Source organism: Staurois parvus, unplaced genomic scaffold, assembly GCF_062004578.1.
Source record: "Staurois parvus isolate SC_StPar_1 unplaced genomic scaffold, SC_StPar_1.0 ptg000748l, whole genome shotgun sequence".
NCBI lineage: Eukaryota > Metazoa > Chordata > Amphibia > Anura > Ranidae > Staurois > Staurois parvus.
The window spans coordinates 1,688,732-1,930,313 of record NW_028318544.1 but is presented as its reverse complement, the minus strand read 5'-3'; the positions used below and the strand labels follow the sequence as shown (position 1 = coordinate 1,930,313).

At 41.8% G+C, this 241,582-nt stretch overlaps 1 protein-coding gene across 1 annotated transcript; it reads left to right on the top strand.

Annotated features, from left to right (window-relative positions):
• Nucleotides 1–76,778: 76,778 nt before the first annotated feature.
• CPA6 (carboxypeptidase A6) lies at nt 76,779–240,912 on the top strand. The gene is made up of 11 exons (XM_089654280.1): nt 76,779–77,098; nt 163,633–163,708; nt 174,484–174,608; nt 188,884–188,998; nt 208,423–208,524; nt 215,778–215,894; nt 216,786–216,896; nt 221,444–221,531; nt 222,633–222,835; nt 231,175–231,259; nt 234,828–240,912. Exons 1-11 carry the CDS (start codon nt 76,998–77,000, stop codon nt 235,013–235,015), a joined length of 1,311 nt encoding a protein of 436 aa, XP_089510406.1. The 5' UTR covers nt 76,779–76,997; the 3' UTR covers nt 235,016–240,912.
• The last annotated feature ends 670 nt before the right edge of the window (nt 240,913–241,582 follow it).

Genomic DNA, 241,582 nt, shown 5'->3' with positions numbered 1-241,582 from the left:
GCAATCACAGGCAGCTCCACTGATTACTGGAGGGCTAAAGAACTATATTTACCTAGCCTAGCACTTATCTAGGAGGGTGCTACACAAGGTTGCTCTTTAGGTTGCTGCAGGAGAAAGGAGCCATCCTGAACCAGGAAACATAGGGCAGTGGTCATGGCCAAAGGTGGGAGCGTGCTAGATTTGACCCAGTAATGCCAGAATTTAGTCATTACCGGATTGCTTACATCTCTAGAATTTCTATTCTGGAGATGTAAACAAAGCGCAGTGTGTGGCATGTCATTTTTCTGAGTCATGAATGCTGCGCTTTGTCTGTAAATAATAGGAGGCCAGGAGAAAGGGAGAAGAGAAGAAGGAGCTGTGCCTGTGCCAGAGCAAAATGCACCAGGTGAGGGTGAGCAGCTTTCAGGGAGGAAGCAAATATCAGCAGCAGAAACAGGGACTCTGGGAACTGAAGATGCCACCAGAGAGGTGTTTGATTATGTATGCTGTGTGTATGTATGTTGTATGCAGTGTGTATGTATGTTGCCTGTGTGTATGTTACGTATCTTGGTTGGAGGCTGAGTTGACTAGAGGGCTTCCCTTGCAGCTCTGACCCCAGCCAGCTCTGACCCCTGAAGTTGGTGATAGAGGTACAAGGCTCAAAGAAGCACGGGTGCCAGTAGCTTGGTAACAGGTGACTGCAACAGGTAGGGACGTAGTCAAGGTGAGTCAGGGTCATACACGGTGAGGCATCGGCGTGGTCCGGAAGTAGAGAGGCAGACAGAGGAAGGTCCAGTAGCGGGCTGAGGTCAGTACCAGGGAAGCATTCAGAGAATAGTAAGAGGCAAGCCGAGGTCAGTATCCAGAATCCACAGAGTAAGGTTAGGAAAAAGCTAGGACAACAACAGAAGATCAGTCAGCAAAAGCAGGAACATGGATCACAGGTAAGCTGAAGAACATTCAGCGAACATTCAGTGATTAACAGAAAACAGGGTCTCCTTCAAAAAGGCAGCTTGGTGCCAATGTGCCCTGGCTCACACAAATGTGTCTACATGCCAGTGCTTACTGGATAGTAGCCGAGCTTGTCTGTGTGCTGGTACATGTGCATGATCATTAGCTGGACGGGAATGAACATTAGCTGTATTAATTTCCTGACAATGTGTATGTAGTGTGGCACTCAGCAGGTAGGTTGTTTCATTTATCTTGGAGAACTAACCACAGATCTTCTGTGGATGTAGGCTGCCTCAAATCCTTCTGTCTCTCCATGCGACAGAATCCATGATGTTGAGATCAGGGCTTTGTGGGTGCCCAGCCATCACTTCCAGGACTTCTTGTTCCTTACATTGATGATAGTTCTTAATCATATATGCTTTATGTCTGGGGTCCTTGTCCTGCTGCAGAATAAATTTGGGGTCAATCACACGCCTCCCTGATTGTATGGCATGATGGATATATATCTGCCTGTATTTGTCAGAATTGAGGACGCCATTGATCCTGACCAAATCTCCAACTCCATTTTCAGAAATGCATCCCTAAACTTTCAGAAACCTCCACCATGCTTCACTGTTGACTTACTCATTAATGTACTGCTCTCTAGCTTTTTGTGAACTATCTCCTACTACAGCCAAATATTTCAAATTTTGACCCATCAGTTAATTTTTCTGTACCAAAGTTCCTATGTTTTCGTGCATAGTTGAGCCGCTTAGCCTTGTTCACTCTGTTCACTCACCTTGCATTTGGTAAATAAAAAAATGAAAAAAAAAATTTAAATATGTACCTGTATTTTTTAAAGCAGTCTTACTTTACAGCATTTCTTCACAGCTGCTTAAAACTTTTGCACAGTACTGTATTTTCCAGTGGAGCTTCTGCAATGAGTAAATTAATTAAACTAACCACTGCATCTGTTTCTGTGTTTCAGGTGCATTCGAGTGTAACCCAACATAACCACTGGGTGGCGCTAGGTACACAGACTATATAGATGTCAGCAATACTTCCCTACAGCAATTTATTTTTAAATTTGATATTATATAAATAATTTTTCCTTTCAGTTATCTGGCAGCTGGAATGCAGTATGCAAAGCTCCAGATGTTGATCATGATTACATATGCATGTCTTCTGGAGAAGCTAACTTTAATATTTATGCCTGCAGCTTATATTTTATATCAACGTAAGTTTACTGTTTTGTGAGTTCCATAGGGCAAATGTCTTATTTCAGAGCTCTCTGTATACCCCATTACAGTATTCTCCTCCTTGGGCTGGTCACTGGCACACTTTCCCCTTATATTTCATATGGATGTGTCAGCAAATAACTAAAAGTAAATGCAAATATGTTTTTATTAAACTTTTAATTTGTCAACGTAATATAAATTGTATATCCTCTGGGGTGAGTACTTTAAAGCCCAACTACGGACAACAAAAATATCACGCATTGCCTGAACTACCAGCATTGATTGCTCATTTAGGTCTAGGGGAACAAAAAAAGATTTACTTACCAGATCCTCCACGCGTCTCTCCAGCTAGACCAGTCCACACAGCGTCTTCTCCCCCATGTTCTAGAGAAAGCACTTGGATCTTGATGTCATAAAGACCAAAGGTTGTGTCCATAGACCTACATTGGGCACACATAAAAAAACAAATGTGCAGCTATAAGTGAGCCTACCTAAACCATTGCAAATATTTTAAATCATCACATCTTACAATAAAAAACATTCCATCTGTTAGAACATACAATGTGCAGCATTATGAGTGAGACCACCCAAAAAAGCATTCCCTGCTATCTTCTGAAATGTGATCAAACACACACACCAACTATTAGTGAAAAGGTCCCATAAAATCTCTCCCAATGATCAGTAAATTTTAAAAGCCCACTATTAAGAGATGATGCTGGAACCAAAAAATCTTCAACACACCACATGCCACAAAGACAAGCAGATATACTGCCCCCTGCACAGACCTCCACATCATAAGAGGTCTATAAAGTGCCTGTTGTTAAAGCTTTCCCTGCGTCTCCCTGGACCTCTTCACCTCCAGCAGGTCACCAAGTGTTTTCACATTAGGACCTAAGGCTCTCTTTCCTCCTCTCCTCCTCTGGCATAAACAAAGGCAAAAAGAATGCTTCTAGTCCTCTCACTTTTACCAGTTTATCAAAACATAATGTATTACATACTCACAAGTAATATAACATCTTGTCCTCCGCACCAATTGGCTTAGCAGCTGCTCTCTCAATTCTTACACGTTATACTTTGGTTGAGGCTTCATCAGAGGTTCCTCTGATGAAGCCCCTACCAGGGCATAACATTTAAACTGGAGATGTCATCACGCTGAACAGTGCCAGCAGGGAAGTGCCAAAGAGGAGGTAAGGGACCACTCTGTGCACAGAGCAGATGAGTAGAACATCTTTTTAATTTTAATTAAAAATAAATAGACTTTAGAATCAATTTAAGGCTGCACGCACGCTGGCTTAAAAATTGCTGCTTCTGTTTTGTGTTTTGCCTGTAGAAGCAGCTCAATGTTATCCTGTCTGTCCATGCACATTAGGACAATTAGAGGCATATTTTAAGCTCAAGGTTTAGACGCAGAAAAAAACCCTTCTGGTTTGTTTTTGATTTGAGCTTAATGGCAGAAAAAACGCAAAACTCTCCTAAACTTGCCTAAACGGTGTACAAAAACGCTACATAATCAGTGTTTTTTCTGCCAAGGGAACTGGTGTTTTTTTTAAGCACAGTGTGCATGGAGCCTAAAGTGTATGTCCAGCCAAAATGTATTTTTTAGTTATGGATAGAGTGGAGAAGGGTGAAAATCCTTGCCAGGTTTGTACTGCTTTTCTGGGCTCCCATGGAGAGATTTCCTGTCCACATTAAATCCTGGTGAATTCTCCAACAGCAACACAGATGGAAAAAAACTTTTTTTTTTCATAGAGTAGGGGGAAGGCTAAGATCCCAGGCAGATGTTTACTTCATTGTCAGCAGGACAGGAATCAATGGTAAATCTTTCTAACAGAGATAATAAAAACCCTCCAGTAGTTCTAATCTTTCCTATTCCATCCAAAACTAGATAAAAAGTTTTTGGCTTGAAATACAATGTAGATAACACCTAGAAATATTCTTATCTTACAGAGATTCTGTATTGTACTGTGCGAGTTTATCCTTCTTATAATGGGTGAGTAACTCTAACACAGTAGTGACTAAGAGGTATGTTTTATGTATGCCTATGCTTTGCCATTGCATTTATCATTTTATCCTAATAAAAAACTTTTCTGTTGAATCTTCTTAATGTCGAAAAGTTAATCCTTGATAAACTTTATTTGCTTCTTGTTCATCAAAACACAGTCTTCTGTGATACATATTACACCAGATATACACACACTGGTGTGTATCAGGTGCAGGGGCGGACTGACAACTCATGGGGCCCCCGGGCAATAGGGGATCATGGGGCCCCTGTGTCCTTGCCCAAACTCAAAAAAGCCTATGAAAAAGGTACCAGGGGCATCTCATGGGGCCCCTACTGACCCCGGACCCTAGGGCAGTGCCCGAGTTTCCAAATGGTCAGTCCACCCCTGATCAGGTGATAACTGAAAAGTAGGAGTGACTCAAGAATACCCAGACAATCTCTTTTTCAAAAACACTTCATTATCCAATGAACCAAGATAGCTTGACCATTACAGTCCCAATAGGTTCAGTACACAGTTCTTCAGTTACTGTTTATGGATAGGAATTACTAGAGGTTGCTCCCTTAGGCCTCGTTCACATCATACGTGCAGAAAAACTGAAGGAAACTGCTGAGCAGATTTCACTTGCAGAGACGTCAGTTTACATCAGTTTTCATGCGCACTGCAATGAGTTTTATACACGTGGCAGAAAAAATCTGCACGTGATACCAGTGTTGTGAACAGGGCACTTAAAGAACAATGAATTTCATTATGCCCTTGCAGAACACTTGCAGAAAAACTGACTCCTCTGACCCATGGTGTGAACAAGCCTTTAACAGCTTTCCCGCCGCCCTATAGCAGAAATACTGCTACAGGGCGGCAGGGCTGTGCAAAATCACCTATATATACGTGATTTTACATTTTCAGGTGGGGGGCACGCACCGCCCTACCCTTGCCACCATTGGCAGCTACAGATGTCAATCACCAGGACCCGGACAGAGATTCCCTGCTGGCACCCGGTGATCGCCAAGTAACACTAACAGGGGAGAGACCTATGTGTAAACAACACAGGTCTCTCTCCTGCCAGCAATGAGATGCCGCTGTGTATTTCTCTGCACAGCGGAAAAATACACAGCAGTATCTTTCCCTAGTAAAACACACACAACACACACAGTAAAACAGCACACAGTTAACCCTTTGATCTCCCCATATGGTAACCCCTTTCTGCCCAGTGTCATTACTAGTGCCAATGCTTTTTTTCTTTTTCACAATTAATAATCTTGTGGGAATTCTGTGCCAATTTTTGACACAAGCTCCCCAAGATGGCACCTTTAAAACTACAGTAGAGGGCAGTACAAAAAATGGCCATTGCCCAATCTATAACAGGCCTTCACAGCAAGGAACACATGGAAGGGCGACGCATGTCAAACAACAAAAAGATAGCAAAATTCCCAGCTCAGCTGGCCAGCCAGCTTGCAAACAAACGGAATTAACTTGTCTAACAGTATGCGTTAAAAACAGGGGTTTAGTTAGCACACATTTGCAAATACATGCATAAGCTACAGAGCCTCGTCATGGCACCCCGATATTCTGTAAGTCCTAACTCTACAATATTTGAAATCCCCCATAGTAGACGCACATGTATTTAATGGATAGACCAAGGATAGGTGGACCTGAGGGAGCCCACCCCTCCTTAAAGGTATAGGAGTGCAGTAGGTATAGGAGGTACAGTAGAGGGCAGCCTAGGTCTTAACTGAGGCTCCCATTAGCAGTAAAGTACATAGAAGCTGTTTACTCTGAAAGGACAATTAATTGAGCATTTGTAGGATCACTGTATCACTTCCCAGCACAGCTGATATGAGAGAATGATACCATCACTCTCTGGGTACAGTAGAGGCCGCCACCATCCACCTGTCTACACATCTGTTAAATATAATATAGAATAAAGCTTGTAGATGCAAGCTTCCATCAGTTTTGAATTTAGGCACCTGTCCCAGCCAACGTCTAGTCTGTGCTGCCCCTCCATGAAAGTTGAATGTATTAACCTTATGGTCCACATTTATTTATTTTAAACTTTATATATTTAGGGCAGGAAAAGTTTGTTGCACTTTACAAAGTACCTAGATCCATCCCCAGCAGTGCTTGTTCTCAGAGCTTACAATTTAATGTCCCAGACAATGTTGTCTGTCATATAGACACATACTAAGGCTTGGCTGGATTAGAACCTAAATCCCAGCAATGGAGGAGTAGGATATAGACATAAAGCGCTGAGCAAACTGTTGGTGCTATATACGTCTTGTATAATAATAATAATAATAATATAGACTAACCCTCTGTTATGCCCAGGGAAACAGTGCCTCTCAACATTTGATCATTTACAGAAACACTTTTCAGTTCTGGTCACCAATCCTCAGGAAGGATGTGCTTGAAATGGAGAGAGTCTAGAGACGGCAACAAAGCTTAAAAAGGGGGCTGGAGGACCTCAGTTATGACGAATGACAACAAACATTAAACTTCTTCTAAGTGGAGAAGAGGTGTTTAGCCGCTAGATAGGGAAACTTCCCCTATCCTTATGAGCAAGCCAGAAGTGGTGAAATGCATCAAAGAAGGTTGGTTCTCTGGTGGAGATATTGTTGTATGCAGTCACTTTATTGACAACTAATAAATAATACAAGAGGAGCTAAGATTGGAGTACGGTTGATATATTTTTCTACATTTCTAATTTTACATAGTGCTCTATATAATTAATACACAAAGATGAATGTCCCCATCCTGCTCTGTATTGAACTACATTTAATTTACTAAATACATCGAAACTATGGAGGACCTTGCAGTAAAATACACGGTACATTTACACTGTCTATGCTCCCTCTCCTCTTATAAATTACATACTGTTAATTGTTAAAAAAAATGCACCCGTAATCAAAAAGTTAGATTTCATACTTACCTCACCCCTGTCTTCTGCAAACAGTCCCTAGGTGAAAATGTCAAACACCTTTTGACTGGATCCAGGGGAATACAGAAAAGCCAAATCATGCCCAGCGATGCAGAAGATGGGTAATGTAAAGTATAAATCTAACATACATTTTGCACCTTCTAACAGTAGACTTGTAGAGAGGAAGGGGGCCTGGGCAATTTGAGCAGGCAATGCAGTTTACTGTAAGTTCCACTTTAATTCTTTCTGAAAGAATCAGATCAACCATTTACAGCATTTTAACAGAGTAACTGCTTTAGCTATGAAACATTTTATAGCATGCTTTTGTGAGCGCCAACTATAAAGCCATAATTCAGGAAAACATTCCAGATAAATTCCTGAGATCACAAAGGAAAAAAATATGGTGGCCAACAGGAAATACAACTTCATACCTGAAAAAATAATACAAGTTTAGTTTCACTTCAGATGGAAAGCTAACACTGCAACTGAATATACACTTGAAGTGTATTTCTGATTTTTCAGCCAAATTGGGATAACATCTACTTTATAAAGTTTTTGTTACAGGTCACCTTTCACATAGCAAAACTTAAAAAATATTTAAAATTGCAGCTTACCTATTGCTCTATTCTGGACCCTCCAGCAAGGAAAACCCTTTTGTTGTTTTCTTTGTTTATAAGGGGGCTGGGCAGCTGTGTGAACCCCGTGTGTACTGTGCAGACAGATCTTTATTATCATTTGTAACTATATTTGAACACTGCCTGTCCTAACAAAGGTTTAAAGATGTAAAGATTAGGCTTCTTGCATTGTTTGTTAATGAGGACAAATATGGGACAGGCTCACTGTAACATTTTTCAAAAAACCTTGCAGTCAGCTATGACACCTCCTAAGAAACATCCAAAAGGTGAGAAGTATTGAAAAAAAAATATGTATGCTGTGTGAATAGAAACACATTACAAACATACAGAGGGATTTTCTCAAATTTGACTACAAAAATGGAAATATGCTTTAAAGAGTTTCTCTAGACAAATCCTGTTTCTGTAGTTTTAGACAGAATGAGGAAGGGATTGACCCTCTGTCAAGTATTTATTGTTGTCTGTGTCCCTATAGGAGAGATTCATCCCTTTATTTATAGCAATTATTATTGTCATCCAGAAAGAATGTGAGGGGTATTCCAAAAAAAGTACAGTTAACCTTAGAGCAAAAGATAAAGAGGAAATCTTCCAATGGGGACGTTTTGTGGAGAGGGGAGTTCCCTGTGCTTTGGGAGTATTTGTTCTAACCACCTGTTGCAACTCTGGGACATGAAGGCTACAGAAATGTTCCCACTGGTGCACAGATAGCAAAAAAGTAAATCAGTAAGAATTTAACCCTTTCCTACACTACCCAAAACTGATAAAAAAAAAAAACTTTTTTGCTATACATACACTTTAACTGCCTCCCGCCCGCCATATAAGGAAATGACGGGTGCAAGGCGGTTCTCTCGTTCTGGGAGGATGTCATATGACGCTGTAAGCTGAAAATTGGCCTGGCCAGGAAGGTGGTATAAGTGCCCGGTAGGAAAGTGTTTAAAGTGGTGGTAGGATGTCCCAGCAAGATCTATCTGTTCACCAAGATAATGTATTTTGTATGTACATTGATTTTACCCAAAATAATACCAGACATTACTTTTTTATGAAGCAAACAATAGCAGTCCTCTAGGAAAATCCAAACTAACTAGCCACGCCATTGTCACTAATACTATGTTGTAATAGCACTGGTCAGCTTGGTAGAATTAGCCAATGCTCATCTCATCTCCATAGGAAGCTTCTCTGATCCCCTGCTGGCACTCCTGGCCCCTCCCCCTACTGTGTACCCACCCTAACAAGCTGCTTGCTGTGTGGGCACTCATGTGGGCTCACTCCTGAGTTGCCTTTAAGTGTCCATGAGATACACAGAGTATGGCTCGGCCCTGTCCCATGCTTCTTCCTCATTGGCTGTGATTGACAGCAGTGGGAAACAATGGCTCCTGCTGCTGTCAGCGTGTAAATCTTTTAAGAATAGATTAGCAAACCCTGGAGTGATCCGCAGTCATACAATGACAACTATCAACAGGCAATCAAGGCAATCATATATTATCACATAACCTGTTATTCTGGCTCCAGTTGTTTTAATAGCGACTCCTGAGACCTCTATGCCTGGCCTGAATAGCAGAGACAATCAATGCAGACAATCTTCATCAGATAACTGAACACACCAAACACTTGGCATCCGCAAATATCATTATTGCATGCAGAGGGGATGAAGCAAACAATATGATGTTATAGATTTTGCCATTTGCAGTATTTGGAGGTCAAAAGCAATATTTATTTCCGAGCCTCAATGTGCAGGTCTTGCAGGAACAATACAGGAATTCACAATGAGGAAGGAAGGAAGTTATATCACATAAAAGGGATTTTACACAGGAAAATGTGTGTAATGCTTCCCAACCACCCTTTAGCAGAAATACTGCTACAGGGCAGCACGGGTGAGCAAAATCATATATATATAGTTTTGCATTTCTGGGTAGGGAGCGTGCGTGAGCCACATGAGCGCCCTACCCGCGCTGCCATTCACGGCAGTGGCTGTCAATCACCGTGTCCCGGAAGGTAATTACTCGCCGGTGCCCATTGATTTCCAAAAAGCTCCTAGATTGTAAGCTCTAACCAGCAGGGCCCTCTGTTTCCTCTTGTACCAAATTGTATTGTACCTGTAACGTCTACCTTCATTTTGTAAAGCAATGTGCAAACTGTTGGCGCTATATAAATCCAATATTATAATAATAATCTTCGACGGGGGGGGGGGAACTGTTTTGTTTACTAACAGTTATCTCCGCCATTACTAGTAAGAAAAAAGAAAAGAAAAATCCAGTATCTATACTGCCATTTGTACACGCTATAACTTTCACGTAAACCAATTAATTTACACGTATTGAGATTTTGTTTTACCAAAGACATGTAACAGAATACATTTTGGTGTAAATTTATGACGAAATTTGATTTTTTTAAAAAAAAAAATTCTGTGCATGTTTATTAGCAAAAAAGTGAAAAATATTGTTTTTTCCTCAAAATTGTTTTTTTTATAGCGCAAAAAATAAATAATGCACAAGCGATCAAATACCCCCGAAAGAAAGTTCTATTCGTGGGGAAAAAAAGGACGTAAATTTAATTTGGGTGCAGGAAGAGGGGGTAAATCCTCAGGAGGGTAAGTGGTTAAAAAAATGGCCACAAGGTGACAGCATAATAATAAATAAAGTCTTACTAAACGTACAACAATAAAATCGGTCTGTATATGCAGTACAGCATACTGGTTATACTCACTGTGGAACCTAAGGGGTTAATCCTTTGCACTGTGTAAAAAGGATATTTAATCCTGTCTTCTCTGATCCTCCCCTTTTTCTACTGTCCCCAATCCATCTGTTGATAGATCAGAGCCATGGGAACAAGTTGCACATGCTCAGTTTACTGTGTATTGCTACAGTTTTTTTTTTTCTTGGGAGAGTGTATGTGATCAGCACAGGGCCAATCAGCACTGTCCAGGTCAGGGGTTATGCAGCCTCATAGCACAATCAGGGGAGAATGAAAACTCCTTATACAAACTTTAACCAGTTCTCTGCTGGACACTGATAGAAGTCACAAGACTGCTCTAACTGCTGATGAGAAAAGGTATTTAGCAGTTTATATCTACTAAAATAATTGCATTTCCATGTTCTGTGTACTGTGGGAGACCAGATATAGTGAATGCAGGGTCCTGGGTTTAGTAATACTTTAACAATAAAACCACACATGCATCAAGCATAGATGCAATTGCATTGCCAATATAACTGCTAGAGGCAGCACACCGGTTACCGGGGTAGAGCTGGTAAACAGAGCGGCTCAATGGTATTATTAAAGCTGAATCTCATACATACAGAGTTTAGGCATGCAACAGATAATTTGTTACTTGACAATGAAGAAGACCTACGCTTATGTCGATAATACCAACCATGATTTCTATGGAGCTCAGTTCAGAGCAGAAAAAAAAAAGAAAAACAGATCAACAGGAAAGGAAGGAGAACTGAGGTGAGACAGAGGCACGGAGCTAAATAATGGCAAGCAGACACAGGATTAAAGATGCTTTTAGCAAAAAGTAAAAAGAAATGCAATAGGGGAAGTAAAGCAGTGTGTGTGGATACTGAAGCGAAGCTAACAATGAAAAGACACATCAAACAGATCTAAGAGTAACTGAAGTTATGAATGCTATGTTGGTGAGCATCTGCTGAAGGGAATTTGCTACAACCTTTGTTCTTCTACATCTGTACAGAATGTTCACTTTCAAAGTGAAATGTCACTTTGCAATTTTGTATTTATCTCAATGAATGAGGTGAAACAAAGTGAAAGTGTACTTTGCAAAAAATACCCAATAACATGTAAGGGAAATAAAAACAAAAAAACAGGACTTTTGCTTGCTTATGGTTGAATGAAGCACAATGTCACATCGTGCTGACTTCAATCATTTAACTATTTGGAAGCTAAAATCCTAATTTTTTAACTCCCTTATAGCTGCCAGATACATATGTGTGGTAGCAAAGGAGTGTGAATTAATACCCTCACACTACACTTATGTGTACCTGGGTGCCTGTCATTTATGTACTGAGGACTCACTCGCTGCCTGCTCTCAACACAAAGGCCAAGCTGTCGCTGAAAACTGTTCGTCTGGCTACAGATTGGTAGCTGATGGAACCAGCCTTTGATTGTGTGAACACTGTGACAATGATCACATGATGGCTAATCCTTCCCACTCTCTGGGTGTTCCAAACTATTTAAAGGGACACTGGTGGGAAGGGTTTCTTTCCTTGTAGTTAGTCCCCTATATATGAATGAAACACGTATTTCATATGAAGTGTTTCAGATAACTGGCCCCCTTCCTCAGAGCTATAGCTGGGGGCACCCTCACCTCTACCTTCCTAAATAGTAATGTAACAAACCACACCCTTTCAATGACTCTGGAAATGGGGTGGGAGGGAAAGAAGGGGGAGGGGTTGGGGGACACCAGTTTTTAGGCAGGTCTCTAAACATAGATCACACATTCAGTGACCTGTTATCAGCACTCAAAATGCATAAAAAACATAAAAACATCGAAACATCAAAAGTAAAATTTAGGTAAAGCCATGTCATACACAGGACAACAGGGCTAAAGTAATGTCATCTAATCCTTTAGCAGATTCCAGCCTCATAGAAGGGGTGTGGTTTGCTACATTACTATTTAGGAGGGCAGAGGTGAGGATGCCACCAGCCATAGCTCTGAGGAAGGGGTCAGTTCCCTGAAACGCGTCAACTCGCAGAAGTCATCTATTCACCAGTTGGAAGGTGGACATTTTTATCCTATGCCTTGTGTGTTTTATATACTATCAGTCCACTTGGCTTGTGAGTATAATTTATGTCTTCCTTTACTTTTAATAAAGTGCTAAAGATAATGCACTAGGTGCTTTCACCCTCTCTGTTTGTGTTTCTATAGCATTGGATCTCCCCAATTTGAGAAGGACTGCACCACCTACCCTTCCAGTTTGAGTTGCTCGACATTGGCAAAACTCTGTATAAATACAATGGGTGCCTCTACCATTTCTGAGCGCTGAAGTGTCAAGTTCACCTGTTTACTTCTACATATGAATGTTCAACTTGCAAACTTTCAGGGGTGCAAACATGTTTTTGCATGTCAGAGTTTTTTTTTTCATTCAACCAAGTGAGCTGAACGAAAAAAAATCAGATCGCCATACCAACACAAGCAATGTTGGTGCAGCAATCTCCCCCACTGTACCCACTAAAACACACTCGTAGCCATTGAACTTTGTTGGACTTATGAACAAGCTCCCAGAACAGAACTCATTCGTAAGTAGGGGACAAACTGTACATTATTGGGTGTTTTTTGAAAATTGAATGTTCATTTTGTTTTACCTCATTGACCAAAATACTTGAAAATTTACTTTAAAAGTGAACATATTGTTCTGTTGCCCTTTGCATTTTAATTTTCCTTTTTATGCAGTCTGTGCATATATATATATATATATATATAAAAAAAAAAGTATAAAACAATGATGGTAATTAGGGGCCATTTTTGTCACAGAAACAATTTCAGCATAAGGGCGAATTCACACTGCAACACAGAGAGGCCAATGCTATTCACTGCTGCAGCCTCTCTGCATTGCCGACTGCGATGAGGGGGCAGTTTGGTGCACGATTCAGCGCATCACACGGCTCCACCCCTTGTTTTATTTTCAATAAACTTTTTGCTAATTGTACATAAGGTACACTTCATTTGATGCAATTTAGAGAAGCAAGATGCCCTGTGCTGCCTTACATTGAAGTGCAATTTAGCACTGTGCACTGCAATAAAATGTAGCATATCTGCATTTCACCCCAGCGCACTGCAGCACAGTACTAGGCTGCAGTGCAATGTGAATAGGACACATAGGAAACAACTGTTTCCTGTGTGTCCCTGTGGTGACAGACATTTTACCATGTGGATATAGTGTGAATTTGGAAACCAAAAAATATTGCATGGATGGGTAAAGTCCATTCCTTGAGACAAGTGGTTAATAGGACAAACGAGACTTGTGTCAGGTTATGATGAATAAAAACTATATTTATTCAGTTTAAGCAAAATCATTTGCAGTAGCAATATTAAGTAACACACAGTACTCAGCAACCACAACCACATGTAAACATACAAGACATAAATATAAAAACAATGTCAATTGAGGATGTCAAATGTGGTATATATGTATATAGATCTTGAGAAAGCTCAACCCAAATTGGGTATATTGAGTTATCAATTGGTAAAGATTAGAGTTCCACAAGTATAACATGCATACACATATACACCCCTGGGCCCATATAAATAATCAGGTAAGTGCATGGATGACACATAAGAGTAGAGATCTCAGGATACGTAACCACGGAATAGAAAAAGTAATAAACGTTGTCAGCTTGTAGTGCACTAGTCAAAGCAATTCCAAGTCCCAAAATAAGCTGCGATGTAGTGTGCCACACAAGACAGTGAGTGAAGAGCCTTACAATCGTATCAAAAAACGAAAGAAGTATGTTCCAATTAGGCAGCAGGAGGTATATTTTCCATAATTTCCTCTATTTTTTTTCTGTTAGAATAGTGTGAATTCGCCATATTTAAAAGCAGCTTTTATAACCTTCAGGAGCAATTTATAGTCCATCAATAAATGGCAAAGCTTTACAGAAATGTCCCACATTTGGCAAAATTAAAACCCTCAGTTTTATTCACCTCTAGGGTTTTTTTTACTAAAGAGTACAGCATTCGCCAATGAAGCTCTGCTATACCAGATTGTAGGTCTTTGACAAGTAAAGTATTTTAAGTTCCAACATTGCTATGCAAGAATGTTCATTTGATAAGAAAATACTAACATAGCCCATGACGTGACTGATGTTGTATAGACAAGTTATAGTAAGACAATATAGACAAGTTATAGTAAAATGAGATGGTGCTTCACACCATCACAAATAACTGTTCTTCCACCAATACCCAAGAATAGTTCCCCTGCCTTGGCCTTTGTCACAGATGCCATAATGTCTATATAATGTCATCACATCCAAATCCTTATTACATTGGTGCATAAGTGCAGGAGGTATGTATGTTAATTTTTCATTCTACATGGTATATACACTATTGCAAAGAGAGTATTTACATCAGCAAAGACAGACTACGAACATTTTCTTGGGTTGAAGATATAACATGAAGTTATAACATGTCTTTTTAATGGCAGCAACACAAATTTGCAAACATTGGTGACATCTCAACAAAACTTTGCCATGGATCGCCAGCAGATGAGTTACAGCCTGTCCATACTTGCACTAAGCTAAGCAGAAAAATATATATTCCTGTAATTACTTCTTCTGAAGAGTCAAAATTACTTGAAGGGTAATTTCAGCTGTCACTTGTCATAACTTCCTCTTAACAGGTATGTATTTGACTACCCACACTCCCAGAAAAATGGTGGAAACAGACATGTCTGATAATCATGGCATAAATACTTTCTGATAATAAAGATAATGTAAACTATGGCTACAGTTTTGCTTGAAGCTTACCATGTTCATAATACTTTACATGTGTTTTAGGGACTAGTAAATCTAAAATGTAAGCTGTGTTATGTAAAAGTGCTGCTTGTGGTATTTAATAATTATATGTGTGAAAGTACTATATTCATACCTGTACACAAATTGACATGTGTGACATTGTGTTTAACATTACATTCATATGTATAGAGCCAAATAAATACTCAAACCTTTTCTCTCTGTAAAACCCAACACCCCTAACCTCTTAAGTAAATAAGGATAAATAAAATAAATAAATAAAAACATAATATATGAACAATATGTAAATAATAAGATATACAAAAGTCCAAAATAAAATGTCCAAACATTAGTGTCCAAAATATCCAAATATAGGTAGTCCTCCAAAATTTTGAAAATTCAGTGTGTCCAACTTATTTCTCCATTCAAAACCACATAATACCTCGAGAAAAAATAACTAAAATAGTGTATTACCTTTAAAATTAATTGCATATGCCTTTAAACAAAATAAGTATATACTTAAATAGGTGCAAAATAAACATGTGCAAAATAAATATATATAACCAGATTCAACTGTGAGTGACACGTGAATCATGCAATAAAATCACTCTGTGTACACTCCAATAAACATGAAAAATTATGTACACTCAAATAACAAAAAATAAATAAATATAAAATAAAAAATATATAAATAAAATATTATATTAAATTATATTTGATATTAAATAAATCAATATAACCACATAAAGTGAAACAAATTAATCAATCCATGAATCAGTGAAGTGAACACTCCGTGACCACCTCTAAACAGTGAGATTAAATACAATTACCCTCATGGAGCAATATCAAGCATAGCAGGATGTATACAGGAGTCACTTCCAAGCTTGCATCCACCGTATAAATAGTAACCTTCAATTCTCCAAATTCCTCATAAAGGTAAAGAAGAGATCCATGTAGTATATATATATATATATATATATATATAAAGAATATAGCAAAATGTAATACATATCTTACATTTGGGGTTAATTATGTACAGCATAACTTTCAGACCAGTCTCAGCAGTCTACATGGCTTTAAGCCACGTTTTTCCAGTTTTCAAAATGGCCACGCCGCTACTTCCGGTTTTGTGTATGAGGTCAGATGTCACGTCTCCTGACACGTTTCGTCACTCCTGGACTTCTTCAGGGGGCATGACGTCTGATGTCATATGCAAAACCGGAAGTAGCGGCACGGCCATTTTGAAAACTGGAAAAACGTGGCTTAAAGCCATGTAGACTGCTGAGACTGGTCTGAAAGTTATGTTGTACATAATTAACCCCAAATGTAAGATATATATTAAAGTTTGCTATATTCTTTATATATATATACTACATGGATCTCTTCTTTACCTTTATGAGGAATTTGTAGAATTGAAGGTTACTATTTATACGGTGGATGCAAGCTTGGAAGTGACTGCTGTATACATCCTGCTATGCTTGATATTACTCCATGAGGGTAATTCTATTTAATCTCACTGTTTAGAGGTGGTCACGGAGTGTTCACTTCACTGATTCATGGATTGATGAATTTGTTTCACTTTATGTGGTTATATTGATTTATTTAATATCAAATATAATTTAATATAATATTTTATTTATATATTTTTTATTTTATATTTATTTTTTTGTTATTTGAATGTACATAATTTTTCCCGTTTATTGGAGTGTACACAGAGTGATTTTATTACATGATTCACGTGTCACTCACAGTTGAATCTGGTTATTTATATTTATTTTGCACGTTTATTTTGCACCTATTTAAGTATATACTTATTTTGTTTAAAGGTACATACAATTAATTTTGAAGGTAATACACTATTTTAGTTATTTTTTCTCGAGGTATTACGTGGTTTTGAATGGAGAAATAAGTTGGACACACTGAATTTAAAATTTTGGAGGACTACCTACAGTATATTTGCATATTTTGGACACTAATTTTTGGACATTTTATTTTGGACTTTTGTATATTTTATTATTTACATATTGTTTATATATTATATTTGCATTTATTTATTTTATTTATCCTTATTTACTTAAGAGGTTAGGGGTGTTGGGTTTCACAGAGAGAAAAGGTTTGAGTATTTATTTTGCTTTCAAGGGTGAAAGTATGACTTTTCTTTGGGGGTTGTTCTAGTGAGAATTCACTTATTGATTTATATATAGAGCCATTTACTGCAGATTCTTTTTATATTCTCTGAGGAGCCATTGACCAGAATTAATACAGCATATTCACTGGCCTGATTAACCAACACATTAATGGTCAAGTATTATTCACTATCAATTGCCAACATATGTTATTTAACAGGAGATGGCACTTACTGTACAATTTGCTCTCTTTATACCCAGAAATTCTGGTGCAAAGTCACCAGACAAATGCATTTTGCAAACATGTAAAACTTAGAAGGCATATTCTTCTTCTAAAGTGTTTTAAAGTTATAAATTATGGAAATCTGGCCAATCTGCACTCCCTTGTTATGACAATCTGCCATCCCAGAATTTCTCCACAGATGCTGCTATGGTGCTTGTCAGTGCGTATAATTTCTTAGTCATTACAGAAATTCCCCAACACTCAATCCCACTAGTCAGCAAAACACATTTAAAACCCAATGGAAACTTTGCCAGAAATTATACAGAAGGCATTACTAGTGAGGCAAAAGCTTACATGGAAAAGACTTATTATTTGAAGACCTTTTAATGCTCTCTAGCACCAGCCAACCAGACTGAGGAAAGCTAGTGTTGCTGATTGCATGGCTGTAGTGCTGACAAGGCAGGAATGAGTGTTGTACCGCTGTATGGACACCGATGCTCTCACACTGGGAACAGCGGTCCTTCCTTGCCACCTGCTGCCTAGTCATCTGACCTTTACCTGATGCTGAAGAACAAAAAAAAAAGTCTTTAAAAAGTAAGACTCATCCATTAAAGCTTTGGCTGCACTAATACTGTATATTCCTATGTAATTTCTGCCAAACTTTCAATTGGACTTAGAAACAGAAGTCTTTGTTGCATGCATATACAAATGCATGTAAAGGTGGGCATGCATGGTAATTTTCCTCCATGCACACAAATGAGGTAGAAGGAAGAGTCCCTCTTGCCCAGACATTGTTGCATAATTACGTACTGTAGTTACATAGTTGGTAAGGTTTAATAAAGCCTGACCAGTCCAAACTGAATGTATGTGTGTATTTATGTCACTGTCTTTTTCAATATCCCTTTAAATTGTGTTCCTTAAGAAACACATCTAAACTTTTTTTAATTTATCCACACTCCCTGCTGATACCACCAACTGTGGAAGGGAGTTCCACATCCTTACAGCCTCACAGTAAAGAACCCCTTACACAGTTTAAGATTAAGCCATTTCCTTCCAATGCTAGAGTCACCATTCAAGATGTTTATATTGCAAACATATCCCCTTTTAATTGTCTCTTCTCCAGGGAAAATACGTTTAATGTTTATAGTCATTCCTCATAACTGAGGTCCTTCAGCTCCATTGTTAGATTTGTTACCCTTCTCTGGACTCTCTCCAGTTCAAGCACATCTTTCCTGAGGATCAGTGACCAGAACTGGACGGCACACTCAAGATGTTGCAAAACCACAGCTTTATAAAATTACACCCACCACTGTCCGGATACTGATTGGCTGCAGCTCCTGCTCTAGAAAACATTTACGGCACGTCTTTTGACATAACTGGATAAAATGACCACACGCTGATCAAAATTTGGCCGGTCCATCCTCAACCAGTTGAATTTCGATCATAAGCATAAAGTCACACTGCTTCATAAAAAAAAACCTCTGCAAATTTTGGCCCCTAGTTCTAAATGATCTGAGATTTCAACCTGGGACAAGTTTCTGTAGCAATGAATAAACTTACCTTAGGGGGGTATTTTAAGATAAAGCATCACACACACTCGGACTCACAATATATATTGAATTGTATTATTATAATTATATTTTGGTAATATATTGTCAGTCATTTCATACTGAAAAAAGTTTGCCAATAATAAGTATCACAATTCAAGAATATCAATGAACCAGATGTAGGCTGCGTCTAAAAAATTATTACGTACCATAAAGTAATTTATCTCAAAGACTTTCAGTAAAAAAGTAGTAGTGAAACTTTAACTTTATCTGTGAATTATCAACTCTTCAGACAGAAATGAACATGAGATATATTTTTTATTTCCTCTCCCAGAAAAAGATCAGACCAGCAAGACCCACAGGAATGATTTGTTGGGTTTGAAGAGTATAGAGTAAACAACTAGTAGTCAGAGCTCCTGTCTGACATCAGACACTGAACTGAACAACCATTCCAGGGTAATACACGGAAGAAAACAGATTGCTTTGAGGCCAAGACCACCGTCTGCACAGTAGGAGTTATTTTAACCTTTACTCAATTCTACAAGATGCCTTTTCATGCCTTTTCATGTTGTATAAACGTTTTCATTATTCGGGTCAATCATGCAGAAATGTTTGACCCCTCACCTCTCTACCTTTCCTCACTCTTGGATGACCATCATTCCTTTCTTTTTCTGTTTTAGAGTAATTTTGAGCAAATCTCAATCACTTTAAGCTCATAAATGGAAGCAATTTTTCATTCACCTGCTTTTGAAAAAATAAAGCGAACAGATATGTAATGCCCTCCTTCATAACACAGGCTGAGTAAAACACATGTCCATCAAGTTCAACCATTAAAAATCTGACATAAAAAACCTGCATCTACATAACCCTTAAGCTGGTATTAAATCCATTAAATTAAATGTATATATAGGATAAGATAGTTACTGAACTGACAAATTTATACTGTTTATACTCTCTGATGATATACACTATATTGCCAAAAGTATAGGGACACCCCCCCAAATCATTGGATTCAGGTGTTCCAATCACCTCCATGGCCACAGGTGCATAAAATCAAGCACCTAGGAATGCAGACTGCTTCTACAAACATTTGTAGAGCTCAGTGAATTCAAGTGTGGTACCGTGATAGGTTGCCACCTGTGCAATTAGTCCATCCGTGAAATTTCCTTGCTACTAAATATTCTACGGTCAACTGATAGTGGTATTACAATAAAGTGGAGGCAACTGAGAACAACAGCAACTCAGCCACAAAGTGATAGGCCACGTAAGATGACAAAGCGGGGTCAGAGTATTCTGAAGAGCACACTGTGCAGAAGTCACCAACAGGGGCGGACTGACCATTTGGAGACTTGGGCACTGCCCGAGGGCCCGGGGTCAGTAGAGGGCCCCATGAGATTCCCCTGGTCCCTTATTTATAGGCTTTTTTGAGGTTGGGCAAGGACACAGGGGCCCCATGATCCCCTAATGCCCGGGGGCCCCATGAGTTTTCAGTCCGCCCCTGGTCACCAACTGTCTGCAGAGTCAATAGCCAAAGACCTCCAAACTTCATATGGCGTTCAGATTAGCACAACAACAGTGCGTAGAGAGCTTCATGGAATGGGTTTCCATGGCCGAGCAGCTGCATCCAAGCCTTAAATCACCAAGTGCAATGCAAAGCGTCAGATGCAGTGTTGTAAAGCACGCCACCACTGGACTAGAGCAATGCAGACGTGTTCTCTGGAGATTGTCATTGAGATAAATCATGTGGAGGACCTCACAACATCTTTATAATCACAGAGATCTGATGGGCATGTCTGGGTTTGACTGCTGTGTGGGCCTGACTGCATTGTGCCAAATGTAAAGTTTAGTGGAGGTTGGAATTATGGTGTGGGGTTATTTTTCAGGAGTTGGGCTTGGCCCCTTAGTTCCAACAAAGGTAACTCTTAAGGCGTCACCATACCAAGACATTTTGGACAATTTCATGGTCCCAACTTTGTGGGAAAAGTTTGGGGGTGGCTCCTTCCTGTTCCAACATGACTACGCACCAGTGCACAAAGCAAGGTCCATAAAGACATGGATGAGTGAGTTTGGGGTGGAGGTACTTGACTGGCCTGCACAGAGCCCCCACTTCAACCTGATAAAACACCGTTGGGATGAATTAGAGCGGAGACTGTGAGCCAGGCTTTCTCGTCCCACATTAGTGCCTGACCTCACAATGGCGCTTCTGGAAGAATGGTCAAACCTTACCATAGACACTCCTAAACCTTGTGGACAGCCTTCCCAGAAGAGTTGAAGCTGTTATAGCTGCAAAGGGTGGTCCAACGGAATATTGAACCCTACGGACTAAGACTGGGATGCCATTAAAGTTCATGTGTGTGTAAAAGCAGGCATCCCAATACTTTTGGCAATATAGTGTATATTAAATTCTGAAAAATGTCTCTATGACTCCATGTACTGTATATAGGTACATATTCAAATTCTGGAAGATAAAAATAGGAATAAAAAAAAAATGCATGTAAAAAAACCGTCCCAGCCTGCGCTGATTACTTCCGTTAGAATACCGCTTCCCTGTCCGAACACCGACCACAGACACCACAGATTTGAAGTAAGCCAGAAAGTAAACTAGTTTATTTTAACACAGATACAAGATATAGACACTCAAGGGACAAATCCCCCCTCCCTGTAAAATTTCACAGGGTGGGGCAATCTACATTTAGTAACAAGAGACACACGGGTATTCAAACTTCACTCAAGCAGACAATCCCATAAGGAGGGAGAGCTGCTGGAGAAAACCCCCCACTAAACTAATAAACATAAACACATACATCCCATAATAGTTTGCTCCCAAGTAAAATAAATAATAGAACAATGGGATGCAATCACATAACACCAAACAATCCACAACCCCCCACCCCACCTATATCCTAGACATGTCTACACAATATTAGGACAGATCACCCTGTACCCCTAACAGGCACAGAGTGACTTGCACATAAGAGGGATATGGGGAGCTGAGACAGGGTCTCCCCACCTCTCCAAAGTGAGCTGTGTTCCATAGGCCCCCCACAAAAAGTGACTCCCGTCACATATATCCCCTTTCGGCAAGAGACTAACACAGGAGAAGACCCCAGACGGGTGGACTCCGAAGTTAGTCTGTACTTCCAGTCCCCCAAGAGCAGTACCCACACAGTTCCCCAAACAAATTGTCCCAAACATAGCATTACTCACCCAACCAACCTCTGCCTCTCCCGTAGAACATACGGACTGGTCCTTCTCCCTGAAGTCTTCTCAGCCGCTGGAGAGAAGACAGGGTGGCTGGGCGGACTCCATCATGCTGTTGGAGATCTGGAACTGGAACTGCCCAGCATCCCTGGGGTATCCAGGTGGTGACTGTAGTCTCATCCACTTTGACTTCATGGACATCCCCCGGTGTTCGCAAAGTAAGGCTGACATCCTCCTGTCCCAATGCCAGACCCTTTTCTGGGGTTGTGTCAGTGGAGACCGAAGTCCCATCCACGGACATCAGCTCCAGCTGCCGTTGTGAGCTGCCGAATGCATCCTCTTCCTGTAGCTCCTGCGGTGCTGATTGTTGTGGGCAGAGGTCAACAATGCCATGCCCTGATGCCAGCACTTCTGCTGGAGGTGCATTGGCTGGTTCCTCCTCAGCAGAAAAGTCAATCAAATCCCCAGTCTCTGGAACTGGTGTCTGGGGGTAGGGGTTCACCATCTCCTGTCTGTGGAACCCAGAAGATGTTACCAGTGCTGGGCAAAGTTCAGCAATGTTTGGCCCTGTTGCCAGCAGATGCTGGAGGCTCACCAGGTTGTTTTTCCTCAGCAGAGAAGTCTATCAAATCCCCAGTCTCTGGAATTTTCACTGCCAATTCTTGGGCATGCTGCTGAACATGTTTTAGCAGTTGCCTGTATGCCCTTTCCAGATCCTGTTCTTTCATCAGCAGGTATTCCAGATCTGGTTCAAGCTTTGAGACCCCTGTGAGACCAAACATAGCCTCTGTCCTCAAGGTTAGTGGCAGAGATGCGGGTGTGACCAGAAGTGTGTGGACTGACACAGGGAAACGTAGGCTTCAGATATAGTAAATAATATAATTTATTAAGACTAACAAATACAAACGCAGTGCAAAACTAAACATAACACAGTGCAAACAAACTGAACCAAACCTCCAACAGATAACAAACATACGATACAAGAGTAGTCAGGCAGGCCGGGTCGGTAGCAAACGGGCAGACGGAGTACCAGGAGCAGGCGGGAGAGTGGTCAGGACTAGCCGAGGTCAGTACAGGCAGAGTCAGGACAGCAGAAACAGGATCAGGAAACCAGGGCCAAGCAAACAGTACAACAAGGCACAGACTGCAGGTCTGGCCATCCCTTAAATACACCACCTGCAATCAGCCCCAGGTGATGGCTAATTGCCGAAGTGAGCCTCTGGTTGTTGAGAGCACCCACTGGCCAGCCCTGGTACTGCAGCCCACAAGGCAGGTGAGTCCCACCACTATTGGCAAGTCCATTCCTGACAGTTAGGTTCTCCTCCTTTTGTGTTTGGTTCATCACCAAACACAAAATGATCTGTAAGTCTCTCCCATAGCAATCCAGGGCCACCAAAGTCATATCCCTCCGGAGAGCATTCTGTTGACACCCCTAAATATTTCTGCTCTGCGTACCATTGCAGAGCCCAATATCGGTTGTCCAGCTCTATCGCCTGCTGGACCAGCCTGTCCAACTCAGTCACCCATTGCTCCTGGGGTCGCTCTCTCAGAAATGACATCTGTAACTGCTGATGGTCCCTGGCCCGTTTCCCTGGGGTTGGATAGCACTTGTACATACCAGCAACCTGGAGGGCTCCACTCCAAAGCACCACCCGAATCCGCTGCCTGAGCTCCAGGTACTCATCCGCAGACACGGTTGTGGGATATGTTGCAAGAATGATCCGCAGCAGCCCTGGGACCTATGATGCCAGGTCCATATCTCCACTGGGGTGACACACGTCTACTTTTCTGATCTTGAATCCCGGTGGTAGTTTGGACATGTTCATAGCCAGGAAGCACAATCCCACCGCTTGCCACCAATGTAACGGAACCGTCCTAGCCTGCACTGAGTACTTCCGTTAGAATACCACTTCCCCGTCCGAACACCGACCACAGACACCACAGATTTGAAGTAAGCCAGAAAGCAGACTAGTTTATTTTAACACAGATACAAGATATATACACTCAAGGGACAAATCCCCCCTCCCTGTATAATGTCACAGGGTAGGGCAATCTACATTTAGTAACAAAAACACACAGATATTCAAACTTCACTCCAGCAGACAGTCTCATCAGGAGGGATGGCTGCTGGAGACAACCCCCCCCCCCCTTAGCTAATACACAAACATATACATCCCATAATAGTTTGCTCCCAAACAAGACAAAAATAGAGCAATGGGATGCAACCACATAACACCAAACAATCCACAACCTCCCACCCCACCTATCTCCTAGACATGTCTACACAATATTAGGACAGATCACTCTGTACCCCTAACAGGCACAGGGTGACTTACACATAAGAGGTATATGGGGAGCTGAGACAGGGGTCTCCTCATCTCTCCAAAGTGAGCTGTATTCCATGGGCCCCTCACTCAAAGAGACTCCCGTCACAATGTATATCTAGCAGCATATGGTATGTACTTTATTAGTGCTGTCCCCTTTTCAATGCAATCATTCAGCAAAATGTATTGCATGACCATGCTATTTCCATCTATAGGGTGGCTACAGCTTGGTGTGCTGACACTTCATTTTTCAACCCCTACTGAATCCTTCATTGCAAGTCATTCCCCTGTTCCTCCCGCAAGGGCTTCCAAACTGAAAGTTCAGGGAAGTGCTGCAAGGAGAGAATGATATATACAATTTGGAGAAGGCAAAAGTACGTTTTGGGTACAAATACTGATAAATAACCTGGAAATAATCCTGGAGCTATAGGGAAAATGCTTTTACAGTGAGTTTAATACTAATTTAACCACCAACTGATATGGAGAAAAGCAAAACAACTTGTTTGGTCCAAATTGCTTTCACAGGGAAAATGTTAAATTTTTTACAATTTTTTTTATGTGAACCATCTTTTTATGTACGCAAGGTGATTATGTTCCCCACCTAATATGGTTTTCAAAGATGAACAAAATTAAATTAATATTAAAAGAAGTGCATACAGAGAGAATATGGAGGAAATCATTGCTGATTTCTCCTGCTTAAAATGCTAGATTCCTGGCTGTTATATGGATCCAGCGCTTCAACATTTTCCAATCCACATAGACAGAACAAGTATAAAATCAGGAATTCGGATTCCAATATGGCTTCTTCATCTGCATGCTTGTACCTCGTCAAGCATTGCAACTAGCCAAATAGTATTTGTAGAAGGAGATCAGCGATGGCAGCACCCATATTTCTCTCAGGACAAGTCTATTTAGCTTCTTCCTTTAACTGAATTCATCCAAGACTGTTACTGAATTGCCCGTCTCTGCACCCTTTTTCAGATCTATGGCAATCTTTATGTGGACTGATGCCCCTAACTCAACTTCATATACAAGATGCAAACGTAAACAGAAGGCAAGAAGTGAGGATCTACACCCTAATGTGACAACATTTTGGGTTGGATTTATAAAGCAGACCAGATACTGCTATCCACTCTATGAATGATGCCACAGTACACAAAAAATTCAGAGCACAGTGTGAAGCCTGCAGGGTCCCATGGGGTATTCTCCGCATATCACTGCAGGGAGCACTCCATGACTGGTGGAGGGGCAGGTCACATTACTAGACATGTATATTTTGTTTCATTCCAAATTGAAATTCAGACAAAATGTTTGTTATTCAGATTCAAAAGCATCCCAGTTTCTGAATTACAATAGTAACACATTTAAACACATCCAAATTAATGAAACAAAATTTTGTCAAATTTATGTGTATTAGTGTTAGAATATAGCCATCTTCCAAAATTCGAATTTCAAATAGAATAGAATAAAACAGAATAGAATATAAAATAATAGAATATAAAATAAAAGAATAGAATATAAAAGAATAGAATAAAATAAAACAAAAATAAAATTGATATGAATAGAATAAAATTGAAGGTAGTCATCATCCGAAATTCAAGAATAGAATAAAACAGAATAGAAAATAAAAGAATAGAATAGAAAAGAATAGAATAGAATAAAATAGAATAGAATAGAAAATAATAGAGTAAACAGAACAGAATAGAAAATAAAAAATAGAATAAAATAGAATAGAAAATAAAGGAATAGAATAGAAAATAAAAGAATAGGAAAGAATATAATAGAAAAAAGTAGAATCAATTAGAATAGAATAAAATAAAAAGAATATAACCATTTTACAAACTTCAGATTTCGAATTTCAAGTAGAATAGAACCAGCTAGTATTCACAATCAATTTGGCTTGATTCAATATTTTCAATTCAAATGCTTTGAATCCATTGGAAAAATTTTAATCCAGTCAAAAACGAATAAATGAAATGAAACGAATTCCATTACGACTGCAACTAAACAAAATTAGTAACCTAACAAATCCATCTGAAACAAAAGGAAACTAATGTTTTCGTTCTGCACATGTCTACACATTACTTTGGAAAACTTCATATTGTTCTGAGTACATTGCAGTGTGTGTGGTAATCCACGTGCTTAGGTTTACATGGACCTGTACAGTTTCTTTTCCAAACTAAATTGCAGTATATAGATATGAACCACCCCCATAGAAATGTAGACCAAGTCAGCAGCTGACAGGGAGAGGAGTAGTTACAGTTTCACTGTGTCTGCTACTGCATTTGCTCGTGTTCAAGGCAGACTTTTACACAGATTGAGTTCTCATGATAGGTTGGAAAAATAAACTACAGATCCCACGGGGCATTTAGGAAAGGAGAGGTGGTTTCCGTTTTCTTTTTTCTGGGCTGAGAGGGAGAGAGACACAGTGACAGACATTCTGGAACATTGGAGAGTGCTCCCACAAAAAGATTTGTCTCTTGTGCAATTTCATGACAGCTTATGCGTTGATTATCCAAGATCAGGCATTCCACATGCTGAATGTTCACAGGAATGACTGTTGTGGGCTGGGAACCACCACGGCTGGGATCATCACTGATGGACATACAGCCATCTTTGAAATGTTTACACCATTCAAATGTCTTACTGTGGCTGAGCATCTCATCACTGTACTGTGCTTGAAGTCTTCCGCAGATATCTGGGGGTTTTACACGTTCGGTCACAAGACACTTCATCACCATCACGCTCTTCAATGCACACACTAACACTGTTGTCTGCCATCTTGATTAGCGGTCTCTGGACTGACCCGCAACCTGTGCGCCGCCTATCAGTAATAGGACTTGCCACTTACTACTGCGTGTAGTACTGCCATGCTAGCATCCCTTTAAAAGTCCAGGTTTGTCTTGAACGCCCCTCATATATATATATATATATATATATATATATATATACACACACACACACACACTATATTGGCAAAAGTATTGAGCCACCCCTCCAAATCATTGGATTCAGGTGTTCCAATCACCTCCATGGCCACAGGTGTATAAAATCAAGCACCTAGGCATGCAGACTGCTTCTACAAACGTGTGAAAGAATGGGTCACTCTCAGGAGCTCAGTGAATTTAAGTGTGGTACCGTGATAGGTTGCCACCTGTGCAATAAGTCCATCCATTAATATTTCCTTGCTGCTAAATATTCCACAGTCAACTGTTAGTGGTATTATAACAATGTAGAAGCAACTGGGAACAACAGCAACTCAGCGAACTGGTAGGCCATGTAAAATGACAGAGTGGGGTTAGTGCACAGTGAGCAGAAGTCGCCAACTGTCAACCTCCAACCTTCATGTGGCCTTCAGATTAGCACAACAACATGGAATGGGTTTTCATGGCCGAGCAGCTGCATCCAAGCCTTACATCACCAAGTGCAATGCAAAGCGTCGGGTGCAGTGGTGTAAAGCACGCCGCCATTGGACTCTAGAGTAGTGGAGGCATGTTCTCTAGAGTGATGAATCACACTTCTCTGTCTGGCAATCCGATGGACGTGTCTGAGTTTGGAGGTTGCCAGGAGAACGGTACTTGCCTTACTGCATTGTGCCAAGTGTAACGTTTGGTTGAGGGGGAATTATGGTGTGGGGTTGTTTTTTCAGGGATTGGGCTTGGCCCTTTAGTTTCAATGAAGGGAACTCTTAACGCATCAGCATACCAAGACATTTTAGTCATAGAGTGGAGACTGCAAGCTGTGACGATCGTGGCGTCAGACCTCAGCCCTTCTCACCAAACTCGTGACCGAAGGACTAGCCAATCTAAAACCGCGATGTCACGTGCGTAACAATGCCACACCCAGCTGCACCCTGCACAAAGATTTTCCAGCTCACTGGACCACAATCGATGTCCTGGCAGCCTGGGAGCAATTGTTACTGGGTCAGGTTAATTACGCAATTAACCCTTCACACTGCCACCACCTCCTTTTTGTACAGAGAAAGAGGAAACTCGGCAATATCAGCAAAAACACTATGATGGTTTAAATAACCATCTGTATACCACTGTCACCGCAGGCAGGTTATTCAGAGGGTTAAACACACACAGTAGCGCTCTTCAGTGGCAGAAATTCTTGTTTGCATTAAAGAGCTTTGGAAACAGTTCCACACTTTCAGAAAGTAAGATTTATTACTAAAAGGTCAAACGGGTGCAATAAAAATATTTACAGAAAAATATGTAGCCAATATAAATATACAGAGAACAATAGCACAGCAAAGAGATAACAGGAAGGAGTTTAAAGGGTTAAAGTACTTCCCAGTCAGCCTTGGTTTAAGCAGCTTCAAGTTCTATGAGCCCAAAAGGATTTCTTGTCTCTCACTGTCAGTTTCGATGTTAAGACAGGAGACTCTTCTTTCTACACCTTAACTCAGCTTAGCTTTTCTAGTATCTCCACCAGGTGCCTCCCTAGAGCAGTAGACCAATCATCCCTTTGGGGAGAGAGGTGTAGGTGGAACCCTACATTATGAACAGAAACTCTCATAGCTGCTATTATGATTCATAACTTATTCTCGGGGCATTTGGCAGCCTGGTCACTAGTATATTAATACTCAGCAGCATCTGCGGAATGGTTAGAGATGCAACCTGTCATATACACTTGAATGGTTCAGGAGATATACTTTCCTGCCCTCCTATATATGCCAGCTAGGGGGTGTAAAATATCAGGAAACTTGTATCAAAGTGACCAATCTGAATATATGCCTGGTTTGCTTATGAAGTTCCCTTTGCACGTTTTTGTGGACATGGGCTTTGGAAAACTATGATTGAGTGACTTTTGAAGCAGTTGTTTTCTTATTCCATGCCACAATCCTGTGCAATGTCCTTTTGTCTTTTTCAGTCAGTTGACCATGTCGACCGTGCTTATACATATTAGACTACATTTTTCCGGAAACTGTAGATGCCGTCATAACCTTTAATACTGTACCTCAAGATACCGCAATAAATTGTCAACTTCAGTCACAGAGGCACCAGCTAAGCGGGCACCAACAATTTCCCCTTTTAGAAACCAAGCAAGCTCTGTCATGAGGCTTTCCACCTTAGTTAGGTGTTTCCAGTGGTGTATTTAGGTTTTGTGCTGCCCTAGACAACACAAAAATCAGCACCCCCCCTCCTTTCCAGAGAGAGCCTGACACCGACAAACACCACCACCCTCTCCCCCCACCCTCCCGTGGAGAGAGCCTGACATTTAATAGCAACACCGCTGCCCCCCTCCACCACCCAAGAGAGCCTTCCACTACTACCCCCCATACACCAACCACTGACCCCCCCCTTCCCGTGGAGAGAGCCTTACATTTACCAACAACACCCCTGCCCCCTCCACCACCCAAGAGAGCCTTCTACTACCACCCCCCATATACCAGCCACCGACCCCCCCTTCCCGTGCAGAGAGAGAAAGACACTGATCTGCCCAGCTCTGGACATCTCCAGGAACTAGAGTCAGGGCTCTGCATACACCATCACACAGCCTGCAGCCTCTCTCAGATCCCCCCTGGTCCCCATGCCACACTTGCCCCTTCTTCCGAGGGGTAGTGCTGCCCCTCTGAAAAATGCCGCCCTAGGCAAATGCCTTGTTTGCCTTGTGATAAATACGCCCCTGGGTGTTTCATCACACAGTGGAAGCAAAAGAAAAAGAATGTTACATCACTTTCACTTTCAAATGCAAAACATATTGTCACTTTTACACCTGCAAAACATATAGTGTTTTTGTCCAACCCCTGTAGTTGATGGCAGTTTGTTAGGTTATAAAAACTATTCCTGTCTACATATACACTATATTGCCAAAAGTATTGGGACACCCGCCTTTACACGCATATGAACTTTAATGGCATCCTAGTCTTAGGCTGTAGGGTTCAATATTGAGTTGGCGCACCCTTTGCAGCTATAAAAGCTTCAACTCTTCTGGGAAGGCTGTCCACAAGGTTTAGGAGTGTTTCTATGGAAATGTTTGACCATTCTTCTAGAAGCACATTTGTGATATCAGGCACTGATGTTGGACAAGAAGGCCTGGCTCACAGTCTCCACTCTAATTCATCCCAAAGGTGTTCTATCGGGTTGGGGTCAGGACTCTGTGCAGGCCAGTCAAGTTCCTCCACCCCAAACTTGCTCATCCATGTCCAGGGGCGGACTGACCATTTGGAAACTCGGGCCCTGCCAGTAGGGGGCCCCATGAGATGCCCCTGGTACCTTTTTCATAGGCTTTTTTGAGTTTGGGCAAAGACACAGGGGCCCCATGATCCCCTATTGCCCGGGGGCCCCATGAGTTGTCAGTCTGCCACCCGTCCATGTCTTTATGGACCTTGCTTTGTGCACTGTTGCGCAGTCATGTTGGAGCAAGAAGGGGCCATCCCCAAACTGTTCCCGCAAACTTGGGAGCATTAAATTGTCCAAAATGTCTTAGTATGCTGATACCTTAAAAGTTCCCTTTACTGGAAGTAAGGAGCCAAGCCCATCCCCTGAAAAACAACCCCACACCATAATCCCCCCTCCACCAAACTTTACACTTGGCACAATGCAGTCAGGCAAGTACCATTCTCCTGGCAACTGCCAAACCCAGACACATCCATCAGATTGCCAGACAGAGAAGTGTGATTCGTCACTCCAGAGAATATGTCTCCATTGCTCTAGAGTCCAGTGGCAGCGTGCTTTACACCACTGCATCCTATGCTTTGCATTCCACTCGGTGATGTAAGGCTTGGATGCAGCTGCTCAGCCATGGAAACCCATTCCATGAAGCTCTCTTTGCACTGTTGTTGTGCTAATCTGAAGTTTGGAGATCTTTAGCTATTGACTCTGCAGACAGTTGGCGACTTCTGCACACTGTGTGCTTCAGCATGCGCTGACCCTGCTCATTTTGTCATTTTACGTGTGCTCCCAGTTGCTTTCACTTTGTTATAACACCACTAACAGTTGACGTGGAATATTTAGTAGCAAGGAAATTTCATGGATGGACTTATTGCACAGGTGGCAACCTATCAAGGTACCATGCTTTAATTCAGTGAGTTCCTGAGAGTGACCCAGTTTTTCACAAATGTTTGTAGAAGCAGTCTGCATGCCTAGGTGCTTTATACACCTGTGTCCATGGAGGTGATTGGAACACCTGAGTCCAATGATTTGAAGGGATGTCCCAATAGTTTTGGCAATATAGTGCATATATATATATATATATACATACACATCTAAAAACTCTACCAATTTACTGTCATACATATACAGTACATAAAAATAATACTTTTGTTACAAGCAGGGGCGGACTGACAACTCATGGGGCCCCTGGGCAATAGGGGATCATGGGGCCGCTGTGTCCTTGCCCAAACTCAAAAAGGCCTATGAAAAAGGTACCAGGGGCATCTCATGGGGCTCCTACTGACCCTGGGCCCTCGGGCAGTGCCCGAGTTTCCAAATGGTCAGTCCGCCCCTGGTTACAAGTGTGCATATTGGTGTTCTCTTCCTCTCCCAATGTTCCTCCTGTTCTACCTCAAGAACTAGGTGCAGGTTCAATGCTCCTCCTGTTCTACCTCAAGAACTAGGTGCAATATAGAGCTGTTTGAGCTCCAACACATGGGTATAAAAAAAGCAATTTGTGCATACTGATGATGTCACATAGATCCCAGTTTAGTGAAATTGACAACCCCAACAACAGTACCCACCCATGAGACCTCCTCTTAATGTGTTTCACCCAACAGGGGTTACTCATAGAGATAGGGCCTGTTGCTGTGGTTGCCAGCTGCACTAAACTGAGATCTATATAACACCATTGGTTTGCAGCAGTTTCCTTTTTTTCTTAATACTTTTGTTATTATAATTTATTTCCTCTAAAAAGATATTAATGATTCCTCTGACCCATTCCAATTAGAAAATACACAATCTATAACACTTTTGTGAAACAACAATTCTGAAAGATCCCTAATAAAAATGCCTGCTCTTCCCATTGAGCCATAAAAAACTTGTAAAATTGAAAGTATATAGAACTTTGCTCTTGTAAAAGAGTTGTTATTGTACCAAATATAATTGTGGGTAAATGCAAACTCCAATACTTTCACAATAAACCTCTTTTGTGTAGTTGGGTAATCATCTCTCCTCTTCAAAACTTCAAAGCCAACTTTGTAGCTACTCTTGCATCTTAATTGTCAATTAGAGTATAGAAAGAAGAGACATCTGCTGTCACAAGCATGTTTTGTCAAAAATGTAGTTAACACTCTGGAAGATGTTTAGTACTGTATAACTGAGATAGACTTTCATATGCACCACAACTGGTTTTGAAAATATATCAATATACTCTCCTAATCGAGAGGTTAATACCAATTCACAATCAGTCTTCCCGGGTTGTCTCATCTTATCCTCAATGTAATTTTGGTAAGTAATATATAACTGGAATTCTACCATAGGATGGTTTTTAATATCTTGCCTGTTTTAGGTATTAAATTCAACTCTTTTAGCCGCATTATCAGATCTTTAGAATCTTTTTAGACAATGCGCTTTCATATATGTTTCTTCATCTGATAACAGTTATTCATCTCTGCCTGACAATCTTCTTTGTTTAAAATGGTCACATCCACTCCTTTATCTGCTGATCTCACTAGGATATTCCTTTTCATTTTAGATGTTTAATTTTCTTTTCTATAAACTTCAGGTTTAACTCCTTTTTTTTAATTTAAATTCTTTATATCTCCTCAACCATTTTTAACTCCTTGCCCTCTGAAAGATTTAACCCCTTTCATGACCAGGCCATTTTTTGCTATGCAGCGCTGCACTACTTTAACTGACAATTGCACGATCATGCAAACCAAAATTTATTTTTTTTTCATACAAATAGGAGCTTTCTTTTGGAGGTATTTGGTCACCCCTGAGTTTCTTTATTTTTATTATATAAAAGAAAAACGACCAACAATTAAATATATATATACATATAATTATTTTTTTTTTTACTTTCTGCTATAAACCATATCCCATGAAAACAAATCCCAATAAGTGTATACTGGTTTGTGTGGAATTTGTAGCTTCTACAAACTTTGGGATGTATGTTAGAATTTGTATTTTTATTTTTTTATACTAGTAATGGCGGCAATGAGCAACCTATAATGGGACTGCGATAGTGCGACAGCCAGTATGACACTAACTGACACTTTGTGGAAACTATGAAAATAAATAATATCTGCGCTAGATAAAAAAAAATATATATATATATAAATAAATAAGCAGCAGCTGAACAACTATAATACTAGTAGGAAGTTCAATCAACAAAAAACAGCAGCACTAACATATTAACCTCCCTGGCGGTATTCCTGAGTGTAGCTCGGGGTAAAGTTTCAGTACCAAAAGTGGTAACCCCCAGCTACACTCGGGATTACCCTGCAGCATTGCTCAGGGATTCCCTCTTGCACTTACCTTGTCCTTTGCTCCCACAATGTCCCCCCTGCAGCGTCCCCAGCCATCTCCTCTGACCAGTGCCAGCATCCGTCTTCCGGGTTCCTTTCCCTGCGAGCATTGGGACGTACGGGGGACGGATCCGGCGAGAAATTCAAAAATTTTAAAAGTGACATTCACTCAATACACTAAAATCTCATAGTATAACATCACTGTATGAAAGCATTTCATATACATTTTGTCCTGTGCCCTGCCTGCATTTTTACTGTTCTTTCTGCCTGGAAACTGAGAAAAGTCCATGGTGTCCCTTTAGGTCAAAATCAGATTTAGACCAGCTAGAGAACAGCGATAGTAAATCAGAATCACTTGCAGAATTGAGTGATAATGATTTGTGGGGAAATTCGTCATCAGAAATTGAAAACGACATTGCAACTAAGCTCAGTGATGTGCAAACTTGGTGCTCTACTTCAAATTTCAGTGTTTTTGGTTTGATTATATTATTGAATTACAATTATTATTATTTTTTATGATTATTCATTATATTATGATTTCGTGTTTCAAATTTTATCATACCCGGGATGTTTATTAGACTCTTGTTCGGACAGATTTAAGTGAGTTATTCCTAAGAATTACAGGCCTACAAAAAACAACATATTTCCATGCAAAAAAATTTACCGCTTTGAGCACATAAATACTGACATAATCATACCACTAGGGAGGTTAATAATCTTCCATATTGTGACTGTGAATAAATTCCAAAAAATATAAATAAACAAATATGAAATAAACATATGAATGTGTATAAAAGTGTTCACATATACATAATAATTGTACCATGTGAGTCAGTATAAAGTTATAATATAACTAGAAACAAAATAGGTGTGAATACACTCCGGTCCATCTGAATAAAAAAAATATATTTCCATAGTGAAGCAAGTAAAAAAAAAGGCTTGTTGTTTTGCTCCAATAAATGGTAAAAGTTTTTTTTTTAAACTTCCTTCACTATTGAAGTATTCTTCCCTGTTGAATTGATGCCGGTGTGAGCGCCTTGACCCTTGGCTGAGGCACTGCTGGGTACTGACATCAAGCACAATCCGACCATTTATAATTTAATGGTCCACCACTTCTGGTAAGAGGCTTCTGTGTGATTGTTGCACTGGGTAGTGGATTTCCTATGGTGGATGATGGATCACAATACTTGTGGTTGATCACTCACACTGAAGAATTGGATCATCACGGATACATTCGGGTTGGACTGGAGTATATTCACACTTATTTTATTTCTAGTTATATTATAACTGTACACTTACTGGTACAATGTTTATGTATATGTTAACACCTGTATACACATTCAGATATTTATTTCAGACTTATATTTTGGGGAATTTATTCACACTTACAATATGGAAGGGTATTAATATTTTAGTGCTGCTGTTTTTTGTTTATTGATCTTCCTACTTTGTGGGAACTAACTAACTGCCACTGACATCACCAGTGCCATTATTGCAGTGATCAGTGCTAATAATATTCACTGTCATTGTACTAATGACAGTGTGCAGGAAGGGGTTAGCAACTAGGGAAATCAAGGGGTTAAATATATGGCCAACAAGTGTTTGTGTGTTACTGTGTGCTGCTTTTACAGGGGATCTAGTTGTTTTCAAAAACAACTAGATCCTCTGTCACTAAACACAGCTCTCTACTGTTTACAAACACATATATATACGTGATTCTTCTGCACAGAGTGGCTGCCCTGTAGTAGTAAAGCTACATGGGTCGTCATCAAGCAGTTAATGCATATATATATATATATATATATATATATATATATATATATATATATATTTGGATTTTATGGGTTGAAATTAGATTTATTCACCTGCCCGCTGGAAATATTTGATTGCAATCTAATATTGGCAGTATTTACCTGTATTGGATTACTTATTAACGATTCTTTAAATTCAGCTTCCTTATATGCTTCTAAATATCAATAAAAACATAACATTTATTAATGACTTTCTTGGGGACATATTTAAGTCCTAGATTCAGTACGCTCCTCCTTACACAATGTTATCTTACTTAAATTAAACATCCCTTCACCTACATTTCTTCTTTTCCTGCTCTATACTTTCTCTGTTTCCATAATTCCCCAGTTGTATATTTCTGTACTCTTTGCTCCAAAATTGATTACCTTCGGGTATAAAAGAGATTGGTTTGTCACCCCGCCCCAAAAATGGGTATTATATCCATTTTCTCTCTGAGGCATGTGATCTATTGGGGAAAACCTGTCCTTTATAGGAATTCTGACATCATTATTTATTTACTGAAGGGAACATTTCCACCCATTATAGTCCCTATTTTCCATGCTTTGAGAGCCTCTATTTTCTGGGTTAAATGGACCTATAGTAAGCTGCCTGTAGATGGACCGGAATGTTGCCGGTCCAGCAATTACTGCTTGAACTTTGATCCATGTGTGGGCATTGTGGTTGTACAGAAGTCAATATATCAACAGACTTCTATACAACCACCCTGTTGGAATTTTTCTTCTCAGTCAGTGCTGCAGGCTATTGCCTCCAGCACTGATCAGTATATTCTGATGATGGGGATGTCTCCCCACTGTCAGAATACAATGATACAGCAGGAGGATTCTGCCATCCACCTCAAACGGGAGAATTAGGTCAATTGTTTTTCTTCAACACGCTGGTCAAACGAAAAAAACTGACCCATCTATGGCCATCTTTACTTTTTCTATTCGTATATGTAACACTCACCACAGGAGTTCCAAGCACACCGACAAACACAAACTCAGTCTAGGGGATGTCTTTTTGGAGATTTATTGCAGTGCTTTAAACAATGTCCAAAGACAGCTGTCCTGCACCCATCTGCCATGTGACACTCTTCAGTGAGAGAGGAGGTCCTTCTCCATCCCAGTTTCCACAGTTGATGACCTCCAGCAAAAATATTTTAGTCCAAATTCCTTGAGGCCCTCAGCCAAGCAAATGCTGAGACCTAGCAACAGCTTTTCAATCCACTGGCTGCCTCCCAGCTGTGTGCAGTGCGGTGATCACGGCTCATTCTATGTAATTAGGATGGAATCCCTGGAAGTCGTACCCAGACCGTGTACAGAGCACGGTTTTCTTCCAGCCGCCTGTGTGATCTCATGATGGGCAGTAGTGTACACGTCTGATCTCTAAATTGCAGTTCCTCCCTATATAAAGGATTTGCATCCTGACGCTGACCACTCCCCTGACGAAGTCACCGATGATGAAATGCGCAGGGAGGAGCCAGAACGCGTGACGTCAGCACGTACCGGAATGTGGCGACCATCTTTAAAGTTTGAAACATACCATCCATTTCTATGGTGATATGCTGTTTTTTCTATTTTTTGATGCACGTTTTATATTACGCTTTGAGGCAATAAATCTTTCTGGAAATACTACACTATGAAGTTCTTTCTACCTTTGGAATTGAATTGTCCTCTGTGAGGAGAATTCGCTTTTTACAGGTTTACAGTTGTGTCCAAAATTATTCAACCCCCACTGAAATTGAGTGTTTTGGCCAGTTTGACATTGCTTTTGATCATTCAGTCATCTTGCTTACATTTACATTAAAGAGGCACTTGTAGGTCAGACAAATATAACATAACAGTTATAATGAAATAACCACAAATGTCTTTTCTGTGCTCACAGCATTATCAGTTTTATTCAACCCCCAAGTGACATTCAATCTTAGTACTTAGTACAGCATCCTTTTACAGTTATAACAGCTTTTAAACGTGAAGCATAGCTTGACACAAGTGTCTTGCAGCGATCTACGGGTATCTTCGCCCATTCTTCATGGGCAAAGGCCTCCAGTTCAGTCACATTCTTAGGCTTGCGCACTGCAACTGCTTTCTTTAAGTCCCACCAGAGGTTCTCAATCGGATTTAAGTCTGGTGACTGCGATGGCCACTCCAAAATGTTCCAGCCTTTCCTCTGCAACCATGCTCTAGTGGACTTGGAGGTATGCTTGGGATCATTGTCCTGTTGAAAGGTCCAACGTCTCCCAAGCCTCAGGTGTGTGACGGACTGCATCACGTTTCCATCCAATATCTCCTGGTACTGAAGAGAATTCATGGTACCTTGCACACGCTGAAGCTTCCCTGTACCTGCAGAAGCAAAACAGCCCCAAAGCATGATTGACCCTCCACCATGCTTCACAGTAGGCAAGGTGTTCTTTTCATCATAGGCCTTGTTCTTCCTCCTCCAAACATAGCGTTGATCCATGGGCCCAAACAGTTCTAATTTTGTTTCATCAGTCCACAGAACACTATCCCACAACTTTTGTGGTTTGTCCACATGGCTTTTGGCATACTGCAGTCGACTCTTCTTATTCTTTGGAGACAGCAAGGGGGTACGCCTGGGAGTTCTGGCACGGAGGCCTTCATTACGCAGTGTGCGTCTTATTGTCTGGGCTGAAACTTCTGTACCCACATCTGACAAATCTTTTCTCAGTTCCTCAGCAGTCACACGGGGACTTCTCTCCACTCTACGCTTCAGGTAGCGCACAGCAGTCGAAGTCAGCATCTTCTTTCTGCCACGACCAGGTAGCGTTTCAACAGTGCCCTTTGCCTTGAATTTGCGAATGATGCTTCCTAAGGTGTCTCTTGGTATGTTTAACATCTTTGCAATCTTCTTATAGCCATTGCCCTTCCTGTGAAGAGAAATCACCTCTTCTCTTGTCTTCCTGGACCATTCTCTTGCCTTCACCATGTTTGTAACCACACCAGTAAATGTCTAGAAGGAGCTGAGTATCACAGTCATTTTAAAGCTGCCTAATTGGTGCTTATTATGCTTGATTGCTGCTCGGTGACATCCACAGGTGTTTTCAATACCTGATGGAAAGCACCTGTATGAACCTCTGTTCTTCAGAGTGGTAGTCTTTAAGGGGTTGAATAATTGTGGCAATGAAGAAACCACATAAGAACCATTTACTACTGTATTACATAAACAATTGATGTCATTTTAGTTGCATTTGGGTAGTTACAACGTCCTTGTAGGATTTGATTCTGAATACAATTCCAAATGTACACTATAGTCCCTAAACCCCTTTACAGCATTGGGGGTTGAATAATTTTGGACACAACTGTATTTCTTCCATCCAATTTCTGAAGTTCAAGTTTTGGGCAGCTAACAAATGTCCTGAGCATGGCTTGCTGTTGGAACTAGATCGGGTGGTTATCCTTGTATAACGAGGGTCCAGCTTTGCTCCTTCCAAGTTAACACATATCCAGGTTCACACTATTCTCCTGGGAATTCGCATTGCGCATGTTGACCTGTAATTGGGGGTCAATTTCTTCTGGTAAGAGGCAGAGGTTTTAGGTGTTGGTGACGGTGGATCCCCTATATTGCCTTGACCAGATTGAAGCATATATGATGTTATTGATGTCCCTATGAAGAGGAGCTTATTACACTCTCATTATATATTAATTGGACTTTTATTTTCCATATGTTACAGATATTTTGAGCACCGCACTCTTATGTTATTTAGCCCCAGGAGTAAGACACTGCTAATCAGGCCACCCAAACATTTATCTTCTCCTGAGAAGGTCAGATAAATATTCATGAGGCTGAGGTCAGATACATATTCATAAGTCAGTGGATGACCCTCCTACTCTATTTCTGAAATCTTCTTCCAGAGGCAGGCAGGAGCATTCTACCACCAGCCTTGGGAAACTAGACCAGACCTAGAAAATAGATTGCTACCACCCTGAGTACAGCAGAGTCAAACACCACATTTAGGCTGACTAGGGCAGGGAGCTATATCTATATCTGCTATTACAGTACTCCTTTTTTTCCTAATTTCCCTGCCATAATCCAGTTAGATTCTGAAGTTCTTCCCCATATGACTGCCACTTTAACATTTGTTAATTTCCAAAGTCACCAAGGTCCCTCTGAATTTTTTATTTCTCTTTGTCCTTACCTCCTGATCTAGTTTGTAAACATTTTTCATCACATTTATTGATAACACCTTAAATTCTGGTGGTTCTCTAACTGGATCCAATTTATTTTTAATCTTTACAAAATGATCTTCTATTTTAAAATATTTGATTTGATGAGTCTTTGGGGACTCAAATGCAAGGGGGGCTCAAATGCAAGGGGGATCAAATGTGAAAGGGATTCTGAGGACCCTAGAGTTAAGAGGAACTTCTGATGTAAAGGAGGGTTCCTTAAGTGAAGAGGAGCTCCTGATGTAAATGGGGGGTGCTGATGTGAAAGTAGCTACTGATAGAAAGGGGGGACACTGATGTGAAGGAGGGCTTCTCATGTGAAGGGAGGCTTCTGATGTAAATGGGGGATGCTGATGTGAAGGGGGCTTTTAATGTGAAGAGGGCTGCTGATGTGAAAGGGGGAAATCTGATGTGAAAGTTTGCTAACTCAACGAGACAACAGAGACAACACTCCGATGCTCACAGTAATGCAGCGTGAGAGCTGCTGTGGCAACTGTCTGAAACCTAGGGTGACTGCACTGTTGTACACTGCAGAAGTGGATTAGATTAAATGTACAATGTATTGGGTTAGTGAAGCAACCACTCTTTGTTATGGATATGTTGTCAATTAAAAGATTAATAAGTTTACTTTGCATTTTTGAGTTGATATTATGGTAAAGTTATCTAAAATGTAGGTGGCTGATGTTTGGACAGGGGCAAAATTTTCACTGCTTGCACTATTTTCCATAGATACACCCCTGGCTTCATGAGTATGGATTAGCGACCCTTGGCAAATCCACATTTAGTTTAAAAACATGTGTTTAGTCAACATTTATATGGCAAGTAAGTCGTTTTATATTTTCAACTTGCAACTTATTTGTTATGCAATCTTTTGTTAATCATGGTGCTTTTCTTTTCTTTGCTTTTACCTTTTATTTTGTCTGTGTTCCAGAATATGCCAATTTAGCAGCCATAGCAGTCCTGAGTGCTGCTTCTTCTTTCAATAATAAAAGATGGGCCTCTGCTGTGTAATTCATCTCATCTTGTTAAAGTTATTTTTATGTTAATTTTTAAACAGTGTAGTGTAAGATGGATGAAGTCCACCTTCAAATAAAACATGCCCTAGCTATAAAGCAGTGAAATGTAGCTCAGAGCTTGAAAGCAGGTGCCAAAAGTGCCTGAACATGATTCTTTCACTTGTAAAAACACCCCTCTGCAGCCCCAGAACCTTCAAACTATGACTCCTCCTTCCAAGACAAGAGAAAACCAAAACCTTACCCCCCCCCCTCCACCACCACCACCACCACTGCGTTATATACTGTATTTGGCACCTTTCTTGCATTGTTGGATGCAGGGAGTGTACCTTTTCTCTAAAAGTAAACATCTGCATATAGATAAGGGTGCCTCCCTACCAGTGAGCTGTGTATTTATATTTCTAATGATGGAGGTACTGTATGTGCAGGCACCCAGGGAGTCTGAGCTCTGATTCAATGGTATATCTGTAACCAAAAAATAGTAACACCACTTGCCCCCAAGCACATGCCTGTATGTCCTCGGGTTTTAGTTTTTACTCCGCGGCCATGCCTGAAAGTAACAGCAACAGTGGCTAATAGGCTGCTGGATTGATTTTACAAGTGGTGAAGGAGGGTCCCCCCTGGCTGCCTTCCACCGCCTTCTTGGGCCCTCCCATCCTACTGGGGAGCCCAGGACTAAACCCACCGGTTCCGCCGGCTGACCAAAGAGATAATCAAGGACTGAAATATCCACGATCATCTCTGTGTTCTAAGAAACTGTAAATGACGAGTATTTTGTGACTTCTGGTTTCAGTCTAATGTAAACAGGCCATTATTGTGATGGTTAGACCCCAGTTCTCTCCATAAAGAGGACCTGTCACTTCTCCAGCTGCTCTAGCCATAAAATTGATAATAAAAAGAAAATAAAGAGACAGTGAAATAATGAAAAAAACTTAAATAAAACAAATAAAACCAAAACATTTTTAAAGCGCCCGTCTTCTCCGTGCTCACGCGCAAAGGTGAACACATGTATAGGTCACGCATGCATATGTAAATGGTGTTCGCAACACACATGTGAGTTATCATCATGGAAGTTATAATGAGATCAATAATTATAGTACCAGTCCTCCTGTGTAACTCTAAACTGGTAACTTGTAAGCGTCACCTATGAAAATTTATAAGTACCATAGTTTGTCACCATTCCACATGTGTGCGCAATTTTAAAGCATGACATGTTGGGTATCTATTTACTCAGCATAAAATCATATTTTATACTTTACCAAAAATTCACCATTTTGTTCTTTAGGGCCTCTGCTTAAAAAAATATATATAATGTATAAGGGTTCTAAGTAATTGGGAAGCATGTAGGAGAGGAATGTCAGAATTGGCCAGGGGGTCATAAACAATGTCTTAAATTGGATTACTTAAAGAAAAAAAATTTCATTACATGATTTTTGGGAAATCTAAAATATGTGGGGATGCAACTATAAACTTAATAACTGCCAAAGCAACTGTGAAAAATTAATGAAAGCCGCGTGGGTATCCTAGCCTGACTTAACTACTTAGAATAGTCATTGTAGGAATGATGACTTATGTGACCATCACTATTTCCACATTTATGCAGTTTTGTTCTTGGACAGTCAGTGAACTGGCATTCCAGGAAATTACCATTCACTATGGACATTTTAATTTTTGTACTGATTCCTGCAGCCCTGTTGTTGAAGAAATGTAAATTGCAGCTCTCATCCTTTCCTCCAATGAATAGTTTAGTCTAGAGGGAAGTGTTTACAAACTCGACAGTCGTACAGTGTTTATGTATGTGTGAATCCCTTGAGGGTTTCTGTGATAATGAATGCCATATTTTAGGTAGAGTTTTGATTATAATGTGAAAATGAAGAATTTAAACAGGTTTTTATTCCTTTTTTAATGTTTTATTGTTCATTTTCAGCATTGAAATAAACATTTAATGAAAACCAGAACACTATGTTAATGTTGATGCCATACATAAGTACTGAAATAGTCTATAGTAGTCAATCAAAAAATACATTAGAACACAGAAAATCCCAAGGTAAATAAAAAACAAGCCTAGGCAATTCTAGCTAAGCATATGATGAAAACATACCAACAGAGGCTACCTTCAGGGAAAGCTGCATGTCAAAATGTCAGAAGAACCAATGATATTGACAGCTCAGTTACATGCAAATTTCAACATTTCTTGTAAAACTCAAACTTGTGTTTACCCATCACACCTCCTAGTCTCCCCTTTGTCACCTTATTTTGAAGGGTAGCTCTACAGACTAATACAGAGGCTTAGGAGGGTAGATGGGCAGAGCTATGTTTACGAAAAGTTGAAATTTGCATATAATTTAAGCTGCCTATATCTTGGTATCTACTGATTGTTTTAACATGCAGTTGTGGCAGGTTTTCTTACATCAATTTTAAAACTCCAAAAAAGTCATAAATAACAACAGAAAAAATAAAGCTCAAGTCTGGATGCAAACAATTAATTTCAGTTTAACTTAGCATATTACGCTTTGATTGCTTAGGCTACAATTTCATACGTTTCCCCCTTTGGTCGAAAACGGCCTCTGTTCTATTTCAAAAAGCAATTTGCCTCCCTCAACAGTCCTGTGCCCAAATCCAACTTATCCTCTGTGGCACAAAGTACATGGCCTGGCAGAAATGTAGGTCTTCAGGATCAGCGAGCTGGGTCAAGATACGGATGAGCACTGGATCAGGTCACAAGCAGAAGGAGCTGACAACCACTCAGCAATGAACCTGTAAGGCTTTAAATAGGCCAGTCCGAACATTACTGAAAATATATATACTACAAATATGGTGCGCTATTCCAATAATATCAATGAAAGGGGCTTAGCCGGTGATGTGGAATGATGCTGTGAACCAGAACTTGGCTTGTTTGTTTTATGCTCATGATTCATATAATCCTGTAAGTACTTGTCTATTTTAAATTAGCGCTACCCTTGCGAGGGCTGCTGTAAGACACGGGCCCCCAAAGGTTGCCCTGACCTTGCAAGCCACCCAACACCACTGACACCCTTGGTTCAGACACAATGCACACAGGAATCAATTGTACAGACACTCAAATGCAGTAATGCAATTGAGTATTTACTAAAAATTAGTCATTCAGCAAACAGTAAATAACATTTATGCGAATACCTCTTTATGTAATCACCATCTTGTTGAACTCAAAATGTGAACACAGGTGAACTTGACAGAGATGAACACAATGATTCAAACAGTGTTTCAAATATGCTCAGTAGGGAGCCTTTGACCTCAGGTATAAAGGGGAAAAGAAAGACTTCTCGGTGTCAGCCTGCTCCCTTAAAATCCTGATGCCACGGGTTCAGAAATAACAGCACACTTGGTAAGCTAAATGTATGCTATGAACAATTCTAAACAGAGTCCCCCTTTAACATATGCACAGAGATAAGCACCGAGTCCTGGGCTTGAGGAGTGTCAAAGAGAGTTTTGGTGGAAAGAATGTCCTGGGTCTTCAGCTAGCTCAATAAGGGCCCAAAAAGATTTCTGTGCAATGGTGACCAGCAATAGTAGATACTGTATTTTGGGTAGATGATTCCAGGTAAAGATCACAAACTTGTAAGAAGGTTTGGGGTATAAAAGATGTCTACATACAGTGTCCCATATTGAAGATTATACACAGTGTGGGCTTCTGTCCGCTCACCAATCCTGATGATATCATGACTCAAGGGATCCAGGATGTCCTGGAAAGCTCCTGCAGAATTTGCAACCAGCATGGGGCGCTTGGCCTAGCACCTTGTGACACTGGGATTTGGCAGTAACTGAAACAATGACGATGCTCGCGTTTCGGATCAGTCACTTCTGTCAACAGGAAGCTGGGGATGGATGATCTGCTGGTAGGTCTGTAGTTCACCGTGTGGCCTGCTTAACTCTCGACAGCAGCCAAGTCCCTGCTTGCAGCTTCAGCACGAGAGGAAGAGCATTTTCCAGAGTCCGAAATATATATCCTCTTCCAGCATTCACTTATCCTCCAGCTGGCTGAAACTTTTAGTTCACAACAGCATTGACTCCTGCAAATCTCAGTCTTCTAAACTACATGTCCCACAATCCCCAACTCTCTGTTGGATCCTCCTCTCTTTCACAGTGCCACTGAATCCAATCTCACTATTACAACTAAACACTAGAGGGAGCATTAGGTCAACATAGTTCTTATTATAAATGTCTTGTGATGGCACAGGTAGGTTGACCAACACTGGGCTACATCAATAAAGCGATTGCTTTTATACTATTAACACTACTGTGGCTCCCTTGGTTCTCTTTGGATGAATTTCCAAGCTGCTAGCAAGACATATTATCTATCAGTATTTCACAAACTGCATGGTGTATTGCAACGTGTTCTTTGCTGGGCTATCAATACACAAGCACATATTGATCTCTATTTGAAATCAACCTATTTGGTAAGAAGCCATTTGTTTGTGGTGGAGAACACGTTATTCACTTGTTTGCTGAAGAATTGATGTTAGTCATAGTACTTCAGTGGATTCACATATTGGTGGATAGATTGATATTTGTCATAGCACTTCAGTCTATGCACCTCTCAAGCACTTTATTATTTGGACTGTGGTGTGGTTTAAGAGTTTATTACAATTTTGATAGAATATCTCTTTAGTTGTGTTTCCTTTTTACAATTTTTTCATGTAAATCATAAGGTTGAACATATATGGATTATCACAAGTTATCGATATTATTGGAATAGTGCACCATATTTGTGGTATATACAGGTGAAACTCAAAAAATTAGAATATCGTGCAAAAGTTCATTTATTTCAGTAATGCAACTTAAAAGGTGAAACTAATATATGAGATAGACTCATTACATGCAAAACAAGATAGTTCAAGCCGTGATTTGTCATAATTGTGATGATTATGGCTTACAGCTCATGAAAACCCCAAATCCACAATCTCAGAAAATTAGAATATTACATGCAATCAATAAAACAAGGATTGTACATAGAACAATATCGGACCTCTGAAAAGTATAAGCATGCATATGTACTCAGTACTTGGTTTGGGCCCCTCTTGCAGCAATTACTGCCTCAATGCGCCGTGTCATGGAAGCTATCAGCCTGTGGCAATGCTGAGGTGTTATGGAAGACCAGGATGCTTCAAAAGCAGCCTTCAGCTCTTCTGCATTTTTCGGTCTCATGTCTCTCATCTTTCTCTTGGCAATGCCCCATAGATGTTCTATGGGGTTCAGGTCAGGCGAGTTTGCTGGCCAATCAAGCACAGTAATCCCATGGTCATTGAACCAGGTTTTGGTGCTTTTGGCAGTGTGGGCAGGTGCCAAGTCCTACTGGAAAATGAAGTCAGCATCCCCATACAGCTCGCCTGCGGAAGGAAGCATGAAGTGCTCCAAAATCTCCTGGTAGATGGCTGCGTTGACCCTGGACTTAATGAAGCACAGTGGACCAACACCAGCAGATGACATGGCTCCCCAAATCAACACAGACTGTGGAAACTTCACACTGGACTTCAAGCATCTTGCAGTGTGTGCCTCTCCATTCTTCCTCCATACTCAGGGTCCTTGGTTTCCAAATGAGATGCAAAGGTTGCTCTCATCAGAAAAGAGGACTTTGGACCACTGAGCAACAGACCAGGTCTGTTTTTTTTTACCCCAGGTAAGACGCTTCTGACGTTGTTTGTTGTTCAGGAGCGGCTTGACAAGAGGAATACGACATTTGAAGCCCATGTCCAGGATCCGTCTGTGTGTGGTGGCTCTTGATGCACTGACTCCAGCCTCAGTCCACTCCTTGTGAAAGTCCCCAACACTTTTGAATGGCCTTTGAATGGCCTTTTCCTGACAATCCTCTCCAGGCTGTGGTCATCCCTGCTGCTTGTGCATCTTTTTCTTCCACACTTTTTCCTTCCACATAACTTTCTGATACAGCACTTTGGGAACATCCAATTTCTTTTGCAATTACCCTTTGAGGCTTTCCCTCCTTATGGAGGGTGTCAATGATGGTTTTCTGCACAACTGTCAGGTCAGCAGTCTTTCTCATGATTGTGATTCCTACTGAACCAGACTGAGAGACCATTTAAAGGCTCAGGAACCCTTTGCAGGAGTTATGGCTTAACCACCTCCTGACTGGCCGTTGTATATAAACGGCCGGACGGTGGCATTGCAGGTTCGGGTGGCCGTTTATAAACGGCCTCCCTGCACCCTGCTTGTGCGCGCTCCCCGGGAGTGCGCAGCACCGCGATGCGGTGCCCGCTGTGTCCTCCGGATACAGTGAAACACCGATCGTCGGACGGGACCTCTGTCCGAGGTCCCGATCATGTGATCACTGATTGGCCAATCAGTGATCACATGCAAAGTAGTAAGCAAGATGTCACTTCTGACATTATTGCTTACGACGTATGAAATCTGTGAATGATCACAGAGGTCACATGGTACAAGGCTATTCACAACAGCCTTGTACCATGTGACAAGCTGTGACCAATCACAGCTCACTCAGTAGCTTTCAATGACTGCAAGAATGCAGACAGAGAGAAGGAGAAATGATTGCTTTTACATCCTATATGGGTGTAAAAGCAATCAGTGTAAAAAAAAAAAAATAATAAAATAAATAATAATATAAAAAAAAAAATAAAAATGTAAAAAAAAGTTTAAAAATTATAATTTTTGGTTATAAACTAATTTGGCTTATTTATTTTTTTACTAAAAAGATAACGGAATAAATTTTGGCCAAGATTTATGATGAAATATTATTTATTTGCAAACTTTTATAAGAAAAACACTTTTTTTCAAAATTTTGGGACATTTTCATTTACATAGCAAAAAAATTAAAATCCCAGCGGTGAATAAATACCACCAAAATAAAGTTTTATCTGCCTCAAAAAAATGGTAAAAAATTCATATGTGAAAGTGTGATAGTGCTGAAAGCTGAAAATTGCCCTGGTCAGGAAGGGGGTAAAAGTGTCCAGACTGGAAGTGATTAATTAGCTGATTAGAGTGGGACACTTTGAGCCTAGAATATTGCACCTTTTCACAATATTCTAATTTTCTGAGATTGTGGATTTGGGGTTTTCATGAGCTGTAAGCCATAATCATCACAATTATGACAAATCACAGCTTGAACTATCTTGCTTTGCATGTAATGAGTCTATCTCATATATTAGTTTCACCTTTAAAGTTGCATTACTGAAATAAATGAACTTTTGCACAATATTCAAATTTTTCAAGTTTCACCTGTATAACTGAACACTATTGCCCTTCTCTAGGAACTAGGAGCCGAATGATGTGTCTAGTCCAAGGAATGGCAGTATGGACTGTATAGAAGCGACTATCAAGCTGTTAATTACAACATACAGCATTCTGGGAGTTATTTACTAAAATTTCATGGTGCAAAATCTGGTGTAGCTCTGCATAGAAACCAATCATTGTCAAAGCTTAACTGAACAAGCTGAAGTTAGAAGCTGATGGGCTACAGTGCACAGCTGCACCAGATTCTGAGTTCTCCAGTTTTAGTAAATCTCCCCGTGTGTGCAGGACAGGATTGCATTGCAAGGGATTTCCCATCAAATGATCTTCTGGCCCTTTAGTGGGCCAGTTTGGACCTGTATATAGGGGGAAAAGAGAGAACTCAATCAAGGTTGTTGCTAACTGACCCACTCTAATAACATTTGCAATAAATCATTTAACAAAATAAAGTCATTTCATTTAAATGTGCATCAAAGGATCTTATGGATAAAAATTTCTGTAGAACTCATACAATAAAGTTTTAACTCTACTGCATTAACAAAATAGATGTGAAATATACCTCTTAGAAAAAAATAGAAATAAAAATAATACAGAAGACAAATAGTGTGTACCTTGAATTAAGTTTTATATATTCATTACAATATGATGACATTTTTCACTGGGCTTGATCCTGTGATGTATCAATGAACACCTGCAGGTAAACCGACCCAGGACTGCAGAAAAGGTACCTTCAACTGTCTCTACTCAACCTGCAGACCTTATTATTTGAATAACAAAACACAATATTTCTAGATTCGGTAAATCAGATTTTTACTTTCTGGAGAAAAAAATCCTCTACAAACATTAGAGGACACATCTCTAAACCTGTTTAATTTGAAGCTATTGACAAGTCTGTGTGTTCAGAATGTGTCTAGTGAACCATGACAGGGAAAAACACCAGAGATCGATCTGCTCACCAAAGGCTGTTTAATGAAACAAGCAAGCTGGAGGTTTAACAAAGGAAAGAGAGGCACAGTTAGTTTTTATTATGAATGTGTACTCTGTTCCTGGAAACAGTTTGTCTAAATTCCTGTCTAATTAGTGGGGAGCATTAATTTAATACTGGCAAATATGACTGCCATATTCTGAATACAGTCTTGATTTTAATGTTAAAGTGCATACTATAAAGCGTTATTATAAATAAGCACTCTTCATTTGGAAAGACAGTTTGTCTAGATTCCTGTCTAAATACTAGGGAACAATGACTGCAGTAGTAGCAAATACTGCTGAAAAGGGAGCTTCAGACAAAACACAAAACTGATGTCAAAAGCTATTTATTTGCGCGCTTTTTATTACTGGATGCATGGCTGGAAAAAAGCCCTGCTCAACAAAAGTTTATCAAAGACAGCACTAATTCATCCCCTTCCACTGATAAAAAATTTTACCTCCTGTAAAGCAATTTGTAAAGTATAGTATTCTCCACAATTAAAATAATATAAATAAATAGTGTTGGAATACAGTGTTCTATGTGTCCCAGTAAAATAAAATGCAATTCAGCTTAACCACTTGCCTACCAGGCACTTATACCCCCTTATTTACCAGGCCAATTTTCAGCTTTCAGCGCTGCCGCACTTTGATTGACAATTGCGTGGTCATGCAACATTGTAACCATATGAAATTTTGATCATTTTTTTCTCACAAATAGAGCTTTCTTTTGGTGGTATTTAATCGCCACTGGGCGCTTTACTTTTTGCGCTATAAATAAAAAAATTGCAAAAAATTTGAAAAAAAAAAAAAGTTTGTTTGTTTCTATTATAAAATTCTTCAAACAGGTATTTTTTCTCCTTCGCTGATGTGCGTTGATGAGGCAGCACTGATGGGCACTGATAGGCGGCACTGATGGGCACTGATAGGCAGCACTAAAGGGCACTGATAGGCAGTACTAATGAGGTGGCACGGATAGGCGGCACTGATAGACAGCACTAATGAGGTGTCACAGATAGGCGGCACTAATATGCAGCACTGATAGGCGGCACTGATAGGTGACACTGATGATGGGTACTGATAGACGGCACTGACTGGCATCACTGCTGGGCACTGACTGGCGGCACTGACTGGCACAACCCCTGGGCACTGACTGGTGGCACTGACTGGCAGCACTGCTGGGCTGCACTGGTGGGTGGCACTGGTGGGCAGCACTGGTGGGTGGGCACAGGTGGGTGGCACTGGTGGGCACAGGTGGGTGGCACTGCTGGGCACAGGTAGGTGGCACTTCTGGGCACAGGTGTGTGACACTGCAGAGTGGCGCAGGTGGGTGCACTGCTGGGCACAGGTGGGTGATCTGCTGGGCACAGGTGGGCGGAGCTAGTGGGCGCACTGCTGGGCACAGGTGGGCGGAACTTGCGGGTGGCACTGCTGGGCACCGATCATCAGGGCACTGATCATCAGTGCCCTGATGATCGGTGCCGATCCCCGCTCTGACAACTGCCGGTTCTCGGCAGTACTTTCCTCACGATCTGACAGCGTGAGGAAAGTGCAGCCGAGAACCGGCACTTGCATTTCCCTCTGATCAGCGTGTCATTGGACACCACTGATCACGTGGTAAAAGGCCGCTGTGATTGGCCTTTTACCACATCACGTGATCAGCTGTGTCCGTAGGACACAGCGATCACGGAGATCGCCAGGTGCGCGCCCCCTGGGGCGCGCAGGAGAGCGCGTTCTGGGAGGACGTCATATGACGTCCACTCAGAACTGGCCGGCCGCAGTGCAGCCGTCATTCGGCTATCTGCGGTCGGCAGGTAGTTAATGAAACGAGTCCTTTAAATTCAATAAATGATGTCTCAATTGGTGCAAAAAGTGTTAGTGCTCAAATAGTAGTAAAGCATTTTTATTATTATACAGGATTTATATAGCGCCAACAGTTTGCTCAGCGCTTTACAATATAAAGGGAGACAATACAGCAAAAATACAGTTCAATACAAGAGGGTTAGGAGGGCCCTGCTCCTTGGAGCTTACAATCTAATAAGTGTTTTACTTGATAGTGCTCCTGTGCCCCACATAGATTTACACTCACCCTGTATTATTGACCACCTATCTCTAGTGTGGTCAACAGTGCTTATTGGGCAAACCCCTATGTGATTTGCTCCAGTGCTCTTTCAAAGCCATATGTCTTGGAAAGGCAAGCAGTTCTCAAAATAGAAGAAGGGGTCCCATAGCGTAAAACCGCATAAATGTTTTAATAAATAAACATATCAGATTCACTCACATGAAATGGTGCCCTATATGGACCAGGAACCCAGTATGTTCAGATTGTGTATGGGTTACAACATGGCTGCTATCCACATCCCACCCCGGAGCTCCGGATGCGCTCCACCACCTGGAAACCATGTGACCGGAAGTGCGCCACTAAGCCTTGATGCGTTTCAACCTGATTGGTCATCCTCAGGAAGCTCGGTTTCCGTCATCTTTGAAACTGGTTTACATACCTTCTGGGATTGACCCTTCTGGTGTCTATTGCCAATTAGACCACATTTATAATGCTGAACGTACTTGGTGTTGGCTTACTGATTCAATTCATAAAATCAACATAACTATCCATTTTCCTTCAACATCACTACTAGCGCAATCCAACCTATATAATTAATTGTAGTTCATATTTCATTGCACATATTCCAGTCTTTTATAATTCGACAAGGGTTCTCTATATAAACATTCTAATGCCATCTGATAGCATGATTTATCCCTACTTATTATTACCCAAAGGGTTCCTAGATATGCTAAATAAATGATGATTTTATAAAAAAAAAATATGAATAAATATAATAGAATTTATTGTAATAAATGAGAATATTCTTAAAAATGTTTAAAGTATAATGAAAATAAAGTAAATTGAAATTGTATTAGAAAACGTAACTATATTAAACCTAAAAATCAACAATAAAGCAATTTAGATCTATTTCTATATTAAACCCTACCTTCGGAGCTCATAAATCTGCTTTGTTTCATTTTTTGAAACCTCCCTTGTTAAGTTAGATCCTCTCCAGTGTCTCTCTACCATGTCAATAGCATAAAATGACAAAAAGGCAGGATCTTTTTTATGCACGATCCTAAAGTGGTTCGAGACACTGTGTTTTTTTATCCTTTTCAGATATTGGCAACATGTTTACTCATTCTTTTCACGAGTGCGCGTGTCGTCCTCCCCACATACTGATAACCACACTTACACTTCAGAACATAGTGACATTTTTTAAGTGGCATGCTATAAACGTTTTAACAGGATACTGTTTGATGGTTTGATGGGACATAAATGTTATTTTCCTAGGTATTTTTGTAGTACTTTTACATGGACCACATCTTTAACAACTAAAAAAATCATCTTCTTTAAAAAAAAAGGTAGGTCTTATTTTATTTATATCAGAATTATATATATATATATACAGTGGGGATCGAAAGTTTGGGCACCCCAGCTAAAAATTTGTATTAATGTGCATAAAGAAGCCAAGGAAAGATGGAAAAATCTCCAAAAGGCATCAAATTACAGATTAGACATTCTTATAATATGTCAACAAAAGTTCGATTTTATTTCCATCATTTACACTTTCAAAATAACAGAAAACAAAAAAATGGCGTCTGCAAAAGTTTGGGCACCCTGCAGAATTTATAGCATGCACTGCCCCCTTTGCCAAGCTGAGACCTGCCAGTGTCATGGATTGTTCTCAATCATCGTCTGGGAAGACCACGTGATGTCAATCTCAAAGGTTTTAAATGCCCAGACTCATCTGACCTTGCCCCAACAATCAGCACCGTGGGTTCTTCTAAGCAGTTGTCTAGAAAACTGAAACTGAAAATAGTTGACGCTCACAAAGCTGGAGAAGGCTATAAGAAGATAGTAAAGCGTTTTCAGATGTCAATATTCTCTGTTCGGAATGTAATTAAGAAATGGCAGTCATCAGGAACAGTGGAAGTTAAAGCAAGATCTGGAAGACCAAGAAAAATATCAGACAGAACAGCTCGCAGGATTGTGAGAAAAACAATTTAAAACCCACGTTTGACTGCACGATCCCTCCAGAAAGATCTGGCAGACACTGGAGTTGTGGTACACTATTCCACTATAAAGAGATACTTGTACAAATATGGTCTTCATGGAAGAGTCATCAGAATAAAACCTCTTCTACCTCCTCACCACAAAAATCATCGTTTGAACTTTGCAAATGAACATATAGACAAGTCTGATGCATTTTGGAAACAAGTTCTGTGGACCGATGAGGTTAAAATTGAACTTTTTGGCCGGAATGAGCAAAGGTACGTTTGGAGAAGAAGGGGCACAGAATTTAATGAAAAGAACCTCTGTCCAACTGTTAAGCATGGGGTTGGATCAATCATGCTTTGGGGTTGTGTTGCAGCCAGTGGCACAGGGAACATCTCACGAGTAGAAGGAAAAATGGATTCAATAAAATTTCAGCAAATTTTAGATGGTAACTTGATGCCATCTGTGAAAAAGCTGAAGTTAAAGAGAAGATGGCTTCTACAAATGGATAATGATCCTAAACACACCTCGAAATCCACGGGGGATTACATCAAGAGGCGTAAACTGAAGGTTTTGCCATGGCCTTCACAATCTCCTGACCTCAACATAATTGAAAATCTATAGATAGACCTTAAAAGAGCAGTGTGTGACAGACAGCCCAGAAATCTCAAAGAACTGGAAGACATTTGTAAGGAAGAATGGGCAAAGATACCTCAAACAAGAATTGAAAGACTCTTGGCTGGCTACAAAAAGCGTTTACAAGCTGTGATACTTGCCAAAGGGGGCAGTACAAGATATTAACTCTGCAGGGTGCCCAAACTTTTGCAGATGCCATTTTTTTGTTTTCTGTTATTTTGAAAGGGTAAATGATGGAAATAAAATCTAACTTTTGTTGACATATTATAAGAATGTCTAATCTGTAATTTGCTGCCTTTTGGAGATTTTTCCATCTTTCCTTGGCTTCTTTATGCACATTAATACAAATTTTTAGCTGGGGTGCCCAAACTTTCGATCCCCACTGTATATATATATATATATAGCCAAAAGTATTGGGGCGCCTACCTTTACACGCACATGAACTTTAATGGTATCCCAGCCTTAGGGTTCAATATTGAGTTGGCTCACCCTTTGCAGCTACAATAGCTTCAACTCTTCTGGGAAGGCTGTCCACAAGGTTTAGAAGGGTGTCTATGGGAATGTTTGACGATTCTTCCAAAAGCGCATTTGTGAGGTCAGGCACTGATGTTGGACAAGAAAGCCTGGCTCACAGTCTCCGCTCTTATTCATCCCAAAGGTATTCTATCGGGACTCTGTGCAGGCCAGTCAAGTTCCAACACCCCAAACTCACTCATCCGTGTCTTTATGGACTTTGCTTTGTGCACTGATGTGCAGTAATGTTGGAACAGGAATAAGCCATCCCTAAACTTTTTATGAGTAGGTGAGCAAAACCTTGGACAGAGGGATGGCTGTGGACGTGGTATACTTGGATTTTGCAAAAGCATTTGACACAGTTCCCTACACACAGCTAATGTGTAAGGTAAAGTCTACAGGCTTGAAAAATAGGTATGTAAATGGATAGAAAATTGCCTAAAAGATCGTATTCAGAGAGTAGTGGTTAGTGATTCATACTCTAAATGTAAATGGTCCAGGGTTGTTAGTGGTGTACTCCAAGGTTCAGTGTTGGGGCTCTTACTTTTTAATATATTTATAAACAATATAGGGTCTAGAATTAAAAATCCCATTTCAGTCTTTGCAGATGACACCAAGCTGTGCAGTGAAATAATGTCCTTACAGGATGTCTCTAACTTACAAGCCAACTTCAATGCACTGTTGAATTGGGCAACTACAGTATGTGGCAAATGAGGTTTAATGTTGATAAGTGTAGGGTTATGCACTTGGGGGCTAAGAATATGCATGCATCATACATACTAGGGGGGGGGGGTACAACTGGGGTAATCAATGGTGGAGAAGAATCTGGGAGTTTTGGTAGATCATGAGCTTAATAATGGCATACAATGCCAAGCTGCAGTTTCTAAAGCGAGCACAATCCTCCCTTGTATTAAAAGAGGCATAGACTCCAGAGAGAGAGATATAATTTCTGGAATATGTAGTTCAGTTTTGGGCGCCAATTCACAAAAAGAACATTGGGGAACTGGAGAAAGTATAGAGAAGAGCAACCAAACTGATCAGAGGCATGGAGGAGCTCAGCTATGAGGAATGATTAGAGGAACTGAATTTATTTTCTCTTGAGAAGAGGAGATTAAGGGGGGATATGATCAACATGTATAAATACATCAGTGGTTCATATAGTGAACTCGGTGTAGAGTTATTCACCCTGAGGTCATCACAAAGGACAAGGGGGCATGCTTTGCGTCTGGAGGCAAAGAGATTTAATCTCCAAATATGGAAAGGTTTCTTCATAGTAAGAGCTGTGAAAATGTGGAATAGACTCCCACAAGAGTTGGTTCTGGCCAGCTCAGTTGATTGCTTTAAAAAAGGCCTGGATACTTTCCTAGATACACAGAATTTAACTGAATACTAACATTTATAGGTAAAGTGTATCCAGGGAATGTTTGATTGCCTCTCAGGGGTCAGGAAGGAATTTTTTCCCCTGCAAGAGCAAATGAGATCATGCTCTGCTATGGGGGGGGGGGGGAGAGGGGTTTGTCTTCCTCTGGATCGATTGTTGGCATAGAATTAGAACTTTTTTTTTTTTTGGTTGAACTGGATAGACTTTTGTCTTTTTTCAGCCAGACTAAATAAGTAACTGTTCCCACAAATTTGGGAGCATGAAATAGTTCAAAATATCTTGGTATGCTGATGCCTTAAGAGTTCCTTTCACTGAAACTAAGGGGCCAAGCCCAACCCCTGAAAAACAACCCGACACCACAATTTCCCCTCCACGAAACTTTACACTTGGCACAATGCAGTGAGGTATGTACCGTTCTTCTGGCAACTGCCAAACCCAGACACGTCCATCTGATTGCCAGACAGAGAAGTGATTTGTCACTCCAGAGAATACGTCTCCACTGCTCTAGAGTCCAGTGGCGGCGTGCTTTACACCACTGCATCTGACGCTTTGCATTGCACTTGGTGATATAAGGCTTGAATGCAGCTGCTCGGCCATGGAAACCCATTCCATGACGCTCTCTACCCACGGTTGTTGTGCTAATCTGAAGGCCACACAAAGTTTGGAGGTCTTTAGCTATTGACTCTGCAGACAGTTAGCGACTTCTGCACATTTATTGCCAGCGCTGTCATTTTACGAGGCCTATCACTTCGTGGCTGAGTTACTGTTGTTGCTTTCACTTTGTTATAATACCACTAACAGTTGACCGTGGAATATTTAGTAGAAAGGAAATTTCATGGATGAACTTATTGCACAGTTGGCAACCTATCACGGTACTACGCCATAATTCACTGAGCTCCTGAGAGCGACCCATTCTTTCACAAATGTTTGTAGAAGCAGTCTACATGCCTAGGTGCTTGATTTTATACACTTGTGGCCATGGAGGTGATTGGAACACCTGAATCCAATGATTTGGAGGGGTGTCCCAATACTTTTTACAATACAGTATATATATATATATATATATATATATATATCATAAATGAGCACACCCCCACAGATTTGGCAGCAAACCTTTAATTTCCTTTCAGAATCGACATTTTCTATGGGACACTATAGTACAAAATTCTCCCACAAATGCGGGCCATTGATTGCTAACAAGATTTGTTAATTTGCACACACAAAAAAGTGTTTTTCCTAACAAATTCATTCAAGACTATGTTGCAAAAATGGATACATCACAATGAAAGTCTTAGGAGCAAAGATAAATTTTAGGCAACAAAATCCTAATTAACAAGAATTCAACTACAGGTCAGTCTAATTATTTATTAAACAGGTGTCCAGCAGACAGTTGATTATAAAAGGGCGTTACTTAACAAAGAAACACCCTTCCCATTTCAGGCTGTCAGCGATGGTACCACATGGAAGAGAAATGTCACAAGGCCTGAGAAAGAAAAACATTTTTTTACACAAGAAAGGTGAAGGCTAGAAGAAGGTTAGCAAAGCTTTACTTATCAGTCAAAACACTGTAGCAAACATGATACAAAAATTTAACAAAGATGGAACTGCAACCATCTCACAGAGATACCCAGGCCGTCTTGACACTTCAAAAGGAGCAGCTTCTTATGAGAAGGGTTGAAGAAAATCGCCATGCAAGTTCACTGCAGTTTGCTAAAGAAGTAGAAAGCCAAACTGGGTTGATTGTTTCCTGTGACAATATTGTTGTACACTGCAGAGGAATGGCATGCATGGGTGTCATCCACGAAGGAAGCCTCTCCTAAAGCCCACACACAAAAAAGCCTGCTTAGAATTTGCCAGGTCCCATGCTGAAAAAGAAGACTACTGGGACTCTGTACTCTGAAGTGATGAGACCAAGATAAATGTTTTTGGAACTGATGGCTTCAAAACTGTATGGTGTCACAAAGGTGAAGAGTATAAAGAAAAATGCATGGTGCCTACAGTGAAACATGGTGGGGTAGTGTCCTTCTGTGGGACTGCATGAGTGCTGCTGGTGTCAGGGAGCTGCATTTCATTGATGGTATCATGAATTCACAGATGTACTGCTCTTTATTGAAAGAGAAAATGCTACCATCACTCCGTGCCCTTGGTCGTCATGCACTTTTCCAACATGACAATGACCCAAAACACACAGCTAAGGCCACTGTTGCATTTCTGAAGGACAGGGTGAAAGTGATTCAGTGGCCAAGTATGTCTCCTAATCTGAACCCAATCAAACACCTATGGGGAATTCTGAAGAGACAAATTGAGCATCACTCTCCATCCAGCATCCAGGCTCTAAAAGAGGTCATTCTTGAAGAATGGATAAATGTTGCCAACTTGTTCATTCCATGCCTAGAATACTTGGTGCTGTCCTTACAAATCATGGAGGTTATATAAAATACAAGATGTAGTAGTTTTTGCTCATTTTTGCATAAACTAATTGGAGTAAAAGTGAAGATTTTGTAATCTCCAATTATATTATTAACCTTACTTTCATGTAATGAGCTAAACAAATCTATAAAACTCAGTTTTGTCAACATTTTGGACATTTTTCTTGTGTTTATTGAGATATTGATTAAAATCTTACTTTTCAAAAGGGGTTTACTCATTTATGCTGAGAAATATATATATATACAGTATATATATATATACATATATATACATTGACCTACAAATACAGTGTGGACAGAACTGAATTTGTGGACCCAATAATTTACAAGATAGGCAGCAAAATTAAAATGGCTACTACTTGGAATCTGATGACTGGGAATGTGCTCCCCCATGCCAGGTGCCATCATCCATGGTTCTTGATTAAGGGAATCTCAGCAGGGCAGTTCCTGTGCATTTGCAAGAACTGCTCTCAGATTCAGAGAGGGGATACTGAAGGTGGATTTTTAAGGAAAGTAAAAATAAAGCTGTAAAAAAGACACTTCAGAGATATGTGTGGAGAGGTGTAACATAGAGCAGTACTCATGAAACTTGTATTGAGCTGAATGCCAAAGTTACAAAAACCCTAGCAGGAAAGCACCACTTAGGGGAACACTTACAGTTCAGTGTAGTTTACAGTGTTGGTCTCAGATGTAGGAGCGCAGTCTGGCTGATCCAGTCCCAGGCGAGGAGGTTTCCTTACAGGATAGCAAGTTCCTAACCTGTCCCTTTTCGTCTGGAACCTCTCCCTACCTCTAAGTACTTTTCCTAGCAAGTGGGGTCTCTCTCCCTATCCTAGCCACTCACAACCATGCCAAACCTTGAGGGCAGGGGCTCATAAAGACCCCGCTAAGCCAAGATGGCCGCCAAGGGTCACATGGCTGTAGATTAGCCAACCGAAATGCTGCTCCATTGACACAAGAAATCGTAGAGAAACTGTTTCCCTCAACTTCCTTTCCAGGCTGTGGTATTACTCAGGTTTGAGTGCCATTAACAGTGGAGAAAACAGACAGCACCTGCCTAAATATTGCAACAGAATGAAAATAAAGACAAACGAGCAGAGGTGGACATGGTCTCAAAGTATGGTTTCAATTGATTAAAAAAGTGCTGTTTAAAAAAAAAATTCCCTGGTCTGTCTTGATGTTGGATAAAAAGTAGTAGAGTAAAAGGTCAAATTGTGAGAAGGCCGAGAATGGTGCCAGGGAAATCATTGAGTTTCATGGACATGCTAGTTCATTATAAATTCTTTAACTGTGAATTCTTACATTCTATGGGGATCTCCTATATAAAATTTGAGAGGTTACCAAGAAACATGTTTAAATGTAGATACTCTGGTGTCTGCAAGCATGTGGACAAGACTATGTTTATTTTGAACAATGTAGGTACGCAATCTACATTAAATCACCAATTTTTAAGTGGTCTATGTGATCGCAAAACCATGCAAAACCTCTAAATTAGAACCTCAAGGTCCCTAATGATAGTATTAATATTAGGTAAACCGGGAGTCCCTAGTCACCAACATAATGAGAAACTACATAAAAACACAGCTAGTTATGGACTCAACCAGAGTATTGGGTTTGTTTACATGTATTCGTATTGTAAAAAACAATTGTTTCTTTCTTCAACATAGACATTTCTAAAAACAGAAAAAATCATACTACACTCCACAGGTCATACCAAAAAAAATCATCGGAAAACATAAACAGACTCGGGGCCTGTGCAGTGTGTTATGATTTTTTCTAACAATATAGGAAATATATGCGAGCGCACTTGCAAAGAAAATATAGCAGCTGTACACCAGGTAACCATAAAAACCTCTAAAACAATATAAATCAAAAAAGTACAGCGCTAGAAAACACACTATAGATATAAATAATTAAATGAATAAACAGTTCATATGGTGATTTCAAGTGACATCAGGTGCTCTCATATAATCGTATTCTTCTGGTGGTAAGGTGCTGTGAGATAGAGTGCAGAAAGAATGCACACTCACCAGAACGCACAGTTAAATGAGCGTTTTATGTATATATATTTCTCCTGAGGTCATCTGCTGATCAAGGTGTTCTCTGGGATCCGATATCCTTCCTTCAAAGGTCCTAGATTTGTATCAAGGTGGTCCAGTATACCCCTCAGATAGTAGCCTATGGACTGCTCTGTAGTGGTAGGAAAAGCTCCTTCTCCAGTGGTCAGGTGGATGGCCTCCTCTCCTCCTCCTGGGTGCTCCGGTCACATAGAGGCCTGGCTGTGTGCGTGCGGGGCGGGGCCTGCACCTCCTTCCGGCTCCCCCTCCAATCCCCGCTCAAGGAGACTTCTATCGTGCCTATGTTTACAGTACAGCAGGCCGGCCTCGCTCTGCCTTTCCTCAACACCGTCCGACACACCGGAGCCCTGTGAAGGTAAACGCCCCTCAGGGCGTCATGGCGGCTTCCTGGAGATAAGGAGCTGCTTGGTGGCTGGGGGGGAGAACGAGTCGCAGTGAGGCAGCCAGCGGCGGAAGGGGCGTTTACCTTCACGGGGCTCCGGTGTGTCGGACGGTGTTGAGAAAAGGCAGAGCGAGGCCGGCCTGCTGTACTGTAAACAAAGGCACGATAGAAGTCTCCTTGAGCGGGGATTGGAGGGGGAGCCGGAAGGAGGTGCAGGCCCCGGCCCGCACGCACACAGCCAGGCCTCTATGTGACCGGAGCACCCAGGAGGAGAGGAGGCCATCCACCTGACCACTGGAGAAGGAGCTTTTCCTACCACTACAGAGCAGTCCATAGGCTACTATCTGAGGGGTATACTGGACCACCTTGATACAAATCTAGGACCTTTGAAGGAAGGATATCGGATCCCAGAGAACACCTTGATCAGCAGATGACCTCAGGAGAAATATATATACATAAAACGCTCATTTAACTGTGCGTTCTGGTGAGTGTGCATTCTTTCTGCACTCTATCTCACAGCACCTTACCACCAGAAGAATACGATTATATGAGAGCACCTGATGTCACTTGAAATCACCATATGAACTGTTTATTCATTTAATTATTTATATCTATAGTGTGTTTTCTAGTGCTGCACTTTTTTGATTTATATTATGATTTTTTTCTGTTTTTAGAAATCTCTATGTTGAATAAAGAAACGATTGTGTGCCACTGACCACCGCCCCTTTTCAAAGTATTGTTTTTTCCAATATGAATACATATAAACAAACCCAATACTCTGGTTGAGCCCATAATTAGCCATGTTTTTATGTAGCTGATCACAAAACCATGCAGAAAAATGTATGTGGGCAAAACAGAGAATTGAGAGTCAGGACTCACAAGTATATTCGAAACATCATTGGAAAGGAGGGAAAAAATCTGTTGGCAGAGCATTTCATTTTATGTCACAGATTAATTTAAATTATGTGGTAACCACTTGCCCTCTAGAGGATTCACCCCCCTTCCTGACCAGGCTATTTTTTGCGATACAGCGCTGCGGTACTTTAACTGACAATTGCACGGTCATGCAACGCTGTATATAATTTACATTTATGTCATTTTTTCCCACAAATAGAGCTTTCTTTTGGTGGTATTTCATCACCTCTGCATTGGTTTTTTTGCGCTATAAACAAAAAAAGTCCAACAATTTTGAAAAAAAAAACCAATATTTTTGACTTTTTGCCATAAAACATATGAATATAAAAATTTTAAAAATTTAATTTTTTCATAAATATAGGCCAAAATGTATTCTGCTATATATCTTTCCTAAAAAAAAATCACAATATGTGTAAATTAATTGGTTTATGTGAAAGTTATAGCATCTACAAATGACGGTATATAAACTGGAATTTTAATTTTTTTCATACTAGTAATGCCGGTGGTCAGCAACTTATAGCGGAACTGTGGGACTGCAGCGGGCATTCTGAAACTGGGTGGGAACTGATTAACTGCCACTGACATCCCCAGAGTCACTAATACAGTGATCAGAGCTAATAAAAAGCACTGACACTGTAATAATGACACTGGGCAGGAAGGGGTTAACATCTGGGGCAATCAAAGGGTTAACTGTGTGCTGTGTATGTTTTACTATATATATATATATATATATGCTGTGTGTTTTTTTACTCTGGAGACATGCGGTTTTGTATCTCTCTGCTGTGCAGAGAGATATAAAACAGCATACCCATGCTGACAGAAGAGAGTTTACACACAGGTCTCTCCTCTGTCAGCTTTCCCCGATGATCTCCGGGTAATGGCAAGGAATCGCCTGCTGGACCCGGTGACTGACATCCCTAGCTGCCAATGGCAATGCAGATAGGGCGACGTGCACATGCCCCCTACCCGGAAATGCAAATCACACATATATACTGTATATATATATGTGTGTGTGTGTGTGTGTGTGTGTGTGTGATTTTTCTCAGCCCTGCTGCCCCGTAGCAGTATTGCTGCTATAGAGTGGAAGGCAAATGGTTAAGATTACTTGCAAGACAAGGGAGCAGAAATAAAATTCTCCAAAACAAGTGTAGCACCCTCCTAGGTAGTTAGGAGGAGCTAGACTCAAATTGTTAGACAGGGGCTGAGTAGCAGTCTAGGTGCAACAGTCAGTCGGAGGTTAAATTCAGGTCAGAGGTGAGTGGCTCTGCACGCCAGCTCTCTGAGACTTCCCTCTGCCTTAGAACTTTGAAGAATGTTGTTAGGATCCGCCAGGCGGAGCCCTCCGTCTGCCAGCTGGTAGACCTACCCAGAGTGGGGTCCAAGCCCGGGCTGTGCTTTCACCAGGGCCCCTGATGGTGGGGATGGACTTGAAACAGTCCCGGGCCAGGTCACGACCTCTGAGCGGGCCACCAGCGGCCGAGGAGGCCTCCGGGGATGTATGTAGGTACCAGGAGAGCCAGCTGTGAAGAGGATGGCGGCCCCAGCAGGGTGGTACGGATTGTGGCCCGTGGGGTAAGCGGGGTACCGAGTCGGCGGGCTAGGAGTAGTCGGATCACACGCAGGGTCAGCCAGGTAAATCAATCCGTAGGGACAGTCGGGATAAGCCGAGTCAAAAACGCAGGAGCAGGCAGAATAGTCAGAACAAAGCCGGGTCAATCACAGGAGCGGGTAGAATAGTCAGAACAAAGCCGGGTCAATCTCAGGGGCAGGCAGCGTAGTCAGGGTCAAAAACAGGGTCACAGCAGGAGCAGGTATTCAGGATCACGTATAGACCTTGCGGCAATTTGTGACAGTGCAGGGCATCTTTAAATAGTGCGCCCTGCACTGTCATTGGCTGGCCAGGACGCGCCCCCGGCTGTCATTGGACGCCTGAGGCGCGCCCGCGGCTTCTACTGCGCATGCGCGGCGTCCTGTCAGCCGCGGCTCGCCGGGACCTAGTTCCTGTGTCCCGGCGTGATCTGCCGCCACTGCGCATGCGCGGGGGACCGAGCCGTGATTGCGGCAGATGGAGCCGGGATCCCTGACATTGCCCCCCCCCAACGGGCACCCTCCGGGAGCCCCACTGATCTCTCCACCGCGGGTGCGCACGAAAAAACTCCCGGATGAGCCTGGGCGCGTGAACGTCCTGGGCGGGTTCCCAGGAGTTCTCCTCAGGACCATAACCCTTCCATTTTATCAGGAACTGAGTCTGGCCCCGCCTCCTTCAGCAACTGAGGATAGCTTCCACCTCAAATTCCTCCTGGTCACCTATGGCGATTGCCTCGGGAGGTCTGGATTCTCGGTCTGGGAAGGGATCCGGTCTGGACAGCTTCAGAAGAGACACATGAAACACAGGATGTATTTTGAAAGTCTGCGGAAGCTCGAGTTCGTAGGCCACCTTGTTGACCATTCGTTTAACAGGAAATGGGCCAATGTACTTGGGTCCCAGCTTCCTTGAGGGGCACAGCATCTTCAAGTTGGCTGTTGCCAGCCAAACCAGATCTCCTGGTTGAAGCAGTAAATCTCCTCTTCTCTTTCTGTCGAAAGCCTTCTTACTGTCCTCCTGGGCCTTAGCGATGGCTTCCTGAATAGTCTTGTTGTTGACGGAAAAGAAGTTCAAGATGTCCTGTGACGCCGGTACCAGATTTTCAGGCATTAGATCAGGGAGGAATGTGGGGTGATACCCGTAATTAGAAAAGAATGGCGATTGACCCGTAGCTGAGTGACTTGAGTTGTTGTATGAGAACTCCGCAGAAGGCAACAACGTCAGCCAGTCATCCTGGAGATAGGAGGTGTAGCATCGTAAATACTGTTCCAGCGTTTGGTTGGTCCTCTCGGTTTGACCGTTGGTCTGCGGGTGGTAGGCGGATGAGAGCGACAGCTTGATTCCCAGCGCTTTACATAGGGCGTTCCAGAACCTGGAGGTGAATTGCACCCCCCGATCCGACACAATGTCTTCGGGGACTCCATGAAGCCTTACCACTTCCCGAATGAAGATCCGTGCCGTTTCCCGTGCCGATGGGGTCTTCTCCAGGGGCACGAAATGCGCCATCTTCGAGAAGCGGTCGACGATCACCATTATCGCTGTGTGGCCTTGGGATGGTGGGAGTTCGACCACAAAATCCATGGCTATCATTTGCCAGGCCCGCTTGGGTATAGGTAACGGACGTAACAATCCCCATGCTCTACTCCTGGAGGGTTTGTTCCTTTGACAGGTGGGACACGTCCGGACGTAACGCTCACAATCCTTGATCATATCCGGCCACCAGAACGAGCGCCGTAGCAGTTCTAGAGTCTTCGTCACCCCGAAGTGACCTGCCATTGGATGGTCGTGGCAATGCCCTAGGACCAAGGTTCGCACCTCTTCTGGGACCATGATTCGGTCTTCCTTCCAAAACAGGCCACCGTGGCTCTGGAGGGGTGACCCAGACGGAACGGGTAGTCTTACCGAAGCATCAAGAAGCCGGGAGCGCAGTTCCGTTTGTAGCGCGAGGAAGCTTCCAGAAGGCAGGATGGTGTCTGGTACCGCAGCGTCGTCGGGGTCCTCAAACATGCGGGACAGGGCGTCTGGTTTGGTATTCTTAGTACCGGGTCGGTACGTTATATGGAATGAGAATCGAGAAAAGAAAAGGGCCCATCTCGCTTGACGTGGTCTCAGTTGTTTTGCCGTCCTTAAATATTCTAGGTTTTTGTGATCTGTAAATATTAGGATGGGGTGAGTGGCCCCTTCCAGTAAATACCTCCATTCTTCCAGAGCGGTTTTAATAGCCAGGAGCTCCCGATCTCCAATGTCATAGTTGCGCTCCGCTGGTGTCAGCTTCCTGGAGAAGAACGCCACAGGGTGCAGTAGTTCCTTGGTACCATTCCTTTGGGAAAGAACCGCTCCTACCGCGTTTTCGGAGGCGTCAACTTCCAACACATATGGGAGCGAAGAATCCGGATGGCAGAGAATGGGAGCAGAGGTGAACAGTCTCTTGAGCTTATCGAAGGCCGACTGAGCTTCGGAGGTCCACTTAAAGCGGACCCCTTGTTTCGTCAGTTGCGTGATCGGGGAGACCAGACCGGAGAAGTTCCTAACGAATTTTCTGTAAAAGTTAGCAAAGCCAATGAAGCGCTGTACCCCCTTTTTGTCGGCGGGTATTGGCCAATCTAAGATCGCCGTGACCTTCTGGGGATCCATCGCGACCCCCGCGGAAGAGAGAACCAGTCCCAAGAATGTGATTTCGTGCTGTTCAAAACAGCACTTTTCAGCCTTAGCGTATAGCCCGTGTTGGCGCAACCGTTCTAAGACCCGTGACACGTGACCCCGATGAACCTCCAGTGAGGGGGAAAAAATTAGGATGTCATCCAAGTAAACTACCACGAAAATATCAAGAAAATCGCGAAAAACATCATTGATAAAATGCTGAAAAGTCGCCGGGGCATTACAGAGCCCGAACAGCATCACCAAATATTCGTAGTGACCGAATCTTGTACGGAACGCCGTTTTCCACTCATCCCCCTCCCTGATACGAACAAGGTTATAGGCCCCCCGCAGGTCTAATTTAGTAAAAATCGTTGCTGATCTCAGTCTCTGGAGGAGCTCGGGGACTAGGGGTAAGGGATAACGATTCTTTACCGTAATCTTATTTAGGTCACGATAGTCTATGCAGGGCCGTAACGATTTGTCCTTCTTCTCTACAAAGAACAACCCGGCCCCGGCTGGGGATGTGGAAGGACGAATAAAGCCCTTCCGAAGGTTTTCGTCGATATATTCCCTCAGCACCCCCGATTCCATTTCGGACAAGGGGAAGATACGGCCGAAAGAGATTTCCGACCCGGGTAGGAGGTCAATGGGGCAGTCGTAGGGACGGTGTGGAGGTAGAACGTCAGCTCCCCGCTTACTAAAGACGTCCAAGAAGTCATGATAGGCCGGAGGAATCACCTGGGATAGATTGGTGTCTCCGTCCAAGCACAGGAGGAACCGGGGAACCATGGGTCCTGTGACGTGGCAGTGACTCAAACAATAGGGGAACCGAAAATGAATCGTTCCCTTTTCCCAGTCAATCTGGGGGTTATGGGCCCTCAGCCAAGGGAGCCCCAGAATGACTGGAAAAAGGGGGGAGGCGATGGCGTCCAAACGGAGGAACTCCTGGTGATGGTCTGCCATAGTGGTGAAAATGGGTGGTGTCTCCTGGTCCACCACCCCAGACTTTATACTGGACCCATCTGCCAAGAAAATGTTGAACCCCCTTTCTTTGGTCTGGAGAGGGATTTTTTGCCGGTGGGCAAAAGTCAGATCAATAAAACAGCTACAGGCTCCTGAGTCAACGATCGCGGTCACCGACTATATTCCTCCGGGGAGCTGTAAAGACACAGGAATGGCCAGGTAACTAGACTGATCATCCCTGCCTGCAGGTAAGGAACAAGAAACGGGCGTGGACTTACTCGTTTTTGCAGGACAGGAGCGCACTTGGTGACCAGCTTCCCCGCAGTACAGACACAGGTTCAGTGAGCGCCTCCTCTGGCGTTCCTCGACCGATAAGTGGGAACGGGCCAGTCCCAGTTGCATGGGTTCCGAGTTGTCTCCCATCTCCGTGTTTCGCGGATGGTTCCCTGGGGCTGGAGTTGTATCTCTTGATGGAATCCATGCCACCCTTTGACCCTGGCCGCTCCTTTCCTGTCGACGTTCCCTTAGTCTACGGTCAATTTGAATGGCCAATTCAATCAATCGTTCCAGGGAGTCAGGTAGGCCTACTCGTGCGAGTTCGTCCTTGAGAGGCTCAGACAGTCCAATGCGGAACTGGTGACATAAGGCCGCATCGTTCCATCTGGTGTCTCCCATGCTACGCCTAAAATCGGACGCGTATTCTTCCGCTGCCCGGCGGCCCTGTCGCAGAGAGTATAGGGTAGCCTCTGCGGAAGCAGCCCGCTGAGGGTCGTCATACAAAACGGCCATGGCCTGAAAGAACTCGGTCACAGAGTCAAGATGGGGGTCGCGCCTCTCCATCAGACGGTGGGCCCAATCCTGGGGCTCATCCTGAAGGAGAGAGACTATAAACCCCACCTTGACGGTCTCGGAGGAGAATGTGCGAGGCTGCAAGTTAAAATATAGTGTGCAAGCGTTCCGAAAGGCTCGGAAGCGGCTCCGGTCCCCACGGAACCGCTCCGGCAGGGGAACGCGGGGTTCAGGAGCCAAGGGTGTGGCAACCGCTCCGGATACCGGGGTTGCGGGAGGTTCCACAGACGGGGAACTCTGAGCAGGGGGAGTCTGGGGGGCTAATGTCTCCATGCGGTCTTCCAGTCGGGCGCAGCGACTGTGGAAGTTCTGGAAAGCCTGGGTCAAAGTTGCCAGGTGCTGGCAAATATCCTCTAGGGACGCCGGTCCACTTCCTGGCTCTGTCATGGCCGCAAGGTACTGTTAGGATCCGCCAGGCGGAGCCCTCCGTCTGCCAGCTGGTAGACCTACCCAGAGCGTGGGGTCTAAGCCCGGGCTGTGCTTTCACCAGGGCCCCTGATGGTGGGGATGGACTTGAAACAGTCCCGGGCCAGGTCACGACCTCTGAGCGGGCCACCAGCGGCCGAGGAGGCCTCCGGGGATGTATGTAGGTACCAGGAGAGCCAGCTGTGAAGAGGATGGCGGCCCCAGCAGGGTGGTACGGATTGTGGCCCGTGGGGTAAGCGGGGTACCGAGTCGGCGGGCTAGGAGTAGTCGGATCACACGCAGGGTCAGCCAGGTAAATCAATCCGTAGGGACAGTCGGGATAAGCCGAGTCAAAAACGCAGGAGCAGGCAGAATAGTCAGAACAAAGCCGGGTCAATCACAGGAGCGGGTAGAATAGTCAGAACAAAGCCGGGTCAATCTCAGGGGCAGGCAGCGTAGTCAGGGTCAAAAACAGGGTCACAGCAGGAGCAGGTATTCAGGATCACGTATAGACCTTGCGGCAATTTGTGACAGTGCAGGGCATCTTTAAATAGTGCGCCCTGCACTGTCATTGGCTGGCCAGGACGCGCCCCCGGCTGTCATTGGACGCCTGAGGCGCGCCCGCGGCTTCTACTGCGCATGCGCGGCGTCCTGTCAGCCGCGGCTCGCCGGGACCTAGTTCCTGTGTCCCGGCGTGATCTGCCGCCACTGCGCATGCGCGGGGGACCGAGCCGTGATTGCGGCAGACGGAGCCGGGATCCCTGACATTGCCCCCCCCCAACGGGCACCCTCCGGGAGCCCCACTGATCTCTCCACCACGGGTGCGCACGAAAAAACTCCCGGATGAGCCTGGGCGCGTGAACGTCCTGGGCGGGTTCCCAGGAGTTCTCCTCAGGACCATAACCCTTCCATTTTATCAGGAACTGAGTCTGGCCCCCCCTCCTTCGGCAACTGAGGATAGCTTCCACCTCAAATTCCTCCTGGTCACCTATGGCGATTGCCTCGGGAGGTCTGGATTCTCGGTCTGGGAAGGGATCCGGTCTGGACAGCTTCAGAAGAGACACATGAAACACAGGATGTATTCTGAAAGTCTGCGGAAGCTCGAGTTCGTAGGCCACCTTGTTGACCATTCGTTTAACAGGAAATGGGCCAATGTACTTGGGTCCCAGCTTCCTTGAGGGCACAGCATCTTCAAGTTGGCTGTTGCCAGCCAAACCAGATCTCCTGGTTGAAGCAGTAAATCTCCTCTTCTCTTTCTGTCGAAAGCCTTCTTACTGTCCTCCTGGGCCTTAGCGATGGCTTCCTGAATAGTCTTGTTGTTGACGGAAAAGAAGTTCAAGATGTCCTGTGACGCCGGTACCAGATTTTCAGGCATTAGATCAGGGAGGAATGTGGGGTGATACCCGTAATTAGAAAAGAATGGCGATTGACCCGTAGCTGAGTGACTTGAGTTGTCCTGTCAGCCGCGGCTCGCCGGGACCTAGTTCCTGTGTCCCGGCGTGATCTGCCGCCACTGCGCATGCGCGGGGGACCGAGCCGTGATTGCGGCAGACGGAGCCGGGATCCCTGACAAATGTTTTAGAAGCAGTGGGTGGAGGTAAGGAGTGGCTGGTCTGCGCTTTTGAGGGATCCTGACCAATTCGCAACCGGAGGCTTGGCATGGGGTCAGGACTGCCCTTAAAAGTAAGAAAGCCTGGAATAGAGTTGTTGCAGGAGTGGTGAGGAGGATGTGAGGCTGAAGGACAGGAGCCTAGGAGGGAGCCCAGATGGAGAGGGGCTCAAATACAGGCAGAAGGACCTATGAAGGCTGAAGACTGAAAGCTTGGAACTTCACTAGCCCTCTGAGAGAGGACAGCCTGTGTGGCAGGGCAGGAGCTAGAAGGCCTGGTAGCAGCCACTGATAGCAACTCAGGAGAAGAACTAAGTGAATAAACCTGTGCCCCCTGGGCTAGATAGGGGAAGGAGGCATTCTAGTGGGAAACTGGATTAGCCTTCCACCCAGGACTGTTTCACTCTTTTTTATGTGGTAGACACTCAATCCCCTCTCCAGGGATTGCTCCCTGAGGATCTACTGATTGACTTCTGTACCACCACCCTGTCAGTTTTTCGTCGCTCGATCAGCACTGCAGGCTATACCTGGCAGCACTACTCTCTGTATTCTGAGAGCATGGAAGTCTTCCTGCTGTAAGAATACAATAGCTCAGCAGGAGGACTCATCCATCCACACTGATTGTGTGAATGGGGGAATCAAGGATTTTTCTAGTTCAACCTACTGCTTGAATAAAAATGATTAATGTATGGGCTGCTTTGGCCCCTTTTTCAGCTAAGAACAGAAGTCATGTAATCAGTTAAAAAAATAAATACAATTTATATAGATACACAAACATTTTGCATTTATATTTTAAACTGAATGGGTTGTTTTACAAGGTAATGGGTCACATATATCTTAGGTTTTAAATACACTTTATTGATGCCAGATGCAGGTAGTAATTCTCAGTGTCTCGGGGTGAAACATCAGACTCCCTGAATGGTCCACTTTCTAGGAACTACATCACTTTGTATCTAACAGTTTCTTTAGAATGCACTGGAGGCATATTAGAGATGTTGATTTTTTTGAATGATTCGGTCATAAGCAAAATTATAATGGGCTCATTACAGCACATGCATTATAACAGTGTCTGTAAGGATCTTTTGATAGCAGAAGCAAGAAACCCTGGCCTGAGGAATCGCAGATTTGAGATTTCCTAGATTGTAAACTCTAACGAGCAGAGCCCTCTGCTCGTTAGAGCTTACAGTCTAGGAAGGTAGACATTACAGTTACAATACAATTTGGTACAAGAGGAAACCTCTTGTACGAAATTGTATTGTAACTGTAATGTCTACCTTCATTTTGTAAAGCGCTGCGCAAACTGTTGGTACTATATAAATCCTGTATAATAATATAATAATTAAACCATCTCAGCAGGTTATAAAGAAATCAGAGGATTCACATAGCAGGTTGTTTGGCAATGCCAATATTAAAGTGTAACTCCATTTGTAGTGGAGTTGCACCTCCCAGGCGTTCATGCTCTTCCTCAATCTCTCTGACCACTCTCATACAGAGATGGACTAGGCAGAGCATGCAAAATATGGACGGGTAAGTATCAGAGTTGTCATGTGGAACGAGGGAGGATATTAAGCAGAACTCCTCTAAAACTAGAGTTATACATTTAAAATCAAATGCTATTGTGCTGGAATGTACTGTTTACAATATGAAAACCCATGCATAACATTGCTTTAATATATAGTCCTTACGTAGGTCAACTCTGCTAGCTGGTAAAAGTCTTCCTATGTAGTAACACCATAACAGCTCACTCACACCTAGCTCAATACAATAACACACGGGAGGTAAAGTACAGTATTCCTTTGTTGCCATGGGATGCATTACAACAATCCATTCATTTAGAATGAGCTACCAATGCCAATGCATCATATGACACTGATGATTGGACAAGCACTGTAAGTAAGTGTGTTGTTCTACAATGTCTGTGTGCGCTGGGGTGCCATTTAAAGTGAATAGCACTTCAATGCACTGCGCATCATGTGTGGCTGTAACACAAGGAGCCCTTACAGTAGACTCATCATGGGATACACATGGGGATGCTACTGCTGACCTTCTGAAACTGTTATGCTGGTCATACATTAGACAATTTTCTTGTATAACTTTCCTTTAGATTTACCAAGACATATAATGGGAGGTCACACCTAAACACTTTCAGCATGTATGCAATCAGGCAGGCTCATGCACTACATAGCTTCCTGAGGAAACTCACGTGATCAGTGAACCAAACATGTAGACATAATAACGTCATCTAACCCATGCTCCAGCCACCCAGGATTGCTTTTTCATCATGTCGCTCTACACCAAGACGCTGCAGAAGCACTAAAGAAGGATAGGCCATGCAGATGGGAAGGATGACAGCATGCAGTATGTCTGAGGAGATCACGAGCAGCCTAGGCTGCAGAAGATGTCAGATGTCAACAGGAGTGGTGAGCTACTACAGTTAACCAGGAAAGTCCTGTTCCACACCATACTGTGTACCCTGGGACTGGGATCTCTAGATCTAGGGGTCTCTGCTGTATAGACCTGAGTGGGCTGCTAGTGTAGATCTGGATGGACACTTAAAGTGCAAATTCACCTTTACAGAAAATCTGTAACGCAACCATACACTGGACCCCCTTCACATCCTGCTGTACCAATGTCCCATGATGCCCCGCTGTCAGGCACTGGGACACCACTTCACCAGTCCAAGGATTTTAAATCCCCATGGCTTAATCTCCTATCTGTACCTCTCAGCATGTATGGACAAGAGGCATTCTAATTGGTTAGCTCTGTCACATAGACAGCGCAGACCAATCAGAATCCATCCAGCCCATCCTGTCAGCACTGCAAGGAGAGAAAACCAGAAGAATTTCAAAACCTCGGACTGGTGAAGCAGCATCCTGATGCCTGACAGTGGGGGGATCGCGGGACACTGGTACAGCATGACCAGGGGGATGGAGAGGGGGTCCAGTGTAAGGCCACCTTACAGATTTTCTGTAAAGGTAAACTTACACTTTAACTTCTGCTTTTCTGGTACTGTGTATCAGCTTGCTGCTATTTGCCACCACTTCTTTACTAATTAGCTGTCTGCTAATTTGGTATCTTTGGCTGCCCTGCCCTGCTGCTGTTTGTTATCTGCCTGCTTATTAACTTCTTTCTGGGGTTATAAGCGGTCTGCTAGTCAAGTAATACCACTGCTGCAGGGATGACTGTAAGACAGGGACTGCCTAGAAAATCCTAAATGGGGGGACTTTATGCTACCTACTAAGTTGTTGGCTACATCCCAATTTTTGACCTTAATGGTATACCTATATGGCTGTAATTGTCTACTGATATTGCACTGTGGCTGTGAGCTGGGACTTGTCCCAAGAATCTTAATCATTTGTTGGTCTTCAGCACTATCCCAGTTAAGCATATTACAATCCATCCCAGTGTTGGTTAAGATTTTTGCGAATATAATAACATGTTAGGTAGCAAGGTGTATGATGGAGGTGTGTATGTGTGCCCAAGCAACAATTTTCACATTTGGCAACATTGTCATATGTTTTTATGGTGAATGGTGTAAGTTATTTTGTTACTAATTCTTAAACTGTGCTTGAATATTTAAAAATGTAATTGTTTACTTTTTTGGAAAAAGGCGCAGTGGTCCCAGTATAGAACTTCTTTAGATGGTTACCCCCTTTTTTGGGGGGTCTCCATCTAGCTTTTGTTACACTTGCACTACATAGTTGAAAGTAAATCTAAAGAAAATTGAACAAGAAAACTGTATAATGTATGGCCAGCTTTAGTCACAATTTCTTATATGCATACTTTTTCCATATGTTTGAAAAATAATTCAGTAGTAGTAGGGAAAAGGTAGTTCAAAAGTACTGGGAGCCAGCATGACAGCCAAACAACTAGCGTTTTTAGAAGTGCCCTTCAGCCCCCTTTCACATTGGAGGGTAGGCTTTTTAAGCATGAATTGCCATACAGGAGCTTCTTTGGGTCAGGATTGTACAATCTGGCCCATAGACATCTGTTTGCTGCAGGCAGAAGGAAGCATTTCCTCGGTCTCCTTTTCTCCAATGATCAGACTGCAACATTGTTACTTTGAAGCGAACAAGGTAAGAGACTGCAGCAGGGGCTGAACTATGTCAGGAACTGCACTGGAATCAGGATTTACTTGACTGTATCTTCTATGAGTGAAAATCTCAGTCCAGGAAGTAGATGCTGACCCTGGATAGTGCCTTAAAAAAACAACACTACCTGGAGGTTCCTGGCTCCCTGCTGCACCCAACGGTGCCTCCCACTAATGATGAGGGATTGAAATTAAGCCCCTCAGACCCTAAACACAGTATAAGCTAACAATATCATGGAAACAAAATCATTGCCTGTACCCTAGTGGGGCCCCGGGATTTTATATCTAGACTGTAAGAATTGCTTCCATCATTTAACAGTCCAATGCCAGAAACGCTACTTGCCACTTATTTTAACTTCCTCCCTCCCAGAATATAATGAAATGATGGGGGCACAGCGGTTCTCTCGTTCTGGGAGGACGTATATATGTCTCAAAAAAGTGATAAAAATTTCATATGGGTACAGTGTTGCATGATTGCGCAATTGTCATTCAAAGTGCGACAGCACGGAAAGCTGAAAATTGGCCTGGGCAGGAAGGGGGTATAAGTGCCCAGTAGGCAAGTGGTTAAATAGAAGGTGCAGAACTGTTGATATTTAGTTGCCTACTGCTTGGCAATGGCAACTTAAATATACTGTAGAACAGTGTTTCTCAACTTTTTTTTAGTCGAGGCACCTTTTAAAATGATGCACAATCTTGAGGCACCCCATTCTAAAATGTAAAAACTAAACTAATAGTTTTACATAGCGCAGCAACATGCACACAAGTAGGACACCTAACTTTGGAGATGATTTATTCTTCCAAAGCAAATACATATTTTGCATTGTTTATCTTCTCCCTCACTCAGCAAATGTGACCACCAGTGCTTACGGTTAGGGGCAAACAAGATTGCTGTGCAAGCACCCAACGTCAACCTTATCAACCAATGGTTTCATTGGTTGTGAGGACACCTGCTGCTAGAAGGTTGTAATGGTGCCTAATGAAAACCTGTGGCTTTGTGTAACCAAAAGGCAAGCTTGATCTACTTGTTGGCATGTGTACACTGTTTTGGCAATTTTTTGTCATTTTGCCAAGGCATCCCTGAAGAAACCTGATGGCACCTCAGGGTGCCTGGGCACCCTTACTGAAAAAGGCTGCTGTAGAATATAAAACAGATTGGATATTTTTTTATTATATTTTTGGCACCATATGTTGCAGATTCACTTCAAGAACAGAAGCTGTGAATCATTATGCTATTGTGAAATTCAAACATTTTGCTTTTATTTACCACATGTTTATTCATTTTGCAAGAGCTGGCAAGTTCACTAACTCACATTTGGCTAAGTATATCTAAAACTAATCCCTAAAATCTTATATAAGCATTAACATCTAAATGTGATTGGAAATGTTGTTTTCAACACTTTCAAATTGCAGCTTTTAATACAGGACTATCTAGTGATCCTGCCATGATAGTTTTGTTCAAGAACTTCCTTCTACAGGGTGACCACTGCCTTCTGTTATGCTCCTGCACAGTTAATGGCTCCTGATGGAGACTACAAGCATCTGTGACATTATGTAGCAGAGGTAGTGGTGGCAGCTCACTACAGGAAGTTAGGAGCTCACTGGATTTCTGGCAGGTTAAGTAGATTTTTTCTATTAATACAATGTTACAAAGAAACAAAACATGAGGGAATGTGAAAATATACCAGAAAACTACAGAATATGCTTTTTCCCAAACATTAACTTTTCCTTTGTAGTTTGGATTCGGTTATTTTCTTTCATTAAACCTTGTATTTACATATATAATTCTTACGTTTTAGATGGTGATGTCATGGCTGCTTCTAAGACCATGCATTATGGAATTTTCTTTCCTTTTCCCATGGGTGGAAGGAAAGAAAATTGCTTGATTCCCCCATCAACACAGTCAATGTTGATGGGGAAACTCTCCTGCAGTGCTATTGTGTTCTGCCATCAGGGAGCTTTCCCTGCCGGCAGAACACAATGATTAGTGTTGCTTGCTATAGCCAGAACCACTAATTGTTCTGAAAAAACTCAACAGGGTGGTTGTACACAAGTCCATCGATAGTCTATCAAATGTGTACAACCATGATGCCCATACATGGATTGAAATTCAGGCGATCCCCGTTGAACTGGCAGATTTTCGATTCATGTTTGGCCAGGTTAAGAATTTTTGGACAATCTTGTTTAAAAACAGACTGAGCTATACCTCAATAATATAAAATGCAGGAGGTTAGTTTCTAAATGTTTAACCCTTTAGGATAGACAGTGTTCAAATCTAGTTTACTGCTGATAATAAAGAACTGAGAACACAGTGCAGACAGGATTAACATTCCTAAACTTACAAACCAATGAGAGCATGTAAAGCTGACCATACCTGGATCAAAATTCGGCTGGTTCAGCAGGAACAGGCTGAATAATGATCCACATGTAGCCCCCTCTGTTCAACAGAAGCCAGTCACTGCTGGAAAACCAGAATTCAATCAACACATGAAGCCAATGGACTGCAGTGCAGATCAGTGTATTTTGATGACATGGCAGTCCCACTGTCAGAATACAAAGACACAGTGGGGAGGATTTCCCCGTCCACCTCGAATGCATAGAAGAGAAAAGTTTTTTTATTTTCTCATTCAGCCAAAAAGTGAGTCATGTATAGCCAGTTTAAGGATTTTTAAACAAGAAAAAAGTGCTAAAAAGGTAACCATCAATTTGTAAATATTTTTTAAGTTGTGCTATAGTAATGGAAACATACAACAAATATAAAGGAGGTGTTATTGAAATTTGTCTGCAAAAGTGGAAATACACTTTGAAACTGCACGGTTTAAATAAAAGCAACTGTTGATAAAGAATGGGTGTTCACATGTATAGTATCTGTAGGTTCAGCATCTGTGCATTTGGCTTACTATTGGCCATGATTCAGGAATGCAGAATCATATGCAGCCAGGTAGTCTGTGTAATGAGGGTATTGCACAGAGGAAGGCTGTATGTCATTCCTTTCCATTCCATGTGACCCATAACAGCCCTCCCCAGTCTGTAGTATACTAATCCTGGCTGAGTGACAGAACACAAAAATCTCACCCAGCTGCAAAGATCCTCCCACTGTCATACATTCTCTCTCATCATCGGTGGTTCACAGCTTATTTGCAGGCAGAAACCAACTTCAGATCAGCTGCTCTCAACTTTTCCCAGCTGCTGAATCACAGCTTCCCACTCCTTCCAGAGCAGATCATATGGATGAGTAGAGTATAGCAGCCCAGCTGTCTTACAGACCTATCTGTGCAGTCTTCCCTCCAGTCTTGAACTGTCACTATGAACATCACATGGAGAGTTTTGCATCTCTTCCAGCTTTGCCTGATCTTTCAAATTTGGCTGATGAGCAGCTGCCACTTGTACAATAACCGCTATCTTGGGTAAGATACATATTTAATTCAAATTACTGCAAATTGCTGCTTTTACTTTGTTCATACAAAATTTTCAGGTTGTGCTATTTTGTATTGTATCAATAATGTATTACCTATGACCTCAGTCTAGTATTGCACATATTGGCTGTCCTATGGTAAATGCTAGTGTTTCTGATAAAAGAAAAGTGAAATAGCTGTTCTTCAAACAACAGTTTACCTTCCACAATTGTAAATTCTTACTTTCAATATACATATTGTTTTATTTCAGCAGTAAAACATTTGTGCAGTAAATTGTTCATATGTAGAAATGTCACTGGCACACCATCAGAAGTTGTAAGCAAACTATTCATCATCATAAAACAGTGATGTTTCAAAGCCGCTGAAGACTCAATTAGGCACTACTAACTGTCTGAGGACAAGGTCCCTGAAACATTGCTTTGTTTTATGGTGGTGAATAAATTATTTACTTTTTGCTGATCATGTGCCAGTGATATTTCATGTGCAACTGGACGGCACCATCCATAATTTCTCTGTTGTACTCAGGAGATCATTGTTTTTGGCTCTAAGAAGTGCCCTGGACTACGCAAGTATTTTGACAATGAAAGGTCCATTCCCTGTGCACAGTCAAGCACTATTACCACATAACCACAAGTGGTTTACAGTGGGAACCTTATCCAGCATGCTAAAATAGTTTTGTAACATATATAATAGATGTGTATCACTTCCCAGTACTACTCTATTATCACCATTGATGCCCATATGACATGAAGTGATCAATGGAGTCACTTACTTGCGACTTCAATCCTTGAATAAATACTGATAAGGAAGGTTGTTTCTTTATTCATTAATAGGCCAAATGTAACTATTTCTTTAAAAATTATTATCCACCAATTCAGTGTTGCCTTCTATGAACAATATAGTAGTTATTATCTGAAGGATGATTTACAATAAAAGAAATGTTTTAAAACGTTTAGCCTTGATTTTAGAAGTTATTATTATTATTATAATACAGGATAAAACTTTTAGCCTTGATTTTAGTAGTTATTATTATAATACAGGATAAAACGTTTAGCCTTGATTTTAGTAGTTATTATTATTATTTAGGATAATACAGCGCCAACAGTTTGCTCAGCGCTTTACAATATAACAGGAGACAATACAGCAACAATGCAGTTCAATACAAGAGGGATAGGAAGGTCCTGCTCCTTGGAGCTTACAATCTAGTAGTGACATATTAATGTATGTATCTCTAACTGCAAACATTCATGCTGTTCTTTTCCTGCTGGCATTCCATAGCAATCATGACATTATTTATTGGTTGTTTTCAGCAATATATACATTGTTTTTATAGGATTTTTGTACTGAAGGAATAGTAGCACTGAGACACATTAGTGTATTCTGTTTCATGACTTTATGGTACCTGAGGGCATCAAGAGCATGACCTAAATACTTAAGCTTTGCTAATTTGTTGATTTGCCTTTTTTAAAATTGGTTAAGGGGGTTACTAGGTCAAAGAACTAGAACAATGAATGATTAGCTGACAAATGTAAAACAAGCTTACTGTATAGCTATGAGCTGCGGTACTAGTAACAGTGTGCAGAAAGTTAACTATTTCTTTGTTATTAGGTTGGAGCTCCTATTGAATTCTTTATTTAAAACTGAGAAACGTGTGGAAAAAAGGGACTAAGGTAACTGTCAGATCAAGGGTAGCCGTTGACACTCTAAGCATTAAACAGAGTTGGAAAATTTTTACCACTGAAAATTTGATTAAGCTTGCAGAAATACTTCAGAGAAGCAGATAAAGCCCAAGTTCTTCTAAAATTGGTTTCTCCTATGACTTTGAGACTCTGTTGGAGCCTTTCTCAACCTTTTAAATCCAGAGGAACCGCTAAATCATTTTCAGGTCTTTGGGAACCATTAACAAAACGATTTCATCAGGAACAATAGGAAAATTCCACCCACATTGGTTTTGAGTAGGAATAGTGCCACCTTACAGAAGACTAAAAAGATCATTGGTGTCATGCTGCTGGTTTTGCCAAGTGGCTTTGGCCTTTGAACTATGCAGGCACCATCAAATGGGAGATTATTCAGCCACAGCTCAAGGTACCCCTAGTAACGTTTGGAGAAACCGTGGGGTTCCACAGAACAATGGTTGAAAATGGCTTCTTTAGTGGAAGATTTCTTAGTAGAACTTTTATTCACTGTCCCACCCCCCTTATCCTCTATGACCAGATATGACCAATGTTGCTTTCTTATAGCTGGACTCTTCTACAAGCAATATACACCTGGGCATGGAAACATCATCATGTGGTTGTGCAGTTATGATAGGAGTTAGAAAGAAAAGTCTTCAATAAAATATTATGGAACAAGAAAAGAAGTTAGGAAGAAATGGGAATTCTGGTATCTTCCAGGTTTTCAGCACATATAGCATGCCGCAAAATTTTTTTCACACAGTTGCATGTAGATAAACAAATAGAACAACATATGAACTGAACAGTCAATGAAGTTAGAGAACTCTTCTCTTTTGTGGTACAAAACAACAATTCATATACCTAAGTTTTCACACATGATTTTCACAACTTTCTTTAATCCTCTAACTGGATTTGGTTGGAAAAATGTGAGAATCCTTGGAGAAATTTGTGTGAAAACCTCTATAAACAGACAACTTAGGGCACCATGTATAACAAAGCACATCCAACATAACATACCTAAATAATAAGAATGCACAGCCTGAAAAAAAGGCTAACAAAATATTCTAATATTCAATGAATATGAACTATGAGCTGATCTGTGCCAACAAAAGCATCGTTGTCATGTACAATTAGTCAGTTATCCATCAATCACAGGTTAATGTGCCATAAAAAGATTGAAATACATCAAAGGCATGAAAAATTATGTCTAGTAAAATGCCTTTTGAGTTACATAGTTAGTTGGGTTGAAGAAAGACATACTGTATGTCCACTGCATTCAACCAAAACATGAAAAAAATATTTTAAAAACTTGCATCTTCATAACCAGCAGTTGATCCAGAGGAAGAAAAAATAAACTTAAAAAGGGTTCTGGGTGTAATGGCCTAAAAAAATTGTAAGCTACTGTACATTTCCCCTTATTCACTGCTATCCATATAGTTTCTAGAAGCTCTAGTTAGCTCTATTTATTACATGCACCAAGCAACTATAGGGTTTTACAAACTGGTTTTAAATTAAAGTATGTGTCCTGTTATTTCATATCATTTGTTTGGTTAACACAGGCTGTAAGATATGTATCCTATATTTCTTGGCATTTTGTTGGCTTATTATAATGTGTAGGTCCACTGTCTTTCTTCGCATCACTCTGTCCTGCAGCCAGTTGACTGCTATTCCAGTGTACCAGTATGTAGAAAATGATGCCCTCCTAACACAAAGCAGGTTGGAAAAAAATAGCTTCTTGAACCATTTGAAGGTACAATTTAAAAACATATGTGGCCCCCATCCTCTCCATGCACAGGCATGTTGTTGTGTCTTTATCTCTGTAAACCCTTGTCTCAAACCACTATATGAAATAAAATGTAATGGAAGCAATTTGTCTGCAAAGTCTGACACCTTTTATAGGGAAACAGTTCCCTACTTGTTTAAAAATCAACCAGTGTCAGCCAGTATATACTAGTTAAGCCCTCTGTTTCTTTGACTGTATTCCTGTATTCCTTCACTTCAGGCTACTTTAAATAAGAATGATATACCATCTCAGGTGTTAACCACAGTCCATAACACAACACCAGTGTCACATTTCTTCTAATTATGATCTCAATCATTTATATAGCACTTTCATGTCCCATGGCACTTTGTGAAGTAAGAATACAAAAGAGTTGTAGGTACTACAAAAAATATAAGTGGGCAAAATGTTTTCAATGATAAATACATATATTTGTAAAGAAAAAACATATATATAAAAATACAAGGAAAATCATACTTTTACGAGGCTACAGTCTAGGGCAGTGGTGGTCAACTTGGACATTAGCAGTCTTATAGTAAAACCAAAATGACATCTCCTGCACTCAGAGACCCAGATCCGGAATAGGTGGATTAATCGACCTCCGTATAAACTCGTCCACCAAAGGATCAAAGGTTGTGCAGCCCTTTAGTGAGGCTGGGGAAACCTGAACAGTACTGCAAATAAGAACAAAAGAAAGCGCACCAACCTTGTGTATTACCTCAGCGATAAAGGCGATTTTATTAAATTAAGATGTATACTCACAAACGTAGCAATATAAAAAGCACATAATGTCCAAGAATGGATCACGGGAGTTCAAGTAGCGTGCAAATCCCACTGGAAGGGAGACTCTCTGTATAAGGCTGACATGTTTTGAAGGGAGATCCCTTCTTCCTCCTGACTCTGTGGAAGAAGGGATCTCTCTTTGAAATGCGTCAGCCTTATACAGAATTAATTCAGCATTGTGTTCACTGTTGTACTACAATATTGCCAGTAAATCACTGTTTCAGCTGCATTACACTATTTAAGAAATCTACTTTAAAATACTAGGAAATGTGTTCCTTTTAAGAGCAGGGTAATGTTTTGAAAGGAGATCCCTTCTTCCTCCCAACTCTGAGGAATAAGGGACCTCCCTTAGAAACGCGTCAGCCTTATACAGAGAGTCTCCCTTCCAGTGGGATTCGCACACTACTTGAACTCCCATGACCCATTCTTGGACACTATATGCTTGTTTATATTGCTACGTTTGTGAGTATACATCCTAATTTAATAAAATCGCCTTTATCGCTGAGGTAATGCACAAGGTTGGTGCCCTTTCTTTTGTTCTTATTAGCAGTCTTATGTAGAATGCATTTGTGTCTAATTCAATAATAAAATACAGTGCCCTGTACAAGCATATCAATATTCCAGAAGTTATATTCATCTTTCTTTTGAAAGCACAGAATGGACCAATTATGTTATCCATGGTCAATCTCCAGCAGTTTATTATAATTTCAAGTATTCTGCAGCTATGTTATGAGGAAAGGAAAAGCTTCCAACTTTTATGATTTTTTTTATAACATTAAAAGGGATGCAGAGCAAAAGTAACAGCCTATTTAGGCATGACTTCATGATGTGTTCACACAAATGTCATTCTCATTTATTACAACAATTATTTTTCAAACTTCCTGCTAATGTATACTTTAATTGTCTAGCAACTTATATTGTTGCTGCTACCAGTATAACTATCTGAAAACTATTAGGCTAAACCTGCATTATCAATACTTAAAACAATCAAAATAGTCATGTCTGGGGAAGCTGTAAAAAAATTCTGGAAATATCACCTATTAGCTTGTACATACGTGTTAAAACGCTTATATTGTACAGTTCCTACATGCTCCACAATCTCCTTTAAGGCTGAACTTTGGCCAAAAACATATTTTGTCCATTTGCACTGTGAAAAAAAAATAGACTGCGTGCAATGTGTGGCTGTTGCTGCACTATGCAATACTCTTACCTCCCTCTTCCCATATAGTACATTGCTTTGAACAATGAATGCAAGACATTTTGTGATTGGATGGGATGTGAGTGAATGTCATGATCTGCCCTCCTCCAATCACAGCATGCTTGCATTCACTGAAAAGAATGCAAGCCATGTTCAGAATGTTAGAGTGGCAAAGAGAGCAAACTGCTGTGATCTGTGTACTTCAGTTGAAACTATAGGTTTTAGGGCCAGACATTCGGTGCTGGCTATACTGTATCTACGAATTGAAGTAAGAGCATTACATAACACAGTAATGGCCGCATGTTGCACACCCTTCATTAGTGTTAATTTTTTTTACTGTGCAAATGGCCAAAAACTTTAAAGGGGAGTTCCACAAGTTCCTCTGATCTCAATGGCCCCCTGGTGTACACTTTGACATGGATTTTCTTTTTTCTTTTATTTTTTCTAAATACCTATATTTAATATATCCCGAATACTTGGGTGGTGTTGTCATTAGGTGATTCCCATGGACTCCTGGGATATCTGCTTCATCTTTCCCAGGAATCTTTGGGAAGCCTATTAGCTAAATCTTGCTGTATTTTGGTTGTGGGGCTTGCTCCTTTCTCCGACTGCACTTGCCTTCCGGGTAATCTTTTGACAGGTTGCCATGGCAACCTGTAATCAACAACCTGTGCCTCTCAGTGTCATTACTTTGCGGGCTCAAGATTGGGAGGTGTGTGATGAGTAGCCAGCTGCACCTAATCCTGAAAATAAGAGCCCAAGAGTGGGCTTCAGATGCCCACATCCTCTACGGCCCCAGCCTTCTTCTGAGACCAGATAAGATATTAAAGATTTAAAACTAACAAGCATGAAGGCAGTTACTGTAGGTCAGCATCCAAATATTAGGGTACAAGTACTAATAATCACGGGGAAGTGTTTATCTAAAAAATTATTTTAAAATATATGATAAAATTGCTTATGGGGCCTAGAGCTCCACTTTAAAGTCAGGGATCCTATGATTTTAAAATTTAGAGCTGGACCAGTTCATATTTGTATAATATTGTCAATAGTACATTGAATGGTCTTTGGAACTGAAGGAAACAGTCATGAGCATGGCTATCCTGCACTTCAGTAAACTTGAGTATCATGAAGTTCTCAATACTGACACCTGCTTGAACCATAATAGCCTACTCTCTACTACTATATGTCACCAAACAGCTCTAGCAAAATTAAAAATAGCTTGTGTTCATAGAAAATAATGGCAGATTATTACTAAACTATTATTAAACTTTTCTAAATTAAATGCAAATGTCACAATAAACTAAAACAAAAGTCTCATATTTACATTCTTGGTGAGTCTTGGTAACATATGCCTAAATTGCAAGACCGATCAAAGGGCCCTCCAAAGTTCTAACACTGGAAGTAATATTCTGCGTCTTTCCTTCTGTTAATAATTAATTCAGCATTGTGCTCACTGTTGTACTACAGTATTGACGGTAAATCACTGTTTCAGCTGCATTACACTATTTAAGAAATCTACTTTTAAAATACTAGGAAATGTGTTCCTTTTAAAAGCAGGGTAATTTTGAAAGAAGGTGCAAATTGTTGACTGTAGTGATTTCATGCATGTGAAATTTCATGTTAAATATTTATTTTAAATTTTTAAAGCTTTAAACACAAAGTTAAAGTGTATCAAAATCCAAAAACAAAAATGTAATGTATTGTAGCCTGCCATTCATTGCATATGGTAATTGCATTTGTTTTCTTTTTTCCAACTTTTATTCCTTTATTATCATCTTGTGATTGGCCAGTAACACACCTCCTGTTTTAAAATGACTACATTCACTCCCCTATTGTATCTATGGAAGAGAAGCATAGGCACAATTGGGCAGCAGCATTGTTAATAAATGAAAAGGATAGTGTTAAACAGACTAATACATTTAGATGGATTTTACATAAGTTATTAAGAATTTAAAGCCAAACACATGGATGTAAAACGCTAATAATAGCCTTTTTGTTCCAGCTTGTAGTAACGATTTAGTAGCGATTAGAAGTGTTTAGGAGCCTTAGCGTTTATTAGAGCTTTTACAGTACATGTAGAAAAAAAGCTAGAAAAAAAAGCTGTTAGGAGAGTTTTAGTGGTGTTTGGGAGCGTTTAAGATTCAGGGTTTTTTTTCTGCTGGAAAACTGCTCCCAAAAATTCTGCAAAAATGTTTTTTTCTGCTCCCAAATGCTGAAGCTTGAAAAACGCTACTAGCCTAAAATAGTGTGCATGGACACATAGGGTAACACTAACTACCTTCTAGGAGCTGAAAATAGCTGGTGATTTAAAAAAATAACTAGGCCTATCCTGGTGTGTTAGCTTTGTGATTTGAGTCTAATTTGTGTAATGTAATAAATGTTTTATTTATGATTATGAAAAGAAATTATTATTATAGCTAAAGAAAAACAGTTACAGTGGTTCTAAAGACTAAACATTTTTTTACCTTAATGCAATCCAGATACACTGTATCTCTTTATCTCCTTGCAGAGAGAAATAAAACTGTTTGTAAAAAAAACAATAAATAAATAAACCTTAAAAAAGAAAGAAAAAATACCTAGATCAAGGTTTGATCTGGTTCAGTTAGGGTTAGTATCTGGGTCAGGGTCAGAGTCAAAGAGCAAGGTCAAAGGTCAGGATTTTTTTTTTTAATTGGTATCAGTGTCAGTGTGTTTTAGGTAAAAAAAAAAAAAAAAATCAAATGCACACTATATGGTATGGCTGTGATCATTAAGAGCTGGAACATTTATTTTGAGTTGTTCTTTGATGGTAGGTTATGGTAGTAACAAGAAACACACAGCTAAATTTAAGCAAAATGATTATTTTTTCACTATTTTTGGCCAGTTTTCCTTTGATAACAAAAAAACCAGGAGATATCCATTACCATTTACCACCAAATGAAAGCCCAATTTGTCCTGAAAAACACAAGGTATAATTCACCTGGATGTACAAAGTAGTTGTGATGATATGTACGGTTTTACTAACACATGTCAAAGTTGTAAAAGCTTACTTAGGCTTTAAGATTTGTTTTACCCTTAGGTGTGAAGGGGTGAACCAGTCTTAAAATGTTCCCTCCCCCTCCTGTTACCTATGCTGCCTAACCTGTGTAATAAATCCACATGATCCACAGCTCTGGCTCCAGAGTGTTAGCAGTGGCTGCATGGGAGAGGAGGGAGTGAGGACAACAGCTGGGACTCGGGAGCCTATGGGTGATGTGATAGCTCCCAGAATTCCCTGCCATTGTCAAGCTCTCCCTCCTCTCCCCTGCAGCCACTGCTCACTAACACAGATTATCATCATCACTAAACATTTAACCTGTCAGCCTAACACTAACTTAATCCAAGTCCTAAATCTTACCATTAATTGGTGTGTACTTTGAATATCCTTCATCGTTTACAGCAAACATCTTTGTCAATAGTATGCAGGTCCCAGAATGACAGTCAGTCATACTGAGACATGAACACCAACAAAAATAGCATTAAAAAGAAAAAATAGAGAAGGAATCAAAATTACTTCAAAACCTAAACTGACCTTCCACTCTGAAATCACTGTCCATGAAACCAAGGCAACCATGCACCTGACCAGACTCCACAGATCTCCCTGTCCCCTCCCCTCACTCCACTTCCCACCCTTCTAGGAATTTAGAAAACAGTACCAGCAATGATAATCAATACTGTGATAACTCCTCTGTAAACAGTAGGCTATATCCACTTTAGAGTGCACTCTACATGAATGGCAGCGATGAAAGTTAAGACTCCCTAAAGAGGTACCTCTTATAATGGACAATAAGCAAAGTTCTGGTGAAGCAGCTATCTGACTGAGCAGTTTTTAGCCCTAATTCTTCAGTCGGTTAGCGTTGAGGCCCAGTCTTTATGGTGGTGCACATGAGTAAAATCCCAGTAAAGACTGCATTAATGGCAAATATTGATGGACCAGTCCCAGCTATACAGCAACAGGGGTCCCACTGTTGAGATGTCAACTCACTTCTGCATCTTCCTGAAGTGACTCTAGTCATCAGCACACGGCCACAGGTTTGTAGCAGGTTGATGTACAAACAGGAGCAGTGATGTGAACACCTTGGTCTCCTCACAGCAAAGAGAGATCCCTTGGTATGCAGCCTCTGAAAATGCAGCTCTCTCTCTGCTTTATGCTTGGCTTGCATTGAGAATTGTAGTTCTACAATCCATTTACTCCCATAGCGTGATCCTTCCCCTGCAGTACATCCCCCATGATTCAATGCTGCCTATAATCAAGTCTCTTGATCCCCTTCTGCTTATCACCTCCCCCTGGTGGATGGAGGTGAGGTAGTGTTAACCCATTCAGCCTAAGTCCATTGGGAGACACAAAAAGCACTGCAGTGCAGTGTCCAAAATTCCATTCTGTCTCTAATCAAGCACCTGACTACATCTGCGACATCTGATCCCCCCCTTTTTTTTATTTTGTTCTTACCTTCCACTCACATTGTGGTCATCTTATTGTTCTATAATCCTAAAATAATTTTTCTGTGCTATTATGATGATAATTTTCACACTTTTCTGAAAAGTAAACCGAAAACTCTTTTTGAAATAAAACCTAAACTGAACTGAACAAACAATGAAGTTACATTTTGGGCATGTGCTATCATCATGTTAAAGTGGAACTATAGTCAGAAACTTATGTTCTGCTAAATCACATCAGGTTGGCCCCTTTTGCAGGTATAGCTATGTAAAACATTAAAAACAAGTGCCTATACTGTTTAAAATCCAGTAATACACAGTCTCGCCCTTTTCTGCACATGCTCAGTTGCTCTCTGTTTTTCGCCACTGTGCCAAAAATATAGAGGCTGATCTGCTGACAGCCTAAAGATTTACTGCTGCTCAGGGGCTCTGGGCCTCAGCAAAATGGCAGCCTCCAGCAAGAAGATCCAGGAACAATGCTGCAGGCAATTTACAGCACAAACTAATTTTGGTAGCATAAATAATAAATATGTTCCTTGCTACAGAACATTATTTGTTATCAAGTTGTTATAGGTAAAGATCTGCTTTAAAGACAACATAGGTATAGTAACAGTTTAAAAGTTCTGCTATGTATGAAACCCTCAGTAGAACCACCTATTTATTGAAAGCTACAGGTCAACAGGGCTGCTTTCTGTGTAACTTCAAATATGTATTAAAAGGTGAAATAAAACTGGATAAAGTCTACAGTCTACAATAAGCTTATCTTGTGAGGTCAGGCTGGCGGTTTTATGTTGAGTAAAAGGCTTGTAAAATGTTATGAGCCTTTTTCGGCTAATTGCATGAAATCAAATCCACACCACACGTTTCTAGTTAACTAGTATAGCTGTATAAATAGTGATTGATGACATTCAGGCCAGATTAATGTTCAGACACCCACTGATTGATGGCGGGGCATAATAGAGGGAAGAGCAAGGAGGATAATAGTGTATTGCAGACAAGCTACAAAAGGAGAAAAAAGCGCCTCTAAGTGCAGTATGTAAAACATTTATTGAGGAACAATGTAAAAAACACTCACATAGTGAAGGGATAAAAGAAAGGTTTGGTATATAGGGTGATGTGATATAGATGTAGGGGAGACCAGCATGCAATGTTTCGGAGCATGCGCAAGGCCACTAGAAGACAAAAGCGTGCTCCCTTCTCAAGCACAATCTGAGTCATGTTGCGCTCCAGGGTGCACTCCAAACGCCATCTTCCGAGACTTACACATGCCTTCCAGCTTCTCGTGTACATCCAGAGTCTCGCTTAGCGCGGACCACGGCTATTACAGCGAGGACTCAGCCATGTCTTCTACTTTATATACCAAAGCTTTCTTTTATCCTTTCACCATGTGAGTGTTTTTTACATTGTTCCTCAATAAATGTTTTATATACTGCACTTAGAGGTGCTTTTTTTCTCCTTTTGTATCTTCACCCAGAGCCTGCTACAGCCACAAGAGCTTTCCCTAGTGCTATATGGACTCATTGTATCATTTGATATTGGATTTTATTATGAACTTCTCCTGTGTCCCCTGGCATTAGGATTTGGGGAATCTATATGCGCTGACTTTTAGTTTTTTTTTTGTTTTTCAGCTTCATATAGTAGACAAGCTGCTGTACTTCAACATCTTTGTTTTCAAATAGTGTTTATTCTTTTTTCACAAGAAATTACAAATCAGTACAAAGATGTACATCTATTCCCCCCTCCCCCCCCCCCCATCATCTTTTAAGCAAACAATGGCGAGGGCGGATTCTTTGCTAGTCTCTAGGGGCAGCAGTAGAGATTACATCACTTGAGATAATAAATGGAAATCCATTTTTCTATTCGTGAGAATAGCATTTTGTAGGCTGTGGAAAAGCTGACATTGCCAAATGTATGACTGGGCAGTAACAGCTCATCCTTTGCTTACACACTTTGTTATCATCCAGTTTATGAACGACATTTTCCACACCAAAAATGCAGACGCAACCCCACCACTCCTTAAATTTGTCCTGACACCCTGAGAATAATTAGAGGCAAGGGTCTGGTGTCTTTAAATAATAGAATTTGCAATGCACAAACTTGGTTTACCTCATAGAAAGAGCAGCAACATAACTCCTAATCTCCTCAATTTGTCCCATTTCCAGTTTTGTACACTACCTCTAACTCTCAGTCATTAACAGACCCTGACAGTGACCTTCCATCTGGACATTAGTACATTGAGCAAGAAGATTTGAGAAAAAGAGCACTGACATATGGTAAATGCACTTTCTGTGACTGAATCCAATCATGATTGTGATGATGTCATATCATAGAATAAAAGCAACCCCAAGCATTGTGAATATGACTGTGGAAGAGACAAGCAGCTGTACACCGAAAACATCACCAATTGCTTAGTTTATTGAAATAATTGTAATAGCCTATTGTGTGTATATAAGTGTAGCAGGACCCCCGTGAGGGCCGCTTACTGATTATAATGAAAGATGATTAAAGTACATAAATGATGTTGATAATTTGTGTTATTTTCCTGATTGTGTAGAGGCTGCCCACACACACACTTCAACTCCATGCACACTGACCCAGTTATCAGTCTAGGGCAGGGATGTCAAACTGGCAGCCCTCCATCTGTTGCGAAACTACAAGTCCCATCATGCCCCTGTCTTTGGGAGTCATGCTTGTAACTGTCAATCTTGGAATGCCTCATGGGACTTGTAGTTTGGCAACAGCTGCAGGGCCGCCAGTTTAACACCCGTGGTCTAGGGGATGTCTTTCAAGTTTTAATGCTGAGTAAATTTGTAACCGGACATGGGATACTCCAATAAGAACAAGTTTTAACAAAGAGGACACTAACTGCACTGTCCTGAAAATAGCACTCATTGGCCACTGAGACTGGAAGGGAAAGGCCAGATTAGGGCTCATTACATATTCTGTATCCCATCAAGCTACAATGGCTTTTATCTCCTGGCAACACCAAACATCATGCAGATCAGCACACAGTCTTATACTCAGGAAGTAAAGGGATATTTTCCCAAACTTATCTTCCAGATGCCTTCTAGTGAGGCAGTAGTAGACTGGATTCTCAAAGGCAAAGTCTCAGAGGTGTTTCTGTAGTTGCGGGTAGGGCTCCTAGGCTCTTCCACAACCAGGACCCTGGTGAACAGCAATTGAACCTGCAGCATGGCCTTCAGAGATGGTAGCTTTTCCCAGCTGCTGAATAGCTCAGGCTAGCCGTGTAGGATTGTGCCTCAAAAGATATGATAGACCTCGATGAGGCTTCTGTGCCTAGCAGCACAACAGTCTGGCAGAAAAAGCTCAGCCTGAGGCAAGAAAGCTAGCTGTCAGGAATGGACTTGCCAATAATGGTGGGACTCACCTGCCTTGTGGGCTGCAGTACCAGGGCTGGCCAGCGGGTGCTCTCAGCAATCAGAGACTCAACCCTGCAGTCAGCCAAACCTGAAGCTGATTACAGAGGTGTATTTAAGGGATGGCCAGACCTGCAGTCTGGGCCTTGGTGTGTGTTTCTCCATGGGCCCCTGTATCTTGTTACCTGCGTTCCTGTTCCTGCCTGACTGACTGACTGGTTGCCGACCCTGCCTGATTCTGACCTCTGCTGGCTTCTCCTGTTTGATCCCTGGCTTGTGACCCCGACCATTCTCTGCCTGCCCCCTGTACCTACCTGCCCGTTAGTTGCTGTACCCGGCTCGTGACCTGACTACTCTCTGCCTGCCTCTCCTGTTCCTACCTGCCCGATTGTTATTGACCCGGCCTGCCTGACTACGCTTGCATTGTATGTATTGTTAACTGTGGGTGGTTTGGTTTGGTTCGTTTGCACTGTGTTTATGTTTTAGTATTGCACTGCATTTTGTTTTGTTAGCATTAATAAATTATATTGTTTATAACATATCTGAAGCCTGCCTTTCCCTGCGTCAGTTCACATACCTCTGGTCATACCCGGAGCCCTGACACTAGCACATGGTTTTCTTAAATATTTATACTCTTCCCCATCATGTCCCAGTGGCTTGAACCTCCTACTGAGGTGACCAAAAGAAAGATGAATATTCATAACTCAGCCAAGCAGGAACCCTCATACTATGGCCAGTGGAGTACCTAGTGGGTTAACTACCACCCAGCCAAAACTAAATTTTCTCGTTACTAAGCAGCCTAACTAAGAGGTTGCTACATAAAGTTCCCATTTTCAGCTCTCCTACCTGTATGATTAATCCCAAAGGGATGAAAAGCATTAGTGTGGGTGGTCTCCATGTGAGAAATTGTTGCTCTGGCATTGTGCAATAAACTAAGCAATTGGTGTGGCCATTGGTATGCGGCTACTTGTCTCTTCCGTGATATGCATGGAGCGAGAACAGCTCCTTTTTGACCTGGCACCTGAATTTGGGGACGCAGCAGGGGGTGTAAGTTTGGTAGCAGAGGATAATTCCACATTATCTCAAAATTGCATGACTATGACTGGGTTTTGTAATAGCATCTAGCAGTATTAGGAGGAAATAGCCAACATTCTATGGTACTCAGAAAATGGAAATTGATCAAAGTAGTATTCTGATAAAAGTACTCTTACTGACTATAAGAATGGGAATAGCAGACAAAGGAGTGGTTGGGATGACATTCAAGATAGTATGGGAGGATCACTAAATGATATCAGGAAAAGGTACTCACTTCTCTCTTGGCTAATCCTCCATAAATTTACCGAAATCGGCCCTGGGCAAATTAACGCATTTTGGGTCTTAGAAATCTATTCAGTCATCTGTAATGAATGCCCTTCAGCTTTTACTGTGTGTAAACAGTTTTTTAACATCCATTAGACAACTGTAAATGTAGTTCTAGCCTTACAACGACCAAGTGTTCAGTTGCAGCTTGTAAATGAAAAGGAATTTTTATTAGTGATGAGTTTATGTGTTCTCTTAAAAGAAAAATTTGTGTAAATGTAGTGTGAGAAGTGGATACACTAACATAATTGGCAGGCGTATGAGGAATGTTATTGATATTTGTCTCCAATAGTGTATGTACAGGTCAAAGTATTTTGTTTCATGGTTGAACTCAAGGTGATATTGAACCCTGAAAATAATGCACAGCACTTATGAGGTATGCTGTGCATTTTTTCTGTAGTTGCTTTGCATTCCATCCGATAAAAAGAACTTTCCACCAGTTCCTGCTTTAGGTTGGCTCCATCGCATACCATGGTTCCATGGAGCCACCGCATGCTTCTGGCTGGGATTGCATGCATCCACACAGTCAGATACCAGAATGCCTGCAGTGGAGCCACTATCTTGCATCTCCTTCCTCAAACAACTTGACTGACAGCAGCTTGAGCCAGCACTGTCCAAATGCTTAGTACCCTGTGATGTGCAGACTGCTTTGGAGCCCATGTCAATACTCATTTTTAAAAGGCAGTGTTGACAAAGAATATTATGTATAAAGTGACCTGTGAAAGGTATTCTTCCTTTAACTGAGTGGATTTAGAATCAGATGTAATCAAGCACTAGGTAACTCAAACTAAAGCTGTCCATACACAGATTTATTTTTTTCAACTTGGGGTAGACGTGTTAAACAGCACAGAAGGATGAATCTTCAGCTGCAGCTATAGTATTTTGAAAGGTGACACCATCAGCTGTCAGAATACCAGAACCACTATTTGGCTGAAAATTTTCCATCTGGCTCCTTTGAATTTTTTAAACTAGGATATCGGGCGGGAGGTAGTGATAGGTGGTGAAGTTTGACACAGCAAACTTCAGTCAGTAATCACTCAGCTTACCTAACCCTAACATTTACCCCATCTCTTCTTTAATCACTTGCCCTTCAAAGGATTTACCCCCCTATCTGGCTAGGCCATTTTTTGCGTTACAGCGCTGCATTATTTTAACTGACAATTGCGCTGTCATGCATCACTGCACCCAATTTAAATTTATGTCCTTTTTTTCCCACGAACAGAGCTTTCTTTCGGTGGTATATGATCGCCTGTGTGGTTTTTATTTTTTGCACTATAAAAAAAAAGGCCGACAATTTTGAGAAAAAAAAACAATATTTTTGAATTTTTACTATTAAACATGTCCAGTAAAAAAATGTAAAAAATCAAATTTCGTCATAAATTTAGGTCAAAATGTATTCTATTACAAAAAAATCCCAATACATGTACATTAATTGGTTCACGTGAACATTATAGCGTTTACAAATGGCAGTACATACAGTATATTGGGATTTTTTTTACATTTTATATTGTTACTAGTAATGGCGGCAATCAGCCACTTATAGTGGGACTGCGGGACTGCCTGTCTCTCTGTCTTTCAAGAAATCTCTGGAACATAGTGGACAGAGAAGGTAGAGTCTGTATACAGCCTCAGCCAATCCCTATTTGGGAAAATGACCACCAGGGGGCTGAAAGAGCTATGTAAGGGCTGGAGCAGAGAATAGCAGGATCTTTTGTATGCTGGAGATTGACCCAGCCTGGAAGTGCTGTACAGCCTTCCATGGCTTACAAGAATCTTTAAGAAGTGCTGGATGATTCTAGCTCACCAAGGAACTGAAGGATCACCCCCCAAGTCGCAGGAACACAGGACAACATCTAAAAAAGATCTTCCTGGATACTTTTGCGCCAGAGTCAGCTGAAGCTAGAAGTGGGCCTTTAGATTACCTGAGAGAGAGAAACAATTGACTGTACACCCCTTCTTGTTAGGGGGACTGTTTCAGACCAGCTTCCAGGGCTGCACTGTTAGAATAAGCCCCCCATGTGCTGAGCTGCCGCTACCTTTTGTGCAGAAAACTCTGCCTTACCTCAGTTAACTGTTAAAATATTGTCATTCAACTTGTTTTGTTCTTCTTTTGCCAATCCCTATTGGGGATAAATAGGAGCAAACAACAAAAGACACAATCTGCCTAATTACTATCAGAGGACTGGATTGGAGTGGGATTTAAAGCACCTGGATGAAAATACCCTGTGTCTGGCTGCTTGCTCCATTAAGGGATCAGAACCTGGGTTAACAGCAGGACCAACTAAAAGGTCTGCCCTACACATATAACCTCCTCCTAATACTTAACTTTCAACCCAACTTTAAAATTAACCTTCAGCCTTCAGCTTCAACCTCCTTATCCTATGTCTAAAATGTACTTAGTGAGAAGTATACCTTACGGTGCAGCTCCGACCTATGGATGGAAGGAAAAGATCACCTCACTGGCAAGTGAGAAGAGGAGAGCATGAGTCCAAGCAATTCCAGTGTCAGTCAATGCAAGTGAAGGCATAGACACTGCTCAACTAAGCTCAGCAGACTGACGCGTTTCGCCCCGATGACTAAGCCCCCTGGTGGGTGGGCCAAACACATAAGAAGGCGTGGCCTGAACGACAGCTGAGGCCATTCCTCAACATTGGACTCCTGGGGTCGGTTGAGCAGCCTCTAAAAATGTACTTTTAAATTTTTCCAAAGGGGTTTCCTTGTCACATCTCCAGAGAATGCTGCAGTTCTTTAGACATCTTGATTGCCAATTATTAAAAAAAATATGGTGTAATGTCTATGGATACCTAAATAGTTACAAACACAAAATAGAACCTTACATGTCTTAAGAAAATAAAGCAGGTTGGACAAACTTCTCTGTTGGTTTACAACTGACAAAGCAAAGGTGATTTAGCACCATGACTCAATGACTATTGGCAGCTTGACCTTTGACTGGAGGTGTATATTGGGAGGAAATGGATCTTCACAGATAAACAGATTTTCCATTGTGTAATAATGATAAATATTCTCTGTCTCCCTAATCTATATTCATGGAATGCAATTTATTTTGAAATGTATCATTTTAGTATATGAAATAGGGGCTACCATTTCTGTACTGTGGCGTGTGGAATGCAAAGCATCCTGGAATCCTGCTGCAGTTAAAGAAATAATGTACTATTACAGAGTTATTCATAATGAGGTACCTAAAGCTCAGTTATAAGTGTCAACTTCCTTCTTCCACCACAGTCAGGCTGGAATAGTGGTCTGTTATACAGGGAAGTGAAAGGCTGTATTTTTCTGCTTGTAAAGGGAAAGTCAAAGACCCGCTCCCCTCCCCCCCCCCCCCCCCCCCCCCAACTCTTCCTCAAAAACCAGTTGCATCATGTTAGGAAAAAATACAGTGTGTCTGAAAAATGTTAGCGGTAATAGTGTGTGATGGTTATGAGCCTGGGGGCAAGAATTATAGCTTAAGGGACCTTCTCCTATAATCAATTGCGCACAAGGCAGGAGCCATCATGCTTTCTTACACAATATCTACTACATGCTTCTGTCTGGTAACAAGAACGTGTCTGAGGTTTTATATTCTAAACATCATTATACTTCAGAAGAGTCAGCTGCATTTATGACAGCTCTTCCCCACATTTCACACGTAAATCAAAGTTACATGGGCTTGCTCTACAGTTTCAGGTAAATGTTCCAGAACACAGACATAAAGTTCCAGTACAGTTTTATTTTTATCAACGTAATTTTGCTGTATCTGTGATTTAAAGAAAAACTCTGTAGTTGTTTCTGATTGCAGAGAACTTTATAGCTAAAATATAATTCATCAAGGTACATTATATTGCCAAAAATATTGGGATGCCTGTCTTTACATGCACATGAACTTTAATGGCATCCGAGTCTTAGCCCGTTGGGTTCAATACTGTGCTGTCTTATAAATGTGAATCGGTGTCCAAAAGATATTCTATAATAACCTGTGAAAAAATCACTAAAGAAAGTACCACTTTCACTCTTGAAAGTATAAATCAATAATAATAAACCTTCTTAGTGTCCATACAATTGTTGCGTGAAAAAAACAAAATTAAAATCCATAAATTTTTTTTCCAATTTAAAACTCGCCGTATAAATCCAGTAAGTGCTGTGTACCTCAAAATAAAAGAAAACTCAATAGTGTATTATCCTCATAAAATAAATTCATCAATAATCCCCAAAATAGTTATTCCAAAAAATTCCTCAATAATTTCATGCAAAACGCATGAACCGTGAAAACACATGATAAACCGTGAAAACACGTGATGGTGAAACACTCTGTGTAATAATACTATATATACTTCTCAGTGAACACTCAGTGTACACATCTAATGTGGCTGAATTGCATACCCTTACCCAAATAAATAATAATCCAGCCTTTTTTAAATAAATCCAAAGGAGGATACGGATCTACAGGAAACTTATGGATACTTTCTGATCCCCCAATGCTCTTTCCAGTACTCTTGCCTCCTTAGTACTCCAAACCATTCATAGAGAGAGAAACTTCCATTTTGCTTGAGGTGATTGTAGCCGTATTAGTGCATTTGCGACAGAAACAATGGAGTACTGTCCGTGATACTTTTTTTATTTGCACTAACAAACAATTTTGAGGACAAGCTTTCGGGGTATGTCCTCTTCTTCAAGGTCCAAGCAGTACTATTACAATGTTTTAGCAGAATGTTAGAAGAGATGTGGGAGATGAGAAAAAAAAAAAAAGCAGAAAGAAACACAAGCCTAGGGTTAAACTAGAGATAAGACACAGCAAAGCAAAAGCAGACCTTTTGGATACAACCTAAAGATAAAAGCTACCCAACATCTATACCTCCTACTATCAGTGACCTGGAATCAAATCCGGAATCCCAAGGTATCCCTTGTGTAAGTGCTGGCCTGACTGAAAATGTGGATATAACAGAGGAACTTGGAATCATCAACGTGTCAAATCATAAACTTTCTGAACCAGAACTAACCATCCTCTCCAAAGGCCTTACATTCTGCCCAACCACCAAATTGGATCATTTACAATTATTGTCAGATATGGAGGATTTCTTCAGGAGACTAAGGCTCAAAGAATATTTCCACAGTAATGAAAGGAATCCTAGGACAATGGAGTGCTATACAAAGAAAAAGAACAGCTGCTTCACACCTCCGCAAGGACGCAACCCCAAACTGGACACCTATATTGACCGTTTCAGATTGCGAGCTACATCCCTGATATCCACCCAGAAAAAGAAAATTCTGTACAATCTTTCACCACTAGAGCAAAGGGCTATACACGATTTGTGCAATAATCAGGCCATCACCATCAAACCAGCAGATAAAGGGGGAGCAGTTGTTGTGATGGATACAAACAAATACATACAAGAAGGCCAGAGGCAGTTGGAAAATACCATCTACTATAACAACTGGATTATGATCCGACCCAGGACTTTACAAAGCAATTAAAAGGCCTCATTAAAACATTTCCAGCCCACCTACATTCAGAACTTATAAATGTGATTCCTGATCATCTAGAAATCGGGGACTTCTACATGCTACCCAAAATCCACAATCCAGGAAATCCAGGCAGAACCATTATGACAGGTATGAATACACTCACCGAACAAATCTCAGGCTTTGTAAAAAGATTTTTAAAACCATTAGTCAAGAATACTGCTAGTTTCCTGCAAGACACAACTGACTTTCTGAACAAGATCAACAACATACAGCAATTACCATCTAATACACTTCTAGTGACATACAACCCAGCACTAGAAGGAATAAGAAAAATAATCAAAGATTTACAACCCATCATAACAGAGGATGGAACTCTGAAAGAAATATTCCAGCAACCACCAATACTAGCCTTCAGACAAACCCCCAACCTCAGAAATAAACTAATCAGTAGGAAACTTCCTTCTGATTATGAGGTCACAAATAATGGAAGCAAACCCTGCAATAAAAAAAACGCTGAAAACTGTGCAATCAAATTACACCCCGAAAGCTTGTCCTCAAACTTGTTTGTTAGTGCAAATAAAAAAAGTATCAGACAGTACTCAATTGTTTCTATAGAGAAACAAACTTCCCAATGACTCTGGATGGAAGCCAAACACAGCAAACAAATCCCACTAGTCCCATGGATATAGGCCATGCCTCATTGTCAGACAGGTTGAGTCCAGTAAAAAAAAGTAAGCTGGTGTGGTGGACAAGGCACAAATAGTGTCCTCAGATGAGGCACCCCCCCCCCCAAAAAAATGGCAAACAGCTTAAAAAGCTGGATGATGGCGCTGATCGGCCCCCCAGGATCTTTGTGGCAGCTGCGTGCATTAATAAGGACATACCCCGGCGCACATGGCATGTGGTGTCACCCCGCCCACCAGCAGAATGATGTCATGCATCAGACAGTTACCCTTTTCCTTTCTTACAAGTGGCGAGGGTGCTCTCTAGTACAGTTTGATCACAGCAGGCATCCAAATCACACCTCACACCCTCACAGGGAGAAAGATCAAGATCTCTGAGGCAAGAGATGAGTAGTCTATTCAACCCCAGAGTTTCGGAAGTGACGAAACACATCAGGACATGACGTCGGACGTAGACGTAAACCGGAAGTTACGGATCGGCCATCTTTGATGAGGTTTTTGAATGCTGAATGCTGAATGCTGTTACTGAGGAGATGTGATAGAGGCTATTAGAGTGTTTTGTTTGTAAGCGCCTTTTTAAATAAATTAGCTGATTTTACAAAGACATACTGCACTATATGGCTTTATTCTGACCCATGTTATGATACCATGATGCCATTGGAAGCAGGATCATTGTCGAATGAGAGGAGCCATTTATGATCTATGCTAGTGCAATATGCAGTCCGATAAGGTGCATGGTCTGTGAGGTGGTGGAGAGTGCATTCACGTAGCACTGGTGGTGTTATGGAGGAGTGAGGGGAGCATGATTATACATTTTATAATTTATAAGGGTATTACACTATAATACACTTTTTTCGGAGGTACATCTCATATGAAGGAAAGGACGGGATTAGAAGTTGCCTTTTGGAGAAGTTTGCTGATGGAATATGTTATAGGGCTATGCACAAGTAAATAGAGGGTAAGAGTAAGAATTACAGCCATATAGAAGTGAACACATGGTGGAGTGATTTAAGCACAATTCACACTGATTGATTTTGTGAGTGCATTTCTTACGATTGGTGTGAGCATATTAAGGGTAATGCACTATGTGCAGTTTTTGTTGTTTCCTTTTTAAGGGTTGCACTTGGAGAATAAAGGATTGACTCCTTAGTAGATTCTTTCTTGGTCCCTCTCCAGCACTCTCCACTTGATTTAAAAGCATAGTATAGTTACAGTTTGCTTAGTGGTTTGAGATTTTTTAAAACCGGTGGTTTTTATCGGCCTTTTTTTTCTTGTTTACTCATTGGGAGTTTTATTGTGATATTGTTTGAATTTGAAATATATGCTTTCAGGGATGGCTTTTTTACTGAAATTATGTGTTATTAGGCTGTAATGTATTGCATGTACTCGTAATAGTTTCCTTACGAAATGTAACAAGTGTGTTGTTGCTGCTTTATGTGTTTGGTGTTGATGTCATTTTCATAGTTTTTCTATATAAATTTGTGTTTCTTTTCATTGTTTCGTATGTTGGTAAAACTTTAATAGCAAAAAATAAAAATTACTTGATTAAAAAATAAATAAAACACTGATCCAGGGCTTATACTGTAGCTGTGTGTGAATAATCTGTTCCCAGACTTGACAAAAACCGATAGCCTTGAGTTAAGCAGCAAGGGTCTCTGTCTCTCAAGTGAGGCCCAATCCAGGCCAGATGTTGTATGTAAATTGAAAATTGTTCATACCAGAGATGCCAGGATAATGCAGACTCACTAGCATGCTGCAGACATTTATTGGAGGCTGCACACATGGCTCAAGTGTCCTCGTCACCATTGTTGTGTCTCAGAAGTGTAGACAGACTGCTCACAAATCACCATCTTTTATTGATTACATAAACTTCTTGTTCCAATTCCTACTACTATCTTCTAAAGCTCCTAAAGCATAAATGTCATAACATTTTCTTAAAATGTAATTACACAGAACTGAACAAATACACAATAGTAGCTTAAGGTGACAACGCTGCTCCTCCGTAGGTACAGTATAAAGAGAGTGAGCAATGTCACCATAGGACAGGACATGTGTTACTTGTAGGATCACAAGGTGAACATAAAGGAGAAAAAAACAGAAAAGTGGAAAGTTATTCAGAAAAAACATCTAAAACCTGCTGAACTGCAATATTACATTTTTGGTGGAGTTGGGTTTAGATACAAAGTAGACACAAGCAATGGAAGATTACATGTTTGCTTTAATACTCTCTCCCAGGATTTATCTGTTGCTAAATATTTTGTAACTGCTTCCCCCTTAATGATTTGACAAGTGTCCCTCCGCAGCTTGTGATGCAAAAGCAAGGGCTAGTCCAATTTTCCAAGCAGTAAATTTTATATACCGATATGATATGTTTCCTAGCCAGCAGAAACATCTTGATAAGCCCTTAGCAGCAAATAAATCCCTTTCTATCCCTTTGTTATGTGGCAGCTTCTTCTCACTCTACTTTTTCCACCTTGACAAGCCCAGTATTTATCACGTTGGAACCATGTCAATTGGAAAAAGGCTCAGTGCATGTCATATTGGTGTTCTGCAGCTACTGTATAACAATATCATAGATAGTCACACAATGGTGGAAGTATTTTGTGCAAAAGAAATGTATATCTTGGCATAATATTAGTAGACAGCAGATGGCTGGCTACTTCTTGCTTGTCATAATTGAAATGGGTCTTAGGAACAGCAGCAGCGCCATGCTACCTACCCATCTCTGCTGCTGCTCAAGGACTCCCCAACTACATATTTGTTATCTCAGCTTGATCAAAAAGTATCTTTGACAAATAATACACTTTAATATTGTTTTTTATTTCTTCCTTCCTTCATATTTATCTCTTTCTTAGGATGGTCATGTTCTTCACAGAACACTGTTGTGTACAGTTTGACTTATATTCAACTAAAAAACAAGGGGTACAACTTGCAGAAATGCTGGAAACACAAATGATCATGTGTGAAAACCTAATAATCTTTAGAAATCATTTCTTGTTTCTATATGTTAGTGTGCAGCTGATTTTCACAGATGTCATATCTCTTGTTAATACCAGTTCATTAGATACAATTTGAATATTCAAGACCAACATTATAGTAAGTACAAAAACAAATTTTGATGACAGATAAATTGGGTGATATCAGTCAAAAAAAATTTTACAGCATTTTTTTTCAAGAAATGCTATCAGTAATGATAATTCATCACAAAGGACATTTACAATATTAAAGTTATTTGCAAGATGCACGATGGCCAGAAAGAATGACCAGACTTAAGCTGCCCATACATTATAAAATTTTCTTATACAATTTTCTTTTAGATTTACCAAATCTGGCCAAACATTATAAAATTTTCTTGTACAATTTTCCTTTAGATTTACCAAATCATATAATATGAGGTCAAACCTAAACACTTTCAATTTGTGCGCAATCATGCAGGCCCTTCCACTACATAGTTGAAGGTAAATCTAGAGGAAATTAAATAGGAAATGTGTATGATGTATCACTAGGTTTTGGATGAGCAATTCTTCCTGAGTTCATTTCGTGGACAGTTTCTGATCTTACTTGAAGTCACCGAACTTTGCGGTGAAGCCCACTGAAGCCTAGCTCAGTGTGTAATTAGCTGAAGGATAGGTAGGTAGTTAAAGCGTTACTAAACCCAGGACCCTGCACTCACTATATCTGGTCTCCCACAGTACACAGAACATCGAAATGCAATTATTTTAGTAAATATAGACCGCTAAATACCTTTTCTCATCAGCAGTATATAGCAGTCTTGTGACTTCTATCAGTGCCCGACCAAGCACTGGTTAAAATTTGTAGGAGGAGTTTTAATTCTCCTCTGCATGCCTTATGAGACTACATAACCCCTGATCCTCTGCCTGGACAGTGCTGATTGGCCCTGTGCCAATCAAATGAACCCTCCCCCTCAAAAAAAAACTCTCTAGCAATTTACACTAAACTGAGCATGTACAGAGTGTCCCCTAGAGCTCTGTACAATTAGCAGATGTATTGGGGACTGTGGAAGCTTTTAAGTTTTTTTTTTTATCACTTCCATGTTTTATGATTCTTTCCACAATTTAACAAATATAATAGAACTGTTGTTTTTTGTTTTTTTTTTTTGCAAATAAGGAAAATAATGAATAATGTAAAGTTTGTCAACAGCAACAGTTTAAAGACAGGAAGGATAATGGCACTTATCTTTTTCTAGCCACATCACCTTTCTGAACACTGTTAGTATATGTTTTACTTATCTAGAACATGAAGTCTTAAGATATCTGTGCAGCCCACGTGATGCTAAAGAGCCGAAACGGATATTGTGCAGAACTCTTCCTATCCACACATGTGCATCAAGATGCTCAATCACCTTAATGCAAAGCACATCTACAGTATCTGCATAAAAGTGGACCTCTGCTTACCCAGGGCAAAGCAACAGGTTCCTTTAACTAATCACTTTTCCTTCAATGCCTCGCTGCTCTGTTCAGCTGCTTAGCAATTATACAAGCCTGAGCATTCTGGAGATGGAGCTGTGGGTAAGCAAAGGAAATGATTATGAATGATGTGAAGTTGGGGAATTGGGCATTAAATGATTTCTGAACCCGAGAACAAAAGTTGAATATATTGCAGCTTACCAGTCCTTAAGTGTGGTGGCAATAACTTTTTTAGGCTAAGAACATTTTAAACAAGTATAAAAAATACTTGTTCATCTTGCCAGAAATGCACGGTCCTCCTGTGAGTTGAACTGAAAGCATAAACAGCATTATCTTCCTTCTAGACTATCTTCTGTCCCACCAAGTCATGGAAATGAAGAGAGAGAAATTTATGTATGGAGTCTGAATCAAGAGAGCAGCCTAGGGATGACCATGGCTCCCTTCCTAGATAGAGTGAGTTAGCATAGCGACCCTAAGACAAGTGGGGTTATTGCAGGATTGCCAGGGAAAAATCATGAAAAAAGAAAATGAATGTAGTCACCATATCTAAAGACTAGTAAGAGCTAAGAGATTTCTTTTTATTTTAGATAGAATAATGGAAGGTTAAATCCCCTGTCAGCTTTTATGCCATTGAGTCCCATTCCATTTCCGAAAAAGGAAGTGAGAGAAAATCCCTCCAAAGTGAGGGAATCCCTGATTGTCACCATGGTCAGTAAAACTAGTGTCCCCATTGGAAGATTTACCCTTCCTGTTCTGGTAACAACTTGTAATTTGGGGTTTTCTTTCACTTTCACTCTCAGTGATAACAGTAAATAGGACAAAAAGAGAAGATGAATCTCCATAAAGTGGGCACAGACAGCAATACAATCCTGGCAGGTGCTCTAATTCCTCTCCCTCTAGAACTAAACACAAAGGTTTTCTCTTTAGTTATACTTTATTGCAGCCTTTCTCAACCTTTTCAACACAGAGGAACCCTTGAAATGACTTTATAATCTCAGGGAACCCTGCTAAAAATGACTCATGACACATTAGTGTGATGGTCAATAGGAAGAATACTCCTTACACTTGTGGTTATTGGGAAGAACTAGCACATTACAGATAGCTAAAACGATCAATGGTGTCTGTGGGAATTTATCTGAGAGGCAGAAATTGCTGATTGCTCAAGGAACCCCTAGCAACCTCTGGAGGAACTCTAGGATTCCATTGAACTCTGATTGAGAAACCCTGCTTTAATGCATTCAGCAATGTATAACAACGTCTTATAGGGTATTGTCCCTTTGTGTGTCTCTTTCCTAATTCACCCTGGCCTTCAAATAAAAAGGCTCACGTGTAAGTAATGGTTTTAAGATTGCATGGGAGACACCTCTTGAGAGGTGGTCCACTAAACTCCACACCTGGGACACCACTGTTCTAACTGTATCAAACCAAATATGATATTTATTGCCTTCTCTGTTGTGGAAGTTTGGTACTGTGTACAAAGGATTGGTGCTGACAGAAGAGTAAAAAGGAAAATATTCGGCATGGCTTAAGAGGATGAGGATGGATTGAGTCACATTGGCAACCTAATGCTGGAGAGTGCTTGAGGCTATACCAACCCTGGTTAAAGCACAAAGCGCAAAGGTGCTATTTGACCTAAACTTTGTAGGTCAAACATTGTAGATGAGAATATTTATGTATGTCAGTGGAGCAAATACACGTTTGTGGTGATAAGAGCACTGATAGAAATCACGTATTGCACAAATTACTGATTGATGGAGGATAATCACATATAAATAAAGACAATTTTTTTACAGTTACTCAAACATATTGTGTTTATTTAAAGGACTCTCTAATAATTTGTGGATTTTTGGTATTTTTATATTTTTATGACTGCGATGCACTTTGATACTATTAGATTGTGATAAATATGTGGGAATGCATATAGTGTCAGCAGCAATCCATGAAGAAGGACACAATAGCGTGATATAATTGCGCTGAAGTATTTTTGATTTATAAAATTTGAGGAGTGATGTATCTTTAATGGAGAATGTGCATCAAATGTGTTTAATAAATTAGGCAATGTTCCCAGCTAGTCATTTAAAATTATGCTACAAAATACACTTAGGAAGATTGTTTAGCTTTTCTGAGTACATATTCTCAAATTGTACACAGGATAAATATTTTCATCATCCTGTCCTCTCACTGCTCCTGTGATGTGTGCTCCTTATACGTGGCTTTCTGGCCTCGCTATCCCAGGGGAGTACTTCACACCTCAGAGAAATGTTTTTTTCAGATACTGGCTCTTTCTCTCTCTGGGGGAAGGAACACTTTTCTCACTCTTTTTTCTTCCAAGTTGTTGCTAAGATGAAGCTCTGACACTGTGACCAATTCATCACTTAATCTGCCTCCACTGTGTCTGATCCGTTATAGGATGTTATAGTTTTAAATATTTTGTACATGATCATTGCTTATTATGCTGCCATATAAAATGACCCTGTTCATTCTCAACACAGTAAATGGAAAAAGGCAATCTTACTTGCTAGACATTTGCAAGAGAAAATAAATGCGTTTGTTGCTTTTTAGCTTCCTTTGAAATTAATAATTGATTTAATTTATGCACCACAAAAGCACTTATCATTTTTAAAAGGTTGGTTATTGGAAAACTGCAGTTTTATATTTTTGGTTGAAGCTGCAGAGATTAAGGATATGTAGCACTACCCCCTTAGGAATTGCTACGTTTTAGGTCTTTCAATAGTCTTGCACAGCCAGACAACACGTATTTTCTTCAGAGCTTGCACACTGGAGACAGTAAACAGTCCTTGAATTAGTTTTTTTGGGGTTTTGTTAAGGGGTATTGAACTTGGATAGGGTTGGGGGGTATATGAGATGTCCAAGGAAACTGCAACTTGAAGACAACTCCTTTGCAACTATGTACAAGTCCACAGACAAAGATTCTCTTCTTGGTCTTGGAGAGCTCTCCAGCCCTCCTAGTGTACCACCTCAGACCTCAGATGAAATCTCCTCTTCATCCAGCTGCCTGAGGGAATCCCTGTGCAAGGGGCCCATAAACTGCCACTTTTAAATCAACAGTCCCAGATGGGGGCTAGTCAGGTTTCCCACCAGGATGCCCTTTCCTGTTATCTGGCCAAGGGTTTGTGGGATTACTCGCTTAGTCCTCTCCTGCAAGCTTGTGGGTTGGTGGCTGCCTTTAGGCATTATGCTGGGTTGTTTCCTTCCCTGCATCCCAGGCTGTCCTTTCTCAGGGGATGGTTGAGGATGAGAGATCCTCTCCTGGGCCCCCTCCCAGACTCCACACTCCAGCCTTCACTCCATCTTCCACTCAACACTACTCCCCTGCCGATCAGAATCTCTCATACTTAAGGGCTGTCCTGGCCCCATGCCAAGCCTCCTGCTTGGGGATTGGACAAAATCCCCCAAGTATGCAGATAAGCCCCTCCTCACCCCCACCCACTGCCTTCTAGAAACTTCTTAAGCTTCTAGAGCAGGCGGAGGTATCAGGGAACTGACCTGCAGAGCCATCAGCCTTGACCTTAAGTGAACCTGGATGACTTATCCCATGCTGACTCACCCCAGGCTGCTATCCAGCCTCTAGCTGAAAACCTATCTAGTCCCCCCTTGCTAGTTAGAGGGGTGCTACAGATAGGTGGAATTTCATTGCATTCCATAGCTGTGCCCTAAAAGTGCACTTATCCTTCAAACCACTCAGCAGTTGTTTATGGTCCTCAGGATCCTGAGTAGAGAAATCTCTACTTTGGAGACCTCATTCTTGGCCATCTGTCTGTAAAGATAGGTGGATAGTACTTCCTCCATGTTCCCCTCCTCATTGGCGCCAAGTATGGGTAACATAAGAGACCTACCTCAGGGTGGGTTTCTCTGGGCTACGCTGGGCACCTATGATGGGTCACTTGTCTTGCACATGGGTTACCTTTGCTTGGTTCCATGCTCACCAATGCTCAGGGACAGGGCGGAGGCTTTTTTCAAGGATATCTCAACTTTAAGGCAGACCTCCAGCAGACTAAGAATGGGCAGAGTCTTCCCCTTTTATTTAAAGCACAGGGAGAGAGACAGAGCTCAGAAAAAGTGTGGGAACTACATTAACCTCTTCCCTCCCTTGCTAGGGCAGCCATGCTAGCCAGGGGCGGACTGAAAACTCATGGGGCCCCCGGAAAATAGGGGATCATGGGGCCCCTGTGGCCTTGCCCAAACTCAAAAAAGCCTATGAAATAGGTACCAGGGGCATTTCATGGGGCCCCCTACTGACCCTGGGCCCTCGGGAAGTGCCCGAGTTTCCAAATGGTCAGTCCACCCCTGATGCTAGCTCACTTACAGTAGGCAGCCTGCCTACATGCTGCAGGGTCATATTTTCCCTGTTAGATTTTTAATGCTTTAGATATTATAGATAATATAGTAAGGAGGTAAAATACTCTAATACGGATAGGAACAGGAAGGAGCTATGGCAGACAGATTCCACTGCTGAAGGCTGCAAGAGCCATAAGAAGCCAACTGGTGATGTGTCCCACCATACTTCAGCAATAACTGAAATAAAAATTTTGGCTGCACTGCCTTTTTAAGATAATTTGAATATTGCATATAGTGCCTGTGACAGTAATGGGGTGATGCTTCTTAAAACTCATTATGTACCTTTCCTTAAAGTAATACAATTGGAATAGAGCTATCACGTGAGAAAATTTGAAGGGGACCTCCAGTTCATGTATTTATTAAAGTTCTCCATCAGGTCTGCTCCTCTTGTGATTGATAACTGACAGTGGTCAGATCCTTAGCCAATAGACAGACTGCTATTGGCTATAGAATCCGCCCACTTCCTGCTGTCAATTAGAAAGCAAGAGCGGACCTGTTGGGAAACTAATTTCTCAGCTTCCCCACCTCCACCCACCACAGCTTCACTGATTGCTAGGAGCATGCTTAACAACCAGTGACTGGGAGAGGGCAGTGGCAGCAAATATTCTGCTCTGCTACACTGTGTAGGGGGACAGGCATTCTGCTTGTGTCGCCAAGTTAGAGCAAGTCTTAATGACCTCTAATTTCCTTATCTACAAACTAGAAATAATTGTTTTTCTACTTTTTACGTTAATAGTACCACTTTGTAAAAATGAATCTGAATCTGCTGCATGTGTCACTAAGATTACTGAAACAGGCAGTAACGGTTTTCAAATCTGGTACAGGCAATTTTAAAGGATCATAGCGCCACAAAAGTTTTATTGAATTTCCCAATGTACTCTAACACATAATTGCACTCAGAGACTGCTTCTGTACCCAGCCCCAAGCAAAGACTTGCAGACAAAAAGGAAACCATTAATTGGTTACACGAGTGGCAGGGGCTTAATAGACTACCAAATGAACAACATAGATATATTATTATTATTATTATTCAGGATTTATATACCGCCAACAGTTTGCGCAGCGCTTTACAAAATGAAGGTAGACATTACAGTTACAATACAATTTGGTACAAGAGGAAAGAGATACATTCTATATCTATTCTTTATTCATAAAGTGCTAAAAACATGTTCATCAGGCCATCTGATTTGATTCATACTGCATCTCTAAAAACATATTTATAACAATGGTGTGCATAACCCTTAACATGGGTTGTATTTGCCCTCAATCCAGAGGGTAATTTTGAAGCTGTTAACAACCCAGAATCAATTGACCTCAAAGCCTGGCATGTTTTGAGAATTGTTCTTCCTCAGGGGCTATTTCTTGAACTTGAACACCAAAGTCATATAATCACAATGGCCTGTGTAAAAGAGGTTCAAGAGTCACATGGTATGTGCGTGGAGTGATCCAATTCAATAAGTAGCCAAACAGGAAAGTCCGGCAGCCACAGGAAGCTGCAGAATCTCCCTACATATCATATGTATTATATTTAAGAATGGCTTCCAAGACCTGTGACCATCAACAAACTCTGTATTTCATTAGCGGTCTGCCATGTACATTACTAGCCTGTTGAGAAAACAGTGGCGCCTGGGAAGATTAAAGTGCAGGTGACATGACTTGAGAATTACACAGCCTTTCAGCTGGCTGACTGCACATAATGTGATTTACACAGTACAAACTACCTTATTACTCCACTCTCACTGCTCATAATTCCAAACAGAAACATAATATATCAGAAACTGCAAAAATAAAGAATGAGGTTAAACGCCAATGATAAGGCAACTCAAAATAACTGACAGAGTAATGCGCAGCAAAATTTCTTTGAATAATCACTATAGAATTGTCAGGGGCCAGCCAGGGCAACTGAGGTGAATAAAGACATCATGAATGCAGCATTTTAAAGTTGTGTGCTAGAAATAAGAGTTCTAGTTGTTACATAGTAGAGCAACTGTGCTACTTTGCCTGCATTTTGACATATATATGGGCAGTTCATACAGGTAGTGTGTCAGACTAATAGAGAGGAGCTGTGCATTGCACATTCTGTTTATATACAGACAAGAATTGTGCATAGTGAAAATAAAAATTGTGTGTGTAGTTGTTAATTAGATGCAGTAATTATACACAATATAATATAGCAGCTTCATATCACTTCTGTTTTTCCACTAGGCCAGGGGATAAAGAGTCTTTCCCGAGTGTCCTGGCTTTTGCTGATTTTTCACTGCCCAACACTTCCTCCAATGCTCAATTAAATTGTAAGAGAGTAAACACCTTTCAGAGCTAGAGTCGCCACTTCTAACTCCTTACATATTCACCCTCATTCGCTCCTGTACCTGCAATTGTCCCAACATCACAACATTGCAACTCCCAGCCCACTCACCCCCTACGTATCTGTACCTGTGCTTCCTTCACCATACTCACACTCCGCAACAGTGGCCTGCTCCCAGGCTCTAAAGTCAGCCTCAATTACTGTTGCTGACAAGCGTGACACTGTTTAACCTTCCCCCAAAAGGGCGTACCTGTTCGTCCTCTGTTTGAAGTGGGTATACTAAGATGATGCCTGGAGCTACAGGCATCATCCTTGTAGTGTTCTTTTTAACCAGCGTCTCCCTACAATGCAAAAACCATCCTAGTGGCTAATTAACTGCTGGATTGCTTTTACAGAAGGTAGGATGCCCCCCTCCCTCTCTCTCCACGTACCTCAGCTCTCTCGGGCTCTCTGTTCTCACTGGGAGACCCAAGCGTACAGCTGGTGGTTGTGCCGGCTTACGATAGAGGTGTTCAGAGACCTGATTATCTCCAGTCACCTCTATGGTATGTGCAAACATCAGATCAGACCTATCTTGATCTCAGTAACGAGGACCTGTCACTGCTGATTGTTGTCCCTTGTGACATTTCTTGTGACAGCAATAAAAGTAACCAAAAAAAATTAAAGAGAGAGTGTAATAATAAAAAGTTCTAAGTAATTTTCTAGCAAAATAAAGATGGGTTTTACATGTAGAAGAGAAGTGACAGAATAGGCTTGGGAACCAAGTGCTTAAGCTGACTCACAAAGGAAATTGGGGTGAAAAGTAAAGGAAAAGGGGAAGAAGAGAAAATATGGGGGGAAATATAAATATAAGTACTGAGGAGGGAAGAGGGGGATTTTGCCAGAAGGGATCCAGAATCATTTACATCAGCTTACGATGGTTTATAAAACCAGCACTCAGCACTTTAATATACAAATGACATCCAAGTCTAACACTTAGGCAGCGGTAAGCCAGTAAAACTCATACCAGGAAAATTGATATCTGATTTTAAGTGACTCTTGCTTCAATTCACTATGTTGAAATGCCTGTGTTATTAAGTGTTCTTGCATGGCAAGACCACGTACTGTTATCTCACATATATATTCTTATTATTATAGTCAAATTTACCACCCTAACTCCTCCCACAGTTTTTACACTACATAGACAGTAATATACCGAAACGTGCGGATTGTTCCCGATTGGTGTGCTATTACTTTGTGGAACGTTTCGCTGAATGGTTCACGAAATATCGGCGTTTTTGTGGTGAAATTGGTCCCATAGGAATGAATGGTGGAATGTGAGTTGCCATAGGAACTCAGGTGTATGAGCAGGCAGCAGAGTGACAAAAGCTAGAGTGTGAGCTGAAAAATCAGGACATAATTTCTAAACTGCCATCACTCCCTCATTTTCAAGCCCACCTACACAAATCTTATATCAAAACGTTCAGTTATCCCTGCTGCCACTATTATTATTATTTTTTATTATTATACAGTATTTATAAAGCGCCAATAGTTCGCTCAGCGCTGTACATTACAAAGGGGGACAGAACATGTGACAGAACAATACCAATACAATGCAAAACATGAGGGGATCGAGGGCCCTGCTCTTTCGAGCTTACAATCTAGAAGGGACGGGATAGTGGTACAGGAGGAGATAGCTGTGGGGGATGGAGTGGTAGGAAGAGTGGAGGAGGTCGGTCAAGTTAGCAGGGGGTAGGGTAGGCTTCCCTGAAGAGATGGGTTTTCAGGGCGCGCCTAAAGGAGAGGAGAGTAGGTGATAATCTGATGGGTTGGGGCAGGGAGTTCCAGAGGATGGGTGACACCCTGGAGAAGTCCTGGAGGCGGGCATGGGAGGAGGAGACCAGGGAACTAGAGAGAAGGAGGTCTTGTGAGGAGCGGAGTGTGCGTGCTGGGTGGTACTTGGATATTAGGTCAGTGATGTAGTATGGGGCAGTATGGTGGACAGCTTTGTACGTCAGTGTTAGGATTTTAAATTTGATCCGTTGCGCAATCGGAAGCCAGTGGAGGGATTGGCAGAGGGGGGTGGCGGAAACTGAGCGGTTGGAAAGGTGAATGAGTCTGACAGCCGTATTCAGGATGGACTGAAGCGGGGATAGCCAGCGGCGAGGCAGGCCAGTGAGGAGGGAGTTGCAGTAGTCGAGTCGTGATACGATGAGGGAGTGGATGAGCTGTTTAGTGGTTTCTGGGGTTAGGAACGTGCGTAGTTTGGCGATGTTGCGGAGGTGGAGTCTGCACGAGTTTGTTAAAGATTGGAGAAAAGCAGAATAAGTGAGCGCTTGAATGAATATATGAATAAACAGCAGCTGTACACCAAAAAAGGCACCGTATCAAACCTTCAGAGACATAAATGTATAAAAAGAGGGGGAGGTGCAGCGCTATATAACCTAGCAGATAGTAATAAATTCAAAATCAAACACAGATAATAAACAGTGATAATAAACAGTGACTGTGTGTTAATAAAGCCACTGAATGGTGGCTATGAAGTGAGGGAAGTGAAACAGTCCAATGGAGGAGTGCTCTTAAGAGGGGACGGAAGCCGGACTGTAGGGGATCGAGGAGGTGGTTGTCGTTGAGGTGAGAGCATAGGCGGGTGTAGACGAGGCGCTCGAGGAGTTTAGATGTAAATGGGAGCAGGGAGATGGGTCTGAGGTTGTTCGGGTCATTGGGGTCCAGGGAGGGCTTTTTAAGTATGGGAGTGATGTGTGCATGCTTCAGAGGGGAGGGGAAAGTGCCGGAGGAAAGGGAGAGATTAAAGATGTGAGTGAGGGAGCGTAGGATGGAGGGGAGGGAGGTCTTAGGAATTGTGAGGGGATACGGTCGAGGGGGCAGGTGGTGAGGCGGGCATCAGAGAGGATCTTGGAGACTTCCTCGATGGTAGTAAGGTCAAAGTTGTGGAGTGTTGGGGGAGCTTTAGTATGAGGAATGTAGGGTGGGGTGGAAGTGGAGGTCAGAGCAGTGGTCGGGACGTGGGAGAGGGGTGATGAGGGGGTAGCTGAGTGAGGGGGAATGGGGTTGGAGGGAGTTTGAGCAGTGACGAAGTCCTTGCGGGTAATGTTGAGGGGGAGGGGGGATGAGGGGGTAGCTGTGTGAGAGGGGATGGGTTGAGAGGGCGTGTGAGTTGCGGCAATGTCCTTGCGAATTGTGTGAATCTTGTTTTTGAAGTGATTGGCAATCTCAAGGGCGGTGAGTGAGGTACTGGGTGGAGGTGGGGGTGGAGAGAGTAGAGAGTTGAAGGTGGAGAAGAGTCAGTGAGGATTGGAAGAGAGGGCCTTGATGAGGGTCAGGAAGTAGGCTTGTTTGGCTGCGTGGAGGGAGGAGGTGTAGGTGCGGAAGGCGGGCCACTAAAAATATCCACGGCTAGTCCTGATAGTTTTCACAATATGACCTTTTGTTTGCAACTCACGCCGCCCATCTCAAGCCACTCCACCCAGTTACTCTGCCCACTCCAGTTGTAGACTACTGGTGCAGGCAAGAACACTTCACACAATTTCCCCAGAAATTTTAGCTTTTCTAGTTTGTCATTACGATAGGTATTTTCAACCATGTTAGTGCTATATTATGCTCTCACTGCTGAAAACAGTTGGCCATTCTGGCAATCATTATAGCTTATAGTGTATTGAACCCTTGGAGAGGATTGACATTACAATGAAGACTTGGAGGATCAATTTCGGCACTGTACCAGAGAGTTGGAGAGGAAGACACAGTGCTTCTTCAAGACTGTGAGAAGTTACAATACTCTGAAAGCCTGGTGCTGAAAGCAAAATGAGGGATCTGTTAAATTATAAAAATTGTAGACTTTTGGAGCTATCCTGGTTAGTTACCCATCACGTTACTGACCTGCCAGTAAAGTATGAACTCCCATCCAGCATACTGTTGAAAATGCAAGTTTTTTTTTTTTTTAAAGCTGTGGTTTAGTTTACTCAAAGGTCCTTAAAAACCCTAAAACCTCAATTATTGAAAAATGTGGCAGTGCTTACCTTCCCTACCTGCCCACATTATGCTAGAGCATCCATCCCTCGCCACTCTCACGCTCACTTACAGCACACCGATCTCTGTCAAACCCGCTCCCACTGACACTTCATGTCTCCTCAGCCACCTCACCCTCTGCTCACAATCCATTCTCCCTTTTCACACTATTTTCCTTGACTTTTTTATTTGCACTTTATCCCTCCTCAGCCACCGCACTCCCTGCTGACATGACATATTTCTCCTGCCGCTTCACTCTCCACTCACACTACATTCCCCCTCTTTTTTTGCACACTATAGCACCCATCAACTCTCTTCCCACTAACAATACATTCCTTCCTGCCACCTCACTCTACTACAGTCCCTCTCTTCTCTCTCATGCTATATCAATTCCCTGCCACCTAACTCCCCACTTATACTACAGTCATCTTTCTTCTCTCTCATGCTATATCCCTCCCGTGCCACCTCATTCCCCACTCATACTACAGTCCCTCTCTTCTCTCTCATGCTATATCCCTCCACTGCCATCTCACTTCCCACTCATACTACAGTCCCTCCCTTCTCTCTCACGCTATATCCCTCCCCTGCCATCTCACTCCCCACTCACACTACAGTCCCTCTCTTCTCTTTCACGCTATTTCCCTTCCCTGCCACCTAACTCCCCACTCATACTACAGTCATCTTTCTTCTCTTTCACGCTATTTCTCTTCCCTGCCACCTCACTCCCCACTCATACTACAGTCCCTCTCTTCTCTCTCATGCTATATATTTTCCCTGCTACCTCACTCCCCACTCATACTTCAGTCCCTCTCTTCTCTCTCATGCTATATCCCTCCCCTGCCACCTCACTTCTCACTCACACTACAGTCCCTCTCTTCTCTCTCACGCTATATCCCTCCCCTGCCACCTCACTCCCCACTCATACTACAGTCCCTCTATTCTCTCTCACGCTATATCTCTCCCCTGCCATCTCACTCCCCACTTATACTACAATCCCTCTCTTCTCTCTCATGCTATATCATTTCCCTGACACCTGACTCCCCACACATACTACAGTCATCTTTCTTCTCTCTCATGCTATATCCCTCCCCTGCCCCTCATTCCCCACTCATACTACAGTCCCTCTCTTCTCTCTCATGCTACTGTATATCCCTCCCCTGCCACCTCACTTCCCACTCATACTATAGTCCCTCTCTTCTCTCTCACGCTATATCCCCTCCAGTCACCACACTTCCCATTCATACTATAGTCCCTCTCTTCTCTCTCACGCTATATCCCCTCCAGTCACCACACTTCCCATTCATACTATAGTCCCTCTCTTCTCTCTCACGCTATGTCCCCTCCAATCACCACACTTCCCACTAACACTACAGTCCCTCTCTTCTCTCTCACACGATATCGCTCCCGTGCCACCTCACTCCCCACTCATACTACAGTCCCTCTATTCTCTCTCACGCTATGTCCCTCCCCTGCCATCTCACTCCCCACTCACACTACAGTTCCTCTCTTCTTTCACGCTATATCCCTCCCCTGCCAGCTCACTCCCCACTCACACTACAACCCCTCTCTTCTCTTTCATGCTATTTCCCTCCCCTGCCACCTCACTTCCCACCCATACTGCAGTCCCTCTCTTCTCTCGCATGCTATATCCTTTCCCTGCCATCTCACTCCCCCCTCACACTACAGTCCCTCTCTTGTCTTTCACGCTATATCCCTCCTCTGCCACCACACTTCCCACTCACACTACTCCCTCCCCCTTCCCTTCTTACTCATATTGAATCACCCCTAGGCTCCCGCACCTTACTATATCCCTTCTGACAACCTAAAATTACCCCTTGTCAATGTGTGATGGCTTTGGTTTTTTCCCTTAATTTGACAAATGTGTATGAATACAGTCATTAGCCAAAAACTTTCCTATTCTGGAACAGGCACAATTTTGCTAGTTCTTCATAAAGAAAAAATATACCACTGTAATGTGTGACAATTGTGCTATTGTTTAATACTTACTTTGTTGCTGAATTAACCACTTGAGCTCCAGAACATTTTACCCCTGTCATGGCCAGGCCATTTTTTTTGCTATTCAGCACTGCGCTGCTTTACCTGGTAATTGTGCTGTCGATGCTGTACCCAAATGAAATTTGTATAATTTTATTCACACAGATAGAGCTTTCTTGTGGTGGTATTTGATTGCCACTGGGTTTTTTAATTTTTGCAATATAAATGAAAAAGACCCAAAAATATTGCTTTCTGCTATAAAACATATCCAATAAAATATTTTTCAAAATAAACTTTCTTCATACATTTTGGCCAAAATGTATTCTGATACATGCCTTTGGTAAAAAAACAAAATCCCCAATAAGTGTATATTGATTGGTTTGTTATATATGGAAAGTTATAGTGTCTATAAACTATGGTATAGATAATGGAATTTTTTTTTTCATAAACTAGTAATGGCGACAAGCAGCCACTTATAGTGAGGCTATGATAATGCGACAGGCAATCGGAAACTAACTTATGCTGGGGGGAACTGACTAACTGCCACTAACATCTCCAGTGACACTAACACAGTGATCAGTGCTAATAATATACATAATAATATGTACTAATGACACTGGCTTGAAGGGGTTAACATCTAGAGAGATCAGTTGGTTAAATGTGTGCCTAATAATGTTCAGTGTGTGTACTGTATGATTATATTACTGTTGTTACAGCTTATTTTACTGCTGTTACCGCTTTGCAGGAAAAAAAAAAAAACGGCACATCGCTGATGTCTGTAGAGAGCCCTGTGTTGTTTACCAACCCAGGACTCTCTTCTGTCATTTGCTCAGCCAATCAGTGGGTCCCAGCCATAAATCATTGAGCGGGACCCGCTGATCGGCTTGTGCTGCAGCAAATGACAGCATAGCCTTCCAAGTCCACGGAAGAAAGCCACATTGTACAGGTATGTTACAATGCCTGTATGAGCCGACCTGCCACAGTAAAGGATGATGTACAGTCTTTCCCTGCTCTATCCAAAGCAAAAAAGAATAATTTTGACTCATGTTAGGCTTTGATATGGTATTGCAGGTAGTGACAAGCCCCAACAGCATTGCCTTCAGCATAGGACATACTTAATTTTACAATTCATTTTAATTACCTATATATTTATCGAAAAAAAAATAGTAAGTGCTAACAGTTTAGTTAATATCTTGGTGACTTTAAAGTGTATCTAAACCTAAAACCTTAAATGTGATATATTGCATCTTACTGGTCCTTGGTGGTGTTAGCTTTCATTTTTCAGCTTTATTTTGAACTGGTCATCTTGCAAATAACACACTTCCTATCCCTGGATGGATATATTTCTCCTCCACTGATATATGGAGGCAGCCATGGTTGACACCATAGGCTGCTCTCCTGCTATGGACTACAAACTTGTCCATATCTTTTCTATGTCTGTAACATAGAGGACAGGGCAATTGGTAGTAGTAAAAGATAAAAATTTCCAGCTCAACTTACCAACCAGCGTGCAAACAAACCAAATTAACCTGTCTAACAGTATGCATTAAAATCAGGGATTCAGTTAGCACACATTTGCAAGTACATTTTTTTAAGCTGCAGAGCCTCTTCACAGCACCCCGATATTCTGCAATTCCTAACTCTACAAATTTTGAGAGTCCCCATAGTAGAGGCACATGTATTTAATGGATAGACTGAAGGCATGTAAACCTGAGGGAGCCCACCCCTCCTTAAAGGTACAGGAGCGCACTGGACACCTAGCACAATGGCAGCTAAGGTGTCCAGTGAGCCCCCTCACCAACAAGTCAACAGTACAACAAATGGCCACTGCCCCAGTCTATAACTGGCCTTCACAGAAAGGAGCACATGGAAAGGCATTTTTACCAAAGACAACTAGGAAGGTAGATTTTTTTTTTCTTTGAAGATCACAGGAAGTGACAAGGACACTACATTTCTGGCAAGTTCAACAGGTATTTTCTGTATTTGCTGAAAATGTTTTTAGATTGAAAAAAAGGAAATCTAAGATAGCCCCAGCATCTAAGGGCTGTAAGCTGCAATATATTAAATGTTTTCCTTGGTTTTAGTTATCCTGTAACCCATAGTCCTTTACTACATTATTTCCTTCTACTGATCGTATGTAAACATATCAAAATACTACAAAATAGGTGCACTTTTTCTAGACTTCGAGAGGATGTTTTATATGTATAGGGTGTCTGACCTAAATGAACCATGCTGTAAATGTTTATTGGGATGATATGTTGAAATTGTACTGCAGTAGTAAAAAAAGTCTCTGAGTCAGCTCTTGAGTCATAGTACAGCTGGGATATGGGGCTGTATTTATTTGTGAGGAAATCTTGTCTAGGTCATTTGAGTTTTTTATAAAGAGTGTCTATGATTAACAATGCCATCTCCATTTTTGGTAAAACATAAGATATGGTTCACCAACAAGTACAAAATAGTATCATCTCTGTATCTTGCTGACTGCAGTGGTAGTTGCCAAGGTCTGGATGATCAAGATAATGTAATGAAAAAGTACAATGTTTCTAGTGAGTAGACATGTGTGATTCATTTTGTTACAAATCAAAATTCGGACAAACGTTTTGTTATTTGGAGACCCAGATGTAGCTGAATCTCCAAATTACAGTTGTAATGAATTTCAGCAAATCTGAAATAAATTATAACAAAAAAATGAATTCATTCGTTTTCATTCATTTCATTCGGATGACATAATGTGATAGTCTGGACCTTTTGTTAACAAATGATCTGAATTGATTCAGATCCATTTTGTTTTTATTCCAGATAGCGTAGCGTTAATAATCTATAATCAGACAATTCTTTTTACATTAACATTTTTCATTATTGTAAAAAATGCACTACATATGACATATTGAATGATCCAAATGGATTTGTATCTATTTCGTTTTTATTTTGCATTAACATTTTTCATTAATATAAAATATGCACTACATATGAAATGGAAACATATTGCAATAAATCTTCAATAAATACAGTAAGGTATAATAGGATAAAATAGAATGATTCCTACTTATTGTGTTTGGGTTGGATGGAGGTGGATCCATCAGAATCTCTGAATCATAACATAACGAATGAAACAAAATTAATTTCATTCCATTTGTTACTTTTATTATTCCAGTCAATTTTGTCCAATCAGCTCATTATATTTTTCATTGTGGGCTGGACAAGCAGAGATGACACAGAGTGCATAATCTCCCGAAATAACAAATTAACATGTTAAAAGGAGTATAGCCATGGGATTGCAGGCCACACCATCCTAAAATGACTAATGTTCTCCTAATACAACCATAAGGCATCATGCTCACAGGATGTTTTAAAAACACTCCTTCTCTTGGCAGCAGCGTTTTGTCAGAAAAAATGCCTGACACTTGTAAAAATGTCTAACGCTTTTACAAGCATTTAGGCACGTTTACAAGTGTCAAGCGCTTAGGTTTTAATTAATTTCATTGGCCAGAATAATAATTTATTCTGGCCATTGAAATGAATAAACGCTCAAGGGCTAAATGCATCTAGCGTTTAGGCGCATTTAGTTGTGTTGACACGCATCAAGTATTTATTCTGCCAAAATGCTGCTGCTCCTGGAAGCAGTGGCAGTGGGGTTTTTTAACAGCTCCTAAAAGCCCCTGCAACTAAAAGCTTCTAAAAGTCTATGTGCATGGACACCTAGGATAACATGGAGGGACGTTTAGAAGCTGTAAAAGAAATGCCTGACACCCCTAAAAGTGGCTACAAAACTGCCCTTTGTGCATGAGGCTTAAAAAAGACACTACACACTTGAATAATGGCAAAATAATGGCCACAGTTCAATATTTTATTATTTTATATTTTTATTCTATTTACTAATATTTGTGGTTGTGCACTTTGTTCTATATATATATGGCCGTGGCACTTTATTGGTTTTAATTTCAAACATAAAATATCAATACATTATTTACTATTCAACCATAAATAATATAAATAATCGATATAAGCTCAGTTATTAGAACTCAAGGCCATTTAAATGAAATGAACAATACATTTCCCCCCAGGGTGACTAAACCACATAAAACACCAGTGAGAAAAGGCAGGAGGGAAGGTAGCTCTTTTGGGAAAAGACTTGACCAACTGCAAAATCCATGGGAGCTCTTTTCCTTATATACAGTTCCCAACACTTCCAGAAGCTTCCTATGAATCCTGATTAAACAATAATTCCTCTCAGATTTTACAACCTGGAAATTTAAAGAGACAATGTACTCATTTTTATATCTACAGTATATAAAACTTATGCTGGCCAACATGGAGAGGGGCGGGGTGGCTGCAAACCAATGAAGGCGGGTCCAAATACCTGTGCCTTCCTTCCAAAATAACTTCTGAAATTACAAATTGATCCAGGAGAACTAATATATGAAACAGATCCGATGATATGTGAAATAAATTCTGAAAACAAATCATTCTAACATTACAAATGTGATGAAACAAAATGATTTACTTAATGAATAAATCTGAAACAAACAATTTTTTTCATTGTGCACATCTATTAGTGAGTACGTATTTTGAGGTAGGTGCAGTGTTTACCTGACAGAAATTTTGATGGGGCATTTACAATTTTACATGCTGGTGTCATTTTTGCACTTTTATTAAATGTAAAGATTTGCTGATTGGCAGGTAGAGGCAGGATAGAACTGACACTGACTCTGTCAGAATGCTTAAAGTCAATTTGCAGGCTCTTCAGTTTATTTATAAAAGTAACTACAATACCCATAAACATTTGTTTTAGTTCATTTGTTCAGTGACTTGCTATCTCTGAAATCCACTACTTTGCATATTAAAGTGTTACTAAACCCAGGACCCTGCTTTCACTATATCTGGTCTCCCACAGTACACATAATTAACAAAATTATTAATGTCCGGTCTCAAAATATGTAATCCCATTCAATTCTGCAAATTACCCACTCTTCTGTACCCACACTCAGAACAAAGTCCATAATGTGATAAATCCCCTTTACAGAAAAACTACATTTTTGGACCAAGTAGTTTTCTTCAGATGTAAAAGATGAGGTCCGTGCAAAAAAATTAAAAACCAGGAGCGCTGCAACTTTTTTCTTTTTTTTTGTGCGCAGATCATAGTTTGCCGTACAGCAGCTTGACTTGTAACAGGAAAGCCTCTTGACCATAAGGGCAGAGAACCTGTCATAAAGCACAGGCCAAGGATTAGAGTTGCAGGCTGCTAAGGGCTGTGTAGTGCTGTCAGTAATACATTCCTGTATATAATAAAAAGGCTCTAGACCACAGGTGTCAAACTGGCAGTCCTCCAGCTGTTGCCAAACTACAAGTCCCAAGAGGCATTGCAAGATTGATAGTTACAAGCATGACTCCCAAAGGTAGAGGCATGATGGGACTTGTAGTTTCAGAACAGCTGGAGGGCCACCAGTTTGACATCCCTGCTCTAGACTGCCACTCTTTTAGTTTGTGTGTCCAGTTGATGGAACAATGAGTACTTAAGTAAACAGATGACAGTTTGCCTAATCGTCTAGTCTTCGGTTCAGTAGTACTGAAGCAGAGTGGCCAGTTTGTCCCTTCCAGCTTCTCTGCCCCCAGTAATACTAAAGCTCAGCATATATATATATATATATATATATATATATATATATATATATATATATACACACACACACACACACACACACACACACACACACACACACACACACACACACAATCTTTGCACAATCAACTTGAGATTTAACAAAACTATGTCATATGAGGCATCCTACCTAAGCTATCTGATTGATCTGTATGCAATCAGTCAAGTCCCTGCCTTACGTTGTTGTTGGTAGATCAAAAAAAGATCGTACGGTAATATTGTGTGAAACATTCTTGAACCAGTACACAGTGCATTATCTGGATTTAAACACATTTCAAACCAATGCTTGTCTTCATGGGATACTAGTGATTGAGTGTGTAGAGGTGGCGGAAGATGGAAACACGCTAGCTTTTGATTTTAGCACTTTTCCAGTGGATTGTTGGTTGATACACTGGTTTTTCTTAAAGGCACATTGACACTGTTTTATGGACGTTATCAGTTTATGAATTTCTCCATTTGATGCACCTCACTATTTACAATTTGCATATATCTATTTATATATTTATATATATATATATATATATATATATATATATATATATATATTGCCTTTGTTATTTTGGTGCTGCCATTTCTTGTGTTTATAATTTTTGGGGGTTTTGTATACTGGCCACTTTTTGCAAGCTGCCTAGATAGTTATATGTTTTTCTAGCTCTGATGAGCTGATTATTCCTATGTGGATTTCTTGCCATTATTTTCATCCACATCCATGTACTTTGATATTGGATATGGTGACGCACATGGGCATTTATTGGCACAGGGACATTTGTAAGGGACACAGAAGTGGAAAGGAAGCCAGCTAACTGAGGAAGGCTGTGATGGGAGAGGTGAGTATTACAATGACATTGAACTCTCAGGTTAAAAAAAACAAAAACATTCTATTCAGATATATATTCTTAACTCAAAAGGGTCCATTTCATGGCTCTCAGCCTCCTCTGAATCTCCAAATTCCTTTTTTGTTCTGCAGCTGAAATTCAGCTTCTTGTTAGAGAGTGACTACACTCATTCTCCATGGTCCCAGTGAATGCAAGAATGTAGCCACCCTCTTTTGCTCTCTCCCAAACATGGGGTGGGGTGGCTGCAAACCCATGAAGGCAGGCCTAAATACCTGTGCCCTCCTTCCAAAATAAGTACTGAAATTACAATTTGATCCAGAAGAACTAATATACGAAACAAATCCGATGATATGTGAAATACAATTCCAAAAACAAATCATTCTGTGGACTATGGAATGTGTAGTTTGCATAGAGAAGTGCACATGACTAACGGGCACTGCTCATTCCAAGCAGACAGAAGTAATGAGTTGAAGGAGAGGGAGCTCACATAGGATGTTACAAGGGGCTCAAATACACAGAAAGAAACAATTTCATGATAAATAGATTACAGGGTCTTGAAGCTGAAATGTGTATAGATTATATTTGGAAAAAAAAGATTGTTTAGTGTCACTTTAACACTCAGTATTTCTTAGCACACAGTGCTGATGTCATCTCTCCATGCGGTGATCTGCCCACATAATATTGATCTCAATGATTGCTGGAATCTGCAGTTTGCAGGCATGCACCTGCATGCACTTTTCTGAGATCCCTTTCCCAGACTTAGGAGTTGAAGAAAATCTTCAGTAAACACGTGCGATTCGTTTCGTTAAGAATCAAAATGTGGCTGAAATTTTCCTGATTCAGAGATTTGGATGTATCCAAATCACAATAGTAGCAATTCAACAAATCTAAAATAAATTTTAATGAAAACTAGAAATTAATTTGTATTCATTTGTTTCATTTGGAATTACATGATACAATAGTTTGAGCCTTTTGTTAATGTTTGAAGCACTGAAATAACGTAACATAATGGCTTTCGGATGCACGCAACTCCAGGTGATATCGTCCAATCAGTACAAAAAATGTCCACTGCCCCAATCTATACCTGGCTTTCACAGCAAGGAGCACATGGAAGGGCGACGCGTGTCAAACAATAAAAAAGAAACATTCCCAGCTTACCTTATCGACCAGCTTGCAAACAACCCGAATTGTCCTAACAGGTTGCATTAAAAACTGGGTTTTAGTTAGCACATGTGTAAGCTACAGAACCTCTTCATTGCACCCCAATTTTGAAAGCCTCCATAGTAGAAGCACTTGTAAAAATGGATAGATTTAGAGAAGGTGAACCTGAGGGAGCCCACCCTTCCATACAGGAGCGCACTGCACACCCAGCATATAGCACAATGGCAGGTGTCCAGTGCACCCCGTCACCAGCATATCAACAGTACAAAAAATGGCCAATGCCGCAATCTATAACTGTCCTTCACAGCAAGGAGCACATCGTCCAATAAGCTCATTACAATTTTGTTTGTGGGTTGGACTAGCAGGAATGACTCAAAGTGCATAATATCCCAAAACAACAAATTAACACGTTAAAAGAAATATAGTCTATATTCTGAAATAACAAAAGAATAACAGAACTTCCGAAAACACCAATCAGATTTCAGAACAACAAATATATACTCTCCCGAAATAACATAAATGTTCCAAAAATGAATCATTTTAACATAACTAATATGATGAAACAAAATGATTTACCTAACATATGAAACTTAAAATATGATTTTTCTGTCATGCACAGTTCTAATCTTCAGGGTAGTAGTCTATGTATGTCCATGCTGATAATAATAAATAATTTAATATAATAATGATAAATAAATTGGGAAATACAGGCTATTTGATGTATACATTAAAAAATGCTAGCACATTACAGAGAAGCACTTCACAGGATTAAAAAAAGTTTTTATTTACTTGCCTGGAGTTCAGATTTAATACCCAAAGCTTAAATACTTAATTGAAGAATAAAATATTTAGTTAAATCTGGCTTACGTTTTGATGCTTAAGCTTTACATGTCCCTGGAATCTCCCTCTTGACTAGAAATTTTGTTTTGAATATTAATAAAATATACTTCAAAGTTTTTTTCTAGCTCAGCACAAACCTTTGCTGAACAGTAATGTTGGAAGCATTGCCTAAAATAGAAAATACTAGCTGCCCATTTTTTTGGTTTTACATGAAAAGATGTAACTGGGTGTTTCTGCTCATTAAACAAGTTGTAATATTGTTCCCTTCTCCTGATAAACGTTTTGGCTAGTCCCCAATTCAGGTTATTCCGTATGCCACCAAGTCATGCTCCTATTATACTTAAAAATTGTACCTAAAGGCAAAACTTTTTTACTTTAGTTTTGGCTAGAGTAGGGAAGGGTCCCCCCCCCCCCCCCCCAAACCACCTATTTTCTGAAAACACATGACCAGGAAAATAAAAAAAGGTGCTCTTGATTTTTAGGGCTCCAAGATGTTTGCGCAAATGTTTATCAAAACAATATTCTCTAAAAATATTCTAAAATTGTTATTATCAGATACAAACACAGCAAATTCTAGTAAATTCCTACTGAATATAAAAGCTTAACCTGTATTGAGTTAATAAATAACAAATATTTGGACATTTTAAATCGCGCCTTTTTGCAAAATGGTGAAAATCAAATGAACGCAAAACTGTAAATAACCAAACTTCTAGAAAAAGCTGGTGGTTTTCATTTTTCACTTACAGCTTTCAGAGTTTGTAAAACACCCCCAAAGCATATATTTTCTGAAAGCGCATGAGCAGTAGAATAAAAATAAGGTGCTACTGATTTATAAGGCTCCGTGAAAATTGTGCAAACGTTTATCAAATCAATAGGTTTGCTAAAAATACAATAAAATTATTACTAGCAGATACAAACAGAAAATTTTACAAAATTCATGCTAAGTTCCTACTAAATATAAATGCTTAACCTGTATTGAGTTAGTAAATAACAAAGATTTATAAATTTTAAATCATGACTTTTTTGCAAACTGGTGAAAATTAAATATACGCAAAGCTGTAAGCATATTTTTATGGAAATCTGGAGGTTTTCATTTTTCACTTACAGCTTTCAGAGTCTGTAAAAGACTGGAAATCCTGAATTTGTAACATCCTGTTAAAGAGACCCAGACTTTTGCCAGACTATTCAATTCAGCAAAAAATTTCCCATAAGATTATATGTGCATTTAACATATTGTATGCATGTTAATTACTTGTAAAAGGACTACATTGTGCAGACATCCAAAAGGCCTTAGACTATTTATAGGTGCCGCCATCTTAGATGTTATGTCATTAGCCAAAGCAGACACAGCTGTTTTAGGAGCCTTTCTAAACTGTTTTAGCCCAGAAGAATCCCTAAAATAAGTTTCAGGTCTCAGGGAACCCTTATAAATCCAATTCACTGGGGGTCAAGTGGGGAAATGCCCCTTATATTGGTTGTCAGGAGGATGAATGCAATCCTTACAGTGATGGTCAGAATGCCACCATTAACCACTACCCTACAGGGCACTTATACCCCCTTCCTGCCCAGGCCAATTTCCAGTTTTCAGCACTGTCGCACTTTGAATGACAATTGTGCGGTCATGCAACACTGTACCCAAATTAAATTTTTATAATTTTTTTGTGACAGAGCTTTATTTTGGTGGTATTTAATCACCTCTGGGATTTTTATTTTTTCTTAAACAAACCAAAAACCACTGAAAATTTTGAAAAAAAAAAAAGTTTTAGTTTTTGTTATACAATTCTGTAAATAAGTGATTTTTCTCCTTCACTGATGTGCGCTAATGAGGCTACAGTGATGGGCACTGATAGGCTGAACTGATGGACACTGATAGGTGGCACTGATGGGCATTGACAGGCATCACTGATGGGCACTGAAAGGCAGCATTCATATATGGCACTGATAGGCGGTACTGACTGGCACTGTTAGGTGGCACTATCTGGCACTGTTAGGCGGCACTGTTAGGCGGCACTGACAGGTGGCACTGATGGGTGACACTGAAAGGCAGCTCAGATGGGCACTGATATGTGGCATTGATGTGCACTGGTAGGCACTGAAATGTGGCACTGATAGGTGGTATGGATGAGCACTGACAGCTGGCACTGATAGACACTGACAGGTGGCACTTCTGGAGCTGCACAGATCATCAGGGCACACTGATCTTCAGTGCTCTGATGATCTGTGTACATGTCCCCTCCGATTACCAGCTCTCCTCTCCTCTCCTCTCGAGCTGCCAGCGTGATAGCTTGTGAGGAGAGAAATGCCGATAACCGGCATTTCCCTGTTTACATGTGATCAGCTGTGATTGGACGCAGCTGATCACATGACCAAGCCGACATCTTCGGCTCTTTCCATTGATCGGTGATCCGCTGTATCCCTCGCCGCTCTGCGCACTCCCGGAGCCGCGCATGCGCGGTTAGAATGGGAGGACGTCATGACATCCTGCCTTGCGCCTGTCATTGTACTATATGGCTGGCAGGAGGCGGTTAAAGACAGCTAAGAAGATTGGTGCCATGGTGCTGGCTCAGCCTAGTGGCATTGCCCCTGGAACTATGCAGACACCATCAAAGGAAGCCTAGCAACTTCTGGAGAAAACCTAGGGTTCCACTAAACCCTGATTGAGAATGCCTGCTTTATAGTTTTCCCCTTCACTCCTCTGCTACATAAAATGATATGCAGAAAAGTGAGTAGAGGGTTGGAGGAGCTTGGTCAGCACAGAGAGTAATTACATGCTCCCAGAGGAGGAGAGGGCTATGACATGAAAGGAAGGAGGAGGCTGTGCTATGGAAATTGGTGACCACATTTTTCTAGCAAGTTCACATTGCACATAAATAAAAAAGTATTTATATAAAATGGAAAAACACTGCAAATAAGCATGAAATAGACTTGATTTTCCTGTGCTTTGACCTGCATTTTTTACGTTAGTGACAGGGTCCTTTTAGAATATAACCTGAACTGCTTCCCAATGAGTGCTGTTATTGCTCAAGTGGGGGTCAGCATGGAAGGTGAAGCTGTCAAAAGTAAATACAGTGATCACGTGATTGCTGCTCACCTCTGGTGCTAAGGGAACCCTACAGAGGACTGACATCCTCTGTACTGCGCTCCTGGTGGCCATTTTGGAGAAGCCTGTGTCTAAAGCATATACAGAGTCCTCCCTCGATTTGGACAATCACATGGGACCCAGAAAGACTATCACTTCTCCTGGTCATTCTGGTTGCCCTGCAGTATGGAGAGTATGAAATAAGAACAGAGACCAGCTGGCTATGGAAAAACAGGCTTGGCATAGGGAACATTTAGTGGGGGAGGGTCAGTTTAGGGTTGGTCCTGTAACCTCTGTAAATACCTGGTTTGGGAAAGGACCTTTTTTACCAGCATGCATCTGGACTGGCACATTCTTGCACCCTACCTTATCAGCACAGCACCCCATCTAAGAGGACCACTGTTGTACTGTTTAATATTTATTACAAAAATTCTTGAATTACATTGTTTCAACTGATCTCTTTACATTACTGCCACCTAGTTAGCCCTGACCACATACGTACAGTATATTAATCTCATTTATTCTGATAAATCACCAACCTATTGCAGCAACACTGCACAGCCAGGTATGTATTCTTATTATATCTACTGTCTATTTCTACCTTGCTCATTGGACAATAAATTAGATGTGAAAAACTGATCAAAAAACAGTGGTGCTTCACCAGAAATTAGCAGATTGATCATTCTAAAAAGGTTTGTGTACCACAGTAGGGTGGTTAAAATGACAAATTCTTTGTCACTTAATCCAGTGGAGTTATATATATATTTTAACTGTGTATTTAGCTGTTTACCTGTACTGTAGTTCAATTTTAAGTTCAAACCTGTCTGAAAGTGTCTACAGCTTATTTTCTGTTACATTTCACCTGTGGTGCAATGATAAATTGCCACAATGGAGTTTTATGAAACTAGGCATTTCATTTTTTATATATATAATTTAATTACAGTATATTTTGGAGGATGATATACCATCAGAATGTGCTTTGTGAGCCATTCGCCATTAAACACCACCTTGCCTCTGGTACTTATAAGCCCCAAACCAGTGTAATTACCTGCAACCGTTGCAGCTCTAGAAAGTTAGGTTGTGGGAGAGGTGACAGTGATTTTGTGTGATGTTTAATAGAAGAGCAGAAACTAAATAGTAAAACTCTAGGGAGAAACCAGTTCTAAAAGGGAAATAAGATATTTTTCCTCAAGCTTTCCCTTTTGGGCATTATTTCACACTGCTTAGGACAAGTGCAAAACATTTATATTATACCAGCTTTCCTGCAACCTCTCTTTCAAGATTACATGCAAACAAGATAAGATGAGAGCTTATACAGGGCCTTCCATTACAACATTACATCTAGCACTATATAGAGGAGCACATCCAGGACTGAATTTCTGCATAAAAAAATATAGATCCTGGACTAGGATGGTAGAACTGCCAGGGGCAGCACATGGCTACCTACACTTAATGCTGACAGTAACAGAGAGTAGTGGTTAACGATTCATACTCCGAATGGTCTAGGGTTTTTAGTTGTGTACCCCAAGGTTCAGTGTTTGGACCCTTACTTTTTAATATATTTATAAACAATATAGGGTCTGGGATTAAAAATCCCATTTCAGTCTTTGCAGATGACACCAAGCTGTGCAGTGGAATAACTTTCTTACATGATGTCTCCAATTTACAAACCGACCTCAATGCAATGTTTAATTGGGCAATTATGTGGCAAATGAGGTTTAATGTTGATAAATGTAAGGTTATGCACGTGGGGGCTAAGAATATGCATACATCATACATACTAGGGGGGTACAACTGGGGGAATCAATGATGGAGAAGGATATAGGGGTTTTGGTAGATCACAAGCTTAATAATGGCATGCAATGCCAAGCAGCAGTTTCTAAAGTGAGCAAATTCCTCTCTTGTTTTAAAAGAGGTATAGACTCCAGAGAGAGAGATATCATATTACCCCGGTACAAATCATTAGTAAGACCTCATCTGGAATATGCAGTTCAGTTTTGGGCACCAGTTCGCAATAAGAACATTAGGGAACTGGAGAAAGTACAGAGAAGGGCAACTAAACTGATAAGAGGCATTGAGGAGCTCAGCTATGAGGAAAGATTAGAGGAACTGAATGTATTCTCTCTTTAGAAGAGGAAATTAAGGGGGGATATGATCATCATGTATAAATACATCAGTGGTTCATATAGTGAACTTGGTGTAGAGTTATTCACCCTGATGTCATCACAGAGGACAAGGGGGCACTCTTTATGTCTGGAGGAAAATAAATTTAATCTCCAAACACAGAAAGGTTTCTTCACAGTGAGAGCTGTGAAATGTGGAATAGACTCCCTCAAGAGTTGGTTCTGGCCAACTCAGTGGATTGCCTTAAAAAAGGTCGGGATTCTTTCTTAGATACACAGAATATAACTGGATACTAACATTTATAGGTAAAGTTGATCCAGGGAATATCCGATTGCCTCTCGGAGAGAGGGCCAACAGGGCTACCCACTTAGTAAACTTTGACTGGTTCATCAAGTCTTTTACAACCTCCCTGTCCCCATCCTTGCCATGCTTTCCATGGCTTTGACATCTGATTTTGTTTATTCTGATACCAAGGCTAGTCAACTGATTGGGGTAGAATAGCAATAGCAGGATAGACTTCAGAAACCTAGTACTGTATGTACAGTCTGGAGAAAGAAGGGAAAGCGAAGATATGACTGAAATTTTTTAAGAACATCAAGGGGGGGAATAAGTTTCAGAGAGCAGTATTTTCAATATAAAGCCAGGATCGAGAATATGACCTCAAACTAGCAGGAGGAAGGTCCAAAACTAATCTAAGAAAGTTATTATTTTACTAAATAAGCAGTTGATGGTTGGAATAGACTTTCAGCAGAGGTAGTGAGTCAGTCAACAGTAAGTGGTTTCAAACATGCATGGGACAAACATTAATCTATACTAAGACAAAAAAAACAACAAAAAAAACATACTGTATATACTGTAATAAAAACAATGGGGCAGACTCGATGGATTACATGGTCTTTATTCTTTTGTTTGTGCATACAAGGGAGCAACACGCAACAGTTTGCCTAAGGGAGCAGGAATAATGTTAGTTAACCCAAATGACACAAAGGCTTTTTGAAAAAATACATTACAAGGAGAATGATTTTGAAATTGAGTTATACAATGGAATGCCATTATCGTGAACGTTTCTCTGTCTAGGTAAAGATGGATGCTGTGCCTGGGATCACAGCACAATGCTTTGAATTCCAGCTCTTATGTAATGCCCCTGAATACAGCTCATCCATTTTTACAGACAAATTCCAATGTCCTTGGCAGGAAACCTCTTTGGAGAAAGTGAATTCAGTTGCTTTCCAGGAATAAATAAACTGCCATTCTTCACAGTGAAACTGCCTTTATAATGCTTTTCTTTTTTTTAACTGAATTGCTTTAACATGTGGTGACAGACAGTGAGAAAACTGCTCAGAAAGATCCACAGGCTTCAAACAAAGACATCAAACCCACTTTTTCTAATCTTTGTTTAGTCAGATATTATTAAATTAGTCAATTTGTTTGTATGGCTTTGTCACCAATTCCTCTTACAGACTTTATCTTATCATTGTGCTCACCGGACTATGAATGTGCCAGTTGTTTAACTATGAAAGTCTGAGGCCAGGTTCACACTAACCCACACGCTGCGGACTTGTTGCAGGTACAGGAACTGATGCGATTCCCACACTGGCAACCACCCGCAGCTGCATCGCATTTCTCTTGTGAGACGCAGGGGGTAGATATTCATTCTGAATGGCACCTCCACATATCTTATCCCGCAGCACGATCATGGGTGAGAGAACTGCATGGAAACCGCATGGTCAAAAAGACCAGTCTCTTTGCAAATGCATTTCAGAAAGGTGCATGCACCTTTTCCTTCTGTGAAAAGCGGGCACAGCAGAACATTCAAATGAATGGGCTGCTGTGTCTGCACAAACATGGGCCACACAGCCCACACTAGTGTGAACCGGGTCTTAAGGGATCTTTTGTACTAGCTTTGCCCTCTGATCTGCAGTTGAATGCTTTTTCGAGGGCATTTGACAGGCAGTTAGGAAGCATTACATCACCTCTCCACCGCCTGTTTAAATCCCTAAAAGCCTGCAATGCATGTGGTTGCAGCACAGCCCTATTCACTTGAATGGGTCGTGTTTAGTGGGCAGTATATTTGGAGGCAATCATTTTTTAAGCAACATGATGTATATGATTGCGGCCACAGCATGTATATTCCCATGTACGGCTCCCTCTGCTTGGCCACCTACTTTTAATGACTCCCAACCATGATTGTAAAACAAGCCTAAAAGAATTATCAGCTAAGGATTATCAGAATAACAGGATGCTTTAGCTTGGGTTTGTATTTGATGTTTTATACTGAGAAAGTGAGAGTAATAAAAATTGCCGGCTACAAAAAAAAAAAAAGATTTTAATCAACATCTCACAAGAAGAATTTCCAAAATTTTGACAAAACTGCATTTTATAGAACATTTGTTTAGCTCATTACATAATATAACTTATATTACAAAATTTTCAGCTTTACTCAAATTAGCTGCTGCAAAAAGGAATACACCCCACAACGAAAGCTACTACTGTACATCTAGTATTTTGTATGACCGCCATGATTTGTAAGGACAGCACCAAGTCTTCTAGGCATGGAATGAACAAGTTGGCAACAGGCCAAGACCAATGACCTCTTTTAGACCCTGGATGCTGGATGAAGAGTGATGCTTGTGACGAACGCGGTGCCCGACCCCTGCCCTTCTCACCGACTCGTGACAAAGGACCAGCCAATCTCACTCTGCGCTGTCACCTGTGCAACAATGCCACCCTCAGCTGCACCCTGCACAGAGATTTTCCAGCTTGCGGGACCACAATCTGTGTGCCAGCAGTCTGAGAGCTATTGTCACTGGGTTACTTAATTAAGTAATTCTTTAAACTGATATCACCGCCTTTTTACCAAGATGGAGGAAACTCACAAATCTTAGCAATAACACTAGGATTTTGGCATAAATGTCTGCAACACACACTGTCACTACAGACAGATATATTCAGAGGATTATTATCAGTAGCACTCTTCAAGAGACAGAGATTCTTTAGTTTGCATTAAAAGCCTTAAAGATAGTTTTAGCACTTTTCAAAATAGGGTTTATTAATGAAAAGGTCAAATGGTGCAATTAAAATATTTACATAAAAGGATGTTACAAAGACATAAAGAGAACAATAATGCAACAGGGAAATAAAAGAAGGTGAACATGAAGAATACTTGCAAAGTCTTTGGTTTTAGCAGAGTCTAATTGTCCAAGCAAAAACGTTGCCGTGGCTCTCTTGGGTGTTCCTTGGATGATATTAAAATGAGAGCTTCCTTACGAGGTCCTGTCATTCCCTTTTCTGTGGTATCAAAGAGGTGTTGCCCAAGAACAACTGACCAGTCCTCTGGTTTAAGGGATGGGTGCTGGGAGGTCACCACGTTTATGACCAAGTCCCAACTACAGTTGCATACTAATATTAATAACTTCCAATACATGCAGGTGGTATTCTAGAAATGTACAGAATATTATTCAGAATTATATTTCGTATCCAGGGATACCAAACACAGTGTACCTTTGTCACCTATGAGGCAGGAGACTGCATAGTATTTTGTTGTCTAAAATTTAGCTTTGCACCTAAGACTTTCATTGGTGTGTATTCATTTTTGCAACATGGTCTTGAATTAATTTCTTAGGAAAAACACTTTTTTGTGTGGTCAAATTAATAAAGCTTGTTTGCAATCAATGGCCTGCATTTCTGAGAGTATTTTGTAGTACAGCGTCCCATAAAAATGTTGATTCTGAAAGGAAAGTAAAGGTTTTTTGACAAATCTGTTAGGGTGTACTCAGTTATGCTGAGCACTATATATATTGCCTTATATACAGTATAAAATTTTGTTATATCTGTTTGATAAGTAAAAATGTTGATCCTACCATAAATCTTGTGAGCAGATAACTTGTTGTGCTCTTTGCCTCTGCTGACTCTTATCAGTTTCATTGTCTCTAGCTATCTCTGTATACTACAAAACACCTACCTCTATATATGAGGAAGGGGTGTGTTCTAGTCCTGTCCTAAGGTGACATCACTGCTCCTAAATAAATACAGGACAGAATAAGCCTAAAAAAGGAATACAGCCACCATGTCCAAGCACAGATAGATCATGATATATTAAAGTTTTATTATTGTGTTTAGATATACACTGCTCAAAAAAATTAAAGGAACACTGTAAAAACACATCAGATCTCAATGGGGAAAAATATCATGCTGGATATCTATACTGATATGGACTGGGTAATGTGTTAGGAACGAAAGGATGCCCCATTGTTTGATGGAAATGAGAATGATTAACCTACAGAGGACTGAATTCAAAGACACCCCAAAAATCAAAGTGAAAAAATGATGCAGAAGGCTAATCCATTTTGCTGAAGTTTCATTGCAGCAACTCAAAATGGTACTCAGTAGTTTGTATGACCCCCACATGCTTGTATGCATGCCTGACAACATTGCGGCATGCTCCTAATGAGATGACAGATGGTATCCTCCCAGATCTGGACCAGGGCATCACTGAGCTCCTGGACAGTCTGAGGTGCAACTTGGCGGCGTCAGATTGGCTGAAACATGATATCCCAGAAGTGTTCTATTAGATTAAGGTCAGGCGAGCGTGAGGGCCATTCAATTCCTTCATCCTCCAGGAACTGCCTGCATACTCTCGCCACATGAGGCCGGGCATTGTCATGCACCAGGAGCAACCCAGGACCCACTGCACCAGCGTAGGGTCTGACAATGAGTCCAAGGATTTCATCCCGATACCTAATGTCAGTCAGGGTGCCATTGTCTAGCCTGTAGAGGTCTGTGTGTCCCTCCATGGATATGCCTCCCCAGACCATCACTGACCCACCACCAAAACGGTCATGCTGAATGATGTTAAAGGCAGCATAACATTCTCAATGTCTTCTCCAGACCCTTTCACATCTCTCACATGTGCTCAGGGTGAACCTGCTCTTATCTGTGAAAAGCACAGGGCGCCAGCAGTGGACCTACCAATTGTGGTGTTCAATGGCAAATGCCAATTGAGCTCTATGGTGTCGGGCAGTGAGCACAGGGCCCACTAGAGGCATTGGGCCCTCAGGCCACCCTCATGAAGTCTGTTTCTGATTGCTTGGTCAGAGACATTCACACCAGTGGCCTGCTGGAGGCCATTTTGTAGGGCTCTGGCAATGTACATCCTGTTCCTCCTTGTACAAAGGAGCAGATACAGGTCCTGCTGATGGGTTAAGGAACTTCTACGGCCCTGTCCGGTTCTCCAAGAGTAACTGCCTGTCTTCTGCAATCTCCTCCATGCTCTTGAGACTGTGCTGGGAGACACAGCAAGCCTTCTGGCAATGGTACGTATTGTTTTTCCAACCTCTGCAGGGTCCAGGTATTGCCTCATGCTAGCAGAAGTGACACTGACCCTAGCCAAATACAAAACTAGTGAAAAGCAGTCAGAAAAGATGAGTAGGGAAAAAAATGTCAGTGGCCTCCACCTGTAAAACCATTCCTGTTTTGGGGGTTGTCTCGTTGTTGCTCATTAACACCAAAGCAGCTGAAACTGATTAACAACCCCCTCTGTTACTTAAAGTGTTACTAAACCGACAACAGTAAAATCAATCTGTACATGCAGTAAAGCATGCTTGTTATACTCACTGTGGAACCTAAGGGGTTAATCCTCTGCCTTGTGTAAAAAGGTCGTTTGATCCTAAGTTCTCTGCTCCTCCTCTTCTTGTTCAAATGTTGAACCGTAGCGGGTTCCCCGCTGATAGCTGAGTATAAACAAACCTATCGCTGGCAATTAAAAAAAAAAAAAGAAAAATATAACGTGGGGTCCCCCCAATCTATACCAGGCCCTTCGGGTTTGATATGGATTTTAAGGGGAACCCTACGTCAAAATTTTAAAAAAATAGGTGTGGGGTCCCCCTCCAAAATACCAGACCCTTATCTGAGCATACAGCCCAGCAGGTCAGGAACGGGAGGGACAAGCAAGCGCCTGAAGCATACCAGGCCACATGCCCTCAATATGGGGAGGTGCTTTGGGGCAGGGGGCTCCCCCAAAGCACCTTGTCCCCAAGTTGATGAGAACAAGGGCCTCTTCCCCAAAACCCTGGACTGTGATTGTGGGAGTCTTTGCAGGCTGACTTTTTGGATTCTGGAAGCCCCCTTTAATGAGGGGACCCCCAGATCCCACCCCCCAATGAGAATGAGTAGGGAGTACCATGTACTCATTCACCAAAAAAAGTGTCAAAATGAATAAAAACTCAACAGTTTTTGACAAGTCCTTTATAAAAAATAAAGATTAAAAAACAGATCCAATGTCAATCATGACCTGAAGAAAAAAAAAAAAACTCCGCTCTTGACAAAGGTTTCCGCTGTCTGGCAGCTCTTAAATAAGCCAAGGGGCGGAGCCACCTGTTGACATTACTGGGTGACCCTGTCCCCTTGTGATGGCATCGACCTGGGCATGCTGGGTTGATGACATCACAAGGTGGTGAGCTCACACAAAGCACAAAACGCATAAAAAAGGCATTAAAAAAATGGGTGTGAAAAAAAAAACACAAAATGCAACAGCTGCAATCTGCATAGATGTGAACCTAGCCTCAGTCACTGATTTGCAACCAGCAAGCAACTAGTGAGGTCAAAAGACATCAGAACTCCTGGACTGCATACTTTTTCCAGGACAATGACCCAGAAAGTTCTACAGCTTTTGGATTAACATTGCAGTTTAGCATTTTCAGAAGCAAAAGTTCTATAATAGCTGTAATGCTTAAAAGAATGACCAAACCTCAAACATGCCTTGAAAGTATGAATATAATTGGAGGTGTTGGAGGCATAGAGAGGACGTCACACAGAACCGATGTCAGGACGTACACTCCTATAGCTCTCCTACTGACCCTGTTAGTTTGCAGTGAAAACCTGGCGGAAGAGGATTATTGAAGGGAATAGACTTTCTGATATTACAACTATTGTTTTAGGTGCTCCTGAATTCCCCTCCTTTTCTGCATGGAACACTGGTAATAAAAGCAGAAATATCCCAACAATTTGCAATTCTTTCTGTGCAATAGTAGTACAAAATGTACTTTATTGTTGTCCGGGGAGCTCTTTCATGACCTGATAGTCACCAGCTGTAGTAGGTGAATACTGAATCACTTGTAATGCCATGAAATATCACTCATGTTTATGAGAGGAGAATATCATTACTTTCTTTCCAAGTGTGTGCACCTGAGCCTTGTGATCAGTATGAGCAGCATGAGGCTGTCTGATCATCAAATCACAGTGATCACAATGGTAAAGCTCCTTGAAAATAAAATTGTCTCTGCATGTGGTCCTCTTCTCCTCCTGCAATTTAGTTTTACCCATGAGGAGATTTTTTTTTATTTCAAGAAAAATGCATATGTCTTTGCCCTTTCACACTTGCAGTAGCCTTTGCCGCCCCTCAGAAAAGTGATCCATCTATTTTAACCCTGAAAAGATCATACCACTGCACTACAACCTTGGTGGATGCAACCCCTTCAAGAAAACATGGCTGCCCAGCAACCACTTGCAACATGGTTCAGGCTTTTAGGGGTTAAAGCAGGCAGTAAGGAGGCTTGTGTATTCCCACAGTACACATTTGCAGCTTAGGAGAAGCAGTTGGGAGTGCTAAACAGGTGGCTCAACTGTATGTTTTTACCATGCCCCCACAACCACAAATGTAAACTAAGCCTAAGGCTAGGTTCATACCTATGCAGTTTTGATCCATTTCTGCAGTGCTTTTTGTGTTTTTTGCACATGCATTTTTGATGCATTTTGCATTTTTTTTTCTTGTTGCTGGGCAGATTAAAATGCAAAACACAGCAAAAACACACTACATGCTTTTCTGCAGCGTCTCCCTTGAAGTCTATAGAATCAAAAACGCAACTTTTTGCATTTAAAAAAGTCCCTGGCCCTTTCCAAAATACAAATCGGGTGAAACCAAAGAGATGTGAACCTGTCCCATAGAAAATCATGTTAAATGGACTGTAGTGCGTTTCTGCAAAACACTGCAGAAAACGCTTAGGTGTGAACCTAGACAAAAACTGCTCTGATAATGAGAGGAAGGAAACCCTGCTATTGAAACATACAATCCAATGAAAAAAGGGGCATCCAAGAGGTGCTGGGACTTTGATATGAGTTTAAACAAGGAAGTGGGGGGGGGGGGAACACTTGAAGAGCTCAGAGACTCAGGGTAGGCAGATCACAATAGGCAAGGCCACCCTGCTGTGGGTACTCCAGCAGGTTACCAGGAAAAAGTGTGCACATATGGAAGAAGCACCAGACCAAAAGGTAAGAGTCCAAATTCATTTAATGATCATATGGTAAAAGACAGCCAACTCGGTTCGGGGTCAAAGGAACTTTCCCTTCATCAGGGCTTTAGTTAAAAATGAGAACCTTCAATGGACTCAAAGAACGGCTTTCCTGTTTGGCTCTGTGCAGGGGAGCTGATTGCTGGAGTAGGATTCCTGACCAGCAGTGTCTGCATCAGCAGTCAAACTAAAACTTTAGTTTGACTACTGATGCAGACACTGCTGGTCAGGTCATAACATCATTAAATGAATTTGGACTCTTCTATCCTTTGGTCTGGTGCTCCTCCCTTATGTGCACAATGAAACATACAATAACACAGCCATACTTTTATGCATTTGTATTGTACTGCCTGATATGAAAAATACATTTTTCGTTATACATATAGAAATGTAGAATATATAACTAAAGTATAAGTTCACTATTTCTGTTATTCTGCACTTAATAGCTTGTCATTTTAACCAGCAGATGGCGCTCTTGTGCTAGTGAAACATTCACTCCTATCAGATTATGTGGTGTCTGTAAATGTGCAACCAAATTCTACGTAAATCCCTAAGAGGCAAAATGTAAAAATAAAATTAACTGTGGCACAGCAGACCTTGTGAGTGCTGAGAGGCTAAGCGGCTATGTACAGTCTGAATATAAAACTATACAGTGTTGTGAAAAAGATTTCTTGTACATGTTACATTTAAATGATTCAGATCATCAAACAAATTTTAATATTACACAAAGATAACCCTAGTAAATAAAAAATGCAGTTTTTAAATGGTAAGTTCGGTTATTAAGGAAGAAAGATGTCCACGCCTGCTTGGCCGTATGTGAAAAAGTAATTGCCTTGTATATTCTATGTATCTGTGCAGGAAAGGATTTTTGCAAACATTTTTGGAATACGGTATCCTTGTAGTTTTGTCCCACAAAGCAATCATTTTAAATGCTGATACAAATTGATTCCTGTTTTCAACAAAACAGGGATGCTGTGTGCAACAATGGAAACGTTTTTTAAAGGAACAAATCTTGCAATTTATAATAAAGATAAGCTACCATGGGTTCAAGGTTAATCCTGTCAGTTTAGCACTTGCAGTCTGTGCAAATTTGTTTTTGCCACTTCACCTGGGAAAATGTTTTTGAAACCAATCTGAACTATGATCAGCAGGCCTAACAGGATTGGTAAGAGGACATTTGGATAAGTCAGCCCCCTCTCTACATAAGGGTAGAGATAAAGCATCCACAGTGTCAATGTATTGGAAACTGTGTAGGGAAATGTAATTTCATTCTGATTGTTAGCTGTTCAGACAATCAACCCCCTTGCTATCTATTCTTGTATATATTGTTGGGGGATTTTTTGTCTTTTGCATTATTTTGTGGTTGGTTTGATGACAGTGGTCACTATTAGCTACCCCTGCAAGGCCTTTTTAAAAAAATGAGCTTTTGTTTAAGGGGGTGGTATTTTGTGGTCTTCCTTTAAATTGGGGGTGGTTGTATTTTTTTTAAATTATATATTGATACTGTATTTTAGGTCTACAGGGTGGTATTTTGGGTTTTTTTTATAATTTTTATTTTATGTTGGTATGATCTTATTTTAACGTTTAGGGTGCTTAAAGGGGAACATTCATTTGATACTGACCATCTGTTCTTTAAGCTTAGTTCATTAACTGCTTTCCCACCACCCTATAGCAAAAATACTGCTACAGGACGGCATGGCTGTGGAAGATCACACACACACGATTTTGCATTTCTGGGTAGGGGGCACATGCTGCCATTGGTGGCCTCAGCAGTCGATCTCCTGGTCCCGGGTGGTAGTTCCCCGCTGGCACCCAGCGATCGCTGAGTGTCACTGACGGGGGAGAGACCTGTATGTAAACAATACAGATCTCTCCCGTCAGCTCCTGCACATTGCTTTGTTTGGCTCTGCATAGCAGAGCCATACAAAGCTATGTGCTGACACCGTGAAACACACACGCAGCAAACCGTTAACCCTTTGATCGCCCCAGATGTTAACCCCTTGCTGCCCAGTGTCATTAGTACAGTGTCAGTGCTTTTTATTAGCACTGATCACTGTATTAGCGTCACTGGGGATGTCAGTGACAGTTAATCAGTTCCCCCCCAGTGTCAGAATGCCCGCCGCTGTCCCATAGTCCCTCAGTCCCATAGTCCCGATATAAGTCGCTGATTCCCACCATTACTAGTATAAAAATACTAGTATATAAAATGAATAAAACTATAAAATCCCAATTAATGTACGCATATTGGGATTTAAATTTATGACAAAATTAGATTTTTTTAATTTTAGTTAAGCCCCAGCCTCTGCTCTTTGTCACCAGTAAATTTGGGCCTAGTCTAGATATTTAAAAGTGTCCTGCTGCTGGCCACGTTTTCACTGCTGTGTCATTTGCAGTCTCTTCATTCTTGTAGTAAAACACCTGCCTGTCCTCTTTCTCTAATATATTCTGGGCAGTTCTCCCTCATTAAAAACGTCCTGCTGATGGCTAATATTACACTGCTGTATCATCTGTGATCTCCTAATACCCAATGGAGTTTTGATTTAGCAAGAACAAGGACAGCCATGGTGAACTACTTGTTAATTTGTATCTACCAGTCAAAGTGGACCTATTACCATAAGATGAAAACGCTTATAAGCATATGTCACTGCTAAAGTTTTTTTTCAAACTGAAATGAATCAAATTAGGAAGTTGCTGCTTTATGAATGCCAAGCTAATTGTAAAAGTATAAAAATCAATGCCAATCATGTGCTGCCAGTGTATGCTGTCGCTGACTGTTAAAATAGTAATGTCTAAGGCATTCCCAATGTTATGTAAAGCATTTGTGTATTTTTAACATTGCCCTCCAGCCCAGATGAAAATACCTTCTCACCATTGCATGGTATTTTTTAAAATAACTTTTTTAGTGTTACTAATAGACCTCCAAATGAACAGAGTGTATCCTCCAAAAAGTGAATGATCAGATTTTGCTTGACTAAGAATTTCACATAGGTTGCAGATCCCTGTGAGCACTTCTGATGCTTTGAAACACTAATTTTCCATAGGGCCCAGTAATTGCTCAAATCTGCCTATCACTAGCAAACATTTGGTGCAGCTTGCCACATTTCCTTTGGTGGAACAATAGACTTTGTTTATAGCTTATTGCTTTTAATTTAAAGCTGACCTCTAGGCAGAGATAAAATACACAAATTAATGCAGCTCTGTAATCATTAATACATCATAAAATGCACTTTTATAATGCAAGCAGTACGAGTACCTACATTTTCTAAGATATCAGCCTTTTGTAGTTCCTGAACAGAAGAGATAGAACGTGAGAGGAAGAAGAAGTGCAAGGAGCCAGTCAGTTCATGTGATGACAAGAAGCGTAGAGGAGAATGACAGAGAGATGAGCTCACCATTGTGTTGCTTCTCCTTTCACTGTCCAGTCACAAGCTGGGGTGAGTCCAGGATGACCTGGGCTCAGAAGAAGCGGGTTGAAAGATGCTGGCCATCTTACTGAGGACATTTAGCTGTCACGTACCTTGGTTGAAGGCCGAGTTGACAAGAGGGCTTTCCTTGCGGCTTTGGTTCGAGCACCCCTGAATGTGGTCACAGAGGTACAAGGCTCAAAGAAGCAGGTAATTGCCATGGTCAGGGATGTATTCAAGGTGAGCCAAGGTCATACACACTGAGACAGCGTGGTCAGGAGGCAGGACGGGGTCAGTACCAGGTTAGCAAGCAGAGCGAAGTCCAGTAGCAAGCTGAGGTCAGCACCATGAGAGTAGTCTAAGGGAAGCTGAGGTCAGAATCCAGAATCCATAGAGCAAGGTCAGGAGCAAGCCTGGTCAGCAACGGAAGATCAGTCAGTACAAGCATGAACACAGGATCTCAGGTCACGGGAAGCTGAAGAACAACCAGCAATTAGTACACAGCAGTCTCCATTAAATAGGCATCTTGGCGCCAATGCAGGAAGATGTGCACGTCAATGCGCAATGGCGCATAGAAATGCTCCTACGTGTCAGAGCACGTTGGATATTAGCCTGGGCGTGTCTGAGTGCTGGTACACGTGAATAAGCCTGAGCTGCACGGAAACTCGCATGAGCTGCAGAACAATTCACATGAGCTGCACTAGTTTCCTGACACTAGTGGTAAAACATACAGCAGGAAAAATCTCTGGATTAATGGCAAATATTGCAGCAAAAGCTAAGTTTGTTATTTTCAAACAATGGGTTATTAATATATCTTATTTTTGGTTGGAGGTTTGTGTCTAAAGAAAGCCCAAGGTTATTTTATAGAATACTGTATGTAATAGATTGTTGTTTAAATACAACAGGAAATACCTTTTATGCTATGGTTTCTTCTTAACACACATTAAAGGAGAAGTATGGAAAAAGTTTTTTGGCCATACTTCTCCTGTGGGTCACAGGACTGCATTTCATTCTGCACTCCTATGACCCAGATTTAGCGGACAGCAGTCTAAAATCGGCTATCCACTGACACCACAGAGCCAGTTCACGCTTTGCAGGGATCCTGACAGTAATTCCGGGATCCACCCAGATGCCTGACTGGCAGCTGGCTCAGTTGGAATATTCATATTTTTAAGTATGAATGTTAAGTATCAAAATTTGAGATGTTTTTAAATAATGACAATATTACTTTGCGAATATTAGAAAGAATTATTTGCTGAGTACCTAATTGACATTACTGTCAATGGTAAATTGACATTATGTAAATGTCAAATGTAAATGGTAAAAAAAATATGCATTTTTTAATACACAAGGGGCTCTAATCTGTCTATTGTGTTTTATGTTTGTTTTTGTTTTTTCTTTATTAGTGGTATAGCTATCATCCAAATAATAATAAAGGAGACATATATGCCTATAAGAATGTATTTGGTCTCTGACAAAAAAAAAAAATCAAGATCCACGGATCTAGCTAACATTGTCAAATGACCACCTAGGATAGAGGTTGAGTAGTTGATTTTTGTAGTGGAAATGTACTGCACAGGTTGAACCAATCTACTGCACATATACACCTTGCCATTTGCTTGTGAATTACTGGATGCCTTACTGCTGTGTTCATTTTATCTATTGTACAACAGCCCTAAAGCTATCCACTAAAATATTGTGAAATGCTGTAATTTCTATTACAAAATAAGAATCTTTTACTTACTGGAAAAACTTTTTTTTAAAGTTCATTGAGGGACACAGGAATTCAGGAAGTCTAAAAAAATTCTAGTTACACAGTCACCTACAGAAGGTTCGGACATTGTCAAACAAAAAAAAATGTTGGAAGCCAGCCCCCCCTCTATAATCCAACCTCTATCCAGCATGCCTTAGTTTTGTGAGCATGAGATTCATAGGGCCAATAACACAGAAGGGCAAGATCTGTGTCCCTAAATTATGTTGATGTAAATACAAAATGCTTTTTTTTTTTTTAATTAAGGGACACAAGAACTCAGAAATTAAAAAAAAAAAAAAAAAAAAAAATTTATATATATATATAAAGTAAAAAAGCAGTTAAACTGATTGGTGGGAAACTGATAGATCTAACAGATGTAGGGACAATCTAACAAGAATCTGAAGGAATTAATACCAAGGCAAGGCAAAGAAAGGGCCATACCAAACAGAGAAATGTGTCACAACCAGGAGGAGGACAGTGGATAAACCTGATGTTTTAGAGTAGTCTCCTTGTATAGTCCCCACTAAGGCTAGACAGATTTCCTGAAGAAAATCATAACGCCATCCAACAAAACTGTAGCACCAACCAAATAACCATCAAAAACAGATGGAAAACATACTACTTGAAGGGAAAAAAAAAAAAAAAACTAGACCAAGAACAAATCAACAAGATAAATTTGTTACTGGGCCAAATCACTGGAAAATAAAGATCACCAAGAGGAAGTTTGAATATACAACTATGACAAAAAGGGAGACTAGCTAGTCACCGAAGAAGGCTTAAAACAGGCATGTCCAAAGTCCGGCCCGCGGGCCATTTACGGCCCGGGGGTCGGTTTAATACGGCCCTCCAACAGCCTTCCCTGCTCTGTGTAATGTGGCCCTCCCACAGCCCTCCCTTCTATGGCAGACAGTCTTCTGCTTGAGAGCAGAGGGCAGTGCGCATGCCTGACTGCGGCGCGTTCTCCCTGGTCTGCGAAAATGCGGCTGTCGCACGGCCCTCCCTTCTGTGGCAGACAGTCTTCTGCTTGAGAGCAGTGCGCATGCGTGACTGAGCCGCGCTGGGAGTGACAGAGGGTGGTGACGTCAGGGCCGGGCTTCCAGCGTGAAGTGTGTTTCTCTTCCCCTCCCGGCTGCCGAGCAGAGACTTCAGCTCCAGCTACCTTTTTCACTCTTCACATTAGTGCAGGTAAGTTTTTTTTAAAATTTATTTTCAATACATTGTGAAAACTCAGCTGTCAGTTGATCTTAATGTTATGAAATGAAAAGTATGTCATTTGCAATTAACTTGGCATAAAATAATTTATTTGCATTTAATTGTAATGGTTCAAAGAATGTTCGAAAAATGTTCGGCCCTCCACCATGTTCACTTCATCCAATCTGGCCCTCTTTGAAAAAAGTTTGGACACCCCTGGCTTAAAATAAAAATAATGGAAAAAAGATAACTAAAGCAGTCAAAACATGTAAGAATTGGTAAATTGCAATATATTAAATTTTTATTGTTGGGTTTACTACCACCATAAAGTGTTACTAAACCCACAACAGTAAAATCAGCGTGTACATGCAATAAAGCATGCTTTTTATACTCACTGTGGAACCTAAGGGGTTAATCCTCTGCATTGTGCAAAAACGCTGTTTTATCCTGTCTTCTCTGATCTTCCCCTTTTTCCAGTGTCCCCCTCTTATCTCCTGATAAGACATATCATCCGGATTCGCTCTGCACATGCTCAGTTTGGTGTGTATGGCTAGAGAGGTTTTTTTTTTCTTTGGAGAGTGCATGTGATATTCACATTGCCAATCAGCACGGACCAGACAGAGGTCAGGGGTACTGCATTCTCCTAGAACAGAATGAAAACTCCTCCTACCAGCTCTCTGCTGGACACTGATAGAAGTCACAAGACTGCTGTTAAGGACCGACTGGCGGTAGCCTCTAGCGACCCAAAGGCCAGAATCCTTCAGGGCGCAGAATCTAAGCCTCAGTCTGCTGTTTCACCAGAGCCCCTGATGGTGGGGATGGACTTGAAGCAGCCTGAGACCAGGTCCCGACCCCCAAGTTCAACTAGCTGTGGTAGAGGTGGATTTGCCAGTGGTAGGTAACAAGTGAGAGCCAGATGTGAAGAGGTAGTGTGTACCGTAGTTAGACAGGCCAGGTTGGCAACAGCAGAGGCAGACGGTACAGATCAGCAGGCAAAAGGATAAATGGGTCACAGGCCAGGTTCAGCAACAGGAGGTCAGGTAAACAGGAGAAAGCAGAAGAATGGTCAGACAAGCCAGGGATCAGGGCAGGAGAGAGTCACGATAATCCGGGTCAGGCAGGTTCGGCAACAAAGGCAATCTCAGGTACTAGGAACAGGAATAAGACCATACGGCAATGTGAGCATTGCAAGAGCTGGTTTAAATAGCCCGCCCGGCACTGACAGGCGCGCCTGGGTCCTAGTGCCTGCCAGCACTGTCATTGGTGACAGGCGCGCCTGGGTCCTAGTGCCCGCCTGCCTCTGTCTTGTCGGAATACTACGCATGTGCAGATTCATGCGTCGTGGCGATCTTCTCGTTCCCTGACAACTGCGCTAACTGCTGATGAAAAAAGGTATTTAGCAGTTTATAGTTACTAAAATAATTGCATTTCCATGTTCTGTGTACTGTGGGAGAGCAAATATAGTAAATGCAGGGTCCTGGGTTTAGTAACCTAGTCTAACCCTTGGCTTCAGTGTCACTAAAGGCAAACAGACTCTAAAGTCTTGTGCCTTTTAATGAAGGATTAACCAGTCAATCAAAGTACACGCCTGCATATACAGTATCTCCAGCAGCTATGTGCAGGCAGCAGATGTAGGCTTGCAAGACAAAAACCAAGAAAACAAAGATAAGCAGATGAGGACAAACAGCACAGGTACAATACCAGGAACTATTAAAGTCTATCCCAGAGCCAAGTGCTTGCTGCCAGTGACTTTGGACAATGGATCATTGGACATACATATGGATGAAGCGGTTATGTTTCTAGCATATATCCACTAAAATACTTTAAGGTCCATCGGTCATGTGGGGATCGGGCCACTATACAAGGTTTACAAGTGGACAGCATCATACAAGCCCTGCATTGTTCAGTCAATTCTAAAGAAAAAGAAATTTGGCTTAGCTTTTACAAATGCATTTGAACTCATTCATCTGTACCAGCTTAACAGTGTGTCTGTCACAATAATTTAATTCAGACAAAAGCCATGGCTTGATGGTGGATGGCATACCTCCAATCATATTATGTATCATGAGAACTAATGAAAAATGTATTCATTCATCAAATGCATTCTGATTGCATACTGCTATGTGCACATGAAACATTTACAAACAAACATTAGGGGCACCTGCAAATATTTGCTTCTACTTCTGCTGACAAATCAAATACATTTATAGACCTGTCTTGATTATAATCCGGTACAGCCACTGTCAAGCTGATTACAGGTAATTTATTTTCTCTGCTGCTCAGTGGGATGCTTTAAAGCAGGAAAATCACAAATGTCTCCAGTACAAGAAATGTGACTAAAACAATAACGATGGTGTGCGATGTTAATTTTCAGAATGTTATAGAACGTCAAACATTGCAGAAAATAATTAGGTAAGTCAAGGTAGGTCCTCTTGGTTGATTTGTGTTTTCTCTACAGTTCACAGGGACTACCTGCAACCATGTTTTTTATTGCATTTCAAAGGGACTTAACTAGAGCTAGGCCATATGTGTAATGAGTGGTAGTTGGCCACTGTTCTCATGGACACTCATACAAACAAAAACTGAAGGTGCATTAGCATATATGAAATTTTTTTTTTTACTAATCTTGATTAGGGGTGGGGGAATTTGCTCGGGTTTGATTTGTGGAGGTTTATCGAATCCTGTTTGAAGTTCTCAAATCACAAATTTAAAGTGTTACTAAACCCAGGACCCTGCATTCACTATATCCGATTTTCCACAGTACACATAACATGGAAACGCAATTATTTTAGTAAATATAAACTGCTCAATACCTTTTCTCATCAGCAGTTTATAGCAGTCTTGTGACTTCTATCAGCGTCCAGCTGAGCACTGGTTAAAGGTTGTTGGAGGAGTTTTCATTCTGCTCTGACTATCCTATGAGGCTGCAAGACTCCTGACCCTGCATTTCAAAAGAACTTAAAGTGTTACTAACCCCACAACAATAAAATCAGTCTGTATATGCAGTAAAGCACGCTTGTTATAGTCACTGTGGAACCCAAGGGGTTAATCCTCAGCATTATGTAAAAAGGCTCTTTGATCCTGACTTCTCAGCCACTCCTCTTGTTCAAATGTCCACGCTGATAAGATAGACTGAACCTGTAGCACTTCTGCACATGCTCAGCTTAGTGTGTATTGCTAGAGAGGTTTTTTTTTTCTTGGGAGAGTGCATGTGATCAGCACAGGGCCAATCAACACTGTTCAGACAGAGGTCAAGGGTTTTGCATCCTCCTGGAGCAGAAAGAAAACTCCTCATACAAGCTTTAACCAGTGCTCTAATTGCTGATGAGAAGGTATCTAGCAATTTATATTTACTAAAATAATTGCATTTCCATGTTCTGTGTACTGAACATAGTGATATAGTGAATGCAGTGTCCTGGGTTTAGTAACACGTTAACTAGAGCTAAGCCATATGTGTAATGAGTGTAATGAGTGGTAGTTGGCCACTGTTCTCATGGCCACTCATACAAACAAAAAATTAGGGTGCATTAGGATATATGATTTTTTTTTTTTTACCAATCTTGATTAGGGTGGGGAAATTTGCCCAGGTTTGATTTGTGGAGGTTGATCCACTCCTGCTCTGACTGTCCTATGAGGCTGCATGACCCCTGACCCTCTGTCTGGACAGTGCTTATTGGTCCTGTGCTTATCACATGCACCCTCTCAAAAAAAAAAACACTCTCTAGCAATATACACTAAATTGAGCATGTGCAGAGTGACTCCTAGAGGTCTGTACTGTCAGCAGATGGACTGGGGACAGTAGAAGAGGGGGACGAACAGAGGCCATCACCAGTTATCCTGTGGAGTCTGCTTGGACTATTATCAGTGATTGCAAATAGCAGAGGGAAGAGATAGCAGAGAGAAGGAGGACACTCTGTGCTTTGGATTGAGGCTAGTGCACACTGTAGAAGGATATGCTCAGTGTTCATTTTTCCTGTTAGAGGTTTACAACCACTTTAAGGCTAAATTTTCTGATTCATGCATAAAATTATTTTGCCAACATATCATATACTTTGAAGAAAGAAGTACTAAACTGAAACTAAAAATGTCTTATTGCAATGAAAATATGAAAAGTTTTCTGTGACTCAGAAGTAAAAAGCAAATTGATTCTATTGAAAGCATAGTATATATTTTTCTGAGTGTCCTTGCAATGCTGATGCTCCCAACAGAAACATTTACCCATATTCCATCTGCTGCATGCAGAGAATGAGTCATTCATCCTGGGTTCACATATATGTGGTGCGGTATATCGCATGTGATTCGCACAGGAACCGCATTCCTCTGCAAATCACACGCGATTTGCGTGCGGTGCAATTGGAGCCATACATTTTGAATGACCCTATTCGCACCACACCCACACCAAAAAAGGTGCAGGACCCTTTTTTGGGTCTGCATTAAAATCGGATCCCATGGGTATTCACACCTATGCGATCCGATTCTGCACATCGCACCGTGTTTTGCGGACCGCTTTCAGGGTGTTGTTAACTTAACATACACACCCGTTCATAGAATGCATGAAGGTAAAAAAACCTTGAGTCTTTACAACCTGTTCAACTATGTTAGCAACCATTCTGCACTGTATAGAAACAATGGAAAAACACTACATACCGGTACATTAAAACAGAGTAACAAAACTGCCCTGTGCATATCATATACCTGCTGTATTAGTGTTGCTCAGGTTCAGACAGTGGTGGACTGACCATTCGAGCACTCGGGCAATGCCCGAGGGCCCGGGGTCAGTAGGGGGCACCATGAAATGCACAAAAAGGGGGGTTGTGAAAAGAAATTCACAGAGAAAGTGGCTACATTATGAACAGAGTGTGACAATCAGAAAAATTTCCAAAAATTATGCTTTATTACATATACAAGTTTGACATTTGGGCAATCGCCCTGGTTTACCATCACCTCAGTATGAGACAATACACACAGACCTAAAACCATATAAAATGACACCAAGACCGGTCCAAATAATTGTGCAACAAAGACAGTGACTACTAGAGCCTAAAGTCTTTGTAGCACTGGTTCACAGGTGAACATTTCCCACAGGAGGTGTATGCAAAAATTATACCATAGGTATACCATGTAACATGTTGTAAATATGTAGACATATGCTACTACCAAAATGGTTATATCCCAAGCAGGGAGTGTCAAAACATTACACTATAGATATAAAATATCACATGTATGCAGTGCAGCAAGCACAGTATGCGTCAAAAAGAGAAGCATGCCTCTAGGCCTATAAGAGACAAGAAAAAATGAATGTCATATATAAAATGCAGTACACTCCTATGCCGGCACATGTGGTTGGGGCCCATTCATCTGTAATATAAGCGACTGTTTCCTTAGGGCTCTTAAATGAGAATAAGCCCCATTTGTTACCAGGATGGAAGGATAGATGCAAATAGCAGAGCACTGCTTGAAATGGTTTCTTCACCACTATATGTGGACTACACACCACTTTCCGTAAGGAAAACAAGACAAATCCCAATAAATCTTCTGCCTGTTGAGATACACGTGGTATATCCTGTTTCCTATGAAAAGCACCATAATGTCCCCATCCTGTAGTGAAACAAACAATATGTGGAAAGTCACTGGAAGAGCTTTACTCTATATAAGATGTATAGGTTATATCGATCACAGAGGACCATATAACTAGTGTCCTGTAACAGTCCACTCACCACCTGCGCAATGGATAGTAGGAGAGGAAAAGATGTCCTTCATAGGTACTGCCTTATAAGGCCAGAGAGGCCAGGGAACAACCGCTGACATCAGCCGATATACCGCGGGTTCCAGCCTCTTCTCGGCGCCTGTGCTGTTTAAGCCTGCCTCGTGGCATGTGAAGATGGCTACCTCCTTGTAGGTCAGCGTGCGTTCCACCTAGTGCGCATGACCGGAAGTGACGTATCTGACGTATGATATAACCTATACATCTTATATAGAGTAAAGCTCTTCCAGTGACTTTCCACATATTGTTTGTTTCACTACAGGATGGGGACATTATGGTGCTTTTCATAGGAAACAGGATATACCACGTGTATCTCAACAGGCAGAAGATTTATTGGGATTTGTCTTGTTTTCCTTACAGAAAGTGGTGTGTAGTCCACATATAGTGGTGAAGAAACCATTTCAAGCAGTGCTCTGCTATTTGCATCTATCCTTCCATCCTGGTAACAAATGGGGCTTATTCTCATTTAAGAGCCCTAAGGAAACAGTCGCTTATATTACAGATGAATGGGCCCCAACCACATGTGCCGGCATAGGAGTGTACTGCATTTTATATATGACATTCATTTTTTCTTGTCTCTTATAGGCCTAGAGGCATGCTTCTCTTTTTGACGCATACTGTGCTTGCTGCACTGCATACATGTGATATTTTATATCTATAGTGTAATGTTTTGACACTCCCTGCTTGGGATATAACCATTTTGGTAGTAGCATATGTCTACATATTTACAACATGTTACATGGTATACCTATGGTATAATTTTTGCATACACCTCCTGTGGGAAGTGTTCACCTGTGAACCAGTGCTACAAAGACTTTAGGCTCTAGTAGTCACTGTCTTTGTTGCACAATTATTTGGACCGGTCTTGGTGTCATTTTATATGGTTTTAGGTCTGTGTGTATTGTCTCATACTGAGGTGATGGTAAACCAGGGCGATTGCCCAAATGTCAAACTTGTATATGTAATAAAGCATAATTTTTGGAAATTTTTCTGATTGTCACACTCTGTTCATAATGTAGCCACTTTCTCTGTGAATTTCTGTTCACAACCCCCCTTTTTCTGCATGTCTTTTTTGGCTACTGAATGGAGGCCATCTACTGGGTGATATGGTAATTTATTATACAACCTCTAAATAACTATCTTTAACTAAGGCCCCATGAAATGCCCCTGGTACCTTTTATAGGCTTTTTTGAGTGTGCTTTGAGTGTGGGCAAGGACATAGGGGCCCCATGATCCCCTATTGCACGGGGGCCCCATGAGTTGCCAGTCCGCCCCTGGGTTCAGACAAGGTATTACCTGTACCTTTCTATCACAGGCTTTGCCTTTACACCCAACCATACTACCAGCACTGATACCTTATACACTGCAGGTATGCACAGTATCGTTATCTTCTTTATAACCTAGGTACGCCCAGCACTGATAGCCTTCTACATCCCAGATAGCTGCATTATGCTGACCCCTCTACATCTCAGACACCTTCTCAGACTACATCCCAGATTTCCCTCCATCACTATTACTAACTCTACATCCCAGTACCCCCCTCTAAACCCCAGATACCCCCACAGCACTGTTACCCCTTAGAAACACCAGATACCCCTAGCACTGTAACTCTTCTACACCCCAGCTCTATACCTCAAACACCACCAGTTATGTGTCCTCTTTATATCTCAGATAACCCTCAGGGCTGTTATCCCTTCTACATTCCACTATACCCCCAGCACTATTACTCTATGCTCTCTTCATACCCCAAGTACCATAACCCTTCTACATCCCTGGTATCCCCAGCTGTGACCTCTCTAAACTTCAGCTACGCTCAGCACTAGTGCCCCCTGTACCACCAGAGCTGTTACCCCTGGACTCAGTTCTATATCAAAGTCAAGAGGAGGAGTGGGCAGAAGTGGGGATGACTGGCATCAGCCAAGCAGAGTTCCCCTAATCCCACAATTAAAAGCATTCTGAGCCCAGGAGTGCACTCTCTCAGATACAGTGTGTGTTGAGCTGCGGGGACAATGTGTGTGGGGACAGGGGTGAGGTCTGTACTTGTCTTTGTGTTGGGATAATGTGAGCAGGGTGGCGAAGAAGGGAGGAGGTATCCCAGCGTGCAGGGACAATGTGTGAAGGGTAGTTCATTGAGATGAGACTTCACATTGAGCTGCAGGAGTTGAGTGAACAGAAGGAAAAAATATACAACACCATACTGACAGGGCCCTAACCTTGGGACAAAGCCCAGGACACGGCTTTCACAAGACAACTGACTGAAAAGCAGGACTGTCCCGAATGGTCAGTATGCTCTTTATTATCCCTCCCAGCAATAATGTTAATATACTTTTACGTTAACTATATGTTGAGTACTGTAACACTTACTATACTGCTCTGGCCACACCAAACTCACCTTTATACATTTTATAAATGTCTGCAAGCCAAAGGATCTAATCCATTTGAGATCTTGAGACTCTAGTATATACTTGCTCTTATGGAGGATGGATGTAGCGAAGTTCTGGATATTTAGTTTCATGATATAATCAGTACCATGGATAAGCTAACACAATTCAAATTAATCCATAACCTATATTATACCCCAGCCACGTTACTCTGAACGGGTCTTTAGATTCATGCTTGTTATGCCAGGCGTGGTGTTGCTCCAGCAGATGTTGCATATGCTCTGTACCTGTTCACAAATCACTATCTTCTGGAATCATTTGTTCACTGTACTGGAAATCCAGTTCGGCCTTTAGGCTTCGAGAACCCCTGAAGTTTTCTATGTTCCTAAGTTTGTCTCCTGGGCATTTTAAAAGACTTTGTTCTTCGTACCTTTCAAGCCAGACAAACTATACTTCTAACAGGAAAAAATTCTGTTCCCCCACAATAAGTTTATCATCAAGTGAACTCAGAAGTTCTAAAATACAGGATAATCAATACAGGTATAGCCTGCCCCCCCCCCCAGATTTCTTAAGCTATGACAACCTTGTCTGAGCAAGATAAGTAAAAAATTGCAAGTACAGAATTTGGGCATACCCCTGAGGACGTGCATGCACACAAAACTCATTGGGAGGAGCCTACATGCTGACGTCGCCACTGTGTCCGTGACTAGGAGCTGTGGCCATCTTGGTATGTGAATTCACCCATGTCTGTTCATCTTTATACGTGGAATGTTTTATACCTATTTTAATAAAAGCACTACACTATATATCGTTTTCTGGGCTCCGTTTGGTGAGCTTTCTTCATAGGATAAGTCATTTTGGCTAATCTAAGCATTTCATCTGAGTAATCAGCAATTACTGCTACCAGTAGCTTTCTGGATACGTTCGCTTGGCTAAAGATTCTAAGCATCTCTTCTGAATGATCTGCGATTACTGCTACTATACCACTAGCTTTCTGGTGAGTGCATAGCGGTGGTGGATTGTTTCACTGGATCCTATAGCCCCTGTTTGGAATTGAACACATTGCTGCTGTGTATTTTAGTGCCGATGACACATTGTTTGTTCTCCTAATGGACTGTTCGTTTGTCATATTGACATATACTTGATGGATATCATTTGTTCATTGCTTCACTGAGTTATATGTTGTGAATTTTGCACTTATGTCTCACTGAGAGATATTGTATTTGATTTACACTAGTGTTTTATTCGATTTTGATGATTTAATTTTAATATCATATAAATTAGCACTGCACTATATACATACAGAAAATATCTGCTGATCCTGACACAAATTTAGTGATCTCCTAGCTTCCTGAAGTGATCTGACAACACTGCCCCTACTGCTCTGTCTTGTAAACCCTAGACCCCCAGCTGCTCTCTGCTGTACTACAGAACACCCTATTTTCTCAGTCTGAGAGATGTGTTCTGTAATCTAGCAGGAGAGAACTCAGGCAGGACTGACAATGCTGTTTGGGATTTCACTACAGGAGTACACTGGATTTCTGAGAGGATCAACAGGTATGTTTCTGCACTCACAGTGTTTTTTAAGAAACAAAATATGGGAAAATGTGCTTGTATTTCACAAATATTTTTATTTTGCTTAGAAATACATTTTAGTGCAAATGCACTGGCACCCAACAGAACCTCTGTTTGGATATCACTCGTTTCCTGAGTACAGCTAAACTACAAATATTAAACTTTTATTAAGTCTGCTAGTTGCTGGCCTACGATCACATAGATGTCCTGGCAAAAAAAACTTTGGCAGTACAGCATTTTTAAATGTGTTGAGTCGTTTCAGGAGTTCCCATATAGCGAGAGCCCAGTAAATTAAACCATTCAGTATTATGTATTCTGTAATTGCCAATTTGTGTGTTTAAATAAGCTTTAAGTACTTAAGTCGCCATTTAAAATTCCATTTGCATTCTTAATTGTTTTAATTGCATGGTAAAAAATATAATGAAGGTAATGGAAGGCAGGGGGGATTTACTGTTTTACAACCATTTTATAACATAGCATTGAACTAGAATGGAATGACAAACCAGCAAACCAATAACCTACTGTAGTAGTTTGTATTACTACAGTCAGGTATATTGTGCCACTGCAAAATACTCTGAACAATATTTTAATGGGCAAATTGTTTTTTCTTAAAATATAACAAAATACAAAACTTTTTTTTGTTAGTGCTGGACAGAGTTGAGAGAGATTAGAACTCTTGTCAGGTTTTTATTGCTGTCTGTGACCCCATTAGGGAGATTCACCCCTCTATTTTTCCTGTTTAGAAAATAAAAGAAAATCCCAAATTTTGGGTTCTTACTAGAACAGGAGTAGAGGATAAATCTTCCAATGGAGACACTAGTTCCGATGACAACCAAGTACACCGTCATTTGGAGGTAATTCCTCTCGTTTCCTTTGTCTATCGGACAGGAAGTAATGGGAAATTTCCCCAATGGGACACAGAAAGCAAAAAAATGGACAGGGGTTTACCTACTTCCTTAGGCTAGGTTCACACCTGTGCCAGTCCTTACCCCTGCAGGACCACAACTGTTCCCACAGCCTTGACCATCCACACAGAAAAACTCTGACGTTCAGGAGGTGTGTGGGAGTGAAATTAACCCCCACACCCTGGTGCAGGGACCTTTTCCCTGCTTTTTCAAGAGGCACAACAGTCCATTTAAATAAATGGACTGCTGTGTTTGCACGAAACATGTCTTTAGATCTACTTTATAATAAGAAGGATAGATAGATAGATAGATAGATAGATAGATAGATAGATAGATAGATAGATAGATAGATAGATAGTGCATACATTTCTAACTGGTTAGTATTGTACCTTGGTTGAGGTCTTGAATTAGGTTCTTTTGAAGGTACATTATTGTCAAGGAGTTTGTAAGTTCTCCCTGTGTTTTCTTTGGATTCTACCAGATGTTCCAGTTGCCCCTCACAATCTAAGGGGGACTTCTTCTGAGACTGCAAACTTCTTCAAGTCAATGTTAGTGAGGCAGTACTACATGCAGTAGTAAGTGGCAAGTGTGTCCTATTACTGATAGGCAGCGCACATGTCACAGGCCAGTTCAGAGATCGTTAATCAAGATAGCAGACAACAGTGATAGTGTGTGCATGGAACAGTGTGTGGTGATGAAGTTTCTTATGAACGAAGATATAAAATCCATGGATATCAACAAAATACTTCAAGCACAGTATGGTGATGAGACGCTCAACCGCAGAAAGACATTTTAATGGTGTAAAAGTTTCAAAGATGGACGTACGTCTGTCAGTGATGATGGACGTGGTGGTTCCCAGCACAAGGCAGTCATTCCTGTGGACATTCAGCATGTTGAAGCCTGATCCTGCATAATCAACACATAACCTGTCATGAAATTGCATAAGAGACTAATCTTTCTGTGGGAGCAGAGAACAAAATAATTCACAAATATTTGCATTTATGAAAAGTTAACGCACACTGGGTACCACGACAGCTTTAAGCTTTTGACCAGGAGAGTTGAAGTCTGCACTGTGTTAAGGGAGCACTTTGATAGGGAAGGCAAGGGTGTCCTGTTTCTCCAGGACATTGCATGAGCTCATACTGCTCACCACACTATGTGCACATTACAGCAACTCAGCTGGGAGGTACTACCACATCCCCCTTACAGCCCGGACCTCGTTCTGAGTGATTTCCACTTGTTTGGACCCCTAAAAGAATTCCTCAGAGGTCAGCATTTCAGCACTGATGACGAAGTGAAGCAGCCTGTCCTAGGATGGTTCAGGCGTACTGACAAATCCTTCTATGCCAAAGCTTTCCAAGCATTAGTTAAACACTGGGATAAGTGTATAAATGTAGCAGGGGAGTATGTTGAAAAATAAATGCAGTTTCTACTCCCTGAAATTTGTTATTTTATTATATAAACTCAAAAGTCCCGGTTTGACTTGAACGCCCCTCGTATTTAATCATCAAGAGATAGGGACAGAGTTTTGAAACATTGCCCAAGTGTAGGATTTCGATCTCTTCTTGGAGAACGTTTATCTAAAACCAAACACTTTTTGGATAAAACCTTGTCATTTTTGCGTGTGTGTATGTTTATGTTTTTTGGGGGAGTTTTTTGCTGTCTGTGTCTTGGGGAGACTTACTTTTACGTTTACTTTCTGTCCCATAGACATAGCAGGGAGTGAGAGGCAATTTATCCAAAGTAAGGGAAATCCCTTTTAGACAGCTCTCATCAAAACAAGTGTCTCTGCTGAGATTTCCCTCTATTCCTGTTCCAGTGATAACTCAAAAGTTTGGATTTTCTATGTTTTGCAGTATGGTTGGCAAAAGTCACCAGAGCAAATGCTGAGAGCAAATCCTTCCAGTTGAGACACAAAAAGCAATACAACTTGACAAGAATTCTAACCTGTCCCTACTCTATCCAAATACAGTCATGGCCGAAATTGTTGGCACCCTTGATATTTTTCCTGAAAATCAAGTATTTCACACAAAAAAGGTATTGCATTAACACATGTTTTGCTATACACATGTTTATTCCCTTTGTATGTATTGGAACAAATATAAAACAGAGGCAGAAAAGCAAATATGACATAATGTCACACAAAACCCCAAAAATGGGCTGGACAAAAGTATTGGCACCCTTAACTTAATATTTGGTTGCACACCCTTTGGAAAACATAACTGAAATCAGTCGCTTCCTATAACCATCAATAAGCTTCTGACACCTCTCACCCGGAATTTTGGACCACTCTTCCTTTGCAAACAGCTCCAGGTCTCTCTTATTGGAAGGACACCTTTTCCCAACAGCAATTTTAAGATCTCTCCACAGGTGTTCAATGGGATTTAGATCTGGGCTCATTGCTGGCCACTTCAGAACTCTCCAGCGCTTCTTTGCCATCCATTTCTGAGTGCTTTTTGACGTATGTTTGGGGTCATTGTCCTGCTGGAAGACCCAGGATCTTGGACGCAAACCCAGCTTTCTGACACTGGGCCCTACAGTGCGACCCAAAATCCTTTGGTAATCCTCAGATTTCATGATGCCTTGCACACAGTCAAGGCACCCAGTGCCAGAGGCAGCAAAACAACCCCAAAACATCATTGAACCTCCACCATATTTTACCGTAGGTACTGTGTTTTGTTCTTTGTAGGCCTCATTCCGTTTTCGGTAAACAGTAGAATGATGTGCTTTACCGAAAAGCTCTATCTTGGTCTCATCTGTCCACAAGACGTTTTCCCAGAAGGCTTTTGGCTTACTCAAGTACATTTTGGCAAACTGTAGTCTTGCTTTTTTATGTCTCTGTGTCAGCAGTGGGGTCCTCCTGGGTCTCCTGCCATAGCGTTTCATTTCATTTAAATGTCGACGGATAGTTCGCGCTGACACTGATGCTCCCTGAGCCTGCAGGACAGCTTGAATGTCTTTGGAACATGTTTGGGGCTGCTTATCCACCATCCGGACTATTCTGCGTTGCAATCTTTCATCAATTTTCCTCATCCGTCCACGACCAGGGAGATTAGCTACAGTGCCATGGGTTGCAAACTTCTTGATAATGTTGCGCACTGTGGACAAAGGCAAATCTAGTTCTCTGGAGATGGACTTGTAACCTTGAGATTGTTGATATTTTGCCACAATTTTGGTTCTCAGGTCCTCAGACAGTTCTCGTCTCCTCTTTCTGTTGTCCATGCTTAGTGTGGCACAGACAGACACACAATGCAAAGGTTAAGTGAACGTCTCTCCTTTTTATCTGCTTTCAGGTGTGATTTCTATATTGCCCACACCTGTTACTTGCCCCAGGTGAGTTTACAGGAGCATCACATGCTTGTAACATTCTTATTTATCCGCAGTTGTGAAAGGGTGCCAATACTTTTGTCCAGCCCATTTTTGGAGGTTTGTGTGACATTATGTCGAATTTGCTTTCTTTCCTCCCTTTTTTTGTTTTGTCCCAATACACACAAAGGGAATAAACATGTGTATAGCAAAACATGTGTTAATGCAATACGTTTCGTGAGAAATACATGATTTCCTGGAGAAATATCAAGGGTGCCAACAATTTCGGCCATGACTGTAGAATGTATGTATTGGAAAATCGTGGCCTGAATTTGAAGATTCCTTTTTATTATGACATCAATAAAAAAAATCAAAGTAATAATTGGGTTTGATGCCTCCCTATGTTACATGAATGACAATACTCCTATCAATATGTTGAATTATGTATTTCCTGTCAGTTGCGTTGCCAGTTATACATCACTCCCTGTAAATCAGGAAAATAAAATAAACAGAATAGACAGTGGTCTGTTTTAAATGCTGATTTATGCATTGACATAATTCCATAGACCCAGTTTGTCCAGATAGTAGGGTTACCTACTTGGCACCATCCATAAGCAGGGTATCTCTTCAATAAGACACAAAATTTTAACGAAACTGAATTTAACTTCAGAAAAGTGCATTACAGAGACTGTTTTTCCAGTCTTTTGAAGTGTAAGAAGACACAGAAAACAATAACTTTCCTAAATCCTTACACTGAGGCAGAATAGGGAGGGCTCTAGCTAGGGCTGAACTAACCAGCACTAAACAAGGAAGGATGACAGAGGGAGATACCAAATCACATAAGTAAAGAAGTTGTAGTGGCCCTATATCACCATTAGATGTCAACATACATCAGAATAATCGTAACCTGGCACAGTTCAATTCAACAACAGAAAAATGCATATAGGTAGGACAGAACAGACCAAAGTCTACTTCAGACACGTAGAGATCATTCAATAGTGTACAATATGATCCTATTTTTACAGGTTTCCAGTTTTTATTCCTATATGTCTCTTATACAGTAATCTACAGTATCAGTACATTACTGGTCAACAGAAAAAAAACCACAGAAAATTCTAATCACCTGAGCACTCCATATTCATGTTGGAATTATACCATTAGGTACTTATCCAAAGGTGAATTCTGAACTGCCTTTCACTTGTATGATCAGAATCAATCATTTAAGGCAGAATGAACCGGCTGTTAGAAGTTACAAAATGCTACTGGATTAGTATAAACTGATTTATTTCTAATATGTGATATTACTGTTAGATTCCCAGGCTCTTTCCTTGCATACGGTATATATGACTGCCATCTGGTGTGGTACTGTGCACTTTGGCAGGCACTCAGAAGAATGGCTTGTTGAAGCCAGCAGGTGGAGGGCACAGAAGGGCAGTGACAAAAAAAGCATTATAATGAAGGAAACATTTTACAATTGCACCAGTTAGTATGGTCAATATTATTGCTTCTTTTTATCAATGCATAGTGGCTGTATCTAATTTGTACAGACAGTGCCATGTTTCCTAGATTTGTTTCCCTGTGAATTTTTAGTCTTTGGTAATGTCCCTGATTTTGAACAACTTCACAACATAAATCACCATTTACCTAATTTTGCATTTCATTTTCTTTTTAATAATGGTTTCTGCCTTTAACTAAATATTTTAGGATTAGAAACGAGTATTAAAATGCAAAAAGCTAATTAAATAGATCTACAGTTGCAAGAAAAAGTATGTGAACCCCTTGGGATTATGTGGAGTTTTGCATGAATTGGGCATAAAATGTGCTCTGAACGTCATCTAAGTCACAACAATAGAAGAACACAGTCTGCTGAACATAATAATATACAAACATTAGATGTTGCCATGGTTTAATTGCACATAACATGTAAACATTCACAGTGCAGGGAGGAAAAAGTATGTGAACCTTTGGACTTAATAACTGGTTGACCCTCCTTTGGCAGCAATAACCTCAACCAAACATTTCCTGTAGTTGCAGATCAGACCTGCACAATGATCTGGAGTAATTTTGGACCACTCCTCTTCACAAAACTGTTTCAGTGTAACAATATTCTTGGGATGTCTAGTGTGAATCTCTCTCTTAAGGTCATGCCACAGCATTTCAATGGGGTTGAGGTCAGGACTCTGACTGGGCCACTCCAGAAGGTGTATTCTGTGCTGTTGCAGCCATTGTTTTGTTGAATGACTTGTATGCTTTGGGTCATTGTCCTGTTGCATCACCCATCCTCTGCGGAGCTTCAGTTGGTGGACAGATGGTCGTACATTTTCCTGCAAAATGTCTTGATAAACTCTGGAATTCATTTTCCCATCAATGACAACAATCCGTCCAGGCCCTGAGGCAGCAAAGCAGCCCCAAACCATGATGCTCCCTCCGCCATGTTTCACAGTGGAGATGAGGTTTTGATGTTGGTGTGCTGTGCCTTTTTTTCTCCACACATAGTGTTGTGTGTTCTTCCCAAACAACTCAATCTTGGTTTCATCTGTCCACAGTATATTTTGCCAGTAGTGCTGTGGAACATCCAGGTGTTCTTTTGCAAACTTCAAACGTGCTGCAATATTCTTTTTGGACAGCAATGGCTTCCTCCGTGGTGTCCTCCCATGTACTCCATTCTTGTTTAGTGTTTTCCTTATTGTAGATGTGTCAACAAAAATGTTAGCATGTGCCAGAGATTTCTGTAGGTCTTTAGCTGACACTCTGGGATTCTTCTTTACCTCATGCAGCATTCTGCGCTGTGCTCTTGCAGTCATTTTTACAGGACGACCACGCCTAGGGAGAGTAGCAACAGTGCTAAACTTTCTCCATTTGTAGACAGTCTGTCTTACCGTGGACACATGAACATCAAGGCTTTTGGAGATACTTTTGTAACCCTTTCCAGCTTCATGCAAGTCAACAATTCTTGATTGTAGGTCTTCTGAGAGCTCTTTTCTGCGAGGCATGGTTCACATCAGACAGTGCTTCTTAAAACCAGTAAACCCAAAACAGGTGTGTGTTTTTTAAGGGCAGGACAGCTGTCAGCAACACATCCAATATCATCACACTGATTGGAGTCAAAGTTGGCTCACTCCTGGCTCCAATTAGCTCTGGGAGAAGTCATTAAGCTAGGGCTTCACATACTTTTTCCTCCCTGCACTGTGAATGTTTACATGTTATGTGCAATTAAACCATGGCAACATCTAATATTTGTGTAGTATTATGTTCAGCAGACTGTGTTCTTCTATTGTTGTGACTTAGATGACATTCAGAGCACATTTTATGCCCAATTCATGCAAAACTCCACGTAATCCCAAGGGGTTCACATACTTTTTCTTGCAACTGTAGTTAGTAATATTCCATAATTTTAGCTCTCCTTCTAGGAAAATTTGGTTTATTTAAAAACACAATCACATAATACAATACAGAGAGACTTTACTATATGCATCTAGTGAGCAACACATTACAACCAATTGGTTTTAGGTTAGTCTAAAGCTGGACATACATGTGTCAGTTTTTTTTGATCAATCAGTGGCCGATTGAAAAAAACCGAACAGATTGCCTCATCCACACAAGCGAGATGGATAGAGGAATCATTCCCACTGTGTTATTGTAGTTTGACAGTGGGGACTCCCAGAACAAACATTTTCCAAAAAGCTCATTTGTGAAAAGTCATTCATTGGATCGACTTCTCACGAACAGGAACAGTCATAAATGGATTGATGGATCGAAATTTGGCCGATCCCTGCCGAACCAGCTGAATTCCAATCCATCGTTGGCTAGCTCAAATGAAAAAATTGTTGTCTTGAATTTGTTGTTTCTTGGTGGCTTTGAATGACCCTTGTCAGCACCACTCCTGATCTGTACATAATATTCCTCTTGTCTTGGTACTTCTATACTTCTCTTCTATCCTTCCATACAAAAGTGGGCGAGAGTGACAAAGATTTTAAAAAATGACGTGCTCTCCAGTTCTTGTTTGAGAGCAGGAGGATAAAACCAGCCATAATTGATTTAAATCTTGGCCAGTTCAGCAGGGACTGTCGAGATTCGGACCATCTATGGGCAGGCTGATTGTACCCAGTTTGACTGTTGTATGATTTTGGTACAACCAGCATGTTGGATTTTTACAGCCGATTATTGCCAGCAGCTATAGCCGGTAGCAATAATCACTGTGTTCTGCTGGCAGGGACAGCTCTCCATGTCCCTGGGAGAACACAATAGCTCAGCAGGAGGGAATCCCTCCATCAACACTGACTGTGGTTGGAGGAAAGAAAAACACATCATCTATGCCCTGCCTAATGCTGCCACCTTGTAGAGAGCACTCCAGTTCTGCTCACACAATAAGAAGCCTAGTCATTTAGTCATAGGATCAAAACACAAAGGGAAGAATCAAAGGTCATACTGACTTCTTTGGAGATCTTGTTTAAAAAGGTGCAGGCATTGAGTCTTGTGACCTGTGTTGAAACTGTGCATTACCTGGGTGAGGATGCCTAGTCCATAACCCCATAGTTATATATTTGTAGTGTGAGCTGTAAGGCACAGCTTGTCTATGGAGATTTGGAGTGAGATTTGGTAATGTAACTACTGTGCTGTTCACTGTTGATTTTAATGGAGGATCTGAGATAAGGAAGCAAAGCCCTGCCTCTAACCAAGATACATACCTCCCAACTATCCCTGATTTCAAGGGACTGTCCCTGATTTGGAACAAAGTCCCTCTGTCCCTCTTTCCTCCTCATTTGTCCCTCATTTTGGTCTGATCTATATAGTTGTATATAAAATTACCTATTTATCTTTTAAAAAGTGTTTCCCAGTTCTAAACCTTTCATCCAGTTTCTAAATTGCTGCATTTGTAAAATACAAAAGCCAGTGTAAAGGAAAAGCATTGGTAAAAACAAGCACTTGTGAGTTTAGTCTATTTTTTTGTATAATTCTCCTTTAAGGTGGCATAGCGGGGGGTGTCTTAAGCCTACATATGTTTGCTAATAGGTGTCCCACATTCCCATCTTAAAAAGTTAAGAGGTATAAAGCTAGCCTCCTCCACACAGGGACACAGTGCAGAGCAAGGCTTGGTAAAACTGCTATAAGGAAAGATCAGCTCCAGGAGACTACATGCAATATTGGTGACTAGTCCTTTTTTTAAGCACAGGTATCAGAGTTCAGTTACAGCTGACATTTAATCTGCTAATATATTTTTCCTTCCCTTGTCCCTCCTTTCCAAACTTATCAACATCCTACTGAAATGTTTACAATATTTTTTTTTTTAATTCACATTTCACTTGTTCCTTCCCAACTTATCAACATCCTAATGAAATATTTAAATCATTATTTATTTAAAGTCACATTTCATTTTATTGTTTTGTTTTTATTACGAACATTATTTTAGGCTGAGTAATGGCATCACTAGGTCTCTGTGCTCTTTATGCAATGCAGGCAGATTGTGGCTGGTGGGAGGGCCATAGCTCCTTAAAAATGTCACAGCACCCTGCTTAAGTAATCAGTTCTGATGCAAGCAGTGGGCTGGCTCTGCTTGCATCAAAATGCCTTCAAAATACCTTCATATGTGGATGTCAGTCTGGAAGAATGGCCATTTCTAAATAGGCTGCATTTGCATGCAGACTGTCGCATGAAGTGACCCACTGTTATGCCTCCATTGTTGAAAGAACTGAAATCTAAATAATGAAAAGGATGGGCCAGGGACATTAAGGCTGGAGAGGAAAGAGTTAGATAATGCTGCATGTTCATCAACCAGGAATGGAGACGATTTTGTCTGACTTGCTGCAGGTTTTAGTGCACACTGTGAGGAGCTCAAAGTATACAGTAAAATCAGAGTAAGGGATTTCAGTATGGGGGGGCTGAATAACTGTACAGGATCGAAGGTAAGGCTGGTGTTCAGCTTTAAGTTAACATTTGAATATAGATCCACTAAAAGATAGAAACAACAGTGTATAAGAATGTTACCAATACAGCAATATTGAATTCTGGCCATGTGGCATGATTATGTCTGGAAAAGGGACATTATGTCAGCTGGCCCATGTCTATATATTTAATATTTTATATATTCCTCCTCTTGAGGCCAGGTGTGGACATAGAATTGGAAACTGTATTTTAATATTGTTAGCTATTGAAACAAGTTATGGATTGTAATCTGTAGCCTGTTTTACTTTGCTGATTCCAGTCTACAGTGACCTTCGTAACAAGATCAAGGTAATGATTTGCTTTGCTCCATTCCCATATTATATGTAGTAAGTGATATTACCTGTCAATTGAAGGATATATAGAAGCAATAAAACAATATCACTGCGATATACTGTATTTAAATTTTTTTACTTATAGCAAAATGTTTATTCCTCATGCTATTTTGTTTTCTAATTAACAGAGACAAAGTAATAAGAATTATTCCGAAGAATGATAGCGAGGCTGATGAATTAAAGAACATGTACCAACAGCTTCAGGTAAGTAAGTCAGCTTAATTTTAATTTTTAGTGATTAAGAAGTAGGTCTACCCAAAACAGGCTTTTCATTAAATCTGTCAATCTGTACTGTTATTGAATTTTCTTGTTGTTCTGTATTTCCTTTTCTTTAATACTGTTCTTATGCCATAAATAGCTAAGTATGCCTATTCATTGTATTCTTTAGTATACTTTAGTGCTTTGTGTAATTTGTACTCCTTACTGGACTCTGCATAGCCAGATGCAACCGGGCATGCTGTGGTGCAGATGGTCGTTTGTCTTCTAAATTCTACTTTAAAAGAAAATCATAAACAAACATTTGTTTAAAAAGTATGTCTATTCAATGAACTGCTAATTTGGATTAGTATTATTTAAAGGTAAGTGACATATGTGTAGCGCTACGCCCGAAGGAGCCGCTTGTATTATTGCCCAGGTTTCTCCCTTGTTCACCCCACAGCGAGGCACAAAGTATTTTCAACAGCCAGCTACATACACTCTTTCGCTCGTTGTCTTCAATAACCAGTCTAGAGCATGTTTGCTTTTGGAGTTTTATTGTAGAACTGGGGATAGGGAAGGGGAATTTAGCAGGATACCCCAAAATTAGAGCTATTCACACTGAGGAAATCTAGCTGATCTGTTAGTTGAGCACTGTTGAAGTCCTGGCTGAAAGCAGTTGTATTAGTTGTAGGAGAAGGTCAAGGGAGACAGGGAGATGACAGCAATTTGTTCCATGTTCTGTACCACCTCGCCTGGGACTTCAGCCCTGCAAAGGACCCTTTTGGTCAGCTCTGCAGGAAACTAGCAGCTCTGGGGTATCTCACTTCCATGACCCATCTACCCTGGGCTCTGCCCACTCCAACCGTTACATCACTAGAGGAGGGATTTTTTCTAAAAGGGAAGCTAACACTGAATTACAACTTTCCCTTTACAATACTATAATGGGAACAGAGCTACCTAGTGGCAGACTTAACTGCCCTTGCCTACAACAGGACTACAGAGCACCCTCTTTTGTCCTCATCTCAGTTACATACAAAGGGAGTTGTTTTGTAGTTCACAGAAGAACATTGCTTGAGATTTAGTACACAGTTCAGTACACAGGAAGTTAAAGAGTCACTGGATAAAGAAAATGTACCTAGCCTGATAATAGAAATGTAATGCAGCTTTCACTGCTAAGGTCTGGTAAGCTACAATATATCCATTTTTTTCTCTTGAGTTTAGAAATACTTTATCAAAATATCATTTTTCAAATAAAGCACGTGTACTTTAATATATAACTTTTAACTGCTGATCCAAGATGACAAACATCTGTAAAGATTGATGCTGCATAAAACCCTTGGTGGCCCTATTAAAAAAGACCCCAGCAGTGATTGGATTTCAAAGGGGATTGCAGGAGGAGACAGTGGCTGTTTATGCAGATGAAAACTCAAACAAATAAGCGCAGAGAGGCCACTCCAGGTAGAAACATGTGAACAGTTAATCATGAGCTCACCACTGCTGCCTTGTTAATCATATAGCAACCCAGGAGCTTTTGAAGGAAAAGAAGTGGAATATTCTGCAATGGCCGAGTCAATCATCTGATCTCAGTCCAACTGAGCATGAATTTCACTTGCTGAAGGCAAAACTAAAGACAAAAAGCCCCACAAACAAAGAACAACTGAATAAAGCTGCAGTTAGAGCCTGGTAAAGCATCAGACAGGAGGAAACCCAGTCTTTGGTCATATCCATGGGTTCCAGACTTCAATCAGTCATTGCCAGTAAATGATTCTCAACCAAATATTACAAATGAACATTTTATTCCTTATTATATTCATTTGTCCAATTACTTTTGGTCCCTTGAAAAAGGGGGGATGGCTATTCTTAAGAACTGTAATTCCTAAACCCTTCCTCCAATTTGGATGTACATACCCTCAAATTAAACCTGAGAGTGTGCACTTGCAGCCCATATCCATTTTATATCTATAGCTTGAATATGTTTTGGTAAATACCTGAAAAAAACTAAAATTTTGCCTGTGTCCAAATATATATAGACCTAACTGTATATGAGAGATATTTTTGTATACAAATGGTATTCCTTGTGTTCAGTGCTTTACCTAGTTTTTTGTTTCTTTTTTCATAGTGTTTCTGTCCTGCATGACAGTTTGTCTCCATGTTACAATGCCTATGGTAAAACTATGTCTTTAAATAAAATCTGATTTTAAAAAAAGATTGATGTTGCTCTATTGGATTGCGTACATAAATTTAAAGCTGCAAAGGTTTACCTTAAATCTTATTCTAGAGGTGAAAGGGTCATAAATATGCCTTTATAACTTTCATTTCCAGAGCTTCAAATTATCATGAATAAATTTAAAATTTGTGGATTACTCATCTGATGTGGTTTGTCTCATTTATTAAAATTCCTAATTCTATTTGTTGTTATTTTTATAGAGACAAGGTAGAGAACTGAGCAAGCCTAGAGAGCTGTGTTCATTTTTAGCACAAATAGTATTTTGATACACTGCCTGGAGCCATAGCGCTCCAATTAACGTCTTACATCTGGCTATGACATTTTCTGTTCTTTGTCCCTTGTCTTTATACTGTGAGAAGAATTAGGTTACATACAGTATTTTATATAAACTGCATTTATTTGAATGTCGACCCGCATCTGTGCTGTGTAAAATAGTCAGTACTCACAAATATGTGGAAGTATTTCTTCTGAACCTGAAATATTTCTGTATTATAAAAAGTTCTGAAGTTGCTTTAATGCATTGTCCCCCGCTCCCTCTTAAGGACTGGCACCCTTGGGGAGCGGGTACTTGAATTTGACAGGTACCCGCTCCCACTTCCACTGCAATTGCCTAAGGCAACCGGAAGCAGACATGTGAGAAGTCCCAGAAGACTACAGGACCATTCACAAAGCGCAGTGGTACTCGCGCATGCTCAGTGGGCACCCGGATGTGAAACCACAAGCTGTCACAGCTGCGTGCCCACACTGAAGATGGTGAGGACACCGCTGGATCGTGGGACAGGTAAGTGTCTGTATTTTAAAAGTCAGCAGCTACAGTTTTTGTAGCTGCTGAATTTATGTGTTTTAAATCAACTGGAACTCTGCTTTAAAACTGAAAACCAGAAAAACTAAAAGTTCTCCCTTGCAGCTGCATGCACATTACAAGAGTTAACTTTTCCTTTACTCTAGGGGACAATGGGAGCACCTTTACTTAACTTTACTTACCTGACCTTCTGCTCTCTGGCAAATGGCGCTCCCCTCCTCTCTGGCAGTGTGCAATTCCTTGGCGTTCTCACCTCTGGTGAAGGACTATGGTCTTTGCTTTGACCTAGATTATGTCAGGCGGCCTTAGATCATCAGAATACAGGGGAGAAGAGGCTAAGGGGACTGGTCTAGGAACAAAGAGGAGCCTGTGGGAGCAGAGAATCAGGTAAGTAAGACTGCTTTTCCCGATCCCACCAATCAAGCAGTTAACCCTTGCAATGCACAACCCCACTGCAAGGGAGGACTTTTACTTTTCCCAGAGTTCAGCTTTAATGTATTTTACATTTTCTGTACCCTTCTCATGCCTTAAAAAAACATTCTGTTGAATTTCTTTAATATACAAATAGTTTCTGCAGGATTGATTTTCTTTCTGATATAAAGTGAAAGGCGAATAAGAAATGTATTTTAAAAGGCAACATTTAGCACTTAATTACTGGTATATACAGTACGTTCAGAATGTGTTATTTGTATAGACCTAGCATTGGATATTTACTTTTCCAATAATGTTTATTGAAAGTTTACATACGATACAGAAAATAAAAAAAACAATATAAAGGCCTTCAGCCTGCAAGTGGCCCAGTTTGTGGCATCCAACCATAAAAGGAGGGATGGTATCACCTCACAGGTTGTATACAGCGGGTACATAGAAATAAAGACAACAATCAGCCTTAAAACCAACCAGGTGATGATTATAAAGTACTAATGAAAATTATCGATAGCTATGCCATCAAATCATTCGCAAAGCTGCCATGGGGCAATAGAGATAAGTGACAAGGGGCATAGGTATGTACATCTTAGCTTACCCTTCGCACAGTGGAGTACATCCTCTCCTGTCTTACAATAAATGTCAAATAAATTTATAAGAGCTGAACTGAACCAAGGGGGAAAAGACTCCCAAAGCAAAACAATCTTAACAACTGAGTAAATAAATTACTTAAATGGGGCCTACCCAATATAGCAAACTCAGAGACATTTGCTACCTTAGCCCAGGCTCAGTCAAATATCACCAAAAGTTTGTGGGACTATAAAACGTGCTTCCACTTGGGAGGACCCAAGGATTTAAATTGGTGGCAGGGGCAGCAGTGAAGAAATACCAAACTGTTGTGGCTTCAACAGAAGCCTTTTTGACTCCTCCAGATACTGCTATTGTATTAGAAACAAAATATTGATTTTTTTCCAAAGAATGCTGAAATCTGATTAACTCAGAAATCCTCAAACCACAACCCAGTGTTAAGCTTATATCCTGTGCCCTACAATAAGAGAAGACTGAAAATAGATGTGTGCACATGTGTGCTTGCTAACTGTAAGTTATTTTGTGGATCCACTGCTGGGCATTTCACTTGTTTGAGAGCTAAAGTTAAAATGTGTGAAAAATACTCCAGTTTTCAATTGATTAAATGTAAATGTATCCAGACATTGATTGGCCAGTTTATAAAGTACCAGAAGTTTGGTCAGCTAACAATATGATGTAATCTTGAGTACATTGCCTGTGAATTGAAAAGGAAGCACTTCCTTAGTTCTCTGTTCCACCGTATGCCTGGATTCCAACTCCTGCCCAAAAAAAACCAATGCTTATTATCACCTGAATATATTGTTGACCAAGACGAACTTTTTTATCTGTATGTAAACTTGATATGGGCTGCCCTCAAAGCATTCAGCATTACATACATTTGACAGATCATCTTTTCAGAGAGTGCTCCAGGAAAGTGGCACTTGGGGACTTAGAAGATCTAAGAAAACACCTTGAATTGCTAAAAGCCACAGGAATAAATAGAGAGCCTAGAAGTAATTTTGCTTCTCGAATTGTTGTTATAAAGAAGAATGGATTTGGATGTGTGTTGACCACCACATTTTGAACCAAAGAACTGTTCCTGACCAATGCACTATCCCCAGGATACCAGATGCCTTGGATCATTTGGTAAGTAGTAGGTGCTTCAGTGTTCTGGACTAAAGAATTGCCAGATCCCAATGCATGGGATCATGAAAAAACAGCTTTCATCTGTCCTTTGGGATTCCAGACCAACAGAATGGAGATACTGATAACCTATCAAGACCTAATGAATGTCCACACCTGGGTGATATGTGGATGAAATTCCTACAGCTTTCCTAGCTCTGAAAACAAAAATTTGACAAGATATCAAAGAAAAAACCCTCCTTGTTTGTTGGCCAGCAAGGACCTGAAAAATAAATGGGATGATGTAATTTCTAAAGATATGTATGCCTTCCAAGACTCTAAGTCAAAGAACAGGAGAGGCTACATACCCCCTTTTCTCTTTTGATCTTCGCTTTTATTCCTGAAAACTTGGTGCAAAGACAATTATAACTCATTGTTATGAGAAGTAACCTCGATTACCATGAAGCTCACACAAACGTTGCTTTGCCAGCAGTCTGTTTGGGTCTTTTTAGTTTGAAAATTTGGTACACCTGTGGTTTATCACATGATTATTCTGCAGAATTCATCTGATTAATTCTAAGTAATATCACAAAAACACTGATGGAAAGACTGGCAGCTAAATACTAAAATTAGTACAGACATCTGCTTTATAGTAATGTATGCAGAATTAAAAAACTGTTTGGGAGAAAACACACAGAGCGTGGCTTAGCCCCACCCCCTCTGACTCTGAGGAAGTGACCCCGGAGAGCAGCTGCTCTCGTGCAAATGGCTGGATCGAGATCAGGCTCAAGTAAGTATTAAGAGGCCTGAGGGGGGGAGCTGCACTCTGAACGCTTTTTATCTTAACCTCCCTAGCGGTATTCCCGAGTGTAGCTCGGGGTAAAGTTTCAGTACCAAAAGCGGTAACCCCGAGCTACACTCGGGCTTATCATGCAGCGTTGCATAGGGAGTCCCTGCAGCGCTTACCTTGTCCTTCGCTCCCGCGATGTGTCCCCTGCAGCTTCACCGGCCATCTCCTCCGGCCAATGCTGGCATTTGGCTTCCGTGTTCCGGTCCCTGTGACGTCGGGACGTACGGGCGCCGGAACCGTCGGCAAATGTGAAATTTTTTTAAAAATGATTATTACATAGTAAAACATTGTTGTTTCAAAACATTTCACATACATTTTGTCCCCACTGCTTTGTCCTGTCCCCTGCCTGCATTTTGACTGTTCTTTTTGCCTGGAAACTTAGAAAAGTCCATGGCGTCCAAAAAGCGTCCCTTTGGAGTTTATTTACTAAAGCTGGAGAGTCCAAAATCAGACTCCCTTCTGCATAGAAACCAATCAGCTTCTAACCTCAGCTTGTTCAATGAAGCTTTGGCAATAAAACCTGGAAGCTGATTGGTTTCTATGCAGAAGGGAGTCTGATTTTGGACTCTCCAGCTTTAGTAAATAAACCCCTTTATGTCAAAAGCAGTTTTAGACCAGCTAGAGAACAGCGATAGTAAATTAGAACTACTTGCAGAATTGAGTGATAATGATTCGTGGGGAAATTCGGCATCAGACACTGAAAACGATTCTGCAACTTTGCTCAGCGATGTGCGAACTTGGCGCTATATTTCATATTTCAGTGTTTTTGGTTTGATTATATTATTGAATTAAATTTATTAGTATTATATTATTATTTTTTATGATTATTTATTAAATTATAATTTATGATTTTGTGTTTCAAGTTTTATCATATCCGAAATGTTTACTAGACTCTTGTTCGGACAGATTTCAGTGAGTTATTCCTAAATTACAGGCCTACAATAACAAAAAAATACATATTTCCATGCAAAAAAATGGTACTGCTTTCAGCACCAAAAATCTGAAATAATCATACCGCTAGGGAGGTTAATGCATAGAATGCATGCATGTAAAAAACCTTCAGCCTTTAGAACCACTTTAACTTAAAGGAACTGCACACCTGCTACTTCTTTAGTGTATATTGTCTTTAAGAAACAGTAGAGCAGTTGCTACCTTGTCACCTTGGAAAGAATTCTCATACTGTGCAGTTGTCCAGGGACCCAACATGAGCTCAGCAAAGGACAAGTTTGGATCTTATATTATAGTTAGCTCATCTAGATAGTTGAAAGTGAATTGCTATATCCCATTTGTTGATGCTCAGATGTCATTACTGTGATTCCACATGAAGTATTTCTCTTATTTTTAGCATGCAGTTACAACTAAATAAAGTTGCTTATTATTTAAAATTGTCTATTTTACTGTGCCATGGTATTTTGAGGGTGTCATCAGATTCAGGTAGGGGATGTACCCACATACAAATCACAGCCAACACTTATGGATCCCTTAGTCTAGAGAGAAAAGATGGTAGAAAACATTTTGGGCTGATAATGTAAACACAAAAGGAAGCAGAAACCATCACAGAAAGGTAGATATGCACCTAGGGAGTGGGGGTCAAGGTTAGTTAGGGTTAGGGAACGGAAGGACAACTTCATCTTTGTTTTGGTCTAATCCATGGGCATCATATTCTTCCTAAACTGAAATGTTGGCTTTTGAGATGGTACAGTCATGTAAATCATGATGTCTCTCATCTTGTGACTTACTACAAAGTTACAGTATTAGTGTCTGTACACTGAGGGAGAGGAGACTTACAGAATGCCCCCGACTGCTTGCAGCAGACTGATGACATCATTCTAGCTTAGGTAAAATCCTTTTACTAGAGCTTAAAGTAGAACTTCACTCTCACAGTCAACATGGACTATTTCCAATCCTTATGCTGCTAGCATTAGTAAATAGATCGGAAAGTATGTCATATTTACTTGTTTTAACCTTTTTTTGTTTGCATTCCTTCATTTACTTACTGGTTTCCATGCCTAGGCAAATGATGTCATACATCCCAGGAGTCTTCAGGAGGGAAGGGAGGGTTCTCAGCCCAGGCAATGCCTGAGCTAAGTTCAGATGGATTTCAGGAAGTAACTGCTACATGAATCAAACTCCCTTACTCAAGATGGCCACTGCCAGAAATGGCAGGAGATTTTTTTTCAAAATGATTTCTCAGCAAAATAAAGCTTGGAGACATGGATGGATAAAGGACATTGTTTTGAATATTAAAATGAACTATATACTGTAGCATTTTTGGTTTGTGGTACTAAAATGCAATTTAGTTCCACTTTCAGACTGTTTGTTATTGACAAAATTTGTTTAAACATTTGAACTGTTGCTGTATGCTGTAACATTTTAAGAGTGTATTCATGTTTGTTTGTTTGAAAGTACACTTACTATTTTACCCAAAACCTCTATTCACTGTGCGCCAGCAGTAGCACCCTCCTAGTCCTGAAACTAAACATAGCAGCTTCAAGATTTTGGTGCTCATAACTATCGATCCATTTACACCATGTACACATCTACCAAAACATGCTAACCCTACCTAGGCACCTTGGCCTAAAAGCAGTTGCAGATTTTGCTATAGGCGTAGTTATATTCATGGTATATGAAAAAATAAATAGACATAAGTTTTAATACTTTTCTGCAGGTGCCTCACCTTTATTAAATCATACATATATATAACAGAAACAGCAATGATAAGGTGCTCAGCGTGAGGCCTGCAGCACCACTGTGATTATCACAGAGCATGACTAATGATCAAACCTGGATTATTAGAACAATGATCACCTCTGACTATACCAGCGTAAGCAATATGATTTGTTTCACAGTTTAAAGCATGTACTAATTGTACTGGGCATAACGATATCAAACAGTGAAGGAAAAAGGTATAATTAGAGCATCCTTGTAAAGGTTTGTGTACTAAGCAGCTGAATTCATTAATTACAAGGAATGATTTGTCTTCAACTGGAAGTGAATGGAAAGTGTTGAAGAAAAACCGTCAGCACTTGAATCTAAGATAACAGCATGTTTCCAGAATGTTCTCATTATTACTGCATAATTTTACATCTTTACTTGTGTTGTCAGGGTCAAAACTTGGGTCAGTGTAAGCGGGATACTCACACTGTCACCTCGGAGCTTGAAAAGCTTGTTTCTGCTTAGTGGTGTAGGAGAAAAGGGTTGGAAGAGGTCAAAAGAAAAATGAGGCATAGAGGGGGCAAAATGCACTGCAACCATTAACTGTGTCATTCATTTCTCAACCCCCTATATATCTATACTGTATGTTGTGGAAGATCAATGTCAAATTGGCAGAACATACAGCAATCTAACAAGCAAAATGCTTGAGGATTTTCTTACCCAGAATTTTGTTATTTTTGAAGAATAAGGCCCCTTTCACATTTCGCAGTTAGATTTCAGATTTTAGCTGTGGTTAGAGGAGCTTACTTACCGCAGCTAAATGCAGACAATGCATCCCCATGGCTCCATTCACACACGTTTTCATAACACACGCTTTTATGAAAAATAAAATTGACTGCATCCAAGAGCAATGTGCCGCAGCTATCTGTACATAAATGCATATAATCGCAGGACAAAGAAAAAATAAGCAAGCAGTTGCATTACAAAAGGCAAGAATTTACTACCGCAGCTAAATCCAGCCGCATGTAAACGCAGGTAAACGCAGATAAACGCAATGTACAAACGCAAGTGATCTCTGTGCCAGGAGTGTTGGAATTTCAAAATAAAAAAATATGCATCTACAAGCAGCAGAACAACCGCCCGTGTGAAAGAGGCCTTAACAAAAGTTTGCCTCACAAAGAATACATACACGAAACAAAATGTTTAAAACAACACTAAAAAAAAGAAAATTCTATTCAATTATATATTCTGAAAGTGGAATTCCACCTGGGAAAAAAAAATATTATTTTTTCCTCAATTTCTTATTTGTTCCTCAATCCAGCGGTGTCCTCACAACTGCTGGTTTCACTGGACATCTTCTCTCCCTGGTGCCGGCATCTTCATTGTGGGCACCTGGCTGTGTTTGCGGCTTCACAGCCGGGTGCCCACTGTGCATGCGCGAGTAGCGCTGCGCTTTGTGAATGGCCCCGTAGTCTTCTGGGACCTGTCACGTGTATCAGAAGACTACAGGGAGGGAGGGTAAGAGAACAACTTCCGCTTCCAATCACCTAGGCAGTGGAAGCCTGTCAAATTCGGGTACCCGCGCCCCCCCACTCCCCAAAGGTGCCAATCCTTAATGGGGAGTGGGGGACAAAGGCTTAAATTGGAACTTCACCATTTGGCTGGAGCTCCGCTTTAACTCAGAAAAGTACCCCCTGTTGCTCTCAGCCTCCTCCATATCTGAAAATTCCTCCAAATCTCCAAATGAGGATAAAAAGAGAGGTTCAGAAGCTTAAAGAGGGCATTACAAAGAGTCAGACAGAAACAACTTCATGAAAAATAGATTATAAGGCCACTAAGTAAAGGATGCGTATGGATTATTTTTGGACAATAAGGATACTGTTTAGTGTCACTTTAAGACTTTGGCCAACAGCTTCCATGGAGTAACTTACACTGTTCCAGAGTTTTGCCGTGGACACACCAGCAGTCCCAGTATGACTCTCTCTCCAGGGTACATTGTGATTTACGATTTGTGTTACAATTGAAGCTAGATACAAAAAGGTGTTGATTTAAATTCATAGCAGAAATGTCAATCAGTATCAGCCCTTGTCTACATTACATGCATGGTTTACAGGTTAGTTCCTGCACTGTAGGTGGATCTCTGGCAACCCAGCAGCATCAGTAACATCTGGAAAGACACGGTAACCGATGTCCATGCTTCCAACGTGAGCTCTGAGGCCCTACTTACCTACTTACGACAAGCCAACATGGAATACAAGTAAGGAATTTTAAAAACATACTATATGTGTGTAGCAATTTCACCCCCTCTGATCTACCCCACTGGTATGGTAGGTCCCATATGGAAGAAAAATATATTTAAAATATATTTTAAAAATATTCTTCCCAAATATATTGACATATATTTGAAATGCTACAATTTTGGCCATAGTCAATATATTTCAAAATATATTTCAAGAAATATATATATATATTATATACTGCATGTTGAAATGCGTTTTTATTACAAAATATATGTAAAATATTTTCAGAGCTACATTCCAAATATACTGTATGTCTTTAAAAATACAAATCTACATAAAATACAAATCTTTTTGGAATGCATTTACAAATATACGTACAAATATATGTTAAAATGACTTTTTATATGTTAAGAAAATCTTTAGCATATATTTAAAAATATATATTTTTAAAAATATTTTCATATATTTTTTAATATATAAAAACACATTTCAACAATAAGTGTGTATATATATATATATATATATATATATATATATATATATATACAGTATATATATATATATATTTATTGAAATATCTTTTGAAATATATTGAATTTGGACAAAATTGTAGCATTTCAAATTTATGTCAATATATTTGGGAAGAATATTTTTAAAATATATTTCAAATAGATTTTTCTTCTATGTGTGGTGGTGTACAACAGTCTACATTGATGCGCATAAAGTCCAGGCCAAATGTTGTGTTTCCATTGTAATTTTGGTTTTCCTCTGTTTTTATTATAACTTTCTAGCCCTTTCTACATACCATATTTTTCGCCGTATAAGACGCACTTTTTCTTCCCCAAAACTGGGGGGGAAATGTCAGTGCGTCTTATAAGGCGAATATGGAGCGGCCGGTCCGGTATTTCCACCGCGGCCGTGTCAGAATACCGGGCCGGCCGCTCAGCTCTGCAGCGGGACCTTACCTGTTCCTCTATCCAGCGGCGTGCTGTCTTCCCGGCTTCTGTAGTGTGGGCACTGGGCATGGCAGCCGGGTGCCCAGTGCGCATGCGCAAGAAGCGGTGCTTTTTGTGAATGGTAAGGCGGTACCTGGGACACATGACAGATCACAGAAGCCGCCGGACCAATCACAAAGCGCAAGTGCTTCTCGCTCATGCGCACTGGGCACCCGGCTGTCATGCCGAGCGCCATTACAGAAGCCGGGAAGACAGCGCGCGTCTGGATCGAGGAACAGGTAAGATCAAACAAACTCTGCGGAAGTAAGAGCGGGTACCTGTCAAATTCAGGTACCCGCTCCCCACCTCCCCAAAGGTCAGCAGTCATCTGTACTGTGTCCGCAGTTTCTGGTCATCCCTGTGCTGTCCGCAGTCTCTGGTCATCTCCTGTACTGTGTCTGCAGTCCATTAGTTCAGAATTTTTTTTTCCTGTTTTCTGCCTCTAAAACCTAGGTGCGTCTTATGGTCAGGTGCGTCTTATACGGCGAAAAATACGGTATTTAAAACTGACCCGCATGTAGATATGAAAACATTTTTTTGACTTGGCTATGCATTTATTCAAATACTAAATATGTTTTTTTTCATAGCACTAGTATAGGAAAGTTAAATCTGTGTTGCTATCAGGTACGTCATTTGCTGCACTGTAGCAAACTGGGTGAGGAAGAGTCAACATTCTGAGCTAATCACTGTGCTGTTGCTGTGCACAGAGCTGTCAGTCTAACTAAGTGAACACACTGTTTACATGGTGAGAATGAAGAGCTGTATGCCTGCTGCCATCTTCAAATGAAAATGTTTTGCTATAGCCCACAGTGTGGTAGTACTTTTCTTCTTTTTTATTGATGTATTGGCTTACAACAAGCTAAGTCAGCATCCAGATGCTTGCAGCGGAGTTTGTTATATAACACTCACCTGGATCAATGTTGGTTTTCTACAGGGTGTCCCTAAAGTCTGGACACATAGGAAATAGGACTAACAATATGTTTTTTCCTCAATATGCATTTTGGCTATGCGTCCAGCCTTTAGGTACACCCTGTATAAACTTGTTGGAGGAAAGACCAGCTAGCTGTTGCTCTTTTACTATCCAATCACAGGCTGGAGTGGGTCCTGGAGCCAGGGGTGGACTGACCATTTGGAAACTCAGGCACTGCCCGAGGGCCGGGGTCAGTAGGGGGCCCCATGAGATGTCCCTGGTACCTTTTTCATAGGCTTTTTTGAGGTTGGGCAAGGACACAGGGGCCCCATGATCCCCTATTGCCCGGGCGCCCCATGAGTTGTCAGTCCGCCCCTACCTGGAACAGTCTGTAGTGCTAACCTGTACTGTAGTCTGCAGAGAAGTCCGGGTACTGTCAGTGCTGTCTGGCAGGATTCCTAAAGCACACGACTGTATGAACAAAACTACAAATTCTTTGGAGGATAAAACAGTCCACATATGCAGTATGTATTTCACCTGTCCCCACATGGAAGAAAAATATATTTGAAATATATTTTAAAAATATCCTTCCCAAATATATTGACATATATTTGAAATGCTACACTTTTAGCCATATTCAATATATTTCAATAAATATATATATATATATATATATATATACTGCATGTTGAAATGTGTTTTTATTACAAAATATATTAAAATTATTTTTAAAAATACATTTCAAATATACTGTATATCTTTAAAAATACAAATCTACATTTTTGGAATGCATTTACAAATATATGTACAAATATATGTTAAAATTACTTTCTTATATGTTAAAAAAATCTGAAGAACATATTTCAAAAAATATATATTTTTAAAAATAATTTTTATAATATTGTAATATATAAAAAAACGCATTTCAACATGCAATATATATATATTTTGAAATATAGTGAATATGACCAAAATTGTAGCATTTCAAATATATGTCAATAAAGAATATTTTTTAAATATATTTCAAATATATTTTTCTTCCATATGGGTCTATTTAACTGTTTGCCAGTATGGAAGCAACTAGCACTAATGTCATTATGTCAGCGCTGCTCTCTGCATCATTGTACTCTGGGATATGGGTGTCTATGCCATTACAGTTCTTTCTTCATATTTAAAATTTTTCTTTAGTTTAAGAAAAAATAAACAACGAATATGATAAGACATGACACCTAAAATGACAAAACCACAGGCTCTGTATCTTTTGTACATACACATGCTAATAGCACTGAGTGTCTTAAACAATTCTTTTGGTAGAATATTTTTTATTGAGATTTCAAAGTTACATATAAACCTAATACAAATACAATGCAAAAAGATAAAAATGAAAATAAAAATATTAATAATATTATGTAAGTAATATAAAGAAGCTGGGGAGACAGATTAAAAAAAAATCTAATAATGATAAAGTTTTAAATGTAAGGCTTGAGGCACTAAGAAGTTTATTACATAGTTAGTCTGGCTGAAAAAAGACAAACGTCCATTCAGTTCAACCATTGAAAAAAAAAAAGTTATAATCCTACACCCACAGTTGATCCAGAGGAAGGCAAAAAAACCCAGCAAAGCATGATCCAATTTGCTCCTGCAGGGAAAAGAAAATCCTTCCTGATCCCCCGAGAGGCAATCAGATATTCCCTGGATCAGCTTTACCTATAAATGTTAGTATCCAGTTATGTTCTGTGTACCTAAGAAACAATCCAGGCCTTTTTTAAAGCAATTCACTGAGCTGGCCAGAACCAACTCTTGAGGGAGTCTATTCCACAGTTTCACAGCTCTTACTGTGAAGAAACCTTTCTGTGTTTGGAGATTAAATTTCATTTCCTCCAGACGTAAAGAGTGCCCCCTTGTCCTCTGTGATGACATCAGGATGAATAACTCTACACCGAGTTCACTATATGAACCACTGATGTATTTATACATGTTGATCATATCCCCCCTTAATCTCCTCTTCTCAAGAGACAGTAAATTCAGTTCCTCTTAGCGCCTTTGTCATAAAAATCTCAGGGAGTTGTAGGTGCAGCCGCCAGTACAAGTGAATGGCTGTATTTACATAAGCATCGGTTGCTTCTGCATCAGCATGTACCCACACATGCACGTATGGCAAATTTCTTTGAGTGCAAAAGTGGCTTATTGGGGGAAATACACTGTAAGTGTGGGAATTTTATGCTTGAGAACACAGGAGCTAATAAATATCTGTGTCTAGGAGGCCTAAAAGGTAAAATGTTTATTTTTCTGACTTCGATTGTTGTAATAGTGACTCATCCTTTCCTGAAACCTCTATGCTTGGCCTAAATGTAGCAGAAACAATTACTGCAGGCGATGTTCAACAGATAGCTGAACTCACCAAATACTTGGCATACACAAATATCTTTATTGCCTACAAAAGGTTTGAGATAAACAATAAAATGCACTAGACATGATACTGAAGTGTTTAACCGCCTCCCACCCACCATATAAGGTAATGACGGCGCAAGACGGTTCTCTCGTTCTGGGAGGACTTCATATGACGTCCTCCCACTCTAACCGCGCATGCGCAGCTCCAGGGGCACGCAGCGTGGCGATTGGTGGTGCACTGTGTCCCTCGGACACAGCAGATCACCGATCAACGGAAAGAGCCAAATATGTCGGCTCGGTCATGTGATAAGCTGTGTCCAATCACAGCTGATCGCATGTAAATAGGGAAATGCCGATTATCAGCACTTCTCTCCTCACGAGCTGTCAGCTTGTGAGGAGTGGAGAGCCAGTAATTGGCATCCCTCAGAGGGGACATGTACACTGATCATCAGGGCACTGATGATCAGTGTGCCCTGATGATCAGTGTAGCCCCAGCAGTGCCACCTGTCACTGTCCATCAATGCCAGCTGTCAGTGCTCATCCATGCCACCTGCCAGTGCCCATCAGTGCCACATCAATGCCACATATCAGTGCCTACCAGTGCACATCAATGCCACATATCAGTGCCCATCTGATCTGCCTTTCAGTGTCACCTATCAGTGCCAGTCAGTGCCACCTATCAATGCCAGTCTGTGCCACCTATCAGTGGTGCCAATCAGTGCCACCTATCAGTGCCAGCCAGTGCCACCTATCAGTACCAGTCAGTGCCACCTATCAGTGTGCATCAGTGCCGCCTATCAGTGCCCATCAGTGCTGCCTATCAGTGCCGCCTAACAGTGCCAGTCAGTGCTGCCTATCAGTGCCACCTATCAGTGCCAATCAGTGCCACCTATCAGTGCAATATATGAGTGCTGCCTTTCAGTGCCCATAAGTGATGCCTGTCAATGACCATCAGTGCCACCTACCAGTGCCTCCTCATCAGTGCCCATCAGTGCAGCCTATCAGTGCCCATCACTGCAGCCTCATTAGCGCACATCAGTGGAGAAAAATCACTTATTTACAAAATTTTATAACAAAAACTAAGAAAAAACTTTTTTTTTTCAAAATTTTCAGTTGTTTTTGGTTTGTTTAGCAAAAAATGAAAATGACATCACATAAAGAAGGAATGAAGTAATTAAAACGATGAACACAAGGCAACAGCATAACCATAATTAATATTACTAAAGAAACAAACAATAAATATATATATATACAGTGAAGGAAATAAATATTTGATCCCCTGCTGATTTTGAATCTTTGCTCACTCACAAAGAAATGATCAGTCTAAAAATCGAATGGTAGGTGTATTGTAACACTGAGAGACAGAATAGCAACAAAAAATTGAAAAGAAATGCATGTCTAACAAATTATGCACTGATTTGCATGTTCATGAGGGAAATAAGTATTTGATCCCCTATCATTCAGTAGGATTTCTGGCTACCAGGTGTCTTTCGTACAGGTAACAAGCTGAGATTAGAAGCAGTCTCTTAAAGGGAGTGCTGCTAATCTCATTTTGTTACCTGTATAAAAGACACCTGTCCACAGGAGCAATCAAAGAATCAGATTCCAAACTCTCCACCATGGCAAAGACCAAAGAGCTGTCCAAGGATGTTAGGGACAATATTGTAGACCTACACAAGTCTGGACTGAGCTACCAAACTATCGTCAAGCAGATTGGTGAGAAAGTGACAACAGTTGGTGCAATCATTCGCAAATGGAAGAAACACAAAACAACGGTCAGTCTCCCTAGGTCTGGTGCACCATGCAAGATCTCACTTCGTGGAGTGTCAATGATCATGAGAACAGTGAAGAATCATCCCAGAACTACACGTGAGGACCTTGTCAATGATCTCCAGGAAATTGGGACCACAGTCACCAAGAAAACAATCGGTAACACACTACTCCGACAAGGATTGAAATCCTGCAGTGCCCACAAGGTCCCTCTGCTCAAGACATGTCCAGGCCCATCTGAAGTTTGCTACTGAACATCTGAATGATGCAAAGGACCAAGGGCAGACTGACCATTTGGAAACTCGGGCACTGCCCGAGGGCCCGGGGTCAGTAAGTGGCCCCATGAGATGCCCCTGGTACCTTTTTCATAGGCTTTTTTGAGTTTGGGCAAGGACACAGGGGCCCCATGGTCCCCTATTGCTCGGGGGCCCCATGAGTTTGCAGTCCGCCCCTGCAGAGGAGGACTGGTTGAAAGTGTTGTGGTCAGATGAGACCAAAATCGAGTTCTTTGGCATCAATTCAACTCGCCATGTTTGGAGGAGGAATGCTGCCTATGACCCCAAGAACACCATCCCAACTGTCAAACATGGTGGTGGAAACATTCTGCTTTGAGGGTGTTTTTCTGCTAAGGGGACAGGACAACTGCACCGCATCAAAGGGACGATGGACTGGGCAATGCACCATCAAATCTTGGGTGAAAACCTTCTTCCCTCAGCCAGAGCATTGAAAATGGGTCATGGATGGGTGTTCCAGCATGACAATGACACACGGCCAAGGCAACAAAGGAGTGGCTCAAGATGAAGCACATTAAGGTCCTGGAGTGGCCTAGCCATTCTCCAGACCTTAATCGGATTGAAAATTTGTGGAGGGAGACGAAAGTTCGAGTTGCCAAACATCAGCCACCAAACCTTAAAGACTTGGAGAGGATCTGCCAAGAGGAGTGGGCAAAAATCCCTCCTGAGATGTGTTCAAACCTGGTGGCCAACTACAGGAAACGTCTGACCTCTGTGATTGCCAACAAGGGATTTGCCACCAAGTACTAAGTCATGTTTTGTGAAGGGGATCAAATACTTAGTTCCCTCATGAACATGCAAATCAGTGCATAATTTGTTAGACATGCAGTTCTTTTGAATTTTTTGTTGCTATTCTGTCTCTCAGTGTTACAATACACCTACCATTCGATTTTTAGACTGATCATTTTTTGGTGAGTGGGCAAACATTCAAAATCAGCAGGGAATCAAACATTTATTTTCTTCAATATATATATAAATATATATATATATATATATACTAAATATACAGTACATACATGTAAAGCTGTTTTTACTATTTATGTAAAATTCTTAATTTACAAATAAACATGTAAAACAGGACTGCACCCATAATACAGGATTCACAGACCACTAAGGTCCTACAACAAGATTTAACCAGTGCTCTGCTGGACACTGATAGATGTCTGCTCTAACTGCTGATTGAAAAAAGGTATTTAGCAGTTTATATTTACTAAATGAACCTGAACTCAGATAAATGCACCTGTGTTTATTACATTATTGAAAAGCATTACATGTTTTAAATGCTTTAAGAAATGTCTTATAAATGCATATATTTGCATACCCATGTGAATGACATACAGAGAATTCCTAATATAAATGTATTATTATAAATGTACAGTATTTCCAGCACAAGTGCTAAACAGATTGAAGGGGGGGTAAATGTTGCCAGGCCACATAAGGCCATGGACAGGCATCTGAGGACTCTAATTGCCGGCTTTTATTAGGAATGCAGGGCAAGGATAGATAGACATTTAAATTTAAAGGTATAGTTATGGTTTAACAAATCAATGCAAAGGGCAAAGATATGACATGCTCAGACAGAATTGCTTGCAACTTTAAAGCCTGATACGTACAGTACTGGCATTGTCACTTGTTGAATATTCCTGTCTATGTAATTTTCAAGAGCATTGAAAATGTAATATAGTCATCCAACACTTCCAGGAGTGTAGTAGTCTCTAGTCTTCTCCTTCTTACTCGCTGGTCTCCTGTGACAGCAATCCCAGTGCTGAGAGCTCCTCAACTGCCAAATAGAGAAAGGAAATTTAAACTGAATTGACAAGTTTTTGTATTTGAAGAGAAGAGGGAATCAGACAGAGGCACATAGCGAGATACAAATAACGTGTATGTTGTAAATTACTAGAAGAGGTCGGAAAAAAGTCAGACCTCAAGGCAACTGATTGAAGTCTAAGCAAAAGTCTGAAATCACGGGAGATGTCAGAGTGGAAGGAAATATGTAAAGTCTGATACAAGCATGATGGAGAAGCCTTTTTCTGGCATCAGATGGGCACCAGGACCAGTTTTAGATAATGAGTCTTATAGCAGAGTGATTGATATCCAGAGGAATAACCCTGGGGAAGGCAGCTGCACAGACATAGATAATTCAAAGGGCACAATGCCACACTTCAGAAATTCTGTCCATGTATGTGGCTGAAAAGTGATCCTGGCTTGTAGAGACATTTATGTTTACCTGATTTGTCACTGCTTTGGGTAATAGAAAATGCACAATTGCAGGAGATGTGGTTGAAATGGAATGAATGTTTTCCCCTTTTTTTTTCTTTTTTTTTGGGGGGGGGGGGGCGGTTATTATTTCTCTATGCAGATGGTTTTTCACCTTAGTGAGACCAAACGTCTGTAAATTCTTTCAAATCCTTCCATGCCCCAATGGTTAAAAAGACTAAAACCACAGCAATTATATCAGACATAAGACCTTAAAGCTAAAGTTTAGTGACAGCACCATGGATAGTACTTACCATGAATGAAGAGTGTCCTGTGTGCTGGTGGCTGCTGTGTTCATTTGAAATCTGAAGTCCTTTGCCCCAGATACCCCCACAGTTGTGATCTTCCTGTGCTTTGGGGGCAGGGGCAGACTGACCATTTGGAAACTCAAGTGCTGCACGAAGGCCCGGGGTCTCTAAAACAATTCCATTGTGCATTTTTATTACCAAAAACAGTGACAAATCAGGTAACATAAATCTTTTTAAAAGCCACCGTAGCACCCTCCTAGTTTGCTAGGGGGGCTAGTTGATTTTTTTTTTAGGAGGCTGAGTAGCAGTCGGGAAAGATAGTCAGAGATGGTCAAATGGGTAAGAGCTGAGAGGCTCTGCAGATCAGTTTCCTGATACCCCCCTCCCAATCTAGAGACGTGGAGTGCAAGTCTGGAGCGGAATGCATGTTGCCTAGTTGTGCAGAACTATAGGGGGACCCAAATCTTCAGCATCTGATAAATCTGATGATTTACCCCCTAAGTTTATAACTTATTGTGACATTAAAGGTTAATGTCTTTCTTTTTTTTAATAACAAACATGCTATACTTTCCTGCTATGTGCAGTGGTTTCAGAGCAGTCCTGATCCTCCTCTTTTCATGTTCCCGCCAGTGCTATAGGCCCCTCCCTACTGCCTCCCCATAATAAGCAGCTTGCTATGGGGGCACCCGAGCAGGCTCGTTCCCGAGCCGCTGCTCTGTGTGTCCATTCACACACAGTGCATGGCTCTCCCCCCGCCCAATCTCCCCTCAATGGCTGTGATTTATAGCAGCAGAAGCCAATGGCTCAGCCATTGAGGTGGGAGAGATTCGGGATTGCTGAGGCTCTCGTTCACATCGCTGGATCGAGATGGGGCTCAGGTAAGTTTTAGGGGGGCTGGGGGCTGCTGCACAAACCTTGAGTCTTTACAACCACTTTAAAGTGGAACAACATTGCATCTGACCACCACAAACCAAAAAATCTATTTAATTACTCTTTAATATGTGGCATGGACTCACCCATCCATGTCCTCATGCTTTATTTTGCTGAGAAATAACTTTGAAAAACACCCCCCTAGCATTTCTGGCTCAGGCCATCTTGAGTAAGCGCATATGATTCATGTAGCATTTACTTCCTGGAATCCCTCTGCTCCTAGCTCAGGCTTGAAGGCAGGAGGGTGTGCTTAGCTGAGATAACCCTCTTCCACTCCTGAACACTCCTGAGATATAGGACATCATTTGCCTAGGCAAGAAACCAGGAACTAACTGAAGAAACATTAAACAAAAAAGTTTAAAACAAGTAAATATGATATACTTTCCATCTATTTACTAATGCTAGCAGCATAAGGATTCAAAAATAATCAATATTAAATGAGAGAGTGAAGGTATGCTTTAATAAAGAAGGACACGTGAGTTCAAATCTGAAATGCAGCACCTGTGCATACTATGGTATGGATACAGTATTATGTGAGCATGGATTCATTGCACTGAACATTAGGCATGGTTAAAAGCCTACTCCAAATATACATTGCACACATACAGTTCCTTGTACCCACAAGCTACTCCTATTTTACTGTGCCACAAATGTCTCATAGGCACATTATCCTCGGGACAAAAGATCATTAAAAAAAATGAAACTCCTAAATTATAAAAATTATATGCACACGCCAGGGGCGGACTGACCATTCGAGGGCCCGAGGTCATTAGGGGGCCCCATGAAATGCCCCTGGTACCTTTTATAGGCTTTTTTTGAGCATGGGCAAGGACACAGGGGCCCCATGATCCCCTATTGCCGGGGGGCCCCATGAGTTTTCAGTCCGCCCCTGGCACACACAAACATGTGTGAGAGCTAAGTGGGCTCCTGCACTTACATGAAGTAGCCCCCACAGAGCTGTCACTGCTCTCTGGTCCAGCTTTGCTTGCATACACACAATGATAAACTGGTACACTTGTTAACACATGGCCTATTAACCCCCCTACCAGAAGCAGAGCCAGAGCCAGGGGAATTTTTTTAATTCATTGGGCCTGTGAACAAGATCCTAAATTGGGACCCCTAACTCAGTGTAATAAGTGTCAGAGAATACACTGTAAAATGTATAATTAACTGTCAGAGGATACACTGTAATATGATGAAGTGTCAGATCATACAGTGCAGGCTAACAGAAATCACTGGCATACGATATAGTGTAGAGCTGGCCATAAATGGGTAAAATTAAGTTTTGAAAAATTAGATATCAGAACTTTCGGTTGATTTTCTAACAGGACCAGAATGGAGAAATTTTTTCAAACAAAGTTCGTTCTAATAGTGAATGTAGTTTTTGTTCAAGTAATTCCATTGATCCCAAAATGAAAGGTTAAAAGTAAATACAATTTTAAAGTACTTTTGAATGACATTCGTAAAGCCTCTGATGATATTATCAAATCACTGACAAGATTTTTTGTACGGATGTTTGTAAGAAACTCTACCAAAGTGTACCCAACTTAAAGCGGAGTTCCACCCAAAAGGGGAAATTCCACTTTAAGTCTTTGTCCCTCGCTCCCTATTAAGGATTGGCACCTTTGGGGAGCGGGTACCCGAATTTGACAGGTACCCGCTCCCACTTCCGCTGCGATCGCCTAAGCAATCGGAAGCTGAAGTTGTCCTCCCCCCTCCCTCATAGTAGTCGTCTGGGACACATGACAGGTCCCAGAAGACTACGGGGCCATTCACAAAGCTCAGGGCTTCTTGCGCATGCGCAGTGGGCGTCCAGCTGTGAAGCCGCAAGCTGTCACAGTCGGTGCTGACACAGAAGATGCCGGTTCCAGGGAGAGCAGATGATAGCCGGTGAAACCAGACATGGTGAGAACACCGCTGGACCGAGGGACAGGTAACTGGCTCTATTTTAGTTTTTGTAGCTGCTGACTTTTATTTTATTTTTTTTCAGCTGGAACTCCACTTTAAGAATCGCATCAGATCACACACACAATAAAAACCCAAACACAATCTACTTGCACAGACAGCACGTTATGCTGTGTAATAGCACCCATTGCTTCATTGTAATAATTCCTTTCTTGGTCCTTTGGTCCATGGAATAGATGTTTATTTACGTGTCAGGACTAACACTTCTTGGGGACTTGGAGAAATGATACTCTATGTGGTAGGGAGAACTTACCTATCTTTCCTGGCTAGAAATATAGGGAAGTTCTCCACACTTAGAAGTATGAGGGCAGGTTGACTTTGTTTTAGTTTGATTTATAATGTTCTCAAAGAAAAGAGAGAGAAAAAAATGTGTGATACTGTAGATACGTAGGACGGGGTGAAAGTGACAACAAGATTGATGGTTTTCTTATCGGTGCTGAATGGAAGGTGGAAGGAGAGGATATGCTGTCAGATGAATCTGGATCAACAGTATATTGATAGGAAGAAAAATGCGTGTAGAAGGGAACAGCAAATGGACTTGAATCAATCTGCTGGACTGTGCTATAATATAGAGCGAGTAATGCTCTCTGCAATCAGCAGGCAGAGCGGGAGCAGCAGGAGGCCAGCAGCAACAGCATGTCTCCACAACCGCACTATAATATAGTAATACATATAGTAATAATATAGTATATAGTAACTGTATATTATAGAGGGCATTACTGGATATTATAGTCCATTCAACAAGGCATGCTGCTGATGGCCTCCTGCTGCCTTAACCCTGTACAAACAGGAAACTTCGGCCCAGTAGGAGAATCTGTGGCCCAGTACCAGCCCGCGGCCCAGTGCTTGAGGACCACTGATCAATCCAGCACATTTTTCCTGACAATCCACAAATGAAACTGCAGCTATGAACTGTTTCAGGTCATTCATCACTGCAGTTGTATTTCTAGCCCACAGTACCAAGTGTCTATGATTTCCAGGCAGAGCCTTTACCAGGTTTATAAGTCTTGCCCTTAACCATTGGGGAAATGACAGTCCTATTCTGTTCATTTTCTTCATATGTTGATGTCAGGGTGTCAGAAGGTGGGTCACCTGACACACGGCCACTAGTGACAAATTGTCAGAATGGCTGATAGGCTGTGTCTGTCCTGTCCACCAATGGATGCCCCGGGCCATTGCATCCTTGGCCCTACCCTCTGCATGCCACTGCTCTCAGCACCTTTGTAGTTCAGAAGGCAGGTTCTGTGACTACGTGACACAGCGGTGCCTACTCACAGGGTATAGTAATTATATGCCATAAAATTGCAGGAAGTAAATGTGTGGGGATCTTCACAAAGTAAGTAACTTCAAGATCATTCAGATTAATAGGTGTAGGCTAGAAGTAATTGAAATTCAATATGTAAGTGAACATTTGATTTTATATTTTGACCATACACTTTAAAATGTCTTGAATTTAGAGTTAAATCACTTGCCACCCCCCATCTGCACTGTACTGTGGGCGAGCGGCGGCTGTAGGCAAAGTGACATACTGGTACGTTGCCGCCTACTCCTGGGTTTAGGGCGCACACAGCAGGGGCCTATCAGCAAGTCCCGGCCAATGATTCATGGCCGGGACCTGCTGATTGGCTGTGTGCAATCACAGCCCCAAGCTCTTTTGTTGGTAAATAATACAGAGCTCTGAACCAAGGGAGCGATCTGTCAGTTTCTCATGCCTGCAAAGTGTGACAGTGCATAGTATTATTACTGATCACTGTATTAGTGTCACTGGTGATGTCAGTGTCACTTAGTCAGTCCCCCCCCCCATCAGTTAGTTTCAGATTACCTGCCGCAGTATCACAGTCCCATTATAAGTCACTCATCATGGCCTTTAGTATTACAAAAGAAATAATAAAAAAAAAATTCCAATATACAGTATATACCATAGTTTGTAGACTCTATAACCAATCAATATGCACTTATTGGGATTTTTTTTAATCAAAAACATGTAGCAGAGTATATTTTGGCCAAAATCTATGAAGAAATGTTATTGTTTTAATTTTTTTTTATTAGATATGTTTTATACCAGAAATTAAAAAATATTCATTTTTGGTCTTTTTTCATTTATAATGCAAAAAAAATAAAAAGTGGTGATCAAATACCACCAAAAAAAAAGCTCTATTTGTATGGAAAAAATGATATGAATTTTGTTTGGCTAAAGTGTTACATGACCGCACAATTGTCAGTTAAAGCAAAGCAGTGCTGAATAGTAGAAAATGGTCTGGTCATGAACGGGGTAACATCTTCCAGAGCTCAAGTGGTAAAAACACCTTTAACTTTTAAAAACAAATCTGTGCTTTGCTCAAGTTGAGAAAAGCAATAGGTTCTCTTTAACTTAGACTTCATCAGCAGTCTACACTTACCTTTCTTTCACTCCCTAAATATGCAAATCACAGGTTTTTTTTATATAAGTAGTTCTGTACAAACAGTATGTTATGTACCAGTATACAGACTTCACATGTTATTTTTGTGGTGCTAAAAGTTTTTTTCTTCTGTAGGATTCTTGTAAACAATCTGCAAAGGGTAATTGAAAAGCAGAGTCCTTCTCGAGCAAAGAGAAAACGTAGGTCCCTATTGAAGTATGACTATGAAGACTACCATACACTGGAAGAGGTAAGCATTGGGTCTTTTTGTCATGAACTAGATATGAATTTTATTTTTTTAATGCATTCTTTATTTATGAAATAGCATCTGTATCATTTATAATTTGTAGGAAATAACAAGGGTCATATGGATCAGTACAAAATAACAATGTAAACAAATGGTACTGATATTCGACAACTTTGATTACAAAAAGACATGATAAAGGTGGAAGCCCATAATGCTCCAATGGTGGGATTTACTTATCCAATGCTGGGAAGGAAAACATTTGAGAATAAAGGGGAGATTGGATTTGGAGCCTGACATGTGGCCATTGGGAGTCCTTTTTTTTAAACCTACCATGAATTATTAAATTAAACCTGTCATGACAGAAATACATGGACTGCCACTGCTGACCTCTCTCTGAAATTGAATTTTGTCTGGCTGTCATGCTAATTCTCCAACATCAATACTCTATTGACCTGTAAGTATAGAGGTGAGGGGCTCTGATTGGACTAGTTGCATACTTGTTCCTAGTTGCTGACTTAAAGTACAGAAGCATGTAATTAGCATTTTCAGAAGGAGACTTGCTTATGGTAGCCTAAGTGTTTGTCTCATAAGAGATATTTTAATTAGAGATGAGCGAATCGAAGTATCCGAAGTGGAATTCGAGTCGAATATCGGAAAAATTTCGATTCGTGCCGAATCCGAAAAACAGCCTAATTCGGACGCGCGAATCGAAATTTTTCCGAAAATGGCGGCTGACATGTGCGGCGACGGAGCGGGGATGTCGGGGAAGGCGCGCAGACAAGGCGCGCTGCCCCATAATGCATTCCTCAACGACATGTGATCGCATCAGCCAATCAGCAGCCAGCCAGCCAGCACTGTGTAATGGTCGAGGTATATATAGCGGCCATTTTGGAAATCTTCATTTGCCTGCAGTCATTGAACAGAGGCAGACCGCTCTGTACTAGGGACAGGGACAGAGTTAGGGCCACAGAAACGAGAATTGGGGACAGAGAGAAGTTACTTAGGGACAGAGAACCATTACTCAGGGACACAGACTTGTTAATGAGGGCCACAGAATCGTTATTTAGGGACAAAGAAACGCTAGTTAGGGCCACAGAATTCATACTCAGGGACAGACAGAATTGTTACTCAGTGCCAGAGAATTGTTACTTAGGGCCACAGAAACGTTATTAGGGCCACAGAATTTTTACTCAGGGACAGACAGAATTGTTACTGAGTGCCAGAGAATTGTTACTCAGGGACAGACAGAATTGTTACTGAGTGCCAGAGAATTCTTACTCAGGGCCACAGAATTCATTCTCAGGGACAGACAGAATTGTTACTCAGGGACAGACAGAATTGTTACTGAGTGCCAGAGAATTGTTACTCAGGGACAGACAGAATTGTTACTGAGTGCCAGAGAATTGTTACTCAGGGACAGACAGAATTGTTACTGAGTGCCAGAGAATTGTTACTCAGGGACAGACAGAATTGTTACTGAGTGCCAGAGAATTGTTACTCAGGGACAGACAGAATTGTTACTGAGTGCCAGAGAATTGTTACTCAGGGACAGACAGAATTGTTACTGAGTGCCAGAGAATTGTTACTCAGGGACAGACAGAATTGTTACTGAGTGCCAGAGAATTGTTACTCGCACAGACACAAAATTGTTACTTGCACAGACACAGAATTGTTACTCGCGCAGACACAGAATTGTTACTCAGGGCCACAGAATTCATACTCAGGGACAGACAGAATTGTTACTGAGTGCCAGAGAATTGTTACTCAGGGACAGACAGAATTGTTACTGAGTGCCAGAGAATTGTTACTCAGGGACAGACAGAATTGTTACTGAGTGCCAGAGAATTGTTACTCGCACAGACACAAAATTGTTACTTGCACAGACACAGAATTGTTACTCGCACAGACACAGAATTGTTACTCAGGGCCACAGAATTCATACTCAGGGACAGACAGAATTGTTACTGAGCGCCAGAGAATTGTTACTCAGGGACAGACAGAATTGTTACTGAGTGCCAGAGAATTGTTACTCAGGGACAGACAGAATTGTTACTGAGTGCCAGAGAATTGTTACTCAGGGACAGACAGAATTGTTACTGAGTGCCAGAGAATTGTTACTCAGGGACAGACAGAATTGTTACTGAGTGCCAGAGAATTGTTACTCGCACAGACACAAAATTGTTACTTGCACAGACACAGAATTGTTACTCGCACAGACACAGAATTGTTACTCAGGGCCACAGAATTCATACTCAGGGACAGACAGAATTGTTACTGAGTGCCAGAGAATTGTTACTCAGGGACAGACAGAATTGTTACTGAGTGCCAGAGAATTGTTACTCGCACAGACACAAAATTGTTACTTGCACAGACACAGAATTGTTACTCGCACAGACACAGAATTGTTACTCAGGGCCACAGAATTCATACTCAGGGACAGACAGAATTGTTACTGAGTGCCAGAGAATTGTTACTCAGGGACAGACAGAATTGTTACTGAGTGCCAGAGAATTCTTACTCAGGGACAGACAGAATTGTTACTGAGTGCCAGAGAATTGTTACTCTCACAGACACAAAATTGTTACTTGCACAGACACAGAATTGTTACTCGCACAGAGACAGAATTGTTACTCAGGGCCACAGAATTCATACTCAGGGACAGACAGAATTGTTACTGAGTGCCAGAGAATTGTTACTCAGGGACAGACAGAATTGTTACTGAGTGCCAGAGAATTGTTACTCTCACAGACACAAAATTGTTACTTGCACAGACACAGAATTGTTACTTGCACAGACACACAATTGTTACTCAGGGCCACAGAATTCATACTCAGGGACAGACAGAATTGTTACTGAGTGCCAGAGAATTCTTACTCAGGGCCACAGAATTCATACTCAGGGACAGACAGAATTGTTACTCAGGGACAGACAGAATTGTTACTGAGTGCCAGAGAATTGTTACTCAGGGACAGACAGAATTGTTACTGAGTGCCAGAGAATTCTTACTCAGGGACAGACAGAATTGTTACTGAGTGCCAGAGAATTGTTACTCTCACAGACACAAAATTGTTACTTGCACAGACACAGAATTGTTACTCGCACAGAGACAGAATTGTTACTCAGGGCCACAGAATTCATACTCAGGGACAGACAGAATTGTTACTGAGTGCCAGAGAATTGTTACTCAGGGACAGACAGAATTGTTACTGAGTGCCAGAGAATTGTTACTCTCACAGACACAAAATTGTTACTTGCACAGACACAGAATTGTTACTTGCACAGACACACAATTGTTACTCAGGGCCACAGAATTCATACTCAGGGACAGACAGAATTGTTACTGAGTGCCAGAGAATTCTTACTCAGGGCCACAGAATTCATACTCAGGGACAGACAGAATTGTTACTCAGGGACAGACAGAATTGTTACTGAGTGCCAGAGAATTGTTACTCAGGGACAGACAGAATTGTTACTGAGTGCCAGAGAATTGTTACTCTCACAGACACAAAATTGTTACTTGCACAGACACAGAATTGTTACTTGCACAGACACACAATTGTTACTCAGGGCCACAGAATTCATACTCAGGGACAGACAGAATTGTTACTGAGTGCCAGAGAATTGTTACTCAGGGACAGACAGAATTGTTACTGAGTGCCAGAGAATTGTTACTCTCACAGACACAAAATTGTTACTTGCACAGACACAGAATTGTTACTCGCACAGAGACAGAATTGTTACTCAGGGCCACAGAATTCATACTCAGGGACAGACAGAATTGTTACTGAGTGCCAGAGAATTGTTACTCAGGGACAGACAGAATTGTTACTGAGTGCCAGAGAATTGTTACTCAGGGACAGACAGAATTGTTACTGAGTGCCAGAGAATTGTTACTCGCACAGACACAAAATTGTTACTTGCACAGACACAGAATTGTTACTCGCACAGACACAGAATTGTTACTCAGGGCCACAGAATTCATACTCAGGGACAGACAGAATTGTTACTGAGTGCCAGAGAATTGTTACTCAGTGACAGACAGAATTGTTACTGAGTGCCAGAGAATTGTTACTCAGGGACAGACAGAATTGTTACTGAGTGCCAGAGAATTGTTACTCAGGGACAGACAGAATTGTTACTGAGTGCCAGAGAATTGTTACTCAGGGACAGACAGAATTGTTACTGAGTGCCAGAGAATTGTTACTCGCACAGACACAAAATTGTTACTTGCACAGACACAGAATTGTTACTCGCACAGACACAGAATTGTTACTCGCACAGACACAGAATTGTTACTCAGGGCCACAGAATTCATACTCAGGGACAGACAGAATTGTTACTGAGTGCCAGAGAATTGTTACTCGCACAGACACAAAATTGTTACTTGCACAGACACAGAATTGTTACTCGCGCAGACACAGAATTGTTACTCAGGGCCACAGAATTCATACTCAGGGACAGACAGAATTGTTACTGAGTGCCAGAGAATTGTTACTCAGGGACAGACAGAATTGTTACTGAGTGCCAGAGAATTGTTACTCAGGGACAGACAGAATTGTTACTGAGTGCCAGAGAATTGTTACTCAGGGACAGACAGAATTGTTACTGAGTGCCAGAGAATTGTTACTCGCACAGACACAAAATTGTTACTTGCACAGACACAGAATTGTTACTCGCACAGACACAGAATTGTTACTCGCACAGACACAGAATTGTTACTCAGGGCCACAGAATTCATACTCAGGGACAGACAGAATTGTTACTGAGTGCCAGAGAATTGTTACTCAGGGACACCTAATCGTTGAATTAAATAGTATGTCAGACAACATGCAGAGGAGTGGCAGAGGAGGCAATGTTTTAGGAGCGAGCAGACGTGGCAGCAGAGGAAGGGGTCGAGGCAGCAGTATTCGCAGCCAGAGGCCAGTGCTCCCGGTGTCATCCAGCGGTCGTGTCTCCACCGACAACCCTGCCGTCATTGATTGGTTGGCTCGGTCGTCTTCCTCTTCCCAGGTCACCTCTGACACCTACAGCCAACGGTCGGTGGGTACGTCAGACACAACCGTTAGTTGGCATGGCCCGGGACCAAGCCCACTGAAATCACGTGTCCTCTACCTGCCCCTGTCCTTTGCTGTTCCCTCACCAAGCGAAGTATCGCATGCTGTGGGCTCAGCCCCACTGTACAGTGAGGAAGAGCTAACAGAGGGCGGTCAGGAACGGGGGGAGACATCGGCCTTTTCAGCAGCCAAGCGAACAAGTACTGGCGAGGAGAGTGGCTCGGTAGCCGGTCTAGAGACAGGTCTGTCTCCTGACCCAGACGCAGCCGAGGGGGCTAGTAGTGAGGCGGAGACCCTACTTGATGATGAGGAGGTTGATCGCACTTGGCAGCCTCGTCGTCATCAGGCAATTTCTTCCGCATCATCAGGAGAAGAGGGTGGCAGCTTGGCAGCGAGCAAAACAGTCGGTGGGTTGCCCAGGAGACAGCAGCAGGGTCGCATCAGTGTCAGTGGAGCCAAACGTCCACGGAGTAGAGCACCAGCTCCACTGCAGCCTACCACCACGGCCAGTAGTGGTGCCGGTGCGCACGGAGGAAGTAGCAGTCAGCCAGTGAAGAGTAGCGGGGGCAAAGTTTCCTACTCGGTGGTGTGGCAATTTTTCCTCAAGCCGCCCGAGGAAGTAAACGTAGCCGTATGTCGACTATGTGGCCAGAAATGCAAGCGTGGCCAGGGGGCCCATGTTGGGACTACAGCGTTGCGTCAGCATATGCAGCGTCACCATTCGGTGGCCTGGGAAAACCGTGATAAACATACGGCGGTTCTGCCTGCCCCAGCCCCCGCTCCATCACCCGCTCCGTTACTTGCTCCGTCACCCGACGTCGTCAATCGCCCTCTATCAGCCAGTCAAGGCTCCAACACCTCTGCTGAGGGGAGTTGTCGCTCATTGGCATCTTCCGCTCGTTCAGATGCTCCTTCTCCTGCTACTCCTCTTCTCGGATTCCGTCAACAGTCTTTCTTGGAATCCGTATCCAAGAGACAACAGTTTGCGAGCACGCACCCGACGGTGCAAAAGCTGAACGTCCTCCTGTCCAAGTTGCTGGTGCTGCAGTCCCTCCCTTTCCAACTGGTGGACTCAGCACCTTTCCGAGAAATGATGGCTTGTGCCGCGCCGCGGTGGAGAGTGCCAAGCCGTCATTTCTTTGCCCAAAAGGCAGTGCCAGCCCTGCATTCACATGTAGAAGAGATGGTGGGCCAGTCTTTGAGCATGTCGGTCTCTGCCAAAGTGCACGGCAGCGCCGACGTGTGGAGCTGTAACTACGGTCAGGGACAGTACATGTCATTTACGGCCCACTGGGTGAACGTGGTGCCGGCACAGCCGCACCAGCAACTTGGACAGGTCACGACGCTTTTGCCTCCACGTTTGCACGTCCTTGGTCCAGCAAGCATGTCCGCCTCTACCACCTCTTTTTCCGCCGTGTCCTCAGCCGCCACCCCCGTGCCAAGTCCCATTACCCGACCGGCATATCACATGTGCAGGGCGCAACGGTGTCACGCTGTGCTGCACCTGGTATGCCTTGGCGAACGTAGTCACACAGGGGAGGAACTGCTGAGTGTAATGAACAGAGAAATCGACAGATGGCTGTCTCCGCGCAAACTAAAAATCGGAACCATGTTGACTGACAACGGAAAGAACATGGTGTCTGCTCTGCGTCAAGGAAGGTTGTGCCATGCGCCATGCATGGCTCACGTGTTCAATCTGGTTGTCAAGCGGTTCCTAAAATCCACCATCCCACTGCAAGACATCCTTAAAATGTCACGTAAACTGTGCATGCATTTCAGCCATTCCTACACCGCAAAGAACACCCTCATTGAGCTGCAGCGGCAGAACGGAATTCCACAGCATCGCCTGATCTGCGACGTTGCAACAAGGTGGAATTCAACCCTACACATGTTAGACCGCCTTTACGAGCAGCGAAAGGCCATCACCGATTTCCTGATGTTACAAGCGGATAAAGGTACTCCCCTGTGTAACTTAGATGTCAGCCATTGGCAGCTCATGCGTGACACCTGCCGCTTGCTCAGGCCCTTTGAGGAGGCCACGCTATTCGTGAGTCGGCAGGACTATGGGATGAACGACGTCATTCCTCTGTTGCACGTCCTGGAACAAATGCTGTTAACAATGGCTGGTCAGGGTGCGGTAGACGTGGCGCACAGATCTCAACGCCACATGACCCCTGTGGGGGCAGGACAGGAAGAAGAGGAGGAGGTAGAGGAGGACATTTGTGCTCAGGAATTATTGAGTGAAATGGGTGGTTTTTCCACTCAGCGGACAGGAGTGGAGGAGCAGGAGCATCTGGTAGAGGAGGAGGAGGAGGAGACAGAGGACCCAGACGCACCGTGGCAGTATGCTGTGGAGATGGAGGCAGGGAGTCCCTCGCATTCCTTGGCACAAATGGCCCATAGCATGCTCGGTTGCTTGCGTAGCGACAGCCGAATAATAACCATCAGACAGAGGGATGACTTTTGGCTGTCCACCTTGTTGGACCCTCGCTACCGGTCCAAAATGGTGGCCTTTTTCACACCTGCTGAGAGGGAGGCCAAAATTACGTACTATAAAAACCACCTATGTAGTCAGTTGGTCTCTGCCTTTGTGCGCCATCGTCCATCCTCAGACACTGTGGGCCCTGTGCGCTCGCGTTCCGCTGGCATGGCAGCAGGGGAGGGGTGGGGTGGTAGGAGCAGTGGCAGCTCCACCAGCAGCGGCTGCCTCAGTCTGCAGTCGATGATGAGTAGCTTTCTTCACCAGCGCAGTGAGGAAACTACTAACCAGCCGCAGCAGCAGCAGCAGCATCAGGTGGACCTGGAGCAGGAGCTCAAACAACAGGCTTGGGCCTACTTGGACAGCACCCTGCCAACCGAGGTAGACAATCCCCTTGACTACTGGGCAACGAAACTTGACCTTTGGCCCCAACTAGCTGAATTTGCCCTTGAAAGGCTGTCATGCCCGGCCAGTAGCGTGGCATCGGAGCGCGTGTTTAGTGCGGCAGGAGGTATTGTAACTCCGCGGAGGACACGACTGTCCACCCAAAGTGTGGAGAGACTCACGTTTGTGAAAATGAATCAGGCGTGGATTAGTCTGGATTTCAAACCACCAGTTCCTGACACAACTGACTAAATCCGCCATGAATCATGCCTCAAACATGTGCCACTTTCAGGTCTCCTCACACTGCTGGTGTGTTGAATTTTTTGACATAGGGTGCTGGCAGATTACGGGCCTCCTATAGCTGCTGCCAGGCCCCTAATCTGCCATAGGCCCCTATATACCACCTCCTCCTGCTGCTGCCAGGTCCAGAGTCTCTCATGGGTCCCTGTACGGCCTCCCATTGCTGCTGTCTCCATCGCCACACTCTGCTGCCATGTGCCACTTTCAGGTCTCTTCACACTGCTGGTGTGTTAAATTTTTTGACATAGGGTGCAGGCAGATTACGGGCCTCACATAGCTGCTGCCAGGCCCCTAATCTGCCATGGGCCCCTATATACCACCTCCTCCTGCTGCTGCCAGGTCCAGAGTCTCTCATGGGTCCCTGTACGGCCTCCCATTGCTGCTGTCTCCATCGCCACACTCTGCTGCCATGTGCCACTTTCAGGTCTCTTCACACTGCTGGTGTGTTAAATTTTTTGACATAGGGTGCTGCAAGATAACGGGCCTCACATAGCTGCTGCCAGGCCCCTAATCAGCCATGGGCCCCTATACCGCCTCCTCCTGCTGCTGCCAGGTCCAGAGTCTCTCATGCCATGTGCCACTTTCAGGTCTCTTCACACTGCTGGTGTGTTAAATTTTTTGACATAGGGTGCTGCAAGATAACGGGCCTCACATAGCTGCTGCCAGGCCCCTAATCAGCCATGGGCCCCTATACCGCCTCCTCCTGCTGCTGCCAGGTCCAGAGTCTCTCATGCCATGTGCCACTTTCAGGTCTCTTCACACTGCTGGTGTGTTAAATTTTTTGACATAGGGTGCTGGCAGATTACGGGCCTCCCATAGCTGCTGCCAGGCCCCTAATCTGCCATGGGCCCCTATATACCGCCTCCTCATGCTGCTGCCAAGTCCAGAGTCTGTCATGGTCCCTGTACGGCCTCCCATTGCTGCTGTCTCCATCGCCACACTCTGCTGCCATGTGCCACTTTCAGGTCTCTTCACACTGCTGGTGTGTTAAATTTTTTGACATAGGGTGCAGGCAGATTACGGGCCTCACATAGCTGCTGCCAGGCCCCTAATCTGCCATGGGCCCCTATATACCACCTCCTCCTGCTGCTGCCAGGTCCAGAGTCTCTCATGGGTCCCTGTACGGCCTCCCATTGCTGCTGTCTCCATCGCCACACTCTGCTGCCATGTGCCACTTTCAGGTCTCTTCACACTGCTGGTGTGTTAAATTTTTTGACATAGGGTGCTGCAAGATAACGGGCCTCACATAGCTGCTGCCAGGCCCCTAATCAGCCATGGGCCCCTATACCGCCTCCTCCTGCTGCTGCCAGGTCCAGAGTCTCTCATGCCATGTGCCACTTTCAGGTCTCTTCACACTGCTGGTGTGTTAAATTTTTTGACATAGGGTGCTGGCAGATTACGGGCCTCCCATAGCTGCTGCCAGGCCCCTAATCTGCCATGGGCCCCTATATACCGCCTCCTCATGCTGCTGCCAAGTCCAGAGTCTGTCATGGTCCCTGTACGGCCTCCCATTGCTGCTGTCTCCATCGCCACACTCTGCTGCCATGTGCCACTTTCAGGTCTCTTCACACTGCTGGTGTGTTAAATTTTTTGACATAGGGTGCAGGCAGATTACGGGCCTCACATAGCTGCTGCCAGGCCCCTAATCTGCCATGGGCCCCTATATACCGCCTCCTCATGCTGCTGCCAAGTCCAGAGTCTGTCATGGTCCCTGTACGGCCTCCCATTGCTGCTGTCTCCATCGCCACACTCTGCTGCCATGTGCCACTTTCAGGTCTCTTCACACTGCTGGTGTGTTAAATTTTTTGACATAGGGTGCAGGCAGATTACGGGCCTCACATAGCTGCTGCCAGGCCCCTAATCTGCCATGGGCCCCTATATACCGCCTCCTCATGCTGCTGCCAAGTCCAGAGTCTGTCATGGTCCCTGTACGGCCTCCCATTGCTGCTGTCTCCATCGCCACACTCTGCCATGTGCCACTTTCAGGTCTCTTCACACTGCTGGTGTGTTTAATTTTTTGACATAGGGTGCAGGCAGATTACGGGCCTCACATAGCTGCTGCCAGGCCCCTAATCTGCCATGGGCCCCTATATACCGCCTCCTCATGCTGCTGCCAAGTCCAGAGTCTGTCATGGTCCCTGTACGGCCTCCCATTGCTGCTGTCTCCATCGCCACACTCTGCTGCCATGTGCCACTTTCAGGTCTCTTCACACTGCTGGTGTGTTAAATTTTTTGACATAGGGTGCTGCAAGATAACGGGCCTCACATAGCTGCTGCCAGGCCCCTAATCAGCCATGGGCCCCTATACCGCCTCCTCCTGCTGCTGCCAGGTCCAGAGTCTCTCATGCCATGTGCCACTTTCAGGTCTCTTCACACTGCTGGTGTGTTAAATTTTTTGACATAGGGTGCTGGCAGATTACGGGCCTCCCATAGCTGCTGCCAGGCCCCTAATCTGCCATGGGCCCCTATATACCGCCTCCTCATGCTGCTGCCAAGTCCAGAGTCTGTCATGGTCCCTGTACGGCCTCCCATTGCTGCTGTCTCCATCGCCACACTCTGCTGCCATGTGCCACTTTCAGGTCTCTTCACACTGCTGGTGTGTTTAATTTTTTGACATAGGGTGCAGGCAGATTACGGGCCTCACATAGCTGCTGCCAGGCCCCTAATCTGCCATGGGCCCCTATATACCGCCTCCTCATGCTGCTGCCAAGTCTAGAGTCTCTCATGGGTCCCTGTACGGCCTCCCATTGCTGCTGTCTCCATCGCCACACTCTGCTGCCATGTGCCACTTTCAGGTCTCTTCACACTGCTGGTGTGTTAAATTTTTTGACATAGGGTGCAGGCAGATTACGGGCCTCACATAGCTGCTGCCAGGCCCCTAATCTGCCATGGGCCCCTATATACCGCCTCCTCATGCTGCTGCCAAGTCCAGAGTCTGTCATGGTCCCTGTACGGCCTCCCATTGCTGCTGTCTCCATCGCCACACTCTGCTGCCATGTGCCACTTTCAGGTCTCTTCACACTGCTGGTGTGTTAAATTTTTTGACATAGGGTGCAGGCAGATTACGGGCCTCCCATAGCTGCTGCCAGGCCCCTAATCTGCCATGGGCCCCTATATACCGCCTCCTCATGCTGCTGCCAAGTCCAGAGTCTGTCATGGTCCCTGTACGGCCTCCCATTGCTGCTGTCTCCATCGCCACACTCTGCTGCCATGTGCCACTTTCAGGTCTCTTCACACTGCTGGTGTGTTTAATTTTTTGACATAGGGTGCAGGCAGATTACGGGCCTCACATAGCTGCTGCCAGGCCCCTAATCTGCCATGGGCCCCTATATACCGCCTCCTCATGCTGCTGCCAAGTCTAGAGTCTCTCATGGGTCCCTGTACGGCCTCCCATTGCTGCTGTCTCCATCGCCACACTCTGCTGCCATGTGCCACTTTCAGGTCTCTTCACACTGCTGGTGTGTTAAATTTTTTGACATAGGGTGCAGGCAGATTACGGGCCTCACATAGCTGCTGCCAGGCCCCTAATCTGCCATGGGCCCCTATATACCGCCTCCTCATGCTGCTGCCAAGTCCAGAGTCTGTCATGGTCCCTGTACGGCCTCCCATTGCTGCTGTCTCCATCGCCACACTCTGCCATGTGCCACTTTCAGGTCTCTTCACACTGCTGGTGTGTTTAATTTTTTGACATAGGGTGCAGGCAGATTACGGGCCTCACATAGCTGCTGCCAGGCCCCTAATCTGCCATGGGCCCCTATATACCGCCTCCTCATGCTGCTGCCAAGTCCAGAGTCTGTCATGGTCCCTGTACGGCCTCCCATTGCTGCTGTCTCCATCGCCACACTCTGCTGCCATGTGCCACTTTCAGGTCTCTTCACACTGCTGGTGTGTTTAATTTTTTGACATAGGGTGCAGGCAGATTACGGGCCTCACATAGCTGCTGCCAGGCCCCTAATCTGCCATGGGCCCCTATATACCGCCTCCTCATGCTGCTGCCAAGTCTAGAGTCTCTCATGGGTCCCTGTACGGCCTCCCATTGCTGCTGTCTCCATCGCCACACTCTGCTGCCATGTGCCACTTTCAGGTCTCTTCACACTGCTGGTGTGTTAAATTTTTTGACATAGGGTGCAGGCAGATTACGGGCCTCACATAGCTGCTGCCAGGCCCCTAATCTGCCATGGGCCCCTATATACCGCCTCCTCATGCTGCTGCCAAGTCCAGAGTCTGTCATGGTCCCTGTACGGCCTCCCATTGCTGCTGTCTCCATCGCCACACTCTGCTGCCATGTGCCACTTTCAGGTCTCTTCACACTGCTGGTGTGTTAAATTTTTTGACATAGGGTGCAGGCAGATTACGGGCCTCACATAGCTGCTGCCAGGCCCCTAATCTGCCATGGGCCCCTATATACCGCCTCCTCATGCTGCTGCCAAGTCCAGAGTCTGTCATGGTCCCTGTACGGCCTCCCATTGCTGCTGTCTCCATCGCCACACTCTGCCATGTGCCACTTTCAGGTCTCTTCACACTGCTGGTGTGTTTAATTTTTTGACATAGGGTGCAGGCAGATTACGGGCCTCACATAGCTGCTGCCAGGCCCCTAATCTGCCATGGGCCCCTATATACCGCCTCCTCATGCTGCTGCCAAGTCCAGAGTCTGTCATGGTCCCTGTACGGCCTCCCATTGCTGCTGTCTCCATCGCCACACTCTGCTGCCATGTGCCACTTTCAGGTCTCTTCACACTGCTGGTGTGTTTAATTTTTTGACATAGGGTGCAGGCAGATTACGGGCCTCACATAGCTGCTGCCAGGCCCCTAATCTGCCATGGGCCCCTATATACCGCCTCCTCATGCTGCTGCCAAGTCTAGAGTCTCTCATGGGTCCCTGTACGGCCTCCCATTGCTGCTGTCTCCATCGCCACACTCTGCTGCCATGTGCCACTTTCAGGTCTCTTCACACTGCTGGTGTGTTTAATTTTTTGACATAGGGTGCAGGCAGATTACGGGCCTCACATAGCTGCTGCCAGGCCCCTAATCTGCCATGGGCCCCTATATACCGCCTCCTCATGCTGCTGCCAAGTCTAGAGTCTCTCATGGGTCCCTGTACGGCCTCCCATTGCTGCTGTCTCCATCGCCACACTCTGCTGCCATGTGCCACTTTCAGGTCTCTTCACACTGCTGGTGTGTTAAATTTTTTGACATAGGGTGCAGGCAGATTACGGGCCTCACATAGCTGCTGCCAGGCCCCTAATCTGCCATGGGCCCCTATATACCGCCTCCTCATGCTGCTGCCAAGTCCAGAGTCTGTCATGGTCCCTGTACGGCCTCCCATTGCTGCTGTCTCCATCGCCACACTCTGCCATGTGCCACTTTCAGGTCTCTTCACACTGCTGGTGTGTTTAATTTTTTGACATAGGGTGCAGGCAGATTACGGGCCTCACATAGCTGCTGCCAGGCCCCTAATCTGCCATAGGCCCCTATATACCGCCTCCTCATGCTGCTGCCAGGTCCAGAGTCTCTCATGGGTCCCTGTACGGCCTCCCATTGCTGCTTTCTCCATCGCCACACTCTGCCATGTGCCACTTTCAGGTCTCCTCACACACTGCTGGTGTGTTGAATTTTTTGACATAGGGTGCTGGCAGATTACGGGCCTCCCATAGCTGCTGCCAGGCCCCTAATCTGCCATGGGCCCCTATATACCGCCTCCTCATGCTGCTGCCAAGTCCAGAGTCTGTCATGGGTCCCTGTACGGCCTCCCATTGCTGCTGTCTCCATCGCCACACTCTGCCATGTGCCACTTTCAGGTCTCCTCACACACTGCTGGTGTGTAGAATTTTTTGACATAGGGTGCTGGCAGATTACGGGCCTCCCATAGCTGCTGCCAGGCCCCTAATCTGCCATGGGCCCCTATATACCGCCTCCTCATGCTGCTGCCAAGTCCAGAGTCTGTCATGGGTCCCTGTACGGCCTCCCATTGCTGCTGTCTCCATCGCCACACTCTGCCATGTGCCACTTTCAGGTCTCCTCACACTGCTGGTGTGTTGAATTTTTTGACATAGGGTGCTGGCAGATTACGGGCCTCCTATAGCTGCTGCCAGGCCCCTAATCTGCCATGGGCCCCTATATACCGCCTCCTCATGCTGCTGCCAAGTTCAGAGTCTGTCATGGGTCCCTGTACGGCCTCCCATTGCTGCTGTCTCCATCGCCACACTCTGCCATGTGCCACTTTCAGGTCTCCTCACACTGCTGGTGTGTTGAATTTTTTGACATAGGGTGCTGGCAGATTACGGGCCTCCTATAGCTGCTGCCAGGCCCCTAATCTGCCATAAGCCCCTATATACCGCCTCCTCATGCTGCTGCCAAGTCCAGAGTCTGTCATGGGTCCCTGTACGGCCTCCCATTGCTGCTGTCTCCATCGCCACACTCTGCCATGTGCCACTTTCAGGTCTCCTCACACACTGCTGGTGTGTTGAATTTTTTGACATAGGGTGCTGGCAGATTACGGGCCTCCTATAGCTGCTGCCAGGCCCCTAATCTGCCGTAGGCCCCTATATACCGCCTCCTCATGCTGCTGCCAGGTCCAGAGTCTCTCATGGGTCCCTGTACGGCCTCCCATTGCTGCTGTCTCCATCGCCACACTCTGCCATGTGCCACTTTCAGGTCTCCTCACACTGCTGGTGTGTTCCATTTTTTGTCATAGGGTGCTGGCAGATTATGGGCCTCCCATAACTGCTGCCAGGCCCCTAATCTGCCATGGGCCCCTATACCGACTCCTCATGCTGTGACGTTGCAACAAGGTGGAATTCAACCCTACATATGTTAGACCGCCTTTACGAACAGCAAAAGGCCATCACAGATTTCCTGATGTTAAAAGCAGATAAAGGTACTCCCTGTGTAACTTAGATGTCAGCCATTGGCAGCTCATGCGTGACACCTGCGCTTGCTCAGGCCCTTTGAGGAGGCCACGCTATTCGTGAGTCGGCAGGACTATGGGATGAACGACGTCATTCCTCTGTTGCACGTCCTGGAACAAATGCTGTTAACAATGGCTGGTCAGGGTGCGGTAGACGTGGCGCACAGATCTCAACGCCACATGGCCCCTGTGGGGGCAGGACTGGAAGAAGAGGAGGAGGTAGAGGAGGACATTGGTGCTCAGGAATTATTGAGTGAAATGGGTGGTTTTTCCACTCAGCGGACAGGAGTGGAGGAGCAGGAGCATCTGGTAGAGGAGGAGGAAGAGGAGACAGAGGACCTAGACGCACCGTGGCAGTATGCTGTGGAGATGGAGGCAGGGAGTCCCTCGCATTCCTTGGCACAAATGGCCCATAGCATGCTCGGTTGCTTGCGTAGCGACAGCCGAATAATAACCATCAGACAGAGGGATGACTTTTGGCTGTCCACCTTGTTGGACCCTCGCTACCGTTCAAAAATGGTGGCCTTTTTCACACCTGCTGAGAGGGAGGCCAAAATAACGTACTATAAAAAACACCTATGTAGTCAGCTGGTCTCTGCCTGTCTGCGCCAACGTCCATCCTCAGACACTGTGGGCCCTGTGCGCTCGTGTTCCGCTGCCATGGCAGCAGGGGAGGGGTGGGGTGGTAGGAGCAGTGGCAGCTCCACCAGCAGCGGCTGCCTCAGTCTGCAGTCGATGATGAGTAGCTTTCTTCACCAGCGCAGTGAGGAAACTACTAACCAGCCGCAGCAGCAGCAGCAGCATCAGGTGGACCTGGAGCAGGACCTCAAACAACAGGCTTAGGCCTACTTGGACAGCACCCTGCCAACCGAGGTAGACAATCCCCTTGACTACTGGGCAACGAAACTTGACCTTTGGCCCCAACTAGCTGAATTTGCCCTTGAAAGGCTGTCATGCCCGGCCAGTAGCGTGGCATCGGAGCGCGTGTTTAGTGCGGCAGGAGGTATTGCAACTCCGCGGAGGACACGACTGTCCACCCAAAGTGTGGAGAGACTCACGTTTGTGAAAATGAATCAGGCGTGGATTAGTCTGGATTTCAAACCACCAGTTCCTGACACAACTGACTAAATCCGCCATGAATCATGCCCCAAACATGTGCCACTTTCAGGTCTCCTCACACTGCTGGTGTGTTCCATTTTTTGTCATAGGGTGCTGACAGATTACGGGCCTCCCATAGCTGCTGCCAGGCCCCTAATCTGCCATGGGCCCCTATACCGCCTCCTCATGCTGCTGCCAAGTCCAGAGTCTCTCATGGGTCCCTGTACGGCCTCCCATTGCTGCTGCCTCCATCGCCACACTCTGCCATGTGCCACTTTCAGGTCTCCTCACACTGCTGGTGTGTTCCATTTTTTGTCATAGGGTGCTGGCAGATTACGGGCCTCCCATAGCTGCTGCCAGGCCCCTAATCTGCCATGGGCCCCTATACCGCCTCCTCATGCTGCTGCCAGGTCCAGAGTCTCTCATGGGTCCCTGTACGGCCTCCCATTGCTGCTGTCTCCATCGCCACACTCTGCCATGTGCCACTTTCAGGTCTCCTCACACTGCTGGTGGGTTCCATTTTTTGTCATAGGGTGCTGGCAGATTACGGGCCTCCCATAGCTGCTGCCAGGCCCGTAATCTGCCATGGGCCCCCGTACCGACTCCTCATGCTGCTGCCAGGCCCGTAATCTGTCATGGGCCACTGTTGTCGCTTGTTGGCATATTCCGCTCGTTCAGATGCTCCTTCTCCTGCTACTCCTCTTCACGGATTCCGTCAGCAGTCTTTCTTGGAATCCGTTTCCAAGAGACAACAGTTTGCGAGCACGCACCCGACGGTGCAGAAGCTGAACGTCCTCCTGTCCAAGTTGCTGCTGCCAGGCTCGTAATCTGTCATGCGCCCCTGTACCGCCTCCTCATGCTGCTGCCAGGTCCAGAGTGTGTCATGGGCCCCCGTACCGACTCCTCATGCTGCTGCCAGGCCCGTAATCTGTCATGGGCCCCTGTACCGCCTCCCCATGCTGCTGCCAGGTCCAGAGTGTGTCATGGGTCCCTGTACGGCCTCCCATTGCTGCTGCCAGGCCCGTAATCTGCCATGGGCCCCTGTACCGACTCCTCATGCTGCTGCCAGGCCCGTAATCTGTCATGGGCCCCTGTACCGCCTCCTCATGCTGCTGCCAGGTCCAGAGTGTGTCATGGGTCCCTGTACGGCCTCCCATTGCTGCTGTCTCTATCGCCACACTCTGCCATGTGCCACTTTCAGGTCTCCTCACACTGCTGGTGGTTTCCATTTTTGTCATAGGGTGCTGTATGGCCTCCCATTGCTGCTGCCTCCACCGCCACACTGTGGCTCCACACTCTGGTTTTGGCCCCGTGACTGCCCAAATGAGTGAAGTGTGCGGTGATTCTAAGATCGACGGCACTCATCTGCATGTCATACTGACTGACAGTATTATTTCTCTTCCCCAGCAGACTCCAAGGGCATTTAAATTAAAGGTACAGTGTTCTGCACTAATATTAAGTCTCTCTGAAGCCTAGAAACACCCTTTTTTAAGTTAAATTCACAGCGAATTTATTCGACTCGAATCGAATATTGTCCACGAATTCGCCGAATCAGTCGAATCGAATTTTTCATTTCTTCGCTCATCTCTAATTTTAATGCATATACAACATCTTATGGAGAGATATAATTTAGTGTAAAAATATATAGGTAATATAACCTATCCCCTACCTTCCTTAACAATACTTTTCTTTATGTTTTCAAACATTTAGAAAACAAGCAATGTAAATATAAAGAATTAGTCAGATCTATACATTAGACTTAAACTTTAAAGGCAAGAGGGACAGGAAGGTTTGGTAAAAAAAAAAAAGTACAAAGACAAGTAGGAATTAATGATATGTTATTTTTTTTACCCATTTTGACTGGAGTTATAACCCTCCCTTAGGCTGCCCATACATGAGTCATTTATGAGGATACATATACCATTCTTTAAAGCCTAGGTTTCGTTATATATATATATATATATATATATATATATTATTTATTTATTAATTTATTTATTTTTTTAAATTCAGCACAGGGGACAGTACTCACACTCAATATGAAGTGCCCCTTCTACCCATGTCATACCCCATATTGGTAATTTTCTGGTGCTGCAGGGGTTAATAGGATCCACTGGACCTGTCACAGACACTCCTCGAGAATGCCATTATGCCTGCCCTTTCTGTCCCCTCCATTCAAAGAAGCCATACTATAGCTTACATCAATGAACAGCATTGCGTGAATGGAGGAGTTGGAGCTTTCATTCATTCACCCTTCCTTCATTTAAAAAGCACTTTTCATTGATAGCAATTTTCAATGATAGAAGCTATAGTACAAATTTTATGAATGAAGGGGGGAGGGCAAGCAACGGTACCAAGTCCAAAGCTTGTGTAAACCTCTACAATACTGGAAGTTTACAGCTGCGGAGCTATGGCAGACGACTTTGGATTTCAGCTAAGAGAGAGCATAAGAGAGCAGCCAGCAGCACAAGCAACACTTCCCATTGGATGTAAATACTGTTTCTTGTAGTGTTTTCATAAAAGAAAAAAAAAACCTAAACTTATTCTTTAAGTTGGCCTTAGGCCTTTGAATTGTACAGTAATGGAAATTTTACATACCCGCTTATTGACAACATCAGTAGGTTTTTTAAATAAAGGAAAATTGTATTTCACGTTTAACACATCATTATAAAAGGAATAAGCTATTCCTTTTAATGAATTTTAATGTGATTGTAAATGTTTTTTTTTTAAATAACAAACATCTTTATACTTATCTACTCTGTGCAATGGAATTGCGCAGAGCGGCTCCATTCTCCTCTTCTTGGGTCCCCTGCAGGTGCTCCTAGCTCTTCCTCTCTGTCCAGTGCCCCCATGGGAAGCAGTTTCCCATAGGGGCACTTGTGCATGACAGCAGGGCTCAGCCCCGTCCCCACTTATTTGTCACTGCCTTTGATTGACAGCGGTGGTAGCCAATGGCTCCTGGTGCCCCAGCAAAAGCCAGTGACACACAGAAGTGAGGGGAGAGAAGAGCTGCAGACTTGCACAGTACTGGATCGAATGAGGGCTCAGGTACGTAAAAGGGTGGGTGAGGGGCCAAACGAATGCCTAAACATTTTTTACCTTAATGCAAGGAATGCCTTAAGGTAAAAAATGTTTAGGCTGTAGAATCAATTTAAGATAAAATTGGTAGGTATGATTGTTTTTTGAAAGATCTTTGTGTTTTCAGATTGAGAAATGGATGCACCACATGAATAGAACTCACTCAAATCTTGTTCACATGTTTTCAATTGGAACCTCATATGAAGGAAGACCATTATATGTGCTTAAGGTAATATATTCATATCTGTAGCCTAACACCCATCACACAAAAGCTTCCTTTTTTATTTTTTCTGTAATTGATGAGGCCATATCTGTCATAAGGCATGTAAACATGCCTGATAATAGGTCCCTGTGCGCTCCCGAAATGTTGCTTCTCTCTATGTGATCACACAATAAAAGGAAGCATGTTAGTGGGTGTGTTGGTGACATATACGTACCTGAAATAAATACGTATCCTATTTATGACCAGTCGGACGTTGTTCCAGAACCCTTTTAACCATATGGTCGATTCCAGTATGGTGTTTGAGAAGAATATACTCTGTGTTATCCATAGGGACCCAACTACATCTGTATTATTTAGTCTAGTTACTAATCTGGTAAAGATTGCCTACAATCAGTTATGGCATCACCTACAGCTGATTATTGCCTACTAAAAAAAGGAAAGATTTTGGGAGAGTTATGCTTCAGAAAAAAGTTGAATTTTATCACAAGGAACCATGCAGTGCTAGAAGTGCACACTGTTAACTTGACATGCAGCCAACTTCTGGTGGGTGAGATCAAATAAAGCAGGACTCAGCCCACTGATTTAAAGCAGAACTAAGCTCTGCAAATATGAACCTCTTCTCCAACAATCCAACAACCTTGAGGTTCCTCTCCAGCATCTTCTCCTTGGCTTCTTTTGGGTGATGGGTCTTTAGCCAGCACCTTAATGACTGCCATGGGATAACTTAAACTAGAATTCCAGGTTACCACCTAAGTAGTCTTAAAAATGCTTCCTCCCTCCTCCTAACACCCACGCTGACTAACCTGAGATGTGTATACTTACCTATGTCAGCCAGTGGCACCTGCAGGAGAGAAGAGAGAGCAATCGACAATAGCTGGAATTCCTGGGAATGGTGACATCACCCATAAGCTTCCTATGACCCATCTGGAGCAGCTTGAAAATAGGTAACTATATATTTTTCTTACACAGGTTAGTCAGCATGGTGTTAGGAGGGGGGATGGAGCATTTTTAATAATAGTTATGTTTTAGCTAGAATTCTACTTTAATTCTGGCCCATTGTCAGGATTTATTTAATCTCGACTGAGAATGTAAAGTGAGCTGTGCATGCGCAGCTCAGTGTGTATTCTAAAGAAGACTGATAACAGGCAGATAATCTTGTTTTATTGGAGGAGAGACATAGCATGTCTGTTCTGCAATGAATAACACTTTTAGTTTACCTTTAGTGCAGTGTTAACTACTTTTAGATACAATAAAGCCATGCCTCTTGTGTTAACTGTCACAGTTGCCAGTGTGCTTAAGCCAACTCTTAATTTAAAGCGGAACTAAACCCTCCTATACTTTACAGCCATAGAACCGGCTATGTTAGCCACTGTTTGATATGCAGTTTCCATTGGATCAGTTATGAAAACAGCCATTTGATGGTTCGACAGTTCAGTTCAGAGCAGAAGTAATTGTTACAGTTATCATTCATAGCATTCTTGAATGCAACTGTTTTGGGAAATCCATGGGCTTAGTTTTGCTTTACCTCTCAATACCTTTAATGATTAGTGTCATAGCTGATCACATGTGCAGCACCATGCCAACTACAGATCTAAATAGAAGCTAAGATGGCGCCATCTTCAAGTGTAAAGGATAGGAGACCTTTGTTTTGCTTTAAATGTGAAATAGGTATTTGATAGGTTATTTTCAGAAAGCCTTTATAATTAAACCCTGGGGCACCAAAATATGTTGAAATCAATTTAACTTTTAACAGAGTTATACAAAGGAAACAAAAATGGATACTTATTTGTAATACGGAATGACTATTGCATTAGACCCATGTGCCTTTAACATGTGTATTCTGGAAACGATGAGTGAATGACTTAATCTAATAGGATCCCCATCATGCCAGGCTGGAATTATATTGTGCTGTCTGGTTTGTGTTTGTTAGATTTTCACTAATGTTTGCAGATCACTCTGTCTGTACACTAGATGGTTAGGTGAGACTAGATGCTTTTCAGGTTGGTCTGAGCCAGATTCCATCCTGCAGTTGTCAAAGGACTACAAATCCCTGTGCGCTGTGTCAGCCTCCTCTGCATGGAGTTGTGGACTCTTGGCAACTGAATGGTCTAAGTTTGTCTATGACTGATTTATTTTAAGAATTTTTTTATAAACTGTATATTTCTATTTTTAAAAAAATGTTAACACTGCTAGGAGTGCTAAAGCAGCTGCACCAAAAAAATTTCAGAAGAAAATGGCATGATTCACACAATTTTAGATGTGACTTGAGTTGCACAGAATTGCTTGACGATGGAGATCACATCGATTTCAAAGGTGCCTGTTTGCTATTTTTTGATGATGTTTTGCCCTATAGACATCAATGTAAACACATCAAAATTGCATGTACATGTGTTTTTGATGCGTTTTTATGCAATCCAATGCAATTTTTCCCCCAAATATTCTCCTCATTCTCCTTCTTCCCCCTGCAGAAATAACACCAGTATGAAAATCATGTCAAAAATGCACCAAGTTGAACTGCTGTTGCACTAGATATTAACTTTAGAAATTGGATGAAATCGCAGCTGCCACATTTGTACAGTGGTTGGACTCTGTTTGTTTGCAACAATGTTTTACGCTGTTGAAAACTACTGTTTTCTAAATAAATAAATAATTAAATAAAAAGAAAAGAAATTGCAGCTGCCGCAGTGTAAACCAGGCCTAAAGTGTACATTTAATAAAAACAATTACCTATGTTATAATTAAGGTTGTATACCAGTGGTCTCCAAACTGTGCCCCATGCAGCCCTTTACTTGCCTGTATGCGACCCTTGGGGAACAGTTTCTCACACTGATACAAGGCATTATTCCTCTCACAGACACCAATGATGGAACCCTACTCCTTCCACTGACACCAATGATAGGGCACTATTCCTTCTACTAATACCAATGATCAAACCCTACTTCTTCCACTGACACTAGTAATGTGGCACCATTTCTTTCACTGACACCAATGATGAGGAACTATTCCTTCCACTAACATCAGTGATGAAACTCTACTCCTTCCACTAAAACCAGTAATGGGGCGCTGTTCCTTCCTCCGACACCAATGAGGGGGAACTATTCCTTCCACTGACACCAGTGATGAAACCCTACTCCTTCCACTAACACCAGTAATGGGGCATTATTCCTTCCACCGACACCAATGATGGGGAAATATTTCTTCCACTGACGCCAATGAAGAAACCTTACTCCTTCTACTGACACCAGTAATGGGGCGCTATTCCTTCCATGACACAAATAATGGGGAACTATTCCTTCCACTGACACCAGTGATGAAACCCTACTCCTTCCACTGACACCAGTAATGGGGCACTATTCCTTCCCCAGACACCAATGATGGGGAACTATTCCTCCCACTGACACCAGCGATGGGCCACTGGATCTCCCAAAATGGGGCACTACTCCTTCCACTGACACCAATGATGGGGAAATATTTCTTCCACTGATGCCAATGATGAAACCCTACTCCTTCTACTGACACCAGTAATGGGGCGCTATTCCTTCCATGACACAAATAATGGGGAACTATTCCTTCCACTGACACCAGAGATGAAACCCTACTCCTTCCACTGACACCAGTAATGGGGCACTATTCCTTCCCCAGACACCAATGATGGGGAACTATTCCTCCCACTGACACCAGCGATGGGCCACTGGATCTCCCATAATGGGGCACTACTCCTTCCACTGACACCAATGATGGGACACTATTCCTAACACTGACACCAATTATGGGGCACCATACCTCACACTGACACCAATGATGGGGCATTATTCCTTTCAATGAAACCAATCTTGAAACATTGTCTACCCCCACTGACACCGGGGCATTTTATTCTCCTACTGGCCACAGTGTGGCCCTCCTAAAGTCTGATGGATAGTAAACTGGCCCTTTAATTAGAAAGTTTGGAGACCCATGCTGTATACTGTTGATGAGTCTTTTTCCATTCATTATATCCACCACTTTGTCTAGTTTCATATCTGGTCATTTGTCAGAAATAGCAGTCCTCGTTGACTTTCTGCCTATGGTTGGCAATGTAATATGTCTATACTGTAAAATATTTGACAGCATTATCGCCCAACATACCTTCGACTGCATGTGTGTTGTCAATAAAAGAAGAGGCTGGCCACTCCTATACCCTACACCATCATGGCCAACCCTTCTCCACTCTTCCCAACTGACAGTTCTAGTGGGATTGGCTACAGTGCATAGCAGATACCAGAAGTGGCATTCCACCACTGCTTCTCCTTGCCCACAACCTCAACCATAAGCACACTGCAAAACTGAGACAGTGGTCATGTGACCTCCTACAGAGTCATGTAATAAAGCTATTTTGAGGTCACTTTCCTAAGAAATCATTGCTAATAAAAAAAATAACTGTTCCTGCCCAATATATACATTATAGTAGCCTGGACTTCTGCTGTAAGCAACCCTTGTGGTATTATAGTTTTCCTCCTTTACTGGGCAGCTTGTAATGTGGAAATTACATTTTATTTATCCATTCTGAAAGTTAAAGTGACCCTCTCTATTACCAGTGAAATGTCAAATAAAAGCACATGTTCCTAGAGGCAGATGGCAATAAATATTATAGGCAGAAAACCACTTTTCTCTGAAAGCTTCATTGTCCTTGTCATTTCAGTCACTTGTAGTGATTCCACAGCTCTGCCTGCCACTTGCTAACTGCTTCTCATTCCATTCTCTTTAACCACCATGATAGAAATGGCACATGAGTGGCAAAGAGGAAGAGCCTGGGACTGTCACTCACACAATATAAAGGATTCACTGCATAATTGGACTGTAGAAAACCTTTTACTTAGAGCTTGTTCACTCATTTGGCTATACTGCAACTCCTCTGAAAAGTGATCTGCGGTGGATCGCTTTTCATGGTATGTTTGACAGGCAGGGAGGAGACAATATGTTGCCTTCTTTCCATCTGCTTTAAAAGAGAAGTATGGGATGACTTTTTTTTAAATTATACTCACCTAAGTGGATGCAAAATCGGTCCGATGCTGTATCTGTCCCCCACCGGCTCTAAGTGTGAGAACTCAGAGATCACATGACTGCTGAGTTCTCACCGCCGCTCTGAGCAGAGAGCAGTGACTGTCAGTGGTGACTGGATCGGTGGGCTGTGGAGGAGGAGGGAGCGGCTGGTTCAGGCTGTCAGCAGCTCGCTAAGAGGCTGAGCTAGGTGCCAGGTTAAAGTCAGGATCTTTTTCCAGCCTGGATCGACTGAGCGATGTCAGCCACGGGCTTCAGCCTGCTGTCAGCTGAAAACGGGTCACAGGAGTGCAGAACAAACTTACTCCTGTGATCCAAAAAGAGCTTTGGCTGTACTTCTCTTTTAATCCTCAAAATGCTGCCCTACCATGTGTGCATTGCATTTGATTGCAGGGTGGATGTGGCACAGAACTGTACAATGGGTGACGTTTGGCAGTGGTACCACTTGCTGAAATTGACATGCTGTTTATTTTTGCTGCGTGGCAAAGCATCATAGCCACAGTATGTGTACAGCCCTGAGCAGCTATGTGACCCAGAGCCATTAGTGTGTTGGGGGGGTAAAATAGTGTCTCATCTGCCTGTTATTACTCCCTCCCCCCAGCTGCCCAAATGAACTAGCCTTTAATTTATTAAACGTCATAGAATACAGCTCTCACACGTTTTATACTTACAAGTGCACAAAATCTCTTTGTAAAGCACTTGTAAGCATGTAGCAAGTAAAAAGGCTGTGTCCTGTGCCATTTAATAAATTAAGAAAAAAGTTTTGTACAGTACAGTTGTGTGGTAAATCTGTTATATTCTTAATACTTATCTCCTGGCAAGATGAACCAGACCAGCACGTAGCCATATTGGGTGGGCTTGAGAGGTAAGATCCATCTGGAATGGCTGCATATTGTGTAACTTGAAGAACAGCAATGGTGCCTGTAACTGATTATACTTTCAGGTGAACTGTACATAAAGCAATGAAAAACACAGTGCAAGGCAATAAAGCATAAATGGATTTTACTTAGTTTAGAGCAATGATAGTAATCAGCCAAAGAGTTCCACAATGGCCACTCCAGTCTCTGATTTCAAAATTTGAAGATCATGTGCCGGTACAAGCATTTTACCGCAGTACAAAAGCAAACTCAATCCAGATCGGTTAAAGCAATAGAATCTTCAGTGAAGTGTGCAAACTTTAGGTCTCTTCAAAATCAAATTAACTTTTTTGTACGAATGAATCTTTAATGAAATTGGTAAAAGACATCAAAGTGGGGAAAAATGTTAAATGTCCTTGTTTTCTCATTTTTCTGTAAATCAGATTATTTCCCCAATCTAGTTTTGAAGAAAAACTTAATTATTTCTGTAAATAGGTTTGTTAGTATGCATTTTTTCATTTGAAAATAAATAAATCTATGAAACTGCATTTGTTGAAATTAGATAAGGTCTTTGAAGAATTTCTTATTTGTTTTTATGCTTTTTTTTCCCTGCAGAGAATTTTGTTTGTTTAAATGAAAACTATATAGGTTCTGGATCAATGTTATAGAATTTGTTTTGTAAGCTTTTAAACTCTTTAGATAGATAGATAGATAGATAGATAGATAGATAGATAGACAGACAGTATATGGTTGATTTTTGCAGATAGTTTTTCTTTTGCAAATATACATGTATTACATTTACTACATGACAAAGGCTTCCCAGAGCACCGTGGCTTATCTAAAGAGACATCATAGCTGAGTTGAGGCTTGGTTTGTCTGATTGAAACTTTGTACTGAGTAGTTGATGGGCCACTGCAATGAGTCAATATATGTAAATATGTGTAAATTTGTAGCAATCTGTAAACAACAAGTCAGCACAACAAGTGCCAAAGTGCTGTTTGCAGCCCCCAGGCCTCAGGGCTGGCGCTACTGTATCAGATCAGTACTTTTCTTTTATTTCTGCTATATAAGGACTGTCATCTTCCTAGGGTCTCAGAACAATTACATATATCACCCATCAACAAAGAAAAATAGCAAATTAATATTTGGGATCTCAACTATACATGCTCTTGAACAGTGGCTCCCAAACCTTTGTGAGACCAGCGCCTGGTAAATTTTCTTTGAAAAGTTCCCATACTCCAACAGAAAAAAAAAGCTGATATTCATAGATTTTAGGACTTTTAGAGATATGATTATGTAGATAGATAGCATAGTATTGTTTTATCAATAACACACCAAGACTATATGTTTATTTTCTTTACATAGTTGGGAACAAAGCCTTCCTCTTTTAAGAAATCCTACAAGAGAGAAATATGGATGGACTGTGGAATTCATGCAAGAGAATGGATTGGACCAGCTTTTTGCCAGTGGTTTGTAAAGGAGGTGATGTATAAATTAATTTTTATTACAAACACACAGGGCTGTCTTAATACATTGACACCCCTGGGCACCACCCAGGGGTCCCAGGTGCATGAGGACCTCATGAAAACCTTGCATTAAATCATACTTGCTAACTGTCCCAGATTTGCCAGGACAGTCATGCTTTTTGCTAAGCTGTCCTGGGATGGCCTGGGCAGTGTCCCAGAACCTGTATTGTGCTCCCCTGATCCCTCCTGACTCCACCTGTACTGTGTCCTTTGTGTTGATTAATCTTTGATTTATGGCATGTTTTCTTATTGTTTAAAATCAATTTTATTGAAAGTACTAATAAATATATGTCAACTATTTATATTTTAATTCTTAAAATTGGGACAGGCTGGTAGGGGCCCCAGTGCATTACTTTACCCAGGGGCCCATGATACTATTAAGATGGCCCTGCAAACACATACTAAACATTCTACTGTTATTTAAAATGAAAAGGCACACTGCATTCAGTATAAATATTCTGCATTTGAATGGAGCAGAAACTACCTAACTAATGAATGGATCTAAGTTTCACCCTGGCATTCATCTTTTGTGCATTGCTACCCCTCTAGCAAACAGAAAGGTTTGTTCTTACCTTTAATACAGGAAGCTCTACACAGAAGCAAAGTTTCACACACGATTACTGCACAGATATGGAAGAAATAGACAAAACACACCAAGATTTAGGAAAGAATACACGTGATTTTTGAATTTGGACAATATTTACTTATCCTGGAGTTCAGCTTTAATAATATCGTCATATATTTACAGATTGAGTGTTTGTTCCCTGAAATTGGTCTTTAATGTATTTTAGATTAATTACAATGGTACCTATATTTTCTGGTAATATATTTGAAATTCCTTACACAGGCCATTAACACCTATAAGAGTGATCGTGTTATGAAGAAAATTCTTGACTTTCTCTACATATATGTGATGCCGGTGTTAAACCCTGATGGGTATCACTACAGCTGGACCCACGTATGTATCCATAATACTGTGAGCTGCCTAACATGTGTTATTAGGTTGTCTTAAAGGGAACCTGAGAGTATGGAAATTTGAAAACTGCTATTGCAGACTTTGGTGCTCCCAGTATTTGCTTTCATTACCTAGTAAGCCACTGACCTGGAAAAAGCATGCAGTATAAGAATTTAGATTTCTTGGCTGCATATTTAATCCATGTCAGTAATTCGCCAGCAATGAAGCCAGGATTAGGATGACAGCACACTATTCTGCACCTTTAGAAGTAAATAAGCAATGACAGCTCCTATATTTCTATCTTCACAGTTTTGCTTTAGAACAAAATTCCTTTTTTTAAGTTTAGGATACAGTGAAGAAGGGTTTGCTCCCCTTTAGGGCTTTATTCCTTTCCACAGCCTTAATGTGAGATCTCTTCTTATACCTTGTCCTATAGTGGCAATCAGACCTTCATTGTAAACTGAACCTACTGGTTCCTGTCCCTGCTAATTCCCTATATTCATATGGAGAATCCAATGACGGCTGGTGATAGCAGAGTAATGGTGTCAATGGCCTGGTGCTCTTTGCATAGGAACATAGGAATGAATAGAGAACCTCATATCAAGGCCTCGAATATCAATAAAGAACTGAGATGAACTGAAACATGGCTTTACATCATTCAGAAATGAAAATATTTTTTTTTTGTAGAGTACTAATTTGATATATCAGCCATTTACCATTTAAGCTATAATATGTATTTTTGGTTTTTTTTGCATGTGACCTGACACCAAATATAAAGTATACATACCTTATTTCCAAGTGTCTTCTAGCCAGGCATGTGACAAGCAGATCCATTCATCTTTCCTCCAACACCAGTGGTTTGTGGTCCTCAATGCCGAATTGAGATGTATGAGCTCTGTTTTATGCAGAATTCTACTGTAAGCCTATGTTACATGGTACACCTCAAGGGTATTCTAGGGGATATGTCCACTATAGCCTTAAGCTGGGTATACACTGAGAGGTTTTTTTTTTTTTCATTCTACCAGTGAGTGGAATGAAACAAAAACTGACAGAGTCCTGCATCTCCCCAGTTGGCTGCATGTGCTGATTGAATGCTGGTTTTCCAGCAGGGCTGTTCAACAGAAGCTGGTCTAAAGATTGTCTTCTGTTGATTTGGGGGACATCTATCAAGAAGGATCCATGGGTATGTCTTTTCTATAGAACAGAGTTGTCGGTAAAGCAATATAAAAACAGTTTATTATATCATATGATTAGTGTGGCAAAAGGTTTAATTCCTAGGTTTTGGAAGGCCCAGGATCCACCGACAATGAGGGATTGGATAGACATAGTAGAATATGTTAGTAGGATGGAGGAACTTTGTTACATGGAGAAAGATGAAATGGAAAAGTTTTGAAAAATTTGGGATAAATGGTATGAGTTTAGAACTTCAGAAAAATACTTAAAAATGAAAGGTCCCCTGATAGTAGGACCAGAGAATTTCAATGGTTAACGAGATCTATATATATATGACTAGATTAATAGGAGGGGAAAGAGAGGATAAAATGAGACTGGACAGGGAAGGGTTAAGGTGGGTATGGGGATAAAGTTTATATGTATGATGTAAAAAGATTTATGATGGTTTTGTAAGGTATTTTTTTGTTTTCCTAAAAGAAAATTTAATAAAAGAAATAATATAAAAAAAATAAAGATTGTCTTCTGTTGAACAGAGAGCGATACACACACACATCTAAATTCAGCCAGTTCCAGCTGAACCGGCCAAATAGCTACATGTACATGGCGCACTTTCACCTTTCAGTGATAACAGTCACCAGGACAAGAAGACAGGGTGAATCTCCCTAACAGGGTACAGATAGTGGTGAAAACCTGACAATTCCTCTAATCCCTCTCCACGCTATCTAAAACTAATAAAAGGTTCAGGGGCGGACTGACAACTCATGGGTACACCGGGCAATAAGGGATCATGGGGCCCCTGTGTCCTTGCCCAAACTCAAAAAAGCCTATGAAAAAGGTACCAGGGGCATCTCATGGGGCCCCTTACTGACCCTGGGCCCTCGGGCAGTGCCCGAGTTTCCAAATGGTCAGTCCGCCCCTGAAAAGGTTTTATCTTCAGTCAGATTTTAATGGACACTTGATACCAATATGGAGTAAACTGATAAAGTTGCAAATCAACTAAAGAAGCATGTTTGATCACTGACCTGACAATACAACAGAACTGAAAAAAGATTTATTATTTATTTACTACAGGTACTTATATAGCGCCATTATTTACACAGCCCTTTACATATATATCGTACATTCACATTAGTCCCAAACCCTCAAGGGGTGTACAAACTAAACTCCCTAACTTACATTCATACATACACATACTAGGGCCAATTTAGACAGGATCCAATTAACCTACCAGCATGCCTTTGGAGTTTGGGAGTAAACTCGAGTACCCGGAGGAAACCCACGCAGGCACAGGGAGAACATGCAAACTCCAGGATGCTGGTGTAAGATCTGCACTATCTTACCTCCTTACATTAATGCAATGGGTAACTGCCAAGTTAATCAAAATTGAAACATGTTATGTTTCATTGCTAAATGTATCAGTTATTCTATAATATATTTATACCAAACAAACATTATACCAAACAAGCATTATTAGATATGATCCTTCAAAGGTCCCGGCCCAGACGTGGAATGACATCACTATGCAGAGTCTGTGACACCTTGGTTGGTAATGCACATTGGGAGCTACCACACAGTTTTTTGCAGGTGGGGATTGCTTGAAGACTCAAAATCATAAGGAAGGTCATTGAAAGCTTTGACAAGCATAAAAATAACCTGCTAATGCCCCCAGATAAGCCAGTGGGAGACAGGAGAGATGGTAGTATGGTCTAATCACAGATTTGGCTGTTCCCCCTGCTTTAGACAGTTACAGCTGCCACAATATGAAATGCTGATGAGTATTGCCTCACACTTGTCAAGATTTGTGTATCATGTGCATTATCAGCTTAATTACATGAGAAATCTGACAGTGCCCATAATTGGACTGCTATGCCAATGCGGTAAAAAGAATTCCCCCATGCCAACAATGAAAATATGTATTTTTAGCTCTGAATCCCTTTTTTAAGTCATTTATTCATCCTCTATGTATTGCCACCAATTATCACTCATTACTTTTAACTGACGTTGTCACCATGCCAGATATCAGCCCCCGGGAGTTACTGCTGTAAGCTTCATTAACTCTATAAATGAGGTCAATTCTGCTAAAATTTATTACCATAGAGCTTCTCTGCGTTCATGAGATGCTGGTACTAATACTGTGGTTCATGTTTGCATTGTGTGATAAATACTGTATATGCTGTAGTCTCACAGTGCCAAATACATTTAAAGTAGATAAAAACCCAATCATTAAAAACTCACGTAAGCTTTAATATGTTAATGCAGTTTCAAAAGTCATTTCAGTCTTTTCAAATCTGCAGCTTTCATTAAAATAATAGCTGGGATCCTGCCATGAAGGTCTTTCTTTAGGCACTTCCTGTTACAGAGTGACAACACTCTGTCTTCCAGTTGCTGTTCTGCATTTGCACATGTTCGGAGAAGACTATAGGCAGCCATATTGATAGCACAGACATGTTCTGCTCTTGTCACCATTAAGGAGCCCATTCTGAGCATTGTCATCCGGCCACCGCTGGAGCAAGTGAGTGAAGGCATGACTGTAGAGAGACTACAGTAGATTAACAGCACAGAGATGCAAAAAGAAAACGGGAAAAGGTCCAAACAGTACTTTGTGAAACAATAAATGACAATTGTTTATAATACACAGTGCTTGTAAATGCAATGTAAATGCCATCCAGTTAAGGGTTAACATCTCTCTACACCTTAATGAATTCTCTACATTAAGGTAAAAAAAACCCTTCCAATAGCAAGGCCCTCCTCCTCCTCCAACCGAGTCCTTTCTCAATCCAGTGCTGTGGCCATCTGCAGCATTACTGCTCTTTCTTCCTGTATGCACAGGAGACTCTGAAAGCAATGGGAGCCATTGGGTTCTGCTCCTGTCAGTCAAATCTTGTGGGGAGGGAGAGGCGCATGGTCAAGCTACGCTGTGTGTGTCTATAGATGCACACAGTCTGGTGCAATGGGGGCACTTGGAGAAGAGAGGGAGGGTACAGCGCCAGCGGAGAAACAATAAATGATGATTGCTCTTTAGTTGATATGGGTTAATGCACATATCTAATGCTAATATGCTGCAGGCAGAGGCTGCAAACCACAACAATGTTGTCAACACTGGTGGATAGCACTGGTCTGTTTCTGTGGGGCAGTGCCACTCGATGGATCAGGTGGCTACTCCCTTCAGTCATCTGCAAGCTACTGTTGCCCCTCTTCTCCTCTTCTCCAAGCAACTAGTATTTTAGAAAATGGGCAATAGTTGCACTTTTATTGTATATACCTTTTTTTTAAGACAAGGCCGTGTAAATGAAATAGTGTGTCAGACTCATGGCTAGCCTGTTACACTTTGCTGGTTACAAAGTATTTTACTACAATTTGTTTTTATATTTTGTTAGGATCGTTTCTGGAGAAAGACAAGATCAAAAATGAAATTGAATTGCTATGGTGTTGATCCAAATAGAAATTGGAAAGTCAAATTTTGTGGTAAGAGTGAAAGTTAGAAAATATTGTTATTAATATTAAATTAATATTATTAATATTTGAAAATAAAAACAGCTGCAGAAAGGAAAAATCTAAATGTTATGGCTGAATTATTTAATGCATTTGGTGAGTGTACAACCATTTTTTACCCTGCTATCCAAAATAAAGTTCTAGTTGCCAACATAATAAGGTCTTTAATAAGGCTTACCTGTAGGTACTGTAAATACTGTATCTCCTAAACGTGCATTGATTAGGAGAAATTTACTGTGGCAGTTGATGCCACCTGCGCATGCGCAGAGAGACGTGCCAAACTACCGCACACATGCACAGGAGTGATGTTGACCAGTCAAATGGCCACTGCCCGCAAACCCGAAAGGAAGACCAGGTGAAGATGGAAGCCTTGGGCAGTGCTCCACTGAAAGGCTTTGTTTTCAGGTGAGTCTTTCTTAATGTGCTAGTATGCAATGCACACTAGCACATTATGCTCCTATGTTGCAGGGAGAATTTTTTTAGAATTTTTTTTTCGTTGCGGTTTACTACCGCTTTATGGTAGATCTATAGGCAAAACTTTTTTTCATCTTGAATAGAATAAGGGAGGGTTATAACCCCTATTTTGTGCCATCTGTTTCACATTGCAGAGATTTACATTCACTCCCTGTCCCATAGCCTGCAATTTAATGAAAATCCTTGGGGCCCCCAGATCTCCAGAACTAGTGTCCTTATTGGAAGATTTCCCCTCTATTCCTTTTCTGGGGACAGCATAAAATTTGGAATTTTCTTTTACTTCCACTTTAAATGAGAATGATAAACAGGACAAATAGAGAGACTGAATCTCCCTAATGTGGGCACAGACAGCGATAAAAATCTAATAGATATTCTAATACCTCTCCACTCTATGCAAAACTAAAAAAAAAAGCAAAGTTTGATCTTTGAATTTAAGGACTTATGTCTAATAATATTTTATTTTTTCGTAGTGTATCATCGTTTAATTTATACAGTGTATTTATTTGCAAAATGATTAGATTCTGTCCTTATTCACAAGTCTGTTATACTTATTCATATATGCATTGCAGTAAACGGAGTGTTTCTTCTTTGATATCATAGAGGAAGGGGCATCTCTTAATCCATGTGACAGCACTTACTGTGGACCATATGCAGAGTCTGAACCAGAAGTTAAAGCAGTTGCCCAATTTATCCATAAAAGAAGAAAATATATCAAAATCTACATGACATTTCATGCATATGCTCAAATGGTACTCTATCCTTATTCCTATCAGTATGAAACAATTCCAAATTTCAAGTGTGTGGTAAGTTACTCTGAGAAGCCTACCATCTGAATTATCATATGTAATAAAATTGCTTAATATGATAAATTAGGATGTGTGCAAATCCACCCTGTCTATCCACCCTTCAGTTCTCCAGAAAACAGTGCTTGAGACCATGAGAGATGAGAGACGCTGCTTATGTCAGCAATGAAATAGAAGGTTGGTCAACCCAATAACTGTTAGGAAGTCTATGCCTCATGCATACTGTAGGTATGAGCACATGTGCACCTATATACTCTCTCCCGTGTATGAACCCCAGCAAAAAGAACCTGTTCAGCTGGTAAAGCATAACAAACCCATACTAAAGCAGAACCAAAGGCAAGAATACTCACATAGGCTCCAACAGTCTGATGCACACAAGGTCCCTCTCCAACGCTGGCATCTTCTCCCCAGCTTCTTCCAGGTGCTGTCATTCATTCGTCTTGATTGGCTGGTGGGGAATAACATTCCTCCCGTTCATACAAGGCATTCATTCATCCCACAACTGGATACAAAGAAAACAAACAGAGGGTGCACTGGCCTAGTGCATTACCTTAAATAACATTTATTGATAAAAATGTGATAGGTAATATACTCACAAAAGATGAATTAATCAAAAGCTCATCAAAAAGAACAGCACTGTCCAGTCCACATAGTATGGCTATCCACATAGGAACCCTGGACCTCCAACAACTAACGCGTTTCAAGGACTTGCCTCTTCAACAACAAAAAATAGTACAAACAATGCCTGTACCCTCTTTTAAATGATCTGGTATCAAGTCCAGATACTGCATGTGGGCCGTCAATAGCTTGCCCGAAGGTGGGGACAAAATCCATATGTGCTTCCCTTCCCAAAAAAATAGAATGAACTGAACAAAACTAATCTATCAGAATTGCTGAGTACGTAGGAAATCCTAATAATCTATTAAAAACTTAAACATTCATAAAAATCCATAAAAAGCATATATGTAACTTGTATAGTATATATTTTATATAATATTATACCATGTAAACTCATGTCCCACGATCCATATGTGCTGGCAACAATTGCTTGCAAACTGTGTGAATATAAAATTTACAGTTTACAAGCAGCGATGAATGTTGCACAAACAGATATGTATGAGAAGATAGGGTAAAAACCTATTACAGTGTACTCTCTCTTATTATTGTGGATTTTAGCATACTAGTTCCTCATGGCCTCTGATGTGAATGTGCAGGTGGTAAGCTGGAACACACGCCAGCCCTTCAAAAGCTGGAAGTGGGACTGCCGTGCGTCCCACACAGACATGTATATTCTGCTGGAATGCATATCAGCACAGGACATCCGCCAGACAGTATGCCGGCACCCCCTATCTGGGAGTGTGGCCACGGAGTGAGCTCCACCCAGTAAAAGGAAGTCAGCTGACCACATTGCCTAGCTGACTGGGAGTAGCAACCCCTAATGGATGGAGGAGCTTGGTTCCACGGCCCAGAAGGCAATCATACAAACCATACAAACGCAGCCTCCACCCTGAATAAACTGTAGGCACCAGGCTGTGACAGCTTGCAGCTTCACAGTCTGGTGCCCACTGCGCATGTGCTAGTCGCGCCACGCGCTCCTGATTGGTCCAGCAGTCTCCTGGGACCTGTGAAAGCTCCTAGGAGACTGCGGGAGGAAGGAGGGGGCTGAACTTCTGGGTCACTTCGCCACGGCGAACTGACCCGGAAGTGGGAAGTGTCAATACCAGGTACCCGCTTCCCCCCAAAAGGTGCCAAATATGGCAGTGGAGGGTAGAGGAGACAAATTATCGGAGCTTCCACTTTTGAGTGGAACTCCACTTTAAGGTAAACATACAACATCGTTAGTTTTAATAAACTGAGTGCTGAAGTTGCATTTTTTCATAGTGGTTTATCTATCTACCAAATTCTGAGATTAATAAACCATTTTTCATGTCTTTACCACACTATATCCCATTTATGAATTGCATTTGTTTATTTTTTTTTAATCCTTGTGTCTAGTCATGTGAATATTGTCAAGTTGATTAATACCCACTACGTCTGAATCACTGCAATGTAGTCTACAATGACATGCAGTAGCTGTTAATAAACTGCGCTGTAAATATTATTTGTTGATGAAGTACTTTAAGTTTCCTTATCTATTTGTGTATTAGGCGTTTAGTCTTCTGCTTCATTGATCGTAGCTTGATCTCTGTTTATATTGATCCCATAAACACGACTGTAAACTTGATCAATATGGCATTGTGCACGAAGAGCTAGTACTTTGCTCGAAACTCTTCATAGCCAATTGTCCATGAAAAATCAGGAACTGACCAGGAAAGTGGGTGGCTATGATCCTTGGTCATCTTGTGATTCACTATTCTTTTTTCCCCACATTGTTTCTTGTCTGATTAAATAGCAGAGCATAAAAGTTAAAGTGATTAAAAAGTCAGAACAGTCCCTATATTAAGATAAAAATGTCCTACAATTTTTTCTGTCTCCCCATCGTCCCCAAACACTTAACTGTCACCTCTCACTTTCCTGTGCTGATCTTGGCTGCAGTGTTGCTGTCTCTTCCAGAATTCCCAATATACACTGAGAGCAACGGGAGCCACAGGCATGCCAATTGCAGGCTATACACTGCACCTGGGCTGTCTGGGAGAAGGAAATATGCCAACAATCACAATGGACAAATCCAGCTGGTCTGTGTGCAAGAGCCCTAAATGAAATATATTACTGGTGAAAAGTTTTAGAACACCCAAATTTTTCCTTTTTTTTTTTCAATTTAAACAATTAAAGTCCAGTGAATAACCTGGAATGGTACAAAGGTAAGGTGGAAACTGCCAAAGGTAAAAAAAAAAGTTTAGGTTAACAAAAATGAAAAAATAATGTACTTTTCGGAGTTCTACAAACAGGCCATTTTCAGCGAAGAAGTAATAGGTCAACCACTCACAGTTGTTCTGCAGCAATGTAAGTGAATGAGGCCTTCAGCCCTGGTCCACACCAGTGCGGCTTTGAAATCATGCTACTTCGTACAACTTCAAAGCTGACTATTCAGTGCGACTTCATTGCAGCTTGCTGATATTCTGTTTGACTTCACTTAACAGACGTCAATGCAAGTTGCACCAAAATAGTGCAGGAACCTTTTTCAATGTTGCTGCGACTTGAGTTCCACTGATCTGAACGGTCTTATTGTCACTAATGGGGTGTGATTTGTCATGTGACTTTGAACTCTCAAGTCACATGACAAGTTGTGCTGATGTGAACCAGGGTTTAACGTTTATGCTAACAAGTGTTACAGGTGTCCCAACTTTTGTCAATTACTTATTATATATTACAGGTACTTATATAGAGCCATCAATTTATGCAGTGCTTTACATATATATTGTACATTCACATCAGTCCCTAACCCTCAAGAGGCGTACAATCTTAGGTCCCTAGCTTACATTCATATATACACATACTAGGGCCAATTTAGACAGGATCCAATTAACCTACCAGCATGTCTTTGGAGTGTGGGAGGAAACCAGAGTACCTGGAGGAATCTCACGTAGGCACAGGGAGAACATGCAAACTTTAGGGAGGTGGTGCTGTGGTTGGGATTTGAACCAATGACCAGGTGGAAGTGCTAACCATTTAGCCACTGTGCTGCCCTCTGTCTGCATAAAAGCAGTGTTGAAATAGACTGTAGCACTATACCCTCTTAGGCAATATTTGGACAGTATTGTATTGCAGGAAGTAGTAAATTGCTCTCAAAATGGTGGGAAAAAGGCAACTGACAAAGGAAGACAGACCAACCATTTTAACCATTAAAAGTGCAGATCTTTTCTTTAGAGAAATTGCAAAGAAAGCCAAGGTGTCAGTGCTTACAGTTTCCTGCACTGCAGGGGCGGACTGACAGCTCATGGGGCCCCTATATCCTTGCCCAAACTCAAAAAAGCCTATGAAAAAGGTACCAGGGGCATCTCATGGGGCCCCCTACTGACCCCGGGCCCTCAGGCAGTGCCCGAGTTTCCAAATGGTCAGTCCGCCCCTGCTGCACTGTCAAAAGGGTCTTTGAAACTGGAGGAAACTGACAGGAGGAGGTCTAGTAGACCAAACCCACAACAGAATCAAAAGACAAGTTTCTGAGAGTCAACAGCTTTTGTGACAGGTGACTCACAAGACAATAGCTTCAAGCCCAGCTTAACACTGATCAAAGTAAGCAAGTCTCAGTTTCAAGTGCAAAGAGAAAACTTTGAGCTACGGGTTTGACAGATTGAGTGGCTGTAAGAATGCCAAAGCTAAGATGGCAAAATAAGAAAAAGATCCTTGCCTGGGCCATGAAGCACAGGCAGTGGATTACTGAAGACTGGATGATGGTCTTATTGACTGATGAATAAACGTTTGAGACCTGCTGTGCTGTTCTACTAATGATTAGCTGACAGCTAGCTAAAAAAAACTGACAGAAGCAGCACTGTGTTTCATTGCAAAACTAAATTTACTACTGTGAATATTTCTGTAAAACTGCACTACAATCACATAAACTGAAATTAAAATATGCTTGTATATATGTCTCTCACAAATGCCTACAATGAGCACATATGTTACAAACAGCTACTTAAAAGTCACATTGAATACAAAGAAATGTGATCTAGCTATGTATATGACTTTAACAAACACAACAAAAGAACTTACAGGCATATGTGTATCAAAAGGAGAATGGAGGAGACCTTCACTGGTGTTCTTCTAAAAGCTGAAAAGGCTGCAGTGGTTTATGGGAAATCTTTATTCTTAACAAACGTGAAACACTTTCTGCTCTTGTTGAAGGGAATAATAAGACAGGTGCAGTTGCAGTCAACACCTATTTGATGGAGCCCTACTCAATCATGCAGGGTTTTTGTACGCTGTTGAGTAGGTAAAAAGATGGATTCTCGGTGTGTGACATCAAGGGGTTTATTTACTAAAGCTGGAAAGTGCAAAACCAGGCTTCTGCATAGAAAGCAATAAACTCCTAACCTTAGCTTGTTTAATAAAGCTTTGCCAATAAAACCTGGAAGCTGATTGGTTTCTATGCAGAGGTGAGCCTGATTTGCACTGTCTATCTGTATTAAATAAACCTCCAACTGTCATACATGGAGGAGGAAGTGTGATGGTCTTGAAATCTTTTGCTGGATCCAGAGTCAGTGACTTGAACAGAGTGAGTGGTACCCTGAAACAAATCTACTACCACAACATTTTGCAGCACCATACAATACCCCCTGGAATACACCTACTTGGTCAGGGTTCATCCTACAGCAAGATAATGACCCAAAACATCTCTACAGGCTTTGGCACAACTACCTTAGAAAAAAGAACAAGTTGGTAGGCTTCAAATCATGGACTGGCCAGCAGAGTCTCTAGATGTAAACCCTGTTGAGCTGTTTTTTATGAACTGGACAGAAGGGTGAAAGCAAAGCAACCTGCAGTACATTTGTGGGAACTTTTGCAACAGTGTTGGGAAGAACTTTCTGAACAATATTTGATTTCCATTGTAGAAAAAAGGCCACAAGTGTGTTCTACTGTTGTATCTGCAGAAGGTGGTTACTTTGATGAGTCAAAAATGTAGATTACATATTGTTAAAGAAAATGATTCCATGATTTCTTGTGCTGAGTGATGTCAATTTGTGTATTTGTTCTATGCTTTATTTTCAGAGTACATTAGGACATTAAACTGTGTAAATTTCAATAAACGCTGGAGAAATGGAGGTGTTCTACAACTTTTGACTGATAGTGCAACTCAAAGTGGAACAAAAGGGAGCTTTACTTACCTTTACTTCAATGGTACTTGTCCTTTATGGGCACCAGCATCTTGTTATGTGTGCTGGTCTTCAGCAGCCTTCATTGCGGGATGACGTCACTCCTGGCATGGGCAGCTTAGCTTACATGCTGGAGATGCTGAGAATAGGCAGGTAGGTGTATTTTATTACAGAAGAGACATTGAATGTTTCTTTTGCAATAAAGAGCCTGTCTGCTTGCATGTAATCACAACAGGACTTTCGTTATATTTTCCCTGCAACTTTTTGTTTTCAAACTCCATGTGCTGTGCCTGTACAGCTCTTCCCTTGGCCAGTTCCACTTTGTGCATGTCTCTCTTCAATGACGTGGACATCCCATGATGCCTTGCACTGTTGAGGTCCCACGCACTGATTGTGCTTGCATGCTATATTTCTTTATTATAGGTACTTACACTGCACTTTATATACTGTATATTCCCACATCAGTTCCTGCCCTCACAAAGCTTACACCCTAAGGTCCCTAACTCACATTACACATACTAGACCATATCCAATAACCTACCAGCATTTCTTTGAAGTGTGGGATGAAACCGAAGTATCTGAAGGAAACCCATGCAGGCACAGGGAGAACATGCAGACTCCAGGCAGGTAGTGGCATGGCTGGGATTCAAAGTGATGACCCAAGTGCTGCTAGAGGAAGTGCTAACCACTTAGCCACTGTGCTGCCCATATCAGCAAATCATCATGGAGTCCACGGGTAGTCTACTAGGGAGACAACACTGCCTGTTTAGGGAGCCACTGAGGGAGCTTTGCCACCCTAGTACAGGAAAATTGGGAAATGGCAGAATTACAAGGTAAAAAAATGCTAACTGAATAGATTAAAAAGCATAAAATAGAATGGCACTGCTGGAAGGAGCTAAGCTCATATTTTATGAGTTTTTATTTTTAGGTTTTGGTATAAATGTTAAAAACTTGTGTCTCTCCAAAATCCCAATACAATTATGCCAGTACATTAACATAGATGCTGTACAGCTGGTGACTGCTTATTTTGCATCCATTGGTTACTAAAAGCCTGAGGATAATTGCCAGAACATTAATGTTTGCATCACCTATCTATTGAGTGTTAACTTTCTACACTCACTGCTTGGATAAAAGGAAACCTATACTGAGCGGAGTACAGTTGCTATCCTTGTTAACTTCTGAAAATGCTAGTTTCCTCGCTGCATGCTAAAAGAATGGCTTCAGTATTTTCTGAGTAACAAACCTGGAAAAAGTATGCATAGCAGAAAAAAAAGAGGTTAACGATGGTTGCCCTCCTCTAAATTTCTTTAAGTGCAGTTTTCCTTTGTAGCGTTCACCCCCGAAGGAGTATGGAGTCCCCCTATATCCTGAGTCAGTAACCAGTCCTTGAGCTTGTTTTTGTTGTTTTATATGGGGGATAAGGGTAAATGGGATGCCCAACTTGACTTGCAGTAATATCTCTGAGGAAACATTTCCTAATTCTGTACAAAAAAGTAGTTCCTGAACTTTTCTACTCCAGCCAGAGTGGCCCAGTCTCTTAATGAATCAATGTCTCTGTGAAATCTCTTCAGACCCCAGCTAGGAAATGCCCATCCACCTGGCAGTCTTTTGGAGCATATCCTGGAGCAAGAGATTCCAAGACAGGCATGTAGCATTGTCCCAGGGAGATCTGGTTAAGTATTGCACCTAGCAGCCCTCTCTCCTGTAAGCCCCAGAGGTGCAGAGGTACTCACTCTGTCCTTGGATCCTGTAGCTCTGGGTAAACTGCATTCAGGCCTTTCATTGAGCCAGTTCCTGTCCCCGCTTGCAGGCTGTCCTTCTCCGGTGGACTGTAAGGCAGTGGAGCTGCTTCTGTCAGCTTCCTTGCCTTTCCTCCAGCCTTCATCTTGGAGGTAGAATCCCCCTTGTCTGAGGTCCGCTCTGAGGCTACACAGCAGCACCTTCAGTAGTCCATCTTCCACCCAACTCCAGACCCCTGCTGAGATGGCTCCTTATATCCAGGGGCAGTCTGCCACACTACCAGAACCTCCAGCCTGGGATTGGTCAGGCTCCCATGAATATGCAGATCCTGGTCTCCACCCCTCTGCTCACTAGCTTCTGGAAGCTTCCTTTGGTCTCCAGAACCAGGTGGAGGCGATAGAGGCCCAACCTTCTGAGTCATCCAGCCGAACCTGAGCTGACCTGGACTTGACCCTTAGTTAGACATGCTCACTCCAACTACTTAAGCCAATGCATTTTCCTAACTCTCTAGCATCACTAGCAGGTGCTACACCTTTAAAGCCCAACTCCAAGAATTAGTAAAAATCTACCCTAGCAGTGCATGAGTGGGGTTGGTAAATGCTTGTTATAGTTGGACTTTAAAGGAAAGCTGTCATAAAAGAAACAGGATGACTGCCACCAATTAGTTCTTTCCTCTTCTTATCAACCCAGGCTTAAAATACATGGTTATTTGCCATGGTGCCCATGTTACATTTATTTTGCCTGTTTAATTTCAGGGAAAAGTGACCAGTACTGTAATGAATTTTTGTGAATGTGTGTGTGCATATGTGAAGTTTGTCTTATTAATAATTCTGTTTCTGTTTAAAACAGGAATCAGCTGCACAAAAAGCTGTCCAGGCTATAAACTCAGCTTATGGTGTAAGGTATAGACATGGTCCAGCAGCATCTACTTTATGTGAGTATTTTCTGGTAATAAACTGTGGCCTTCTATAAATGGAGTGATTATCTATAATACACTGCTCAAAAAAATTAAAGGAACACTTTGAAAACACATCAGATCTCAATGGGGAAAAATATCATGCTGGATATCTATACTGATATGGACCGGGTAATGTGTTAGGAACATAGGGATGCCCCATCGTTTTATGGAAATTAAAATTATCAACCTACAAAGGACTAAATTCAAAGACACCCCATAAATCATAGCTAGTCCATTTCGCTGAAATTTCATTGCAGCAACTCAAAATGGTACTCAGTAGCTTGTATGGTCCCCATGTGCTTGTATGCATGCCTGACAACATCGAGGCTTCCTCCTAATGAGACAACGGATGGTGTCCTGGGGTATTTCCTCCCAGATCTGGACCAGGGCATCACTGAGCTCCTTGACAGTCTGAGGTGCAACATGGCAGCATCGGATAGACCAAAACATGATATCCCAGAGGTGTTCTATTGGATGTAGGTCAGACGAGCATTGGGGCCATTCAATGGTATCAATTCCTTCATCCTTCAGGAACTGCCTGCATGCTCTCGCCACATGAGGCCGGGAATTGTCATGCACCAGGAGGAACCCAGGACCCAATGCACCAGCTTAAGGTCTGACAGTGGGTCCAAGGATTTCATCCCCATACCTAATAGTAGTCAGAGTACCATTGTCTAGCCTGTAGAGGTCTGTGCATCCCTCCATGGATATGCCTCTCCAGACCATCACTGACCCACCACCAAAACGGTCATGCTGAATGATGTTACAGGCAGCATACCATTTCCCACAGCTTCTCTAGACCCTTTCACGTCTGTCACATGTGCTTAGGATGAACCTGCTCTCATCTGTGAAAAGCACAAGGCGCCAGTGGCAGACCTGCCAATTCTGGTGTTCAATGGCAAATGCCAGTCGAGCTCTATGGTGTCGGGCAGTGAGCACAGGGCCCTCAAGTCACCCTCATGAAGTCTGTTTCTGATTGTTTGGTCAGAGACATTCACACTAGTGGCGTGCTGGAGGTAATTTTGTAGGGCTCTGGCAGTGCTCATCCCGTTCTTCCTTGTACAAAAGGAGCTGATACCGGTCCTGCTGATGGGTTAAGGACCTTCTACGGCCCTGCCCAGCTCTACTAGAGTAACTGCCTGTCTCCTGGAATCTCCCCCATGCTCTTGAGACTGTGCTGGGAGACACAGAAAACCTTCTGGCAATGACACGTATTGATGTGCAAAGCTGGAGGAGTTGGACTACCTGTGCAACCTCTATAGGGTCCAGGTATCACCTCATGCTACCAGTAGTGATACTAACCCTAGCTAAATGCAAAACTAGTGAAAAACAGTCAGAAAAGATGAGTAGGGAAAAAAAGTCAGTGGCTTCCACCTGTAAAACCATTCCTGTTTTGGGGATCGTCTCATTGTTGCCCATCTAGTGCACCTGTTATGAATTTCATTAACACCAACGCAGCTGAAACTGATTAACAACCCCCTCTGCTACTTAAAGCGGAGTTCAACTCAAAAGCGGAAGCTACGCTTATTTGCCTCCTCCCCCCCCTCCATTGCCATATTTGGCACCTTTTGGGGGGAGCGGGTACCTGCTTTTCACAGGTACCCGCTCCCACTTCTGGCTCAGTTCGCCGTGGTGAATTGAACTGGAAGTTCGGCCCTCTCCTCTCTCCCACAGTCTCCTGGGAACTTTCACAGGTCCCAGGAGACTGCAGGACCAATTAGGAGGTGCAGCGCGACTCAGGCATGCGTAGTGGGCACCAGACTGTGAAGTCGCAAGCTGTCACAGCCTGGTGCCCACAGTTGAGGTGCCATGGAGGAGAGAAGGGGAGAAGGGACAGTGTGGGTGAGAACAATGCTGGACTCTTGGACAGGTAAGTGTGTGTTTGTTAAAGGTCAGCAGCTTCAGTTTTTGTAGCTGCTGACCTTTAAAAAACACAAAAGGCTGGAAGTCCGCTTTAACTGCTCAGGTCAATATCCCAGGAGTTTAATTGACTTGATGCTATGCTCTGATTAAAAAGTGTTTTTAATTTTTTTGAGCAGTGTATATACCTACCTAAAAATCTTTCAGACATTACATTTGTTTGTGTATACTAAACACCATCTAGGCATAATTTGGAAAAAAAAGATCACTTTGCTTAGCTTGTATTGGCATGTTTAGAGAACAGATCTATGAGTCTTCACAGGTGAAGCCTGCACAGAATTTCCATTAACGCAATTGACCTGCATTACTCACATATGCAAACACTGAATTACCCTGAAATAAGCCAATGGCTGGCCCTCCCACTTCTTCTGCCTCACTTCTGAGTCCATCCGTTATGTCTTTACCAACCACTGACATCACTTGGTGGATTCACTTTGGCCCAGACCCCAGCCATGTAAGCAAATGGGCAGGGAATTTAGTATTATGGCTGAATTTGGGCAATGATGTCACCACTATCCCTGCCCTTCCTTTATATAGCTGTTGATAGCATGGTAGTTCGGGGAGCTGTTAGTTGGCTTTGTGTGCAGCGGATTATTGGGTTTTTTTTTCAGCAAGTCAGTGGGCATTGTGGCTGACAATGGATTTACAGCTAGGGATATTTTGGGGGATTTTTTTAAATAAAGGACTTATCAAAAAATTTTGGTGTTTTTATTTAGTTTTTAATGAATAAGTAAGGGGGGGTGGCATCTGAGGGCCACCTTATTATTAAACAGGGCTTCCAGATTCCAGTAAGCCCCTCGCTCACAGACTCCAACAACCACTGGGCAAGGTTTGTGGGGACAAGCCCCTCGTCCTCATTAACATAGGAACAAGGTGCTTTGCCAGGGGTATCACCCCTGGAAAGGCCCCCCCGCCCCCCCATGTTGATGGCATGTGGGTTGGTATGCTTCATCCTTAATCCAGGTGCTGGTGGGACTGGCTGAAGCAGCAAGAAAGAAACATTTCTCAACAAGAGGAGGCAGCATGTTAGGTAAGTCTTCATCTGAGCAGGTGAAATTTCCTTGAAGAAATGATCCTTTAGTATCACTTCAATAGGTACATAAAGGTTCCTATTCATAATTTAGAATGCAATTTAATGAATCATTTGGCTTTAAGCATTTTGAAAGTGAAAGAGCAGCATATACTGCATGAACGTGTTGGATATTCCATTACCAAACCATGGGCATTAATATGGAGTTGCCCCCACCCCCCAGCAGCCTTCACCCCTCTAGAAAGGCTTGTGCAAGACTTTAGAGTGTGTCTGTGCGAATTAGTGCCCATTCAACAAAAAGAGCCTGTGTGTGGCCAGGTACTGATGTTGGACTAGAAGACTTGGATAATAGCTGGCTTTCGCCATAAAGTGGAAGTGAACAAAAGTGCCCATCTTTTTCACTGCTTTCTGCAATGCTTCTCTTTGGCTATTTAGGTGGCCATTGCTGATGTATTTCCTGTACATGCTGAGAAGGAACCGGGATGTACATTGCTCTAGTATGTAGCAACTTCACCAATGCATTGTTGCAAGCACTTTACCTTGAAAGGGCTACATTTGATAATTCACAAATATACAACATTTTTTGTGTTTCAGATTTGAGTTCTGGCAGCTCCATTGATTGGGCTTATAATATCGGTATACCATATGCATTTGCATTTGAACTTCGCGACACTGGATATTATGGATTTCTCCTTCCAGAAGGTCTCATTCGACCAACCTGTATAGAGACAATGTTAGCAGTCAAAAATATCACAATGCACTTGCTGAAGAAATGCCGCTAGAAAGATGTCTAAGAGCTGTACATTTTCATTGGGAACTGTAGCCTTTTAAAAGATTTGTACCACAACTATTTATCCCTGTTTTGTATTCATTTAAAGGAGTTTTATGTTATGAACTGTATGTAATCAGCATCATGTAATCCTCTGCCCTGAAGAAACCTTGTAGATGAAGGGTCAGCAGTCTGAGGCAATTAGGGCTTTATTGCTGGTTTTTTGAAGTTCTGCTAGGGAACATGCTTACAGGAGAGAAGGCTGGGATGACTTTTGCATTGAGCACCTGTTCCTTCATTGTCCGTTCACAAACTGGCATCCAGAGCCAGAATCAACTGATTGACAGCAATGTAGTCTGCAAGAAACCTAGATGTGCTGTCTTGCAGGCATGACCAGATCACAAGACTGGCTGAAGAGAACTACAAATGCTTTTGCTGTAAAACAGTTCACATATATGCAGTTTAAATGTGTATTTAGCTGTCAGTCTGTAGTTCAGTTGTAATGGGTTATTTAGCTATAAATAATGAGAACAATATATTGTAAATAACATTATCAGTGTGTGTTCATTTTTTAAAACTCTTGTTTCCTGTTTTTAGTTTTTAATTTTATGAATGCATGTATGTGTACTGGTCATCATATTTTCTAATTTCACAATGAGGCTGGTTGTGTTTTGATGATCCTTCTCTCACAGAAAGGTCTGTCTGCTTGAAAGCAATAGGTTGCCAGAAACCCTGTGATCTGTGTAGACTAGCTGATGCCAACCTTATTATCAAAGAGGAACCTTTGAAATAATTTTCAGGTTTCAGGGAACCCCTGCAAAAAAAATAATTTATTTACCACTTTAGGCCCATTAGTTTGGTCAGTAAATTGTAGATAATAATCATAAAAGCCATGCTCTGTATATTAATAAAATTAAACAAAAGATATTTTGACCAGAAAGGAAAAGGAAACAGTAACTACTGTACTTTACACTTACATTGGAGATTAGTGGAGAAATGCCCTCTTGTGTTGGTGGTCAGGAGAGAAGAGTCCTGTTACATTTATGGTCAGTGGGACACAATTAGTGGACAATTAGAGGAATGATGTCCTTTACATTAGTATATATATTAGCTGTTAGTCGAGGAAACCTTGCCAATGTTGTAGGTACCCTGGCTGAGAGACTGATATAGATGTTGCCCTACATTCCTCGAGCTCGGGAGTGGTGTTTAAAGAGAAAAAATCAAAACAGATGTGATTTAGTAATGCTTATACTATATGTGGCCTACATATTAAGGTGATAGGCCATCTTTAATTCAGACCTGAATACTGTCTGCCTAACCTATATTTATGCTCCCATAGTTTTGTTGTTTGAATAGTACGCAATTCTTCTAGTCTCTTATTCTAAACCAGGGGTCCTCAAACTACGGCCCGCGGGCCACATATGGCCCGCCGAGGACATTTATCCTGCCCGCCGGGCAGGGGCATATCTTCCGCGAGGCAAGGGACTAGGGTTTGGCAGGTCGGGAGAGCTCGGTAGGCAGGAGGGCAGGATCAGCAATTCTAGAACAGGGGAAGGTGGGCTCGGCTTATGAACCCGCACCTCTCACCTGGCCTCCCTGCAGCCAGCCAGCCATCTATTCTGATCAGTGCATGCAACCGTCACGGCCGGAGGGCGGAGCCTAGAGCTGACCATGAAGAGGTGGAGCAAGAGAGGAGACTCCATCGCTGCATGTCGGGTATCACGGCCACGGACCCTAGATAAGTGCAATAGATGATCGATCTCCTCCCTCTCTCCCCCCTTCCTCTCTCTCTCTCCCCCCTTCCTCTCTCTCTCGACCCTCCTCTCTGTCTCCCCCCTCCTCTCTCTCCCCCCTCCTTTCTCTCCCCCCACCTGTGGCAGGCGCAGCACTTGTAGTGCCTTGTGCGCTGTGGCATCAGAAAAATTATGCAATTGCTGTTTCTTTGTTTGATGAGACTGACTTTACTCTGTAATTCCTCCAATGCCGCTCTATGGATGCAGTAGGTTTAAAGAGCACACCGAATACTTTAGTTAACTTCTTTAATAACTTCAATCTTCTTCATATAACACTGCTTACAATGGCTTGTTTCTTTCATATTACAATGGTTTAATTTGTATTACATTGGGTTGATTCAATAGCTTATCTCGATAGATTCAATAGGTTCGATAGATTCAATTGGATTATGATTACTCTACAGTGACTTGATTCGTAAGTTCGATAAGTTCGTAAATTCGATAAGTTCGTAAGTTCGGTGGAACTACAAGTAAACACACACAACAGTTTTAACATACAGATCTACCTGCATTACTAAACAACAGAGGAACACACAAGTGCATTAAATACCTATTTGGCCTGCTCTGCTTCCATAAAGCTTTTCTGATTGGAACTGTCTGTTTCCTCTTCTGTCTGGTGAGCATGTGTCTCTAGAAAATCCTAGCAGGGAGTTTTACACAGGCATAAATGTGAAACTGGCTGGGATTGGTTAAGGCTCTGTACAGTATGAGGCTGTCTGTGATTGGCTCATCTTTAACTAACTCTTAAAGGCATATCCTCCCTTTCTGCTTCTGCTAACACAATGAATATATAAATGTCATATAACAATCAAAGACATATATCACAGCAATGATTCTGCTTTTGGCTTTAACATATGCACATATATACTGTACTGAGGTTATTGGCAGGTTTGGTATACACATATATGTGAACCATATTAACAACCTAGGACTGGTCTTAGCTGGCCAGCTACACCACCCTCTCTCTCCCCCCACCCTCTCTCTCTCCCCCACCCTCTCTCTCTCCCCCTCCTCTTTCTCTCTCCCCCTCCTCTCTCTCTCTCCCCTCCTTATCCCCCCCCCCCCCTCTCTCTCTCTCTTTACATTGTACACAGATCTGAGCCAACAAGCTGTCCTGCATTTACCGTATATTTCGCTCCATAAGACACACTTGGGGGGGAAATGTCTGTGCGTCTTATGGAGTGGCCAGCCCAGTATTCCCGCCACCATTGTATGTCCGCAGTCTCTGATCATCTCATGTACTATGTCCGCAGTCTCTGGTCATCTCCTGTACTGTGTCCGCATTTGTTCATAGTTTTTTTTTTTTAAACTATAGTCCGGCCCTCCAACGGTCTGAGGGACAGTGAACTGACCCCTGTTCTAAACTATCCCTACATAAGTGCAAAAGGAACCTTAGCAGTATAAATCTTCAGTGCTCTTGAGAGACCAAGAGGGGTGTTTCAACTTTTTTTTTTTTAAAGTGTGTTTTTTCAAAAATATTGTGTTTGTTATGTGTGTATTATATTGTAAAGGTGAATAAATAAAAAAAATCACAAAGTACAGATTAAATAGTTTTAGAAATATCTGGATCTTTGTCAGTATCAACTAGTCTAGGTTAGTCCAAATTTAGTTTATTCCAGATTTACAATTGTGGAGAAGAGGATATGCTTAGCCTTTGAAATGAATTGTGCTACTTGCCAAGCATTAAAATGCTGCCAATATAAGGAAAAATAGAAAAAGACATTACAGCCATCCTAAGCATGTATCTGCCCGGCTTATTGGCCAGTGTTGTTGGCAGTTTACAGAGCAGCACAAATTATATTGGAAATGTAATATTTTTAACATGGAACCTACCATGGTTACATACAATATGGTTATATAGTTTGCTTGCTTGTTTGTTTGTTTTAAAAAGGCACAAGTCCATTTAGCCAACCCAATAGAAAAAAATAAATAAATAGAAAATCTCTATGTATGGGCAGCACAGTGCCTAAATGGTTAGCACTTCTGCCTGGCAGTTACTAGGGTCATTGGTTTAAATCCCAACCATGGCACCACCTGCTTGGAGTTTGCATGTTCTCCTTGTGCCTGTGCGGGTTTCCTCTGGGTACTCCAGTTTCCTCCCACCCTCCAAAGACATGCAGGTAGGTGAATTGGCTCCTGTCTAAATTGGCCCTAGTATGTGTATGTATGAATGTGAGTTAGGGACCTTAGATTGTACGTCCCTTGAGGGTTAGGGACTGTTGTGAATGCACAATACATATGTAAAGTGCTGCGTAAATTGACAGCGCTATAAAAGTACCTGAAATAAATAAATAAATATACAATACACAATCCTATACCCACAGCTAATGAAGGCAAGCCACCCTCACAAAACATCGTCTGAATTGCTCCAGCAGGGGAAAAACTATTCCTGATCCCCCAGGAGGCATTCAATATTCTCTGGATCAATAATCTATGGTGTTATTACCTGTAAGTGTTCACGTCCATATATAGTTTGTGCATTTAGGAATGCATTTAGCTCCTTTTTTAAAACAATCTACTTAGCTGGTCAGAACTAGTTCTTGGAGTTTATTCCACATTTTCACAGCACTTACTGTAAGGAAGCTTTTCTGTATCTGAAGATTAAATCTCTTTTCCTCCATATGTAAAGAGTGTCCCCTTGTCCTCCAGAATGACCTAAAAGTTAATAACTCTTTACCAAGTTCACTATATGGATCACCTATGTTTTTATATCTGGTGATCATATCCCCCTTAATTGCCTCTTGTCAAGAGAGAATACATTCATTTCAGCTAACCTGACCTCATAGTTGAGTTCCATGCCTCATATCAGCTTGGTTACCCTTCTCTGTACTTTCTCCAGTTCTCCAATATCCTTTTTGTGAACTGGTGCCCAAAACCAAACTGCATATTCTAGATGAGGTATTACTAATGATTTGTACAGGGACAAGATTATGTCTCTCTCTTTCTGGAGTCTATAACGCTTTTAACACAAGAAAGTATTTTGCTTGTGTAGTACTACCCCTAAAGGAGCTGCTAATAGATTTGGGTTCTCTGCTCTTTCTTTGGCCCTAAATGGAGCCCCACCAAAATACTTGGCCGGGGAGTCATCTGGCAGTTACACAAGAAATATACACACCAACTATAATAAAAATTACCAGGTTGTATTGGTAGCAATAAAATGATAAGGCAACAGTTTAGAGGTAACAATACAGTACAGTAAATACCCTTTAAAGTGTGTATGTATATTATATAGGGCGCGCTTGTTGGAGCCCAACCTCTTTAGCTTTAAGGATAAAGGTGCCAGATGGATATCAGGGATGGATGGATGGGAGCAGTAACACTGAGGCAGCTCTTCTTAGAGTGGAAGCAAGGCTCTAATACAGTAACAAGAAAAAGAGAGGAAGGCGCCTCTAAGTGCAGTATTGACAATTTATTTAGTATACATCCAGCTGTCCAGCAGCAAACTCTGTCTATGGGATCAGGACGTAGAGTTCAGGATGTGCCTGTGCATCAAAATAAAGCTAGGAGAGCAGAGTTGGATGTAGGAGGTGAAGGGGGCGGTAATGCATTTCGGAGCATGCTCAATAGGCTCCTTCTTCAGAAGTCTACTTCCTGATCCTGTAGACAGAGTTTTCTGCTGGACGGCTGGATGTCCCACGTGGATCTAATTACCACACGATTAATCTTTTTAACTATTTATCTTGTAAGTGCAATTTATCCATTGTTTACTAAATAAATTGTCAATACTGCACTTAGAGGCGCCTTCCTCTCTTTTTCTTGTTACCCTTTAAAGTGTGGCCACTTAAATACTGCAGGGTCAACAGGCATAAATGGTAGCCTTCTGACTACGAGATCACTCCCCAAGTGGGAAGTGTAAGGGTGAACAAGGAAACAAAAAGGTTTAAGCCTGATAATTTCTCAAACAGCCTTAAAACCAGTATTATTAATAGGTTAAACCCTAAGAATTAAAAAGTCTGAAAATTGTTTTTTCTGCTGGCTTAGTTGGGGCTCTTACATTTTTATCTTTTGCTCTATAAATGAAAAAAGACCGAAAATGTTGAAAACAAATGAGTTTTTCTTTGTTTCTGTTATAACATTTTGCAAATAAATAATCTTTCTACACAAATTTAGGCCAAAATGTATTCTGCTACATTTATTTGATGAAAATAACCCAAATAAGTGTTTATTATTTAGTTGGTAGGAAAGTTACAGAGTCCACAAACTATGGTATAGATGTGAAAAGAGATAAACCCTGATGTACTGACAGCCTATCTAATTTCTTTCAGTCCAAAAACACCAGGAATGTACAAATACCCCCCAAATAACCACTTTTGAGAAAGTAGATAGTCTGAGATATTTAGGAGAGGCATTGTGAATTTTCTGAAGTTGTCCTTTTGTGTCAAAATTTTGTGGAAAATGAAGAAATGAAAAAAAGTTTTCACAATTTTTTTTCTTACACACTGTCACCAATGCAATACAGCGTCACCATATAACTGGTGTGATGGTGGTCAAGGACACTGACTGGCAACAGTATATAATATATATATATATATATATATATATATATATATAGATATAGATATATATACACACACACATTTATATATATATAAATATATATATATATATATTTTTTTACATTTTTATTACTTTTGTATGTTTTTTTCTACTCCTGTGACCAGAGCAATATGATGTTACCATATTAACATTGTACTACTCTGTGCAAGTCATAAGGTTTTTTTTTTACACATTATGATTGCTTATACCAAGGAATTTCATTGGTATAAGAAAGCATTTTTACTGAATGA

What these genes read in the sequence shown, in the direction of transcription:
- CPA6 (XM_089654280.1), top strand. Translation starts at nt 76,998, where the DNA reads ATGAACATCACATGGAGAGTTTTGCATCTCTTCCAGCTTTGCCTGATC. An exon ending in TACAATAACCGCTATCTTGG is followed by an intron (nt 77,099 to 163,632) that starts GTAAGATACATA and finishes TCTAATTAACAG; the next exon opens with AGACAAAGTAATAAGAATTA. An exon ending in ACATGTACCAACAGCTTCAG is followed by an intron (nt 163,709 to 174,483) that starts GTAAGTAAGTCA and finishes CCTGCACTGTAG; the next exon opens with GTGGATCTCTGGCAACCCAG.